Here is a 269097-nt window from a genome sequence, read left to right on the forward strand (position 1 = left end):
GTTACAAAGTATTGAGTTGTATTTTTGTTATTGACCAAATACTTATTTTCCACCCTGATTTACAAATAAATTCTTTACAAATCCTACCATGTGGATTCATGGATTTTTTTTTTTTTTTCACATTCTGTCACTCACAGTTGAAGTGTACCTCTGGTGCAAATTACTGACCTCTGTCATCATTTTAGGTGGGGGAACTTGCACAATCGGTGGCTAACTAAATACTTTTTTGCCCCACTGTAAATGTGCTATGTAAATAAATAAACAATAAATGATGAGTTCAGAAGTTGAACTTCAGAACCTGTAATCTGCTGAATGCACTCTCCCAGTTTAAGGGATGAAGCCTCTAATGCACACATTCAACCTCTCAACCTGCTCCAGTTGTACCCAAATCCTCTTAATCTCACAATTTTACTGTCACCAATCTGGAACTTCTTGTTGTTTTCAACCACTTTTGGAGTTGTGTCCCATTGTTTGTCTGTACAAAGAACATGTAAATTCCACACAAAAGCTGCACCCAGCAAAGTGGTTCACATCCAGCCTATAATTATCCTTTGTTTATAATCTTAATATTGCTGAATTATTGGTCTCTAGATGTAGTAGTAGTAGTAGTAATAATACTTTCACTTAAGGATTTAAATACTTGCCTCATCATGGTTCCTTTAGTTTTGGTGATTTTTTTTTCTCACTGGTTATTTGATATCATGCACATGTATGTAAAGATAAAGAAAACCTTAGAATTTTGTCTCTGTGTAAAAAGGTAAAGGTTACAACCAAAATAAGTTTTTTTTTCTTTCACATGCCAGAATGTGGTGCTTGACTCATGAAGACAGCAAGCAACTCTGAAAGCCTTTAAATAAAGAGTAAAGTGTTTATTGAAATTTTATTTTCACAAAACCCATTTGAAGTATCCCGATTACATCATGCACTCTCAAACTGATAAACAGCACTGAAACTAACTGTACTCCCACCCGTCACACCCGATTCTGAAACTATATTGTGACCTTAAACACAAATCCTAATGACAGTGTGATTTATTTAAGCACATTGAGTCTGGTAGGTCTGACAAATTTAATGTGGTTTGGAAAAGACTTTAAGAGAGTTGGAAGAGAATGTATTTACTGCATATTTGAAAACAGTCCTTTAATACAGAGAGGACAAAAAAAATCACAACTGGCATTATTCTAAAATTGTAATATAGGAGATCATCATTCATTACAACAAATATAATAGAATATAATAGATTAGCTGGAAGACAGTGTAATAATAATGGAAGACAGTGATTAGTTGTGATTCATTGTACTGAGAAAGATATGCCCTCGGTTTACAAGAACTGGTGGTTTAACGTGGCACGGCACAGAGGCGGTAAGGTTTGGGACTGCGAGTGGCTCCTAACTTGAACTCCAGACTGGGCTGCTCTCCAGCAGGTGCAGAGAATGAAAACCTCTGAAGGAGGGAGGTAAAAAACAAGAATAACTCCATCCGGGCCAGCTGTTCTCCAAGACATGAGCGCTTGCCTGAGTACACAATGAGACACAAGTTTTATTCACACAATTTAGAAGTTAATCACTTTGATCACAGATTATTGCTGCAGCTGTGGAACAGAGATACCATTAACAGACCGATCCCCTACCAAAGTTAAGGCTGTAACTGTAAATGGCTGCTAAGTCAAACAATTAATGGCAAGACATACTACTTTATTAATCTTGCCTTCTTAAAACACTTGGCTTGAAACATCCTTTAACTGGATTTTGAGGAACTGCAACAACTGACTAACCTGTAGAAAAAGGAAGGAAGGCCTCTCTCCTCCTGAATTTACCATCCTGGTCGAGAAAGTGTTGAGGGTTGAAGGAGTTTGGAGTTTCCCACATTGTCTCGTCATTTAAGACAGAGTGTAGAGCAGGTATGATCATTGTACCCTGAGAAAATACTGCCAGTTAGAAGTGTTATTTAAACATGTCTAGTGTTTGTTCTAATCAGCGTGTCATACGTGTTTCTGGTATTGCTGATTGTTCATGCATTTATTACTTCTACATTCATCTATTCATTATTAACAGGTTGCTCAAAATGCTCGCTGAAAAGCCTTCAGATGATTCAAAATGCTGCAGCAAGAGTACCGACAGGGACTAGAAAGAAAGAGCATATTTCATTCATATTAACTTCTATAAAACTTGTGGTTCCCAGTGTGTTTAAAAGTAGAATAGGAGGCAGAGCCTTCAGCTTTCAGGCCCCTCTTCTGTTTCTCCCAGTTTGGATGTGGGAGGCAGACACCCTCTGTACTTTCAAGATTAAGCCTAAAACTTTCTTTTTTGATGAAACATATAGTTTCCATGATGCACTGAGTGGTTCTTCTTCAAAACAAAATGTTATTGAGGACAACAAACTTTGAGAGTCCTGGCATTAGATGATAAAAGGACAACTTTTTCATTCAAAATCTATCTGAGAAAACAAAAAACACCAAAAAGTGCTATAAAAAAATTCTTCTTTGCAATTCCTTTGTGTACCTTTGGGATTGTGTACTTATCCAATGTTGTGTCCTTGTTTGCAACATGGGCCACATTGAGGGGAATGATGTTGCCCATTCTCTGGATCTCATGGATGACCGCATCAGTATACGGCATGTTTTCTCTGTCAGTCATAGACGGCTGTCTGGATGAACCAATCACAGCATCGATCTCAGCCTGGACTTTTTCTGCACATAGTGAGAAAACAAACTGGTGGCTGTTGTTGCAATTTGGCACTAATAAAAGGAACCTGGATTAAAAAATAAAACTGAAATAAACTGAACAAAATTAACCAACACAAGAATGATCTGTGAGAAATCTGTTAGATTTGTATTGTTGGATTGTCATTTATGCCTAGAAATATATATTTATTAGGTTTAGGGAAGTCGTTTATGGGGTCACACACACACACAGACATACTTACACGGTACTCTTTGTGTGCATGTATACGTCATATGTTAATGAACCTATGTATATTCATGTAACCTAAATAAAAGAGCAGTGTTACGGGGGAACGGACGAGAGCAACTGGGGTCAAGCGAAGGAACGGCGTTTGTCCAATTCTCTCCCGTGCACGAGAAACATAAAGAACTTTGCCTACTCATGTCTTGCTTTGCTGTGTAGTTAAATTGTCTTGAACGTTCCAGCGAATAGGTTTAAGCTACAAACCTGTCAAAATCTCTGAAAAAAACGAATAGAAAGATGGTCCCAAGTGTGTATTCAGAATCAATATTGTTCATACACACACCTTGAATGTCTGGGTAGTGGATCATGTATAGCAGTCCCCAGCGTAAAGTAGTTGTAGTGGTTTCAGTTCCAGCACCAAACAAGTCCAGGGTGCAAAAACACAAATTGCTGAGACTAAAACCAGAGTCTTCGTCCTCCTTCTATCAGAGTCACAAAAGCCAGACGCAGGAAATAAAAGGCATGTTTTTTAGAAAATGTAAATGAACAAGAACACATTTTGAAAACACTTACCTCCCCCATTTCTATGAGAAAAGCATCAATGTAGTCTCTTGGTGATGATGGGTTGAGGTTTTCTCTGTGTTCTTTGATCTTGACTTCTACAAAATCAATTATCTTTTGGATCAGAGTGAATATTTTTTGGTGAGGTCCAGGCAGCCACCTCATCAGCCAGGGTAATGTGTTGTAAATCTACAGAACAGGAAGACAGTAGCAGTAATAGGTCAAATTTTGCAAAAGTAGGCTTAACCTGTGATCGGCAGTAATGAAAAGTAACCGAGTAAAATCATTTAAACACAATTTTGAAGCATACTTTAATAGTAATTAAAATCTCTTTTACACCACAGCAGATTTCATAAGTGACTTTCTTCCTCCACTGCAGTTAAAGGAACACAACAGTAAAATATTTCAGGAAAGATAATCTGCGCTGAGATATCAGTCTGAGAATCTGAGACAAGGCACAGCCCAGGTGGAGTCTAATGTGAACAATAGCTATGCTCCTCTAACTGCTCTGTTTGCAAAAACAGCTTTCACTTGGGCTGCACAAAAAAGTTCAGCTAAAGTTTCTTATTTGTTATTTTTAAATCCTGAATCAAACAACACTAACATATGTGAAAGAGTTTCACCTGTGCCCACACGCTTCCCTCCAAGTACACTATGTCACTGAAGAGCTGCAGAATAGACTGAAACTGCTCATCGGTGTACTCAAAACGATTCCCAAACACCAAACAGCAAATGATGTTGGACACAGCATTGTTTAACAGTGACTGGGTATTAAAAGGTTTTCCTGAAAGAGCATATGTTCATTAGACAAAACATTAAAGCAAACTCATAATTAATTTCGATTATGTAAAAAAATTGTGTACGTTTTGTGTGGGTGTGTGTGTGTGCCTTGGTGATCTGCAAAAGCCTCTGTGAGATACTGGCACTCCTGCTGGATGGAAAACTCCAGGGTCTTCTTGCCCAGACCAAAGTTTCTGAGTGTGTGAAGAGCAAATCTCCTCTGTTGCTTCCACTGATACCCATTTGATATCACAAGACCTTTTGGAAAAACAAGACTGCGTTAGGCCCAAAGTAACTTAAAAATAAGGTCAGTAAAATACTGACCCAAGTTTTAACATTGCTAAATAGTCAGATGATGCTGGTCTTATTAAAAAACATCTTGAAAAACTTTTCAAGTAAAATTATCACCTTTATTCCCAACCAATTCTTCAAACATTGGTAGGCTGGGGCGATCCATGAAGTCTTCTCCTCGTTGGATTAGGGCTTCTTTGACAAGCTTGTAGCCATTAATGATCACAGTTCTTTGACCAAAGAATCGAAGGCTGAATATGTTTCCATGTTTCTCTGCAAACTGAACATGAACAGAAGATTCTGTTTAGTGTTGGGTTGGGATCTGCCTCATTTGGGTGACCGCTTCATAATTTTGGCTATTTCCTCTTAAGAAAGCCAATATTAATACAGCTTCTTCTGAATAAAATACAGCTTCACATACAGCAACGTCCCTTTCTCTCAATAAATAACCAAAAAGACAAGATAACAAAAACTTTATTCATACCATAGGTAGGCATTTTATATAAGAAAATATTTAAGACAATGTTAAACTCTGTGACTGTTGTGCTCTATTGCACATTTCAAAAGCAATTAAAAGCAATTTACTTGCTTTATAAATGCACTGTCTGTTTGTTTATTACTTTCCAGCCCACTAGTAACTCATGATAATGGTTGCGTTCTATGAGTATTAGGGCGAGAAAAAAAATACTGTTGATCATTTTGAGAATAAGATCAAGAATGTATTTTGAGAAAAAAGTCAAAATACTGTTCTTTGAAAAAAGGCGAAATTATGTTTCTGGGGGAAAAGTCAAAAAGTCTATTTAGAGGAAAAAGTCAAAATGTGGAGATTACAGTAGTTGTTTCACGACAAACTGCCACGTTTGTTATACCCTCTGAGTTAGTGAAAGCATACTTCAGAATGAGTTTTTAGCAACAAGAAAGGAAATTATTTCTGTTTAGCACATAAACAAATTAGGATGTTGAAAAGATGGTGCAGAAAGCTTCATCTGCTCAGATGGAAAACCACACAAACTTCAGACAGTAGGCCAGATTTGTACAAAATGAAATTGATATTTGTAAGGTTATTGATAGTTACACTCTTGTCCAATAAAGAGGTCATATGTCAGGATTCTGGCCTTCTACATGTTCCTAAAGCCAGAAAAAAGACTATTGGAGAGCGTGCTTTTTCTTTTCTTGCCCCATTTTTGTAGAACAACCTCCTCCAACGCATGCTCTGTGGAGGTTTTTAAAGCTAAGTTGAAGACCCACTTGTTCACCGTATCCTACGTGTCTTAATTCGGTGTAATACCACTTTTAATGCCTGGGGCACTTTATTTTTATAACATGACATTTTATTAATAAAAATTAGTAGTAGCAGTAGCAGTATGTATACCTCTGCAAACTGCAGATGAATTCTATCAGGTCTGATGCGATGAAGATTTCCAATGAAAGGCAGAGCCCTCGGTCCGGGAGGAAAGTTTTTTGGCACTCTGTTCTTCAAAACTTCAGTCGTAAGTAGAAGAACAAACAAAAAGATTAAAATGCTCCTGCCGTCTATCCACTCTGAGCCAAGAAGGCTGTATAATGTCTCCATGTCTTCGCTTAGTTAGGCTGTCGCTTGTTGAGATGGGCTATATCTGCAAATGTGACGATGATTGTTTTATTACCAGAGGACGTGGAAAGACGCTTTCAAAATAAAAGCGCGTGGTTAATAAGACTTAACCAATGTAAAATTACATTACATCTCTAAGACACTCTGTTACAACTGTTACACCTGTACCAGGTGGTTAAGAAAAATCGGAGTTGTAACAGTGTATGAAGTTAGGAAAATTTAGGGCTACGTTTAGGAGGAACACAGGTAACAGTGCTTGTTTCAGGTCTTAGACACACGGTGTGTTTTCAGTGGAGGATTATTGTTTTCGTACATTTATTAATTAAGAAAACACCCGAGAAATAAAACTTTTACCTTTTAGTTAAATTTAGAAAGCTTATGGCTTTGTTTTTCACTGACTGTCTACTTTGTTTTTTTTTCTCAAAAAATTACGTAATATATTTATTAAATATTTCATTCACAAAGATCTCATTTGTGATTTAAGCACGATCAGTTTTTGAGCAGTATATTTCAGACTTCTACTGGCCTGTATGGTTTACAGTAGTTGGTATTCTTCTTCTGGGGACCTTTGGGTTCTTGCCATAATTACATAACATATTCAGAGCCAAAGAAAACAACACACTCAGTGTGTGAAACGTTTAAACCGCCCAGTAGGTTAAAGGCACTGGCACCTTATCTTGAAACCCGACTCCTAATTTGGTTTGGAATGTGGGAAGAATAATGAGGAGAACTTTAAAGAAAAATTATTTAAAATGATACAGTTAACAAAGATATCGGTGTGCCTTTTATTCAAATGGATCGCTTTTATACACTGACTTAAGAGAATAGTGATTAATTGTTTAAAATGTATTTTAAAAAAAGGGGGAAAGCAAGTTGAACTGAACAAGGGGAAGTTAAAGTAACAGAGTCGTTTGTCAGTCATTAAATGCTGCCCAATAATTAATCTCTATACAACAATTTGTTTGCAGGTTTGTGTATTCCTGCTATTACATTGAGGCCGACAGTTGAGCAAACTTCTTGGCTAGCGCCCCCCAAATTGCTATTTGTGTACTTTAGTCTTTTGCATCATCCAGCTGTATTGAAACACTCAAATGGGAATGAATGGGTTGTTAATACTGCAAATTTGTTTCCCATAACATTTAGATTTAACCAATAATATTTAGAACTGGCACATATACTTAACATGTTTATGTAACATTTAGATTTACATTAAAAAGTCTGCAAATATCTGTGACTTGAAAAGCAATATCAAAGCAGACTTTTAAGAAGTTTGGAGCTAAATACATTTTGAAGTTTGAAGCTTCAATTTACAATCAGCTCCATAGTAACCAGCTGGAAGAGCTAAACCTCCTGACTTGTTATTTACATTGGAATTCCCAAGATGTCCTCAGTCTTATGTAACATGGTTGGAGCCTGCACTGAGGAGCTTATGTCCACACTTCATTTGTTCCTATGCTTGTTACACAAAACCTAGCAGCCATCCTGAAACTTAGAGGTGGAATATATGAAAAAAGTAAATTTGGTAGAGATCTTTTTATCGTTACTTTCCAAGCCATGTGTGAATATTGCTAGCTGGTGGATGTTCTGTTTTTTTTATTCTGTAAAATACCAGCATCCTTAGTTCCCAAACAGCCACAGGGCTTTGCCTTTTTCAAGAAATGTTTTCACTGGAGTTGACTTAAAAACAACGGAAAATAATAGCAGAAGACAGTCATTGAGAGAGCAGAGAAACAGACATGCTCAGTTTAGGATAACTCATGCTCTAACGTGGCACAGCACACAGACGATAAGGTTTGGGACTGCGTGTGGCTCCCAAAATGAAGTCCAGACTGAGTTTCTCTCCTGAAAATGGCTGAAAATGTTTCCATATTTCTCTGCAAACTGAACACAGACGGCATATTGTTGTTTTTGGAACAAGATACATTCGTAGGAGGCTATTTATATTTATCATTTCTACAATCAATACTTGTTGCTGTTTTTTGTTTACTAAATATCAGCACTGCTAAAATTTAGTCATAGTAGGCTACAACCTGTTAGGTTGATTGAAGCCAAATATACACATAGGAATGCGACTAAAAATAATTAACCTTTTTGTCGTGATAATTTCACTTGTTAAAAATATTTGAATAGAAAGAAAAATAAATAACTATTTACAAGCACGTACAAGTACATTATACATATAACGCGTATTTGGTTAAGCAAACAGTCCAAACTTCAAAAGAAGAACCCAAATTACTATCACAAATATTTCAAAAATTAACTTTTAAGAAATTGGAATTAGTGCATTGCTGAATGTAATTGATTAAAATGTTACAGATTAACTAATTTTATGTCTATAAACTAAAATATTACAATCCTAATGCAGTATATTTTAGGGTCCATTTAATTTATGAATTGTGCTAGATTTGTTTTTCTAGGTTGACGATTCCATTTTATAAATTAATATTTTTACTTGTTATTGACCCTGTATGTAGGGCTTGCACAAGCCAGTAAAAGTTTGCTAAATAAAGCCTTAATCATTATATAGTTGCTTCAAGCTTCATGCAAGCTAAATAACAACTCTGTCTACTCCAGTGTAAATTATGCCTCCTTGCACTCCAGTGATTCATTTCACATGTTTGTTTCTTTTCACATTATTTTTCTTGTTTTATTACTAGTCAGTCAGCTGCAGGTGAAATCTGTCTGGTTGAATGAAGGTTTTTGAAACCTCAAATGTAATACCTTTATTTTTTATTTTGGTAAGGACTCATACTTCTGTCAACTGCACGTGAAGTCTGGTAGACTGGATACGATGAAGGTCACCAATGAAAGGAAGAGCCCAGGGTCCAGGAGGAAAGTTTTTTGGCACTCTGTTCTTCAGAATATCTGTCAACAGTAGAAAAACAGTCAAAAATATTAAAATACTCCTGCCATCTATCCACTCCAAGCAGAGAAGATTGTATATTGACTCCATATCTTCTATTCAACTCTCCTGCTACAAGTGAACAGCAGACAACATGTCCAGGTATGTCAAGGTTCAACTTTTCATGGTCAACTTTGAACACAAGAGGACATGTTTGCTCTTCTGTGACAACAGCCTGTCTGGGGTAAGTCATATTGTGGAACCATTAAATAAATCCTCCAAATGCCTTAGCTTTAAACTTGACATAAATCTTAAATCCACTTAATAGGAACATATACACAGAACAACTATGACTAATGATCTATCTCTGACTAGATACATCCTGAGAACAGGTCACAGGTTAACTTGTAACCTGAATCACTGATAGCGCTGCAGTCCCACCTCATGCTGAACCGTGAGCAAAGTGCAAACTTTAACACAAAGAAATCTCTCAGTGTAAAGAAACCTCAGTGTGATTTATTTGCATTAGTTAGATTTAGAAGGCCCTAAAGGTTCAATGTGCATTACAGAGGATTGTAATATGGTTGTTCCCAGTTATTTCTTTTGTCACGGTCTTGGGTCGGCGACGCAGTCTTTTCCATTTTGGTATTATTACTCTTTGATTTCTTGATGTGTCTTTGTTAGTTCTTAGGTTTTGGTTCTGTGTTCCCACTGTTCCGTGTTAGCATTGTGCCTCTAGGTTTAGTCTGTGGATTTCTTTTTTTACTTTGAAGGTTTTGTCTCATGTTATTGTATTGTGCTTTACTTCCTTGTCTTGCCCAATTAGTTCCAGCTGTCTTGCCACCTGTTCCTCTTTCCCTCATGTTCCTGCCATTGAGGATGTCCACAAGAAGAGATGTCTACGCCGAGCACACTTCATTCTCAGGGACTCCTCTCATCCTGCCAATAAACTCTTCCAGCTCCTCCCCTCTGGAAGACTCTACAGGACCCTACAGACTAAAACCAGCAGGTTTAGGAACAGCTTCTTCCCCACAGCTGTCACCCTACTGAACTCAGTCCCCTTCTGCTTCCATCCACACTAATTCTCCATCCATAACCCCTTATCCCTCTCAGGGACCATGATCATGATTCACATTCATTTGTAACATTCACCGTATGCTCATATTGGTTAATACTGTAGTTTAGGACACTGACATAGTATGCTCTCTGGTACAGTGCATACACTGTTAGCTATTATAGTCTACTCAGAGTTCATCTGTATACTTCGTCTCTCCGTACATAATCTGTTCATAACCATTCCACCCTTTATACAGTGGCGTGCAAAAGTATTCGGCCCCCTTGAACTTTTCCACATTTTGTCACATTACAGCCACAAACATGAATCATTTTTACTGGAATTCCACGTGAAAGACCAATACAAAGTGTTGTACACGTGAGAAGTAGAACAAAAATCATATATGATTCCAAACATTTTTGTTTGGGTAATTTTTCAGCCCCCTTTGGTCTGAGCGCAGTCAGTTGCCCGTAGACATTGCCTGATGAGTGCTAATGACTAAACAGAGTGCACCTGTGTGTAATCTAATGTCAGTACAAATACAGCTGCTCTGTGACGGCCTCAGAGGTTGTCTAAGAGAATATTGGGAGAAACAACACCATGAAGTCCAGAGAACACACCAGACAGGTCAGGGATAAGGTGTACACCACTTTGTATTGGTCTTTCACGTGGAATTCCAATAAAATTGATTCATGTTTGTGGCTGTAATGTGACAAAATGTGGAAAAGTTCAAGGGGGGTGAATACCTTTGCAAGCCACTGTAGTACCCTTATCTGTATATATTAGTATATCCGTACATCTGCCTGTAGTACATCTGTATATTTGCTTAACATATCTGTATGTAATCTGCTCTTATTGCACTTACTACTCTTGCACTTCTTATTAGATGCAAACTGTATTTCGTTACCCTGTATTCATAGCTGTGTAATGACAATAAAGTTGAATCCAGTCATAATCCTAATCACTTTGCAATATGTAACATGTGCAATGTTATATATTACTGTATATATAAAATCCATATTTATTCTTGAGTATGTACTTAGCACCGGAGAACTGTGCACTTTTACCTTTTCCTTTTTGTTCTTTACATGTTTCCACTGGGCAGAAGTTTCTTTCAATCTCATTGTACATAGATCTATTCTATTCTATGCTATGCTATTCTATTATATTATCAACATAGCACTTGTAGCTAGTGGGACATGATGATTTTCTTCTTTCTGCTTACTGTCTGGGATGGAAGATGACAAAGAGTTATTAAAAGTGGGCCAACATTTCTCTACAACTATGTGAGAGACAAGTCATACAGAACGAAAATATTTAAAGTTACTGTTGCTAAAGATAGTTTTTGTTTTTTAAAGTACTGCAGTGTCCTGTGAATCGTTTCTTTTCAAATCAAATCAAATCACTTTTATTGTCACATCACATGTGCAGGCACACTGGCACAGTACATGCGAGTGAAATTCTTGTGTGCGAGCCCCACAAGCAACAGAGATGTGCAAAACACAACAACACAAACGAGCAAAATACGAGAATTGCCAACCTGAAACTAATAAATATATGTACAATATATAATAGTGTATGCATTTCTGGATGTGTATACTAAATGTTTTTCTACGTGTGTGTGTGTATGTGTGTGTGTGTATACACATTTTTACAAATTAAATAGTAAAAAATAAAATATATAAAAATATACAGAGTTGAGACATGTGCAAAACAGTGGCATTACTGTACAGTGTGTAGTGCATAATGTTTAAGTTCCAGTAGTGAAGCTGAGGTGTCTATGAAGTGTTCAGCAGTCTGATGGCCTGATGGAAGAAGCTGTCTCTCAGTCTGCTGGTACGGGACCGGATGCTGCAGAACCTCCTTCCTGATGGAAGCAGTCTGAACAGTTTATGGCTGGGGTGACTGGAGTCCTTGATGATCCTCCCCGCTTTCCTCAGGCAGCGCTTCCTGTAGATGTCTTGGACGGAGGGAAGCTCACCTCCAATTATCCGTTCAGAGCACCGCACTACTCGCTGGAGAGCTTTGCAGTTGTAGGCGGTGCTGTTGACATACCAGGTCCCAGTATCTTTTTCACATAACTGAATGCAAAGGCAGTTCGTTTAAAAAAAGTATCCTTTTCTAATAGCAAATGGGTATTTTTATGAAGTAATTTATTGAGATTGAAATCTCCTTTACACGTGAGATTCAACAACAAAAGCATAAACAAAGTATCAGTAAGAAAAAATAGTTACAAGATGCTGTACTGAATCTCCATAGACAAGGAAGGACAATATGGTGCACTGACCACTAGTTATGCAGGTGAGGAAGGCATCTCAGCTGTTTAACTTCTCTCACGGAGAACCATTAAAAAAATTAAGAAGAAGTCCACTAAAAGAAGAGAATTTCAAAAGTCCATCATCTCAAAGATGGACTTGTGTGAAGATTTGCTGGTTTTCTGCTATTATTTTCAGATTTTCATTCTTTTGGTAAGTGATCATTTTAAAAAAGTATTTTATATGTGTAATAATCTCTAAATAAATTATTTACAGGTTCAACAAATCCAATGTGCAGAGAAAATATCATAAGTACGACGTTTTGGTGATTCCCTTGAGAGGTTGTAATGGTCTGTGGATTTTATTGCATCAGGATTATTTTATTTGTGAGTCCATATTTATTCAGAAAAATCGTGCAAAATTAAAATACGTTCAATTTCAATTTAAAATATATATTACTTATTAATTACTTACACTAGAGCGCTAGAGATAGACAGAGAGAACAGTAAAGCAGATATTCTTTATGCATTGCATCAAAAACAATAGCAGAAGACAGTCATTGAGAGCACAGAGAAACAGACATGCTCAGCTGAGGATAACTCGTGCTCTAACGTGGCACAGCACACAGACGATAAGGTTTGGGACCGCGTGTGAAACCCAAAATGAAGTCCAGACTGAGTTTCTCTCCAGCAGGTGCAGACAATGAAAACCTCTGCAGCAGGGAGGTGAAAAACAGGAATAACTCCATCCTGGCCAGCTGCTCCCCAAGACACACACGTTTACCTGAGAATACACAAGACTACATGTTTGAAATACATAATTTACTGGGTTTCCACGCTAATCACAGCTTATAACAGCTATGTATTCATTTAGATCAACAAATAAAGCACAAGAACATTTAAAAGCACACAATTTAATGCAAGGAACAAGCAGCAGAGTATCTGCTAATCTGTATCTACTTCACCACTTTATCACTGTATTGAGTAGTGTAAATATGATTATGCTACAAATAATCAAAATAAAATATTACATATACAAAAAGTTGACCATAAGCAGCAACATGTAGCATTTTTTTAACTTCTGCCTAAAACAGCATTTACCAGAGTTTTAAAGGATTGCAACTGATGACTAACCTGCAGAAAAGGGAATGAAGGCCTCCCTCTTCCTAAATTTTCCATCCTGGTCCAGAAAGTGTTGAGGGTTGAAGGAATGTGGAGTTTCCCACATAGACTCATCATGTAGAACAGAGTGCAATGGAGCCAAGATCTTGGTGCCCTGAAAAATACCATTTGTTCAAATTGCAGGATTTGAACTTCCCATTGGCTACAGTTCTTTAGCATCAACACTTGGTATTTGAGTATCTGAATATTTGAGTTTTAACTGTTCTTTGCTCTGTTTCCAGAGGTGGGAAGTAACAAAGTAACTTTATTACTGTAACTAGAATTTTCAATTGTATTCTATTCTATTCTATCCTATTCTATTTTATTTATATAGCGCTAAATCACAACAACGGTCGCCTCAAGGCGCGTTTTATTGAACAGTAGATCGTACAATAATAGATACAGAGAAAACCCAACAATCATATGACCCCCTATGAGCAAGCACTTTGGCGACAGTGGGAAGGAAAAACTCCCTTTTAACAGGAAGAAACCTGCGGCAGAACCAGGCTCAGGGAGGGGCGGGGCCATCTGCTGCGACTGGTTGGGGTAAGAGAAGGAAAACAGGATAAAGACATGCTGTGGAAGACAGACAGAGGTTAATAACATGTTTGATTCAATGCAGAGAGGTCTATTAACACATAGTGAGTGAGAAAAGAGACTGGAAAGGAAAAACTCAATGCATCATGGGAATCCCCCATGCCTACGTCTATTGCAACATAACTAAGGGAGGATTCAGGGTCACCTGGTCCAGTTTTCAGGTATCTGTATTTGAAAATTTATTCTTCTGACAACTTTGTACTTTACTCCCTACATTTTTAAACAAATATCTGTACTTTCTACTCCTTACGTGTTCAGAAAATGCTCATTACTTTACGTTCAGTGTTATCATTTATAACGTTTATACTCAGGGGTTAAAGTTGGCCGGAACTTTAATAAGGCAGGTGTCTGTATGTTGTGTTGGTGGTACTTCAGCATCTAGCTAGTGCTACAGATAAGGAGGATGGATGAAGCGAGTGTTTTTTAAGTTGCATGCAATTTAAAAATCAATGTTTCTATCAGTCTAAGTAGCCTGAAAAGAAAAGTGTCTGGACTTCTTTAAGTTTCCTGGAAGACGTTTCACCTCGGATGAGAAAAAACCTTCACAGACAGTTTCTATTAGTTCAGCAAACATCAGAAAACACACAAGCTGTTTGTGTGCACTTTGTCGCACAGTGCGTTCATAGCTAAAGGTCAAGTTGATGGATTTCACAGGGAGAGAAGAGAATGAGAGCTAACTTCACTGGGAGATAAAGATTTGGGAAGACAAACTCGACAGGAGAGGAAGAATAGAGGTTAGATTTAAAGCTGAAGACTGCACAGTGACTCTTAAACAAAAAATTTAAAGCTTACATGCAATGTCATTATTTTAACCACATGTTGGAACAGAGCAAACCTAACCTACGAACTCCCTAAATACAGACAGCATATAGACTGCCCCACCAGGGACAACATCATACTGGATCACTGCTACACCACTCTAAAAGATGCCTATCGCTCTGTGCCCCGGGCAGCTTTGGGACACTCTGATCACTGCATGGTCCATCTTATTCCAGTTTATAGGTAAAAACTCAAACGTGCCAAGCCTGTAGTCAAAACTGTGAAGAAGTGGACTAACGCAGCAAAGCAGGAACTGCAGGACTGTTTTGACTCCACTGATTGGACTGTTTTTGAAGCTGCATCTGAGAACCTTGATGAGCTCACGGACCCTGTGACATCATGCATCAGTTTCTGTGAAGACGTGTGTGTGCCAACAAAGACCTTTTGCACATACAACAACAATAAACTCACTCCTTAACTCCAACATCTTTGTAAGGCAAAGGAGGACGCCTACAGAAGTGGTGACAGGGCCCTGTACAAGCAAGCCAGGAACACACTGACCAAGGAGATCAAAGCAGCTAAAAGCATCTACTCCCAGAAGCTGGAAGAACGGCTCTAAGCCAACGACCCTGCGTCAGTGTGGAGGGGCCTGCAGGAAATCACCAGCTACAGACGCCCCCCACCCACTATTGAAGCAAACAAAGACCTGGCCAACGAGTTAAACACTTTCTATTGCAGGTTTGAGACGGACAGACTCCCATGCCCCACCCTCCCCTCCCCAGGGACATTGCTTCAGATATTGACCCCAACACACCTTCCACCTCTCCCCCCTTCACCCTCCCCCTCCCCAATCCAGCCTCAACGACCACCCCCACCCTCCCCAATCAAGACTCAACGACCACCCCCACCCTCCCCAATCCAGACTCAACGACCACCACCGCCCTCTCCAATCCAGACTCAACGACCTCCACCACACCTCTCAACCCTCTTTCCTCCTCCCTGAAACTCAGAATACACACTCAGGATGTGAGCCGACTATTCCAGAAACAGAAGCCCAGGAAAGCCCCCGGACCAGACAGCGTCTCACCCTCCTGCCTCAAAACCTGTGCTGAACAGCTGGCTCCCATCTTTACTCGCATCTTCAACAGATCCCTGGAGCTGTGTGAAGTTCCCTCCTGCTTCAAACGCTCCACCATCATCCCTGTTCCCAAGAAACCCACCATCACAGGACTGAATGACTACAGACCTGTTGCCTTAACGTCTGTGGTCATGAAATCCTTCGAACGACTGGTGTTAGCCCATCTGAAAGACATTACAGGCCACCAGCTGGACCCTATGCAGTTTGCCTACCGGGCAAACAGGTCGGTGGATGATGCAGTGAACATGGGGCTGCATTACATCCTACAACATCTTGACCGCCCAGGAACTTATGCCAGGGTCCTGTTTGTGGACTTTAGTTCGGCTTTTAACACCATTGTGCCTGAACTTCTTTCCTCCAAACTCTCCCAGCTCAGTGTGTCACCAGCTACCTGTCAGTGGATCACCAGCTTCCTGACAGACAGAAAGCAACAAGTGAGGCTGGGGGAGATCACCTCTGAAACCTGGTCCCTCAGTATTGGTGCCCCTCAAGGATGTGTCCTCTCACCACTACTGTTCTCCCTCTACACTAACGACTGCACCTCCAAGAACTCGGCTGTCAAACTCCTAAAGTTTGCAGATGACACCACTGTCATTGGCCTCATTCAAGATGGTGATGAGTCTGCATACCGGCAGGAAGTTGAGCGGCTGGTACTCTGGTGCAGTCAGCACAATCTGGAGCTGAACACTCTTAAGACTGTAGAGATGACAGTGGACTTCAGGAGACATCCCTCAACTCTGCTCCCCCTCACCATACCAGACAGCCCTGTGTCAACTGTGAAGACCTTCAAGTTCCTGGGTACAACCATCTTCCAGGACCTGAAGTGGGAGACCAACATCAACTCCATCCTCAAAAAGACCCAGCAGAGGATGTACTTCCTGAGACAACTGGGGAAGTACAGTCTTCCACAGGAGCTGCTGATCCAGTTCTACACTGCGGTCATTGAGTCTGTCCTGTGCTCCTCCATCACAGTCTGGTATGGAGCAGCCACTAAACAGGACAGGAGCAGACTGCAGCGGACTGTACAGGCAGCAGAAAGGATCATCGGCACCCCCCTGCCCTCCATCCAGGATCTGTACCTCTCAAGAACCAGGAAACGGGCAGGGAAAATCATCACAGACCCCTCACACCCTGGACACAGACTTTTTGATCTGCTGCCCTCTGGCAGACGGTACAGAAGCCTGCAGACCAGGACCACCCGACACAGGAACAGTTTCTTTCCCCTCGCCATCTCCCTTCTTAACAGTTGACCTGTCACACTGCTCCCACTGCCAGACTGCAGCTGCACCTTATGTACATTTTGTAGTATTCATTCCACCTCATTCATTTCTGTATTTTATGTATATAAGTTTAGATTCGTTATTTATAGTTGGTTTACACAGCTTTGTGTATGTATGTGTAATGTGTATATATAGACACGTGTGTGTGTGTGTGTGTGTGTGTGTGTGTGTGTGTGTGTGTGTGTGTGTGTGTGTGTGTGTGTGTGTGTGTGTGTGATTTACATTACTGTGCTTGAGAGCCACCATCTACCGGAACCAAATTCCCTGTATGTGTCTGCACATACACTTGGCCAATAAACACGATTCTGATTCTGATTCTGAACTGTGTATGATGTGTTTTGATAAGTTATGTATTTTCATTGTCGTAAAATGTCCTGCAAAACAAACTAACCTATATTAACTTTGTGCTATTCAAATGTTGCATGGAAATACTGGGTAGTTTTTTTCCAGGATAAACAGGTTAGTTTGCATTACAGGGCTGAATTTACAGTAAAGCACTGTGTTGGACTGGTGCACAGTAGCTGTGGTGCTCCTGGTCTGATTTAGGTTACATCAAGTGTAGCAGCGACTTTGCATTTTAGATGATCATGCTTAGATTACTTCACTGAATTTAAACTTTATAGCAACTCTGTATAAAGTGTAGGGGGATAGACATCTGCCAGGATGGATGAAAAAACACATCTACACTTGTTGTGTAATTATGTAAATCTACAGAGAAGAGCAGGTCAGCTGATCACATCATGTACGCTAAAAACCTCCTGGAGCCATAGCTGGACTGGCCATCAGATCATGCATAGCAGGCATCTGCCCGGTGGGCCAATGGGGTGTTTTTGTTTTTATGGGCTTTTTTGTGTGTGTTTGTTGATTCGGTTTTTTTGTAACAGTATAAACAACGAAAGGTGGTGGATGTTAGGTTTTGTATTGTTGATTGTCATTTATGCTTAGAAATATTTAACCATATACACTTAGAGGTGTATAATCAATTGTGTAGTGATAGGATGTGTAATCTTTAGCAGGCTACAAAGGCTTGGTGTGAATGCACACCCACATCCTAGGAACATAAGAGAGGTCCTATCTTCTCTTTGTTGATATATGGTATAGCAAACACACGTACATCTTTTTAAGTATAAGAGCCTTTTGTTCAGATGGACCCGCTAGACTCCTGGCACCAGCTTTGGGGAGTCTTCACAGGGTCACATCTTGACCTCACACACACACACACACACACACACACACACACACACACACACACACACACACACACACACACACACACACAATTCTTTGTTCACATGTATACCTATGTAAGATGTTATATGTTAATGACCCTATGCATATTCATGTAACCACAATAAAAGGAGTGCTATGGGGAACCTGGCTGAGAGTCTGACGGAGGTCAAGTGGTGGAACGACACTTGGCTCCATGCAGGTCTCCCTCATGCATGAGTAACAAGAAGAACTTTGCCTACTTCGTGTCTTGCTTGCTGTGTAATTATATTGTCCTCAACGTTCCAGCGAATAGGTTCAAGCTACAAACCTGTGGACTGGCCAGAAGCTGGCCGATGTGTAAAATGTAAAAATAACTCAGTTGTTTGGTGGTGGCTATGGCGGAGCTTCCACTGAGCTCAGCAGGTGGATGAGGGAAAGGTGGATAATAGTGGAATTGTAAAGTGCTTTGAGTGTCTAGAAAAGCGCTATATAAATGCAATCCATTATTAGTATGTACCTTTGACACATCTGATTATCTCAGAGTTTTTCTTTTTAACTGGCAAACATTTGTTACTGGTTGATTGTGTACCTTTGGGATTGAGTACTTATCCAGAGCTGTGTTCTTGTTTGCCACGCGAAGTATGTTAAGTGGGGCAATATTTCCACTTCTCTGGATTTCATGAATAACTGCATCAGTGAATGGCATGTTTTCTCTGTCACTTGTAGACGGCTGCCTGGATGAACCAACCACAGCATCTATCTCAGCTTGGACTTTCTCTGCACACACAGAAAACAGGAAAATAAGTGTTGTGCACAGTTGACTAAGCTCACAAATATTTATCCCTGATAGATATTACCCTGACACACCTTGTATATCAGGGTAGTGGATCATATATAAAAGTCCCCAATTTAAAGTAGTAGTTGTGGTTTCAGTTCCAGCACCAAACAGGTCCATTGTGCAAGCCATCAAATTTTCGAGATAAAACCCAGAATCTTTATCTTCCTTCTATCAATGATACAAGAGAAAATTGTTATATTTGATTATGTACACAATATAAATACAAACCATCTTATCAAAACGTTTTGTAAAGTAAAGAATAAAATTTTTTAAATTCCCCTCTCGCCCCCATGAAGGTGCAGAGATCTTGGATGTTGTTCCTGGTATCTGCCGGAGCCACTTGCTTTGCTCCGGGGTCACTGCACCGAGTGCACCGTAACAGTGCAAGATCAACAGGACCCTAAGAGCCTTCATCAGGAACTCAACGGGGATGTGGCGAACAACACTAGAGACCAACAGGATCTACCAAGGAGATGCACTGTCCCCACTGATGTTCTGCATAGACCTAAATCCTCTCAGAGAGGTAAGGCTGTCAGAACGGAGGGGATCACACTACCAGAAGGAAACATTGCAGACACTGAGGACAGACCACCCCCTAGGGTGGTTGAGAATGACGGAGCTAAGAACCTGTGGGACTTCCAGATACATACAGACAAAATGGTGATGGTTAACCAACCAGACATAGTAGTTGTAGACAAGCAGGAGAAGATGTAGCAGAAGACGTACTGATAAACGTACCAATACGGAATGACAGTAACATCTCAAAGAATGAACACGAAATACTGGAGAAGTGCCAGGGGCTCAGAGAAGAGCTGAAGAAGGTGGAGAGTGAAGGTAACAGTGGTCCCAGTGGTAATCGGAGCACTAGGTGCAGTGACTCCCAAGTTAGGTGAATGGCTCCAGCAGATCCCTCTGTCCAGAAGAGTTAGAGTTAGAACCCTTAAGCTCCCAGCCCTCTGGTAGAGGACCTGAGCTTGAAGGATAGACTACTTGCAGAGGCGAGAGGGGAATAAATTTTTTTCATTAAAGCAAATCGAGATAGACATTAAAACACTAACCTCTCCCATTTCTTTGAGAAAGGAGTCAATGTAGTCTCTTGGTGATGAAGGGTCAAAGTTTTCCTGGTGTTCTTTGATCCTAGTTTCTACAAATTCAACTAATTTCTTTGTCAAGATAAATATCGTCTGGTGTGATCCAGGCAGCCACTTCATCAGCCAGGGTATTGTATTGTACATCTGCAGAGCAGGAAGACAGTAACCAGATTATCTAATTGACTGGCCGTATTAACATAAGCAATAATAAAGATCATTATTACTGTGTGTTCATGAATTTTAGGTTTGAAACCTGCAGCTGTATCATTGCAAGAACGGCCCTCCCAGTATGAACCCGAGTGGCATTTTGTTATTGGACTTCTGGTCTACTCTCTTTATAAGAGCTTAAATGCTTTTTTTAAAATAACTTTTTTTAAGCGTCTCCCAACGCAATTCTTAGCATATTTTGGTTCCTGCAACTGGTCCATCGGGTTATTGTCTCCCCAGATCAACTTCTCTTGTGCTTTTGGAAATCAGTTTTCATTTTTCCTATTTGTGTTTTCCTTTTTCCTGTTTCCGTTGTGCTTTGTTTGCTTTTGCAGCCTTTTTGTTATTGCTGGTGTTTTCTTAAGTTGCAGTGCGTTTGGCCTCTCAGGGCCACCATATTAATGTAATAACTTAAAGGTGGGATAATTATTTAGTTGAATTAATTTATGTATAGGTAATTAGGTAGGTCATTTGTTTGTTTTCATATTAAGTGTGTTTATTATTGGATGGCACCTCTATACAGGGCACAAGTTGGGCATGCACCAAAACAAAACAAAACAAAGAAAACAAAAGGCCAATTTAGTTAAGAGTGAAGTCACACAGCTTTGTGACCTGTCCGTCTCTCTTCATTTTTAAAATGGTTCGAACATTTTAGTGTGAAACATATCACTGCCACAATGTTTGTAAACAGCTCGGTGTCAAAGTAAAAAAGGCTCAATGAAGTTTATTAAAAAGTCTTTTTGTATGGAGCGCCAGGACTGCCACAATGAATTAATTAAATACAGCATTAAATATTTAATTAAATGTGGCAATAATTAATTAAAATTGGAATTAATTAATTAAATAAATAGTTATGATACATTTAATTAATTATTTATGTATTTCACATTTTAATTAATTATTGACACATTTAATTAATTATTGACACATTTAATTAATTATTTAATGATATATTTATTTTTTTCATTTTGGCAGTCCTGGCGCCTGGCTCTCATCTTGAAATAATTTTATCTGCTACACTTTTAACAGTGTTTTAGCCGCGAATGTCGCGCCATATGTCTGGTCAGGTTGTCAACATAGAACATGTTTTCAAAAGTGCTCAGATGTTTTCAGAGATTTCACTAGCTCTGCTAACAATTAGCATGCAGAGTGCACCCAGGGGGTTACGTTAACCGGTTTGTTTACATATTCCACTCTCCGTGTTCCACATGTTGCATTCGCAGATTCTCATTTTCACCGAACGATCGTCTCTTTCCGCCTGGTCTTGTGTCTCTGTGCTTCTGTAACATAAAGAACGAGCTGACATTTTTCTCACGAAACCAGCGATCAGCTCAACAGACCCTCAGTTTACCTGCATGCATCCTCCTCCTCACCTGTCAGCTGTTTAACACCTGCTGCTAATTCAAGAAACACGCCTACGTTACCTGGTGATAGTCACAGTTTAACTGGGCAGCCGGTGCTCGATATAAAGCAATGTCAGCGCATTTTTCTGCACAAGATAAGTAAATATAGTGTTTTCCCCGAGCGCAGAGCTGCTGGAGCTTGTTTCCTTACAGAGCACTTTATAGGCGAACCAGCTTCATCAGCGGCTGATGTCCAATCACCGGCACACAGCTTTGAAACCTCAGCTGAGTTTTAGCTCTCAGTGGTTAAACGCTGGACTTCATTCACTCAGGTTCTGTCTGTCGGGTCACGTTTACTTCGCTGTTTTATTTACAACTGAGCAAATCGGTTTGGCTGAGGTTAAAGTTACGTTTCATAACTGCATAGTTTCACAGACGTTTAATGGTTCACTGGCACATGTGTTAGACTGAACTATCATCTAAATATCATCTGTTTTTTAATAGTTATTCAACTGTATTCTAAGCACCAGCTGTCTGTTAGAATGTGATTTTTTCTCTCTCTCTGTTGGCAGAGGTATAAAAATGCGCAGGAAAATCTGACGTGCATGGCAAACTTCACCGATGATATTTAGGGAGGAATAAACACACATCAAACATAAATGAACCATTTGCCTGTCTCCATAATTGAGATCATTTTCTCTTTATATGTCAACACTCTCTCTCTCTCTTTTTTTTTTCTTCTGCTTTTTCGGTCATGTTATGTTTACCTGTCAAAGGCTTGTTACAAACTATGAAACACATGGTGCAGACTTCTGGATGTTAGAAGAAAACTAATACTGCTCATGAAGGAGACTAAAGGCAGGAAGGTGTCCTTTAAAACTTAACATGTTAATAGGACCTCCCTATTTATATCACAGTTTATGATATAGCACATGTATTTCAGTAATAGCCTACTGATTTCAGTGTAGTGGTGAACAGTCACACAGCTCACGTGGGCGTTATCTGTGATACTCCTTAACTATAATTTATCCAAGTTAACTTAACCATTCAGACAGTTCTTTTGCAATGAAAAACATAAACACCCATGCTGCCGGTAGGTTTCCTCAGTGCCAGCTGTTAACATTATAGCTGCTTATGCAGTAACCATGGTAACCACGGACTCTGAGCGGCTGGATCGACAGAAGTCAGACAACAATTTTACACGTATGATCTTAAAACAGGACACAGCCACTATACGTGCTGGCCTCATATCAAATGTGAAGGCAGACTGAGTCTATGTTTGACGTTTGTTTATATCTAATCTTCCTTTTGAAACATTTAAGCAGCAGCGAGTCTGCAGCTGAAGGAATACAAACTCAAATTGTCGGAACAGGTTTGCTCGTTTCTTGGATTCATTTGGTGATTTATTAAATGTATAATTGTTATTCTAATCTGCTGCTGAGTCTCTTACACTTTTCTTTATGCTGTATATTTTCACGTCTCTGGAATAGTTGGCAGTTAGATAGTCAGCTGAGAAACTCTGTGCTAACTCATGGAGCTGAGGATATCGTGGATATGCTGACCTCGCTCCGTGGTGTACAGGGCCGTTTACCCTCATGATTAATATTCACAATAAAAATATTAGCCGAACATCATGAAGTCTGTATGTGTTTCATAGTGTCGAACAACCTTTGTACAGTTAAAGCCAGCAGTTACTACATGACAGAAACACCAACGTTATCTCTTTTAAGCATTTATACACAGGTCACGCTGATTACTGAACAAAAACCCAAAGATCAGATGTTAAACAGATTTATTTGCTCTCTCTCCTCCTTAAACATGTTTTTAATGTTAGTTATAATTCAGAATTGGCGACTGAAACACGTAGGACACATAAGAACATCAGGAAATAAAACACCGATAAATATAACCTCAGTAAAAGAAGTCAGCGGGGGTTACTACAGCTGTGTACCGGGGCCTGCGCTTTGTCGGTGGGATTGCTTGCGAGGCGAGCGGGTCTATCCCACGCTTTGCCGTGAGACTGGGCAGACATCTCCGAAATCATCGAAGCACTTTTGCAAAGAGGCTTTATCTTGACAAACCGACCAGACACATGAAGATTAAACCACTACATTCTCGGCTAAAAAAATATTAAAACGGTATTTGGTGACAAACAAACAGGGTTTTTCAAAGTTCAGTTCTGTTAGCTTCCACATGCCGGTTGTTGTGTGCTAGAAACAATGGCCACCAGGCCAAAGCAATGGTTTTGACTCGATCAGCGTTAACCCCGCCCCCTGAGTTTGATGGGTGAGGCTGACAGATAAAATTATTTCAAGATGAGAGCCAGGCTCTTAGCTCTTACTGGGACAGTGGCGCAGCTGCCCCTCTGTGGGTCTTCCTTGGTCTCTTGTGTTCTGGGGGCCTCTGGATGTCTGGAGTTTTGATCTCCTCCATACCTGCTTGATACCATAAAGGACAGGGCTGTGGCTCCCCACACTCCCTAGCAGATCTTTACATGGAGAAACCTTTGGAATGCAAGCATGCTGATCCACACAGGTATGCACACAGGTGTACACATGGATATTCACAGACGCGGACTACAGCTTTCTTGGCTGCTGCCTCAAAGCACACTGTGCATTGTCTATCTTGAGTGTTGCACAATATCGTTTATTATTTAGTAACTATTGATATCTATGGCTAGCTAGTTTATTGTGATGGTGCTTTTTTTTTCTATTATTATGTTGCTCTTTGTTGTTTGCTGTCTCCTCTGGGTTTTTTTTCTCCATACAGGTGACCCAGGAGGTTTTTTTTGTTTTTTTTGTTTTTTTCTCTCTTCCCCCCCTTCTCACCGTCTCTTCTCCCCTTTGGTTTTCTTTCATTCTTTCCCCCTGTCCTATCCCACAGTTATGTCTGTCCCGTTTGCAACTGAAAATAAAATAAATTCATAATTATAATAAAGGTCAATCAAATGGACCAATATGGCAAGGCCATGATGATCCACTTGGTAAAATAAATCCGCTTGGCATCTTTCTTGGCCTCAAGACAACAATTCTGATGGCTATAGATCCAAACGGGACACAAAAAAAAAAAAAAAAGATGAGAGCCAGGCGCCAGGACTGCCAAAATGAAATAAATAAATATATCATTAAATAATTAATTAAATGTGTCAATAATTAATTAATTACATGTGTCATAACTATTTATTTAATTAATTAATTCCAATTTTAATTAATTATTGACACATTTAATTAATTATTTAATGGTGCATTTAATTAATTCATTATGGCAGTCCTGGCGTTCCATAGGCGCCAGGACTGCCAAAATGAAATAAATAAATATATCATTAAATAATTAATTAAATGTGTCAATAATTACGGAGCCCCGCAGGGGACATGGGAGAAAAAAAAATTAAGACGGACTTTTGCGAGATCTCGCAAAACAAACTCGGGATCTCGTAAAAGTATTGCGAGATCTCGCAAAAGTTTTAGCCGCATTCTTCGGAGGCTGCCAGCTCGAAGCCGACTGGGAGGTCGAGGCACGATGTGCCGGGAAAGCGGTGTTCCTCCCGGCTGTAGTAGGTCTAGACCTCTCGTTAGCTTCGAGCTAGTGGGTGTCAGATCTCCAAAAATGTCGGAGCACTTTTGCAAATATGTGATGTCTTGTAAACCGAGCAGGTATCTGACATTTACACAACTACATTCACGCCTCAAAATATCTTAAAAGTGTATTTTGTGACCCAGAAAGAGTAATATTACAACTAAGTAGCTGCCGCCATTGTTGGAATTCAACTTTCGCGAGAAAGTTTTGAGAGATCCCGAGTTAGTTTTGTGAGATCTTGCAAATGTTTTGCGAGATCTCGCAAAAGTCCGTCTTAATTTTTTTTCTCCCATGTCCCCTAATTAATTAAATGTGTCAATAATTAATTAAAATGTGAAATACATAAATAATTAATTAAATGTGTCAATAATTAATTAATTACATGTGTCATAACTATTTATTTAATTAATTAATTCCAATTTTAATTAATTATTGCCACATTTAATTAATTATTTAATGGTGTATTTAATTAATTCATTATGGCAGTCCTGGCGCTCCATATTTTTGAGCTGTTTGTGTGGAAGTATGAATTAATAAGGCTAGAAGTCAGGGGTGTCAAGCTAAGGCTTCATTCATTAGGATTTACACTCATCATCACGGTGTGATTGGTTTTATAATAGCAACAAGCAGCTCTGCTTAAACTGTTGCCCTTACTGTATCTAACCAGGAAATGTTAGAAAATGAATGGGTGAATTGGTTCTGTTTGGCTTTTACAGGCGATGGGTAAATCTGATACTGCTGTATTGTAGATCCACATTCAGTAAATAATCCTTTCTGGAGTGTATTTCACTTGTAATGCACAGTGGTGAAAAACCGCCAAGTGTGCATCACAGCAGATAGATATGAAAATTGATTAAGCACACATTTACATCCAAGCCTGAGACTGTAACTAGAAGTACATGAATGTGTGAATAACATGCACTCACCCGTACTGTCAAATTTCCATGTAATTGAACAACGTCATTCATTGTCTGGAGAATATACTGGAATTGCTTGTCAGTGTACTCAAATCGATTGCCGAACACCAAACAGCAGATGATGTTTGAGACTGCATTATTAATCAGGTTCTTAGCATTAAAGGGTCTGCCTGCAAAATGAGGAGAAAAAACACATTCATGAAATTAAAAAAATTAATTAATTAAATTAAAATTCAAATACATAGTTGGGAACAAAGGGGACCTTGAAAATTGCAAGTGAAATGCACCTCCAACTCTTACCCAAGGGTGTCAAATAGACTTTGGTGTAAAGGATTAGGGAAATGTCCCGAGTGTTTCAGAACATTTCAGCAAATAATTGTGAATCTTAACAAAGAATTGGAGCTATATCAATGAAACTAAAATCAAATGAACAGGATATAATGCATGTCAACAAGTGGAGAAACAGAGTGGGTGCTGTTTTTAATGTTTGGCCTCTGATTAGAACTCCTTGTTAAAGCATAAATCAGGTGATGAGCTACAGGTAAAGAAAAGTGGGACCATTATTAAAGAAACTTTTTAGGCCATGTGCTTTAGTACTGTGAACCTTATAAACATGTCAGCAATGGTGAATTATATTTAAATTTTATAAACACACATACTAAACATAGATAACATGTAACTATATTGTTTTTTTTTCTTTGTGCCTTGCTGATCTGTGAAAGCCTCTGTGAGATACTGGCACTCCTGCTGGATGGATGACTCCAGGGTCTTATTCTCCAGACCAAAGTTCCTGAATGTGTGAAGAACAAATCTCGTCTGTTGCTTCCAGGGATAACCATTTGACAACACAAGACCTTTTGGAAATAAAAATTAAATTAGACCTGATGTGATCAGTTCAACCAAGTTTTTGGAATTTTGGAGGGAAAATGCCAACACTACCTTTATTCCCAATAATTGATTCAAATATGGGTATAATTGGGCGATCCACGAAGTCTTCTCCTTGGTGAACCAGGGCTTCTTTCACAAGTTTGTAGCCATGAACGACCACAATCCTACCACCAAAGAGTCGAAGGCTGAAAATGTTTCCATATTTCTCTGCAAACTGAACACAGACAGTATATTGTTGTTTTTGGAGCATGATACATTCTGAGGAGGCTATATATAATAATAATAATAATAATAATAATAATAATAATAATGATAATAATAATCAAGGTCACCTTACAATAACACGTTAACAATACCATAAAAAAACATTAAAAAATATATGTATATATAATAAACATGGTAAAATAAAATTTCGACATAAACAGTCATAAACGTATGAAGGCAAGTATAAAAACTGAGCAGGTAAAAATGGACTAAGACAGATCAGGTGTATGCAATTCTAAATAGATGAGTTTTGAGACGTGATTTAAAAGTGGTGAGACAGTGTGTGGTCCGGAGAACAAGTGGAAGTGCATTCCAAAGTCTTGGGGCAAAACAACTAAAGGCTCTGAGTCCAATGGTAGTCAGGTGAGCAGGTGGAACTGACAGAAGGGAAGCTGAAGAAGAGCGGGGTGTACGGGGGTGAGTATGTATGGAGAAGATCGGATAGATATGGAGGAGCTAGGTTATGAAGCGCTTTGAAAGTGAGAAGCAGGATCTTGAAATTGACACGGAGGTGAATTGGAAGCCAATGGAGCTGTGTTATATGTTCAGTGGATCTAGTTCTGGAAATAATACAAGCAGCTGTATTTTGAACTAACTGCAATTTATGGAGGGATTTATGAGGTAGACCATAGAGAAGAGAATTACAGTAATCTAAACGAGATGTGACAAGAGCATTGACAAGTATGGTGGTACTGTGTGGAGTGAGTGAGGGACGAAGGCGGTTATTATTACGGAGATGAAAGTAGGAGTAGTATATATTATATATATTCATATTTTGCAATTTATATAAGAAAAGGTTTTTGTTGTTTTTTACTTAATATCAGAACTGCTGTAAGCTAGTAGGCCACAGTTAATTTCTTCTGAGATTAATAAAATATCCTTATTCTGCATTCAGCAGAGTGGGGAATTCAGAACAGCTTTGGCATTAAGACAAGTTCCTATAGTTATGAAAATGTCACTATATCAGGTGTTAGCCTACCTGTAATGAGGCCGTTAAGTTAATATTCAGTTAAATAGCTAAACTTGTGAGCAATAAATACCAGTTCAGTGAAGGGTTCAATGAACCTCTTAGGTTTATTGAACCCTTCACTTTACCCTCATGGGCACGGGAGGAAGCCAAATGCAATACAAATACAAAGTATTTCTCAATCATTTCACTTCTCAGTAGAATTTTAGTAAAAAACAAACAAACAAACAAACAAAAAACTAAGATAAAAAGTAAATAACAATTTCCAAGCAAGAAAATGATAATGATAATTTTTTTTTGGTTAAACCAACAGTCCAAACCTCAAAGAAAGAAACTAAAAAACTATTAAAGATTATTGCCCATTGACGTAAATGTACAATTATTCCATTTATTTAAATGGACTAATTCAGTTTCATTTCTAATGCAAGATATACTGGTGTACATTTGATTTAAAAAGTTTGCTAAATATAGAATAGAATAGAATTCAACTTCATTGTCATTGCAAATACACATGTACAGAGCAACGAAATGCAGTTTGCACCCATCCAGATATATATATATATATATATATATATATATATATATATATATATATATATATATATATATATATATATATATATATATATCCTTAAACATGATACAGTTCCTTCAAGCCTCATGCTAGCTAAATAACGACTCTGTCTACTTCGGTGTAAATTATGCCTCCTTGCACTCCAGTGATTCATTTCACATGTTTGTTTCCTTTCACATTATTTTTCTGCTTTTATTATTAGTCAGTGAGCTGCAGGTGAAATCTGTATGGTTGAAAGAAGGGTTTTTTTTTCAATTTCAAATGTTTTTTAATTTTATTATAATATAATAACTTTTTATTTAGGAATGGACTCATACCTCTGTTAACTGCAGGTGGAGTCTGGTAGATTGGATACGATGAAGGTCACCAATGAAAGGAAGAGCCCAGGGTCCAGGAGGAAAGTTTTTTGGCACTCTGTTCTTCAGAAAATCTGTCAACAGTAGAGAAACAGTCAAAAATATTAAAATAATTTTGCCATCTATCCACTCCAAGCCGAGAAGATTGTATATCAACTCCATATCTTCTCTTCATCTGTCCTGCTACAAGTGAACAGAGGACAAACACAATCAGTTAAACACCACTGCAAGGGCGTAGATTTGGCATGGACGGAAGGGACGTGTCCCTACCAACATCGAGCGATTATTGAATTGTCCCCACCAATAATTTGATCTCTTCGAGTAAAGAAAAACAACCCGATAGAAAGAAAAAAAAAAAACGATCTGTCAGCGTCTCATTCACCTAACGGTACAGAAAGAGTTAAATTACGTTCTCTACTGGAGTCCTACGTCATGTGACAAATATGGCCAATGTGATTGGCTGTGCCTTTCAGGGAGCTCTGTTTAGTTTTAGCAGCGGCAAGCCTGCGCTGCGAGGGCCTGCAAGGAGGAGAGATTTGCAGCAAAAAGGAAGGACCTGGATATAAGAAAGTATTTTTCAAAGAAACCTGTAAGTCACTTAAATTCAAGTTCACTCATAAAATGTGTCCGTCATAATAACGTTACAGGCTATGCTAGGCTTTGGCCCACATCAGTCTAAAATTGGGACGATCTGATTTCCTCGTGTCAGCGTTGTTCCCACATCATCATAATTAATGTTGTTCCAGGTTCAACATTGCAAGTGACCAATCACCTTCTTGTGACGTCATTCCTTTGCGACTTCGAAATACCCGCCTTCGAGTATTTCGAAATACAAGTGAAGAAGCGAGAAACCGCCGCCTGTCCGCCGAATTTGAAGTCAATTTAGGATACTTTCCTTTAATAAACGGTAAGCATTATACATATGTTCCTCACTTGGCTTGCTGTTTGTTTGCTAGTGATAGGCTACTTGACGACAGCATTAGCTAACCAGTGTTCTCTAGACCAGCGTTCCCCAACTTTTTGGGTGTTTCGTGGCCCGGGGGTTGGGTCAGGCAAAATTGCAGTAGCTTCCCTGATCATTTTACAAACATAAGTGAAGAGAATCTGGACTAAAAGGCCTAGACTTATGGTTGTGTGCTGATTCTATGAATGGCATGGCCTGCATTTGTAAATGGCCTGCATTTGTATAGCGCTTTTCTAGTCCATAGGACCCCAAAGCGCTTTACACTACATTCAGTCATTCACCCATTCACCCACACATTCACACACTGGTGATGGCAAGCTACATTGTAGCCACAGCTGCCCTGGGGCGCACTGACAGAGGCGAGGCTGCCGGACACAGGCGCCACCGGGCCCTCTGACCACCACCAGTAGGCAAACATGGCCCACCAATAATTTGATCTCTTCGAGTAAAGAAAAACAACCCGATATCTTGCCCAAGGATATTTGGCATGCAGCCAGGAGGCAGCCTGTGATCGAACCACCAACCTTCTGATTAGTGGCTGACCTGCTCTGCCACCTGAGCTACAGCCACCCCCTGAATCAAACTATCACCTGGAAACCTAATTAACTGGTCCATAGCTGTGAAACTGGACATGAGTTCTTGATTCTATGGAGATTAACAGTAATCCAGAAATTTACAAATTTGTCCTGGTACATCGCGTAAATGTTGTCCCAGGGACATCGTGTGATAGCTTGTTAATAATGGAATGAAAATTATTGATTGTTATTAACTTGTGAAAAAGAAGTGTAACAAATCCACATGTTATGTTCTTACACCCTTACAGAAACTGTGACTCCTTCACAATGTCAGGTAAATGTCAACTCATGTTGAATAATCAACCAATCAAGCCTTTTATTATCACATGCAATGTTACACGTACAACTGCAATGAAAATTTCACCCCCTTCTGACCATACATATATTGCTTAAACATCACATTGGGAAGACAGGTCGGAAACAGTTAGGAAGGTCAGAAAACAATTTAATTAATAGATGAGGGGAGAGGAGGAGAAAAAAGAACTACAACCAGACAAAGCTCCTAGAAGACTGAAATGGATGATGGTTGCAGCATGCAAAAAGAAAATGATATCTGTTGACTACAGCATATGCTTTCTCACAGATTACCTTGTGGGAGTAGCTGGACCAAACTATTGGTATTTCAAGTTTGAAATCCATGTTTGACCAGACAAACATTTCAGATGAGGTACCTCTTGACATAAAAATCCTTTTATGTTGTCATAAAACTAATGTTAAATTCTGCTTTAAATACACTTTATTGTACAATTTACTTAATGAATCGTATTCCTTAGTTCTGTTTTTATTTATATGTATTTATTTATTTGTTTTATAAGGTAATAGATGGCCTAATCTATTTGCAGTGTGAGGTATGTTGAAAAGCTTGTTTGATCATAATGACATAGCATGTTTACGTTTTTTGTAATGTATTTGAAAACATAGGTGTATTTATGTTATTTTTATAGAATTTCCCTCACATTTATCCAATACCAAGCCAAATCACTGGAAAAATTTTGGATGGGTCCACAAGAGCACAAAGTGCATACTTTTTGAAGGTATGACTTGGACTGTGGTAACTATGTTCTTATCACAAAGGGTTTATAAGTTGCCACTATAAACAAACAGCATTTTCCAAAATTGAAGCCTTGTCAGAAGAACCTGAAAAATACCTTTCTGAAACCTTTTCTGTGTAAAGACTTGCTCAAAAGCAATGCACACAGATTAAAACATTTCTGTCTTGGCCAACTGATAAAGAACACCAAAAATTGAGTGGTGCGTGTTGAGTCTGTGGTCTTGATTTGTTTTGTACACACTATAGAAATTAATTAATGTAAACAAAAAATGACACTTTCTATATGTTTGTGTATCTGCAGAATTAATTACAAGTCTCACCTGACAAGATTTCGCAGTTTTGCAGTGTCATTCTTGACAGAAAAACATACTTGTCACATTCTTTTCATTTCCAGAAAAACATCTTTCAGATGTATGAGAAATTGATTGGAGCCTGTCTGGAAAACGGCAGCCACTGGACCTTGTTTGTAAGTTGCACAGATTTTGCACTCTCTCTAGTGCATGATACTTTTCAGTGTCCCTCATTAGGAAAGCTCAAGGCCCAAGCCTACCATATCCATCTTTTTACAAAACAGTTTTGTGACATACCCAAGAGGACCATAGTCTATATGAATTCATTTGGCGAGTCGGAGGTCAGAAAAAGTGCGGTGTTGAAAAACTGGAGGTAATTAATTAACATATTTAACATAACATATTTAATTTAATTGAAATCATTACCAAACGTGGTTATTGATTTCTCTATATGCTTTTTATTTGTAATAACTGCGATCTCTCAGCTCATTTGCTTCAGCAAGAGGCTGCACTGGAGAGTGGACCTTGTCACATGTGAGCCACCCACATCAACAGGATGGGAACTCATGTGGAGTGCATGTCATAATGGTACTGAAAACTATAGCTTTAACCTATATACGGTAAGTAATGTTTACATTGTTGCCTATTCAGTTTTTAAAGCCTTAGAGGCAGGATGGTAAAATCTCAATTTTTTTTGTAGATTGAACCATTTCAGCAGTAATGCTTTGCTTTGGTTGCTCTGTTTTTTTTTTTTCTCGGGGGGGGTTAAAAAACAAACAAACATTTCTTTGTTAATCTAATTCTTTTTGTTCTTTTTTTTTTTTTTTCTTCTTTGTCAATTATTAGTTTGCCCAATCTCTCATTGACGGTAAAACACAAGTGGAGGAGTACAACACTGAAATCACAAAGCTCAGGTCCCGACTTTGCCACTACTTATTTTCCTCAATAGGTAAAGATAAAATTAGCTGCCTTCTTTTTCTCTAACATTGGAAAATGTAACTTGTACTTAAACAAATTATATTTTGCAGATCGAACTAGGAAGTGCAGTCAGTGCTGGTGTGTGATTGCAGCCAAAGACCGGGTACACTATGACATGTCCTTAGCCATATAGATTGTTTATATAATGGACTTTGTTCATTTGTTTTTTGTTTGTTTATTTCTTCTTCTTTTTTTTTTTTTTAATTCACAGGTGCAGTGCCAGAAATGTGGTGCATACAAGCACATGCGTTGTTCAAAGTCTGTTTGTGGCATCTGTATCTTCTGTGAGAGTAAGTCACAATATAACTAAACAATGTCCAAAAATGTTTAAAGTGAAATCTTTTTTCGTAATTTTGCCTTTGCACACCAGGACTGTGTAATTAAAGTGGACGTTTCAAGATCCAGTTTTTACACAAAACTATTTTAGACATAACTGTGTCGTATTGTGGGGATTTCTCTTCACAATTAAATTGATATAGTGCTGTTTATTACGGAAGCGTAGAGCTGCCACCCAGGCCAAAGAAAAAAAAAAGTGTATCACGTTATAACGTGAAAGGTTTATTGTTCTAACAAGATACTTTTCCTGTTTGTACAATATACTTTTCACGTTTGAACAACATAATATCACGTTATTACAATATACATAATTATCACGTTCGTACAATATAGGATCACGTTCGTACAATATAAATATTATATTATACGAACGTGATAATTATGTATATTGTAATAACGTGATATTATGTTGTTCAAACTGTAATGTCCACAGTTTATTTGTTTATTTATTTGTTTGAATTCAACATATTTTATTAAAGTAATTGAGCTTGAACACAGAAAAAACTGAATCAAATAATCATAAAATCAAATCACTTGCACTATACTGAAGTCTAATCTACTCTGAGCTAATGCTGGTTTCCAACACTAATGATCGGGTGAAGGAGAGAGATGAGGGTGTGCACGGCCACTGGTGCTCTTATCCCTGTTCTTTGTGATACAATCCAACAGGAAAGCAGTCAAACCCTTGGACATTAGCCAAGTTAACGTTCACAAATATATACACACAGAGGAACTCTGAGCCCCAATGTCAGCATTAGCACAAACATGCCACTTCATACCAAATCTCAGTGTGAGGTCAGGTGTTAGTCTCATTCCATTATTCTGGCTATATTTTCTTACTCATCATTACTATTAAACTTATACTTAAGACTAACTATTAACAAAATCACACCCCAATAACTCTGTTATTACACTTTGTATTTAATCATAAAAAGGCTGGATGTTGAAACCTTTTACTTCTATTTTGTATGAGCCGGGGGTTCTCAACAGCTGATACTCTATGTCCAAAAAGTGACAGGTATCGTTTTATGGAGCAAAAAACTTAAGAGCGCATATTTTATAAATAATACCAACAATTACAAATGCAGACCTTTAATAGTAATAAGTAATCCTTTATTTATAATGCATAGCAATATAAAAATAGTAACATATGAAAATATTACAATGGGCACAGATGAATTTGTATCAAAAACAGCAACCAAGCCAAGGTAATGAATAACACTCTTCTCTTTTTTGTTTTGTATTTCAAAAGGTTTTCATTTTCTCCAGAGGATGTCTCTCTTTCAGTGGTTATCGACTGTTCACATTCATTTTCACAGACTGTTGGAATGTCGATGCTGGCCGAACGTTTCTTGCTAGAATACAATGGCCTAATTTTGAGTGCATCATCTTTATTTCGTACTGGCATATACTTTTGCCTACTTCTTGTTTTGTTTTTAAGACATTTGTATGCAGTTCATCTATCATTGCAGTAATACCCTCTGGAATGAATGCCCACTGTTTAACTGTGTCTAAAACAGCATTTAGTTTTCCAACCGCATCTTCTGTGCATTTTTTGTCTGTGCTTTCAACTACAGGAGTGTCATTCAAAGTTGATAGAGGACTTTTCAGAGAGTTTTTCATTTGTTTAAAATGGCTACAAGCCACCTTCAGGCAAGCACATGTGTTATAGTGAGAGAACGTACAACAAGTGCACTGAAGTGTTTCAGCCGATGCAAAAAAAACACAGATTTCCAAACAAACTTGGCATTTTTATCACTTTCAAGTCCTCACAGTGTACAAAGTAATGCCTTTCTTTCACTGCAATTCTTGCCAAGGTAGAAATGTCTGTTTCCATGTTTGGATAGATGTCATTGTCAACCTCTGCTAATTTTGCAAGTAACACTAGATGCTTGCAAAGAAGTCCCCGTAAGCCATATGTACAGTTGCAGTAGGACTCAACAGGGCAGACATCATACACTATGTCTTCTCTTGACTCAGATGGGACTTGATATGCATTAACTCCATGGCTGTTCTTGACTGTAATTTTAAGAGCCCAACCACTTTCCATCAGTCTTGAAGCAGAGTCTGAAACTTGAGACAAGGTGTCAGCAAACCTGTTTTTCATGCGGCCCACATCTTGCAGGGTTTTTATGACTGAGAAGTAGTCGTCGGCCTTCCCTAGGAGCACTTCAATCAGATCATCCAGACGCCTATTCTTGTAGCCAGATAAAAACTGGTATTTCAGGCGGTGGAAAAATCTGAAAAACAGTTATTTGAAATGATTAGTAACTGTAATTGAAGGAATTTAAAGTTTTAACCAAGACTGTATTATTTTTTTAAAAATTGGAATACCTATTTCACACGTCTTTTATAAAGGAATGCTCTGTGCCGGTTTAGCTGATTTAGGCAAATCCACCTACTCTGTTTTTTGTCGTGATAACATAAAAAACGCTGCTAGAATTTAAAGGATTTGCCTAAAACCTGTTCTGGCAATGACATGAAGAACCTACTCAGTTTAGCCTCTTGGATTAAAGCATAATATCTTTTTTTCAGCAATACAATCGAATGAGGTCAAAATAATAAATCATACCTTTCAATCACATTGTTTGTTTCAGAACGAGCGTGACTGAAGTGACGGCCGTCGTCACACCACATGTGGCCAATGCCTTCCCAGTGCTTCTGAAAATACTGGCACACCAAAGGGTATTGCTTAAATGTCTGGCAGAACTCTGCTGATGTGGCTTTAAAGTCGTCCTCCTAAGAGAATTGGATGCAACAGAATATATTTCAATCCATTTAACAGACCTATTGAAATCTTTAATATTATGTATTGAAGCCCTTTTCCTTTTATTGAATAACATTAAGAATTTTAAGTTATTAATAATATGTCGTGTTTTTGTATTAAGAAGCAATTATTTCTTCCCTTACAATGGCTAAGAAGGAACACTAAACCTATAAGCATATTTGGTTTCAGCATCTGTCTGTGAAAGAATCCCACTCACAAGTTCTACTGCACAGTGGGTGACACAATGATGGTCTGCACAGCTTAAGTACTTGTTTTGATAAGCAAGATAAGAAGCCAGTTTTAGAAATTGTTTCAAAAATCTATTTTGTATCTCTCTGTAACTTTTTTTAGCAACTGAAAGTTATTATGCTCTTAGTGTAATCAAGAAATCAAAATGTGAAATAGACAAATTACACTTACAGATGTGCAAGCTTTCAGCTTACAAAAGAAAGAAATGATTTCATTTCTCTTTTGGGTGTTAGAAAGCCCATGGACCCCGGACTCTGATTTTGAAAGCCATCGATTAACAGCCTGTGAATGTAAGAGAAAAAAAGTTAATCTGGAGAGAGACAGAGGAGCAGCTGTACAAAAAGCATAAAAGAAAGCTGACTTCCAAAAATAACTTTGTCACTCACTGGACAAGAGGACCTGTGCATTACAGAAATCAACCAGGCAAACATATTTTTAAATGTCAAAAAGAGCTTTGGGAAGCAGCCACCAGAAGATGAGTGCACTGTGGTCTTAAATGAATGGACAAAGTCACTCAACATTTTATCCCTTTATATTCATTAACCTGAGTAGGTGAATATCTCAATGAGGCAAATCATAACAACAGGACCCTGTTGTAAAAATGTGTTTCAGGTGCACCTTAGACAACGTGAAAAGAAAACAATGTGGTTTACCTGCAAGACATGGTACCAGCATAGAATGATAGCTGACTCTGGAAAAACCTTCTGCAAAGCATTTATTTCCGCAAAGTCTTTGTCAACCATAAATGCTCTACAGAAAAAAAGAAAACACTAAATGAGATTAAACAGTATGAAAGTGTTTTTGCTATCTCAAAGCACCACTTCAATGCCAAATTAAACATTTCAACTCACAAGTAGATATATAAAATACTGCATACAGCCTATAGTAATAACTTTAACAACTGGAAAGGAAAGTTTTTTGCAGCCCATGCTGCAGCTATAGCATTAGATTCTGGCATGTTATAACTTTTTTGAAAAAGAATTATTTCAAAATGAATAGCTGTCAATGTATTATTTACCTCGGGGAAGTTGGGAAATGCTCACAAACTATTCCAAGAACAGTTTCCAGGGTTTTCTGACTTTCATTGCTGACAATAGCATAGGCCACAGGGACTCCATGCCCATGATCATCTCTTACAACAAGTGTGAATAAGGGAAATGAATACTGGTTAACGCAGTGCGTGGTGTCAACAAATACTAACTGTTTTGCATAGTTCTCCATGTTTGATTTCATTACAGGTGTCTGTAAAACAATCATTAGTTCTTGGTCAGATGTGTATGGTTGATAGAAGAGAACATGTTCTTGATGTTTTCCATTAAGTAAGGTATGTACACTTTGACTGTCTCCACAGTTAAAGTGCTTCTTCCTCATCATGCAGGTTCTAACACTGTCAATGTCACGTGGTGTGACAAAATGCTCTCTGTTGTGAAGATCTCTGTGTCCATGTTCTTTGGCCCATTTATGACATTCGGTTAGTATGATGGCTGGCTTAGTTCCAAGGGAAAGCAGTTCCTCAATCTTCCTCCTCAAATCACTGGAAATATTGTTGAAATGTGCGTCTTTTGGGTCCGAAGGATCATGCCCATCATGCTTATCATATGTATGCTGCACGATGACTGTGTGGTCTTTCCAACATTTGAGTACTTTAAATGAAACATAGGCCTTACAGCCCACTGCTCTGTAGCTGTTTCGACTTTTTTTTCCCAGCTCTGATGCAGTTGAATTTGTAATAGTCTCTTTTCCTGTCTTTACCTGAGGCAACATTTAAACATTTATAATGTCCATGAAGGGTTAATGAGTTCAATTTTTCTAACACAACACTGAATGGGTCCTCCTGGCATTGTGACACATGCACACAAAGTTGTGTATCTTTTCCAGTTCTTTTTTTTTTTTCGTCATTCAGAACACTTCTTCTAATTATATCGTCCATTTCTGGTGGAAAAATAACGAAGGTTTAATTAGTCAATATTCATTAATTCATTTTAACTTGTTTTGGGGTTTTTTGCAATACAATGTAAATATTAAATATAATATATAAAAAAAAAAAAAATATATATATATATATATATATATATATATATATATATATATATATATATATATATATATATATAATAAAACAAACAGGGGCTAAAAGAAGCTAAACTTTCATATGGTATGTCTCTGGCAACTTCTACGCCATGTCCCTGGGACAACATTTACGCGATGTCCCTGGGACAACATTTACGCGATGTCCCTGGGACAACATTTACGCGATGTCCCTGGGACAACATTTACGCGATGTCCTAGGGACAAATTTGTAAATTTCTGGATTACTGTTAATCTCCATAGAATCAAGAACTCATGTCCAGTTTCACAGCTATGGACCAGTTAATTATGTTTCCAGGTGATAGTTTGATTCATAGAATCAGCACACAACCATAAGTCTAGGCCTTTTAGTCCAGATTCTCTTCACTTATGTTTGTAAAATGATCAGGGAAGCTACTGCAATTTTGCCTAACCCAACCCCCGGGCCACGAAACACCCAAAAAGTTGGGGAACGCTGGTCTAGCGAACACTGGTTAGCTAATGCTGTCGTCAAGTAGCCTATCACTAGCAAACAAACAGCAAGCCAAGTGAGGAACATATGTATAATGCTTAACGTTTATTAAAGAAAAGTATCCTAAATTGACTTCAAATTCGGCGGACAGGCGAATTGACTTCAAATTCGGCGGACAGGCGGCGGTTTCTCGCTTCTTCACTTGTATTTCGAAATACTCGAAGGCGGGTATTTCGAAGTCGCAAAGGAATGACGTCACAAGAAGGTGATTGGTCACTTGCAATGTTGAACCTGGAACAACATTAATTATGATGATGTGGGAACAACGCTGACACGAGGAAATCAGATCGTCCCTAAAATTGTATGTAACCATGAATAACGTGTTTTGGAAACTAACTGCACAACAGGCAGCACTATTAGTTATCTCAGTCTCCCAAGTAGCATTTCTAATTTTGATTGAAACTGTCAGAGAAAACGGCAGCCTCGAGCAAGCCAGGATATTAGTTTACACAGGCTGTTAAAGTTATATGTCTAACGTCAAAATGTTGGTGACACAATAATTTCATCCTAATGGCACTGACATATTCATAGGGTTACTTTTTGAGACAAAATATCATGAGGTAGTCGCGATTTTGCAAATATTCCACCTTGTAGTGCAGTTTGCACAAATTTTTGTAAAAATGCACTCAACCTACAAACATTACTGATGAGTCAAGATCTGCACAAATTGACAGAAACACTGAAGCAGCTGCACATTTTATTCTTATTGTCATGTATGTCCTGTTTGTCAGGTGACAGAAGAACCAACACAAAAACTGTTACTAAACAGTTAGTTAAAAAAATTACTAAACTGCAAATTCAAAGCTTACATTCATCATTTTAATCACATATTGGAATTGTGTATGATGTGTTTTGATAAATTATGGTTTTTCATTTTGTGAAACGTCCTTCAAAACAAACTAAGCTATACTAACTTTATGTTACTCAAATGTTGATGAAAATACTTGGTAGTTATGTGCAGGATAAACAGGTTAGTTTGCATTAATGTGGTGAAATTACTGGTGCACAGTAGCTGTGGTGCTCCTGATCAGATTTAGGTTACATCAAGTGCAGCAGATATGAATTTGCATTTAAGATGATCATGCTTAGATTCATTCACTGAATTCCCACTTCATGCCGACTGTATAGGCCTAGTATAAAGATAGTATAAAAAGTATAGTGTCTGTGTAGCTGATAGGCATCGGCCAAGATAGCTCGGGAAACTGCTGACATCTTGTTAAATTCACTTGTGTACATCCACAAAGAGCAGCAGGTCAGCTGATCACAGCCTGTCCACTAAGAAAACCTACTGAGGCTCGTGTTAGAAATTACTGAGTTGTGATTACTGTTTAGGTGTGGCGGCAAAATCACCCTCTATCATTTACGTGACAGAAAATTGTTGCTTCAGTACCTCAACTTTTAGTGAAGTATTTTTTAACACAATTATCTTTACTTCTACCCAAGTAAAGAAAGTCTGTACTTTTGCCATCTCTGATTGTAACTAATAACTAACCTGCAGAAAAGGGAATGAAGGCCTCCCTCTTCCTAAATTTTCCATCCTGATCCAGAAAGTGTTGAGGGTTGAAGGAATGTGGAGTTTCCCACATTGACTCATCGTGTAGAACAGAGTGCAATGTAGCCAAGATCTTGGTGCCCTGAAACAAAAACATTTCTTTAAATGATAGGATTTGAACTTCCCATTAGCTACAGTTCTTTAGCATCAAGCCTGCGATTTGAGTATCTCAGAATTATTCTTTATTCATTATTTATGGTCTTCTATCAGGTTAATTTGTTTTGTAAATACACACATTTGTTACTAGTGGATTGTATACCTTTGGGATTGAATATTTATCCAGAGTTGTGTTCTTGTTTGCCATGTGGACCACATTAAGTGGGATGATATTTCCACTTCTCTGGATTTCATGAATAACTGCATCAGTGAACGGCATGTTTTCTCTGTCACTTGTAGACGGCTGCCTGGATGAACCAACCACAGCATCTATTTCAGCCTGGACTTTCTCTGCACACACAGAAAACAGGAAAACAAGTGTGTTGCACAGTTGACTAAGCTCACAAACTATATATTGCTGGTAGATATTACTTATACACACACCTTGTATGTCAGGGTAGTGGATCATATATAAAAGCCCCCAGTGTAAAGTAGTAGTTGTGGTTTCAGTTCCAGCGCCAAACAGGTCCATGGTGCAAGCCTTCAAATTTTCTAGGTAAAACCCAGAATCTTTATCTTCCTTCTATCAACAGATAATCGTGATATTTGATTATTTGCATAGTGCATTATTTGCACACACACACACACACACACACACACACCAAAAATGATGGGACACTTTTAAATCTCATAAACCCATCTTTTATATAAGACAAGCAAGAAACAAGCACATTAAAACACTGACCTCTCCCATTTCTATGAGAAAGGAGTCAATGTAGTCTCTTGGTGATGATGGGTCAAGGTTTTCCTGGTGTTCTTTGATCCTAGTTTCTACAAATTCAGCTATTTTCTTTATCAAGGTTAATATTTTCTGGTGTGATCCAGGCAGCCACCTCATCAGCCAGGGTAATGTATTGTACATCTGCAGAGCAGGAAGACAGTAACCAGATTATCTGATTGCCTGGCTGTATCAACAGCATTCATAGAGATCATTATTACTGTATTTTCACGTGTTCCACAGCACAGCAGTATCTTTGCAGGAAAGGATATCTAGATGTAAATCTGAGTTACATTTTACATTATTTGATGCATCCTCTATCTCAGGCCAGGAAGCATTAGAAAATGAATGGTTGAATTGGTTCTAATGGGCTCTTACAGGTGATGGATGAACTTGTTATTGTTTTGTTGTAGATCCACATTCAGTAAATTATCCTTTCTGGAGTATATTTCACTTGTTATACAAAGTGGTGAAAAACAGTAAGTATATTTTCTCAAGCATTGTACTTATAGTACTTATACAATTTCAGCTGCTCTCTTATTTTGAAGGGGACATCATCAGCAGATAGACCTACAGATCGATTTGGTACACATTTTACATCCAAGCTTGAGACTGGAACTAGAAGTACATGAGAGTGTGAGTGAAGTTCACTCACCCGTACTGTCAAACTTCCCTGTAATCGAATAATGTCATTTATTGTCTGGAGAACATACTGGTACTGCTTGTCAGTGTACTCAAATCGATTGCCGAACACCAAACAGCAGATGATGTTTGAGACTGCATTATTAATCAGGTTCTTAGCATTAAAGGGTTTGCCTGGAAAATGAGAAGAAAAACACCTCTTTAAATATACTAAAATAATAAAGAATCTTTTTTAGAAGATGATGGGGGCCAGCTACATGGCAGGGCTCAGTTGGGAACAAATGGGACCTAATTTTTGAAAATTGCAAGTGGTTCAAACATTGCAAAATGTACACAGTTCATGAGGCCTAGAAATAAACATTGGTGGATTAGAGAAAGATTGTTTCAAAACATAACAAATAATTGTTAATCTAAAGAAAGAATTGGCGCTATATCAATAAAGCTAAAATCAAATGAACAGGATATAATGCATGTCAACAAGTGGAGAAACAGTGGGTGCTGTTTGCTGTTTGGCTTCTGATTAGAACCCCTTGTTATAACATAAATCAGGTGATGAGCCACAGGTAAAGGAAAGTCTTTAGTACTCCGAATCCTCTAATGTCATATGGTATGCAGGGAGAAATTATATTTAAATTTTATAAAACATGAAAAACATAAATAACATGTCACTATATTGCAAAAAAAGAATGTATGCCTTGGTGTTCTGCAAAAGCCTCTGTGAGATACTGGCACTCCTGCTGGATGGATGACTCCAGGGTCTTCTTCCCCAGACCAAAGTTTCTGAACGTGTGAAGAGCAAATCTTCTCTGTTGCTTCCAGGGATAACCATTTGACTTCACAAGACCTTTGGGAAATAAAAAAATAATGTAGACCTGATCTTTAGATCTTTAGAGGGAAAAATGCAACCACTTTTATCAAACACTACCTTTATTCCCTATAATTGATTCAAATAAGGGCATAGTTGGGCGATCCATGAAGTCTTCTCCTTGGTGAACCAGGGCTTCTTTCACAAGTTTGTAGCCATGAACGACCACAATCCTACCACCAAAGAGTCGAAGGCTGAAAATGTTTCCATATTTTTCTGCAAACTGAACACAGACAGTATATTGTTGTTTTTGGAACAAGATACATTCGTAGGAGGCTATTTATATTTATCATTTCTACAATCAATACTTCTTGTTGTTTTTTGTTTACTAAATATCAGCACTGCTAAAATTTAGTCATAGTAGGCTACAACCTGTTAGGTTGATTGAAGCCAAATATACACATAGGAATGCGACTAAAAATAATTAACCTTTTTGTCGTGATAATTTCACTTGTTAAAAATATTTGAATAGAAAGAAAAATAAATAACTATTTACAAGCACGTACAAGTACATTATACATATAACGCGTATTTGGTTAAGCAAACAGTCCAAACTTCAAAAGAAGAACCCAAATTACTATCACAGAACCCATTACACAAATATTTCAAAAATTAACTTTTGAGAAATTGGAATTAGTGCATTGCTGAATGTAATTGATTAAAATGTTACAGATTAACTAATTTTATGTCTATAAACTAAAATATTACAATTCTAATGCAGTATATTTTAGGGCCCATTTAATTTATGAATTGTGCTAGATTTGTTTTTCTAGGTTGACGATTCCATTTTATAAATTAATATTTTTACTTGTTATTAACCCTGTATGTAGGGCTTGCACAAGCCAGTAAAAGTTTGCTAAATAAAGCCTTAATCATTATATAGTTGCTTCAAGCCTCATGCAAGCTAAATAACAACTCTGTCTACTCCAGTGTAAATTATGCCTCCTTGCACTCCAGTGATTCATTTCACATGTTTGTTTCTTTTCACATTATTTTTCTTGTTTTATTACTAGTTAGTCAGCTGCAGGTGAAATCTGTCTGGTTGAATGAAGGTTTTTGAAACCTCAAATGTAATACCTTTATTTTTTATTTTGGTAAGGACTCATACTTCTGTCAACTGCACGTGAAGTCTGGTAGACTGGATACAATGAAGGTCACCAATGAAAGGAAGAGCCCAGGGTCCAGGAGGAAAGTTTTTTGGCACTCTGTTCTTCAGAATATCTGTCAACAGTAGAAAAACAGTCAAAAATATTAAAATACTCCTGCCATCTATCCACTCCAAGCAGAGAAGATTGTATATCGACTCCATATCTTCTATTCAACTCTCCTGCTACAAGTGAACAGCAGACATGTCCAGGTATGTCAAGGTTCAACTTTTCATGGTCAACTTTGAACACAAGAGGACATGTTTGCTCTTCTGTGACAACAGCCTGTCTGGGGTAAGTCATATTGTGGAACCATTAAATAAATCCTCCAAATGCCTTAGCTTTAAACTTGACATAAATCTTAAATCCACTTAATAGGAACATATACACAGAACAACTATGACTAATGATCTATCTCTGACTAGATACATCCTGAGAACAGGTCACAGGTTAACTTGTAACCTGAATCACTGATAGCGCTGCAGTCCCACCTCATGCTGAACCGTGAGCAAAGTGCAAACTTTAACACAAAGAAATCTCTCAGTGTAAAGAAACCTCAGTGTGATTTATTTGCATTAGTTAGATTTAGAAGGCCCTAAAGGTTCAATGTGCATTACAGAGGATTGTAATATGGTTGTTCCCAGTTATTTCTTTTGTCACGGTCTTGGGTCGGCGACGCAGTCTTTTCCTTTTTGGTATTATTACTCTTTGATTTCTTGATGTGTCTTAGTTAGTTCTTAGGTTTTGGTTCTGTGTTCCCACTGTTCCGTGTTAGCATTGTGCCTCTAGGTTTAGTCTGTGGATTTCTTTTTTTACTTTGAAGGTTTTGTCTCATGTTATTGTATTGTGCTTTACTTCCTTGTCTTGCCCAATTAGTTCCAGCTGTCTTGCCACCTGTTCCTCTTTCCCTCATGTTCCTGCCATTGAGGATGTCCACAAGAAGAGATGTCTACGCCGAGCACACTTCATTCTCAGGGACTCCTCTCATCCTGCCAATAAACTCTTCCAGCTCCTCCCCTCTGGAAGGCTCTATAGGACCCTACAGACTAAAACCAGCAGGTTTAGGAACAGCTTCTTCCCCACAGCTGTCACCCTACTGAACTCAGTCCCCTGCTGCTTCCATCCACACTAATTCTCCATCCATAACCCCTTATCCCTCTCAGGGACCATGATCATGATTCACATTCATTTGTAACATTCACCGTATGCTCATATTGGTTAATACTGTAGTTTAGGACACTGACATAGTATGCTCTCTGGTACAGTGCATACACTGTTAGCTATTATAGTCTACTCAGAGTTCATCTGTATACTTCGTCTCTCCGTACATAATCTGTTCATAACCATTCCACCCTTTATACAGTGGCGTGCAAAAGTATTCGGCCCCCTTGAACTTTTCCACATTTTGTCACATTACAGCCACAAACATGAATCATTTTTACTGGAATTCCACGTGAAAGACTGTTACGCCCCACTTAATGAACGGAGTGTCGACTGGAGTGAGGGGTAACACAAAGTGAAAGGGAACACATGAACTACTGGAGAAAGAGATGTCAGTATACAAGATTTATTGCCTAAAACTACTATAGTACAAAAACACAGGGAAGCTCTTTTCTTCAGGGTCTCCAAGGCCAAAACAATAAACAAAACACCCCCTTTTAGCTAGAAATCAAAACCAAGTACTCACTAACCAAAAACAAAATACAATGGCTGAGCTCCCTGTCTAACCAAACCAGGAGAAAACAGGTGAAACAAAAATGGCAGAGAACCCCTACCTGCTTCCACAATGACAAACTAATTATCACAATAAGGGCACACCTTCGCTCACAATAAAAGAAAGAAAAACCAAGGTTCACAGAGGGTAAGTTCTCACACACATACACACTAAGGCCCGCTGCCCAAAACTCTACAGCTCACAGCTCTGGCAAACATGGGGAAAATGGCAGGGGGTGTGGCAGTTTAGGATGGCAGCCTATATGCCGTGGCTGACGAGCTGGAACACACCTCAGCTGCGGCTCATGAGGCAGACCTGCAACACAAGAAAAGGAGAAAAACAACTCATCTACAGAGGGAGAGCCACTAGAGGTCAGCGACCGTAACACCCCCCCACATAAAATATCACATACAGTAAACAGACACCTTTAACAACTGCCACCAGGTCCGTTACTGGGGTTAAGGGGTTAATACTGGGTCCTGGACAGTGCGTCAGCCACCACGTTGTCCACACCTCTCTGATGTCGGATGTCTATGTTATACTCCTGAGCAAGCAACGCCCATCTCATCGATCTTTGGTTATGATTGTACATGTGCTTTAGGAATACCAGAGGGTTATGGTCAGTATAAACCATGACAGGGGTGGTGGTTGACCCCACTTACACGTCGAAATGCTGCAGAGCAAGCAACATGGCCAGGGTTTCCTTCTCAATGGTGGAATAGTTGAGTTGATGAGGCTTGAACTTAGCTGAGAAGTAGGAAACCGGGTGACTGATGCCATCAACTCCATCCTGCAACAGTACTGCTCCAGCGCCCGTAGCGCTTGCATCCACTTCTAGCTTGAAGGCCTTGCTGAAGTCGGGAGCAGCCAGTACAGGGGCACTGCAAAGGAGAGACTTGGCACAGTCAAATGCATGTTGGCACTCAGCAGTCCATACGAAGGGTTCCTTTGGACTGCACAGACGAGTTAGGGGAGCCACCACTGTTGAAAAGTTCCGGCAGAAACATCTGTAGTAGCCCACCAGACCCAAGAAGCGTCTGAGCTCCCGTCTGGTGGTGGGCACCGGGTAGCTCAGTACGGCCTCCACCTTTGCATTCACGGGGCGCACCTGGCCATGTCCCACTTGTTTTCCGAGGTATGTCACTACCGCCTTGGCAAATTCACACTTTGCCAGGTTCAGAGTTAGGGAAGCCTGGGTTAAACGAGCAAAAACATCCCTCAGAGTACTCACGTGATCAGTCCAGCAAGAAGAATATACCACAATGTCATCCAAATACACATTACAACTGTGAATGTCTGCTAACACAAGGTTCATAAGTCGTTGGAAAGTGGCTGGTGCATTCCGCATGCCAAACGCCATCACTGTGTACTGCAAGAAATAGTCTGGAGTAACAAATGCTGAAATATCAGAGGCTCTGCTAGTTAGAGGAACCTGCCAGTACCCTTTTAACAGATCTAGCTTTGTTATGTAGGTGGCGGCTCCAATACTGTCTATGCAGTCTTCCATGCGAGGCAATGGGTATGAGTCAGGGACTGTGACTGCATTTACTCTCCTAAAATCAGTACAAAAACGAGGAGAACCATCTGACTTTGGTGTCAGCAGACATGGAGAGCTCCAAGAGCTATGGCTAGGTATCGCCAAACCATTTCCAAGCAGGTACTGTACCTCGTTTTTCATTAATTCCCTCTTGAGTGGGGGGCACCGGTATGCGTGTTGCTTAATAGGGCACGCATCACCCACGTCAATGTCGTGCTTTAACACTGGGGTTTTAGACGGTACATCCCCAAACAGACTAGGGTGCGCTTGGATCAGATCTTTCACATCGTCTCTCTCGTCATGAGGAAGATAGGAGAGGTACGTGTCTAAGGCACCAAGAACCTCTGAGTTTGCAAGCCTGCCGCTCTGCTGACCTTCACTACCCTTCACCAAACCATCATCATGGTTTATGGGCACAGAAATGAGTGAGATGGAGCCCTCGCGGTCGTCTTCCCTAGAGTGAAACAGTTTCAGCATGTTTATATGGCAGAGCCGTGTTTTACGCCTCCTATCCGGAGTGCGAACGATGTAGTCTGTGTCATTGACTTTGCTCTCTACCACATATGGTCCCGCAAATTGGGCTGACAGAGACGGACCAGATGTGGGCACCAACACGAGTACCTGATCACCAGGTTTAAAAGAACGCTGCACTGCCTTCCGGTCATACTGCCGCTTCATTTTCCCTTGGGCTGTTGACAGAGACTTCTTAGCTATTGCACAAGCATGGTACAAACGTTCCCGACACTGCGTGACAAACTCAAGCACATTTGATTGCGGCTGCACATCAGACAAAAACTGTTCTTTCAGGGCTTTTAGAGGCCCTCTCACACTGTGCCCAAAAACTAATTCAGCAGGGCTGAAACCAAGGGACTCCTGTTTTGCTTCACGAGCTGCAAACAGCAGGAATGGCAGTCCCTCATCCCAGTTCTTGTCAGTCACCAGACAATATTTTCGCATCATCAACTTGATGGTCTGGTGCCATCTTTCTAGTGCACCTTGTGACTGGGGATGGTAAGGGCTGGAAGGGATGTGTCTGATACCAAGTGATTGTAATGTCTGCTTGAACAGTTTTGACTGGAAATTGCTGCCTTGGTCGGTCTGAACAATTCTAGGCAGACCGAATGTTGAAAAGAATTTAAGTAGAGCCTTAATCACAGTGGGAGCGGTGATTTTTCGAAGTGGTATGGCTTCAGGAAAACGGGTTGTGGCACACATGATTGTCAAGAGGAACTGATTACCCGTTTTTGTTCTGGGTAGAGGACCCACACAGTCCACTAAAACACGCTCAAAAGGCTCCCCAACTACCGGGATGGGTTTAAGAGGAGCAGGTGGCACTGTCTGATTAGGTTTACCCACAATTTGGCAAACCTGGCATGTTTTGCAGAACTTGGCAACGTCTTTCTTCAGACCTGGCCAGAAAAAGTGCTGAAGAACGCGGTCATAGGTTTTAGTAATACCTAAATGACCTGACCATGGGTGTTCATGCGCAAGCTGCAATATGCCACCCCGGTAATCCCTAGGAATGACTATTTGGCGTACCACCCCCCAACCCTCATCACCTCCTTCCTGCTGTAATGCAGGTCTTGAGACCCATTTTCTTAGCAGTAACCCATCCTCAAGATAAAACCTGTGTGCCTTTTTATTGTTTGCTAACTCGCTTACCTCTTTAAAACAGTTAGCGAGTGACTCATCCTTTTCCTGAGCCTGGCTCAAACACTCACGTGAGACCGGCAAAGGAAGAACCTCAGACAGAGTAGCCAGACCCTGTTCATCGAGCGCTGGTTTAGAAGGGCTAGCAGCTGGCTCTCTGTCCCCAGTTAGAACCGATCCAAGAACAGTCTCACTTAGGTTCACTTCCTCCAGCTTCCGAGCTTGCGACCTGGTAAGAACACTGACAGAAAACACATCAGGGTGGGATTCCAACAGCTCGTCCTCTTCCGGGATACAGCTGGGTTTATCCACCACCTCAGGAACAGGGAGTACTTTGTCCCCAGCAATATCATTTCCCATTATAAACTCAACACCCTGAATAGGAAATGAGTTTCTTACTGCAACCTTGAACAAACCAGAGGCTAACCTCGACTGCACATGAACACAATGCAATGGTGCAGGTATGTAGGCCATCCCAATACCTTGCACTATTGTACTAGCGTTACAAGATGACTCATCACTGACTGGCAAAACGTCGGCCAATAGAAATGACTGCGAGCCACCCGTGTCCCTCAGTATTCTCACGGGCTTTTGATCCCCGGGAAACCCTGTTAAGGAGACAAAACCATCGAAAATGAAGGGTTTAAAACACTTATCAGGTTCACTCATGGTCACATGGGGGGGGGAGCTCAGCGACTTGACTAGGCCAACCCCTTTGGCTTGTTTTAATTGCTGGGGCACTTGTTTACGTTTAAGAGCCAAACACTCAGAAACTATATGCCCCACTTTGTGACAGTAGAAACATTGTCTATCAGACTTGGAACCCAAGGAACCCCTAGGTTGTTGAGGCTTTGTGTCCTTTTCCAGTCGCTCACGATAGTGTGATTCGGATTTACCCACAAACACGTTTTTGTGCGTTAAAGCAAATTCTTCTGCCAGGACAGCTGCCTCCTGCAAAGTGGCCACTTTTTGTTCATTCAGGTACAGCACTGTACGATCAGGAACACAGTTTTTGAATTCCTCCAACAATACCAGTTCACGCAATGCGTTAAACTCTGACACTTTGCTTGCTTGACACCACCTATCAAATAGTGTCCCTTTTTCCCTTGCGAACTCAAGGAATGTTTGAGCAGCGGATTTCCTCAGGGTTCTGAAACGCTGCCTGTAGGCTTCAGGCACCAACTCATAGGCTCTGAGTATAGCGCTTTTGACATTGTCATACACAAGACTGTCCTCGATAGTGAGAGCTGCGCATACTTCCTGTGCTTTACCAATTAATTTGCACTGAAGCAAAAGGGACCAAACCTCCTTGGGCCAATGTAACGCCATAGCAATGCGCTCAAACGCATTAAAATAGGCCTCCACCTCAGTCTCCCTGAATGGTGGAACTAGGGCAATGTTTTTGCCCACATCAAATGCCGGAGGTGCAGGAGCAGGGAGAGAATTATCTGAAGGATTGCTATTGTTGTCTTCATCCTTCACTGTAGGTGGAGCAGAAGGCTCAGGAGACAATTTGATAGCTTGCAACTCCAGTTGACGCAACCTAATAGATGTCTCAGCTTCTAGCTCCCGACACTTCAACTTGAACTCAAGCTCATCCTTACGTTCCCTTTCTTTGGCCTCAAGTTCACAAGTTCAAGACGAACTAAACGTACCTTTACGCGTGCACTAACACTGGGATTACTAGATTCGACAGAGAAGGGCTCAAACCGTGGAAGAGAGGTTGGTGGCTTTCCCTCACCTGGTCTGACCACCGTAGGTGTCCCCGCCCCCTCCTCAGCACAAACCTGAGGATGACCAGAGGTTTCGAGGAGTGACGCGGCATCCCCCGAGTCCACCTCTAAGGGGAACACGCCTTGCCCAACCAACCCACTGACAACAAGAGCCTTTAACTCGCTCTTCTTCATGGACTTGGCCACAAGGATTTCATAATGCGCGGCAACAGCACACAAATCCTCCTTCCGACATGCATCAAGCTGGTCCAATGCAGGCCTAGCTATAAAATCACCCAGGCTAAACTGTGCCATAACCCAAATAATCCCGGACCAGCCCCCACTTATGTTACGCCCCACTTAATGAACGGAGTGTCGACTGGAGTGAGGGGTAACACAAAGTGAAAGGGAACACATGAACTACTGGAGAAAGAGATGTCAGTATACAAGATTTATTGCCTAAAACTACTATAGTACAAAAACACAGGGAAGCTCTTTTCTTCAGGGTCTCCAAGGCCAAAACAATAAACAAAACACCCCCTTTTAGCTAGAAATCAAAACCAAGTACTCACTAACCAAAAACAAAATACAATGGCTGAGCTCCCTGTCTAACCAAACCAGGAGAAAACAGGTGAAACAAAAATGGCAGAGAACCCCTACCTGCTTCCACAATGACAAACTAATTATCACAATAAGGGCACACCTTCGCTCACAATAAAAGAAAGAAAAACCAAAGTTCACAGAGGGTAAGTTCTCACACACATACACACTAAGGCCCGCTGCCCAAAACTCTACAGCTCACAGCTCTGGCAAACATGGGGAAAATGGCAGGGGGTGTGGCAGTTTAGGATGGCAGCCTATATGCCGTGGCTGACGAGCTGGAACACACCTCAGCTGCGGCTCATGAGGCAGACCTGCAACACAAGAAAAGGAGAAAAACAACTCATCTACAGAGGGAGAGCCACTAGAGGTCAGCGACCGTAACAAAGACCAATACAAAGTGTTGTACACGTGAGAAGTAGAACAAAAATCATACATGATTCCAAACATTTTTGTTTGGGTAATTTTTCAGCCCCCTTTGGTCTGAGCGCAGTCAGTTGCCCGTAGACATTGCCTGATGAGTGCTAATGACTAAACAGAGTGCACCTGTGTGTAATCTAATGTCAGTACAAATACAGCTGCTCTGTGACGGCCTCAGAGGTTGTCTAAGAGAATATTGGGAGAAACAACACCATGAAGTCCAAAGAACACACCAGACAGGTCAGGGATAAGGTGTCCACCACTTTGTATTGGTCTTTCACGTGGAATTCCAATAAAATTGATTCATGTTTGTGGCTGTAATGTGACAAAATGTGGAAAAGTTCAAGGGGGGTGAATACCTTTGCAAGCCACTGTAGTACCCTTATCTGTATATATTAGTATATCCGTACAGCTGCCTGTAGTACATCTGTATATTTGCTTAACATATCTGTATGTAATCTGCTCTTATTGCACTTACTACTCTTGTACTTCTTATTAGATGCAAACTGTATTTCGTTACCCTGTATTCATAGCTGTGTAATGACAATAAAGTTGAATCCAGTCATAATCCTAATCACTTTGCAATATGTAACATGTGCAATGTTATATATTACTGTATATATAAAATCCATATTTATTCTTGAGTATGTACTTAGCACCGGAGAACTGTGCACTTCTACCTTTTCTTTTTTCTTTTTCTTTTTTTTGCATGTTTCCACTGGGCAGAAGTTTCTTTCAATCTCATTGTACATAGATCTATTCTATTCTATTCTATTATCAACATAGCACTTGTAGCTAGTGGGACATGATGATTTGCTTCTGTCTGCTTACTGTCTGGGATGGAAGATGACAAAGAGTTATTAAAAGTGGACCAACATTTCTCTACAACTATGTGAGAGACAAGTCATACAGAATGAAAATATTTAAAGTTACTGTTGCTAAAGATAGTTTTTGTTTTTTAAAGTACTGCAGTGTCCTGTGAAACGTTTCTTTTTCACATAACTGAATGCAAAGGCAGTTCGTTTAAAAAAAGTATCCTTTTCTAATAGCAAATGGGTATTTTTATGAAGTAATTTATTGAGATTGAAATCTCCTTTACACGTGAGATTCAACAACAAAAGCATAAACAAAGTATCAGTAAGAAAAAATAGTTACAAGATGCTGTACTGAATCTCCATAGACAAGGAAGGACAATAAGGTGCACTGACCAGTAGTTATACAGGTGAGGAAGGCATCTCAGCTGTTTAACTTCTCTCACGGAGAACCATTTAAAAAATTATATAGATAAAAGAAGAAAATTTCAAAAGTCCATCATCTCAAAGATGGACTTGTGTGAAGATTTGCTGGTTTTCTGCTATTATTTTCAGATTTTCATTCTTTTGGTAAGTGATCATTTGAAAAAAGTATTTTATGTGTGTAATAATCTCTAAATTATTTACAGGTTCAACAAATCCAATGTGCAGAGAAAATATCATAAGTACGACGTTTTGGTGATTCCCTTGAGAGGTTGTAATGGTCTGTGGATTTTATTGCATCAGGATTATTTTATTTGTGAGTCCATATTTATTCAGAAAAATCGTGCAAAATTAAAATACGTTCAAATTCAATTTAAAATATATATTACTTATTAATTACTTACACTAGAGCGCTAGAGATAGACAGAGAGAACAGTAAAGCAGATATTCTTTATGCATTGCATCAAAAACAATAGCAGAAGACAGTAATTGAGAGCACAGAGAAACAGACATGCTCAGCTGAGGATAACTCGTGCTCTAACGTGGCACAGCACAGAGGCGATAAGGTTTGGGACTGCGTGTGGCTCCCAAAATGAAGTCCAGACTGGGTTTCTCTCCAGCAGGTGCAGTAACTGAAAACTTCTGCAGCAGGGAGGTGAAAAACAGGAATAACTCCATCCTGGCCAGCTGCTCCCCAAGACACACACGCTTACCTGAGAATACACAAGACTACATGTTTGAAATACATAATTTACTGGGTTTCCACGCTAATCACAGCTTATAACAGTTATGTATTCATTTAGATCAACAAATAAAGTACAAGAACATTTAAAAGCACACAATTTAATGCAAGGAACAAGCAGCAGAGTATCTGCTAATCTGTATCTACTTTATCACTGTATTGAGTAGTGTAAATATGATTATGCTACAAATAATCAAAATAAAATGTTACATATACAAAAAGTTGACCATAAGCAGCAACATGTAGCATTTTTTAAACTTCTGCCTAAAACAGCATTTACCAGAGTTTTAAAGGATTGTGTTAGGTGTGGCTGTGTGCAGACAGGAATAGGACCCAAGGTGCAGACTCCGGAGACAGAACTTAAACCAAAACAGCTTTAATGCTGAACTCAAACATAACATAACTGGGAAAAAAGGTCAAAAATAAACTAACACCGGCGGATTGACAAAACACACAGCAAAATAAACGGTAGATCGCGACACAGACACTAAGAAACACAGGGCTTAAATACACAGAGGGAGCAATCAGGAAATGAGTAACAGGAGGGAAACACAGCTGGGGCAAATCAGAACTGACGAGACCAAAGAAGCGTAACCTGAACACACTGAGAAAAGACAGAGACCTTCAAAGTAAAACAGGAAACACATAACACAGACTGAACAAAGACACAGACTCACATGCAGGCACTACAAAGGGAACAGAGACGTGGGACCAGGGCAGACACAAACACTGACTGAACACGGGGATATAGGAACTAGGATACACATAGACGCGAACTAGACAAGGGGATGCAGGTGATAGGGGAGACAGAGCAACTAAAGAAGACAGAGACATAAACCATAAGACAGAACTGAAAGAAACCAAAAACTAGAAAGTATAAATAATATAATAAACTCAAAACCCCTGGGTCAACGACCCAGGCATCCTAACAGATTGCAACTGATGACTAACCTGCAGAAAAGGGAATGAAGGCCTCCCTCTTCCTAAATTTTCCATCCTGGTCCAGAAAGTGTTGAGGGTTGAAGGAATGTGGAGTTTCCCACATAGACTCATCATGTAGAACAGAGTGCAATGGAGCCAAGATCTTGGTGCCCTGAAAAATACCATTTGTTCAAATTGCAGGATTTGAACTTCCCATTGGCTACAGTTCTTTAGCATCAACACTTGGTATTTGAGTATCTGAGTATTTGAGTTGTAACTGTTCTTTGTTCATTACTTATGCTCCCGTGTCAGGGTGTTTCCAGAGGTGGGAAGTAACAAACTAACTTTATTACTGTAACTAGAATTTTCAATTGTATTCTATTCTATCCTATTCTATTTTATTTATATAGCGCCAAATCACAACAACGGTCGCCTCAAGGCGCTTTTTATTGAACAGTAGATCGTACAATAATAGATACAGAGAAAACCCAACAATCATATGACCCCCTATGACCCCCCTAATACACTTGGTATTTGAGTATCTGAGTATTTGAGTTGTAACTGTTCTTTGTTCATTACTTACAGACAAAAAAAAAAAAAAAAAAACCAGACATCTACTTTGATAAAGTAGACTTTATCAAAGCAGATGTCTTTCTGAAAGCGCTGTAACTAAGTTTAAGAATATAATTTACCCACTGTTATCATCTTCAATGCCCTGTACCAACACAGAGCAGAGCAGCTATCTGAACGCTACCCCAACAGAAGTCGATTATCTTATTAATAATTTCACCTCCTCACTACGTACGACTCTGGATACTGTAGCTCCAGTGAAAACTAAGGTCTCTAATCAGAAGTACCTGACTCCGTGGTATAATTCTCAAACACGTACCCTAAAGCAGATGACTTGTAATCTGGAGAGGAAATGGCGTGTCACAAATTTAGAGGATCATCATTTAGCCTGGAGAAATAGTTTGTTGCTTTATAAGAAAGCCCTCCGCAAAGCCATAACATCTTACTATTCATCACTGATTGAAGAAAATAAGAACAACTCCAGGTTTCTCTTCAGCACTGTAGCCAGGCTGACAAAAAGTCAGAGCTCTTTTGAGCCAACCATCCCTTTAACGTTAACTAGTAATGACTTCATGAACTTCTTCACAAATAAAATTTTTATCATTAGAGAAAAAATTACCAATAATCATCCCACAGATGTAATATTATCTACAGCTACTCTTAGTACCATTGATGTTAAGTTAGACTCTTTTTCTCCAATTGATCTTTCTGAGTTAACTTCAATAATTACTTCCTCCAAACCATCAACGTGTCTTTTAGACCCCATTCCTACAAAACTGCTCAAAGAAACAGCTTTAGTCAAACAGCTAACAGATCATCTGCAGAGGAATGGTTTATTTGAAGAGTTTCAGTCAGGTTTCAGAGTTCATCACAGCACAGAAACAGCTTTAGTGAAGGTTACAAATGATCTTCTTATGGCCTCTGACAGTGGACTCATCTCTGTGCTTGTCCTTCTAGACCAGGGGTGCCCAATCCCGGTCCTCGAGAGCTACCGTCCTACAGCTTTTAGATGCATCCCTACTCCAACACAGCTGAATCAAATGGTTTGATTACCTCTTCAGCATGCCATCGTGTTTGGCAAAGGCCTGATAACAAGCCATTCATTTGATTCAGCTGTGTTGGAGTAGGGATGCATCTAAAAGCTGCAGGATAGTAGCTCTCGAGGACTGGGATTGGGCAGCCCTGTTCTAGACCTTAGTGCAGCATTCGACTGTTGACCATTATGCTGTAGGTATTACAGGTACTGCACTGCAGTGGTTTGTATCATATCTATCTAATAGACTCCAATTAGTGCATGTAAATGGAGAGTCCTCTTCACACACTGAGGTTAATTATGGAGTTCCACAGGGTTCAGTGCTAGGACCAATTCTGTTTACATTATACATGCTTCCCTTAGGCAGCATCATTAGAAGACATAGCATACATTTTCACTGCTATGCAGATGACACGCAGCTCTATCTGTCCATGAAGCCAGATAACACACACCAATTAGTTAAAGTGCAGGAATGTCTTAAAGACATAAAGTCCTGGATGGCCGCTAACTTTCTGCTTCTTAATTCAGATAAAACTGAGGTTATTGTACTCGGCCCTGAAAAGCTTAGAAATATGGTATCTAACCAGATTCTTACTCTGGATGGCATTACCTTGGCCGCCAGTAATGCTGTGAGGAACCTTGGAGTCATTTTTGACCAGGATATGTCCTTCAATGCACATATTAAACAAATTTGTAAGACTGCTTTCTTCCATTTGCGCAACATCTCTAAAATTAGGAATATCCTGTCTCAGAGTGACGCTGAAAAACTAGTTCATGCATTTATTACTTCCAGGCTGGATGACTGTAATTCATTATTATCAGGATGTCCAAAAAACTCACTGAAAAGTCTTCAGCTGATCCAAAATGCTGCAGCAAGAGTGCTGACAGGGACTAGAAAGAGAGAGCATATTGCTCCTGTTTTGGCTTCCCTTCATTGGCTTCCTGTTAAATCCAGAATTGAATTCAAAATCCTGCTCCTCACATACAAGGTCTTAAATAATCAGGCCCCATCTCATCTTAATGACCTTGTAGTACCATATCAGCCTATTAGAGCACTTCGCTCTCGCTCTGCAGGCCTACTTGTTGTTCCTAGAGTATTTAAAAGAAGAATGGGAGGGAGAGCCTTCAGTTTTCAGGCCCCTCTTCTGTGGAACCAGCTTCCAGTTTGGATTCGGGAGACAGACACTATCTCTACTTTTAAGATTAGGCTTAAAACTTTCCTTTTTGCTAAAGCATATAGTTAGGGCTGGACCAGGTGACCCTGAATCCTCCCTTAGTTATGCTGCAATAGACGTAGGCTAGACGTAGGTCTATTAACACATAGTGAGTGAGAAAAGAGACTGGAAAGGAAAAACTCAATGCATCATGGGAATCCCCCATACCTATGTCTATTGCAGCATAACTAAGGGGGGATTCAGGGTCACCTGGTCTAGTTTTCAGGTATCTGTATTTGAATATTTATTCTTCTGACAACTTTGTACTTTACTCCCTACATTTTTAAACAAATATCTGTACTTTCTACTCCTTACGTGTTCAGAAAATGCTCATTACTTTACGTTCAGTGTTATCATTTATAACGTTTATACTCAGGGGTTAAAGTTGGCCGGAACTTTAATAAGGCAGGTGTCTGTATGTTGTGTTGGTGGTACTTCAGCATCTAGCTAGTGCTACAGATAAGGAGGATGGATGAAGCGAGTGTTTTTTAAGTTGCATGCAATTTAAAAATCAATGTTTCTATCAGTCTAAGTAGCCTGAAAAGAAAAGCGTCTGGACTTCTTTAAGTTTCCTTCACAGACAGTTTCTATTAGCTCAGCAAACATCAGAAAACACACAAGCTGTTTGTGTGCACTTTTTCGCACAGTGCGTTCATAGCTAAAGGTCAAGTTGATGGATTTCACAGGGAGAGAAGAGAATGAGAGCTAACTTCACTGGGAGATGGATAAAGATTTGGGAAGAAAAACCCGACAGGAGATGAGGAAGAGAGGTTAGATTTAAAGCTGGAGACTGCACAGTGACGCTTAAACAGAAAATTTAAAGCTTACATGCAATGTCATTATTTTAACCACATGTTGGAACTTTGTATGATATGTTTTGATAAGTTATGTATTTTCATTGTCGTAAAATGTCCTGCAAAACAAACTAACCTATATTAACTTTGTGCTATTCAAATGTTGCATGGAAATACTGGGTAGTTTTGTGCAGGATAAACAGGTTAGTTTGCATTACAGGGCTGAATTTACAGTAAAGCACTGTGTTGGACTGGTGCACAGTAGCTGTGGTGCTCCTGGTCTGATTTAGGTTACATCAAGTGTAGCAGCGACTTTGCATTTTAGATGATCATGCTTAGATTACTTCACTGAATTTAAACTTTATAGCAACTCTGTATAAAGTGTAGGGGGATAGACATCTGCCAGGATAGATGAAAAAACACATCTACACTTGTTGTGTAATTGTGTAAATCTACAGAGAAGAGCAGGTCAGCTGATCACATCATGTACGCTAAAAACCTCCTGGAGCCATAGCTGGACTGGCCATCAGATCATGCATAGCAGGCATCTGCCCGGTGGGCCAATGGGGAGTTTTTGTTTTTATGGGCCGATGGGGTTTTTTGTGTGTGTGTTTGTTGATTCGTTTTTTTGTAACAGTATAAACAACGAAAGGTGGTGGACTGGCCAGAAGCTGGCCGATGTGTAAAATGTAAAAATAACTCAGTTGTTTGGTGGTGGCTATGGCGGAGCTTCCACTGAGCTCAGCAGGTGGATGAGGGAAAGGTGGATGAATAGTGGAATTGTAAAGTGCTTTGAGTGTCTAGAAAAGCGCTATATAAATGCAATCCATTATTAGTATGTACCTTTGACACATCTGATTATCTCAGAGTTGTTGTTTTTTAACTGGCAAACATTTGTTACTGGTTGATTGTGTACCTTTGGGATTGAGTACTTATCCAGAGCTGTGTTCTTGTTTGCCACGCGAAGTATGTTAAGTGGGGCAATATTTCCACTTCTCTGGATTTCATGAATAACTGCATCAGTGAACGGCATGTTTTCTCTGTCACTTGTAGACGGCTGCCTGGATGAACCAACCACAGCATCTATCTCAGCTTGGACTTTCTCTGCACACACAGAAAACAGGAAAATAAGTGTTGTGCACAGTTGACTAAGCTCACAAATATTTATCCCTGATAGATATTACCCTGACACACCTTGTATATCAGGGTAGTGGATCATATATAAAAGTCCCCAATGTAAAGTAGTAGTTGTGGTTTCAGTTCCAGCACCAAACAGGTCCATTGTGCAAGCCATCAAATTTTCGAGATAAAACCCAGAATCTTTATCTTCCTTCTATCAATGATACAAGAGAAAATTGTTATATTTGATTATGTACACAATATAAATACAAACCATCTTATCAAAACGTTTTGTAAAGTAAAGAATAAAATTTTTTAAATTCCCCTCTCGCCCCCATAAAGGTGCAGAGATCTTGGATGTTGTTCCTGGTATCTGCTGGAGCCACTTGCTTTGCTCCGGGGTCACTGCACCGAGTGCACCGTAACAGTGCAAGATCAACAGGACCCTAAGAGCCTTCATCAGGAACTCAACGGGGATGTGGCGAACAACACTAGAGACCAACAGGATCTACCAAGGAGATGCACTGTCCACACTGATGTTCTGCATAGACCTAAATCCTCTCAGAGAGGTAAGGCTGTCAGAACGGAGGGGATCACACTACCAGAAGGAAACATTGCAGACACTGAGGACAGACCACCCCCTAGGGTGGTTGAGAATGACGGAGCTAAGAACCTGTGGGACTTCCAGATACAGACAGACAAAATGGTGATGGTTAACCAACCAGACATAGTAGTTGTAGACAAGCAGGAGAAGATGTAGCAGAAGACGTACTGATAAACGTACCAATGACAGTAACATCTCAAAGAATGAACACCAAATACTGGAGAAGTACCGGGGGCTCAGAGAAGAGCTGAAGAAGGTGGAGAGTGAAGGTAACAGTGGTCCCAGTGGTAATCGGAGCACTAGGTGCAGTGACTCCCAAGTTAGGTGAATGGCTCCAGCAGATCCCTCTGTCCAGAAGAGTTAGAGTTAGAACCCTTAAGCTCCCAGCCCTCTGGTAGAGGACCTGAGCTTGAAGGATAGACTACTTGCAGAGGCGAGAGGGGAATTAATTTTTTTTATTAAAGCAAATCGAGATAGACATTAAAACACTAACCTCTCCCATTTCTTTGAGAAAGGAGTCAATGTAGTCTCTTGGTGATGATGGGTCAAAGTTTTCCTGGTGTTCTTTGATCCTAATTTCTACAAATTCAACTATTTTCTTTGTCAAGATAAATATCGTCTGGTGTGATCCAGGCAGCCACTTCATCAGCCAGGGTATTGTATTGTACATCTGCAGAGCAGGAAGACAGTAACCAGATTATCTAATTGACTGGCCGTATTAACATAAGCAATAATAAAGATCATTATTACTGTGTGTTCATGAATTTTAGGTTTGAAACCTGCAGCTGTATCATTGCAAGAAAGGCCCTCCCTACTGCTTTTGCAGCCTTTTTGTTGTTGCAGTGCGTTTGGCCTCTCAGGGCCACCATATTAATGTAATAACTTAAAGGTGGGATAATTATTTAGTTGAATTAGTTTATGTATAGGTAATTAGGTAGGTCATTTGTTTGTTTTCATATTAAGTGTGTTTATTATTGGATGGCACCTCTATACAGGGCACAAGTTGGGCATGCACCAAGAAAACAAAACAAAACAAAGAAAACAAAAGGCCAATTTAGTTAAGAGTGAAGTCACACAGCTTTGTGACCTGTCCGTCTCTCTTCATTTTTAAAATGGTTCGAACATTTTAGTGTGAAACATATCACTGCCACAATGTTTGTAAATGTGTCAAAGTAAAAAAGGCTCAATGAAGTTTATTAAAAAGTCTTTTTGAGCTGTTTGCTTGGAACTGTGAATTAATTTAAGGCTAGAAGTCAGGGGTGTCAAGCTAAGGCTTCATTCATTAGGATTTACACTCATCATCACGGTGTGATTGGTTTTAAAATAGCAACAAGCAGCTCTGCTTAAACTGTTGCCCTTACTGTATCTAACCAGGAAATGTTAGAAAATGAATGGGTGAATTGGTTCTGTTTGGCTTTTACAGGCGATGGGTAAATCTGATACTGCTGTATTGTAGATCCACATTCAGTAAATAATCCTTTCTGGAGTGTATTTCACTTGTAATGCACAGTGGTGAAAAACCGCCAAGTGGACATCACAGCAGATAGATATGCAAATTGATTAAGCACACATTTACATCCATGTTTGAGACTGGAACTAGAAGTACATGAGTGTGTGAATAACATGCACTCACCCGTACTGTCAAATTTCCCTGTAATCGAACAATGTCATTGAACATCTGGAGAATATACTGGAATTGCTTGTCAGTGTACTCAAATCGATTGCCGAACACCAAACAGCAGATGATGTTTGAGACTGCATTATTAATCAGGTTCTTAGCATTAAAGGGTCTGCCTGCAAAATGAGGAGAAAAAACACATTCATGAAATTAAAAAAATGAATTAATTAAATTAAAATTCAAATACATAGTTGGGAACAAAGGGGACCTTGGAAATTGCAAGTGAAATGCACCTCCAACTCTTACCCAAGGGTGTCAAATAAACTTTGGTATAAAGGATTAGGGAAATGTCCCGAGTGTTTCAGAACATTTCAGCAAATAATTGTGAATCTTAACAAAGAATTGGAGCTATATCAATGAAACTAAAATCAAATGAACAGGATATAATGCATGTCAACAAGTGGAGAAACAGAGTGGGTGCTGTTTTTAATGTTTGGCCTCTGATTAGAACTCCTTGTTAAAGCATAAATCAGGTGATGAGCTACAGGTAATGAAAAGTGGGACAATTATTAAGGAAACCTTTTAGGCCATGTGCTTTAGTACTGTGAACCTTATAAACATGTCATATGGTAAGCAATGGTGAATTATATTTAAATTTTATAAACACACATACTAAACATAGATAACATGTAACTATATTGTTTTTTTTTCTTTGTGCCTTGCTGATCTGTGAAAGCCTCTGTGAGATACTGGCACTCCTGCTGGATGGATGACTCCAGGGTCTTCTTCCCCAGACCAAAGTTCCTGAATGTGTGAAGAACAAATCTCCTCTGTTGCTTCCAGGGATAACCATTTGACATCACAAGACCTTTTGGAAATAAAAATTAAATTAGACCTGATGTGATCAGTTCAATCAAGTTTTTGGAATTTTGGAGGGAAAATGCCAACACTACCTTTATTCCCAATAATTGATTCAAATAAGGGCATAGTTGGGCGATCCACGAAGTCTTCTCCTTGGTGAACCAGGGCTTCTTTCGCAAGTTTGTAGCCATGAACGACCACAATCCTACCACCAAAGAGTCGAAGGCTGAAAATGTTTCCATATTTCTCTGCAAACTGAACACAGACAGTATATTGTTGTTTTTGGAGCAAGATACATTCTGAGGAGGCTATATATAATAATAATAACAATAACAATAGCAATAACAATAACAATAATAATAATAATAGTACATTTTATTTATAGGCGCCGTTCAGAGCCTATCCCAGCTGTCATAGGGCGAGAGGCGGTGTACACCCTGGACAGGTCGCCAATCTGTCGCAGGGCCAACACACAGAGACAGACAACCATTTGCACTCACGTTCACATCTATGGGCAATTTGGATTAACCAATTAACCTACAAAATATATGTATATATAATAAACATGGTAAAATAAAATTTAGACATAAACAGTCATAAAAGTCTAAAGGCAAGTATAAAAACTGAGCAGGTAAAAATGGACTAAGACAGATCAGGTGTATGCAATTCTAAATAGATGAGTTTTGAGACGTGATTTAAAAGTGGTGAGACGGTGTGTGGTCCGGAGAACAAGTGGAAGTGCATTCCAAAGTCTTGGGGCAAAACAGCTAAAGGCTCTGAGTCCAATGGTAGTCAGGTGAGCAGGTGGAACTGACAGAAGGGAAGCTGAAGAAGAGCGGAGTGTACGGGGGTGAGTATGTATGGAGAAGATCGGATAGATATGGAGGAGCTAGGTTATGAAGCGCTTTGTAAGTGAGAAGCAGGATCTTGAAATTGACACGGAGGTGAATTGGAAGCCAATGGAGCTGTTTAAGAACAGGTGTTATATGTTCAGTGGCTCTAGTTCTGGCAGAGGTGGGACCAAGTCATTGTTTTGCAAGTCTCAAGTAAGTCTCAAGTCTTTATCCTCAAGTCTCAAGTCAAGTCTCAAGTAATGTCAGGCAAGTCAGAGTCGAGTCTCAAGTCACTGGTGTAAAAGTCCAAGTAAAGTCACAAGTCTGAAATTTTGAATTTCAAGTCCTTTCGAGTCTTTAAAAAAACCCCGAAAAAAAGCATGTTGCAGTTATATGCTAAATGTAAATATTAGACCATGTAATTTTTAAATCTGTGTTTTTCTCAACACATGACAAAATAGTGAACTTAGAAAATATACACAAATTGTGAAATTGCACCTCTTTAAAATGCAGCTCAATTAAACCTAGCTCCAAGAATAATTTTCACCGACAGTTCTGAGATAAGCTGCATGTTATTCTTGGATGCGCTTGTAGGACCGGCTTTAAAATCGCATGACAAAAATATCATACATAAATAAATTATATTTTTAAAAACATATAATTTAAAAAAAAACTGCATCACCAACGTAGCCTGGAAAACATTTGCTAGTTAGATGAAGTCAGCTATCTCATCTTAGCATATTTATATGCATATTTATAATTATACGCTTCTTGGAGTGAGTGCATACACTCATGAAGTTTAGTAACTTCCGGTCACTGCAACAAGCCCAGGTACAGTTTACCGACGGATGGGTGCAGGACCTTGAAATGCACCGTGTAGAAAGTAAAGACCATCGTACGTATCATAAGTTTACCAGTCTCACAAATCGTCGTCATAAATACACAATCGTTAACCGTTTATTAATAGGACCTTTGAGCTCAACGGTAATTAATTAGCAGTGGAAATAATTTCTGGTAGCATCACAGAAATGTAGCAGTGACAATAATACTGTATGCTGTAATCGTACTGGACAATTAGTGATACAAAAAACTGTTTTATCCTGTGAATAAAAGTATGTGTTTTTGTCAATGTACCATAATAACAGAAGCGAAACGCAATATTGTGTCAGGACAATTCACTATTTATGCACAATAAACAAAGGAGCATAGCGCTACAATTTCTGTTCAGCGCCAGACTTGCTTGTAACCTATATCACCAATTATGTTAAGAAAAATGACGCATTAACTACAACAGCAGACTGACCTTTGTGGAAATGCTTGGAGCAGACTAACCTGTGAGCTGGAGTGTTCTGGGACGTTATATTTGATCTTTGAATGGCTGCAACCCAGTCGCATCTTTGTTACTTCGGAAACATGGCTCGAACAATTTCTCTTCAACGACGTAATCCGATAACAACCGATCTCTTTACCCGTCGGCTTCCCGTGGCTGTCATGCGACCAGCTATTGCAGTTAATAACACAACAGCTTCTTGACATTTTTGTGTTTCTTTTTATCGCAGTGTGACTGGTTTCAATTGAAAGCCTGCGTGCGCTAGTACCGCTTGCCACGAGTTCCCAGAATCCTTTGCGGTTCTACCCGTGAATGACGTCACATTTTCAATCTCTATATAATATGCATGTTAAATTTTATATTTGGGGTAAAATATCAAGTCTTTTCAAGTAAACCGGTTCAAGTCCAATTCAAGTCCCAAGTCATTGGTGTAAAAGTCCAAGTCAAGTCACAAGTCTTAGAACATTTTTTCAAGTCAAGTCTAAAGTCATAAAATTAATGACTCGAGTCTGACTCGAGTCCAAGTCATGTGACTCGAGTCCACACCTCTGAGTTCTGGAAATAATACAAGCAGCTGTATTTTGAACTAACTGCAATTTATGGAGGGATTTATGAGGTAGACCATAGAGAAGAGAATTACAGTAATCTAAACGAGATGTGACAAGAGCATTGACAAGTATGGTGGTACTGTGTGGAGTGAGTGAGGGACGAAGGCGGTTATTATTACGGAGATGAAAGTAGGAGTAGTATATATTATATATATTCATATTTTGCAATTTATATAAGAAAAGGTTTTTGTTGTTTTTTACTTAATATCAGAACTGCTGTAAGCTAGTAGGCCACAGTTAATTTCTTCTGAGATTAATAAAATATCCTTATTCTGCATTCAGCAGAGTGGGGAATTCAGAACAGCTTTGGCATTAAGACAAGTTCCTATAGTTATGAAAATGTCACTATATCAGGTGTTAGCCTACCTGTAATGAGGCCGTTAAGTTAATATTCAGTTAAATAGCTAAACTTGTGAGCAATAAATACCAGTTCAGTGAAGGGTTCAATGAACCTCTTAGGTTTATTGAACCCTTCACTTTACCCACATGGGCACGGGAGGAAGCCAAATGCAATACAAATACAAAGTACTTCTCAATCATTTCACTTCTCAGTAGAATTTTAGTAAAAAACAAACAAACAAACAAACAAAAAACTAAGATAAAAAGTAAATAACAATTTCCAAGCAAGAAAATGATAATGATAATTTTTTTTTGGTTAAACCAACAGTCCAAACCTCAAAGAAAGAAACTAAAAAACTATTAAAGATTATTGCCCATTGATGTAAATGTACAATTATTCCATTTATTTAAATGGACTAATTCAGTTTCATTTCTAATGCAGGATATACTGGTGTACATTTGATTTAAAAAGTTTGCTAAATATAGCCTTAAACATGATACAATTGCTTCAAGCCTCATGCAAGCTAAATAACGACTCTGTCTTCTTCAGTGGATCTAGTTCTGGAAATAATACAAGCAGCTATATTTTGAACTAACTGCAATTTATGGAGAATTTATGAGGTAGACCATAGAGAAGAGAATTACAGTAATCTAAACGAGATGTGACAAGAGCATTGACAAGTATGGTGGTACTGTGTGGAGTGAGTGAGGGACGAAGGTGGTTATTATTACGGAGATGAAAGTAGGAGTAGTATATATTATATATATTCATATTTTGCAATTTATATAAGAAAAGGTTTTTGTTGTTTTTTACTTAATATCAGAACTGCTTTAAGTTAGTAGGCCACAGTTAATTTCTTCTGAGATTAATAAAATATTCTTATTCTGCATTCAGCAGAGTGGGGAATTCAGAACAGCTTTGGCAATAAGACAAGTTCCTATAGTTATGAAAATGTCACTATATCAGGTGTTAGCCTACCTGTAATGAGGCCGTTAAGTTAATATTCAGTTAAATAGCTAAACTTGTGAGCAATAAATACCAGTTCAGTGAAGGGTTCAATGAACCTCTTAGGTTTATTGAACCCTTCACTTTACCCACATGGGCACGGGAGGAAGCTAAATGCAATACAAATACAAAGTATTTCTATAGAAGCTAAATAACGACTCTGTCTACTTCGGTGTAAATTATGCCTCCTTGCACTCCAGTGATTCATTTCACATGTTTGTTTCCTTTCACATTATTTTTCTGCTTTTATTATTAGTCAGTGAGCTGCAGGTGAAATCTGTATGGTTGAAAGAAGGGTTTTTTTTTTTCAATTTCAAATGTTTTTTAATTTTATTATAATATAATAACTTTTTATTTAGGAATGGACTCATACCTCTGTTAACTGCAGGTGGAGTCTGGTAGATTGGATACGATGAAGGTCACCAATGAAAGGAAGAGCCCGGGGTCCAGGAGGAAAGTTTTTTGGCACTCTGTTCTTCAGAAAATCTGTCAACAGTAGAGAAACAGTCAAAAATATTAAAATAATTTTGCCATCTATCCACTCCAAGCCGAGAACCTTGTATATCAACTCCATATCTTCTCTTCATCTGTCCCACTACAAGTAAACAGAGGACAAACACAATCAGATAAACAGCACTGACTGTGGTGTCCCACCTCACACTGAACCGTGAACTGTGAACAAAGTGCAAAGTTTAACACACATGTGTCAAAGTCAAGGCCCGCGGGCCACATCCGGGCCGGCGTACATTTAATCAATCAATCAAGGCTTTATTCGTCACATGCAGGTTGCCTTGCAGTGAAATGGGACATCCCCCCCCCCCCCCCCCCCCCCCCCCCCCCCCACCATGCACACACAACAAAGACATCACATGGGGATACAGGTTGGAGATCGGTAGCATTACAGAAAAACACTGAAATATACACTACAATGGGAAAGTAAAAAAAAAAGACCTCTGCTCACGCTGGGCTCCCATGGGAGGACAGCATGAGAACAGAAAACAAAACAAGCTCCTCTGCACAAAAAGCACATAAATGTCCACAGCACAACATTATGGAACACGTGACTAGCCACAGGGTTGGGTAGGGGGTGAGTAATCCGATTTGTATCTGGCCCGTGAGATGATTTTATATAGATATACTATTATAGTTATGCATGGCCCGGCAATATGAGGTGCTCCTAATATACAAACTACAGATCCCATAATGTGGTGCTGCAGCCTCCTTGCTGGACGCTAGGCTAACTGGGAACATTCATGTGTCGTGCCAAACTAGGAATCCCCGACAGAATTTGTTTCCCCTCCGTCGGGAGCACACGCTGGACTGTCCAAATCACGGACAAACAGTATCCCACATTGTTTATACAACGAAGTTATAGTGGGATACAAATAATATCAGGCTGATCCTGCCACAATTTGTTCCCCCTGTGTAAATCACTGACAAACAGTATCCCACATTGCTGATTTTTAGTTCACAAACACTTCTTATTATGACGCATTACTCCTGAAACTTTGGAGGATTTAGCTCTTTATATAGTAAAGTTATAGGAGAATAAAAATATAAAAATAGTTATCAGCCAAAATGTTAATGGTTTGTTAAAATAATCCCATCTGATACCCCGTGAGCAATAAATATATCATTTTCTGTTGTAACCCTCAAACTGAATGGTAATGTAACGATACAAATTTTTCACTTTTTCACAAAATGAAAACATCAGTACTCCCTGCGTGCTCCCAGCACAGGGGAAACAAATTCTGTCGGGGATACCTACTTTGGCACGACACCTGTGTTGTGCGGTGAAAAAAGCGGACTAGTCAGCAGGATGCGAGTAAAGATGCAGGAGGAGAACTGTACCGGTGAGTTAACAGCATATCACTGATCATACACCAGGAAAGGCTGTGTGGTAAAGTCCTAAAAATCGAGCATGTAATGATCACCCTAACGCAGACCGTAAATTTTATCTGAGCTAAAAGTTTAAATCACCGTCAATTTCAGTCTTTTATGTGGGAAATAGATTCAGAGTTTGCCGACATTCCTTATCGTACTGAGGTCTGTTGGCTGAGTTGGTGTAAAAATTCTCAATAGAGTTTTTGAGCTCAGCAAGGAAATCTGTCAGTTCATGGACATGGCATGTGTGATGCTGAACTGCACCTGTGCAGATTCAGATGGAGCTGCAGTGTAATGATACCCTCAAGGGAAAGTACAACACTGAATGGCCCACACAGTTTATTAGTTCCATTCCTGAGGCAATGCCCAGCTCTGTCGACATGCGGCTCCAACCTTGTGTATGCTTTCATTTATTTTTTCTGGGGTTTTTGGCTGCATGTTCATATTTCTAACTTGCACAATTTTGACAGGATATATTTTTATGAAGAGCAAAATATTTAAAGTTAAAGTTGTTGTTTTTTTTTAAGTTTATTTAATCTGGAATAATATTCCTTTCTGTTTTTATTCATATTTATGTCTAAAAAACATTGTTTTAGTGTGTTCAATAAATGTTTATATTGTTTAGCCTGCAACCTAAAGTGTGCCTTGAGTTTTGGCCCCATGTGCAATTGAGTTTGACACCCCTGCAATAGAACTTAGAAAACATATCAAATGCATAGACTTAGTAAATGCAGATCAATTTTAATTTATTATGGTTTTAATGTGAAAAAAATAACAGGGGGATTGAGTTTAAAGTCAGTAATACCCAAAAGGTTGATTCTGTTCTCTGTTCAGCCCATTCATTCAGTGGTGCTAGTTTCAGTCATTGTGCAAATGTACTGTTTATAATGTTGGGGAAACCTGCAGTCAGCGGAGACTTAAGAAATCACTTGAATGAGTGACGAAACGTTTCTCCCATTACGTCCAGATGAACAGAATCAAGCTTTTAGGATTTATTTACCTGAATGATTAGAGTCAATAACACTGAGTTCTCTTATTTGCAACATTTTAATACAATCAAGGGAATAGTTTATCAGGCAACTACTAAAGTAAAGCAAAGATATCTATTCTAGCATCGCATTACTGAAGTGCCACATCCGACTAATCTCATCAGAATAAGGAAGTTTGCTTTTTACTGTCCACATCCAGAAAGAGTTTCCTCACATCAGCGCTTCAAATTACACGCATGCGCACAAATGCACAGTTTTATGTAACTTACACCATCACTTGTTGATTGTGTAACTAGAGCGTAGTGTTTTAAGTAGAGAGCACAGTCAGACGGAGAATGTCTGCCCGAGCATTTTTGTCCTGAACTCTCTGGAGACACAGTAAACAATGTGACACTGTGTGCATGGATTTGCAGGGTGGAGGAGAACAAATACAACATATGAGAATTACCGAGCCTTTAATGGATCATCTAATCTGTTTCCTCCATATGTTGACTCCCCATCGAGCACTGCTGGGTTTTCAGTCTCAGTACTCACTGAAGCAGAGCTTTTGTATTCTTTGAGCTGTTAGTTGAGCTGTTCCTGAATGAACTTTGGAAGAGTTTTGCCTCTTTCCTCATTACTACTTCCTGCCTGAATTGTTTATCTTACCAGATGGCCACCCCCGCATTACCTTTCACTTCATAATTGTAAACTGTGTAATACTGACATTTTTCAAGTGTGAAGCATTTTGAAAATACACCACAAAATAAGTTATTGTGAAACCAAAAAAAAAACTAATAATATATCTTTTACGCATCTATGTTTAACACACAAGCTCACAGTCATCACTCAGCTGAAACAGTTCAAATTCCAGCTTCCGACAGTTCCCAAGAGTCCATTTGTGTTATGTAACATGTTTGGGGCCTCTTTTTCCTGAGCACTCTGCAGCCTGATGATAACACCACACATACCACAGCACTCTTTGCTGGGCCGCACTGCTTCTCCTGCAGAGGGATTTCTGATACTTCAACCATGATTTTTCAAGCTTTCTTCGATTGTATGAATTTTACTAGTTGGTTTTTGCTCAGTTTTGTATTGTTAATTTTAAGTGATGTAATACGAAACCGGAGGCCTCGCAACTTTCCACCAGGACCCTGGGCTGTGCCTCTGCTAGGAAATGTCTTCACTGGAGTAGACTACAAAACAATGCATGAGGTGAGGAGGAGAAGATCCTTACAGTGCAACTTGGTTTACATACAGTAGGCTGGCAAATATAATGTGCACGATGAATAACAACAGATAATAACAAGACTTCAACTTTAACCTCCTAGGACCTGGCATCCATATATGTGGACTTCACATTTTGGGTTATTTAGACCAAAATACTCAATTTTGCTCTCCAAGGGCCTGAGATCCACTTACAAGGACATTATACTGCTACTGTTCTATCGAAATTTTAAACAAATATCCTTATATGTGGCTCTCATTTTTCTTAGAAACAAAAATCAGGTAAAAAAAAAAATCTGGTAATTCTTTGTTTTTACATTCATCTGGTCCCATTCAGCCCAAATATCAAAGAGAAATTAAAAATGTATGCCGTGGAAGAGTTCAGGTCTTCTAAAGGAATACCAACTGTGAAACATTTCTCTTGATTTATTTCTAAATGCAGCTGGCTCAGAAGTACGGCCCCGTGTTCAGTTTGAGGAGGGGCAGTGAGAGGATGGTGTTTGTTGCAGGATATAAAATGGTCAAAGAGGCTCTTGTCAGCCACCTGGACAACTTTGTTGATCGACCAATCGTCCCTCTTTTCCATGTTATATTCAAGGGCATTGGTGAGTAGTTAAAACACGTGCACGAAAGCATGTGCTATCACATATACTTTCTAGAAACTTTAGGTACATATTTTAATGTGTTCTCCATTAGACACATTACACACAGCAAGAACGCCTTGGGTTGATTCACTGCAGTGAATTTGGTAGTTGATGATTTTCTTTGTGAAGTGTGCATGTTCTCCCTGTATCTGCATGGGCTTTATTAGCTCCCATGTTTCCTCTCACAGTCCAAAAACATTTTACCCTGTGCCCTACAAGATGTACATTAATGCAGAGACTTCCTTGTTATTAACTTAATATAATATTCTAATAGGTATAGCGCTGAGCAACGGTTACCTGTGGAAGAAGCAGAGGAAGTTTGCCAACACTCACCTGCGTTACTTTGGAGAAGGCCAAAAGTCACTGGAGAAGTGCATTGAAGTGGAGTGCAGTTTCCTTTGTGAAGCTTTCAAGGAGGAGCAAGGCAAGTAGGCTGCAGGAATTCACATGACTCAAGTGATTGCTCTGCACTGAAATCATTTTTGTAGCAGGATTTCTCTTGACTTGAGTAGAATTTGACATCTTCACAGGTAGACCATTCAACCCCCACTACATCGTAACAAATGCAGTGGGTAACATCATCTCCTCTGTGGTCTTCGGACATCGCTTTGAATACAGTGACCCGAGCTTTCGCAAAATTCTGGAGCTGGACAATGATGCCGTTGTGCTTGCTGGTTCAGCTCAGACGCAGGTACTCGTTGTTTAAACTACCATGTGATGATCATTTGCGATGTTGTTGTTGGTCTTTTACTAAGAGTTTATCATCCTCACCAGCTGTATGATGCCTTTCCTGGCTTGATGAAGTACCTGCCAGGACCTCACCAGACTGTCCATGCCAACTACAGGGAGATTGTGGCTTTCTTAAACAGAGAAATTGAAAAGCACCAGGAAGAGTGGAACCCAGATGACCCTCGTGATTTCATTGATGCATATCTGTCAGAGATGGAGAAGGTAACACAAAAACATTTCTAGTGAAGCATATGAATACTATTCTGTTAGATTTTAAAAAATTAATTGAAACAATAAGCATGTGTTCATGTAAACCATGACAATTGTCTATACCGGCCACTAATAGGTCACATTTGTAATGTGCCAGAACTGTGTTTAGATTCAAAAGAAGTCCTTCAAAAGTTTCTGAGACTTCAGCCACCCAAATGAATCAGTTAATCAAAAAACACAATCCTTATGATCATGAGATTAACTAGTAATAAAGTAAATTGCCTAAATGAACCCAGTACTGTGGATAATGTCTGTATTTTTCTGTTACATTAGAAAAAAGAGGATCCTCGTGCTGGCTTTAATATTGAAACGCTTCTGGTTTGTACCCTTGATCTGATTGAGGCTGGGACAGAGACAGCTTCCACCACTCTACGCTGGGCTCTAGTATTTATGATGAACTACCCAGAAATACAGGGTTGGTAACTTATTACTCTATCCCCCTTTCTCACATCCCAGATTGCATATCTTCAATCCCTGCTTTCAACTCTCCTTTAACATCGCATGAAGAAAAAGTGAAGGTCAAAAAGCTTGAGAATCTTAAACAGCTGAAAGCAAATAAAGGATGGTTTCCTCCTCCAAGAAGAATTTGTGGGTTAAATTCTAGGTGGGCCACTTTCATAATGGATACGCCTTTGCATCCTTGACTGTAACTCCAAAGGAGAGAACTCCCTTTTTTCTGTCTGTCAAATGCATTTTAAGAATTGTAAACCATTGGTGTATTGTCATGAGATTTTAGGTCACAAGCAGGATGAGGGGGGACAGATGGGCAGGCACAAACAAGAAAAATGAGAACAGCCTGAAGAATATAGATTTTAGGCCAGTCTGACTATGATGGTTATTAAGTTGTCTGTTTTAGTCGTTACTGTTTCCCCTTTCAGAAAAAGTCCAGGCAGAGATAGACAGAGTGGTCGGACAGTCTCGCCTGCCCACCTTGGCCGACAGACCCAACCTACCCTACACTGATGCTGTTATCCACGAGACCCAAAGGTTTGGAAATATTGTTCCATTGGGATTCCCAAAAATGGCCAGTAAAGATTCTACACTGGGAGGATACTTCATTCCTAAAGTAAGGGATTATTTACCAGACTGAGCCAGAAATTAACATTCGTTTCATATGTCTTTCAATTATTTATAAATAGCTAATAACAACATCTGATAACACTGTTTCAGGGCACAGCTATTACTACAATACTTTCATCTGTGCTGTTTGATAAGAATGAGTGGGAGACTCCAGATGTCTTCAATCCTGAACATTTCCTGGACTCAGAGGGCAAATTTCGAAGAAGAGATGCCTTCTTGCCATTTTCAGCAGGTAATTTTATAGCGTGTAATTAGGTTTCCATTAAGAGTACATTTGATAGCAAAATGAACAGCAGGATAAATACTTCTGTTTCCCACAGGTAAACGTGTGTGTATCGGTGAGCCCCTGGCCAAAATGCAGCTCTTCCTTTTCTTTGCATCTCTGCTCCAACGCTTCACCTTCAGACCTGTTCCTGGAGAAATGCCCAGCTTGGAGGGTGTGATGGGCTTCACCTACTCTCCCGAGGAGTTCAGGATGCTGGCAGTGCCTCGCTGAGGTCATGCCATGCAAACACAAAGATGAATAAACTGAAACTCCACAAGCTTTATGGGATCACCAAATCACAGCATACAGAAAAAGCATACTAGAAACACAGAAAATATTCTCTGTAAAACATTTTACGAACATTTCACATAGTAAGACACAATGTGCATGTCACAGTGCTAACTGTTGTTGTACTTTTATTTCTTGTCTTTTACTGTGAAGCACTTTGAGTTTTTTCTGTGAAAAGTGCTATATAAAACAATAAAGTTTGCTTACATAATACATAATAATGGTTAGACAACCTTGAAAAAATAATGTGCATGCATTATAGCAACTGACTGAAAATTAGGTGCCACATGATGCCATAAGCTAATAGTAACTTTATCTATAATAAGGCAAATTCTTTAAATATATGCTGTATTGAAATTAAATTAACAAAAAGAAAGTTTGATGACATGTGGATAAAACTGCCCTTTTTACCTATTTTTATCTATTAGACTTTACAATTCTTTGCCAATCAAACTGTTCTGTGAACTTTGCATCTTTTTACAACTATTAGAAATGCAATTTCCTTTCATGATAAAACAAATTTCTCTGGACTGCAAAAGATTACATGTTACCTATCAACAGATAGATAAGTGATTGTGTAATACTGAATACAAATCTAGTATAGAATCTAGTATGTGAATGCTAGAATTCACAGCAGAATTAATTCTAAAAATGGCTGCCAGAATCAATTTACTGAGCAAATTTAAAATGAGTCTTATTCCTTTAAATGTAAAATTATTTTCTGTTACAAATACATCACAGCGTGTCTTTGGGTCATGACTAAATAACTCTTACAGGCTTTAGGAGAGAATAGTGAATGCAAGCATGCTGATCCACACAGGTATGCACACATGGGTATTCACAGACGCGGACTAAAGCTTTCTTGGCTGCTGCCTCAAAGCACACTGTGCGCTGTCTATCTTGCGTGCTGCACAATATCGTTTATTATTTAGTAAATATTGATATCTATGACTAGCTAGTTTATTGTGATGGTGCTTTGTTTTCTCTATTATTATGTTGCTCTTTGTTGTTTGCTGTCTCCTCTGTTTGTTTTTTTTGTTTGTTTGTTTTTTCTCCATACAGGTGACCCAGGAGTTCTTTTTTTTTTCTTTCTCTCTCTTCCCCCCCCCTCTCACCGTCTCTTCTCCCCTTTGGTTTTCTTTCTTTCTCTCCCCCTCTTTCTCTCATTCATTCCCCCTGTCCTATTTATAAAAAAAAAAAAAAAAAAAAAAAAAAAAAAATGACAAAGGATGAACTGAAGCTCTGCCATCACGTAATGTCGCATACTGCTGTTTCTGATGTCATTTAAAAAAAAAAAAAAAAGGAGAGAATAGTGACAAGACACCATAAAGTGAAACACTTTAAACATACTGAAATGCTTTGAGTGCTCAGTAAGACTATAAATGCTTTTCAATATCCAGTTAAACTTCATGCCCAAACTGCTTTGGACCTTGAGTTCCCTGTTTGCACAGTTGAAGTGGGTGAGAGTTAAAGGAGTTGTTTTGCTCTGGTTGAAAAGGAAAAAATATGAGTTGGTGTGGTGAGCTTTAAAAACTTATTTAAATCAGTTTCTTTCATTTCTTTCATATTGTTGAAGAGTCTTTCTTGGGCGGGCAAAGCAGCTTCTGTCACGATCCTGGGTCTTAGGACCCAGTGTTTTGAGTTCTAGTTCATTTTGATGTTTATAGTATGTTTAGCTCATTAGGCCTCCTATGTTCATTTGCTTATTAGTTCCCCCTTGTGTTTCAACCCATGTTAAGTCTCCCCTGCCCTTCATGTCTCTCTGTGCCCCCTCTGTTCTGTTTATTGTGTGTCTTTGCATGTTTGAGTTTCTTGTTTTCTGTCACCCTGCATTGTGCATTATGTTCTCATGGTTGGTCTTTTGTTACTCCCTCTAGTCTAGTCTCTTGTGTTCAAAGCTGAGTATTTCCCTCTGTGTATTTTGGTTCTTAGACCTCTGCCTTATGGTTTGTCTCTGTTTCTTAGTTGTTGTCTCCACTGTGTCTAGTTCGCGTCTCTGTGTGATACTTCCTGTTTTACTTTGAAGGTCCATGCCTCATGTGAGTGTTTCTAGCTTTGCGTCTCTGTCTCGTCCAGTCCTGATTACTCCCAGCTGTGCCCTCCTTCTGTGTCTCATTCCCTCGTTATCCCTCTGTGTATTTAAGCCCTGTGTTTCTCTTTGTCAGTGTCGTAGTCTCCATCATAGCTGTGTGAGTTTTCCCTGTGGCTCTTTGTGCTTTAGTTTTCCCAGTTTAGTTTATTTTGTATTGTTTTTCGTGTCCCACTTCACGCCAGCAATAAAGCTGTGTTTTTTGAGTTTACCTTTTGTCTCTGTGAGTTTGCGTTTGGGTCCTCTCCTGCCTGCCACACAGCCGAAACATGACAGCTTCCCTCTGGGTCTGTATTTCTTAGCTACATCCGGCAGAAGGTTCCTTGTGGCATACACTGTGGCTCCCTGTAAGAGGGATACTGATGCAGTGAAGGAAGAACACTTGAAGACAGGAATTATCTTCACCTGATGTCCAATTTATTCACAAATGCTTATAACTAGTGATGGCCCGCTTGAAGCTGACGCTCCGGAGCGTGTGTCGAAAAAAACAACACACTGGTTCAGAAGCACTGTGTCGAGGCTTGCTTCGTTTGGCAAAAGTCACGTGACCAGTGACGTCCGAAGCTTCATTACGCACGTAACTGCTTCGGTACCTGATTCAAACGGATATAAGGAAGTGAATCATCCACGGGATTCGTGGAGTGTGTTGATGGTGACAGAGAGCGAAGAGGTGATCATTCCACTGACAGATATGGAGCCAGCGAGGAAGAGAGGACGTTCTGGCGTGTGGGAATATTTTGAGTTGATTTTGCTCAATTCATTTTATCTGCCGAAGTGAAAAACTTGAAATGTCCAAAATCATGTTTTCATAATGTAAATATCATTACAGCATATGACTTTAGGAACACTTCCATGTGAATTAAAGCTAATGAAGACTACAACAATGTATTTGACACTATACGTACATTACATTGCTACAGTTTAGAAAATCATTTTGTTTATTGTTTTTAGGTGATAGTCTGCAGGACCCAGGAATACCTGCATATCTACCAGCTTGCAGTGTGGTTCCTGCACTCCACAGCCTCTTCTGTTCCATGCAAGTGGATTTTCTCCAGGGCAGGAGAAACTATTTCTAAGAAAAGAAACAGACTCAGCCAGCGCACAGTAACACTAATCCTCTTGTTAACTGTAAATAACAAAAGGGCTACCTTACATTGATCATGTTTTTACTTTGCAAGTTCTTGATTAGGGGTGGGTTTTGATTATCGCCTTTCTGATTACAATCCATGCTAAATTGAATAAAGTGATATTGATTCATTAAAATCCCGTGTCGATTTGTAAATTAACGTTATTATGCCTGAAACGCCAGCATCTCAGGTTAAACCTCACAACATGTCGTCAAACACCATGCAGCTAAAACAGTACCTGGGAGCAGGTTTACGGATTCTGCATACAAACGTGAACACAGAGCGCGGACCCGACGCGTCAGAGTCAGATTTTGGTGCGTCGTCGGGTCCGCGCTGTGTTTGCCTCTTTTTTCCCGCTGGCTTCTGCAGCTGCAGGTTTCATAACTCTCTGTTTACATCTCTAATTAAGTCTCACATGTGTCAGCTTTCTTTTAATAGATACGAAATTATGGATATATACTGTTAAATGATCAGAATTGTAATATTTCTGACTGAGGCAAAACTTTCCAGATTCCAATCAAATTGAATCGGATCCTGTATCGAATCAAAAATGATTCTACAAATCAGTGACGATGCAGCCGTACTCAGCTCCCTAAGCATTTTCCCTTTCCAGTTCACAATCAATCCCACCCCTAAGTCAAAAATATGTATAGGACAATTGGCCTCATCTAATATTTTGTATGAACCTGTCCAGCTGTCCAGTGATTAAACGACAAGTAGATGGAGGCAGGACTTCACAGCAGGGGCATACTCCATAATGTGCTGTGCATTCTCATATGTATATTATATATATTGCTCACTTATTGTATTTACCAACATCAAGGAGTTATGAGCAAAGAAAGGCCACACCATAGTGCATGTTTAAATAGGGAAAGTTTATTGATCAAAATGTATTACGCAAATACGCATTACATTTTTTTCAGCCCCCCAATCGAGAAAACAAAACCAATTACATGTTCAAAGCAACGGAACGGTGGCCCAATATCAGAGAGAACTCCACTCTTGAGTGAGCAGTGATAATTGAGCAGTCCGTTTTATTTTGCAGATTCAAGCTGCTCTTCAAAATTTTCACCACCAGATGTCACCGGAGAGGACTGTGTTGAAAAGCTTCGAGTAATGAACCGTTTTTCAATACAAGCTTCAGTGCTTCGGAAAGCTTCATTTGGCCATCACTACTTATAACTATGGCGTTATTTTTGTGCATCTGCAAATGGTTTTTACATGCGCTCAAAATTTTTTTTACGTGTGCTCAAAATTTCTTTACTTGCACTGAGAACAATGGCACAAAAATAACGCCATATATAACAAAGCCGCTTAGACTGATGGTATGTACCACAAAAGAAAAGGAAAATGTTAAGTTGAAATATTAAATGTTTGTCATTTTTATGTTTACCATTTGTACATAGTTTTAAAGTATTCTTTCTGTCCTCCCCTCCCCAGATCCTTAAGATTCTGGGAGGGGGGGTGATAGTGTTTTTATCACAGGAACACCCTTGTTTGATGTTGGCAAACTTCCTCCCCTTTGTATGGCTTCACTGTGTTATCTAGGGTGAACCATCTAGGGTGTGGGGGAGACTACCCTCTTTATGACCAAGGATGTTCCTGCTGTGCTTTTATGTTATATGACCCTTTGATCAGCAGGGTCACACACACACACACACACACACACACACACACACACACACACACACACACACACACACACACACACACGCACATTCTCACATAACACACACACACACATCCAGTGCCTTGTCTTTGTAACCAAGGGGGGTTACGGGGGAAGGTATGTGTTGTAAACTATTGTTTATTGTGTGAACGTTGTCAATAAAAGGGAGCGAGAGGGGGCCGTCGTCGAGGTCATTTATGATGAGCTGAGATACCGACAAGGCCTCCCTTGCAAGTAAAACGATCGATCGCTGTTGCCTTGTTTTTCTTTCACGGGAATAAGTTCTGGGATCAGCGGGGTCTGACTTTAGACCCAACAGAAAACAATATGACGACAAACTTAGAATGTTAAATAGGACCTAAGGAAACTAAAACCCATGGCTATTTGGCAGCATCCGCCAATTTGGTCTTTCATTGCAACCTCGAACTAGTGATGGTTAACTCTGTGCTGAGGCTTTAGAGCATATGTAAAGAACCCTAGGTTGTTTTCTTATCAAGGGTATCAAGGCTGGGTTTTTTTAAGGGTGAATGGTGTCAGTGGTGATGTCTGAATTTTGAGTGTTGAGCTATTCAGGCTTGCTGTGGAATACTTGTGCAGCCCTGCTTCCTCAGTGCCAATGTAAAAAGGGTTTCTCCAAAGCCAAAAAGATTATTTCCAAAAAGACAAATAGACAGTGGCAAAAATATAATTTCTTAATAAAAATGAATGAAGTTACAAGAACCCCAGCATTCATAACTGTTTGCTTTACCAGCTGACTACCCCAAGATGACCTTTCACCTTATAATTGTGAACTGTGAAATATCATACTTTCCAGATGTGAAAAAATTCTGAAAAAACCCGAACAAACAAAGTTTGATTTACCTTGTAATAGTCTCATTTATGTTAACATTTAACACATAAGCTCACAGTCATCAGCCAGCTGAAACAGTTCAAATTCCAGCTTCCGACAGTTCCCAAGAGTCCATTTGTGTTATGTAACATGTTTGGGGCCTCTTTTTCCTGAGCACTCTGCAGCCTGATGATAACACCACACATACCACAGCACTCTTTGCTGGGCCGCACTGCTTCTCTGCAGAGGGATTTCTGATACTTCAACCATGATTTTTCAAGCTTTCTTCGATTGTATGAATTTTACTAGTTGGTTTTTTCTCAGTTTTGTATTGTTAATTTTAAGTGATGTAATACGAAACCGGAGGCCTCGCAACTTTCCACCAGGACCCTGGGCTGTGCCTCTGCTAGGAAATATCTTCACTGGAGTAGACTACAAAACAATGCATGAGGTGAGGAGGAGAAGATCCTTACAGTGCAATTTAGTGTACACGTAGTACACTGGCCAATATAATGCGCACATGGAAAAACAACAGATAATAGCAGGACTTCAACTTTAAAAACATTTAAAAGTTTCAGGGAGTTATTAGTAACTCCAGCTCAGATCCTTTTCAATACTGTGTTTATGTTATTGTCTACCACTTGAAGGGTTTTTAATCTGACAAAAAGTCTTTACTTCTAAAGGAATGCCAACTGTGAAACATTTCTCTTGATTTATTTCTAAATGCAGCTGGCTCAGAAGTACGGCCCCGTGTTCAGTTTGAGGAGGGGCAGTGAGAGGATAGTGTTTGTTGCAGGATATAAAATGGTCAAAGAGGCTCTTGTCAACCAGCTGGACAACTTTGTTAATCGACCAATCATCCCTCTTTTCCATGTTATATTAAAGGGCTTAGGTGAGTAGTTAAAACACGTGCATGTAAACATGTGCTATTGCCTATATTTTTTGCTGTACCAACCTCCTTCCCCAAGTCTTAAACTGTATTAGATTGTCATCAAACTAGAAATGATCAATACCTGTACATCCTCATTATATCACGTCTCTGTATGGCCCAATTCTCAAAACAAACCCTGAAAAAGCATATCAAATGTAAAAATATAATGAAATTATTTTTTAGTGCTGTTACAGTCCTGGGTCTTGGACCCAGTTTTTGAGTTTCATTTTGGACCTATTTATTATTTCATAATAAGATAATTATGAACTAGTTCCTGAGTATGTTAGTTTCCTGTGCGGATGGGTTTATTAGTTATACTATAGTTCTTCAATTCTGGTTTCTTCACGTTTGTTCTGTTTGTGTCCAGTTAATACTTTCTTTAGTCCTCTCTGTTTGTTTTCTCCCTTAATCTTTCCATGTTCATCTCTCTGTGTTTTGTTCCCTTTACTCACCAGTCTTTCATATCTTCAGATTCTGTTCAGCTGTGTTCTTCAGGTGTGTCCACTCTACCCCAATCTCCTCCTGCGTGCATACTGTCTGCGTCTCCCTCTGTTCTCTGTGGTGTCGGCTTCTCTAGCTGTCTTCTGGAATTCCATGTCATTAGTTTCCTAATTCATCAGTTCCTTAAGTTTCTAGTTTTATTTTTCACCTGAGTTTTTTGTATTTTCAAGTGTATAAGCTACAGCAATAAAGCTGCCTCTTTTAGTTTACCCTTTTGTCTCCGAGTCTTGCAACTGGGTCTTGCCTTGCCTGTCACATAGTCCTTAATGATAACTTCATTTTGTTTTGGCTCACATTGTACTCAGTCCCCTACAAAATGTACATCCGTGCAAAGGCTTCCTTATTATTAACTTAATATAATATTCTCCAAGGGATATCTATGAGCAACGGTTATCTGTGGAAGAAGCAGAGGAAGTTTGCCAACACTCACCTGCGTTACTTTGGAGAAGGCCAAAAGTCACTGGAGAAGTGCATTGAAGTGGAGTGCAACTTTCTTTGTGAAGCTTTCAAGGAGGAGCAAGGCAAGTAGGCTGCAGGAATTCACATGACTGAAGGGATTGCTCTGCACTGAAATCATTTTTGTAGCAGGATTTCTGTTGATTTGAGTAGAATTTGACGTCTTCACAGGTAGACCATTCAACCCCCACTACATCATGACAAATGCAGTGGGTAACATCATCTCCTCTGTGGTCTTCGGACATCGCTTTGAATACAGTGACCCCAGCTTTCGCAAAATTCTGGAGCTGGACAATGATGCCCTTCTGCTTGCTGGTTCAGCTCAGGCACAGGTGCTCGTTGTTTAAACTACAATGTGATGATCGCTTATGATATTCTTGTTGGTCTTTTATATAGAGTTTATCATCCTCATCAGCTGTATGATGCCTTTCCTGGCTTGATGAAGTACCTGCCAGGACCTCACCAGACTGTCCATGCCAACTACAGGGAGATCATGACTTTCTTGAACAGAGAAATTGAAAAGCACCAGGAAGAGTGGAACCCAGATGACCCTCGTGATTTCATTGATGCATATCTGTCAGAGATGGAGAAGGTAACACAAAAATGAATCCTGTTATGTTCACTTTATTAAAAAAACAAAAACAAAAAAAGCAACAATAGCCATGGGGGCATATGTTCATGTAAACCATAACAATTCATCATGTTCATGTCATTGCTGGCCACTAGCAGATCCCTATTGGCATTCAAAAGAAGTCTTTAAAAAATTCTGAGACTTCAGCCACCCAAATGAATCCATTAATCAAAAAACACAATCCTTATGATCATGAGATTAACTGGTAATAATGTAAATTACCTAAATGAGCCCAGTACTGTGGATAATGTCTGTATTTTTCTGTTACATTAGAAAAAAGAGGATCCTCATGCTGGCTTTAATACTGAAACACTTCTGGCTTGTACCCTTGACCTGATTGAGGCTGGGACAGAGACATCTTCGACCACTCTACGCTGGGCTCTAGTATTTATGATCAACTACCCAGAAATACAGGGTTAGTCCCTTATTAATCAATCCCCCTTCAATTTCCCAACTACTCTCCTTGTGTAGTCTCCAAAGATGAAAATGAAGGAGGTGTAGACCGGAGGGGCATCGAGGCATTTCCCCCCAAAAAAAATTAGACATCGTTGGTTCAGAGCCTCATTTTCACACAACACCAATTAAATATAAATACTGCATCGGTAATTGTTGTTATAGCAAACCTGCTGCTGACATTTGTTTTTAATATTTGGGACCACTTTTACTTCAGTTAATAATATGGCATATTGTGATGACTTTTAGTTGTTACTGTTTCCCCTTTCAGAGAAAGTGCAGGCAGAGATAGACAGAGTAGTCGGACAGTCTCGCCTGCCCACCTTGACCGATAGGCCCAAACTGCCCTACACTGATGCTGTTATCCACGAGACCCAGAGGGTTGGAAATATTGTTCCACTGGGATTACCAAAAATGGCCAGTAAAGATTCTACACTGGGAGGATACTTTATTCCTAAGGTAAGGGATTATTTACCAGACTGAGTCAGAAATTCAATTCATAAGTGTGTCAATTATTTATAAATAGCTAATAACAACATCTAATAACTCTATTTCAGGGCACAGCTATTACTACAATACTTTCATCTGTGCTGTTTGATAAGAATGAGTGGGAGACTCCAGATGTCTTCAATCCTGAACATTTCTTGGACTCAGAGGGCAAATTTCAAAAAAGAGATGCTTTCTTGCCATTTTTAGCAGGTAATTTTATGGCGTGTAATTAGGTTTCCATTAAGAGTACATTTGATATCAAGGGTTAGCAGGATAAAAACTTCTGTTTCCCACAGGTAAACGTGTGTGTATCGGTGAGCCCCTGGCCAAAATGGAGCTCTTCCTTTTCTTTGCATCTCTGCTCCAACGCTTCACCTTCAGACCTGTTCCTGGAAAAATGCCGAGCTTGGAGGGTGTGATGGGTTTCAACAATTCCCCTGAGGAGTTCAGGATGCAGGCAGCGCCTCGCTGATGTCATGTCGGGCAAACACAACGATGAATAAACTGAAACTCTACAAGCTTTATGGGACCACCAAAGATTTAATGAAAATTTTACATATTGAGACACTATATGCATGTTACAATCCTAATTGTTGCCATGCTTTTATTTCTTGTTTTATTGTGAAACACTTGAGTTTTTCTTAACACAAAGGACTTCAGATATTATCCTTTGTTTTTAAATTCACAAAAATGTTTGATGTGTGGATAAAACTCTGCTTATTTTTATCTATAAGCAAGGCCTACACATGCTTGCTGCACCTCTGTCTCCTCAATGCCAGTGTGAAAGTATTTTCTCTAAGTCCAAGTTCAGTGGCAAAATGTTATTTTTTTATATAAATGAATAAAGTCACTATAACCCCAGTAAACTCCATTAAAAAAACTTTGTCCTATTGAATTTATTTAAATACTGACTGAAATCATACAAGTTTTCTTGTATTGATAGACCTCTTCTACAATCACCAACAAATTAATCAAAAATATATTAGACAAATGAATGAACCACACAAAATCAAGTGTTATTTCTACTCTTGGCAGTGATTATTCCGGTGCTGACAACCAAGTTGAAATGGTAGTAACGATTTATACAGTCCCGATCAAAAGTCCACTTGAAAAATAAGTTTAAGTCCACTTGAAAAATGGCAAAAACTCAAATTTTGCATGATTGGATCCTAAGAAGGTTCCAAGTAGAGCTTCAACATGCAACAAAAAGAAATGGGAATGAGACAAAACATTTTTGGAGCGTGTAATTTATTGAAAACAACAGAAACAGACTGTTTTACAGCTGATCAAAAGTTTAGGACCGCACCTCAAAAAACCCCGTAAACTCCTCTAAAACAGAAATTAAAGTTTCAAACATGAACTCAGTAATGAATAGTTCCACTATTATTGTTGATCACTTCAAAAATTCATTGCGGAATGCTTGACGCTAGTGCTTCCATGAGATTAGTGGGAACATTTCTCCAAGTGGTGATGGCCACGCGAAGGGCATCTACTGTCTGAAACTGTTTTCCATTTTTGTACACTTCCCTTGCCATCCATCCCCTTCTATAGCACATTTAAAAGACTAGTGTACATCAAAGTGCTTCACAATAAAACCGCCAAGCGGGTAGAACAATTAACAAATAGTACAGTTACAATTAAAATTACATTACATGGTGTAGTGCAGGCAGAATGAAAGTAGAACTTATATGCTTCAAAAGCTAAGTTGAACAGGTGTGTTTTTAAGCGTGATTTGAATGATTGAATTGATTCCGATGTACAGATATCAACTGGAAGATTATTCCAGAGTCTAGGGGTGGCAATGGCAAAAGCACGGTCACCTCTGGTTTTTAAACGAGGCCTTAGTTGCATTAGAAGCAGTTGGCTGGAGGATCTTAGTGCTCTCTTTGGGTTGTACAGATCAAGGGGATCAGTTAGGTAGCTAGGGGCCAAGTTTTTTAGAATTTTAAAAGTGAGCAGAAGGATTTTGAAATCAGTGTGATATTTGACAGGAAGCCAGTGCAAGTTAGGGAGTATGGGGGTGATGTGCTCATGTCTTCTAGAGCTGGTTAAGAGGCCAGCTGCCGCATTTTGGACTGATTGCAGGCGCTGAAGGAGGGAGAGTTGGAGGCCCAGGTAAAGAGTGTTGCAATAGTCCAATCTGCAAGTGATTAAGGCATGGATGAGTTTTTTGAGTTCTTTATGTGGTAAATAGGGCTTAGCTTTGAAAATTTGCCATGATTGTTAAAAGCTAGTTTTTACCACAGTGGATTTCTTCTCTAATTTAAAAGAACTATCCAGGAGTACTCAAAGATTTCTGGCAGAAGGAGAGAGGTGGCTGGTGAAAGACCCCAGTGTATTGGTTAGCTGGCCCTGGGGAATGTGGCTATCAAAAATAATCATTTCTGTTTTGCTTTCATTTAAGACAAGATAATTCTGGGATAGCCAATTTTAAACCTCTCGCAGACAGTCAAACAAAGGCAAGAGAGGAGATGGGGCATCCAAGTTTAGAGGAAGGTAGCTTTGGATATCAACCGCATAGCAGTGGTAGAATATGTTATGTTTTTTAAAGATGAGTCCCAAGGGCAGCATGTACAAGGAGAACAGCGTAGGGCTTAATACGGATCCCTGAGGCACACCACAGTTAACCGGGGCAGAAGAGGAAGAGTATTTCCCCATGGTGACAGAGAAGGATCTGTCTGCTAGATACGATTTAAACCATAAAAGAACTTTGCCTTTAAGGCCAACTACATCTTCCAGCTGTCATGGGTGGGTCTGTGACCCAGCATTTTGAGTTCATTATATATTGTGTATTTCTGTTTTTAGTATGGGGATATGTTAAGTTCTTGTTTTTGCATTAGTTAGAACTTGAGTCTTTGTGTTTTGTCATTTATTGTTTGGGTTAAGCTCATCCACCTCTCTTAAACCCCTAAGTTGTTCAGCCTTAGTTCTGTTTATTGGAGCTCCTCATTTCCCCTTCCCCTGGATCTTAGTCTCATTTGCCCTTTGCGTTCCACGTCTCATGTTGTCAAGCCCATGTTGTTTGGTCTGTCTCATCATGTTTCCTGTTTTATTTTGAAAGAGTCCTCTGTTTTTTGTTCATTGCATTTAGTTTCACGTCCCCTGTCCTGTCATTAGGTTATGTGTGTCAGCTGTGTCCTCATGTGTCTCCACTTCCTCTGATCACCTCATGTGTGTATTTAGTCCTCAGTCTTGCTGTGTTCAGTAGTGATGGGCAGATGAAGCCCCATGAAGCACTGGAGCTTTTCATCCAATTGGTTCACCCCAACGCGAAGCTTCATGAAGCTTCATTTGCTCTAGCAGGACACCTACTGGACGTAAAAATAATAGCTGGCATGAATTTGAAGAGTGTGGCATTTTGCACACAGCCTGTAAATGTCAACAACAAAAGGAGTGTGTAAAACATGTATATTGTAGTGATGGCAGTATACTGTGTATATTTATGCTGGCAGTATGGAAAATGATTATTTGCGGCAAAGTTCGAACCGCTTCATGAACCAGTCACGTGGTACAGCCGGGCAGCGAGGCTTCGGACGTCATCATTTTCAGCTCCTCCCATAAATGAAGCAAGCCTCGATACGCGCTTCGCGGAAACGCCCCCTCCATTACTCGACACACGCTCCGAAGCCTCGATACAGAACGTCCCATCACTAGTGTTCAGTGTCAGTGTTATCTCCCCTACCCCTTGTCAGAGTTTCCCAGCCATAGTAAGTCATAGTTTGTATATTGTTTAGTCATAGTCTAAATCTCAGTAGAGTCATAGTTTCCCAGTCTATGTTCAGGTTTTCCCTCAGTTACTTTGCTGTTAAGTCCAGTTTTGTGCCCTCGCCTCTGTCTGCTCTTGGGTCCTCTACTCACTCCACACGGTCTGCCCCGGCAGTCCGTGACACCAGCCTTATTAGGAGAATATTATGGTCAACCATATCGAAGGCAGAAGTTAGATCTAATAAAACTTGAGCCACAGGGTGCCCTGAATCAGTGGTTAAAAACTCTCAATAAAGCTGTCTCGGTATTATGACAAGGTTTGAATCCAGATCGAAATTTGTCACTGACACCGTCTCTAGGAAGGACTGTAGTTGCTGGATAACTATATTTTCTAAAAATCTTAGACATGAAGTTAAGTTTACAAATTGGCCTGTAATTTGAAAGAGCGTTGCCGTCAGAGTTGCTTTTATTAATATCAGGTTGCACGACTGCGTGTTTGAAGGCAGTCGGAACACAGCCTGATGACAATGAAGCGTTCATTAAAATTGAGATACAGGGTCCAATAGTAGTCAGAGCATCCTTAATGATGCGGGAAGGAAGAATGTCATTTAAAGCTTTGGAAAACTGAAACGGCCTGGACTCTGTCAAGCAACGGAACCACACCCTCAGCGGTGCCGGAGGAAATCCAGAACAGGCAACCCAAACTGGCACTTGGAAGGGTTGATGATCAGGCCGTGCGCTGCCAAACGCTGGAAAACCTGGCGCAGATGGGACTCGTGCTGGCTTGCCGAGCAGCTGGCCACCAAAATATCGTCCAGGTAAACAAAAACGAACGGCAGCCCACACAAAACGGAGTCCATCAGCCACTGAAAGGTCTGGGCGGCACCTTTCAGGCCAAACGGCATGCGCAAAAACTCGAACAAGCCGAAGGGGATAACGTCTTAGGCGCGCACGGTCGAGGTCCCGGCGAGATTGGCGGAAAAATCCTGAATGTGGGGGATGGGGTAACTGTCATTCTCCGTGGCATTATTTCAACGGCGGAAATCTCCGCATGGCCGCCACCGACCGTCCGATTTGGGCACCATGTGAAGCGGAGAGGCCCATGCACTGTTCGAGCACTGTACAATGCCAAGGCGCTCCATGGCTGCAAACTCTTCCCGAGCGACGGACAGTTTTGCGGGGTTGAGGCGGCGTGCGCACGTGTATACCGGGGGCCCGACCGTGGGAATATAATGCTCAACCCCGTGCTTCGTTACCGTGCTAGAGAAATTAGGGACAGAGAGCGATGGAAACTCTAAAAGCAAACGCTGAAAAGCATTACTGGTGGTCACTACATTAGCCCGAATCAGGGGCTCGGCTGCACGAGTAAAACAGGGTAGCGAAGAAAATGAGAGATCATCAATTAAACGTCTGTTAGCAACATCGACAAGCAGTCCATGGGCACACAGAAAATCAGCACCTAAGATAGGTACAGAGCTAGCGGCAACAACAAAGTTCCACTGGAAATCCTGGCCATGAAAACAAACAGTCACCAACCTTTTCCCAAACGTTGTGATGGGAGAGCCATTAGCTGCAATGAGCTGCAGCCCGCAGTTTGCTGCTAGCCTGTCGGCAACGGTCAGGGGAAGGAGGCTCTTCTGGGAGCCGGAGTCCACGAGAAAACGTCTCCCAGAGCGTGAGTCCTCTATGAAGAGCACCCTTTCTGTATCTGTATCTTTCTTCTTTATTCCTCTCCCAACTTCAACTGAACACATCGCGCCACAAAACACAGCAACACACTTCCTCAACACTGGTTATGAGTGGAGCCCTCTAGTGGTCCACCACAATATCTTAATTTTGGTTTCTGACAAAAGATTAGCATACTGAATTAAGCTATTAAAGAATTGAAGCTAGCAAAATAGCTCATGTGATGTGCACAGCTTGTTAGTATGAAGCAAATAACAAAGTAATTTGGTAAAGCAAATATATTTATTACACTTTACATTACAGTTTTTAATGAATTACTAGACTGGTATACAAAATGGTCTTAAAAAATCTAATTTTTCAGATGTATATGAATAAAAAATGTTGTAGTTTAACAGATATTTTAAGGTGCCCATCTTGTCTCAAAATCTATTTTGGCGATGTCAAACATATAGCACCACTATCTGCTAGATGCCTTTCTTCAACATTGTCTAGAGCTTTCTAAACTAGATTTAAGAACAAATGAAACTCTGAAACTGTGCATTGTAGCTTTCACATTGTACATAATATAACTGAGACCTGCAAATCCAGGACTTACAAATAGGGAAATTAGTGGAAGACAGTGGCTTTCAACTGGAACTCACTAAAATAGTTTTCTAGATTAAATATGTATGTGTAAATCCAAATATCACAATTTATTTTTAAAAAGTTAAATAATGACTTTGTAGTACAGTAACGCCAGTCAGTGATCACAAACAAACATCCACAGTACCAGTGCTTGGTGTTGTTATAATATTAAACAATCTTCGTCTTTTTCCTCTTCTTTTGACTGCTCGGTTTAGGGTCAGCACAGGTGATCAGCCGACATCTCACCCTCTCTCGCGAGAAGAGGTTTGGACCAGCCTTGAGGCCGACCTGCAGGAACAGTGTAAAGATTTCACCACAAAGGAGCCAGCAAAGACAAAGAGCCTCCTTGTCTGTTCATTGTCTTCAGACTCTGATTCAGATGAGTAAGCCCTGTGTAACAGGGCCCTGAGTTTGTACAGAGCAGGATCCACTATCAGCAAGAAAGACTAATACTATCTTTAAATCAACCTCTTCATCCAAGGTTGCAATGCTGTAGATAAATCACAGAATATGCTGGAGAATATTCCTCAGTAAGTAATTCTGGATTCATATTAGTAAATTTAGTCAGGAGTAAACATGTGGAACTCAAGATTATGGCAACTAATTTTCTTTTCAATGAATGACACTACCTAATATTATAAAAGCATCAAAATTATAATTTCATGCTTTACAAGTACTACAACTGCTTTTTTTTTTTTTTTTTTTTTAAGAAATAGTCATACTTGCTGATGATCATCTAAGTGCATTTGATCACCAGCTTTACCTTCTTAATTCATTTGGAAACACTAAAGATGTTTGAAATTTTCCAAACTGCTTCTGCATTTTAGCTTAATGTTTGTTAAATAACTTATGAGTCACTGCTGTATGTAATGTGTTGTTTTTCATGTGAGGTTGTATTTGCCTAATTTTACAACCTGCTATTAACCAGGTGATTTTTTAAAATTTGCTTTGTTCTCATACCTAAACGGGAAGAAGGTGGACTTTCTTTTTCACAAAATACACATCCTGACAAAGACAATAAGGGGTTCTAATGTCAGCGCGGGACTGAACAAACCTTGCAGAACTGAATTCTGAAAATCCAGGACCTAAAGTCAATGGCTTTCAAGTGGAACTCAACTTATAAAATAAACTAGTAACTCAACTTAGCTAGTTTTCTACATTTGTTGTGCATGTGGCAATTCCAGGAAAACAAACAAAATGTCAGTGATGGGTTGAGGGCGGGCTTTGATTACTGTGTCTGACACGCAACCAAAAAAATTCTCTGCCTATCCAAAATACATGAAAAACAATCTTTTCAACAAAATTTAACATAATAACGGGAACAAAATATATTTAAATGATCAAAGTAATCAAAAGGGGAACACATATTCTCCCTTGCACAGTTGATGAACTGGAGGCTTTTAGACAACAACTAAATCCATGACAGCCACCAATAAAATGACAATCATAAGCACGTAGTATGCAATTGTTTTATTTCTTAATGTGTTGATTAATACATTTAAAAACATAAGCAGGAAATAGAAAAGCAGCACTCCTACATTTGAATTAATACCCATAAATACAGGGTCTTCTATATAATCACATGTAAAAGCAATTTGCAGCATGCCAGGTTATATGAAGATCAGTTAATTTTTTACAAACAAATCTTCCACTTTTTGGTCTAATCTACGAGGTGTGAATTTTTCACTTTTTTGAATTTTTTGAATTTTGCCCTGTCTTCTGTCTATGATCGAATGGGATCTTGTGTTCATAATTACACACAGTTCAAAAGAAATGTCTCATGGAACCAAATATGTGTTTTAGATGCTAAATATTTAAAGAATGATCACGACTAGACCATGACCTTCAAAGTGTAGCTTTGTATATTTGATATCAAAGTGTAGTTTTGTGTATTTGACTTGGCAAATTTAAAAAACAAATTGTTACGCAAAATGTCCTTCCTGCCGCAATCACCATCCCTTAATCTCTTAATCACTACACTGTGGCCACTCCAGTTTAAACTATGCTGTTGATTATATTTGTTCTCTAGCTGTATATAAAATAGCTGTTGAACAAAATCAAGGTTTTTGTTATATGGTTGCTGATTTTCCAAAATAGTGGAAGAATCAATGTCAAGAAGTCATTCTTGAGGTAAATTACTTAAGAACCCGACTGAAAGTCAGTGACAGGAGATAGTATAAGGGGTTAGGCACACTGCGACAACTTCTAGACAATTTTTTTAAAAAGGCAGCCAACATCAAAAATAGATTTTTGAATGTTATTAAGAAGCCTGGAGAACTATTCCTCAAGACTACTTAAAGAGAGTTACATTAAGAAAGTTGCTTTTTTTCAGTTGCAGGTCAGAATATATATAATAAAAGGTGTTGCTTCTCTTTGGGTTTCTAGTATGCTCATAAAGAGGTTCAGCTTATTGATCTTTATGTTTGAATAGAGTGACATCAGCGAGGCGCTGCCTGCATCCTGAACTCCTGAGGCGTGTGGGTGAAGCCCAACACACCATCCATGCTGGGCATTTCTCCAGGAATAGGAGTGAAGGTGAAGCGTTGGAGCAGAGATGCAAAGAAAAGGAACAGCTCCATTTTGGCCAGGGGCTCACCAAGACACATACGTTTACCTGTGGGGTGACAAACAGAAGTATTTGTTTTTGGTGGCACTCATTTTCTAAAATGGGAATTCTGATTATTGTTGCTAAAGAACAAAAAAAAAAAGTCGATTTAAAATGACCTGCTGCAAATGGCAAGAATGCATCTCTTTTTCGAAACTGGCCCTGTGAATCCAAGAAATGCTCAGGATTGAAGACATCTGGAGTCTCCCACTCATTCTTGTCAAACAGCACGGATGCAAGAATCATAGTCGTAGCTGTGCCCTGAAAATAAGTTTTACAATCTTTTTGATATTAGCTGTTTAGAAATAACCATCTCTGTGTGAGTCAGGTAAATCGTCACTTACCTTAGGAATGAAGTATCCTCCCAGTGTAGTGTCCTTAGTGGCACGTCTCGGGAATCCCAGGGGAGCAATATTTCCAAACCTTTGGACCTCATGGACAACAGCATCAGTGTACGGCAGGTTGGGTCTGTCAGCCAAGGTGGGCAGGCGAGACTGTCCGATCACTCTGTCTATCTCTGCCTGGACTTTCTCTGAAAATGTAAGCACAGTAAGGACTAACACAGACAGTTCACTGCTCATCATGGTTAAACTCTCATCAACAGTCTCAGTCCTTCACTGAAATACATCAATGTTAAGTGTTATTGATTAGACTCTGACCCTGTATCTCTGGGTAGGTCAGCATGACTACAAGGGCCCAGCGCAGGGTGGTAGCAGTTGTTTCTGTTCCAGCCTCAAGCAGGTCAAGGGAGGATAACGACAGTGTTTCAAGGTTGAAGCCAGCCTGGGGATCCATTTGTTTCTAATGTAACAAAAAAGTACTGACATTATTCAAAGTGATGAGCTGATTTAGGCTATTTTACACCACCACTAAATATATTATTATTTAACAGTATGTTTTACATTTTCTTGACAAATTGTACTCATAATGAATAAGTTGCCCTAACTTAGTTATTTTAAGTAAGCTTTATGTCATTTTTCACAATTTTTTTACATTTTGGGAACTAATTGGATTTTCCGGTGTACTCTCCAGAAGCATGTTCAGAGTATTCACCACCATGGCTAATTGAAACTCCTGGTTCATATAAGCATTTAGATATTTTATCAATTTTCAAGTGACACTGATAATAATTCTTTAGGGAATTAAAAGTGGTATTTTGGTGAAGAACTAAACAAATTTCATCAGCAAGTAATGCACTGAAACTGGACTAAATCTTTTTTAGTCCAGTTTTTGCTTGTATTACAGTTTGGTGTGTCTGATATACCCATTTTGTTGCTGTTCCTGCATCAAAGTTGCAACTGACAAATCACACTGTTGTGATGTCATAGTGTACCTTTGCAAACTAGGGATAAAGGGAAAAAATAATTTATAAAATATAGTTAATATATTATCAAGCTGGGCTTGCTGTTTGCCAGTCATATTAGCACTGACTAAGTGTAATGCAGCATTTATGTCTTGACATTTTTTTCTCACATTTTTCTCACATTAACATAGAAAAAACTTTGTGTGTGTGTGTGTGTTTCTTTTCTTTACAATGATATGTGCTTTAGTTGTAAATATAAATTAAATTTTAAACTATCTATTTTGAGCAGAAACTGCTGGCTTTGTTCACTTTGTTCAAGGATGCAAAAGCATGCAATTCTTGACCTAACAGGATTCATAAGCTTTGTTAGAAATGCCTTCATATTACCTTTTCCATCTCTGACAGATATGTATCAATAAAGTCACGAGGGTCTTCGGGGTTCCAGTCCTCCTGGTGCTTTTCTATTTCCTTCTTTACAAATGCCAAAAGCTCCTTATAGTTGTTTTGGATAGTATGATGAGGCCCTGGCAGGTGCTTCATCAAGTCAGGAAAGGCATCAAGGAGCTGTTGATGACGACAGTCTCTCAGAACAGCAATAGACCAACACAGCTTATTTTGTTATTACTACAATAGTTTACATAAGGAATACCTGTGCTTGTGCTGAACCAGAAAGCACAATAGCCTCATTGTCCAGCTCCAGAATTTTGCGATAATTTGGATCAGTGTATTCAAAGCGATGCCCAAAGACCACACAGCATATCACATTGCTCACTGAATTTGTTATGGTGTAGTGTGGGTTGAATGGTCTTCCTGTGAAGATGTCAAATTTAACTCAGGTCAAGAGAAATCCTGCTATAGAAATGATTTCAGTGCACAACAAACAGCCCAACTGAGTGAATTCCCGAACTCTACTTGCCTTGCTCCTCTTTGAGAGCTTCACAAAGGAAGCTGCACTCCACTTCAATGTACTTCTCCAGTGCCTTCTGGCCCTCTCCAAAGTAACGTAGGTGAGTGTTGGCAAACTTCCTCTGCTTCCTCCACAGGTAGCCATTGCTCAAAGATATGCCTATGACAATATTATATAGAATAACTAACAATTAGTTTCTGCTCAGTTATACTTCTGTTTTTCCCACAAAAAATATGCTGTATATATATGATGTCCTTTGTAAAATGTTTTCCAACAACAAATGTGACTTCACTTTCATGCTACAGCTATGTCTACTTTCTGCTTATTTTATGACGGAAAGTTAATAGTATACAATCGTATAATTGTTATACTTTATACTCAAAACATATTTAATAATAATACAAATCTATGCAATAACTAGTAACTACAGTTTCATGTAGTGGAGTAATATTTCAAAGTAATATTTCCCTCCAAAATATGAGTTGTAAAATGCAAATACTTCAGTAAAGTATATTCAGATTGTATTTAATTAGAGATTAGATTTAATTTAATTAGAATACTTGGTTACATCATGAGCCCTTTTTGTCAAAGTGACAGACTGATGACACTTGGTGGTGCGGGTGGGAGGGGGTATGTTTGGCAGTTCCTAGACCTTGATGCCCCTATACTCACCAAGACCCTTATAGATAATATGGAAGAGAGGAAGAACTGGTCGATCAATAAAGCTATCCAGCTGATTAACAAGAGCCTCTTTGACCATCTTGTATCCTGCAACGTACACCATCCTCTCACTGCCTCTCTTCACACTGAACACAGGACCGTACATCTCAGCCAGCTGCAAGCAGGAAAAATTAGGAGGAGAAATGTTTCACAAACATTTTTTTTTCAAAGTAATACCTTCAATATGTAGACAATGACAAATATTTCATTAAGAGATTGAAGTTCCCAAATCCCCCACTGAAACTGCTGACACAGTATGAAAGTGTGACAGTGATGACTAAAAATCTTTTAAGTTGCAATATTGTTATTCTGCAGTTGTGATTTCTTTTGCACTTCATGTGGACCACGTTGTTGTGTGTAAGTCAAACTTCTGCTGGAAAAAATGCATGTGCATACTGTTGCATGCATTACTTTTACATGACTGTTAAGCTCACCTTCATCATTGATTTGAAGTCAACTCCGGTGAAAACATTTCCTAGAAGAGGCAAAGCCCGGGGTCCTGGTGGAAAGTTACGAGGTCTGCGGTTTCTTATCAAATCAAACAAAATCAGCAATACAAAAGCAAGCAACAGCCAACTACTAAAATTCAGACAGTCAAAAAGAGCTTGAAAAACCATGGTGAAAGTATTGATGATCCTTGTGGAGAACCACACTGATTCTGCAGACAGGGCTTTGGTATGTCTGATGTTATTTGGGTGGAACCTGCAGTTCTGGGAAAACAAGCCCCCGTGTCAGGTTACATAACACTGAAAGCTTTGTGTGAAAATAAAAGGCTGGAACTTGGACTCCTCGTACTCTCTGCTTATTTTAAGAATGTCTTTTAAATGTTAATACCCAGGTTGATTTGTCAGTGACTAATGGTATATTAAAATATAGATTTTGCCAATTCTATGGCATATTTTACAAACATGATTAGTAGATGTTTCACAGTTTAAAATAAGTTTAATTGTCTTAAAGGAGGGAATAACAATGCTGTTCTAAAAAATGGCTGGGTTAAGATGGAATGAATTGCATATCTGTGATGAAACACTGACTAAATTTCTTTATCCATTGTACAGCACTGAACCCTGGAGTTTAATACTAGTACATTTTCCATTATATTATGTCTTCATTGCTTAGGAGTGCTGCTACTCTGCAAACTTATTCATGTTATCACTTCTTTTAGCATCATGTATGACACTTCTAAAACAGAAATTGGAGCCAGTTCCTCTGTGACATTGGTCTTTCATTAAATATATTTGAGTTTCATTCAATAGACTCAGTTAAACAGTGCATTCAAGTTTAAATTTTAATTCTGCCTTCGCTCTTTGTCGTATGTTTGTGGTTTTCAGCGGTTTTATAAGCCTGTTCATGCTTCATGGACTTTTTTGCTACGTAGACCTTCAGAATAAATCAGTCATGACAAAGTTCATATAGAATATTCTCTGTTCAAAGGTGCTTGAGAAACAGCGTTTGTGAAATGGTCTGCAAAGCAAATCCAGACCCATCAGGCTCTGTGACCTTACATCTACTCACAGTGTAAATAATGTTCAGTGGAGGCAAATATCAACAAGCAGATTCATGAGCAGAACCCTGGATAATTGCACTATTTGAAAGCAATCAGTCACTTTAATGAATATCCAGCTGAATCTCTGAATCCCTTGGAAGGTCAAATGTGTTTAACTATGAACTCAGAGTGCATCGCAGGATAAAAAGTTCAATAAAAAATTCTTCATACAAAAACATATAACCTGTCGTGTGTGCAAATGTGAGGGAACGTGCGTATGTCCATTTACAAACCACTTTATCACTAACCTGAGAAGAACAGAAAAAAAAGTTTCCCTCCTGCTCCTGCAAGTCAGAAATTGAGACGTGCACTGTAATCTATTTTTTTTTTTTTTTTTTTTTTTTTGGCCTGTCCCGTTTGGCTCTTTTGCCATCAGAATTGTTGTCTAAAGGCAAAGAAAGATGCCCAACGGATTTACTTTACCAAACTGACCATCCCAGCCTTGCCGTAATGGTCCATTTGATTCACCTTTTATTGTTTATTTTATTTTCACTTACTGAATACGGGACAGACTTGACTGGGGGAAAGAAGGGGAGAAAGAAAGAGGGAAAGAGAAACAGCTGAGAAGAGGGACGGGGGAGAAGGGCAAAAAACAAAAACCAACAGAACGGGCAGAGAAAAAAAATGCATATATCAATCACCTGGATCACCTGCTGAGAAAGAAAAAAGAAAGCAAGCAGAAGAGAACAAGAGTAATAGAATAAACAACATCACAATGATATATGGGAATATGACAGTAAATACTAAATGTTAAACATTATTGTGCAGCACATAAGATCAACAGAACACAGTGTGCTTTGAGGTAGGAGCCAAAAAGGGTGTAGTTTGTGGGTGTGATCACCCGTGTGTACACCTGTGAGCATGGACGCGCTTGTTTTTTGTTTTTTTAAAAGGTTCCTTCATGTAATAATCTGCTAGAGGGTGTGGGGGGGCCACAGCCCCGTCCTCCAGGACGTGAAGCAGGTGTGGAGGAGATCAAAACTCCAGACATGCAGAGGCCCCCAGAACACAAGAGACCAAGGAAGACCAACAGAGGGGCAGCTGCGCCACTGTCCCGGAAAGAGCTGAGGAGAGTCCCAGATGAGGGCTCACTCAGCAGCCGCGGAGCAGAAGCCAGGGGGAGTTGCAGTGACGCGCCCGTGAGCTCCGCCAGCAGCCAGCTGCGCCTGAGTGACCGAGCCCCAGGCCGAGAGGCCGGGGGCACCCCACCTCCGAAGTGGCCCGAGCGAGCCCCAGGCTCCAGGCCCCGATAAGCGGCCGCCAAGGAGTGAGCCGGTGTGTACCTGGACGCCCATCCCCGGACACAAAGAACCACCAACGCACCGATGTCTGAGGGGGTCCGCCACTGGCAGGGGATAGGGGGGGTAGGGGGAGATAGGCCTCCAAACCTTGGAGGGCATGAGATGTCCCCAGAGAGGTGGCGCCTGACACCCAACCTGACATATAGACACAGAAATACAGGCACACACAGATACAAACATCCATTCCCACCCTCATGCTCTCATATGCACTTACTCCACACTCAACCAACGTGGAGACAGACATAAAGAGACGTTGTACACACGATCACACTCCCCAAGCGTACTCTACAAACCGGGTCTAGGTGCCCCCGCCCCTGGAGGGGGGAACTGCACCCAGACCCAGGTGGTGCACTGTAATCTAATCACAGATAAGGTTTTATGCAGGATCAGGACAAAGGGCACTCCTTTTTTATTCTTTGTCCATGAAAACCATGTGACAACATACTACATATATACTATGTATATTTGTGCTGATAATGTGACAATATATCTTAGCTATATAGCAAAAGAAACAGTAAAACCATGATTCCTGGTCATCGTTCATGTGACTTCCACTCAGAAGTATATGAAATTGCAGGATGAATTTACTAGATGACTTTTGTTACCACTGGGCAGTATTTACACTTTGAGTAGATGTAAGTTCAACAGCCTTGAACAAATTCATCCTGCAGAGCTGAGCAAATGGATTGTGTTTTGTAGCTCAGCTTGTTATGTAACCACCATATCACAATAACCTTTGAACAGACAAGTATTAGTACTGTGCATCATAAACATTTGCATCAGATGAATATTTTATCAAGCATCAGGTTTATAAACCACTACCACTACTTTCTACCAGAAAGAATCACATCTCCAGATTGGAAAGAATCAGCTTTGTTTGAATTTAACAATGTGGTTTTCCAACTTTTTACTGAGCAACGAGGGAGTTTTACTCTCTGTGTTTTTGCTCCTTCTGATCATGTACCACCTCAGAAACAAGAATCCAAGAGATTTTCCACCGGGACCATTCGCTTTACCTTTTATTGGGAATTTCCAGATTGTGGGAAAGAAACACCCACATATTTATTTCAACAAGGTACGGGTTCATGCTTGTATAATATCAGGGGGGTTCTAAGTATAGAGTGCAATTTAAAGTACTGCTTTGTTGTTTGCATGTATACTTGTGTGCTTCTGTCTGCATTGTTCAGTCATCAGGATCAAAACTTTTTGATTTTTGAGATTTTGATTTTGTACTGCAGCAAGATTTTTTGTTTTGTTTTGTTTTGTTTTTTACTGAAATACAGAAAGGAGAGAATACTTCAGAAACAACTCTAATAGATTATCAGAACAACTAACTATAGCTGCAGGGCTCGCAAAATTTCAAAATCCCTGGTAGCCCTTCAGGCAGGGACTCTTCAGTTTTTGGTAGCCCAAAATAAATTTAAGTAGCCTGAATAAAAAAGAGAGCAATTTTTTGATTGATGTTTTGTTTCCTGTTTTGTTTCCGTTACAATATTATACATTAATCAAAAAATTGTTGAAACACAAATGACAACATTGTATAAAAATTACAATCAACAACTCAAATACTTGATTCTAATTGAACAGACATTTCTTTGAACTTGTAAGAACTGTGTAGGACATGAATCAGTCTGTGTCAGATCCTGAATTTGAAATTTCCACGGGTAAGAGGCAAGTGGAACCAAGATAGGCCATTTGCTTTCTGAAGTTTGCAAAGACTGCTAAATTGTGCCAGTGGTAGTTCACTCTTTGCAACATAGTACGCTGTTCTAAACAGATTTTTCAGGTTTATTTTTAGTATGTTATTTGCAATTGGTGTTTGTTCTGGGAAAGATATTGCAGACTGAGCAATAATGCATTTCTTGCATTTCTCAAGGGTTCTAACGGGGGCCTTTCTTAAAATTACTGGTCCCAGTAACAAAGGCGCTTGTCGACTCAGAAATCGAGGGAAACCAACAACACACCCGGCAGAACATTATGTTATTTGCACGGGCGCACATAAGTGGTCCGCATGTGCGCATTCGCTGTCAAAATAAAAGACGCGCACCAGATAAGAAGTTGCAACGCGCGTTTGCGTCCATATAAAAGGCTCTGTTTTTGTCCACTAGAGTGGAATTTTCACAGCACATTCTGCACCACATCTCTGTGCGTTCATCATTTGTTTGAAGCCAGCTCACTTCCTGCAACAACTTTTCCGAGAATCTTTGTGATTCAGACTCCTTCTGACATTTCTTTGGAGGTGGAGGAACACCAAAGTAATTGCTTAAAGGAGCTTGCTTCTTCGACATCTTTAAGAGTTCTAAACAAATGTCTGTCCTCCTCCAGCAAATCTTATGTACGCAAATGCGCGTTGCAACTTCTTATCTGGTGCGCGTTTTTTATTTTGACAGCGAATGCGCACCTGCGGACCACTTATGTGCAGCCCTGGTTATTTAGCTCGTCATATTGCAGCCACGTATATTCTTTTGTCCATGAAACCATAAAGCTGCACTTTCTTTTTGCCTTATAGTCTGATTTGTCATAACTTTTCCGTTTTGCGGTAAGCTTTTCTTTGGCTGTCACTTCTTCACCCTGACCTGTCTTATTTGGCTCAGCAGAACGAAAATATATATCCTGCTGCTTTTACACACGGACTCACATAAGCTCAGCGATTCTCTGCGCGATCAACCTCTCACATGTTTAAGCTGCGGGAGATTTCACTTGTCATGTTTGCATAGTAAGCTAACGATTGATAAGACGATGTCAGAGGAATTGGTGCGCAAATTATCATCACTCACCAATCAGTACTGTCGCTCTCTATACACAGTTTACACGATTGCAAAGTGAAAGCAAAAAACAAGCGCAAATTCAAACGCGATTTCAATATGTCACATATTGACAGTGGCTCACCGATGCCAATGACATAACTACCCAGCTACATTTCCGAAAGAATGCAAAAGCATTGACATATATTTTTCCTTCCTATGATACCCCAACGGGCAGGGCAGAGATAGATTTTGGTAGCCCGACTGGAAAAATCGCTAGCCCCGGGACGTCGGGCTAGCGATTTTGCGAGCCCTGAGTTGGTACTTAGTGCTAATAAGCAGATGTAGGTCTAAGCAATTTCTTCAAATATGGTCAAGCAAACAATTATGTGAAAAAACTGTGGTTCCCAGAATTTTAATTATGTAAATTTATGTAAATTTCAGTCCACTTGAATTTCAACAGTGTAAAGTTTAGATTTAACTTTAAAAAAAGGCATTCGCTAACTATTAGGTTGATTGGTAAATTGAAATTTCTCATAGTCTCAAAGTGAATGGTTGCCTGTCTGTCTGTGTTAGCCCTGTGACAAACTTGCAACCAATCCAGGATGTACCTCTAGAAAATGGATGATAAGATGAAATATTGATTGATAGTCAGTATCCATGATTTCCAGGCTCTAATTACAGCACTTCCCACTAATTTCTTTCTGTAGATTACAAATATTGTGCTATATCCTTCATGTTTGTTGTGTTTTTTGTAGCTGGCTGAAATCTACGGGAATGTGTTCAGTTTCTGCTTCGGCAGGGATAAAATGGTAATCGTCTCTGGATACAAGATGGTAAAAGAAGCTCTGGTAACACAAGCTGACAACTTTGTGGATCGACCATACAGCCCCATGGGCGACAGGTTTTATTCGGCAAACTCAGGTTTGGAAGTCACTATTTGATGTACCATTCAGTATTGAAATTATTCTCCATAGGTTGTTAAGTTCTTAAGTTGCTTGTGTGTATTGAGATGGTCTGTTCATGAGCAACGGTGGAAAATGGAAGGCACAGAGACGCTTCGCTTTGTCTACATTACGAGACTTCGGCCTGGGGAAGAACCGCATGGAGCAGTGTATCTGTGAGGAGATCCAATACCTGCAGGAGGAGATAGAGCAGGAGAAAGGTGTTTTATATTAGGTGGAACATAAGCATACAATCCTGCACAAACAGTGCTAAAGCAAAGAATTTGTGCTTTCTTAACAATCGTCTATTTGTCTTCAGGTAAACTTTTTAGGCCAGCAGGCCTCTTCAACAATGCCGTGTCTAATATAGCGTGCCAGCTGGTGATGGGGAAAAGATTTGACTACAGTGACCACAACTTCCAGCTCATGCTGAAGAATCTGTCTGAGATTCTTCACCTGGAGGGCTCCATATGGGCTCAGGTATGTCACAATAATTTCCTTCTGTCACAAAAAGAATGAGAGACAGCACTGTGGCATGGGTGTTGGATTTCTTCTCTCTATCGTCCTTTGAATAACGCTTCCTCTCATCAAATCTCAAGCTCTATGAATCATTCCCCGGAGTGATGAAGCGTTTGCCAGGTCCACATAACAGATTGTTCAGCAATTTTGACAAAGTCAGAGAGTTCATCACTCAGGAGGTGAAAAGCCACAAGAAGGACCTGGATCACAACAATCCAAGAGACTACATCGACACTTTCCTCATCAAAATGGAGAATGTATGTGGACACTGCATTGCACAAACTGCACTCTACAAATTAGCAATTTGTGTTGTGTCTAATGTGACTTTTTAATTTGTTTGAACAGCTCAAAGAAACTGACCTGGGCTTCACTGAGACCAACCTGGTTTTGTGCTCTGCTGATCTTTTCCTGGCTGGAACAGAAACAACAGCCACCACTTTGCTGTGGGCTCTGGTTTTCTTGATCAGACATCCTGATATCCAGGGTGGGTATTGTACTGGGCTTCATCCGGAGCTTTAAAATAGTTGGAACATAACACTAGTAGCTCTAATACAATTTACTATAAATGCTAACAATAGCAAAAGCAGACCACATATACTACTAATGGAATGCTTTTTATTTGTGTTTAAAACTAATAGTTGGGAAGATGTAAATCCGAACCTGAAAATGGCGCGAGAGAAATTTGTTCCCCAGAATCAATAAAGTCTATTTTCTAGTTCTGTCAATGCAAATGCATCATCACGATTAACGTGATTAAAATTTTTACCACATTTACCCCCATCTGGAGCGCAGAATGTACAAACCTTGGACAAACTGCCCGAAATGCGTTGACAGAGACATTTTGGGGATTTTGAGTCATTCTGTGCTCCAGATGGGTAAAATATGTTAAAAAATTGTCATTGCATTAATCATAATGACAGATTAATTCACATTGACGCATTAACGTTGAAAGGCCTACAATTATAAAACTTTTCTGGAAAACAGTGTTATTGTTCCTAAACATTTTAAAAACTTTTAAAAAAGTTCAAAACTTGAATATTAAGTCATTAAGTAAATTGAATGAAACAATTGCAAGATTACTAGCGTCAGTGCAAAGTTTTACAGCAATCCTTCCACAACTTTGACATATTTGTTAGACATGTCTAACATCCAACAACCAAAGTTTGTCAATGAGTTAACAGGTATTAAATAAAAGATACAAACTAAAAACAATCATCTTATGGGACTCAGTAGCTCCATAGAAGCTTGGGCTAGTTGAAGTTGAACTCTTTCAATTCTCCTTCACAGAGAAAGTCCAGGCAGAGATAGATAACGTGATTGGACAAACCCGCCAGCCTTCCATGGCTGACAGACCAAATCTGCCCTACACCGATGCCGTCATCCACGAGATTCAGAGGATGGGAAATATTGTTCCTCTCAATGCACTCAGAGTTGCTGCCAAGGATACAACCCTGGATGGTTACCACATACCCAAGGTGCATGCAATATACATTTTAAGCTTCACATATTTGTTCTGTCAGGTGTTGTTGTTAAAGTGCATCTTTTTGTTATCTTGTGGGGTTTTTTCTAGGGTACCAGTGTGTTGCCTGTACTCACCTCTGTGCTGTTTGACAAGACTGAATGGGAGACTCCAGACACCTTCAACCCAGGACACTTCCTGGATGCTGATGGGAAGTTTGTGAAGAGAGAAGCATTCCTACCTTTCTCTGCAGGTAAAACCCACAATGAGTGTTTTGTTTTAGCAAAACCTGAACAAGAAAAAAAACATCATCCACAGGTTGTAAACTTGCATGTGTTTGTGTTTGTGAATTCTTCAGGGAAGCGTGTCTGTCTTGGCGAAAGCCTCGCCAAGATGGAGCTGTTCTTGTTTTTTGTCGGCTTGCTGCAGAAGTTCACTTTCTCTGTTCCTGATGGAGTGGAGCTGAGCACAGAGGGAGTTTACGGAGCTACACGTGTGCCTGAACCCTTCAAGGTTCACGCCAAGACTCGCTGAATTACATTTGCTCATTTTCCATATAGCCAGTGTGTAATAGACAAGACTAAGTGAGATAATTTTCATTAAGGGTGGATTGTTTTTATTTTGTGGGAATAATGTTGATATTATTTTTCAGTATCAGTCTTCATCTGCTGTGTAATTGCTGCCTATTAAACTAACCTGTTCATTTTTTTCGTCTATTTTTGATGATTAATGTCATCAATCAAAACCTATTTATAGGTTCTATACAAAATGTATTTCATTAAAAAAGAAAGTTTTGATTATTTTGTTTTTATTGTTAATGTCATGTGTATGAACGTTTGTGGTAATAACATATTCACAGAAAATAATTGACTGATTTGTGTCATTAACTTTATTAAAGCCACAGGTTATGCAACCAAACATTTGGTACTATGCCTTACAATTAATGTTAACGCAAAATAGTACTTTCAAATGTAGTCAGCTCTTTTCACATATGCAAAACATCATTTCAGTTGAATTTTACCTTCAAAATCAACTTATAAAGAGATGGATGACCTTTTGCAGTGTCTCAGTATAATTCAGAATCAGAATCAGAGAGACTTTATTTATCCCCAACCCACGTAGCAGACAGATCTGGCCCGGATCTGGTGTCACGCCAGCATTGCTGGCTGACTTCTGGCATGGTAAGTGGTATTTCATCCAGATATGGACCAGGCCTGGCAATGATGGCACTGTTTATGTGATGGCATGCCATATCTGCCCCGATTATGGTTTGGTTTATGTGGCCCAGGCTCATAGAAAACAGGTCTGGCCCGGATCTGGCATCAAGCTGGCACTTCTGACCGAATGGTTTCATGGCAGAGTGTATCCAGATGTTGGTCAGCTCCGGCAATGATGGCACTATTTATTTATCACCTACTGATCGGAAGGTTAGTAGTTCAATCCCTGGGTCCTCCAGTCTGCACGTTGAGAGTGCGAATGTGTATAGTTAGGAAGCACTCAGTTTAGAGAAAGTGTGTGATTGGGTGAATGTAGCATGTTGCATAGAGCACTATGAGTAATTCGGGAGAGTAGAAAAGCTCTATATAAGAATCAGTCCATTCACTGTCTGAACAGAGTTTTGTCATGTTACTTTTGCACTATTATGTTGCGGCGCATGTTGTTATTACATGGCTTGACTAAGGAACACATTAGGCTGGTATCTGGGGCCAGAGTTGAAACTGGTCTGGGCCAGCACAGGACCAGCAGTGTGATGCAACTGGCCAGTGGCTGCACACCACTTACACATGACCCACATACCGCAGTCCGTTTGCCAGAGGTAATCCACACATGGGCCAGCACAGGACCACCAGTGTGTCTGCAAGGACAGGGCATAAACAGTGAGATAAAAAAAAAAAAAAAAAACTTAGAATATACAGTATATACACAGTTTTAAAATTAAAGTGGCTGAATAAGTGAATAAATAACTGTAAGTGACTAAAACTGAATAAAGTGTCGGCGGTATAAAAAAAGAGTCTTTATGTTTATGGGTGTAAGAGTTAAAAAACAGGGTGGCTTTGGCGACAAAGGTGGCTCTCCTCCTCTCAGTCCTGCAGGAGATGCAGCGGAGGCGCCGCCCATAGGGCAGCCATTGAAATGTGGGGTGAAGAATGTGAGAGGGGTCATTAATAATTTTGGCTGCCGGTCTAAGGGCCTGTTGGCTGAAAACCTGTGCAAGAGTTCTGACAGGCAGGCCAATGATTTTAGAACACACAGATGCAGTGTGCTGCAGTCTGTTCCTGTTCTGAAGGCTGAGGGAGTGGAACCAGCAGGTAATGGAGAAGGTCATGATGCTTTCTAGGAAGGCATAGTAAAAAGTCATCATGATGGGTGTGCTGACTCCAAAGGAGTTGAGTTTCCTAAGGAGGTGTAGCCGTTGGTGGCACCTCCTAAGAATCTCCTCTGTGTTGGCAGAGAATTTCAGATGGTTCCCAAGTATTTGTACTCCTCAACTACCTCCACTGGCTTCCCATGGATGGTGGTGGTGACTGAAGCAGCCAGATCCCTCTGCCTACTGGAGAAGGTCAAAAGCATCTCTTTGGTTTTGCTCGCATTCAGTTCATAATAAATAATAATAAGTAATCACATTATACATAATTTACATATTAAGTGACACATAATTGTGTCACATAATATCTCATCACAGATTTCAATATAACACACCAGTTTTAGGGTAGACACTTTAGTCCTGAGTCAAAGGCTAATTATGTTGACCAGAATTTTTCAAAATAAAGACTGGCCTCGTCTGTCCATGAAGCCAGATAACACACACCAATTAGTTAAACTGCAGAAATGTCGATGTTTTTTCGAAATTCTATACGCGAAAAGTGAGCGCGAGAGCGCGAGAGCGCGAGAGCCCTCTATGGCAAGCCATTAGTGCCAAAATTCGCCACTTTCCTAACCCGTTTGGTTAAGAAATGGCGTAAAAAACGCCGTTTAATTATTCAAAACGCCGAAAAAAGCGGCGTTCTGTTCCGACAAACGCCGCTTTTTCCGCCGCTCGGATGGCGCCCTGAACGCACCATCCGAGTGACGTAAAAAGCGGCGTTCAAAGACAGACGGAAACGCCGTTTTTTACGCTACTCGGCACAAAACGCCGTTTTTATGCATCTTTGAACGGCGTTTTTTACGGCGTTCTCTGCCAGCTGTAACGGCGTTTAAAACGGCGTTTTATTGAAATTATGCAGGGCACTCCCCATGGTTCCCTCATCCAATTACTTTCAACTCATTTCACCCAATCAAAGAAGAGGAAGTGCAGACCACACTAATGCATCACCGATTCACCTTGCTGCTAAGTGATTGCCTATTCAGTACCAGTGCTTGTCACAGTATTCACTTGTATTATAATCCCACTATGCATTTTGATGTGTTTAAGGCATGATCGAGCAAACAAACGACAGAATACTTTTTCTGAAACCTTAACTGTGTTACCTGTTATGGCAGCTAACAGGTAATGAGCAGAGCTAGCTCTGCTCATTTCTGAGCTTCTTTCTTATTTTCCTCTTTACTTCTCTTAACCTTTAACTTATGTTTTAGCAATCAGATCCTGCCATCTTGCATTACCGCTTCGTGCTAGTTATGTTGACTTTTCTCTTCTTTTGTCTCCTCTTTTTTCACCCGTATTTGGACACTCGGCGCATGGCTCCTTTGTTTACATTAGGGATCAGCTGTTAGCGCTGCGCCCTGCAGCTGCGCTACCGGCAGACAGACCCTACATCCCCAGTGAGGGAAGAAACGGGGGTGATGTCTCCCGAGGACACCTCACACACCATCTCTCCTTCCTGTAATCACTTTAAATGTGAGATCGCTCCCTGATATGATTGAGGAGCTAATGACGCTAACCCGGTCACAGTGGCAGTATCCCGGCACTGCCCGGTACTCCCTCTGTGAGTAGGCTGCCCGGCTTCCAGCTGCTGCGGGCGGACAAGACGAGAGACAGCGGTGAGAGGAAAGGAGGGGGGCTGGCAGTGTTTGTTAAAGACGGTTGTGGTATCTCTGGGCACATCGCTGTGAAAGAACAACTCTGCAACACAGACATTGCGCTATTAGCCGTTAGCATCCGTGGAGGTAGCCTGTGACTCTCTGTGGTCCGCAGACTGCAAACGCAATCTCCGAGAGCTCTTCTTCTAATATCAGGGGACTTTAATCATGTCTCGCTGGACTCCACACTGCCCACCTTCACCCAGTATGTGACCTGCCCCACCGTAGGCAATAAAACATTGTACTTAATGTATGCCAATGAAAAAGTGGCATACAGTTCATCACCTCCCCCTGCCCAGGGAAGATCCGATCGTAACCGAGTGCGTCTTGTCCCTGTGTGTGCAGCCCTTACTGTGCAGGGAGCCACTAATCACCCACGCAGTGCAGAGATGGTCCGCGGAGGGCATATAAATAAATAATAAAAGCAAGTAAATGACAGTATGCTCTTTCTGAAACAAACGGAGACCTTAACTTTTATCAAAATACCGTTTTACTCAGTTTAAAGTAATACCACTGTATAATAGCCTTCAAATTTAATAATGTTAACAGTATCTCAGGAATATTTTTGCCCTTTCAACATGCATTAAAAAAATAGATATACAGTTTTGAATCAGACCTGTATGTACGTTTTCTCAAAAGTGACGTAAATAAGTAATCTCAAGAACCTGAAATAATAGTTTCCCATGTAAACTGGAGATGTCCTTGTCAATGTCATCAGAGTACTGTGGATGTCTTACACGAATTTGAAACATAAAACCAGAGTGGCACATGACAGTGTTGCACATAACATAACTAGTTTATATGACATGAAGTTATAAAAAAAAAAAAGAATCCATGTAACTTGGTAATGGCTTCTTTCTGATAACTGTCGGCTGCAGTGTGCATTATCTTGACAAAAGTATAAGATACTGAACCCACTGATATGATGTGGTGGAGGAGCACAAATACCTGGACACCCACATATATACATTTGCTGAACTGGAAGATCAAAACAGAAGCTGTACACAAGCAGTGTATGGGCAGGCTATTTTTTGTGAGCAAGCTTGTGCAGCGCACTTTGATGTGTTCTTCTTGGATCAGGAGAGCAAGCTCTGTGATTGGCTGCACTTCGGAAGCTGTGGTGGAGAGGAAGTGAGTGAACAAACTGCCATGCATCATGGATATTCCTCTCAATCCACCTCACCAGGTACTTCTCTAAAAGTGTGACTCAGGTCTGTTGCCCCAAAGGATACAGGAAATGTTAGATATTTTAGTATTTTGGGAGCATGTACTGAATACCTTTTTTGATGATATTATACAAAGGACCCTGTTTCTGCAATGCCCTTTGTTTGAACTTCATCTCCTCTTGCTGCGACCCCACGGGCAACTTCCTTTGGCCTGCTGGTCTGGAAAATCCAACAGTTCATCTATATGTAAAGAAGGCACTTAAACTGGAACAGGCATAGCTGCGTTGATCCTGCTGTGGTATAGTGGGACAGTGCATTCCTCGAGTGCACATCAAGTTTGCAGCCTGCTAAAGATCACACACCATTGATTATGTGCCTTTAGGTATATATGGTTAAACATTTCCTAATGCAAATAACTACATGCAGTATTCTACCATGTGCAAACTTATATCACTAAAGGATTCTAACTGTCTAGTGTTTAATGGACCTGTCAAAAGTATGTTGAGATTATAGAAGGCCCCTTTCAGAGCTAGGGGGAACTTCCTTATATGGTTGTAACTTGTAACTTGAAACTTGTTGACACACGAACCCTTCTGCCTATAAAAACCCTGCACAGAAGAATAAACTTTGAGTTGATTTTGGGAAAGCAACCTGAAGCAGTCTCTGTATCATTTTGTTCTCCCAGGCTACTCCCGGTGCTGTAACTAACCCGCTGAACGGCATACCTGAGCTTACTTTGAATAATTAATCTTATACAAAACTCTGCTTATCGCTGCCCACGTCTCGAAGGAAACTCGATCCACGGATGACCCGGAAGGAGAGATTTCTTTCAGGAAATGCACTGATTTCCATGACAGAATTCACAACAACACAGACACAGGTCGGTTCTTTGAAACGGGCGTTTATTACTTGGGCCTTCTCTCCTTGGCTTCACCATCACGCCGATACACCATGAGAACTGGTCACAAGCGAACAGTACAAATCAATTAGCAACTTTAGAGTACACATATTAAGTCCAAACACAAATAACAACATTTCTCAAATGACAAATACCTCGTTGGCTGCTTGTCCTGAAAAGAGGTCCTTAAGTCCTTGTGTTGCTTTTTCTTTTAGTAAACTTTTAACTTAAAATCGCTTCATGAGAGACATCTGCTCCCTCGCAGTCCATGCAAAGTCTCGTGTACTCTCGTTAAGGGTATTCTCACGAGACACTAGCTCTTACACTTTACACATGTACATTTCAAATAAAGACATTTCAACACAAACTATATATATATTCATGATATTATGTAACTTATTATAAATCAGTCATCTACATCATGAAATCCACACAGAACATTTTAACAGCATTTACACCACTACTCAATGGTACATAGTAAACACGTATCATAACTTTTCACATTATATGTATCCAGTCACCTAGATATTTTGAAGTCTTTCCACTTGCTGCTATTATGTTTCAGTCATTAATTGAACTGTCTCAGTGATATGTGGAGTCCAGAAAGTATATTAAGCCAGTGATGAGCTCAATACCATGACTCCCTCTGGTGCCACTTAGTGGATTAAACAGTTCTACCACTTGCTCCATCACCATTCCGTCCAGAGTAAATTCAATGTCTGGCACAGTAATCCTCTCAGGCCAGTCGACCAGCAATCCCAGCTCATCTGTACCATGAGCAGCAGCACCACCACCAGAATCTGCACCTGAGCCCTGAGCAGCAGTCGTCTCACTCTCAGTGGCTGTCACACCACCATCAGCTGTCCCACCAATAGTCCCATCAGCAGCAGCTGCTCTGGTCTGAAAGATGTCCTGCATGGCAGTTGAGGCTCGGCCCTGTTGCTGGAGGCTGCCTCGGACAAAAATCTGTAATGGGCTCAAGTGTCTCTCTGTCCGCAAGCCATGATTGTTCCACTGTTGAGTGAAGTCTTTCAAATCTCTGTTGATCCTTGGGAGATAGATGTAATGGAGAGCCCAAAGGTGCATTTCATTGTCAATGTCAATGATGCCTTCCTCCTCCAGGTGGTGAAATAAATCACAGTACACATTGGTCATTCCTCGCCACAGATCACCCCAGAGCCTCTCAATTCTCTGATTATGGGTACTCCTTCCTCTTAGGGCACTTCCACGATCAAAGCCTCTGAAAATGTTCATCATCAGGCAGACAGCATTGTTTTCCCCTCCTCTGTCTGTCCGGACCCTCGAGGGTACACCATAGGATACCACGGCTCTGATGAAACTTGATAAAACAGTACTGCTACGGTTGTTGTTTGAGGCATGAAGGAAGACCACAAGACGACTGTATCCATCAATAGCCCCATGAATGACTATCCTCCACCTAAAACAGTGGTCCATAAGAAGAAAAATCTTATTTCTGCTTTGTTATTGAAACAATGGAAACACACACTCTTAATTGATTTACATGGCACTATTGCATGTCAAGTTTGTCTGTACGTTGCTTGCGATGTCTGTGTTCTCTCATTTTCCCCTTTAAACATAACCAGTTGTGTTAGAGGACTGCCCATCACAGGGCCTGGCTCTATTGGATGTGTCTTACTGTTCAACAATTATATTTGATGTAATGCTGAATTTCACTTTGGTCAAAATAGGTGTTCAACAAATCAGTGTGCTTGGTTACCTTATCAGCTTGTGATTTCCATCAATGTGCCACAATGAGTTTGGACCTGCAACCTGATATGTTCTTCGTTCTGGTCTCCGCAAAACTGCTCTTATGGCAGCTGCTCCAGGATTTATCCGTAGCATGCTTGCTCGAACCCTCCTTCGCTGTACACGTAGTCCACGTACTCGCAGGGAGGCTCTGACAGCCTCAGGACCAATTTGTTCATTGCCAGCGACAATGTCCTGCACATGTTCATCCAGCGCACTGTCAGTCAGTTCCGCATACATTGATGCAGGTGAAATGATACTGTCTGAAATCAGACAAAAAGAACACGAGTATTTTATCACTGCTATAACAACACACATCATTACTTGACTAGTTAGTGCACATTCAAATATACTAATTTTTACAATTTCACAATACCATTTAATTTGAATAAACAGTGGGTGTGTGTCACAAAAGAACTGAAAGTCACACTGGTTTCAAAAGTCACTGACCGCAGACGTCTTCGAATTGTACGAAGTGAAACATTCAAAATATCAGCCATCTGAGGTGCAGTGAATCCACATGACTTCAGGAATGAAAGCTGTTCCCGAGTGATAAGGTAAAGGGATCTGCCTCTACCTCTGTTGAAAACCACTGGTGCCTGGTATCCAAAAGAGCCTGAAAATATATAAGCGTTTGGTGTATTTGGAAAATAGGTTAAGACAGAGTCATAATTTATTTCACACTTTTGATCAGTCAAGGAATCGACACAATATGTGCTTACCTTGTTGGCCATGCTGAGTAGACAGTTCGACCTCCTGAATCAATTCAGCCAAGTCACGCAGAAGTTGATCTGCTGCAGTTACACTGATCAGTCTTCCTCTTGCCCACCGAAGGCTTCTCTGCATTGTCTCCAACCTCAAAGACATCAAAAAATTACTTCTTAATTCATGTTATATTTTCAGGCCATATTCCCCTTAAACATTTTATGCAAGTGAAAATGTTAAATGTTTTCCATCATGCTTTCATCATACCTCCTTAACGCTAACTGTAGCACATCTGGCCCAACATCGTCCATCAGCAGCCGCCGTGTACAGTCATTATGAATGTTCTTGCACCTTGAGATGAAAATCCTCCAGGCCATACTTTGTACTGTGATTCTACAAAGACAAAAATTTAAATTATTGCTTTCAACAGGTTTATATATTTAAATAAATCAAAAAATTTCATGTTAGTCTTCTGAAAATTGTGACTGAGCACTTTTGGAAACACTCTGTCATCACTAAGTATTGGGACTGTGAACAGTTACAGAATGCATCTGAAATAAATGTCACATTCTAACAGGTTATAGTTCTGTTAATAGAGTTTTTGAATCTACGTTTCATACATATTCCTATCTTTAATAGCAGTATGTCAACGATGTCAACCAATATTTTCATATTTCAAACACACACCCAAGTTAAAAATTTGAATCTCCGCATCTTCTACTCAGCAGATCTGAAAAATCATTTTTGATAATGTTCCAATTCCATTGTCAAATGTTCCCATCCATGTTATTCATCTTTGTTTATTTTAAATGCTGTCATTAGTTTTTTTTTTTCCAACTAATTACCAAAATGAACATGGTCTACATTGTTTTGCTCACTTAAATAAAACGACATTTTTGTATTGTACCCTGGGTTCATGAAGACCATGCTGTCTTTTAACTTTATTATTTATTTTCTGCATATACTGACTGTTCTTTATTCATTTCTCTACTTTCTCCTCTCTTCTTCTTCAGTCAAGTTTAACGGCAGCTTGCATCCACTTTCTCCTCTCAATTCCGCTGAGATTAATTCCCGCTCTACTGTACAAGACTTGTGAATGGTTACCTGGAGGGATGTACCACTGTGAGAGGGGTGATACGGAACAGTCCAGGTGATCGCTGCTTTAATTTACCGGTCAGATATACCTAAATTGCACGTCGACATAGCTAGTGAACTGTAACTAGACCATAAATCAGTGATAACAAAAGAACATTCAATCTACTTTCTCCGGTACTTTATAGAAAAAAATCAACATCAATTCAATGTCGTCTTGCTATCTGGGATGGCAGTGCAGTACCGTGTAGCCTAATCCGGCTAATGTAACAAGTGATATAAAACCGTATTTTAAATAATATAAAGTGGCTAAACGGAGTACCATATTAAAGACCTTATTAACATGCCTCACCTAAAATGGCATGTTGGCAACATTCCTAACGGACAAAGGTTAGCATGACTTGTCTGTGAAGGTTCTCAGCATGACTTTTTTTTTCGCTTACTACAATACAAAGCTAACATATAACATGTGCTTAAAAGGACAAAGCAATGTTTTTGAATCATCGCTTAGCTTTTAGTTAGCAAAGACGAACAATAATTGAGATTAACTAGGGTACTTACGGTGTTTTTTTGTTGGCGCAGAGATTTCGCATGCATTCATCTGTATGTAGTTTGTCGCACATAGCTTGATTGAGACAACACAAATATGAGGTTGACTGTGATTGGTTAACACAAATTCTGATCACAGGTTGTGGTAAGGGGTGGATTAAAAAAAAAAACACAACCTTCAGTCTTGCTTATCCAATCACAAACAATGTACCTTCTCCCGCCGTACTTTGAATTTTAGGGATGCTATATATATATTTCTGCCAAGCCTTTTGGCGGACTTTTTGGGAACAGTCATGTCCGAACGGAGCGCTGTATTTCGACGGAGAGTCACTGATATCAGAGACAGAATGAATGCCCAATTTAACCGGCTACTGAATCAAGATGACAGTGAAGAGGGGACATCTCTTCTACAAAGGTGAAATGCTTTGGTGGTGGTTACTCTATTGGCAAGCTTTTAGCTTTGCGCCTTTTTTGTTTTTGCAAAAGGAAATAACTTTTACATTTTTAAATAATAAATGGCTCGTTTACTAATTATCTGTTACAATTCAACAACAAATTCTGTAATCATAAATGTCTATCCTAGATTGACGACTTCAAATGACAGTCATTTTAATCCCTGTTATGTGCATTTATGCATAAAGATTTTAGTTTATAAATGTAGCATATCCCATATTTTCAGGGAGCATTTAATTTGCGAGACAATCGAAAAATGCATGCAATAAACACCGATTGAACACTCATTCCTTACTCTGAGTGTGTTGGGTGGGTTTTTTTTTCTTTTCTTTTTTTTCTTGGGGGGGGGGGGGGGGGGGGGGTGTCTCTGTGTGATTAGTTTCACTAAAATTATCTCATGGTCTAATGATAGCTTTGGAGTTTTCCGCCAACAGCACGGAGGTGGGCCAGTGCGCAGACCAAGAGGCGGGAGAACCAGACATCGCCAGTTAACGTTTAAGGTGTCAGTACTAAGGAATCCCACACTGACACAGTACCGATCTCATAGGGGTAATCAATATTTATATTAATATTAATTATTTGGAGTGATGGGTTTGAAAAATGAGAATTACATCATGGTGTCAGTTGTTTACAAATTGTAGAATTTGGCATTAGATTTTTAGCACCTTTGTAATCTTTATTTCCTTGCACCAATAAGTTGATGTTGAGACACTACAATGTGACAATTTACCCTTTTCCGTTTTTAGGGAAAGCTAATTTGGTTTAAATTTGATTACAGATGCCACTCCTGCTACTCGGGTGGTCGTTCCTGTAAACCTAAATGCAGCTGAATTCAGGCAGGCACTACGGGACAATATTGCAGACATACCCTTGCAGTTTGATCTATGCAAAGTGAATGGACAGCGGCTCATTCTTCCTCTTGAAGAGGAGACGCCCCAAGAAATTAGAGCAAGAAACCTACTGGGTCGCTCCAATCTTTATATCCGTCCAAAGGTATTCAAATGTTCCACTCGGGTGGCTGATATGGCATAATTGTCACTATTACTGTAACTCAGTGGCGCTCCAGTCACCCTAGTATTGTATAAGACATCTTTAACATGTTACTGCTCAGAATAATAAATGCTGTGATTTTCCCCAAAGGATTTGAGACATTCATCTGATCACTATGCCAGATGGCTATGCTTAAATAATGCCCCGCCAATTGATTCACTGTTAATAACAGAAATGCAGTAGAGCAAGCTTCAACTGTGGTCTAACAGTATTTTAGGGTTAGGGTCATTTTGTTCTTGTAATCTTAGTTTCCTGGGTTCTGGCTTTTTCATTGTCTTTTGTTAATGTCCTTAACCTTTCCTTTATTTATTTATTTATTTTTTTCCCCCTCAGTTATCCTAAGTTCTACCTACCCAAAGTGTCACGGTCCTGAGTCTGTGGACTCGGTGTTTTTCTGTTTGTATTAGTTAGCTTTGATTTCATGATGTGTTTTGATTCTCTTGGGTTTGATTTCTGTCGCTAGTATTCCTAACTTCCTAGGTCCTGGGCATTTCTTGTGTTCTCCTTCTTAGGTCGTGGTTCTGTGTTCTGTTAGTATACAGTCGTCTCTGTCAGTGTGTCTCTTGTTCTGTCACCGTATCCCCTAGGTTAGTCCACGTCTGTTCAGTTTCCTGTTTTACTTTGAAAGTCTGTGTACTATGTCAATGTGTTGAGTTTTGCCTCGTCATGTCTGATGAGTCCCAGCTGTGCTCTCCTCCTGTTTCACATTCCCTAATCACCTCAGTATGTATTTAAGCCTTGTGTGTTTCCCTGCCAGTTGGCGTGTTGTCCTCTGTTCTTGTTTGTCATTTGTTGTTCCATTTCGGTTATATTTTAATAATCTGGTGTTTTAGATTACAGAAGCCAATGAGGACTCAACTGGTGGAGAAGTTGTGCAGTCTGAGATGGCAATGTAAGTCTTTGACAACTGCCTTTGGACTGTAGCACTGTAAATGCATTACACCCTCTCATCAACAATATTTACCATATTGCAGTGTGCTGCATGACACCGAGACACCTGACCATAGCAGGCACAATGTACAGGAGCCAGAGGTTATCAGGTAAATGGCACTCTGTTTGTTTATGAGTTGGAATTTTAATCTTAAACTATTGCACAATTTCATTTATTTTTTTGGTAAAAACTAGTTTGGTACAAACTAATTATATCATTATTATAACTTGGATCATTTTGTGTAGTCTAGATCAATAAATATCTGCATTGGGGTCCTCTTCCTGCTATGAAATATTTCTGCTATTCCTTTGCAGTGGTCTGCATGAAAACCATACAGCTCATTCTAGTAGGCATGGTCTCCAGGAACCAGAGGTTAACAAGCAAGTGGTAGTTGTTGAATAACATGCCAAAACTTAAGTGTAAACTGGAACTTATAAAGCACACACCATAGGTAAATAGACACTCAATAAGTACAATATACGGGGTGAGACCAGCGAATATTAAAATTTGAAAGGTTGCATGTATTGAACTGATAACATTTATGTGCTCTGAATATAGACCAATGGTTTAATTGCCTCATTCGGTTTCTGTTTTGCTTTTTCATGTTTTTCAGATTTGTTGATGTCATGATATTGGTATTTTTAATTGCTGAAAATGCATCGATAACACTTTAGTCAGCCTGACCATTCAGACACTTGGAACTACAAATCACCCAAACTATTCCCAGTAAATGGGCAGTTCCTTATGTTTCACAAAAAAAGGAAAAGAAGACACTGCTGGCCTGTGATAATCTTTTGTGCGCAGGAAAACTGCACTGTCAAAACTTGAAAGTTGCATTTTATAGTTTATTGATCCATTTTGGCAACCAATAACAAGATCCATTTTTGTCCCTTCATGCTGCTTGTCTCTCAAATTAAAAAACAAACAAACAAAACAAAAGGCCCATCTCAGTGCATGCTGGTCTTATACCAGTCTCTTAAGTTATCAAAAATAGCCCTGAAATTCTTCCTGGCTGACTTGATAAGATAAACAACAAAACAATGAAGTGAGCATTAACCTACAAATAAAAAAATGATTAACCCAGAAATAGAAGTAAACTAACAACAAACTTTATATTTTAATATTTTGAAATTTGTTAAAATACAAATGGCTCCAACAGATGCAATCAAGGACCACATGGCCATTTTAAGTGCCTGTATCTATACAGTAAAAGAATGTGAAATCAGATTCTTTTATCAGAGGAGTCATTCCATTTCAGTATGTATACATGATATTAAAAAAATCAAATGCATTTGTTCTGTTTAGGGAAGAGTTTTACATCGACTCTGCAGAGTCAGAAGTATCAGACCTGGATGAGGCTGTCCTGGCTTCCCCTGAACAAAATGACTCACATGTATGTCTCATGAACAACACTGCCAGAACTGCTGTGTATGTGTTTCATGTAGTCATGACCCTTCTCTCTCTCCCCCCCCTTTTCTTCAGGACGAGATGGACCTTGCGACTGTGTTGAAAGATTTCCAGGAAACGCATCTTGACACCAGCAATTATTGTGCAATAATAGCCCGACGTAGGAAAATCCTACATAGTGCCTGCATGGCACTTTCCAAGTCATATTTTGCGTGGCATAAATTGCCAAATATTGAATTTGTTGGTGAAATGGCCGATGATTATGGAGGCCCAAGGCGGGAATTTTTTCGGTAACCCATTCCCATCTCTCCCACACAATAATACAATGCGTGAATGTGTTTTTTGTTGTTGCAAAGATGAAATCACAATTTGACTCAATTTTTTTTATTTTTTACTATCTTTTCCTGCAGCTTACTTATGGTCGAAACTCAGAATTCCCTAGGGATTTTTGAGGGGAAGCCTGGCAGTCTGTTGTTCAGCTATAGCCAGCAGTTGCTGTCAAGCAACAAGTTTTATACGGCTGGTAAACTGATTGCTTGGTCAATAGCACACAATGGGCCAGGGCCACGGTATATCAACAGACACCTGTTCTGTATGATGTGTGGCCAGAAGACATCTCTTGATGACTTCGATGTAGAGGTCTTCATGGACGAAGACATCAAACAGAACATAGAAAAGGTAAAACTGTGTGCATGCTGAGGTGTAATTAAATTCAGTGAAACACAATGCATAGCTTAACTCATCAGTGGAACATCTCAAAATGTAAGTACACTTAGTGAATGCTTTAAACGTATGTATTTATGGAGGTGCCTAATTTTCAAGGTTTCCAGCTGCAGCACCCCAGAAGACCTGGCAGACTTGAAAAGTCACCTTGGGGACTGGATTGCAGGCTGTGGTATCCCTGACATCTACACTGCCACACTACTTGATGTTAAGAGGATAAGGGGCGAGATTGTATCTCATTTTGCGTTTCACAGGTGAGAATTTGTTAGAAAATTACAAAGTACTTTCCTGGTCAGTGCTCGTCTTCCCATTGTGTTCCCCCCTAATAGTTAACACTTAAACAAATCATCAATCTGCTGAGTTTATATCTGTATTGCAGTTAAGGTGGTGTTTAAATTGACAAAACTTTTTTTTGTTTCACAATTTTGCTATGTTGTATGAATTGAGAGTACAATCTGTGGTCAACAGGGTTGCCAGCATGATTCAGCAGTTTGTTGCCGGTATGGACTCGTGTGGTCGGTTCTGGCAAATGGTGAAGAGATGCTGGAAGCAGTTCCTTCCTGTATTTACAAATGCAGGAAATAAACTTACAAGGAACAGCTTCCAGGATCTCTTCACCATTGGATGGAGTCCAGCTGGAAGTAACAGACATGAAGAAGAGGAAGCAACCATCTTTCAGTGGGAATGGTGGCTTATGGCCATTCAGGGTGAGTACATAGAATACAACACATGTCTTGTTTCTGTTTGAATTGCTTCAGGCATTTCATGTTAAATACAGTGTCCACAATACAAAATACAGACAACTAAATCGAAACAACACTTGGGTGCAATAAAACCTTAGAACTTTGCAAAATCCACCCCTTCTTAGAGCATATGAGGAAGTTTTTGATTATTTTACCTTTTTAGGTGAGGTATTTGAAAGGAAACCACCTACAACAAATATTTTTGGAAGATTATTTCTTTTATCCTCTGTCATCTCTACCAGATCTTGCTTGTTTAGACTGATAGATAGGATGTAATTTGATTTTCATTGTGATTTCTGGTAAAACATTAATTTTATTACATGACCGAAAACTTCTAACACTAAAATATTAAATAGTTATATTACATACTTGTATTTAAAATATGGTAAAATTTATGATTCAATTGTATTAGCACATCTGAGAATTAAGTAAATGGTAAATGGCCTGTATTTGTATAGCGCTTTACTAAAGCAGTCATCCACACATTCACACACTGGTGATGGCAGCTACATTGTAGCCACAGCCACGCTGACAGAGGCGAGGCTGCCGGACACTGGCGCCGCAGGGCCCTCTGACCACCACCAGTAGGCAACGGGTGAAGTGTCTCGCCCAAGGACACAACGACCGAGAGTGTCCGAGCCGGGGCTCGAACCGGCAACCTTCCGATTACAAGACGAACTCCCAACTCTTGAGCCACGATCACCCCCAGTGTTTTTGCAGTGTTTAAGATAGAATAACACAATTTGAAACTTGTCTCCCTTTGAGACAAAGGTCATTTGTTAATTAGATGCACTGCCTAACTACAAGAACCTTCAGGTATTACATTGACTATAACGAAACCTCCTGTATATTAGTGTCCTAGAGTAATCGAGTGGTGCAATGACAACACCCACGCAAATGTGACATCACTAGAAAGCCAATGTACTCTTGCAAGGACAGAATGAATAACTTAAAAAAAAAAAAATACACATTGCATAAACAGTCCTTGACATATAGGTCTGACTCGGAGGACAAAATTAATTTCCTGTCTTAGCAGGGCAGGATTGCTTTGAGTAAATTTTTTTTTTTTTTTTTTTTTTTTTTTTAATAATACAATGCTTTGCAATAATTGTTTTGCCTAACAACCTGTTTTTGACTCCAAAATAGTCATTAACGCAACTGTTCTATGCAGTCAGTGTAACTGATTATAAATCTACACATTGCACACCTTATTTAACACTTGTATGTATTTTAACAGAGCGAGAGGTGGACCACACATTTGAAGAGCTCGTCTTTATAACTGGGGCTGACTTGCTTCCACCACTGGGGTTCCCACAGTCCTGCAACATCGACTTCTACGATCAGGAGTCAGGGATGCGGCGTATCCCGTACACATCAACGTGCAGCTTATCCCTGTATCTCCCAAGAGGTGTTGCAGATGAAGATCAATTCAAAGATCTTATGAATGATGCCTTAAAAGGATCCCTGGGATTTGGAAAGGTGTAGCTGCATACATGAACTGATGCTGGGAAGCTGTGGTTAAAACCTGTGGGCTTTTGGGATGAAGTTCTTATTGTAAATGTTCTTAAAGGGGATTGCTCCTGGCACTCAGGCTTCTTAAAGATTTTACATTTTAAAGGTGTTTTTACAAATGACTGTTCATTGTGTATATAGTTATATTTATAGTCCAGTTAAGACAACTAGGGTATTCATGCATCAAGCTATGCAAAATAAGTGGTGTTCAGAAAGTTTCCAGGAAATAGTTCAAATGACAATTCATCTAGAAATATTCTTTTGAAAGATTGTTGTTTATGTTCAATTATAGTACACTGCATAGAGTGGTTTTTTTTTTTTTGTTTTTGTTTTTTTTGTTTTTTAATTTATTTTCAAGATGTACAAGAGATGCCAGACAAACTTTGAACTAAAAGACACTGACTTTTGTAAAATAAAATATTGTAATGTCAGTTCTCATGGTGTCTTGTCTATTTAAAAATTAAATTTAAGGCTTACCTGTTACTGTCAAATACTGGTATTGGGTTCCATTGACGAGGGCTATGTAGTACAATTATGTGCTTAAGTCAAGGTAAAAGGTTAAATGAATTTACCCTCATTGTTCTCAAACCAAGAACTGAAGAATCAATCTCAACTCAGAATTAAAAGTTACGAATTAATTTTACTGGTTTCGAGAACAAAGCAGTTTTAACAAACTGACTTTAAGCTCTCGTTAACTCTGAGATTGGCACCTGGCCTTTCACTATAACCTGGTTAAAAATCAATTATGTAATTGTGGTAGAATTATGTAAGAGGCTGTAAAGCTTTTTTTTTTGGTTAAAAAAAAAAGAATCACATCAAGATAATGAACACTGGTATTAAAATTATATTTTATACATAATGCAATAACTGTAATTACCAAAGTAAAGAAAATGATTTGTTAGACTCAGTTTGTTGGTGAACGATGCTTAAAAAGTGTGTAGCAATTTGGACAGTATATCCAGTGATTGCTTTGCTTTTTCTATGGTCACGGCTTACCTACTTTATTACAGTCATTTGGCTGTACGTGAAAATATATTTAGCTAAAGTTCCTTCTGCTTGTTTAGGTTTATCTGTTATAGGTTCATTCAGCCCAACCTCAGGAAACTTGTCTGCTTGCCTACTGTCATCTCTACAAGCCTAAAAACAAACAATTTTAAAAGAGGCTATACACATGACATTTTTTCTACTTAATTTACTCGTGTGTGCCATACAGAGGGAAATATCTCAATCAGAATCGCATTTATTGGAAAAGTATATGCGCAAACACATACAAGGAATTTGGTTCCATTTGAGGGCGTCTTTCAAGCACAAAAAAGTAAAACACAATCCATATATGTGTATGGACATACATAAATACACACGCACACAGGTGTATAAACTAACAATATAATACACAATCTAATTCTTTTACACAGAAATTACAGGATTACAGAAGTTGATACCAAAGAGTGCAGTTGCAGTCTAGCAGTGTGACAGTTTAACCACTTAGGAGGGAGATGGCGGGGGAAAGAATTTTGATCAAAGTTAATGTCTCCACTTATTTCGAAAAGAAAAAAAGAGCATACTGTCATTTACTTGCTTTTATTATTTATTTATATGCCCTCCGCGGACCATCTCTGCACTGCGTGGGTGATTAGTGGCTCCCTGCACAGTAAGGGCTGCACACACAGGGACAAGACGCACTCGGTTACGATCGGATCTTCCCTGGGCAGGGGGAGGTGATGAACTGTATGCCACTTTTTCATTGGCATACATTAAGTACAATGTTTTATTGCCTACGGTGGGGCAGGTCACATACTGGGTGAAGGTGGGCAGTGTGGAGTCCAGCGAGACATGATTAAAGTCCCCTGATATTAGAAGAAGAGCTCTCGGAGATTGCGTTTGCAGTCTGCGGACCACAGAGAGTCACAGGCTACCTCCACGGATGCTAACGGCTAATAGCGCAATGTCTGTGTTGCAGAGTTGTTCTTTCACAGCGATGTGCCCAGAGATACCACAACCGTCTTTAACAAACACTGCCAGCCCCCCTCCTTTCCTCTCACCGCTGTCTCTCGTCTTGTCCGCCCGCAGCAGCTGGAAGCCGGGCAGCCTACTCACAGAGGGAGTACCGGGCAGTGCCGGGATACTGCCACTGTGACCGGGTTAGCGTCATTAGCTCCTCAATCATATCAGGGAGCGATCTCACATTTAAAGTGATTACAGGAAGGAGAGATGGTGTGTGAGGTGTCCTCGGGAGACATCACCCCCGTTTCTTCCCTCACTGGGGATGTAGGGTCTGTCTGCCGGTAGCGCAGCTGCAGGGCGCAGCGCTAACAGCTGATCCCTAATGTAAACAAAGGAGCCATGCGCCGAGTGTCCAAATACGGGTGAAAAAAGAGGAGACAAAAGAAGAGAAAAGTCAACATAACTAGCACGAAGCGGTAATGCAAGATGGCAGGATCTGATTGCTAAAACATAAGTTAAAGGTTAAGAGAAGTAAAGAGGAAAATAAGAAAGAAGCTCAGAAATGAGCAGAGCTAGCTCTGCTCATTACCTGTTAGCTGCCATAACAGGTAACACAGTTAAGGTTTCAGAAAAAGTATTCTGTCGTTTGTTTGCTCGATCATGCCTTAAACACATCAAAATGCATAGTGGGATTATAATACAAGTGAATACTGTGACAAGCACTGGTACTGAATAGGCAATCACTTAGCAGCAAGGTGAATCGGTGATGCATTAGTGTGGTCTGCACTTCCTCTTCTTTGATTGGGTGAAATGAGTTGAAAGTAATTGGATGAGGGAACCATGGGGAGTGCCCTGCATAATTTCAATAAAACGCCGTTTTAAACGCCGTTACAGCTGGCAGAGAACGCCGTAAAAAACGCCGTTCAAAGATGCATAAAAACGGCGTTTTGTGCCGAGTAGCGTAAAAAACGGCGTTTCCGTCTGTCTTTGAACGCCGCTTTTTACGTCACTCGGATGGTGCGTTCAGGGCGCCATCCGAGCGGCGGAAAAAGCGGCGTTTGTCGGAACAGAACGCCGCTTTTTTCGGCGTTTTGAATAATTAAACGGCGTTTTTTACGCCATTTCTTAACCAAACGGGTTAGGAAAGTGGCGAATTTTGGCACTAATGGCTTGCCATAGGCCCTCGTTGCGCCTGCTTGCTGCTGAAGTCAAAGTAAACTTTATTGTCATCTCCGCTACATACAGTCCAGTATGTAGAAAGACGAGACGACGAGGCTCTAGTTACAGCAGTGCAAGTAAACAAACAATAAATATAAGAAGAGTAAAAAATAAATATACACTGTAGGACTAGGAGTAAAGGGCTCAATAACAATTTAAAATTTACAGTTTGATGATTTAAAGTCTCACACACAACCCGTCGAAAGGGGAGGGGCCCTGCTGCTTCCAAATAGAGCACATTTCATTTATAATGTTGTAAATCCAAGCCCATTATGTATTCATGATTTGAATCCTGGGTTGTGTGAAATCTCAGAAATAAACCTTAGACAAAGAGAATCTGTGAACTAAGGTGTAGGTCTGTTAGGCTATGTTGTGCTGATCCTCGAGTTGGGGGATTTGTGTTCATACTAGAGTGCAAAATTAAAACCCGTGGAAGATGGACAAGAAAAGTTCAAAGCCATCAGGTGCTCAGTTTAGAAAAAAGTAGAAAAGAAGAGGAGGAGAAACGAGCAAAAGATGCAGGTAAGCAGATGTGTCATTGGATAATGGCACGTCATCCTGAAACAATCAGAATCAGAATACTTTATTAATCCCTAAGGAAATAATGTGAGTTACAGTTGCTCCAAGAAGAAATGGTAAAAATAGCAACAGTAACAGACTAAACTCCAAACAATACATTATGTTACAGATTTTAATATTAATTCAATGTCAATTGTTGATTTGTGCTGTTCTCATTGTATGACAAATTATGATGGCTGTTTGGTAGCCGTTTGCATACTATGCATACTCTCTCTCTCTTCATATGTGTGTGTGTGTGTACAACAGTTTTATGTTAATGTACAATCCTTAATATGTTTTCTGTGTGTGGGAGGGGCGCCAGAGGGCGCCCAGGGCGCCAAACAATTAGGACCGCTACTGACTACATCACATTCACCTTTGTTTACAGATAAAGCTCATATATAAACTTTGTGACGACTGGTCTGTCCTGAAATTCTACTTAACAAAAGGAGTTAACCAGGCGTGTTGTTATAAAACCCTCTGGCATCCGCGAGGACGCACATAATACAGATGGTGTACTGCTCACGTCTTCGCTCTCTGTAACGATGTGGTTTTCCAATTTTGTGCTGAGCACTGAGGGGGTTTTACTTTCATTTTTCTTTATCCTTTTGATCGCATACTACTTCAAAAACAGGAATCCAAGAAATTTTCCGCCTGGACCTTTTGCTTTACCTCTCCTCGGGAATCTTCAGTTTATTGGCAAGAAACATTTGCATCTTTACTTCGCTGAGGTACTGATTCACACTTCTGTTACATTTAGTATTGAGTGTACTTTGTAGTATAGCTTTGTTTGTTTGTATGCTCTTGTGTGCTGGTGTGTTTGAAATTGAGATATTTATTCAATGTTCTATGGAGGGAAATATGCCTTAAAAGGGTTTCAAATCCGTAAAACAGTTTAACGTGTCTTCAGATTTCTGTGGATTTGTGTGTGGAGTGAAGCAGGCGCTTGTCTGTCCTTAAAGGTTACACCCAAATCATTGTACACATTTGTAAATCTTAGTTTACGCTTGTGGAAGATATCATACGCATTTGAGGCAGATTTCTCTTCTCTCTTTTTTTTTTTTTTACTGAAACACGGAAGGAAGGACAACTGCATGCATTGATGCAGAGAATATCAGAGCCATGAAAACTAAGGGCGTTTTTACTGTAGCCCGACTCAGTTAATAAGCTTGTATAGCTTTTCCACGTAATTTAGTTTGTTTTCACACAGCGAACAAAATACTTAACCAAAAAACACTTGTGAATGTCTCGATGCATGCTCGAAAAGGAAAGGAAATCAAAAAGTGGATTCCGTTCATCTGGATGAATTTTCTGTGGGATAATTCGTTGGTCACTCATGGAAACACCTTTTTCAGTCTCAGCTGAATGCAGGTGTCGTGCAAAGGACCGCGGTAAAGTGAGCCGTCATTTGTGAGCCGCGGTCAAGCCAGCCGCCTCTTATCCGCCGCATAAATTTCCTTGCGCTTTTACACGAGTCTTTACGGTAGCGCCTTTTCGCTTTATGTGCCGATTGAAAGCCCTGCGCACACGTGCACGCGCGCGAACAGTCGCACGCACATGCGCGCACACAAATTACAATGAAACACCCCGATACAGCCAATACAATATAATTATGTCAATTTTCAAAAATTCATGAAAAATCATCCTGAGTAGTTGATGTCCAACTTTCAACACATCCCTCCTCTGGGACACCTACTGTACCTGTGTGCCAAGTTTCATCCAGATTTACTGTAGAATTCCTCAGAAATTAATGGAAACTTGTATTCAATCTAATACAGTCAATACAATAGAATTATGTCAATTTTCAGAAATTCATTAAAAATCAACCATAGTAGTTGAGGTGCAACTTTCAACACATCCCTCCTCTAGGACACCTACTGTACCTGTGTGCCAAGTTTCAGCCAGATTCACTGTAAAATTCCTGAGAAATTAAAGGACATTTATATGCAATTCAATACAGCCAATACACTACAATTATGGAAATTTCAAAAATTCATTAAAAATCATCCATAATAGTTGAGGTCCAACTTTCAACACTTTCTTACTCTGGGCGTCCTACCGTACCTCTGGGCCAAGTTACATCTCAATTCACTGTAATCTTTATCAAAAATTGAAAGAACAATTCTATGTCAATGATGGATGTGTGTCCTTTCAAAGTGACACTAAATAACAGAACTCAGGCACATCAGGGAATAATCCAAAAGGCGGATTTATTAAACAAAAACAACATACAAAATATCTCTAACCCATACTACATAACCTAAAAAGAAACAAAGGGACACTTAGAAGCACAAGAAAACAATACTGAAAGGGCAAGAGACACAGTCCAAACATAATCCACAACTAAAGTGCCGAAAGAACAAGTCATCCCACATAGCAGACGGGTCTTGCCTGGATCTGGTGTCAAGCCGGCACTGCTGGCTGACTTCTGGCATGGTAAGATGGCACTGTTTATGTGATGGTATGCCACATTTGGCCTGATTGGGTGAATGTGACATGTTGTATAGAGCACTTTGAGTAATATGGGTGAGTAAAAAAGCGCTGTATAAGAATCAGTCCATTCACTGTCTGAACAGAGTTTCGTCATGTTACTTTTGCACTATTATGTTCCAGCACATGTTGTTATTACATGGCTTACATGGCTAAGGTACACATTAGGCTGACATCTGGGGCCAGAGCTGAAACTGTTCTGGGCCAGCACAGGGCCAGCAGTGTGTCTGCAACTGGCCTTGTGCTGGCTCATGTGTGGGCCACCTCTGGTAAACCAGATCTGGGCCACCATAGGGCCGTCATTCTTTGCGGTACGCAGGCCATGTGTAAGCACATTGTGTAGGACAGATCCAGGCCATACCAATTTTGCTATGTGGGAGGAATTATGTAAAAATAGAAACATCATAAAAATGAAAATGAACACAAAGTAAAATGTACTGAAAAGAACATCAGTATGGCCATCATTATTTGCTTGGAAAGTCTAAAGTTCCATGGCTTTGAACAGCCAGAGAACGCAATGCCCAGCTTAGAATGACTAAAAGTAACTTCTTTTAACATTCTGTCATTCTGCTTCTATATCAAAAATCCACTAAAAATAGTCATTTGAAAAAAAATATTCGCCACTTTTCATCAGTTTGGGTTCCTCTGTTTATAGCAATTTTTAGAAAAGAACCCAATACCTTTGTCACTATACAGTTGTACAGTGAGATACAGAGCATCTCCTACTCATTGCAAACATGCTGGGAGGGTGGCTCTATCCACCTTAGTGCAGCTGCTGTACCATACTGTGATGCAGTAAGTTAGTAGGCTCTCAATGGGCGAGTGGTGGAAGGGTGAGCTGTAGTCCACAAAGAGCATTCTGGCGTAGCTCTGCCGCTGTTCTAGGTGACTCAGCACCGAGTGGAGGGTGATGGCATCTTCTGTGAATCTGTTTGCACGGTATGCAAACTGGTGGGGGTCGAATTCTGGGGGGAGGTAATCCTTGGTGTGCTGAAGGACTAGTCTGTCAAAGCATTTCATGATTACCGGTGTGAGGGCCACAGGGCAATAATAGTTCAGGCTGGTGATGGGAGACTTCTTTGGTACTGGGATGATTGTGGCTGATTTTAGACAGGATGGGATGGCTGCTTCATCCAGTGAGAGGTTGAAGATTCTGGTGGAGATGAGGGTGAGCTGGTGGGCACATGGTCTTAGCACTTTACCACGTATTCCGTCTGGACCGGCCACCTTCCTGGGGTTCACTGCTAGGAACACTCATCTGACATCGTGCTCCGTTACAGTGAATGGAGCGGTGCAGGAACCAGGTGAGGATGAGGATGGGAGCAGGGCTGAGGCAGATGAATGCTGCTGTTGTGGTGTTTCAAAGCGGGCGAAGAAGCTGTTTATTTCCTCTGCTAGCTGCACACTCAGGTTTTCTGTTTTCACAGTTCTGCCTCTGTGGTTTATGATGTCTATTATTCCATGCCATGTGTTGTTGCTGGACAGGTGGGACCCCTTTTCAGGTCAGCTCGAGCAGACCTGTACAGAGCTCTGTCAACAGACCTACAGGGAGTGCAGAATTATTAGGCAAGTTGTATTTTTGAGGAATAATTTTATTATTGAACAACAACCATGTTCTCAATGAACCCAAAAAACTCATTAATATCAAAGCTGAATGTTTTTGGAAGTAGTTTTTAGTTTGTTTTTAGTTTTAGCTATTTTAGGGGGATATCTGTGTGTGCAGGTGACTATTACTGTGCATAATTATTAGGCAACTTAACAAAAAACAAATATATACCCATTTCAATTATTTATTTTTACCAGTGAAACCAATATAACATCTCCACATTCACAAATATACATCTCTGACATTCAAAAACAAAACAAAAACAAATCAGCGACCAATATAGCCACCTTTCTTTGCAAGGACACTCAAAAGCCTGCCATCCATGGATTCTGTCAGTGTTTTGATCTGTTCACCATCAACATTGCGTGCAGCAGCAACCACAGCCTCCCAGACACTGTTCAGAGAGGTGTACTGCTTTCCCTCCTTGTAAATCTCACATTTGATGATGGACCACAGGTTCTCAATGGGGTTCAGATCAGGTGAACAAGGTGGCCATGTCATTAGTTTTTCTTCTTTTATACCCTTTCTTGCCAGCCACGCTGTGGAGTACTTGGACGCGTGTGATGGAGCATTGTCCTGCATGAAAATCATGTTTTTCTTGAAGGATGCAGACTTCTTCCTGTACCACTGCTTGAAGAAGGTGTCTTCCAGAAACTGGCAGTAGGACTGGGAGTTGAGCCTGACTCCATCCTCAATCCGAAAAGGCCCCACAAGCTCATCTTTGATGATACCAGCCCAAACCAGTACTCCACCTCCACCTTGCTGGCGTCTGAGTCGGACTGGAGCTCTCTGCCCTTTACCAATCCAGCCACGGGCCCATCCATCTGGCCCATCAAGACTCACTCTCATTTCATCAGTCCATAAAACCTTAGAAAAACCAGTCTTGAGATATTTCGTGGCCCAGTCTTGACATTTCAGCTTGTGTGTCTTGTTCAGTGGTGGTCGTCTTTCAGCCTTCCTTGAACTGAACATAAGTTCCCTGCAATTTCTGAAGAATATTACAGTAAATCTGGCTGAAACTTGGCCCAGACGTACAGCAGGTTTCCCGGAGGAGGGATGTGTTGAAAGTTGGACCTCAACTACTAAGGATGATTTTTAATGAATTTCTGAAATTTCCATAATTGTAGTGTATTGGCTGTATTAGATTGAATAGAAGTTTCCTTTAATTTCTGAGTAATTTTACAGTGAATCTGGCTGAAACTTGGCACACAGGTACAGTAGGTGTCCCAGAGAAGGAATCTGTTGAAAGTTGGACATCAACTACTCAGGATGATTTTTAACGAATTTTTGAAAATTGACATAATTCTATTGTATTGGCTGATTGCGTTGAATATAAGTTTCCTTTAATTTCTGAGGAATTTTACAGTGAATCTGGATGAAACCTGGCACACAGGTACAGTAGGTGTCCCAGAGGAGGGATGTGTTGAAAGTTGGACCTCAACTACTCAGGATGATTTTTCATGAATTTCTGAAAATTGACATAATTATATTGTATTGGCTGACTGCATTGGATACAAGTACCCTTTAATTTCTGAGAAATTCTACAGTAAATCTGGCTGAAACCTGGCACACAGGTACAGTAGGTGTCCCAGAGAAGGAATCTGTTGAAAGTTGGACATCAACTACTCAGGATGTCTTTTAATGAATTTTTGAAATAAACATAATTGTAGTGTATTGACTGTATTGCACTGAATATGAGTTTACTGTGATTTCTGAGTAATATTACAGTAAATCTGGGTAAAACCTGGCCCAGAGGTAAAGTAGGTGTCCGACTGAGAAGAGGATTGTGTTGAAAGCTTGCCATCAACTTTTAAGAATGATTTTTAATGAATTTTTGAATATGCAACCAGACTGTCACGATGGCTGTATTGGGCTGTTCCATTGTAATTTGTGTGCGCGCGCGCGTGTGTGACTGTTCGCGCGCGCGCACGTGTGCGCGAGTCTAGGCTTTCAATCAGGATATAAAGCGAAAAGGCGCTACCGTAAAGACTGGTGTAAAAGCGCAAGGAAATTTATGCAGCGGATAAGAGGCGGCTGGCTTGACCGCGGCTCACAAATGACGGCTCACTTTACCGCGGTGTGCAAAGGTAATTATCCCCGACAGATTTGTTTCCACTGCTGGACGGAAACAATCTCTCTCTCTCTCTCTCTAATATATATATATATATATATTATTATTATTTATTAACCTTTATTTAACCAGGAAAAGTCCCATTGAGATTAAAAACCTCTTTTGCAAGGGAGTCCTGGCCAAGAGGCGACAACACGTTGAAATTACAAAGTTACATACATATTATAAATAACAATTACATTTTAAAAACATTTTTCTCTGGCTCTCTCAATCTGGACTTAAAAGCATTTAATGAAATAAGATCTGCTATCTTCCAGTCTTTTTGCATCATGTTCCATGTGAAAGGGGCAGCATAAGTAAAAGCCCTCTTTCCCAGTTCAGTTCTGGCAAATGGAACATTGAGCAATAAAAGATCGCTTGAACGCAGGCTGTAAGAAACAGTACTTCTCCGTGTGAGCAGATCGCAAATGTAGGTGGGCATTTGTCCAAGCAGGGCCTTATAAATAAAGATGCACCAGTGAGCAAACCTCCTGGAGGACAACGAAGGCCATCCCACTCGAGCGTACAGATCACAACAATGGGTCAAGGCCCTACAGTTTGTAATAAACCGTAAGGAGGCATGATAAACTGAGTCAATCTTATGAAGACACTTGGCGGAAGCATTCATGTACAGCAGATCACCATAATCTAAAACAGATAAAAATGTAGCATTTACAATATATATGTGTATATATGTATATATATATATATATATATATATATATATATATATATATATATATATATATATATATATATATATATATATATATATATTTATGGTTGCCATATATGAACATATAGTTATAAGTGGACAGGCCTCGCCTGCATAAGAAATGGCTTATCAGACAATTGTCCCATTCAGTTTGAGGCAGTGAGAAAGAGGGGCTGAATATCGCCACCTGGGTTGGCTGGAAGACTGTTTACTTGGCCTAGCAGGGCGAAGGACACTGTCTCAGCTGAACTCTGGACACGCACACACATACATATACACTGATATGCACACACTCAAACCCCCATCCCTTTCCAAACGCCTTCGACGCTTATTCCCTTCCGATGCTGCACCCTTTACCCACCCCTGTTGCTTGTCATGTGTTTCTTTGGTGTATTAAGAGTTTTTTCATGTGCTATGTGCAGAGGTGTTTTTTTCTGTTCTCAAACTGATCTCCCTGCTGGAGCTCAGTCTGGGGGGAGCTTTTTTTCCCTTTATCTTTCCTCATGTGGTGCATTTTCGATTGTTATACCTCTCTTACCTGTCTTTCCCATGTGATGTTTTGTGTAATGTATGTATGGTCAGAGGGTAAGATGGAGCCGCCATTGCGTGCAATAGGTCGGCAGCCTTGTGAAATTTCCCCGTGTGGGACTAATAAAGGTATATCAAATCAAATATAAAATGGGCTGGACGTCCTAAGGAGCAACACAAATACAAAGCTTTTGTAAAACCCCTTAAATTAAAGTCTGTACTTCACATAATGATTATTTGATCTGTGGCTGTGCACAGAGGGAAATCTACAAAAATTGCATCTTTGTCCAATAAATTATGGACCTAACAATATTGTTCATGCTTGTGTTTTTTTGTAGCTGGCTGAAGTCTATGGGAACGTGTTCAGTTTCTGCTTCGGCAGGGATAAAATGGTAATGATCTCTGGATATAAGATGGTAAAAGAGGCTCTGGTGACGCAAGCTGACAACTTTGTGGATCGACCATACAGTGCCCTGGCTGACAGGTTTTACTCGGGACCCACAGGTTAAGAAATTATTCTCTATTTCCTCTCATTCAGCGCAGGAATTGTTTCCCAGTTATTAACTCCCACATCTGCATGTTTGTATTTAGAGGGTCTGTTCATGAGCAACGGTGGGAAATGGAAGGCACAGAGACGCTTTGCTTTGTCTACATTACGAGACTTCGGCCTGGGGAAGAACCGCATGGAACAGTGTATCTGTGAGGAGATCCGATACCTGCAGGAGGAGATAGAGCAGGAGAAAGGTGCTTTACATTAAGTGGAACATAAGCTCACAATCCTGCACAAGGGAGCAAAAAATTTACCTGTAACAATTGTCTCTTCTTCTTCTTCTTCTTCTTCTTCTTCAGGTAAACTTTTCAGTGCAGCAGGTCTCTTCAACAATGCTGTGTCTAATATAGTTTGCCAGCTGGTGATGGGGAAAAGATATGATTACAGTGACCACAACTTCCAGCTCATGCTGAAGTATCTGTCGGAGACTCTTCAGCTGGAGGGCTCTGTATGGGGTCAGGTAAGTGAATTTCAGAAAGTGAAAAAGGGACAGCAGTATGGCATGCGTGGGATTTGTCTTAATCATTTATAAATTTAACTTCCTCTCATCACCAGCTCTACGACTCTTTCCCTGGAGTGATGAAGCGTTTGCCAGGTCCTCATAACAAAATGTTCAGCTATTTCGACATAGTCAAAGATTTCATCGCTCAGGAGATAAAGAGCCACAAGGAGGACCTGGATCACAACAATCCAAGAGACTACATTGATGCTTTCCTTATCAAGATGGAGAATGTATGTGGACACTGCATTGCACAAACTGCACTCTACCAGTTACTGTGACTGTGTACTGTAACTTTTTCATTTGTCTGAACAGCTCAATGAATCTGACCTGGGCTTCACTGAGACCAACCTGGTTATGTGCTCTGCTGATCTTTTCCTGGCTGGAACAGAAACAACAGCCACCACTTTGCTGTGGGCTCTGGTTTTCTTGATCAGAAATCCTGATATTCAGGGTGGGTGACATGCTGGGCTTCATATGTTTTAAAGTAGCCAAAACATAAAGCCAGCAAAGGTAAACATTTCTCCCACAGTTAAAGCTGAACTCCTTTAATTCTCTTTCACAGAGAAAGTCCAGGCAGAGATAGATAACGTGATTGGACAAACCCGCCAGCCTTCCATGGCTGACAGACCAAATCTGCCCTACACCGATGCCGTCATCCACGAGATTCAGAGGATGGGAAATATTGTTCCTCTCAATGGACTCAGAATTGCCGCCAAGGATATAACTCTGGATGGTTACCACATACCTATGGTGCATGCAGTATACATTTTAAGCTTCACATGTTGGTTCTGTCAGGTGTTGTTGTTAAAGTGCATCTTGTTGTTTTCTTGTCTATTTTTTCTAGGGTACCAGTGTGTTGCCTGTACTCACCTCTGTGCTGTTTGACAAGACTGAATGGGAGACTCCAGACACCTTCAACCCAGGACACTTCCTGGATGCTGATGGGAAGTTTGTGAAGAGAGAAGCATTCCTACCTTTCTCTGCAGGTAAAACCCCACAATGAGTGTTTTGTTTTAGCACAACCTGAACAAGAAAAAAACATCATCCACAGGTTGTAAACTTGCACGTGTATGTGTTTGTGAATTCTTCAGGGAAGCGTATGTGTCTTGGTGAAAGCCTCGCCAAGATGGAGCTGTTCCTGTTTTTTGTCGGCTTGCTGCAGAAGTTCACTTTCTCTGTTCCTGATGGAGTGGAGCTGAGCACAGAGGGAGTTTCTGGAATTACACGTGTGCCTGAACCCTTCAAGGTTCACACCAAGACTCGCTGAATTATGAAAAATCTTTCCAGTTAACCAACATGTAACAGTCTAAGACTGTTAGCCGTCATTAAAGTAATTTGATAAATGTCTGTTTTTTGTTACCATGCGTAGGGGGTCATCACTGTATGATTGCTGCCTTTAAAATTGAGCGATTCATTTTTTTATCCGTACATTTTATTCAGTATGAACCAGTTATCTTCCCTTAACAATATTCCTTCAGTACCAGTATTATTAAGAAATAAATGCTATAAGATATGTACATGATGCATTTTATTAAAAACATTTGTTAAAAAAGCTGTGTTGGTTTTAGAACAGTGAGGGGGGGTCTGTTACGCCTGACTTATTTACAAGCCAGTGCTTTTGTTCTCATTCAAGCTATTTTCTCCATGTATTTATCAATCCATGTATTGTATTACATGTAGGCTCAGGACAACAGTGCGAAAAATAGAAATTATTATTGGTATTGTCATCTTTTATAAGACACAGATCTACATTGACTTGAGGTAAAAAAAAAAAAAAAAAAAAGAAAACAATTATGATTTCTTTTTTTTGGGGGGGGGGCAGTCACATTAAAATGTTTGGATATCTTAAAATACCAGAATGATTGAACAATTTTTATTTTATTTTACTGTTTAGCCTTCTAAACAAATGAAGACTGATAAGTTTTTACTGGAAAATATGTTTCTTGTGGCTGAAAGCTTTTTTCACAGACACAGAGATTACAGTTTTTCTCAGTTGCTTTGGTGCATTTCTCACAACAGAATTAAACTTTGCACAACAGTTAGTTCAACCTCCACAACATGTAGTCGTTTTGGCACAACCTTGTGGCGGTTTCATGTTCATTGCGTCCAAAGGCAAATGCCTTTGGACATGAAGCAGTTGAGTAAGTACAAATATCTAAAGAATGGTCACTTTTGACTTGCTATTCATCACTATCTCCTTTCTTTTATCATGAATGTCACAATTATTTATACTTGTACCGGCTGAATAGTCATTGTCCTTACAACTAATAGTCTTCATTTCATTGCTTGTGTCAGTGCACTCAAAATTGTTGAACATCTTGTCAAACACTTTGTACACCCATTTTGAAAACCCTATTTTTAAGGAGTTTCCATGAAACCCCTGCACACGTTTGTATATCTTGACAAAGCGGGATTCAATCTTGCAAAAGGCGTGAACGAAATCACATTGGAGAAATAGCCACCATTGATGTCCCAGGCCAACGAGGAGGAAATATTACAATGTGTGCAGCAATCTCAGAAAATGGCGTTCACACCCATATTCCTCGTATTGGTGCATACAATACACAACACCGGTTGGCTTTTCTGGACGCTCTTTATAGGGACCTAATCCCACAAAATGAAAGGGATGATCCTGGTGACAATCGGACAATGTATGTAGTGGTTTGGGATAATGTTAGCTTCCATCACTCTGCTGTAGTCGGGCAGTGGTTTGCAGCACACGACAGGATACTTATGGAGTTTCTTCCTCCTTACACTCCATTCCTAAATCCAATTGAGGAGTTTTTCTCTTCCTGGAGGTGGAAGGTATATGACAGGCATCCACATACCCAAATGACCCTGCTAGCAGCTATGGATGCAGCTTGTGATGACATCACAGCAGAGTCCTGCAGAGAGTGGAGTTGACACTCCAGAAGATACTTTCCCCGATGCATCGATAGAGCTGACATTCGCTGTGATGTTGATGCAAATATGTGGGCAGACAGACGGGAGCGTCTAGATATCAATGATTGATATGCAGCAGTGTCTGTTTTTCAGTTTTGTTTTTTTGTTTCATAACCACTGGAGTGAGGTTTACTGTCTAAGTGAGTTTATGTTTGCTGTAAAATGTTTGATTTACTGTATTTCCCCAGTTTGCACAATGCTGTGAACAGTTTCAATTAAATATTATCAAGAGTGCATATGGAGTGTCTTGATTTTCCTTTACAATTTATGGTTTTCAACATGCCATGCATGCTGTCCAGACTTGACATGTCATTGGGAAGCACCTACAAAGAAATCCGTCACAATGAGAACATGTTCAAACCATTTGATTTTGTGACCAAAGGTGCTGGTGTAATGACTTGTAATTGTGACAGCCCTGACACTTTGATTGATATAAGTACTTGCTTTTGATGAATGTATTATCTGTTTTGATTAAGGGACTTGCTTTTGAAGCATTGACTACTTATTTTGAACAACTGACTTTTCTTTTTGATGAAGTGACTCACTTTTGCAAGTTATCCACCATGTTTTGCAGTTTGCACTAATTGTTTTGAGAAGAGCCTTAGTAGTGGTGCAGAGATCAATTCTGTTGTGAGAAATGCACCAAAGCAACTGAGAAAAACTGTATTATATCCACCAGTTCCAAGTCAGCGGTGTACCAGCCCATTTCTAACTAGGAAGGAGTGATTCAGTCATGTAAATCTTCTGTACACAAATGCAGTACATCAGCAATAAAGAAGTAAAACCATCATCTCAGCCACACCTGGGTAATGTTTGCTTTCTTTTTCTTTCAGTGGGTCTTTTCTTCAGCAGTGGGAAGGTGTGTAGGAGACAGCAACATTTTGCCATGGCAACATCACATACCTCTGGTCTGGGTAAGAGGCCAAAAGGAAAGAGTATATGCCATGGAAGTCATACACAGATACACATACATTGATCATTATGAGGAATCTGACTCAGATGACTCTAGGATGGTCCATATGGGTTCTAGTAAGATGCAAATAAAACTATTTTGTATGACCACATTCAAGCATAAAGCCACAAGTAAGAGTTTTTGTACACATTTAATTAAATTACTGAGACACAGTGTGATTCAGATGACTGATGCAGATCAGTGGTTATTGTTCCAGTGAAAGTGCGTTCTTATAGAGAATATTGTGAGTTAAACCAGCAAAACAACTTCCTTATTTCCTCCCTTAACAGTTCAATTCAGTTACATTTAATTTTATTTATACTGCGCCAAATCAGACAACAGTCACCTCAAGTTTTAAATTTAAACTCGAAAGAAAGGATACCTGCCTCCCAAATCCAAACTGTGTGTTGGTTCCACAGAACAGGGGCCTGAAAACTGAAGGCTCTGCCTCTTATTCTACTTTTAAATACCCTAGGAACCACAAGTAAGCCAGCAGTCTGAAAGCAAAGTGCTCTACTGGAGTGATATTGAACTATGAGGTCTTTAAGATACGATGGGCCCTTATATGTGATGAGAAGGATTTTAAAATCAATTTAACTGAAGGGCTTTCTAGGAGTTTTTAGGACCACACATCAATAATGAATCACAAGTCCAGCCTAGAAGTAATAAGTGCATGAACTAGTTTTTCAGCATCACTCTGAGAAAGGATGTTTCTGATTTAAGAGAATTAAATTTTTCTTGCAATTGTGAGAAAAGTCTTACATATTGGTTTAATGTCACCACTGAAGAACATATTCTGGTCAAAAACGACTCCAAGATTCCTCACAGTGTTACTGGAAGCCAAGCTAATGCGATCTAGAGTAAGCATCTGGCTAGATACCATATCTTTTGAGCCGAGTAGAATAACTTCAGTTGTATCTGAATTTAAAAGCGGGAAATTATCCAGGTCTTTATGCCTTTCAGACATTTCTACAATTTAAATAATTGATGTGTGTCAATTGGCTTTATTGACAAATAAAGCTGGGTGTCATCGACATCACAATGAAAATGTATGCTGTGCCTTTTAAATGATACTACCTAAGGGAAGCACTGCACCCAGGCTGAGCGGAAGAGGCTCCAGAGAGTGGTCAACACAGCGCAGAAGATCATCGGCTGTCCCCTCCCCTTTGTCACAGACATTCATACATCCGAGTGCAATACTCACAGAATGTCACTTTTTGTTTTATTGTTTGCTTGTTTGCTTGTTTTTACCATTCACTAACCTTTAAAGAACAGGGGGGAAAGGTTCCCTCATGCTTCTACAACTGTGAAACCTGACTGTTACAACTGAGCTGTTTTCCTGGGAGACCATGGAGGCCTAAATAATACAGAATCAGGGGGGAAAGGCAGTCCAGCTTATTATTCCATCAGTCCATTTTCTTCTTCCTATCCATTTCAGGGTTGCAGAGTTGCTGGAACACAGCTCTCTGTGAGAGGTATGGTACATCTCTTGTCCTATGACAACTCTGCATAATTACACAACTGTACATAATAGACCAAATTTAATCAGACCACATACATATTCCACACTGAAAACTTCTTAGCTTTACAATAAAGACACCTTATGAAACACATCTGATTATGCAAAAGTGTTCATTCATATAACTGACAGTTTCAATTTACAAATTTACAAAGTTAAATAAATTCTTTTATATATATATATATATATATATATATATATATATATATATATATATATATAGAGAGAGAGAGAGAGAGAGAGAGAGAGAGAGAGAGAGAGAGAGAGAGAGGGAGAGAGAGAGAGAGAGAGAGAGAGAGATGAATAAAGTTTTTGTGAAAATGACTACTGAGTCCGGTGCATCTCTGGAGGCCCCAGGAATGAAAGGAACCGGGGTAAAACTGATTTCCCAACAATAGATAGATAGATAGATAGATAGATAGATAGATAGATAGATAGATAGATAGATAGATAGATAGATAGATAGATAGATAGATAGATAGATAGATAGATAGATAGATAGATAGATAGATAGATAGATAGATAGATAGATGAAACTGCAGAATCAATCTCTTAGATTATGTTTTTTCATCAGTGCGTTACATGTACAACGACAATAAGGGGATATTCTATTCTGTTCTATTCTATGAGATGAAAGGTTCATTCATTGACTCTGAATAGATTTCATCATGCAGACACAAGGGAATGCAGTGCTCTTTAAACACAGGCCGTTGTGAAAGCGCTGTATCACCATCACCTTTAGACTCAGGTAATTGAGCTTCTGGCTAACAACCCCCCCCCCCCCCCCCCCCCCCAAGCGTGACAGGCTTACAAAACCACTGCCTTGTGCCTGGAAAAGACAGATTACAGACTTTCAGCTGCTGCTGCTGCTGTCTCTCTCTTTAACTATGTGGTTTTCCAGCTTTTTGCTGAGCACCGAGGGGGTTTTAATCTCTATTTTTTTCTTCCTTCTGATCACATACCACCTCAAAAACAGGAATCCAAGGAATTTTCCACCAGGACCATTTGCTTTACCCTTTATTGGGAATTTCCAGATTGTGGACAAGAAACACCCACATATTTATTTTACCAAGGTAAACTTGTCAAGTCATACTTGTATTATGTTAAGTGGATTCTAAGTATTGAGTGTCATTGAGTGTTTATAGTACTGCTTTGTTTATTTGGACATATTGTTGTGTGCTGGTGTGTCTACATGCTCTACTTTCAAGACAGAAACTGAGATGTTCATGTTACACTCACAAATAATTCTTATTTCTACTTAAACACAGGGAGGAGAGAATACTTCAGAAACAAGTCCATTGTTGTGGAAATTTATTAACAAAGCCTGCAGACACGATGAGCAGTTAAAACCCAACACTTTATTTCCCATGCATGAGGAGAGACATCAGTCAGGGGGCACTGAAAGTCGTCTCTGACAATGAACAGTTCAGGTCCCTTTTAAACACAGTCACAGAGCAAAAGGCTTTTACAGTTGCAGTTCACACCTTGGCTCTAAACAGAAAAACTCTCTATCACCTGTGTGAATCTCCCCCACTCTGGGGTCAAGTCTTCCTGTGTGAGCTTCCGTCTCCTGGGAGGCATTCACCAGTTTCTCACCGTCTGTTTCCCAGCGTGAATGAGGTGTGAACCAGACATACTAAACTAAGTAACATGAAGGCCTTTCATCAAGACAATACAATAAAGGACAATACGCTAAAGAGAAATCCCACAACACCATGCACACCGCTTGTGGTCTACGTTCATGCACTTTAGAAAAACTTTTTAAAAATCTTTATTAATGTTGCTGTGTGGTACAGCCCATCCAAGAAGGTTCTCCTCCTTTTTTGAAGACGAAAATGTATTTTTTGTTTATCACTCTTAACAATGAGAAAACAAAAGTTGATGTGATTTGATTTGGATTTTGAATATTTACATTTGTTAGTCAAACTGTGAGTGTGGATTTCTGGCTTCTGAGCAGAGCAGTTTACACATATAAAACCAAACATATTTATTTCATCCTTTGTGTTTGTTGTGTTTTTTGTAGCTGGCTGAAGTCTATGGGAACGTGTTCAGTTTCTGCTTCGGCAGCAATAAAATGGTAATGATCTCTGGATATAAGATGGTAAAAGAGGCTCTGGTGACGCAAGCTGACAACTTTGTGGATCGACCATACAGTGCCCTGGCTGACAGGTTTTACTCGGGACCCACAGGTTAAGAAATTATTCTCTATTTCCTCTCATTCAGTGCAGGAATTGTTTCCCAGTTATTAACTCCCAAATCTGCATGTTTGTATTTAGAGGGTCTGTTCAAGAGCAACGGTGGGAAATGGAAGGCACAGAGACGCTTTGCTTTGTCTGCATTACGAGACTTCGGCCTGGGGAAAAAACGCATGGAACAGTGTATCTGTGAGGAGATCCGATACCTGCAGGAGGAGATAGAGCAGGAGAAAGGTGCTTTACATTAAGTGGAACATAAGCTCACAATCCTGCACAAGGGAGCAAAAAGTTACCTGTAACAATTGTCTCTTCTTCTTCTTCTTCAGGTAAACTTTTCAGTGCAGCAGGTCTCTTCAACAATGCTGTGTCTAATATAGTTTGCCAGCTGGTGATGGGGAAAAGATATGATTACAGTGACCACAACTTCCAGCTCATGCTGAAGTATCTGTCTGAGAGTCTTCAGTTGGAGGGCTCCATATGGGGTCAGGTAAGTCAAAAACAATTTACTTCTTCCAGAGTATGACAAAAGCATGCATGCTGTGCTTTTTCTCTGACAGATTTCCCCTCTGTAAATACTAGGCCGTTGCTTTAATGCTTTGAATAAAACTGTCTCTTATCATTTGTTATTAACAAGCTCTATGAATCATTCCCTGGAGTGATGAAGCGTTTGCCAGGTCCTCATAACAAAATGTTCAGCTATTTCGACATAGTCAAAGATTTCATCGCTCAGGAGATAAAGAGCCACAAGGAGGACCTGGACCCCAACAATCCCGGAGACTACATCGATGCTTTCCTTATCAAGATGGAGAATGTATGTGGACACTGCATTGCACAAACTGAACTGTAAAACTGAACCATTTTCTAATATTAATTGACAAATGTGACTTTTCAATATCTCTGTGCAGCTCAATGAATCTGACCTGGGCTTCACTGAGACCAACCTGGTTTTGTGCTCTGCTGATCTTTTCCTGGCTGGAACAGAAACAACTGCCACTACTTTGCTGTGGGCTCTGGTTTTCTTGATCAGACATCCTGATGTCCAGGGTGGGTGGCTTATAAGCCCTTATATGGAGCTTTAAAATAGCCAAAAGACCAAATGTGAGATTATTTACTTTTGACAAATCCTAACATCAGCCAAAACAAGCCACTGTTCATTTTACAGGTGTTTAATACAAACAACCGGACAAGTTCAAATTGAGTGCAGAAATGTGTATTGCTCCCAGGAGTAACTGTTCACAATGAAAAACACAGTTCACCTTGTACTGTTAATGTCCTCTCCATGTGGTTTTAGTCTGCAGGCTCCAAGTAGCTCTGCAACATCTCCATAGGTTCAACTATCCATCTTCTAGCAACTTGTAGTGTGTACAGGATGTTGTTTAAAAGAGGCACCTACATCAGTATCAATAGGACCAAATTCTGATCTCATCTGATAAGGATGGGAAATGCAATGGCCCTGCATGCATTAGCAGCATTTGCACACAGCAGATCAAGAACTGTCTTCAGAAAAAATCATAAACACACTAAAATACTGGATTAGCCGTGACGTGAGTCATGCCACAATGGATCAGATGATTGTAAATGTGAACAGTAACAACAATAACAGGAACTAGTATGGATGCAATCCAGCAGCTTTCAATTCAATATGTGGACCAAAGAAACAGTTCTTCACACAAACATGCTGACGATTGCACCACTTTTTGTTCACCAACAGTGCATTTACTTCACCGTTCTTCTTGTCACTCAGATTGTACCCAAAATGTTCTGCAGGGGCTGTTGTACTGTCAACCAGGAAGGTGTGAGTTCATTAAGGAGAGTACTGGACTTGATTTATTGAGACAGAGAAATTAATCATTTTATATTTGGTGATTGAACTCAGATGACCCATCATGGCAGGCAGAACAGAATCCTGGTTTTGATAGGAGTTAGGACAGAGTCTACCTCAGAGTGACTCAGGTCAGGTGGAGGTGTGGAGTCTGAAAGGGAGAATAACAGAAGAGTACAGAGCTTTAAAGCACACAGAGTGGATGATGATTGGCTCAATGAAGGCAGCGAGAATATGATTGAACTTGAATAATGATGTCAGTATTGATTTGGACAATGTAAAAACTGGAAGTGATGTGAAGCATGTACTAGCAGGCAAAGTTAAATAGAGTTAAATGATTAAACAATTATCACTCCTTTTTAATCTATGCACGAGGTTCATTTAAGTTCAATAATCATAATCTCAGTATCCTCATGGTGCTTTATTTTCGGAAAAAAAAAAAAAAAAAGGACAAACAATAATAGAGAGAAAACCCCAATAATCAGATGACCCCTTATGAATAAGCACTGTTAACGGGAAGAACCAGAATTGGAGAGGGGCAGCCATCTATTGGGCAGAGGAGAGAGAGATGGGACAAAATACTTCTAACGCTAACAACTAATAACACATTTTGTTTTCTGTTCTCATGCTGACCTCCCATAAGGAGTCCAGCATGACTACAGGTCTCTTTTTTCCCCTCCTCCACTTGCCCATTGTTTTTTCCATATTACTACCCGTCTCCGACCTGTCTACCCACGTCATATCTTTGCTATGTACAGTGGGGCAAAAAAGTATTTAGTCAGCCACCGATTGTGCAAGTTCCCCCACTTAAAATGATGACAGACATCAGTAATTTGCACCAGAGGTACACTTCAACTGTGAGAGACAGAATGTGGAAAAAAAAAAAAAATCCATGAATCCACATGGTAGGATTTGTAAAGAATTTATTCGTAAATCAGGGTGGAAAATAAGTATTTGGTCACCTCAAACAAGGAAAATCTCTGGCTCTCACAGACCTGTAACGTCTTCTGTAAGAAGCTTTTCTGTCCCCCACTCGTTACCTGTATGAATGGCACCTGTTTGAACTCATCATCTGTATAAAAGACACCTGTCCACAGCCTCAAACAGTCAGACTCCAAACTCCGCCATGGCCAAGACCAAAGAGCTTTCGAAGGACACCAGGAAAAGTATTGTAGACCTGCACCAGACTGGGAAGAGTGAATCTACAATAGGCAAGCAGCTTGGTGTGAAAAAATCAACTGTGGGAGCAATCATCAGAAAATGGAAGACATACAAGACCACTGATAATCTCCCTCGATCTGGGGCTCCACGCAAGATCTCATCCCGTGGGGTCAAAATGATCATGAGAACGGTGAGCAAAGATCCCAGAACCACACGGGGGGACCTGGTGAATGACCTGCAGAGAGCTGGGACCAAAGTAACAAAGGTCACCATCAGTAGCACACTACAACGGCAAGGAATCAAATCCCGCAGTGCCAGACGTGTTCCACTGCTGAAGCCAGTGCATGTCCAGGCCCGTCTGAAGTTTGCCAGAGAGCACATGGATGATACAGCAGAGGATTGGGAGAATGTCATGTGGTCAGATGAAACCAAAGTAGAACTTTTTGGTATAAACTCAACTCGTCGTGTTTGGAGGAAGAAGAATATTGAGTTGCATCCCAAGAACACCATACCTACTGTGAAGCATGGGGGTGGAAACATCATGCTATGGGGCTGTTTTTCTGCCAAGGGGACAGGACGACTGATCCGTGTTAAGGACAGAATGAATGGGGCCATGTATCGTGAGATTTTGAGCCAAAACCTCCTTCCATCAGTGAGAACTTTGAAGATGAAACGAGGCTGGGTCTTCCAACATGACAATGATCCAAAACACACCGCCCGGGCAACAAAGGAGTGGCTCCGTAAGAAGCATTTGAAAGTCCTGGAGTGGCCTAGCCAGTCTCCAGACCTCAACCCCATAAAAAATCTGTGGCGGGAGTTGAAAGTCCGTGTTGCTCGGCGACAGCCCCAAAACATCACTGCTCTCGAGAAGATCTGCATGGAGGAATGGGCCAAAATACCAGCTACTGTGTGTGCAAACCTGGTAAAGACCTATAGTAAACGTTTGACCTCTGTTATTGCCAACAAAGGTTATGTTACAAAGTATTGAGTTGTATTTTTGTTATTGACCAAATACTTATTTTCCACCCTGATTTACGAATAAATTCTTTACAAATCCTACCATGTGGATTCATGGATTTTTTTTTTCACATTCTGTCTCTCACAGTTGAAGTGTACCTCTGGTGCAAATTACTGACCTCTGTCATCATTTTAAGTGGAGGAACTTGCACAATCGGTGGCTGACTAAATACTTTTTTGCCCCACTGTATGTATGGTCGGGGGGGGTCCAATTTCACTGCAGGTGTAAACATTGCATGTGACAAATAAAAGGCTTGATTGACATTTCAGACAAGTTTTTATGAAGCACATAGCACTAAATTCTGAATCACTGCACTAAGCTCATCCTTTTTTATTGCCCAAGAACCTCACACTCTCAGCGATTACAGCTGGAGCAGAGTTTATATCTTTGTGTTTGGTTGCTTAGCTCCAGCTCAGCAGCCCTGTTGTCTCCCCCTTTGTCTCTGAGGAACAGAATGTGTTCCATTCATTATTATGAGTGTCCTCACCACCAACAGTTTGTCCCGTGTGTAAAGTGGCTCTCTAGTGGCAAAAGAAAACATCATGAGCAAGAAAAACAAAGGTGTACAAAATAACCACGATATTACAAATAAAGAATAACAACAAAGAGTAAGTTACTCAGACCAAAAAAGCACAGACTGAGACTCATAATTGTGCTATGGTAACAGACAGGTGTTGAAATATGGCTTCTTCTGAACTCTATTAATTCTCTTTCACAGAGAAAGTCCAGGCAGAGATAGATAACGTGATTGGACAAACCCGCCAGCCTTCCATGGCTGACAGACCAAATCTGCCCTACACCGATGCCGTCATCCACGAGATTCAGAGGATGGGAAATATTGTTCCTCTCAATGGACTCAGAGTTGCTGCCAAGGATACAACCCTGGATGGTTACCACATACCCAAGGTGCATGCAATATACATTTTAAGCTTCACATATTTGCTCTGTCAGGTGTTGTTGTTAAAGTGTATCTTGTTGTTATCTTGTGGTTTTTTTCTAGGGTACCAGTGTGTTGCCTGTACTCACCTCTGTGCTGTTTGACAAGACTGAATGGGAGACTCCAGACACCTTCAACCCAGGACACTTCCTGGATGCTGATGGGAAGTTTGTGAAGAGAGAAGCATTCCTACCTTTCTCTGCAGGTAAAACCCCACAATGAGTGTTTTGTTTTAGCACAACCTGAACAAGAAAAAAAACATCATCCACAGGTTGTAAACCTGCACGTGTATGTGTTTGCAAATTTGTCAGGGAACCGTGTGTGTCTTGGTGAAAGCCTCGCCAAGATGGAGCTGTTCCTGTTTTTTGTCAGCTTGCTGCAGCAGTTCACTTTCTCTGTTCCTGATGGAGTGGAGCTGAGCACAGAGGGAGTTTCTGGAATTGTACGTGTGCCTGAACCCTTCAAGGTTCACGCCAAGGCTCGATAAATCTCACTGAGCCATTTAACCAACGACTAAGAGTCAAGACTGAGAAAAAGTATTTTAATGAAGGATGGATTTTTTTTTAAATTTTAATATCTTCATGTCATTGCTGTATCACTGCTGCCTGCAAAGATTACCTGATTTTCTTTACATGTGCATCCGAATCACTATATTGTGTTTTAATTCAAGGATATTCCATCATTAAATTGCAATAACGACAAATTGTAATGTACACTTTTAGTAATAAAATGTATTCATAACTAGTTGTTTGCCAATCTGTGTCGCACACCTGATTTAATTCACTGGTTACACAAGAAACCGTATATGCAAAGCCACAACTACATATTCAACTAGCTTCTTTTCCCATTTTAACATTTGATTTTTTCACAAGCCAGTGCTCCTCTAGTCTGCATGTCAAAGTATTGTTGTGTGTATGCATACACGTGAATGCTAGACAAAGTGCTCAGGTATATAATCAAAGTGCTTTGTGAATGAGGCTGGTAGTAGATAGCACTTTAAATGCTCAGCTATACTTAATATGTAAGCACCAGTACATTTAACTATTTGTGTTACTATTCAAGTTTTTTTTCTCCCTTATATCAGTTTACTGAAAACCGTTCACGTATGTATGTAAAGATTTCACATAAAACAAAAATGTTTGTGCTACTTTTTAGTAGAATCTGTAATAATTGAGGCCTGACCCAGTATCAGACAAACTTTCACACACACACACAGATCATTATATATACCCAAGCTGTGAGTCAGCAGTGTACCAGCCCATCTCTAAATAGGAAGGGATCCTGGAGCTGAGGTCCTGATCACTTAGTTTTACTCTGCTTCACAATGCAGCTGCATGATTTGTTTCTTTGTCTTGATATAAAGGAGCAGCTGCTTATTATTTTTGCCGGCCTCCTTATGGTATATTTTCATTTTCGTAAGGATAAGGATCCACCGGGCTTTCCTCCAGGCCCTCCAGCTCTACCTATTTTAGGAAACATCTTCAACATTGATGCCAAACAGCCTCATATTTACCTAACCAAGGTAAGCTGACATCATTGTGGCATTTACACATTTCTTAAAAGTCCACTTGGGCAACCTCAGGATTTCCACTGACACTGACGCTCTTTAGTTAAACTTTTTTATCTGAAGTAGAATCACTGCTTGAATAGTTTAAAGAGAACATTAATAATAAAGTTAAGAAAATGTTCATGTTTCACTCTGGAAAAATAATAAAATAATACCAAATACCTTGCAGATACTAAGTTATAGTGTTAACAACAGGTTGTGCTATGCATCTTATCAGAATCACATGCTAGACAACAGGCCACTTATTGTCTGCCGCTGCATCCACAGCTTGCTGATTTTTATGGGAATGTGTTCTGCATACGTCTGGGAAGACACAAAACAGTGTTTGTGTCCGGGTGGAAGATGGTGAAGGAAGCTTTAGTAACACAAGCGGACAACTTTGTGGACCGGCCTTACAGCCCGATGGTGACCAGAATTTATTCAGGGAACTCAGGTGAATCACACAAAAAAAATACACAAATGCAATACTTCAGCAACAAAGCAGTCAGGTCAACCTCTGAGCCACACCTCAGTAATTTTTGCTTTCTTTTCCTTTCAGCGGGTCTTTTCTTCAGTAATGGGAAGGTGTGGAGGAGACAGCGACGTTTTGCCATGACTACTTTACGCACCTTTGGTTTAGCTAAGGAGTCGACAGAGCAGAGTATTTGTGATGAAAGTCAACATCTGAAGGACGCGATGGAAAAGGAGAAAGGTCAAGAGACAGCAATGAGTGAAAGCAAAACACACACAGTGTACTGTGACTAAACGCATTTCCTGTCTTCAGGTGAGCCATTCGACCCAGTGCCGTTCTTAAACAATGCTGTCTCCAACATCATCTGCAAGATAGTGTTTGGGAGACGATTTGACTACAGTGACCACAACTTCCAGATCATGCTGAGCAATCTGACTGAGATGGCCTATCTGGAAGGTTCCATATGGGCTCTAGTAAGACACAGTGGGATTTTTTTCTTCCTGAAAATATTGAAAGGTAACCCACCACTGAATAATTTTTTTCAATTTCCTCCCCTAACAGCTATATGATGCATTCCCAGGACTGATGAAACACCTGCCGGGACCTCACAATTGCATCTTTAGCAGCTCCAAATCTTTGGTGGCATCTATCAGGGAAGAGATCGAGAAACATAAGTTAGATCTGGACCCCAACAACCCGAGAGATTACATTGACAGCTTCCTCATAAAGGAGAAAGTATGCTGTTTACGTTCAACCAAAATAATAATAACAGTAATAAATAAAATCTGTTCATTAACTTGTATTTTTGATACCTTGCTTTGCTCGCTAGCACAACAGAAACAGTCATTTGGGCTTTGAGGAAGAAAACCTGGTTCTGTGCTGTCTGGACTTGTTCCTGGCTGGCAGTGAAACCACTTCAAAGACTTTGCAGTGGGGACTCATCTATCTCATCATGAACCCTCAGATCCAGTGTAAGTTCAGAACAAAACTAGTTTTTAATACCATCCAGGTCAGAGATCAAAATAATTATATGACACAGATACCTGCTAATTAACAAGTTAATATAATTTGACTCCTAGGTAAAGTCCAGGAAGAGATAGACAGAGTGATCGGACAGACCCGTCAGCCCACCATGGCAGACAAACCCAACCTGCCTTACACTGATGCTGTCATCCACGAGATCCAGAGGATGGGAAACATCGTTCCACTCAATGGACTCAGGATGGCCGCCAAGGACACAATCCTGGGTGGTTACTTCATACCCAAGGTGCATCTGGTCTGCTCATAGAACACAGCAGCTTAAGCCCCCTACATAAGATTAAAAATTGCTTAGTTCAAGTTCTTGCGTTGGTTTCATCCAGGTAAACCATCACGTTGGGGACCAAAAACAAGGTTTGCATTTGCCAAAAATAATTTCGCTTTTTACAAAAATACTTTTCTATTTCCAAAATAAACAATGACTGAGATTTCTATTTTTCCACTAGCCACACTGCAACTTAAAACTGAATGTTGCTTTCAAATGCATTGCAGATGCCAAAATGGGAAAACATTTTTTTCTGAAAGAGAGCAAGGTCGCTAATAATGATACATGCTAAATATATAGCCTATACCTTAACAAAACAGTATGTGTCGTTTCCCAGATTATAACCCCCTTAACAGTGTTAGCAATGAGCAAGTGTTTACTGTCAACAAGCCCTTGCATGAGATTTTAGGCAGGGTTCTTTGTCCTTTTTTCAAGATAAAATGGTCTTTTTTTTGTCTTATATTTGTTCTTACAAACATTGCCTAGCTGTATAAACCAGCACTTTGAATACCATCTTTGAATGTGACTGCTGTCGTCTATGTGCAGGGGACCTCTGTGATGCCTAACCTGACTTCAGTGCTGTTTGATAAGAATAAATGGGAGACTCCAGACACCTTTAATCCTGAACATTTCCTAGATAGCGAGGGCAAGTTTGTGAGGAGGGGAGCATTTTTACCTTTCTCTGCAGGTAATTTTAACATATAAACTGTAATTATGATATTGGTTAGATGGGGTGATAACCAGAGTCACCTTCATTTCCCAGGAAGGCGTGCGTGTCTCGGTGAGGGGCTGGCAAGGATGGAACTCTTCCTGTTTTTTGTCAGTTTGTTTCAGAAGTTTAATTTTTCCACTCTGGATGGAGTCAAGCTGAGTACAGAAGGAGTCACCGGAGCCACTCGCACACCCTACCCTTTTAAGGTGTACGCTAAGCCGCGCTGAACCATCCCCAACAAATCAACAGAAAAAGCAAATATGAATATTGTTGTGTTGCTGTGAGATGGAGACTATGCCTTTTTCTATATTATTATTATTATTTATCGTATACTGAGTTTTGACTACAGACTGTACATAAAAGATAGACCTCACACTGGTTAACAAAGTGCATTGTAAAGCCTTAAGCTGGCATCTTCACTATTTTTGTGACTCGAATGTGATGTAATAAGCAAGAGGCAGCGCTAACTTTGAAACTGAAACTTTTCTTTAAAGGAGAATATGTCCAGTAGGGGGTAGCTCAAATCTGCTGCAACATTTTCTGATTGTTGCCATGGCTGTTTAGAAGTGCTTCCATGATGTGCTGAGCAGACGTCTAGTGCTATTAAGCATTGGAATACTCCCTAATGTGTGCACACACACACACACACACACACACAGCTACATGCACGTGCCCAGTTGAACCACAGTATTATTTTGTAAGGCTATATAAGATGGCACGTGTGCAGACATTAGTCAACTATGCTGCTTGTTGCTATACCTTTTATGTTTTCCACAAAAGTGCCAATAACTGTTTCCAAATGTTTTTTAGTCAGTGCTGGATGTGTGGAAGCTACGAACAAACTGATATACTAGACTACAACTGCTGTTTTTTTTAATTACAGTTGTTTTGCTGTGGTGACTAATTCTATTTACATAATTAAAGGTCAGGATGAATTTGATATGCAGATTAGCTTTAAATGAGACACACAGTTGTGTGTTACGTGACCCTTAAGTGTGAGTTTTAAATTGCATTCGGTTGTTTAATTTGCTTGTGAAAATTATCAATCATTGTTGATATTTATATTGTTATTGCACCAACATTTCCTTTAAGGTAAACAGGTTCAAAGTCATCAAAATATTTATCTTCCTAAATTTAAATAATGCAACTTCTGCATCACCAATTGGATTTTTATTTTGTTTTTACAGTTTATTCAAAATATCCGAGGCCTACATTTCAGAGACATGTACAGTTATTACCCCAAAACCGAGGAGGTCGTTTCAACAATCAGTTGAAACTTATTATTCACAATTAAAATGCTCCGGTACTTATCCAACTAGTTCAAAAACTACAAACATTCAAGTTTTAAAATGTATAATATAGTACATAAAAAACTAAAGTAAAAATAGAGCAACAAACTAAAAGCATTTCTATTCACAGAGTTCTTAACTGATCTGAATAGGAAAATTAGCAACCAAAGCGGAAAATTATAAGTGTGATGCAAAGTCGTCTCTTGATTGCAGACATTGACCATGATGTGCCCTCACACATTATGTAATATCAACACCCAACTCAAAAATAGAGACTAACTCTAAAGTGCCATCCAAACACCCTGGACTTCATTAATAGGTTAATAGGTTTTTAGCGTTATTTTGTTATCGTTTTTATCGTTAACTCGGTTTTTCTGGGTCTTTTCACGTGTGTTATGAATAAATCTTTTTTTGGTACCGGTACTAGTTTTATTTTGTTGTATTTATCCGCGACACGGTGGCACGGTGGTTAGCACCGTTGCCGCACAGCAAGAAGGTCCTGAGTTCAATTCCAACATCAGGCCGGGGTCTTTCTGTGTGGAATTTGCATGTTCTCCCCGTGTTTGCGTGGGTTCCCTCCAGGTACTCCGGCTTCCTCCCACTGTCCAAAGACATGCAGCCTGTGGGGATAGGTTAATTGGATAATCCAAATTGTCACTAGGTGTGAGTGCGGATGGTTGTCTGTCCCTGTGTGTTGGCCCTGCGACAGACTGGCGACCTGTCCAGGGTGTACCCCGCCTCTCGCCCTATGACAGCTGGGATAGGCTCCAGCGCCCCCCGCGACCCTGAAAAGGATAAGCGAATGGATGGATGGACCTTAAAGGCCGGTCCGTGAAAATATTGTCGGGCATAAACCAGTCCGTGGCGCAAAAAAGGTTGGGGACCACTGAGTACAGAGTAAAATGACTCAAACTACATGTACCGGAACACTCCCAGGTTTATGCCAAGGCTTGCTGAATTATACAATCTTGCCAAGAAATCTCTATTTATCAAAGTGTAGCAAACAAAGAAGACTGTTGCAATTTCTTTGATATCAGCCTTTGGTTGGACTAGTGTTCACTAAGACCTGAAAGTAGAAACTGAGGTGATAAATTCACAAACAACAGGCTTGAACAGTAAGTATTTGGGACCATTTTATCTGAGTGTGTCTGAGCTACAGGTGAATGATCTAGCATCATCCACACACAACAGCAGGGTGAAAAATACAGTATCAAAATGCGAATTTGAATTATTCTGGAGCCTGAACTTTTGGCTCACAGCGATGATTTGCACACACCGACCACATCATCTGAAACCTTTGGTTTGTGTGGATAATGAGGATAGAGCTGTACACCCCCGAGTCTTAAAAGAATACAATATACATGTTTAGAAAAACAAAATGCATTTATTCACAAGAAATCCAAAAGCATTAAAATTTGAACTGCTTACAACCCAGAAAGTTTATAATGCCTTTCCCCTACACTATTTTTAATCCATTTACTCACAGTTCTCTGTGCTGTGCTACACTTGATACCACCTAGTTTTAGGAGTCACTGCTTTTTAACATCAGAAATCTATAATCTTCATTCACTCAAAAGAAAAATCAAAGCAATATTAGATACTCCTACACAAAATTATAATAGAATCTAATTATGTGTTGTGAAACTAGTGCAGTTTAACTAGAAGGTGTAACAACAGGCAGCCAGAAACCAACAACCTGAAAGACAAATTCTGCTCCTCTATAGTGCTGTTAACCTCTGCTGACACTAAAGAGCCTGAATATATGTTCACGATACAACCTGATTAGAGTAAGAAAAAAAAAATTCAAGTTACAATTTGAAGGTACTATATAAATGTTCAACCTGATTCTGACATTTGGATCAAAGGCTGGTGTTAAAATCATGTTTACATTACAGTTGTACAAATTTAGAGACTACAGTCTTGGATAGTCACTGCTAAATATGATTCAAGAAGGCCCAGCAGTTTTTACTGTGATCACATCACTCCCTGGGAATATAGAAAAATATTCTTGATTTACTTTAAATGGTTTAGGATTTTCACAGCTTTACACGATGAGCTTTTTTCCATTTTAGTAAAAATCTTTAAGTGGCTGAAGCATAAAAGCAGTTGGTGGCCAGCACCAGACACAGAACTGATTTTCCAAAGTTTCTTTGTGTTTTTCATCAGATGCTGCTGTTTGATGACCGTGTCACCATCACTGCATACTTTGACTGTTCAACTTGGACGTATTTCAACAACCGTCTAAAGTTACAAGTTCTCGGCTTTAGTGTTCATTAATATCACATTCGTTAAAACGAGTGGGCTCAAACTCTATATTAAATATTGTTAAGCAGTCAGTTATGTTTCTCTTAGTCCTGACAGGAGATAAATGAGCTGATTATAACAAGAATTCAGCTGCACAGCAAAGCAAAGACAGGGTAGAAATGTGTTCTAGTCTACTCTAGAGTTGGTGAATTGTGCACTGCTTGAGTTAACAGTAGGTTAACTTTCTATCCAGGTTCAATGTACAGTAAGAGAGCATAAATATCATCAGGTGGGTGACCTATTGGATGAGCCGATGCTCACTGATCCCAATCAGCATTTCATTGACCCCTCCCTGTCTTGAGAGCAGATGTGTTTAAGGTCACTTATGGGAGGGAGTGATGCTTATAGATTTTTCCTTAGCTGAATAAAGGGAGACATTTGGCTCTGTGACACAGTCTACTTGGAGGTAGTGGCAGGCACGCTGATTGAAAGTGCCCGGCGGGGGGCATTTGAGATTTGCCGTTGCTGTGTCAGAAAGGACTGACCGGGAGACAGCATGGAGGCAGTGCAGCCCCCGAGACGTGATTCGATGGCCAGCTTCTGAAAGTTCAGACTCTGAGTACAGAAAGAAGACACTGAGTGAAGAAGAGGGAGTAGGTAAATATGTAACTGACCATCTTGCAGGCAATGTACCATTTTACTTTACCTTGTTATACCACGCCGTGACAATCAGTTTTTCCTCATACTCTCTCAGCTTTGCCTGCTCACACTGACGCTATGAGACAAATAACCAAAAAATGTCAATCCGTTTAAATGAAAACGTAAAATAAAATGAAATAAACAACCCTTCAACTTAAAACAAGCAGTAAGCAGTAATGTTTTCATATAGCAATCAAAAGCTTTTCCACATCACTTCTTTCACACCAGAAAGACCCCCACAGGATAAATGAACCAATTTCAGATCTTTGCCCTAAAAGTGAGGCAACGGGAGGTAATCTTATTTACTGGTTTCGGAAATGCAAGAAGGGAAAACATTACTGGAACTTTATAATGGAAAAGCTAGAGACTGCCATATTCAAAAACCTGGAAATTTATGGCTTACATAAATTTTCCTCACACTGTTGTTGATATCTGTATATTCTGATACACCTGTTTCTTCTCTGCAAACTGACTCAGTTTAGGGAAAAATTTAGTAAACATATAACTTCAGTTTGAACAAGATTAAAATGCAGATTTACTTCCAAGCTGAGAATCTGCTTGTCTCGGTCTGCAACCTGGTTCCTCAGAGCCTGGATCTCAGCAGTAGCAGGATTCAGCTTAGGGTCCAATGCTCGGATCACCTACAGTAGGAACAAAGGAAATGAAATACTAACACAGACAATACTCAAAGTAACGAAACATGAATAATATTACCCACACTGCGAGCTTTCTCCAAATACATCTTGTATCTCTCCTCCATGGCTCTCATGTCATCATCCTTCTTCTTAAGAGCAGCCATCAGCTCTTCCACCTTCAGAGCTTTCAAATAAAATAGCAACACTTATAACTAAGCCATCACTTTGTGTCTAGTGTTGATGATGACGCAAACGTGCAACTTACAGGTTTGAGTGTTGTCAGGCTGAAGGTCCTCCAGCAGCTCTTTCTTCTTCATGATTTCATCCTGGGCCTCGTTCAGTTGGACCCTGAAGGGGAAGAAAAAATGCTGCTTCTTTACCTCCCTCTACTGGAAAACATAGAAATTCATTTTGCACCCCTCAGTTATTTGTCAAAGCTCAGACCAGCTGCACTTACATGTGTGCATCAAGTTTCCGCTTCAGGTTTGACTGAAAATGAGAAAATAGAAGTACAAGATTAAATGTGGTAAAGGAATTTCATTCTGGATGGCAAAAATAAATAAAAGGATTTCCCCTGACACACTCACTCTAAAGTAAAAACTAACAATCAAGGCGTGATTGAAAGAACTGTGCTGGCACTTTAAGGTGTTTTCTGGAAAAGTTAATTTGGCCTTCCTGTTCTTAAATTTAACCAGAGGTTTGCATCTTGCTGTAAACCAGCTATGTGATTGTATACAAATGGCTGTAATTACAGTGCATACATCTTTCTCTACCAATACCAATCTACCTACCTTATATAAAGTGATTTTCTTTTGTAATTCCTTGCCAGCATCAAATATACCAGGCTAACATTAACTCTGCATTTTCTCTGTACTAACGCCAGACCATTTGGGCAAACTTACATCATCAGGCTTGGATGCCTGGCTCTGCAAAGCCTTCTGAAGGTCCTCAACCTGCTGCTGCAGCTCACCGACCCGTTCTCGGCTCAGTCTGAAGATTAACCAGAATGTAGAGGAATGAAAGGTTAACATCCAGATCAAATACATTTGATAAATGATGAAAATACATCAAACTAAATGTATGGAGAGAACAGCTTCCATCACATCTATCAGTGCTTGACAGAAACCTGTTTTCAGTGTCCAGTTCACTGCGAGTCTTGTGTGCTTCCTCCAGCTGGGCCTGCAGAGAAGCGATCTTCTCACGCTCATATTCTTCCTGCTGCACTCTCAACATCTTATTCTCATGCTGCAGCCGGATGAACTTTTCTCTGAACAATAACACACACATAAGTCACACACATCAGTTTGGTGGGAAAAGTAAAAATCTTATTAAGTGCAGCAACAGCAGTAAGATACTACCTGTACTCAACGGGCATCAACTCAGCAGCCAGGTTATCATGACTGGGGCTGCTAGAGGGAAGCATGCCTATATGAAATAAGCATGCAAATTTCAGATTACCATAGCAACACCACAATAACTAATGTCAGGTATGACCTTTCCTATAGGATACCTGCTTGGGAGAGTTGGTGCTGCTGAGCTTGAGTGCATCGAAGCTCCTCATTGATTTCCTTCAGAGAATCTCGCTCAATGATGATCCTCTTGTGGTGGTGAAGAAATTTTTTAACAATGTTAGGAGTTTTATCACAGCTAGAAGAAAATTATTACTTTATTATTGCTAACTAAAAAAAAAATGCTGTTAAACCTCTTTTTCTTTCGTTGCAGTTTCATGTTTCTCCTCCAACTTCTTCATCTCAAACGCCAGGTTGTCTGCTCGCCTCGTCTCCTCAGACAACTTCCTGTGTAGCTCCTGGACCTAAATAAATGAAAATGTAATAATATAAACTCATCCACCACCAGACACATTATTGCTCAAAAAATGCCAATAAATGTTAGTATTACAAACAAATGATTATATTGTGAGATTTATAATTTGTGTGGATTTTGGATGAAAGTTCGAGCTGTGCTTTTGCATGTCATTTACCTGTCTCTTGTATGTCTCGAGCTGTGCACGGGCAGCGTTGGCCTTGCGCAGCTCTTCCTCCAGACTGACTGTGTTTTGCATGTAAGTCATGTTGTTTTCCTCCAACAGTTTCATCTGCCTCTTTAAATCACCCAGATTCTCCAGCTTGCGCTTGTACGTTTCCACCGAAGCCTCCAGCATCACCACCCGATCTGAGCAGTTCCTATACAGCACATAGGAAAACTGAAATGTACAGTACTGCAGCACATATCTCAATTTACTGTGCCTGGAATAAGCAACATTTTAATACAGATATTAAGATCACTGCATACTTTAAAACTACCTCTTTAATTAGTTACAAATTAAATAGCGTAAAACAAACATTTTCCTACGCAAGAATATGAAGGACTGTAAAATATTGTCACCACACATTTGAGTCTCCATTATAACCGTGAACAAGAGCGTCTTCAGAAATAACGCTAAGGTAGAACATTTTGATCCAAGGTAAGCACCTTTTGTGTTGAACTTAAAGGATCTCCCAGTGCTTGCGTGAGAGATCAAAGAGCTCTAGTTTCAAAAACCTGCTGATTATCTAGTCTCAGGACACTTACAAAAGAAATTCGAAATCTCATTGTTTCACTTCCTGTAACATTATCGATTAAGAATTAGTCATTTACTGGAACGAGATAATCTGTACCGGTGTTACGCCGATTTCATGCCAGCAAAATGACACCCCTTATTGTTAAGGTCAGAAACGCAAACATCAGCCAGTTTCACTCATTGAAGGGTGTGGCCTTACTGCCTCTACTAGTTTTGCAGCAGGAAGCAACAGAAAGTGGCTGCTTGTAAACGGTCCTTCGATTACTCCCTTTAGAAGTCACCACAACAGATCATGTGTCTCCATCTGAGCGTATCCCTAGCATCATCTTCCTTCACACCAACCTTCTGTGTGTGTTCCGTCGCTATATCCATGAATCTTTTTTGTGGTCATCCACTTTTCCCTTCACCTAGCAACTCCATATTCAACATCGTTTTTTCATTGTAAGCACTAACCCTCCTCTACATATGTCCAAATAATCTCAGCCTTGCCTCGCTAACTTTTTCTCCAAACCAATTTAAGTTATCCAACTGATGCAATAATTTCTAATCCTGAGCCTGAAATGCATTTTTATTTTACTGAATTTGTATGATCTTACCTCTAAACAATTTAATACTTTAATGAATCTATTGTATTACAGACACAAACCTCAGCACATCCAGTTCATCTTTGAGAGCTCGCGATTCTTCTGCCAAGCTGGTGAGCTCATCATTTCGGTGCTGAACTTCTATCAGCTGCTTCTCCAGCTCCTCACAGTGGATCCGATAGTCATCCTTAGCAGCCTCCAGCCTAGAAAATGCATAACACATCATTGTCTTGTTTTCACCATAGGGAGGTTCATCAGCCATTTCAAGAGGAAAGGACAAACCTGAAGTTCTCCTCCTGCAGTGTTTCTAGCTGTTGCTGTAACTGACTGTGTTTTCTTCCCGACGGCGTGCTTGGGTCATCAAATGTGTCCAGCTGATTAGCTCGGTCTGTTAGGACGTCATTCTCAGCCAATAAGCTGTTCCGTTCCTCTTGAAGAACAGCCACCTGTGCAGGGAAAGTAAGGTGAGCGAGCCATTCCCACAAGTAGTTTTAAAGTTGAACTGGTTTCATCGGGGGAAAAAATATGACATGAAATATCTTCATTTATTTCATGCAAAGTAAAATGTCACAACATCATCGCATCAAAAGATACACCACTGCCATGAGAATTTACTTTCCCAGCTGTTAAAGCAAACAGTGCAGTTAATCCATGCTGAAAGCAGAGCACAGACAAAGTGCACTTTAAGCAAACATGTTAATGCATGGTTAGTTTTCATTCTCACTCACCAGTACCTCAAAGCTGGTTGCCAGTTTATGAAACATTAGTTTGAGAATAACACATGACTGTTTAAATTCCTATCCCATAACGTCCTTACAACTTGTCTACAACTAAAGTTGAGATATATGTTCACTATTATTCTTCTTATTATGAATACCAATCAGGCACATGACTAAAAATCACAGGTCAAGCACAGAATAATTTCAGTGATCTTGTTATAGTGCAGAGTTCTGCTAGTAGACCTTTGATTCTGACCTTCATGTGCATGTTTCTTTGACTGATGCAACCTTTCGGCAGGATGCTGCAGACTATACACCCATGGCAACAGGCGGCCTCGATGACAACAGCATTTCCAAACGCAAGGGTAAATGATAAGGAGCCTACTACCAATGTAAGATGTCAAAACCTCTTACTGTGCGTGTAAAATATTTACAAAATGCATTTTCAATTTATCTACTACCACCAAACAAAACCATGTAAAATAAAATTATTTAGTAACTCTGTATGGCCTGTTGTAGGCTAACTTAAAGCCATTTATTTTGATAGTTTGAATCTTTAAAACAACACATAATTAGTAACACAGCACATCAGTACAAAAGACCCATATACATTACAAAATAATGTAATGCTGCTTTTCTCAAAAGAATATGGCAAAGTCTTTAGGTTAATTACTGGAAAAACAGTAAAAATTATTAAATAAGAATTGTGTGCCCTGTGTCAAACAGAATCCCAACTGAACCATCTGTTAGCAGAGTTAGAGTACAAATATTTAAGCAGCTCGTTTAGTTGAGTTTAGTTGCGCGGGACAGACAACCATGTTATACTTACCTCGCTACGATCAGAGAAGAGCAAGACTGGAAACAGAACAAATCAATCTGTCGAGAGTCCAGTTGAACAGTTGATCAGTCCCTATGCTAAAATTAGTCTGCCTGTTCAGTGATGAATGAGGCCTTGTAGCAGTGGCAGAGCATGGGCTGAATGGCACGGTAGGACAAGCTGAGCCCAGACTCTAAGCTCATGGTCATTCTGCCACAGCAGCTCCACACAATGGAGCAAAGCATTACACAATTCCTGTTTATACTGTACATAGACATGTATGTGTGGAGACATAGAGACCTGAATATCAGCAAAGTAAGGCAAAAGAGCGCTAGTCAATCAGATTCAAGAGTATTTCTCAATAGAAATTCACCTTGGCTGTGTGTAACAGGTCTGCACTCACCTGTAGGTCCAGCTCTTGACATCGCTGGGTTAGCGCTTCCTTCTCTGTCTGAAGTGCAGCGAGGTCCTCAAGAGCTTTTTTCAGCTGGACACATGAGGATTTAGAAGTTAAATTATCGAAGAGACACTGATGTGATTCTCTCATGGATCAGAGAAAGCAAATATTAAATGGCTAAGTTTTTCTTTAAAAAAAAAAAAAAAAAAAAAAAAAAAAAAAAAAAAAAGCTAAGTTCAAGAACTAAGCATAAAATACATTACTCATAAAATCAATACAAAACCATCAATGTTCCCCGATTCATTTTCCCATTGAAGATGCAGATCTCCAGCGCCACATGTGCAGTTCATGTCAGTACTTGAGCTGTGGTAGTCTCTGCACAGTGACAACGTTCTTCCGCAAACACGTCAAGGAAAATAAAGGCTCAAGTTACAGAAATAAGTTGGGTGGACTCCTTTGAAATGGCAATATTATCAGCAGCTGCGATGCCAACTGCCTGACAAAAGTTACATTACTGACTTGTGCAGTTTGCACGGTACAGTAACGCTCCAAGAACAAGTCAATAAACTGACAAGCTGAACAAGCCAACAATTTAAATTACATACACAGGTCCTTTGCTTGACTTAGCACAAGCAAATTAGAGTAAGCTGAACTACTTTAGACTTTATGCATGTTAGAAAAAACATATTATTAAATACAACTAAAGTTTTAAATTATGAGGTCAGTATGTGTGCAAGTAATATCTATGAGCCAAACGCTGAGGTTGCAAGCGGCTCTAAAGGAACATTTTAACTGCAAAGAAATAGAGGAGCGGCTGTCACTCAGGTGGCAGATCAGGTCGTCTACCAATCGGAAGGTAGGTGGCTCAATCCTAGTCTGCTCCGGTCCACATGTCACAGTATTCTTGAGCAAGATACTGAACCCCGATTTGCCTCCCGATGCATTCATATCCACCATATTGCACCAAATGGGCATTAACAATGCATTTAGCAACACACTTTCTTTCAGACTGAGTGGGATATAATAATAATACTAACCTGCTGTTCCAAATCCCCGGACAGCTCTGCTCCAAATGCGGTCTTGGTCTCTTTACTCATGAGCTGAAGAGGAAAATGGAGCAGAGTTTATTACATACACTAACTGAAAAAGCTGCAAAGCCTCAACCTATTTCACCATATGCAAGCAAATACTCGAACCTCCTTCATACACTATTGCTTCTGCTGCTGAAACAGTTACTGTTATTTAAAATGGCAGAAATGCTCAGCAAAGCTGTTTCTGAGTATCTTTAATACAGCTAATTTGTCAGAGCAAGTAATGCTATATTAAAACAGGCTGACCTCCTGGATGGCTGTCATGACAACATGCTGCACAGACTCCTCCAAGGTCATGATGAACTGAATGTATTCTGGTGATATAATGAGGGAGATTAAATCACACAAACGTACACACCATTGTAATATTTTGTCAAACTACTAAATGCAGCACCTGTCCTCACTGGTTTCTAATCTCATAAACTCCGTCTTTGTAAGTGACATGTTACAACATTTTTATTTATTTTTTTTACATTTTGCTCATGCAAAATGTCTTTAATTGGGTCTTACATGAGTGTAGAGATTATGTGTAACACACAAGCAGCAACATACCCTGTTTGCGCTCACATCTGACTGCACAGCCCAGTATAAGCTGCAGAAGTCTCCCCAGTTCAGTGGGGTCTGAATGCTCTGCCACCAGTGACACATCTGGCAAGGGAAAATCTGAAATTTCCTGGGATAAGACCTGAAGGTGCACAGAAAATAAAAGCTGCACATTAACTTTTCACTAAAGCTTTTCTCTAAGATGTAGAAAAGCCGTAAACAACTGTTTATAGGTTTTCAGATTCTGTAGTCGACTCTACCAATGACTTAACATCTCTGCATAAACAAGGATTACATTCTCCATACCTCATTATAATAGTCAACCACCATCTGAAGTATCTTTTTCAGGTTGTTCATCTGAGGAAAGATATAAAATATTCTCATATTTGTTTTATATCGATCAAAATGAACAAACAACAATGGAAAACAATATACGTTCATGCAGACCAAAAGAAAAGAGAGAAACTTTTTAATCACACATTTGAAAATGTCCTTTTTCATGGCAGATATTTTGAGTTGCATAGTACATTAAGTTAATGTTAATGATAACGCTTAAGACCAAATTAGGTCATTTAATCGCTCATCATCAAATTTCTGCTCAGCCACCTCTGATTTGCCTGAAAATCTTATGGTTTAAAAAATAAAATTATATAGCAATTGCAGTCAACCTTGAGGTCATGTAGCAAATACTTGTAGATAATTATCTATAAATATCCTTTTTTTTTTTTTTTTTAAAGGCCTGTCCATCTACTGTAAAGCCTTATTTTTGCACATTGAAATCTGAGGCAATTTTTGAACTTGAATATATCTCAAAAACTATTTTGAGCCTAAAAAAGCCAAAAATTTTCACTGGCCGCTCTATAAAAATGAATGAGTAATTTGAGACACATAAATAAAAAATGTTTGCATATTTGCCAGTTAAAATATGAAAAAAGGAAACATTTCTGGAAAGTCCCATATTTTATGACACGACAATTAAAAAAAAAAGGGACATTGCAGACGATAATTTCTGAAGAGTATAGAGTTGTATTTAACAATAATTAAAAAAAAAAAAAAATGAATAAAACAAGAAGAATACTATTTAACATGAAATTCTTAGTCACAAATATTAAGAAAATCTTATTTACATTCAACTTTCATGCTGGACTGATCAAGAAAATGACAAGAATTTTTTATTTTTGGACCATAACATTTTAAAAGAAATCTGAAATGTTCAGGCAAAAGATTTGAGATGAATGACCCACATGTAAATAAGACTTCTATTATATGCACAATAAAGTAACGATCCCCAAACCCCAGGCCACGGACCGGTACCGGGCCACGAGAGTTGAGGCTCGGGTGTAAAATTCATGGTTTTCAGGATTTTTATAGTTTTTATCATTAACTCGGTTTCCTGGGTCTTTTCCCATGTGTTATGAATAAATCTTCTTTTGTTGGTACCGGTGCTGGTTTTATTTTGTTGTATTTATCCGAGACACCTTAAAGGCCGGTCTGTGAAAATATTGTCGGACATAAACTGGTCCGTGGTGCAAAAAAGGTTGGGGACCGCTGCAATAAAGGATGTGTCCACGAAAAAAAGCATTCAGGAAAGAGGACAAGGCAGCAGCAACGGAAAGCATCACAACCAAATCAATGTGGAGAAAATGGCTTTTTTTTTTTTTTTTTTTTTTCATCCTTACACTTTACAGCTGACATATTTGGACAAACATACATGCACACTTTCACCAGAAGAGTCAGAGCGCAGAGTCAGAGTGCACGCTTAAGCAGAACCCCTGGAGCAGCTTGGAGATCAGTGTCAAGGACAGTTTTGCAGGTGTGGAGCAAACAAAGGATTTAGCACACAAAGGGTTCAGCAAATTAGAAGAAAAATAAACATTTAAAAGAAAAACCCAAAGTGAACAAAAAGCAAACATGGGGCATGGTAGTACTTTGTACCTTTAATCTCCAGTTGTCTTCAACATCCGTTTTGATACGACTGAGCCATCCATCAGTGAACCATGCAGGGTCTCTGAAGCACAGAGATGATAAGACTTATTCTACACAAGAGTTTTTGTTTAGTAGTGTACAGTTCACATTCTTTGTTAGATATCCATGTTATGTGCATGAAATTTCTGAAATAAATGCTACAACCTTTTCTACTCAAGCTGTTTAATTTCTACAACTGCCAGCATTAGATGAGATACAACAGGCAAGTTCTTTTATTCAGCTGTGGGTTGTACATGGGGAAGAGCCAGAAAACAATTTAATTAGGTGAAAATGAGTTTCCATAGAAGAGACACTTTTGACTTTTAGAACAACTCTGTCAGGCAAAAGTGGCAAAATTGTTTCTGTAATAGGAGAAAATGTTTGAATTCTAAACTAACCCACTGATTGTGGATTATATGAGTAAGATATTATCTTATTGGAAATATCTGACATGTGATAGGTGAGAGCATGCAAACTCCATTCTCGCTCTCAGAAATATCACACAAAGCTATAACTGTGCAAACTGTAACTGCTATAACTGAAATTGATATTCACTTACAATTAAAACCTCCAACAAGTGTTTGAAATGGTGCTTTCACTTTGCCTTTCCTTTACAGTGGGGCACTTTCTCTGTTCTCTCTGTTAAACTAAAACGTTTAACAAATGCACTTCATTTTAAGTTAACTTTTTGTGATAAATAATCCTCATCATAATTGTGATTAAGATTGTTGCCATAATTAAGCAGCTCTACTTTGTACCCAAAATGTTCTTGCTGTGAGGGGTTCTTGTCAATGACTACAATGTGGTGCTGGCCAGAAATGTAATAAGATAAGATCAGTAGTTTTCTTTTTGTTTGTGTGCACTTTAAAGCACAAGTACCCTTTCTCTCTATAGTAGAGGAACTAATGAGGGCGTGAGAGCAAAAAAAATGCAAGCACATTATCCCAACTGTTCCAGCAGTGCACGTTTGACCTAACGTGGAGTAGGCAGGAGCATGTGTGACATGAATTACTGGCTGGAAATAAATAAAGCATGTGCTCTCACATCTGATGCAGAGCCTGTGACATTGCTGCTCCAGTGGTCAGCTCCTCCACTGTTTGGCAGGATGCAGGAGTGTTGAAAGTTTGCAGCTGAGAGGCAGAAAACAAAATAATATTATGATGACTGATAAACCAAGGGAATAATGTAGTAGTGCACCAGCAAATATATTTTAAAGACTTTAACTACAACATTACAAAGATTCTGAGATGCCATACAGTGCTGTGAAGTATTTGCCCCCTTTCTATTTTTTACTTCTTTGCATATTTGCAAAGAAGATTTTACCTGTTTTAGATCAAACAAATATTATTACAGAAAGAACCCTTCAAATTATGATTTTTTTTTAAAAAAAATAACAGAACAAAGCTATTTAAACATACCTGGACATACCTGAAAAGTAATTGCCCCTTAAACCTAATAACTAGTTGCGCCACCCTTAGCAGCAAGAACTGCAAGTGTTTGTGTTAAGTGACAACGAGTGTCTCGGGTTGCTGTGCAGTAGTGATTCTTAAAGTGTGGGCCAGGGCCCCCTGGTGGGCTACAGTAATAACAGAAATTCAGTGTGAAATTACTCACTCAAGTATGTACAGTAACATGTTTATATAAATGTATTTATTTATATAAAAAGGTGATTTAAAACTGGTAACAGAACATTACTCTGACCTAAATTTATTATTATTGAAGTTTGTGCTGCAGTGGCAAGTGGGTCAAACGTTGGCCTTTATACTTTGCATATATGACTTGGTAGCATTAGCAATTTATAGCCACTTATTTTATTTTATTTTTATAAAATTTTCATGGAAATTGAGCACCATTTCATATTTTGTAAAGAGTACAGATTTAATGATGGCAGGCCCCTCTGGAATCTTTCATTTTTAAATGGGCCGCAGCACTCTTAACTTTGGGAACAGCTGCTGTGGAGGAATTTTGGCCAAATGTTCTTTGCAGAATTGTTTGAATTCAGCCACAAACTAATTGTCGGAGCAGAATTTATGTCACCATCAAGTTGTCCAGGTCCTGAAGCAACAAAGCAACCATCACACTACCACCACCACGTTTGACTGTCGACTTGATGTACTGTTTTTGAAATGGTATGATAGTTTTATGCCAGATGTAATGGGATGCAAACATTTGAAAAGGTTCAATGTGCCTTGTCACTCCACAGTATATTTCTCCAAAAGTCTTGGACATGTGAGACAAGCCTTTGTTTCCTTTTTGGTCAGCAGTGGTTTTCTCCTTGGAACCTCCATGGATGGCATTTTTGCTCAATTTCCTTCTTAATTGCAAAGATCAGCCTTGACTGATGCAAGGGAAACATGCAGTCTTCCAGGTTCCTGGTTCTTTTGTGACCTTCATGATGAGTCATTAATGGATTATTGATGATAATTTTGGTAGGCTTACCACTGTTCACTACTGTTCCAAGTTGTCTCCATTTGTGAATAATGGGTCTCACTGTGGTTCGCTGCTACCTTTTGAGACCTTTTAGCCTGTTTCACCTTGTCAGACAGGTTCCATCTAAGTGCTTTTGTGATTTAACAGTGAAATTAAACTCAGGCTTCCAAAAAAATTTGGTTAATCACAGTTAATTATGATTTAAAAGGAAGGGGGGGGGGGGGGGATTTCTTTTTCAACATAGATAAGCCAAGTAGGTTTGAAAACTTTTTTCCCTTAAATGAAATCATCATTTAAAACTGCATCTTTGTTTTTACTGGGCTTATCATTGTCTAATATTAAAATGTGATGATCTGAAACATGATGGGACAAAAAAAAACAAACAACCAAAAAATAAATAAATAAATCAGAAGGGTGGCAAATAGTTTTCACTGCACTGTAGTTGTTTCAAAACCCCTACAGAGAATAAGGAAAGATGAGAGGACAGAATAAGACACATCATCACTTTGCACCGTTTCATTTGTGTTCTTCTTTAGTCTTGTTTGTCTCATTTATAGCAGTGTTTTTTTTACTTTTCTACATTTGCAAAATGTTTCCAAAGTCAAACCACTGAGTTAAAAAAAACCCCTCAATATTGACTAAAACAATTCCAAGTATAACGTTTCCCATAATCGAGCAGCACTAGGACATAGAAGAAATGATAAATGTTTAGGGCAGGATGTACAGGGACACACAGGACAACAGTGGCAAAGAAACCACCGCAGACCCAAGTAAAGAAAAAGGCTTTCTTGCTTACATGATGATGTAAATAATTCAAGCAGCAGCCACGGTGTACGGTTAATTCTCACAGTCTAATATCAATATCCTTCCGCAAGAACAGTGCAGCTATAGTCACGATAAAATTTAAAGACCACCAAGCACGGTTTTGAAGAGTTTATAGGAAGTTTTACTCCCTTCATGGGACACCTTTACACATTTTCTTGTTTTTGGCATTGGGTAAGTTGACCCGTTACTTAGTGACACTGCTGTTCAAAGTTACGGGTTCAACAAAGTGGCTTACTGACAGACACAGCAATCGTGGATCCTGGACGAGATCTCATTAACTCAGCGCTTATCCTATTACTAACCACAAGACAGGCAGCAAAACTGTTTGTTCTCTGTGAGCGCAAAGTGCCTTATTACTTGCTGCTGTTTGCTACATTTAAGCAGTTACATAACATTAGCAAAAATCCAAACCGCGACATTCCGCAAATACCCCCCTGGTTAATTGGATTAGCAGCCCGAGTCTTGCCAAACCACATAAACTAGAGGATTGTTATCTTTGCACCTGCTAGGTGTTAACTTTACATTCAGCAGACTGCAGGACCCCCCGCCCCCAGCTACATTTCCTACCTATGGGGTCACAGAGACGAACAACAGCTGCACAAGAAGCTAATCTCTCTAATAACGACCTTATTCTGCCATTACACCGTCCGAACAAATTGTCAGATTTCCTTCATTTTCTCTCCAGTTTCTTTCGTTGACACCCCCACCAGCTACAAACAGGTGACTTAAATCCCTTCCGCGGTTTCGGCGACACATTCACAAATAGACTCACCCATATTATGAGGCTTTCGACCAGCTCCGTCTTGTTTTCGTCCATTTGTTGCCTTTTAGCTTAAAGCTAAAATATTTCTTCCTCCACCTGTCGGCAAAAAAGCTCTTCCGCTCTGTCCCTCAGCATTTGACCTCACCTGCTGCCAAAGGTGGCTATCTAACGTCAGATACGTATTTTGAAGACGAGTGAAGACCTGTCTGACTTAAGTTTGCGTAAGATGTACGCGAATAGCGTAGCTTCTTCTTCTTGCTTACAGGTTGGGTTGTTGCGAAGTGAGAGGGTATCTAAGCAGAAACCAATCGGTATTAAGATCGGGGATGATTGACGGCTGTGACTCCACACTCTGGCCAATCAGACAGCTTGATTTGAAATTCCTGTACGCCTCACTTATCTGCACAAAATAAACACATTTTTTGTCCGTTCAGTCGTTTTCTTTGCTCACCGATATTAGGGAACAGGAAAACAAAAAGTTATTAGAAGAAAATGGAGCGTGGCTAATTTAGTATTATTTATTGTGTTCTATAAAGGTTACAGTATCCATTTCCCCCAAATGAGGTCGTCATTTCACCTGCAGTTAACAGTTAAGTAGTAAAAACCCTGCTCGAGGCTACAGCATCGTGACTAAAGTCTTTATACACTGATATGATAACTTAAGGAGAAACCAGACAGTATCGAATTCCCAAAAAAACAATCAGATTTGCAGGCAAAGGTAAATATTTCAAACTATTTGCTGCTTGAAACAAGCCACAACCAAAACCATGTAAAAAGTGATACTGAGCAAGAGATAGTGGCCCAAACATAAATGTGGCTCAAGCTTGCTCAGCCAACATCTATTCACTGCAGTTTATATCATGTTTGGCTTCTCTGCTTTAAAATATTTTATTATCACACCCAACAAATTAAAAATCCTGCACAGCAAATTTTCTTAGGCAGAGCTTTAAGATAAATGCTGTTGGAATGATAATCCCTAGGACACGTTTTATTGGCTATACAAGTATTTCTGTAATCTGCACTGTTCCCAAAGAGCCACTAAAACCCTGGCAGCATGTCAGCTACTCTCTGCGAGTAAATCATTTCCCATGAAGGCTATAAATTTCTCAAGTTACCCATTTATTTTATGCCTCACATGAGGTTGTGTCTAGTTGATATGAAATCTTCTCTGTGTCACATGCTTTCCCAAGCCACACCATGGAAAATTACAAACAAATCTTAAAGAGCACCTATTATAAAGGGATTGTTACATCACTCAGCAAGCAACCTAATGATCACAAATCAAAGCTAAAATTTGACACACTCATAAAATAGTACGTGCTTGAACTGACTCTGGACTTTACCCATTAAACTCTCTTTGGATGAGGACCTCATTTATCTCCTGATTTCTGCCACTCAGACCTTGACCCTATAGTGGCTATTTTTAGAGGATTTGATCCACATGAACTTCCCTTTTTTAGCGTTTAAGGTATGGTGAAGTGCCAGGGCAAATATTTGACAAGATATTTCTGCAATAGCTGCCTTGGAAAAGTACGTGATGGCTGTCACAACATTTGGCACTACCAGACAGGTTGCTTTGCCACAAATATTTGCCACAGTAAGTCAATGCTATGTTCATGTAGTACTCTGTTTTTAATGGTTTTACTATCCACCGATTTAGACATTTCTTACTTTCACATTGCAACTTGGATTTGGATCAAAGGATCAGTTGAAGTACCCTTGGTGTAGTAATATAAAAAAGCATTGCATGGACAAGGTTTTGGCTAAGTAAACTCTGGGTAAATTATTGGCAAGTTCAAATATAACCTACTTAAACAAAGCGTAGGAGGAATCTTTTCTGGCTTTGATCTGGTCATGCGACCCAAACCGGTTACCTCTGGCCAGACTGAAGGAACAAATATGTTGATTTTTTTTCTCGTTTTTTTGTATTTATTTTGAGACTAAAGGTTGACAGCTGCCTATTTTAAAGGGAAGTAAGTGAGTTTTGTACAAAGCACCAATGTATTGATCTGACAATGCTGTCCCCTTTAAGTAGAAAGACTCACAGGCCAGCTGATATTGGAAAATGTAGTTGATCATTAACAGGGAGCTTCAATTTATTTTGTTCAGTGATGCTGTTGGGCAGCACTTCACTTCCTTCTAGAAGACACTGATTATCTATCTGCCTAACCTCTATACACCCGTGCAACAGATTTAAGTCCAGGTGAGTCTTTTTTTCCAATGTTTTCTGTAATAGAAATATGATTTTGTGCTTTACCAAATTGTTAGAGAAGGTTTGGGGGAATTTGTTGAGTGTGTTTCTTACAGATTTCTTGATTTGTATGAAAGACCAGACCTAATGTTAAGCCCATTAGGTGATCTGAGCCATAAATTGATACTGAAGTTATTTGACAAATGAAATCTGTTATAAACCTGCAGCCTTCTTTGATTTGAGCATATTGTTATTAACAGTTTCATCTTTCCATCTGAAAAAAATATTTCACCTGTTAGTGCAGGCTAAGCTTTACAAACCATTTAAATTAGCAGTCCGAACGCTGAAGTCGGAGCATCAGTAGCCGTAATCCGCAAACAGAGAAGAGCTGAGCTTCTGTTCTCTTTATCTCACACATCAATAATTAAATCATTATTTAGATAAACTAGCATTACAGGTGTGTTTATCTATGTTGCTATGTCATGTTGTGTTTCAGATCAGACTGAAGTTCCACTGAGTCAGGGTCGCCTGTAGGATAATCCACGTATTTGCTGTGCACACCTGATCAGTCAACATCAATGTATATGAGCTGCCTAAAGGTGAGTGGTTCACACAAACGCATACACTCACAGTAAAGCTCATGTCATGCAGGGGCTTATTATATTTCCTTGTTTTCAGTGGGGGTTACACTTCTCTTTGTCACTATCTCTGAAGCACTTGGGTGAATCTCATGCTTTAACTTAAAGAGTTACATTAATTTGGATTTTTAAAACAGTTTCTCCTACACGGAAACTGGGAAAACATTATTTATAAGACACTTCCTGGGTTATAAAAAAGGTAATTTATTGCTTTTATTGGGGGCACAGTCTGGTGGAGGAAGTTGATGTCACTGCTTGCATGACTCAAATCAAAAGTTTTCTGTTGTGTTGTGTTCTGTGTTTCACCGTTACATCGGTATAAGCTTTTCAAAGATTATTTCACTTGAAATCCATGAACACCAGGAATAGGAATAGAAAACGCTTATCGATTCTTCTGTCATTGTCCTTTTTTTTCTTCCTACTTTTCACTTATGTCTTCTCTTCTATGTCTCCTCGTCTCTCCTGTTTTTAGGAATCCATGCAGGCATGTCAGTCTTCGAACAGACGAGACTGGCACTGCCCAGTCTGCCTGCAGACGGCCAGATTCCCAGTCCAGACGAACTGCGGCCATTTGTTCTGCGGTACGAGATCCTGCACACATTTACACAAACTGACCAAAATCTTCTCAGACTCTAATTATTTTATGCACACACCCGTTCGGTCAATCATCTGTGATTAGGGCTCACACTTCGTGTCTTAGTTTATGCGATTTATTCACTGATCAGTGTAGAAGTAGTGTGCTGTAGCTGTTTCAGGCCCATCTGTTTGGCCCATCTGTTTGGCTTTTAATAATTAACGTTTGCCATGGTCCACCCATTACACTTGTAGATAGAGGAGCAAACGACCAAACACAGTAAGGTATGTGTTCACAGACGATGCGAGATGGAGGTTTTATGCCCGCTACTAGGAAAGCAAAACCTCAGCATCATTAACCCAAATTCATAATCTACACTTGGAGCATTAAGGAGAGTTGCGCTATGAGTTGACCTGAGAGGTGTATAATACATAGAATAAAAAAACAGAGCTCGTATCCGTATATTAGGCTAACCATGTAAAAATGTTCAGGTCTTTACAAATCTGCTTTTGAGAAGGGCTCTTGTAATTTTTGCTACAGGGTCATTTACCTTAGATTTGCCTGAAAAAAAGAATCCAGGAGAAAGGTTGACTTCTCAATGGGGAATACATTTCAGGTTCTGTCATTTAGGGATTGTTTTTTTTTAAATAACTTGAGCTAGATCCTTCAGTTTTCTGGTGTAAATATCTGGTAACATGGCACTATGAATATAAAGTCTCAAGAGTGGATAGCATATAATGACTGTTGTTGAAATCCCTGAAATATTATGTCCAATCTCTACCAGCAGATTTGGAGACCTAAAGACACCACATTTTTGCAGGTAGAGGACTGATATTTTGTTCACAGCTTCTCATATTCAAGGCGCATAATATTCTTTGAAGAATATCCAAAACTTGGGATGGTGATCTCTCATGTTTCCAATATGAATTTTTAAAAATATCTCATATTTATATGTGGCAGCCAAAGATTGCTTAAGTATAACAACAAAAGCCAGTTTATGCAGAGTTATGACCCAGAACCATGACTGTGCATAAACTTATTGCTTTAAAAAAAACAAAAAACTAAACAGTAGAACTGAGAACCTGAAATTCTGGATAATTCTGCAAATTCCTATTAGGAAGTGTTTCTCCTGGAATTTCTTTGGGCATATCTGAGATGGTCAATTAGATGTTCATATCTGTAGCTTTTGAGTAACATTTATGGCATGAATGCACTCATCCAACCTTGATACTATCTATTATAGATTAAATGACGAGTTAAATAAATAGTTGTGTTTGATTCTGCAGCTCCCTGTCTTATCACCTATTGGAGGCATGGGTCATGGTTAGATGCAATCAGTTGTCCTCTTTGCAGACAGAAGGTGCGTTATTCTCCTAGTTCTTTTACTGTACATCATAAATGTGTTACGAGCGTGGACGTGAAATAAAAATGCTTGCAATCTTGCAGGTCAGCGTGCTCTGCCACCTGTTCAGCGAGACCCGATCAGACCAGCAGTCAAAAGAAGTTCTCGATGAAATCACAGCCTACAACAAACGTTATTCTGGAGCTCCGCGCAGGGTCAGTACTCTGTTAAAACATCGGTAACAATATTGTACTGCTACTCCCCAACAGCAAACTCACCTATCGAAGAGCCAAGAATACTTTTATTATTATTCTAAGATATCATAAGCCGTGGTATCTATCAGGGCATCTGAAAGGGAAGAAAAGAATTCTTTCATTATTTCCTCGAAGAGTTAGAAAAGGGAATACCTCTTATGCAACCTAGCAGTTATTGTCCTGTTTAACCAACAGTGATAGACAAAGGAGGTATGAGCTCAACAGCTCACAATGACACACCTAGAAGCCACGTGACCTTCTTTGTGTGTTTTTTTTCTTTGAAAACATATCCTGTAGCGTTCATGCTTAAGAACTGGAACTACTTTTGACTATACATTTAGAATAATTTATTTCTTGCTTTTAAGAGAGACACAAATATAATAAATGCAGCATCAGGAAATCAGCAGAATACCCCTGACCCATGTCGAAGTGCTCAGTCAAAAATCTTGTGGATCATTTTTGATTGCGCCAACTTGAAATGTTTGGTATCTGGTTGTCTGATGTCCTCCTGCATACTCACCCCTCCAGGTAACGGACTACCTCTGTGACACCCCCTTGCTTCTGCAGTTACTGGTTCGTGGCCTGGGCACCATGGGAGGACTCGTGTGGCTGTTTCTGTTCAGGGTTGCCCTGTGCTGCGTGGGGACCGTGATGTCCATCTCCTCCCCTGCTCTGGATGCAGTGTCTTCATCGAGTACCCTAGAAACAGACCCCTCTCTCTGTGGACTGCTAGGTCTCCTGGACGACCTGGTGGTGGTCATCCTGCTCCTTATCTGTGTTATCAATATCAACCAGCAAATAACACCAGAGAGAGGACAACCTGGAAATGCTACAACCTCACAGGGAGTGATGGGAGATTCACTTTAGAGAGCATGAGCAGCTGGAGCGTGGCAGCACAAGCTGTTAGACATGGACTTTTATTGAATTTCTTCCCTCTGGCTGGATTAGTGGTTAGAAGAATATTGACAACTGCACAGCATGCAACAGTCAAGGTGTTAGAGGTTGTCTGAGCCTCCCTAAATGTAGATTCAGATTCCAGGTGTTTTTGTGAACTGTTTACAGAGTTCATGCTAAACTAACTAAAAATATGATGTTATGCAATTTGTAGGTTCAGATGTGGTTACAAATCCTTAACCCTTCTTGAGTCCTTAAGTGTTTGACTTGTCTTTGTTTTCCCTTTAAAAAAAAATCTGTACCAGTGTACACAAACGTGTTGTTCCAGTAAGCTACAGAACATGTGTCACGTCAGTACTGTATTATTGACATCCATGTAAATACTTGACATTGTATAAATTTAAGTTTTTATCGTTTAAATAAACAATATTTATTGATTTATATAGCCGTTCTTTATCATGTCACACAACACCACGTTTTTCCAGTATTAAATCATTTATTGTTAGCAAGTTCAGTAGTGGATGTTTCAGCAGACCAACACTAATAACAGCAGACCTGCAGTTTTGTACAATATGCAGATTAAACCTATGGAATTCATGTTTAATCCATAAGTCAATAAAGTATAACAGGCAGTAATAATGCATAAACACCAGCGTACCCCAGTAAGTAAAAAGCTGGGCAACAAAACGTAAACAGACATGGCAGTTTTAGTTGACACCCTACTTTGACAGCACTAGAAACATGTTAATGGAGGAATATCACTCTTGATTGCTGCACCAAGAAGCTGCGTTCTTGAACATACGCAGCCAGGGTGAAGGTGTGAGAGAAGGTCTGAAGTCCCTTGGGGCCCAGGGCCACTGCCAGCTCAGGGTGCAGCGCTCCGGGTGGGGCATCATGGCCAGGTGTCTGCCATCCCTGGAGCAGAGTCCTGCGATACCCTGCGGTGAGCCGTTAGGGTTGAGAGGGTACTCTTCAGTGGGATGACCCTGGTCGTCAAGGTAACGGAGGGGGGCTAGTCCACCAGAAATAATCAGGTCCTGAGCCCGAGAGCTACGGAATTGCACAAGACCTACGGGAAAGAAAAAGGTTAGGGGAAAAATCAATACTAAACACAGGTGCTGATTACAGAGCGTACGGACTCACTGACTTGTTAGGCAACCAGATTAATCTTTGATGTTATGCAAGTTTAAAGAGGGGGGCTCATCATTTCTGTACATTCTGCTAGAAAAATGATAAATAGCTGAGTGATTTATTGACGTGTGCAAAGTTTTAATGGAAATATATAAAGCTAGAACATTTTGGCTATGACCACCTTTTAGTGCATACTTTCCTATATTCATAATTCCATACATTCTGACAAGATCCCAACACCATGGCTGAAAAGCAGGGCCGAACCACGACAGCCTCCAACGAGTTTTGCAGATGCGACAGATTTTCGGTCCAGCTCTTGTGTAATCTGATATACCTCAGCTTTTTCCCCCACTTCCATTTCCCTCTCTCAAAAACGACTTCTCGTCAGCCAACCTTCCACCGAGACTATTTCTGATGAGGGTTTAGTGAACAGCAGATAGATCAGCTGAAGAGAAACATGTCATCTCTCAGGTCTTATGCCAGGTTTCTGCTTTTCTTTCTCCCCTATTTCTTAAGGACATGAATGTCAGCTACTATCCATTTCCTGCAGATAGCTTTTAAGCCTGCCACATCGTCTTTTGTACTTATACAGTTTCTGCAAAGTTTTTAGAGACAGTGCATCATGAGAAGATATGCCAAGTTTGCCAGCTAATAGTGCCTTGATAATCACCTTGTTGATGCAAAATACTATTTTATGCCTGTTGAAAATTGAACAGTCATAACTAGGGATGGGTATCGTTTAGGTTTTATCCGATACCGGTGCCAAACCGGTACTTTTGAAACGGTGCCGGTGCTTAAACGGTGCTCAAACCGGTGCTTAAAGAATGGAAAACACAAACTTTGCCCAAAAACCTCTCATGTTCAGCTGTTTTTTTTGTAAAAAGATAACAATGTTAGCCTTTTCTGCAGCTACGGGGCATATATGGTATCACTCTTGGCTGGAAGCAGTGCTTAAACAATGGAAAAAACACAAACTTTGTCCAAAAACCTCTCATGTTTAACTGTTTTCCACTTTTTCTTTGGTCATTTTAGCCTTTTTGGCCAGGGTGAAGGGAGTATCTGCCATCAAACAAGAAGACAGCCGCATGTAGATATGATGATGTTTGCTAGTTCACCTTACATGCATTAATGTAATAACGTGGTTAGCCTACTCAATGTAAATTACACATGAACAACATTAAGCTACTCACGCAGAGAAGAACGGCTGCTGCTGCATCATCCTCCGTCATCATTTCTGCTACACTGGCAGGGCTAGGGGCCAGGACTCTCCTCTTCGTGTTTTTGGGGGATGTTGCTAACTCCGGGTCCGATAACAGGCAACCCACCCGCAGTAGATGTGCACGGTGTGAGGTCTCGCAGCAAGCTATCAAATACGGCGCATTTCTCGGCTTTTCAAAAAACGCTATGCGTCGCCAGGTGTTTCATCGGATTTGAGGTGTTACCTCCTTTGCACAGTATCACAGTATCAGCTTAAAGCACTTGTTGCAGGCTGCTGAGTTTGCATATTTTGCTGTGAAGTACAGCCAGACTTTTGACCGCTTTGCCTTGGGTGTTTTTAATCTGTAGCTCTGCTCTAAAAGAACGTACGTACCTGGACCCGCCTACTATCCTCGGAAACGTAAAATGATTGGCTAGAATCTAAAGTGTATCACAGCTCAGGAAAAAAAAAGCACCGAAATAAAGCACCGAAATGTGCGCTGCTTTTCGGTCTGGTTACTACCGTTTATGTCACCGGTACCCATCCCTAGTCATAACATAGTTGCAAGCTGTTGTAAGAATAAATGCTACATATGGATCATTTTAGCCCCTTGATGTTTGGTAGGCAACATGATGATATCTGATCTGATAACATCCTGGGCTTAGGATGCCCTGTGGCCAAGCTTGTTCATGTTTGGTTGATCAACTCCTGATCTATCATCATCTCTGAATATTTGAACTCCATAGGATCCTCTAGTGCAGGGGTGGGGAACTCCAGGCCTCAAGGGCTGGTGTTCTGCAGGTTTTAAATATCACCCTGGGTCAACACACATGAATCAAATGATTAGTTTATTACCAGGCCTCTGGAGAACTTCAAGACATGTTGAGGATGTAATTTAGCCATATAAATCAGCTGTGCTGGATCAAGGACACCTGCTAAAACCTGCAGGACACTGGCCCTTGAGGCCTGGAGTTCCCCCACCCCTACTCTAGTGTCTTCTAAGACAGCGGTCCCCAACCTTTTTTGCGCCACAGACCGGTTTATGTCCAACAATATTTTCACGGACTGGCCTTTAAGGTGTCGCGGATAAATACAACAAAATAAAACCAGCACCGGTACCAACAAAAGAAGATTTATTCACAACACATGGGAAAAGACCCAGGGAAACTGAGTTAATGATAAAAACTATAAGAATCCTGAAAACCATGAATTTTACACCCGAGCCTCAACTCTTGTGGCCCGGTACCAGTCCGCGGCCTGGGGTTTGGGGACCGTTGCTTTATTGTGCATATAATAGAAGTCTTATTTACATGTGGGTCATTCATGACACACAGGAAAAGACCCAGGGAAACCAAGTTAATGATAAAAACAATAAAAAATAATGATAAAGGATTTATGGTTTATTATTTATGGTTTTTAGGATAAAAACCCTGAAAACCACAAATTTCACACCTAAGTCTCAACTCTCAGACCAGTACCGGCCAGGGGGTTGGGGACCGCTGTTCTAAGACACCATTTTCCAATAGAACAGAACTGGTTTGTTGGTACTGTTTTTACTGCTGGTGAGTTTAAGTTAAGCGTAAGTTACCACTGTGATTTAGTTTAGTAAGTTGTGACCCACTGTCATGATACTAAGCACGCTCGTTTAAACCTGACTACAAATCCTGCTTAGCAGTAGACCTCTCATGCTGATCTGACTTTACCTTCTCCATGTGCAACCCAGACTCCCAGCGCTGAGCCCTCCATGCCTCTCAGCCAGATGGATGGAGAGTCCTGGATCCCAACGCTGACAAAACGCGACTCAAACCTGCCTGACTTATTGTGACTCAGCACCACTTCAGATTCTGGTGAGAATAAAAAAGCCAAGAAAAAAAAACAAACATCAGGATTAAAAATTATTCTAAACAATTCTGTTTTAATTCACTACTAAGGTATTGTGTTGCTTTATTTCAATCACATTTTCAAGAAACATTTCTTTGCAATGTCCTCTTACCCACTCCTTCCTCGCTCTCTCCCACCCAGCCCAGCAAGGCGAGCAGCTGACAACCATTACATACGCCCAGACTCACTGTATCCTCACGTTGTCGGAAACGATCAAATTCAGCCTTGGCTTTGGAGTTGTAGGCAACAGTAGCTGCCCAACCTTTATGAAAAAGTAATATTGTTACGCAGGAAAAAAATAATATGTACCTCACAGTGGTTTACGTCTGAGTGCATGCGAGTGCATTTACCTTTAGCTGATCCCAGGACGTCTGCATAGCTGAAACCACCAACAAAAACAACTGCTTTGAAAGGGTCCAGGGTTACTGAGCCAGTACACAGGTCCTGCATGGTGACATCCCAAACCTACACACACATTTACATTGCAAAGCTCAATAATGAACACATGCAACACAGTTTCGATTTAGATGAGCAGATATCTGGTTCATAAAGCTGTTGTTAATGACCTCAAAGCCCGCCATGTACAGAGAGACAGACATCTCTCGATCTCCATTACTGCCCTCCTCTCTGACCACAGCAACACGTGCTAAAAGAGCAGAACAGTTTAAAATACAAAAAAAACATAATAAAAAAATCACAGAGTATTAATAAATGATTATATCTGACTAAACCTGATGAATTTAAATGATTAAGAATTTAGTGGTGCTGTCCAACCACTAAATAAATATGGTTTCATTCCATTCAGCACACTGGGAAATGATGTAAAGTGAAAATACATAAGATAAAACAGACTTATAAAGAAAAACAACAATGGATGACAATGCATTACCAGTTAGCGGCTAGCTGTTGCATCAGTTCAGTGTTGCTGCTGGCAGTTTGAAACACTAGCGAACTGAATAAAACGTTTCAAAGGTTTGTTGTTCTTGGAGGACTTCCCCAGTGGGGATACACCCTCTGACAGCATGTACAACTGTTATGCTAAATTATAGTTTATAGACAATTAAATAATCAAAGAGTGTTTGACTTTATAATAAAAACAACCATTAATTCCAATTCTGGAGTACAATAAGTCACTGATACCAGGTTGGCTGATGGTGGGCATTTCAGAGGGGTTAAAGGTCAGTTTAAAGTATGGCTGTGTCCTCTTTGATAGCCCCTCCTCCTCCTGTTTAATATACAGCTCATTGGCTTGGAGACGCTCCAGCTGGAAACTCGTGTCCTCCCACATTGCTCTGAGGTCAGGCAGCAGCTCCCTCAGCACCTCCTTTCCATCTACACGGACCCTGATCTGGAAGACAAGTGCAATGAAAGACAGCGGTCATCCCTTACAAAGACACAAGACCCGAGTCCGTGCCAGGTTTAACATCTCACCATGGCTTCTGGTCCAAAGCCACATGTTCTGCCGATATGAAGGCACTGGACGCCTGCATCGCTGTATCTTTGACACACAGTTTCTAAATCTGACTGAGAAACCTCCAGAACCAAACCCAGCTCCTCGCTGAACAACAGCTCCATGACTGCACGTGGCAAAAGATTGTAAAGACACAGTTATTTTGCATTATGTATGTGTAATTAACTGGTAAGGAAAGGGAAATAACACATTCAGGCTCTAACCTCCAGCTCCTTGTGAAGTCAATTCAACATCAATCCCACGGTTTCCTGCAAACGCCATCTCTAGCAAGCAGGTAAGAAGGCCTCCGTCACTGATGTCATGACCTGCACTCAGCAGGCGATCTGAAAGGACACAAAATAGATTACATGTTGTTGTTCTTATTTTTTTAGGAGCTTTCCAAGCCACTAGGTGGCTCTCTCGTCACAGTGCAGAGCTGTGGCTGTGCAGTAAGAATTTAAAGGAATATTTAAACAAAACTGAAAGGGGGGGGGGGGGACCAAAAAAAAAAAAAAAAAAAAACCACACTGAAGAAAACTTTGCTCCCAGTATAATTCGATGCCAACTTTTTCCCCTTTCTGTGGCAGGGAGATGTTTTCCCTGTGCAAACTGACCGTGTATGAGTTTCTGAGTGGTGTTGAAACAGGCTGTCAATAGTTCTGGCTGGTCCAGGTCAGGAGAGCAGTCTCCCAGCTGGCTGTAGCACTGAGCCAGGGCAGAGCCTCCTAGACGATGATGGCCTGGACTGAGAGGAACCCACAACAACACGCCTGCAGACAGAGGACAAAAAGTCAGAGGCAAGCTGTCTGTTACTGAGATCACGATGTGCGCAGCGTGAGTTAGAGAAGCATGAAAATAGAAATAAAAAAACTAAGGAAAATTAACTTATTTTTTATGCCATTAAAACACTGACAGATTTGAGTCTTGGTGTGTGCGTTATACCTTTGCCATCTGGATCCTCGAGATCAGGCGTCACAGTAGCAGTGATGTCAGGGCAAACAGCATATGCTGAAATAACAAGAGCACCTGAAAAAGAAGCAGAGCAAAAGCTAAGTTTAGACAGCTCTCACACACACACACACACACACACACACACACACTCACACTCACACACACACACACACACACAGAGTACCTGGAGCTTTGACCGTCTCTTTTCCAACTCTAGCAGCCATGCTCAGAGAGTCCTTGCCTCCATCGATGGCCACTCCCAGCTGACCCATGACTGCACACATGGCTTGGCAGGCTTCCCACAGGCATGCCCCCTCTCCAGGCAGCTTAGCAGCCCACATCCAGTTACCACTGCACTTCACATCCTGACAAGATTTTAAAAATAATAATAATAATAATAAAATTCCAATAATTACATCATGCTGGGATTAAAAATACACCTTTTTACATTTTTGCATATCTGCGATATATTAATTAAGCTTGTTTGTTTCTGAATATTTACTCACCTTTAGTTCTGTTACCCTTGCAAACACCAGATTGGTCAGAGCCTCACCCACAGCCATGCGAGCCCCTGCTGCAGGACACACCAGCCCTTTAATTGGCTGCTCCCCAATGGCTGTTGCTGCTCCTCCTAGGCTGAAAGGTGATAGAGCAACAACAGCCACATCGGCCAATGGGGTGTGAAGAGGGCCGACACACTGTTGCTGGGCAACCAAGCCAGTCACAGACCGGTCCACCTGATGGAGGGAGAGAGAGACAACAGAGAGAATCAGTGTCTGCACAAGTTATTTCTAAAAACAAGAGACTGTAAGACGGGTATATACACACACCTTGTTGGTCAGGTAGCGTTTAGACGCCACAGCAGGCAAACGTAAAACTCTGTGCAGAGCATCTTTGACAGTCAGCCCAGCAGGAAGACTCAGTGTTTGATGATTCAGGGCCAGTGACTCCATCTTAAATTCCTTCTGCGGCATTTTTCCCAGAACCCACTCCAGCTGCAAGTCCACAGGACAACGCCCGCTGTCTGCCTCATCGCCACTTCCTCCCTCGTCACGGACCAGAACAATCTGAGTGAGAAATCAGTAATTCACTGAGCGTGGATTTACTCAGTGAGACACTTGTGGCATTATGACCTAGCCAACAAGGTGAAATGACCGGTATGATAGATGTGCATTTATCGACTCGAGCCAGTCTAAAACGTGCCTTGCCGTCTCCTGTGATGTTTCCCACAAAGTCAACAGGACACTTCTCCCTTTGACACACCCTCTCCAGGAAGGACCGATCTGATGGCTGCAGCAGGAGGGCATTGCTCTCCTGATACTCAGCCCCCCAAAGCTCCAGCACACTCAGTGTGGGGTCACCTTTCTACAACACAAAGCATAAAAAAAATCCAGACATTTATCTATTTAAAAGAAAATACAAGAAATGTGTTTAAAAACACAAACAGAAAGCTGTGTTCATGTGGTGATTACCTTGAATCTACTGCAGTATATCACAGCTCCTGCTGGCTCACTGAGCTCCTTGAGCACATTACCTAAAAAAAAGAAATGAGAGTATAGGTTCAATACCTTGGTTTTTCTCTCTTTCTTTATATAACCTCTTAAAGAAGCCACATTTTCCTCACCATTTCCTCCTGCCCCCTGATCATGTATACTGCAGATTGGATTTCCGCCACTTCTTTCCAGGCATGCCCTGATAGCACGGTTCATCTTTTGCTCCATCTCAGCATCTCCCCTCTGGACAGCACCCAGATCCCTGTCGCTGGAGTTGTCCCCCTGAACCTACAAGTTTACATGTACTTAAATACTGAAAAACATTCACGTCACGCGAGGTCATTGATTAATTGTAGTGTCCATACTTGAACAGAAGAGGCTGCTCCTCCTCCTACACCGATCCTGTACACCGGCCCTCCGATCTTCACCACCTCCATTCCTGATGGACAGCAGAGCAGCAGAGAGTCTCTGATCAATGTGTGTAAATATAGCCTCTGAATTGATTAATGTCATTTCACACAGTGTGTTAAAGCATCACCAGGCTCTGGCGCTTCTTTCTTCACGTGTAGATCTTCGATAGAACCGAGACCACCACTGAACATGATCGGTTTAATCCACTCCCGTCGCTCCCCATTAGCCAGCCGCATGCCGAAGGAACGAGCAAAGCCTAAAGGAAGGTTATGTGTTAAAGAAGTGCCAAAATAATTCGATAGTCATTCATAAATTTGTACAGTTATGTTAGAAAACAGGTTACAGATTTAAAGATGCAATGTTTTTGGGAAGCAGTCTGAGGAAAAGAGACAAAATGAATTTTCTGCAACAACAGAGATAGTATTGGATTTGCGTTCTTGTTTAAACTTATGTGTTTAGTGTGTACGGTCGTCCTACCTGAGAGGACAGGTTCTCCAAACTTGTTGCCGTAGTCCGACGCTCCATCGCTGGCCTCAATGGCCACCTGCAGAGGAGGGGCAAAGGTGGAGGGATACTCCCATCCCTCTCCTTTACACTCCCATGGGAGATCATATCCTACAGATGGAAAGACATGTTGACTCAAGGTCAGTTTCTGTGCAGCACAGTCCAACCATGTTTTCTGATACCTTATTAACAAAAATGCATCTATTTTACGTTTGGCATGTTGTGCCTCAGGGTTTCATTATTAGACCATTATCCATTTTCTGTACAGATGCCAAGTGTGTGGCAAATCATTCAAGACTTTCAGATTCTTTTTAACTGTTATCCAGATGACATCTAGGTTTATCTAAATGCATGTGGTCAAATTCTTCAATTTTACCTTTAAAAGAGAAAATTATTATACTTTAATAAAACCACCTTTTTACTTTCCTCAACTGGCAACTCACTGATCAACATCAACTTCTAACCAAAACCATTTTAGCAGCCTCACATGGTGCCAAAATGACTCATCGATAAAAACTATATTTAGGTATTTAAAACTTCTGTGAAGTGAAGACTTATTATAATATATCACAACTCTAATATGTGGATTTTAATTTGTTGTCCTGTAGGTTTTAAAGCAGCGGTCCTCCATCCCCGGGCCGGTCCATGAGTCGTTTGGTACCGGGGCGCGAGAGTTGATGCTCGGGTGTGAAATTTATGATTTTCAGGGTTTTTATCGTCAACTCTGTTTCCTTGGGTCTTTTCCCGTGTTGTAGTTGTGCGTCTTATTTTGAAAGAAATATTTACATGTTACCATAGCAACCAGAGAGCATTAAGGGGGAGAGAGGAGGACGTTACTCTCAATGTTGTTGCTGGATTTCAGGAGGACGCTGCTACTAAAGTTAGACAGTGAATTCGTGTTTAGTATTTACAAAACACCACAGTTTTTGTCTTAGTTGTATCATTTTATTTTTATTTTATTTATCTGTGACACCTTAAAGGCCGGTCCGTGAAAATATTGTCTGACATTAAACCGGTCCATGGCGCAACAAAGGTTGGGGACAGCTGTTTTAAAGCTTGCCCTTAAATAGTAGATAAGATAACCTTTATTAGTCCCACACGTGGGAAATTTGTTAGATGCATAGAGTCTTGGACCTGGTATGTGCAGGTTCCCGAAGCAGTATCCTGCAGTGCCAGCAATGACGTGGCCTCCTCGTCCGGCACTCTGGACATCTCTGATACGACCACCAGTCCCTGTTGTTGCTCCGCTGAACGGTGATACACCTAAAATGTCCATCCAGCTCACGATTAATCTCAGGTAAAAACAGAAACTTGCATTTTAAATAAGTACAAAACTTTTTGCGCCCTAACCAGTCGGGAAGTTGTGCGTCTCTGCTGTGAAGATGACATGTCTTAGTGAGCGCCGAGTCTCATACGGGCTCGCTTGGGATGGGTCTTTTGGGTAAATGAACTCAAGCTCCATGCCTTTGATGCCACTGAACACACACAGAAAATTTACAGTGAGCCAAAATAGACAGACACGCTCACGAGTGTGCTCGCCCCTGCTGTCGCCACTACTACCTGCTGTTGTCGCAGAACTTGATGACGTTGTTCTGGTTGCTGTGCCGCTGCGTGTCCATTATGAGGCTGAAAAGAGTCTCCTTCTGCTCCTTCCCGTCGATCACCATCCGCCCCCGGAAGAACCAGTGACGACTGTGCTCACTGGGAAGGACAAAGAAAGCCTTGCAGCGTATCAATACCAAAAACACACAACACACAGAGCAGTCCCGCCAATCTGTTCACTGCGGACGACCCCACCTATTGGACTGGGCCAGGTCAAAACATTCCACACTGGTGGGGTTCCTTTCAATCCTCTGGAACATCGATGTGTAGTAGTCCAGATCCCAGGAGTCAAAGGCCAAGCCTGCACCAACCACAAAAGTGCATACATAAAGTTTCTCAATACTGAAAAAACAACCACATGGCATCACCAGATCATTTAAAGAGCACTGAGTAGTTTCCATCCATTTACTATCGATTCAAAACGTGCTCTTCTAAAAAGGTGCACAGCGCTTCGGTCAGCATTTCTTCCCCTGAATTGTTCTCTATATATAAACTTGGAAAAATATCATCTAACCCTCGGGCGAAACAAAAATCAATCGACACACTCCCATGCATTCAAACATGCTTCAAAACACAAGAAAGCCGACAACTCTGAGATGGCTTTGGCTCGTTTACACATAAATTTGATCACTTCCACTGCACTTAAACTTAAGCAGTACTTAGCATGAACACTTTACAATTAGTATTCCAAGGATCCACACTGCATAACAAACTTGTGTCCCATCTATTAAACACCAAAACACTGAGTGTAAAATTGATTTCACAAGGATTCAAAGCTGTAGTCAGAACAAATTCCACATATACCTCTTTTTAATTATCTCCTCAATTCACCAGCCGAGCATGGCGGCGCCTACAAAGTACGTGCACTGAAATGATTCTCATTTCTTTGAGCTGCTTGTGAATGTTAATGAAGCTGAGCGAATAAGCAGAGCATGAACATAAGAACGCACGCCACGTTCTGTCGCTGTGGCTGGTGTCAGCCTGAAACCTGTTCACATTATTAGGAGGAAATAATCACTCAGCGTGCAGACACATGAAATGTTTTACAGTTCTGGGTCATTACACAGAAAATCGCCGTTACGCACAGATGACAGAACTGACTTGTTCGTATGGCTGCAAAAAGTATTTTTACTGTGGGCTGTAACTGCAATCTTAATCATTTTGGCAAGTCAGAAATCATCACATATTTATTGAGCTTGTTTTTGCAGGAGATTTCCTTGAACTTTAAATATTATTTAAAGGAAAAATTAGGGAGTTTGAAGAGGACACAGGGTCGTCTGGTCAAACAATTGCAACTGGCTGTTTCTGTCAGCCTACAGCTTTCACCGCAGTGTGACTGCAGCTCCAGGTCGGCGAATAGAAGATCATGTTACAACGGGCTCATAAACCCGAAGGAGAGACACCGAGTGCGAGATACTGGAGCGCTTTCGCTTCAAAGCTAAAACGGGAATTTTAAAATTGATTCTAAAGCTAACAGAGAGTGAATAAAGATGCAAGACATCTCTTCTTGGAAACAGTTAAAAGATGTGCAGCTGCATTTTGGACAGACTGCAATGGATTTTAAAGATGGTTCGTTAAGAGCGGTAAATAGCAATAATTTAAGTAAGAAAATATTAAAACCAAGAACGACTTAGAAACGACACACCTTAACTTAGCAATGATCCTTAAATAAAATCAGCGTCACTAGGGAAACAAAAATGATTTTAAAGTGTGATTAACCGCTGCATCCAACTTTTTCTAGGAAAATAACTTAACTGCTTTTATTAACATGTTAATGTTAATATAGTATTTAAGACAAAAATAGAGTCGGTACGGTTATAAAACCGATGACAAGATGATCTCACAGTGTTCAGTGATGCTGAGGTCAGGGCTCCGGGAAGGCCCGTCCATGACTGACAGTGTTTTCTGCTTTTACTCCATTTCAGATACCATTCACCTTTTTTTTTTTAGGTCTGCCAATAAGTCATTTGTTCTCCAGTTTACTCAATTTTTTTTAAGGACAAACTACACACCATGCTGAGATACGCCAAATTTTTAGTTAATAGCTCATTAAGAATCACCTCATGGGTACAAAAATACCATTTTATGCCTGTAAAACTGGGATTTTATGACATATTGCCTGTAACTAAGCACTTAAAGATAAAAAATAAAATAATATGTTGTAAGTTTTTTGCCATGTGTGGACTAAGCACTGGTTCAGTCCCTTGTTTTCTGTGTGTTACAAACCTTAACAAACAAACTAACTAACAAAGAAAATGGTCAGGTACAAGGACTAAAAACCTTTAGTCAACCAGAAACAAACAAAACAAAAATCTTGGCTTCAAATATCACTCAGATCAGTTTATTCAGTCCTTCAATCGACTGAGCCTTTATCTCTTTAGGGTTTTACATTAGACACACACGTGCACGTGCAAGATAATCAGCAGCATCACTGCCGTCCTGTGACTTCAACCAGCTAAGTAATAATGTCATGCATCATGTGACGTTATTAGCAGTGTACTCACAGACCACTGTAAGACTGAGAAGCAGCATAAAGGAAGAGCAGACAAAGAGAAGAGAGAGGCAGGTCACAGTTCATTAAATGCAATAAAAGACTGATTGAGGAAAGTAAAAGCAGAGATTAAAAGAGGATGAAGCTCAATAATGCTCCATTAATTAAGAGAGCCCCAGTAAGGAAACTATTAAAGTGTAAAAAAATATAAAATGAATAAATTCTCACCCAGCTCATCGTTAGCGCTCTCCAAGGCTGAGCGACCCTTCCCCAGGATGTCCACGTCGAACACCGCCTGAGGTTCTGTTTCCACAGTGAAGGAGGTGATGGGGTGTTGATAGATGCACTCCGTCATGCTGTCATACAGACACTCAATCAGCTTCTTTACATCTCCACTGATTTCACTCACACTCTGCTCGGTCTTGGGCTGAAGCAGAGACAGTTCACATTAGACCCAGAAAGTAAAGTCGCGAAAGAAAAAGAAAAGTATATATATATGCGTAGATTTTTCTGTGTGTGTGTGTTCGCACCTTGATGAGAAACCTGCGCGACAGCTCAACTCGGGTGACATTAGTGAGACCGGCACTCTGGCAGATGGACACAGCGTTAGTGGACCAGGCAGTGGAGAAGTTCAACCTGAAAATATAACATAAAAGACTTTTTTATAATGTAGACTTTCTCTCATATGAACGATTTAAAAGAATTATTTTAATTAAAACTGTACCATATGTTTCCCTATTTACTTTTAAGTCAGGCTCGCCTACAGTCTGCTCAGCACTTTTAAAGATTTCCATATTACTTACCCTTAGTCACAGTGAACACCTGCCTAACATTGTTCAGTACAGACGGTATTTATTTTAATGTATGCTACAGGAAGTCACAAACGTCTTAGCCAGAACCCTCACGGCCTGGCTTGTTTGCAGTTTACCAGTTTGACTTCTTTGTTTCCTGTATTTCATAACCTTAAGTTCTCATTTCACTAACTGGAATCTTATTCATACAGAATGACAATGTCTAAGGCAGGAGGGAAAAAAAAGAAAGAAAAAAAGTTGGGGTATATGTGGTCAAAGAATAGAGTACAAATAGAAATGCACAATGTATCGCCAACTGCCAAGAAAACAAACATACAGCACCTGGAACACAAACATTTGAAAATGCACAGGTACAGATTTGTATCTTTCTTCCAGCTCGTAATCGCGACCTGCTGCCTAGGACTGCAATATCTGAACCATTTTAGTTAGAGAGGTGCTGTGGATCTCAAAAAAGAACAAGGACTAGCAATCCCAGCTGCAATCCAAAAACAGTGGAGGTGGATGTCGGATCCTCGCTGGTAAAGCAGCTGATTGCTACCTAGCCAGGACCTCATCAAGTCAGGATTCACAGGGAAAGGCCAGGGCTAGCTGCTTGGCAGTGACTGAACTTTCGAAATAAGAGCAGGGATTGCCTGGTAAAGCAACTGCAGATGGCATCTGTGTGTTTTGTGCTAAGCAAAAAGACTGAGATGCAAATGAATTATCTCTAAAAACCAGGCAGCAGTACCTGGGCCCGATCTCCACCAGTTTCTCCCCACTGCCCTCTGTGAGGTTTGGTTTCTCAGACAGCGGCTCTGCGTGCAGAGGATGACGAAACAACCAGAGTAGAACCCCCTTCTGCTCATCGCTGAGACTCTCGCAGCCTGCAGGAGAAAAATCACAGCAGGACAAAACATTATAAACAGATGTAAATGTGACATTTTAAGTGGTAGACTAGTAAGAAACCTTTAAGGTGAATTCAGTGACTTTAATCCTCATTCTACCCACATCCATAATAATTAGCATCTTCAAGGCCTGTTACACACTCACCTGTCAGTTCCACATTGTAGCACAGCTCGGTCGTGACTAACAGATGTGGGTAGAGCTTTGCTGCCCTTTGTAAGGCCCGACTTTTCAGAGCTTCATTACTGTAGAACCTCACGACAGCCATGACTGATGAAGAGATACACAAATCCAGTTTAAAGGCAGAGGGTAGTGCATTAGTCAAATCAATTGTAGAGGGTCAAAGAAGGTGAATTTTAGGCATCATTTGTCAATAGAATTGATTTAGCCTATTACTAACTGCATTTTCTGAAGTAACGAGTCATTAAATCAGAGTCCAAAGTATGAAATTGATGACCAATATTAAGTGTGCCGACCCTAGTCTCCAGATCGATTCAGGTCAAGACAAACCAATAATGAGATAGCAGGCCACTCGTAATACTGCAAAAAGCCTACAACCCATTCCAACACCTCCGCAAGACCTCAGAGAGGCTGTGAAAGCCATCTATCAGTATAGCAGAGTAATCTATGTTTAGATATGGCAGTTTTCAAAAGCTTTAAGAGCTTTAAATATTTTGATTACAAACCATTACGCTATAGCAGGATTGGGCTACACGTCATTCTGAACCCAAACAGGAAAAAGAACTGGAGTCCTGCAACATGCTATGGGCCACACAGCGCCCGGATTTCATCATCATGGAGTCAGCGATTTAATGAAGGGATAAAAGAAAGAGGAGGGAGGCTGAATCTGCACATTTTGTACCAAGGACCTCGAAGGCACACAGAACAGAGAGGATGTTACAAGATAAATTCTCACTCCGACTTGGGCTTTTTCTTAAAGGTCTTTTTTTTGGATTTTCAGCAAGATTACACAAACTACAGAGGTGAATTTCATGAAATTTGCTACAAAGGTGGAACAGGAGCTAAGAGGAAGAACGCTGGTACAGATCACTTTATTTTGATTTGAAATTCTAAGAATTTACATTAGCAGAAAACGCACTGAAATCTAATTTTCATTTACTGTACATTAAGTTCAAAACAAATAACAACTATTAATACTTTATTTGTAGTTTTTAAAAGTTTTCAGTCCACTGTACGTTTGATTCAAAAGGAGAAAAAGGTTGCAAATCGTCACAGAAAGCCAACGATATCAGCATGTTGAACATACAACCCAGGGACCACAACAAAGTTTGAAAGTTGTATTCAAGTCATTAACTATTCCAATTTTTAATTACAAAAAAAAGTTAATCCGTTTTTGGTAAAACATCTGGAAAATGTCTAGATCCAGACTCAAGTTGTTTGAATTATAAACATGTATAACACTTTTGCAAGGTTAGAAAACCAACATGTGAAGGTTTTCTTTGATCTGTACTCTACATGTATTGACATATGTGCAGAGAATAAGTTTTTTTCCTCCACATAAGAAATTCCGGGCTCCCCTAAAGAAAAATGAGCAGTACCCTAGCACTCATTAAAAATATTCTAATTAAAAAATAATTCATGTCATCAGATTTTCAAGAGATAAGAGATGTTTGTCATTAACACTTATGATTTCATGGTTTCAAAAGTATTTATTCATTTCCTTATATATATTTGCTGTGGCTCAGGTGAACATTCTATTAAACTTCCTTAATTTTACACTTAATAAAACCTACATTACAATAATAAATGCAGAACTATGTCCAATATAAAATCACACACACAATCCTGATCCTGACAAATGGCCCACTGATTGCAGGTCACACACTGCACGGTCAGGAGTTTTCTGTTAGTGTTTAACACGCTACAAACTGCAACCCCCTTCAACATAAACACACACACACCTCTGTGTCAACTGACTGAAACACAACAACGACACATTATAAGGGATACAACTTCTTAAAAAGTGACTCGTGTCTAAAAAGAGCTGGGGGAGTTTTCCATGTTTCCTGTGTGGAAGCTAAGCGGCTAAAAGGCAGCAGAGTTAGCAGAAAGCACATTAGCTAACTTACGTGCAGCAGCAGTTACGCTGTCTGGGATCAAACCTGGTCTCTGCTGGAGTCCCGGAGTGACTTCTGCTCCTGCAGGACAGACTGAAAGCGGCTGGGTTAGCTGCGGTCTGCACACTGACTGACTGAATGGATGGAAGGATGGCTGGACCTCTGCACCCACGTGTGAGCCACTCAAACTGCAAGACGCATGCGCAAGTGGGTGTCGTAGCAAAGAGTGATTTACAGTATTTGCTCAGTGATGATCCCCAGTATTTAAACTGTGGTAAATTACTTTTTGGCTTATAATCTGTCAATTTTATCCCATATTTCAGCCATATTTCTTATGAATGATATCAACTACTTTTGAGCAACAGTGAACTTTCCTGTCACAAGTTAGAAGCTGGAATCTGTTTGTTTTTGTTTTGTTTTGGCAAAGTGATTTCTATTTATCCTTAATTTATTCTGTGAAAGTCTCATTGCCATTAAAAATGCCTTTTTCAATCGAGTTCTGGCCAAACAGGACCAGAAATTGCACAACAGTCCTATAAAGATATTTTAAGTGGGCAAAAAGGACAAAAGGAGGATAATGCTTTCAAAACAGGTTATTTCTTTATTTTATATAAATCCTCTTTGTAAATCCTGTTGATGGCAGTCTGTTTATCATTATCAGCAAACATACTAGAAGTTTCAGCGATGTCAGTGAATTTTGGGAGGCTTTGAACTTTTAATGTGAAAACTGCCAATAGGGAAGCAACTTGTAAATTATTTTGTACTTTTCCTTTTAAAATTTCTAAAACACATGAAAAGAATCTTTTTATTTAAAATGATTCAGAACAAGCTGAAATTAATAGAACGGGGGGGGGGGGGGGGGGGGGGGGGGGCATGTCATTTAGATCTTCATGCTGGAAAACTTTGGGGGTTTACTTCGACTATTAATCTTAGTATTTCTAACATCCTGTCCCGGTGATCCTGAAGAATTGTATACAGCTCAAGGGAGCCAATTACTGTTTTCCTTATTTCTTCTCATATAAACTCGCCCTGCACATCTTTCCTGCCTCGGGTCTTTGTGGCAAAAATTCAACAAGGTGCTGAAAAAGTTCCTCAGAGATCTCAGTCCACAGTAAGCTAGTAAACATCACACAGCTGCTGCAGATCTGGTGACTGTGGAGGCCATCTGAGTACAGAGGACTCACTCTCATGTTCATTTAAATTTTGTGACACCACAAACTAGCCTGCTGGAAGCAGCCATCAGAAGATAGGTACAATACTCAGGTCAGCTGTGGCCTTAAAATAATGCTCATTTGGTACTAAGGGGCCCAAAGTGTGCCAAGAAAGTATTGCCCACATCATTACAACACAATCACAAGCCTGATACAAGGCAGGGTAGATCCATGTTTTCATGTTCTTTATGCCAAATTCTGACGCTACCATTCAAATATATGTGCAAATAAACCCTGTAAGCAAAAAGCTGCTGTGGGTGCAGGTAATATAGTCATCTCAGGGACACAATTCATGTTGTGAGTAAAGAAATAGCCCCCAACTGCTGTTTAAACTTGATGTACCAGGTACAGCCAATCAGAAAAGAGTTGGCTCTAACTAAAGGTGACATTAAAGAGAGAGGATAGGATACACTGGGTTTGCACCCAGGAGCAGAATAAGGTAAATAACTACTATTTTGAACTGTGAGTAATACAGTGCTGCTCTGGTGCAGTCCAAAAACAGAAATATGGAGTTGTAAATTCGCATAATAGGCTCACTCTCTCAAGCTATAAAAAACAAAGCAATTGAAGACATTTTCTTAGTTGTGTAAAACGTTTTGAAAATTGGAAAATATATGCAGGAGGTTGCAGACATTTTAATGCAAGTGTTGAAGGAAAAGAACAAAAATACTCCCACACACACACACACATAAAAAGTCAAGAGTTGCAGTCTTAGATATATTTAATAAATTAAAGCCAAGGTACAAAAAAAACCAAGTACATTTCATACCTCCCTCCCCTCCACCTACAAGTCGTTCTTTAAACTGTGACAAACATTGTTCATTTCCTCGCCTCAGAGTAAGAGCGAAACACCGACAGAGGATCGGCGTTCAACGTCACAGTTCATATCAGACTCTGAAGCAGAACAGCTCACTCCAAAGCCGATTCATGCCTCGGATCTCACTCCACAAATCGCATCTCTACCCTACCTCGCCCCCACCCACCCCCTCCCCACAAAAACACATACATGCTACATGTCTGCAGGCACCGCGGATAAGACAGAAGGATTAGACTGAGATAAAGTTTTATCAGAGACCACAAAGTACATTTCAAATGCTGAGTGTTATTAGGTGTCAGCTGGTCCTGCTGATTCACTAGACAGTGTATTTTACAGCCCTCGCATCACTTCACCAATAATGTCTCAGGCATATTAGATGAGCACAGAATGTCGGTTTCAAAAAAAACTTTCTCAGCGGTCTTGCAATTTGTTACTGAACTCTCTAATCCTTCTCGGTCCTCTCCAAGGCAGTGACCCAGGTGGGTAAAAGGATTCTGGGTAGCTTGTTTGCAAGCAGTTCGTTAAGAGCAGTAGTTGGTGTCAATAACAGATAAGACGGATGAATCTCAGCAATGATTTTCCACATGAAAAGGAGGTTTAATAGATGGGTGTGGTTGCTGGTGAGCAGCATAGGTGAAATATTTGGCCGTGCATGGTCAGTTTTAATGAAGAGAGTAAGCTGAATAAGAGTGGTATGAAGATACGAATGGATGACTGGGCTCTTTCTTTAAAAAACCGGCAGAAATTATGCATGTGAACTGTAGGTCTGATATAAGTGCACTAAACAAGTGGAAAAAGATATAATCTGTGCAGACACACGCGCACACATTCATGCACAACCTCTCATACATACAGGTATGAACACACGCATACACTCAAATACACATAAGTGTTCAGCAATAACTGTTAATATGCACAAGTTGATTAATATTTTTGCACAATTACAGTGACTAAGCAGTCCACCGTCAGGATTATTATTCCCTCCCAGCAGTCCCTTCTTCATTTACATCTTGGGCTGCGTTCTCTTCCAGCAACTACAATTTATTTTCCTTTCATTTTGTTACTGTAGGCAGCCCTGCTTCACCTAAGGGACCACTGCATTACCCACTATCTACAAACCTGAGGAGACTGCAATATGACTGGGTGGAATCATATGTACATGAGGTACAGCCCTGTACACAATGGGCAGGGCAAGACTGACCAAGTTAATGTGGTCTTCAGCTTTCTGTCTCCATATAAATCCCATAAAAGGCATTTATTTAAAAACAAAACACAAAAATGAAAGATCCATGATAATTTGGCAAATGCAGAGATCACAAGGGGCATGAGTAGGACTAAATATTATATCGACGTCAGTCTTCCTGCAGAATCCCCCGCCTCTCCCCCTAAGATTGGTCCTTTTCTCCTTTCTTTATAGCAGCAGCAGGACTGAAAACCACTGTCTTAATATATGTGCATACATATACATTTATATAATTAATTTGATTCATTTTGAAAATAATGTTAAGTAGCTACGTACGATACCACTACCATTTCATATGGATGCTAATCACCAGGAAACAATCTAGGAACCACAGGAAGATCTAGAAAGGCAGAACAAGACAGAGAGAAAAGGAGATGTGTGGCAGCACTTCTCCTCAAAGCTTGACTTAACAAAAGACCTTTAAGTAAGAGAAGAGAGGCAAGTGGGCGAGAGAAACAATCAAGGTTATAACAAAAAAAGAAAAAAGAAATCATGGCCTCTCTAGAGCCATGGATTTAATGTTTGTCCATTAATCCAATGGCGCGTCTGCACTGGAGTGGTTTCATGTCTTGTTCTGCAGCGGGTTCGGTTACATTACAATCATTTCATGATATCTTCGCTGAAGGGGTTCAAGAGAACTGTGTAGTTGTGGCATCCAGCTGTTTTGCACTGAAGACAGGTCATGGTTAGGTAAAAGTTCAAGGGTAGAGTTTCAGTACTCAGCGGCGTACTCTGTACCATGGAGACCTCTGCACAGTAGCGTAAACTCCTTCACTATATCCTTCACCCTCCTCTTGTTCACTCGCTCTCTGTTTAACAATAGAGAAGAAAAGAAGGCAGAAAAGAAACAATTATAAAGTATATGTAAATTGCTCCTTGGGCTGCTTCCTTCTTTGTGTGCAAACATGTGTTTAAAGCATAATCAGTAAAGTCTCATATTTTACAAACATTTGTCTCCAAACTTAGAGCAGAACTCTGGTTTGTTTTCCCCCTTGGTGCCGTTCCTTTGTGTAGCTGTGACACAGTAATCGCGCTCGGGTGCAGACAAAACCAACCGCACTGAGACACTTTGGAGGAGGTAGTTTTGTGTGGTTCGTTTATGGTGTGAATGTGATTTGACCTCAATCTGAACAAACTACCAGGAGTAAATTTCCAGTTTGAGCAAAAAACGCATGTATGCCGTGTATTCTGGGAAGTAACAAGGTCCAATATACGTGCTGTGGTCTGTACGGGCTAGCAACTGTGAACTTAACTTAAATCTCCAACAGTTCAGAACACAGCATCCGTATTTACTGTTGTTGCTCACACTCCAGACATATCTAGCCAATGATCATACTGAACAGTCTCGCGTGGTTTGTAGTGACAAATTATCACAGTGAACACGTTATAAGTTTACAAACTCATCAACAGATTAGGACCAGAGTAAATGAACAACAGATGTGACAATGCCTCAAGTAATGGTAATTTAATGGTTGGGCATGGCACAGCAATAAGCATTTCACCTCATGTCATACTGTGTATGCATATGTTATGTGACAAAAAAAATTTGAATTTTACTTGAAATTTGAAGTATGGCACCTCTTTTTTCTGGAATAATCTACAGAAGGACCTGAAACTGTCAGAGTTGGTGGTGATGCAGAACAGTCCTCTTGGTCAATGTGATGTTACTTGTTCTTAAAGTGTTATCGCATATGATGTGAGTCTCACACTCCCTCGATTTTACTGTGCGTTTCTGTATTTGTTTCATATGTTAAATCTCAGTGAGACCAAATAAAAGGATGACATTATGGATGTGTGTGTCCAGTGGTGTTACCTGAGTATCTGGTGTGAAAAGTTATCTTTCTGCTCAGCTGTGATCCGTGATGATGGGAATCCTGGAGGTTGCAGCGCCTCTTTCAACCACACGGCGAGAAGAGAGAAGCAGTGCTTGTTCAGACAAAACAGCACATCTGCAAACTGGTCCATCAGACTCCGAGACGCCCCACCTCCAATGCCCTGGGGAGAGCAGAGGAGGTAAATTACATCAGGGACTTAATCGCAGTAAATGAGGAAGAAGAGTTTGGAGTGTAATAACACAGCAAACTGCAGGATCACTGAAATGATGAAACATTTCTGTGGTGTGAATGTGGTGCTTCTCACCTCCAGAACGGCCTGTACCAACAGCTTGCCGTCCTCCTGCACCACTCTGGCTAATGGAGGCACGTCTGAGCAGTGGGGTAATAGTTCAGTCTAAGACAGGAACACAGAGAGAATCGTCAAATTTAAAGACAAATGACTCACTTCTGAACACACTCGTATGGTTTAAGCTCTGTGTGTGTGTGTGTGTGTGTGTGTGTGTGTGTGTGTGTGTGTGTGTGTGTACTTACAAAGAACAAGCACGTTGACTTGACAGTCGGAGCCTCAGGAAATTTGAGTGACAGAACTCCTAGAAGTGGGAGACAGAAACTACTGAAGGCTGGTGTCAAACATTTACAATTTGTACTTTGTACTGACAAGCACACATTCACAGAAACTGTAGCAAAACACACAACAGTGTGTATGGTTGTCTAAATCATGTGCAAACTTACCGCAGTGGAACACTGCTTTCACGTCGAGGCTCTCAGACAAGAACAAATCGGGCTTCCGTTTGAGGGCCTAAAAGCAGATAAAGGAATTAAACAGAGTATGTTTTTGTCGGCCCGACCCAATCGGTACTGCTTCACCACATTCCACTGCATAAGATCCTTCAAATTTCTGGTATCAACAATACCCGCTAAGCCTGGTAGTCAGATCTGACAGCAACACGGGCAAGGAGCCAGATCTGCCTACCAGGCTGCAATACTCTCTCTCCGTCTGTTTAGGAAGAACTATATGCAAACTCATACAGAGATCCTCCAATGCAGAAGTCGGCAGGTGTAACAAACAAATTGCACAAAATCAAACTTTGAAATCATTTGAAAACTTAAGTCAAACTAAAAGCAATGGTGGTTTTGGGCTCGTTTCTTGAACTCAATTGTATTCCAAACATTACATTCCTTGTTTTTGGTTGACTGGATTGAATATGCAACAGAAGTGTGTAAGTAATTAACATGTGCAGATAAAGAGAAAGACAACTCATCTCATAATAATGAACTCATTCAGGATGGAGGAGAGGAGAGAGGGAGAGAGGGAAAGGGAAAGGGAGAGATGAAGGTCAGATCTATCCAAAGATAGAAAACCAAGGAAGAAGAATGAAGACGAAAGACAAAAATATAAAACGGGAGAGCCATCAGCCAATTTGTCTGAACTGATTAATATTAGTTGAATATTAATTCATTTGGGCTTTGATTGGCTCTGGGCTGGAATGACTTCAGAGGAGGACTCAGCTCAGAGACTAATCAGTCACCTGAGACCACAATGCTGATACTCATACTGTTGCATCATCCTTCCCATGAGCGCCGCATCAACTAAAATATTTCCTCTGAGGTTCTGAGTTTGTGGATTTATTTTTTCCAGATGAGGAAATCTACCCTGGTGTTGACTTTAGGGAAAATGGTTAAAGACATAATACGATTTAAGTGTGTCAGGTGGTGGATTTTATTGCAAAATGACTTCAAACAAGTCCTCTTGATCTTTTGTTATAAAGTAGTAACTGGTTAAGGGTTTACATGGCATGTGTCATGAGAATTTAAGACATCAGAGGGTATAAAACCCTTCCAAAAAACCCAGGGTCATTTTAAAAATGCCCTGTTATCTTACTGAAACAAGACTGGTTATGTGATGATGGTAACTTGGCAGTGAGAAGAGAAAATCCTGCATTTTTGCAAGAGGCCATAAAAAATGTTTTATTAGCTGATTACCTGAATATAACCTGAACTTACAAAATAAGGATTTTGGTTGTTTTTCCTTACTGTACTGGGCACACTGCACAGATAAAGCTCATTTCTACAGGGCAAATAAAAACTCTACATGAGTACAGCGCTATGTTTTTGTGGTGAGGAGACTGTTAGAATCAAAAGCGTTTGAGGAGAGACAAACGTCCCGTTTTCAAACATTCCCCTCGTGTGTTACATTCCACTGCCTTGCCTATGTAACAAAGAACAGAAAAGGGTATATTTATATAGAGAGAGAAGAGGACAGAGAAACAGGTCGGAACTAGAAAAAGAGAAAGAGAGAGAAACCCAAAGTGAATGAAATAAGAAACCAAAAACACACCTGAGCTTGGAGTTGCATAAATGAATCAACAATATCAGGATGATCCCTGGGTCCTAAAATATAATAAAGATGAAACTTAAGAAATCATAAGAGAATAAGAATAATATACAAACAGCAACTTAATAGATTCAACAGTCATGTGGAAATAAAAGAGAACTCAAAAATATTTCATTGAAATAATTCACACGTGAGTAAGGAACGAAGGGGAGAAGGGGGGGAGGGGCATATGAAGCTTTGGCAGAGTCTTGGAAGAAGAGACCAACCAAAAACAAAACACAGGCAGAAGACAAAGACATGGGTCTGTTTGGAGAGAGAAACGGAAAGAAGTAACGAGAGAAAAAGAACAAACCTAAAAGAACAAAAGTGTGTTTGGAGTGGGAACCCAGGAGGCACCTCTGTTACTGTTACAGCTTGGAGGAAGAAAAAACAAGGAGAAAAAAAAAGGCACCAAACCAGAATGAACCCTCTTTTATCTCCTCCTCATGAGGCGCCGCCGACATCAACACCATCAAATAGCAAGCAAAGCATTTCCTCTCATTTAAACGAGCACCTCAGAGGTGAAGGTTACTGTAAAGGGTCCATTCAGCACTAGTCAATAACATCCCCATTGGTTCAAATGAGAGCCCACAGCATCAATAGGAATCACATTTAACATTAAGGACAGCTTCACTTATCACGACCTCCCTTTATGCTGGACACAGACTACAAGGCTCTGAAAACATATGATGCAGAGTTAAACACACATCTCTTGTAAAAGCGGAAGAATCCACATTGAAATTTTTGACTTTCGGGATCAATCCAATAGCGAAAGGTTGACGTTGGAAGGACTCCAACTTTTTCTTTTTTCTGGATAAAAGAAAACAGATGTAGTGAGCGCCCAGCTTTGGCTGTTCCCAGACTCCAAACAAAGTTTCCTGCTCGATACCCTCCTCCAGCCCACTACCACACAGGAACACTTCCGAGACAATTCAGGATTATTCAAAAGGGTTGTGATAGTGAGCCTGACTAATTCTTGGACAACAGTGGTTGCAGTCGTATGGAGCAAGCCCTCCCTGCTATGTTATATGTCAACTGAAAAAAGCTAGTCTTTTTGCTGTGACTGTATCCAGTACTAATACTACTGCAGGACACCTGCTCAGAAAACAAGAGTTTAGAGGAGGGAGGAGAGGCAGCCATTACTTAATCAGTCAAAACAGGAAAAGGGGGAGAAGAAAAGGGGACAACACAAAGGGAAGGGGAGTATCAGACAGACTTGGCAACAATACTCAAAGCCATGTTTAATGAAAGAGGAGATATCGACTCGAAGATGTCCATTTATGTCAAATATTTAATAATCACTCTAGCCCCCGGGTTACGCATATGAGGAAACTTTTCCTCAATGAAATACTTACATTGGTTTGTAAATGTAAAAGACAAATAAATGTAATAAATAAATTCCCCTATTGAACAGAATCATGACAACATCTCAACTGTTACAAGATAGTAGCAGATAGCAATAATCTGAAAATGACTTGAATCATAAGTGGAAAAAAAGGTCTGCTTTTATGACTCTCTGTCAACACACCAAGCAGACAGACAACTCCGCTCACATTATTGAGTAATTAGAGTGAATGTCTAAAGGTCGACTGTGGAGTCCGATGACCTGTAACCTTTTTTGTTGTTTTCTTTTTTATGCTCCCAGGCTGACCTGTTAGCAAAATCTACTATGTTGCACAAGTATTCTTAGCAGGAAGCATCAATGGACATGAAATAAAACCACCTCTGCTAAACCAAATCAAAAACTGTCAAATCAAATACGACTAGAAACATGTACTCAAAAAAGGAGCATGTGCACATTCAGGCAATTTTTTTTTTTTTTTTAGGTGCCTGACAAAAAAAACCCCAAAATAAATCACAATATGTTGTGAAAATTATACGTCCACGATTTAAAGGTCTACCTCTGCAGAATGTAAAGGAAAGATTAACTAACTATTAAATTAGAGCCAAATAATGTGCAGCTTTTCTGTCTTTTTCAGAAAAAAACCTACCTGATTTTAACAGAAACCGTTTATATTACTGACACTCCCGCCCCTGCAGGACCCCCTACCTTGCTGGAAGATGGACAGTGTTACCGAAGTAACCAGCTCAAACAGAGCCTTGATGGGTGGGAAGTGGTCTGTCTCACTGGCAAAGATATGCACCATCTGAAACAGCAGGGCCTCACATTAAAAACTATTTTTACTTACACATAAAAAACTGGGTTACTCAAAGGAAAACAGGCTGCAGTATGAAGAAAGGACTTTAAACAGGCAACAAACTAACCAGATAATTACTGACTGCCAGACACTTTATTAGGTAGGCTTCACTAGTATTGAGCTCGGCCCCCTTTTCCTGTCAGAACTGCTTTAATTAATTGTGGCATAGATTAAACAAGGTGCTGGAAACATTCCTCAGAGATTTTGGTTCATATTCATGACATTTTTGTGAGACTGTTTTATAAATTTTATGTTCAGTTTCTCATTCTTTGCCGACAGGAGTGATGCCTGGTGTGACCTGCTGCTGCAAACGCTCATCTGCTTCAAGGTTCAATGTGTTCTGCTTTCAGAGATGTTCTTCAGACCTTGCTTGTAACAAGTGGTAATTTGAGTTGCCTTGCTATCAGCTTGAAGCAGTCCAGCAATTCCCATCTGACCTGAGGCATCAACAAGGCATTTGGACTATTCTCTGAAAACCTCAGAGACAGTTGTGTGGAAAAAACTCCCAGTAGATCAGCAGTTTTTGAAATACTCGCACCAGCTTGTCCACACCAGAATCAAAGCCACTTAGATCAGCTTTTTACCCCTTATTCTGATGCTCAGTTTGAACTTCAGCAGGTCATGTTGATCATGTCCACTTGCTTAAACTGACTGAGCTGCTGACATGATGGCTGATTAGATATTTGTGTTAATGAGCAGCTGAACAGGTGCACCGAACAAAGTGGCTGGGGACTGGAGGGATTTTTTTAGATTCATTTTAGAAGGCAAGCACATATTCTTCTATTTTCTTTCTTTACTGTTACCCAGTGGAGAGATAAAAAACAAGCTTTGTATTATTACTTTTAATTCCTCCAGTATTTCTGGATTTTTCTTATCTGTGGAAATTGGCATAATTGACACTTGTTTAGTAAGTAGACATTCACACGTTCAACTGGACTTGCATTTGAGTTTTAAAAGAAACGGACAAAAAAAAAAAAAAAGGAAGAAAAAAGAAAAATTAGGTTTCTTCTGCAGAAACCTTCCTGCTTAGGCTACAAACTTTAACTTAAAACATATGCTGTGAAGCTGCAAATAATAAAAAAAATCGGACTAAATACCATCTGTAAATAAATACACCAGACCTTTTTCTGTGGAGTAAAAACCTAACACATTTATTTGACATTATAAATAGCACTAAACTGTCAGTAACTGCTTTTAATAGGTTCATAGTGTTCTTGCTTAACCTCCTGAAGGAAAATGTAATCAGTAATAAAAACATGTTTCAGTTATGTGGCAACATAAATCCTACTAGAAAGTCTGGTGATGAATAAATACCAAAACTCTGGATCATGACTTACAATGTTATTTAGCATTCTCATTAACCTTGGACTTGCTGGCACATAGCTCTGTAACTCCTACACTACCACTTTTAACAAAGCGTTAGAGCTTTAAAAGCAAATGAAAAGATGTGTGTGTACCTGTCGGGTGAGGTCAAGGGCTGAAGCCTGCGGAATGGTACTGTACATCTGCCCAAGCATCTCACTTAGCTGAGAAACCATGGGAGCAAAGTCATGAAGGAGAGTTTTCACTGACTTCTCAAAGATGGCACACACTGCCTGAGGGATATTACAGGATTAGTTACATAAAATATAGACAAAATATAAAGGCATGCATTGCACATCTTAACAACTCACCTCTACAACCTGTGAGTCGTTGAGCCACTTGCTGAGTACCGTCTGTATGAGAGCAAAAACTTGTTGCAAAACAACCACGACCTGAAACACACAGACATCATTAACCATAATCTGCTGACATCTGTGAGTCCATATAGTGCGGCTATGATTGTTATTGTTATAAATAGAAGTATAAATCCCCAGTCATGAGTTTATTCAGTGACATCCTGATGTGTTCAGTGACGGAGACAGCACGGGTTGGGTTGTAGAGAATTAAAGTCAAACGGCTGCAAGGGCTATGCATCTCACTGCTTTCCATGTCTACTTAACTAGAGTGTATCATGCTATAAATCTGTAAAATGGTACACTCTCTGTGTTTATATTAGCTCAAATCTGACAAATACAGATTCAGCTCATTGACGACAGCCATAGAAACTGTTCATTCACGCAACACTTCTAATTAAAGTGATGACTGTGTGCTGTGACTGACCGGGTTTGGTCCTGGTGGAGGTGGGGCTGTTTTGACAGGTGGTGCTGAGCCATCCGCTGACTCGTCATCCTGCTTGCTAATGTCGAGCGTAGTGAATAGGTTGGACAGCAGCCCCAGGATGTGGATGATTGCTAACTTATTAGAAGGATTAGGCTGAAGGAACAACGAAAAAAGAGAAACAGATTACTTCTAATTGGAAATTTGCTCATTTACAACCTAATGCCGGGACCCAGACTGACTAAGAGCATTAGTGTCAGCCTTGAAATCTATAACTGCTTAATTATTTAAGACACAAACAAATCTTGAAAACTAAGACATGTTGGCACAATTACAATTGCGAACAGAAGAAACAGTTTTAAGAATGATTCAAAGGTATCAACAATTCAAGGCGGTAAGAAGTGAAGTGTAAATAAAAACAATAAATGAAATTTGACACTAAATAATCTATTCAGTAATAATAAACTCAATGTTACGGTTAGGTTAAATTTGTTCTTTCATATTTATATCTTTACAATTAAACTGTTAAATTATCATATTTTCAATTACAATTTCAAGTGAAAAAAATAATTAAAATTTTTTTTTGTCTTGTTGTCATACCACTTTTCTTAAAGGCATCATCACACCCACCCATGCAAACACACTTAGCACAAACACACCATCACAGGTAAAAACATTAGTAGGAGTTTCACAGGCAGTGGTTAATAATTGCCATTTTTGGTGGAGATGTAACAACCAAATTGCAACAAAGAGAACAAACATGTAGTTGCCACACCCTCTAAGAGCCACATCTTTTATGTCTCCTTCAAATCCATTGACAGTCCCATGCTAATCCTGCAACAACTGCAGCTGAACTACAGTTCATGGACAAATGCTTCTCAACAGCCCCCAAGTGCCTCCATCAGTTATTTATTCCCCCATCACATGTCATGGTCATTCACCCCTGACGTAATGCAACCCGAAGGTCTCCCCACTAGGTGCCACTATTTGTCCGGCACCAGACACCACCTGATTTCCTAGTCTGATGTAATGCCGATACATCAAAAAGCAAGACAGAAAACAATAAGAGGGGGAGGAAACGAGGATGGGTAAGACATGGTTTGACTGTGTGTGCGTATTTTGTGAAGGATGGGAGGTGAGACAGGGCCAGAGACAGACACAGAAATGAAAAGCTTCATCTAAACTGACATCTCTATTCAGCCCATCCAGGGTCTGTACTGATAAAAACAAACAATACCACACACAAAAACAAGCGATCAGGAGAAAACCTGTTCTGTTCCACAAACAGTAAATATCAGACTATTTTTAGACAGGAACAGCTCTATATTTGTACTATCCAGTATGACAGTTTATTGGATGTAACATTTAAACAGAGTCATGAATTTTCTTTTGCCTGACTGTTTGCTCACAAGCATGACCTACTGTAAGTACATTGGTGTAGGCAATTTTATTTTCCCAACTCTGCTTTTATCCTGTGGATGTTTCCATGAGTAAGAGAAAGGGTGTCTTTGCTACTTCCATGTGAGTCACTAGCCCATGGTGCAGGGTCAAATCCAATCTGGTCCCGCAGAGATATGTTCCACTGCAGTGACACCACACAGACACAAGGCCTGTTCCTATTGGCCAGAATCCAACTGTGCCTGCGTTCTGTTTGTGTGTGCCGTTTCACGTTGGTTTGTATACGTACCGTCTCATCTGCTAGTTTCTCCAGTTGCTGAATGTAGGGGGTTATGAGAGAGTGAAGGTTTCTTAAGATGTCTTCCACGGGGAGAGCAGAGAGCAGAAAGCCAAGAGCCTGCATGAGCCACATACACTGACTTGTCTGCAAGAGGAAGGAATCGCAGGTTTAGCTTTAGTTTAAGCAAGCTTTAAATCATCACAAAGATCTATACAGACATAGCTAACAGATTGTTGCACAACACATAATCTTCAGACTACAGGCTGCAAACATGTCACATAATCCTTTCACAGCTTTTCTCATTTAATTGTCACTTCTAAACTGAGTGCCAGGACAGAGACAGAAACAGAGACTGAACGTGACACGGTAAATACTGACCTTGTGTATCTGCTTGATAAGCACCTCCTTGATGGAAAAAAAGAGAGAGAGAAAGAAGGCTGTATGATTTTGAGAGCTCAACAAAAACATCTCAAAATAGCAATAAAAAAGTAATCCAAAATAATCCAACTGAAGTCAGTTCAAAGTGTACTTATTTCTGGAAAACAAGAACATTACAAAAATCTGCAACACCTTAGCTTCCAAAAACGAAGAAGGAAGCAGTTAGATTATCAACTTCTTAAATCCTGGAACAATTTGGAAGAAAGTACACAAGCGTATAATATCCACACACCTGTGAGACAGCGACTATGTTTGTCGCATATTGGGGTAGGTCATATTTGCACTCCCTACAGATTTTCTTGAGGGTTGACACTGAAGACACAGAAAGGTCTGGGTTTCCTAAAGCTTGTAGCACCAAGGGAAGGACACTGCTAAGCATCACTGGGTGGTCTGCCAACCATTCAGCGAGAGCACCTAGAATTCAGATACAGATCAACAAACTATTTGTGTGTTTTTTCTGTATGCACCACAACTGTCTAGTCACATGAATTACCATTATTTACATTTGATATTCATTTTATTATCTTTATTGTCTTACCTATTGTGAACATCACTGTGTCTGCTAACTGGACGTTGTTGATGTTGATTCTGGGGATGAGACCTATCAAGCCTGGGATAACGTCAGAGTAATTCACATCTATCGTCTCTGCTATGGACTGGAAGCCATACAGCAAAGCTTCTGTGTGCTGAAGGAGGAAGAAGAAGCGTATCAATGTATTTGTGTACAAAATAAGAAAGGTGACGCAATTATAATAGCTTAAGGAATGGATTAAAAGAAGAAGAAGTGATAAATAAATAAAACATTGGAAAGAAAAAATAATTCAAAACTGAAATCAAAATGTTTTTTGTTTTTGTGATTACACATTTCGCTTTTACGTCTATTTAGGTTATATAAGTCTACAGGTGCTAGCCTCAAAAAAGAATTATATCTGCCATGACACATTTTCAGTCCAGGCTCTTTTGCAACACTGAAAGAAACTGAAAATAGCTTAGATTACTTCTTTGCTTGTTTATGTGTCTATGTCTCACCCACCTGCCATGATGTAGGCTGCTCTGCATTAGTCAACAATCTTCCCAGTTTGTCATACAGGTTACTCAGCAGCTCAGATCCCAGCATTTCATACACATACATGAGTGTGTCTGAGATATCCACTCTGAAGGACAAACGTGCACAGACAGACATTTTAGGGGCACGGACTCTAGAAACCTTATCCATTGATCTGTTTACAAGACAGGTTTTGCCCTCTCAGCTGTCAGTTCAGTGAGAGTCTATTAGAGGAATACATGCTCATTTGTTGACCAATCATCCTGTCAGTGAGTAATTTCTGAAACTCTTAGACCATCACCGAAACACTTGCACACAACAGCAGTGGCACAAACGGGCTTGTACAATAGACTGAGTCATATCCATGCATACAAATGCGCAAACACAAAAGCAAACAAACACACCTGTAGATTCGGAACTGCTCTTTTTCATCTGAGGACCAGGATGCATACTCCTGATCAGAGGGGAACTGGGCTTTGTGCAGCAGGACATCCACCAGCTGGAAATACACTGGCCTGTAGACCTGCAGATATACGGCCTGTTTGTCTGACTCAAATGACATGATCTCATCCTGAGAAGAAAGAGATAAAGAAGAATCAAATCGATGGTCTTTTACATAAAATGACTGAAATACTTCCAAGGTATCTATCTGACTCACACAAAGTTCACAAAAAAACAAGAACTGATTTTGGTTAATAGTTTAGATTTTACAATAATAACACAATTACCCAAGCTCTGCAAATAGAAACCAACCATGAAACAGATAATATAGAAGACAAAACCCAATGATTTCAGAGCTGCAATTAATAATTTAAAAAATGAAGACAAAGACCTATGACAGCCCGAAGAAGAGTTTATTTGTGCAATATGAAGTGCAGAATGACTCATGTTCTCATGAAGTCTGTTAAAAGTGAATTGCAAGCTTTGTGATACTATGGAAGAGGTAGCAAAACTTAATGGAAGGGATGGTTTTGAATGCCCAGTAAAGACATGACTAGCAGAAACATCTAGACTTACTGGGATTACCCATAAACACATTTTATATACTGTAAGAATCTAACCTTGAGGTACAGATCTGATTTGAACATCACTCACTTGTAACGTGTACCAAAAGGTGAGTGTGAGGGAGCTCGTTGTCTCATTGACTGGGTAGTGGCCGGGGATGCCTGTACAAAACATGATCATGTTGACTAAAGCCAAGAAGCTCTGCCAGTGATCCACCTGCTCCAACAGAGTCCTGGAGAGAGTGGGAGAGACGAGTGTAAAGGGAAAAAGAAAGAGATAGAAGAAAGGTGTGATTTGGCAAGTGCACAGTGAAGTTAGTACACATTTAAACTAGACTACTCCTCTCTTTAAACAACACATAAAACGCTGACAGTGTAAAGACAGTTTAAAGCATGATTTATTTCATACAAACTGAGCTCAGTAAAAACCAAGATTTAATTGGGGGTTTATTCCCCTCCAAAGTAGGGATGGGTATCGTTTAGGTTTTATCTGTACCAGTACCAAACCGGTACTTTTGAAACTGTGCCGGTGCTTAAACGGTGCTCGAACCGGTGCTTAAAGAATGGAAAACACAAAATTGGTCCAAAAACCTCATGTTCAGCTGTTTTTTTGTAAAAAGATAACAATGTTAGCCTTTTCTGCCGCTATAGGGGATTTATGGCATCACTCTTGGCTGGAAGCAGTGCTTAATCAATGGAAAAAACACAAACTTCGTCCAAAAACCTCTCATGTTTAACTGTTTTCCACTTTTTCTTTGGTCATTTTAGCCTTTTTGGCCAGGGTGAAGGGAGTATCTGTAATCAAAAAAGAAGACAGCCGCATGTAACTACGACGGTGTTTGCTGGTTCACCTTACGTGCATTAATGTAATAACGTGGTTAGCCTACTCAACGTAAATTACACATGAACAACATTAAGCTACTCACGCAGAGAAGAACGTGAAGTACAGCCAGACTTTGACCCTTCACCTTGGGCATTTTTAATCTGTAGCTCTGCTCTAAAAGGGCCCGCCTACTACACTTGCCATAATGGCACCGGATACCGGTACCCATCCCAACTCCAAAGTAGGAGGAAGTTTTTTTCTCAATAACTTTGTAAAGACTTTGAAAAAGCATTGTTTTCGTGCAACTCTGCTGCAGTGAAGACCCATGAAAATGGAAATTAGTCTGCTATTGTTGTAGAAGCTGTTTTCACACCCAGGAATTTATTTTAAAAAAAGAAAGAAAGAAAAGTGATGAGGTTATGTCTCAGCTGTCTCCATCTTTCTTTTCTGTTCCCTGTCTTTGTCAGAGATGCACGTCTGCGTGACAGCACCGAATCAGACACACAAAGCAGCCACTGAGGATAGGATGAGGCCTGTATATAAAGAATGAAGATGAAGCCTGGTCTTTGGCTCTGAAAATTCTGCAAGCTGCACCTTCCAGGATGACCGTGTTGGGGTTGGCTGTGTTAGAATATGCACAGTAACCAATCAGAAAATAAAAAGCAGTTCTCCAATTCAGTGCTTTGTATAATACCTCTTCTGCTCTTCATTCACTTTCTAGGCTGCTTAACCACCACAGCCTGCTTCTTCTCACTTTTTCAATTCCAATGCTGCTCTGGACTCTATATTAATATTAGAGGGGGTTTTTTTGTTGTTGTTTTTTTTTTTTTTTTAATCTAGATTCACTTTTAAATACCGTTTGTGTTGTTTGTCTTATCTAAATTGAACTAACAAAAAGTGCTTTTTAAGATTTTTTTCATGGCCACTCAGAAGTCCCTTCCCCCAAAACCATGCTTACCTTTATGTGTGGAAACACAAAAAGGTAAAGACCACTTCAAAAAATAACTAAATAACTCGTATTTCCTGTAACCTAAGAAGGTAGGTTAAGGTAGTGCCACTTTCAAAATTTCAAGGGCAAGTAATTTCTTGAAATATTAATAGCAACAATACTGACCAAGATCACTTTATTTTTAAGTGTTTGTGCTATAATAGACACACACCTGGAGTGGTTTTCTCCCAATGTGACGGCGATCCGGCAGATACCGTGGCAGGTTTCCATGTCTCCATTCTGAACAGCCTCTCTGAGCTGCTCCTGGAGTGCCAGCACTTGAGGGACCAGTTTCAACAAAGTGTTCACATATCTGCAACCCATAAACACAAACGAATACAAAGAACATCTACAATCAGTATTTATGAAACTGCAAAGTTTAATAAAAATGATTTTTTTTTTTTTTTTTTTTTTTTTTTTTTTTAATACAGCAGATAAAACACAGGATGCAAGGCTAGGGACTCTCAACTGGTGTATATCAACCTGACTCACACTGCTCACAGCTAGGTTGATGTATTTATTGCTCCTTTCCAAGACAAGTGTTTATTTCAAATCAAATCTCAGTCCAAGTTAGTCCAACCTCTGATCTAGCACACCCACCGTAAAAATCCCACCAGAAAATCTATTCAGAGCTTCTTCTCACAGCTTCACTGCTGTCAAATTTGATTCTGTCCTCTTCCTGCTGTCTCAGCCATTTATAATTCCCTCACTCTGGCTAAAAGACCCGTATGACGTGACACACGGCACCACACGCTCCCCTCACAGCTGCTCATGTGACGACATCATCCAACATCAGTTCTCCTGTCGTCTTTAATGACAGCAAGAAAAAGAGTGACATTTGGAGATGAAGGGCTCCTGAATGTCAACTAGAAGATTATGTGCATGAGTGAATGCTATACATGTAAACCATATTACGTGTGTCCCACTGGGTTTTTGTGGCATGCAGCCTGTGCTTCATCTTTTACGAGAAAGTCAATACGGAGGTTGGTCCAGGTCGATGAATATTTATCAATGACAGAGCAAGGTTGTGGGACTATACCGGCATTTGGAAAAGCACACAAAATTATAAAAAAACAACAACAAATATTTCAACCTAATCAACTGTAGGTTAGATTAGAGCACTAGAGAAGCACACTAAGGCCACAACTGACTATTATTTCCATTATCAGTATCTGCCAGTAATGTTTTTTTAATCTTTAAAAAAACAACAATAACAAAAAACATCTATTTGACATACGCAAAAAAAAAGTCATCTTTAAATTGTGATAGCTACATGGATTTCCTGTCTATGTTGACTAATTAAATATTTCTCAGTGGTAATTTAACAGCAGCCACAGGAAAAGTGTCCAGACCCACCCGACCCCCCTTGCAATGTACCTCCTGTGTTGCACGTTAAATGTATCCCTTGCTGCGGTCATAGAAAGGATTTATTATTTTAATTTCTTTAGGACCCTTTTATGAGTCAAGCAGATGGTTCTATGGTCCTGTATGAAGTCCAGCCCTCTATTAAGCTGCCCATGCTGACTCAGCCTTTTCTTGAGTGAGATCCACCCTGTTGTGAAGCACATGTGTATGAATATGGCCTCCATCTAATAATCTCATACCTGTACATCTATTGGCCTAGATCCTGTGTTCAGCTGTCTAAGTAATGCTATGAGTTGCACTGAGAACTGCACTTAACCTAACTGACTGTGCGAGCACGCGTGTGTGTACATGTGACCGGTAGACTGCACTAATGCACTCAGAAGATCATTCATTTTTAATAAGGTGCTTTGCAAATGCAGGTCATGCACTTTTAGCTCAGAAAAGGAAGGCTTGGTGTGCATGTCATGTGATTAAAAGGGAAGAATGAATTTGTATGCATTTCCCCACTTCCTTTACTTGAGATGACATTCTGGAGATTCCTCTGAGACAGCCTGCTGCAATCTCCTCTCCGCTCGCTTATAGTTATCTCCTCTTCTCTTTAGCTCCTACCATGATGTTATACACTTTCTGCCTTTCTTGACTCCGCCTTCATTCTCTCCCTCTCATTCCAGCTCCCCCCCCCCCCCCCCCCCACATCCCTCTCCCCACCTCTGATCCCCTCTGCAATTACTGCAACACTCTGAGACAGGGGAAATGGGTTGCCTGGCAACAGGATGCAGCTGGACCAATAGCATCCCCCTAAATGAGTTGACTGTAATGTGTTTAAACAGAAAGAGAGAACAAGAGACAGGGAGGAGGGCTTAGTGCTGATGAGAGAGATGAGAAAGGGGAAAAGAAGAGCACAAAGAATCAGAGGTAGAGTGAGAGAAGCGATAAAATAGAATTAAAAAAGCGATTGTGAAGGATGGAAAAAAATGTGGGCTTTGACAGTATTTTAAGGGATAATGGAAAAACAGATTTATTCGTTTCCTTGTCTTTCATTCATTAATGAACAGATACTATTTTATGGAGTTACTTTAACCTTATGATTAAACAATGGACCAACAAAACCAGCGGCCACATGTGTCTCAGGAGACGCTTCTAATAAGACATGACTTCTGGGAGGAGCTGACAACCATGACATTAAAAAAAGAAAAAACAAAAACATAACTGAAAAAAAGGAAATCAGAAGAAATCAGAAGGATAACATTTGTAACAGTCTATTCTAGGAGCCTGGAAATACTTATTTTATGCTGTGTGTGTCATGTTGAGACTGAAGATGTTCTACCTGTAACTCCACTGCCATTAATTGTCCTCCTACCATCTGCTAGGAATAATGTCAGGTTGTTTAAAACAAATTGTCAACAGTAACTTCACAGGTCCAACCCTCTGTCTGTGCAGCCGTGCAGAGGTATGGAGGATGAAGCCTTTTATCCTTCCACACATCTCACACCTTCCCTTGCCCTCCCCTGTCTCTTAGCATCCTTTCTTCTCTTTGCATCGCCCCATCGCCCCCTCCCTCTAGATTTCTGTCTCTAAGGGGAGGGGTAATGGGTGCCTGCTATGTCTGAATCAACCGGGGCATGATGACATCTCTCCCCAGCTCTGTAACCATAGCAACGCCAGCCAACCGAGAAATGCCGCTCTCCTCCCCCTGGCTGTCAGATTGCCCTGTATCAATCCCTCCCTCCTTCCTTCCTTCTTTCTTTCCATCCCTCCCTTGTGCCCTTCCAGTGCCCACCCTGTCTGCTCTCAGCCCTAAGCTACTGATTTTTTCATCTCTCTCTTTCACTGTTTTCATTTTGTCTCCAGTGTATTTTCACCAGTTCCTCACAACCTTTTGTGTAGCAGTATAGTTATCATGTCGTCTTATAGTTATAATCCCATTTTAATGGGTAAACATAAATGCACATTTACAAACATTTGTACACACCTTTGGGAGTCGGGTTGCGAGATGGCATTGACTATTGCCTCTACTGCTGTGTCGAAGAGCTCTGGGTCGGGCAGGGCACTAAAGCAGTCGTGCACCAGGCCTTCACTCTCGCTGAGGGGCACATCTAGCAGCACCCACGATGACAGGCAGCGTAGCACGCGAGCTTTCACGGCTCCCGGGCTGTCTGTCCGCCGCAGTAGTTGTTGCAGTAAGGGACACACTGACCCCCACTCCCGTCCCAGGGCTCCCCGAACCTAGAGTGAGAATGATAAAAAGGGTTAATACTGCTAAAGCTTTGTTTAGGTCTAGTATTTGTCTCTTTTATTTTGGTGGCAATAAAATACTTGGATACCATACTTTTTGGAATATAAACCATTGTTTTCTCACAAACATCTCTGTAGTTAAAAAATCCAGTCAAAAGAAAGAACTGTTGTTCAAAAACATTTAATAAAAGAAAGAAAGAAATGTGAGGTAGCTAAAATGCAAAAAATGTTAAAGCTTTCTTAGTCTTGTGTTGTCATATCATAGCATAAAATGAACTCTGGTTGAATACATGGGCTGCATAAAATACTACAAGAAGTCGCTACTGGCATGTGAGCCGTTTAAGTTTTTTAAATTTTCCACATTTCCACAACAAAAAAAATCTTATAAAGCACTATTAACACTCTGAAGATGCATGGACAGAGTAAAAGAGTTAAAAATTTAAAAAAATATTTAATATAGGGAAACCTGCAGTGGATGCAAAGATAGGAGAAAGGGATGCCTGGAGAGATACCTGTCCTTTCCGGTACTGGGGCAGACGGCTGGTCTGGAACTCCTCAGGCAGGACAGTGAGCAGCTCTAGCAATGCAAGGCAGCGTGCCCGTCCGTCCACTCCTCCCCCGTCCTCCTGAAACACTCGCACCATCTCTGCCACTGCGCCAGGCCAGGCCTCAGGCATGGTATTGAGTGCCAGAGAGGCCAATGCCACACACAGCCTTGTGAGCACCATCTTGGAGCCAGAGGAGAAGCAGGCAATCTGGGAGAACAGCTGGCTCTTCAGAGACTCATACTGGTCTGTGGGGATATCTGACCAGTACCGAGAGATCTTGGTGTGAAGTGCACTAGCGCCAAAGTACTGGATCTCTGGAACCTGTGAACGAAGAAAAGATGGATGCAAATTACAGAAAATATCTTAGTTTCTTCTATCTATGTGTGTCTTTGTGAGAGTCTGTGTACCATGTACCTTTTCTGGGCTCAGGAGGGCCCAGCAAAACTGCCAGGCCTGAGGCGAGACCTGAGCCTGCATTAGCCATTTCTGGGCCAGATTCTTGTTTTCTATATTAGGGTCATAGTACAACTGGTGGAGTGCCTATGAAAAAGAAAAGAGAAGAATAATACTAAACAGTGAAACCAATCCATACAGTCTTGAACCATGAAGGATCTGAACAACTTTCTTGTGAGAAATGTTTGCAACTACACTCCACAGTCACAATAGTGGGTGTCCGCAAACAGACCTGCTGCGAATAGATGCATTCCTTTGAGCGCTTATATGCTGGAAAGGCCTTGATGCCTTGAGAAATGAGAATCTTTTCTCACTTGGCAACACATAAACACCAAATAGACAGGTTACCTCCAAAATCTGAAGAGTTGAGAAAGCAATGACCTGAAAACAGGACTCTGTGAAATGTAGCTCTGAGTAATTTGAGTACTTGAGTGCAGAGAGAGCCAAAGAAAAAAAAAAGATAAGGGATGAGTGTGAGAGAGGGCAATACAAGAAAATAAAATGCATTGTTAATTAAACAGACACCTCTAATCCTGACAATGCTAGACAAAATACGGAGGCACTACTCTGCAAAAAATGCCTTTTTATTTCCTCCTCTCTGTCTCGCACACAAGCGCACTAGCACACATACATGCTCACTGAACTGAAACAGCTGGCTGCCAGCACATAGTGTCTCAGGGAAGCAAAAAAAATCTATTCAGTGAGCTTTTGATCCTTGTCTTTTACCCCTGAAGCCTGCTCACATCACTTCCTCCACCACCAGTCATGCTCTCCTCTTTTCTCTCTGACAGTTCATCTCTCTATTTCTCTTCCTCGAGCCTTAACTGTCCATCTGGTTTCTTCCCATGCCTCTGTTCCTCACATTTCTTCTAGGATTTACATTTTACCCCAAAATATAATGTTGTAGAAAAGGGAAGGTTTAACAATACAGCAAAAAAACATGACAGGTTACAAAGGACAACAATACAACTAAAGCTGAAAAAAGACTATCAATACAAAGTCAATACTGACTAGAGGCAGAGTTTCAGGTGATGTTCTCTAAATGTCTGTCATCCTCCACTGCAATTATCTGTCTCTACTCACTATACTACTCTGAACACGGCTGCTGGCTGTTAATGAGCTGACTGTTTGCACAGTCAGGTAGCATCTGTACATAGCTGTACAGATGCTATAGCAAGAGCTATAGGAGCCATATGTATGGTAAGGGGCCTTTACTTATTCTTAGCTCATACTTAACATCTATCTTCAGTTTCAGAGAAACATAAGTGATAACAGGCTATGAAACCTCTTTTTTTTTAAACCACATATACCACGATTGAGGACTGTTGACACATGGAGAGAAACTAAGCCTGATAAATTGTAGGGAAAATAAGGACAACGGTTTACTGCTGCTTTTGTGCTAACCTTTAACTATAATTCAACCTGCATTACTGTTAACAACTTATTGCCTATTTTCCATATATGCTTCCCAGGTAATGTTTCCAGGAAAATACTGCCGATAGGTCTATATACATCACAAATGGATGGATTAGCTGATCTATATTAATATTGAAATTATTTTTCCTCTCTCTAAAAATGATAAATGTCCTAAGAATCCAGTTATAGTTGGGGCCAAATTGCAAAGATCCTGCCAAATCACAGCACAACATTCATTTTTCATACATTTTGCCATGGAGATTTTTCTACATCAGTGGTTCTCATATTTTCTAGCATGCTACACTTGAAGTGAAACATAGTTCACACCCCTCAATTTATGTTTCCCATATACTCAGTTATTTGTGGCATCTCAGTTATTTGCGAGATGCCACAAATAACTGACCAGCTTTCTTCTAATGATGTTCTGTTTTTTTAAACCATTTAAATCTCATTTTATTGATGATTAGCACTGAGTGTAATCATTTCACTCAGCACCTTGTTGTCCTTCTCACATGATCGTATACAAACACTAGCAACAGACCCATCTAGGAGTAGCTCTGCTTCTCTGTGCTCATTATCTGAATAAAATATGATAATTCAGGGGAGGATTGCAGTTTGCTTTACTAGAGAAAAGTGTCTGACTTCACAAATCTCACAATCAACACAAATATTTATGTGCGAATTTGCCCAAAACTACTGGATTTAGGTAAAACTGAAAACACACTACTCTTCAATAAAGTTAACAGAAGCAAGAGTGCAAGGAGCCTGGTAAAAGGGACAGCTATTAGTTAAAGTTATAATACAACAAGATCTATGAAGTTACTAGGGTATACATAACTGAGAGCGAACTGCTCATCCAAGAGGAAAATGTTAATGCAAATCTGAATAGATGAATATTCAGGTCCAGCTTTAACTCATATACCAATTAAGACATAGATCAAACATAAAAAGATTGGGTGTATAAAAAACGGTTTAGTCAGTTCCACTGTGCCATTGATGTAATTCGAGTCATAAACAGCAGCTTTTAACTCCACTGTGTGATCGCAGACTTCTCCTTATTTAATCCTGAACAGCGCTGTGTCTGAGCTGCTCTGTCCTTCCGAGGTTTATTATCAAAGCACACCATGCTAAACAGTCTGCTCAGTTTGCTCCTTTAATCTGTTGACAAAGAACCACTGCTTGTCTTTTCCTATAAATCACACGAGACATCTCAAAAATCTCAAACAACTGTATTGTCTACTGTTAACTGGTTCTTAAAACAAGAAGAAAAGAAGAAAACCCACATCCTTAAAAACACTGGCCCTCAATTTTACTTGCAGTTGATAGAGGTAGTTGTATCTACAGATGGTCGCAAAATGCCTGCACCACCTGGCTTCAGCTGAGGAAGCCGAGCTCTTGGCAGACACTGTCAAAGGTCATTAGCCTCCTCACCACTGTAGGAAGGGAAAGGGCGTGTAGGTAAAAAACAAACAAAAAAAAAAAACCCAACATGCCTCCATCAGACAGATTCACTATCTAGCTGAATCCTCACGACCAAAACAAATAGCTATAATACTTCACCTATAATTTACTAAATACCAAATATGAAGCAAATCCAGGAGGTGAGAGCCATTACAAATTAAAAATGATCTTATTAAAATAACAAAACGTGCATAGCAGCAGATTTGGACTAATAGAGGCAGGCAGATCTAAAATAAAGGCAGTCTTTTTATTTTTATTTTTTTACTAAAGAAATCTCTCTTCCCCAGCATGCTTTTAAGGCATAAAAGCAGGAACCCCCCACACACATACTTTGGAAATATCTTTGCACACTGTGTTCACACACAGCAGGTCAGGTTCAGTGTATTTTCAAGCCATCTGTCCACAAGTGTCACTGTAACAGCTACGGTTGTGTATGCAGAAGGCATGATCACATCACTGACCCATGATAACACTGCGAGAGTCAGAGACATGCAGACGAATGATGATTAATGAGGGAACAAAGAACAATAGTTTGTGTGCGCGGGTGGCTGTTGACAGCATACAGCCAAGATAGAAATTAAGAATACTATGTTGCCAAGAGTGATTATATCTCAGTCACATGAACACTAAAAAAATCTCTTGTACCAAATGTCTCCATATGCAGTCCCTTGTTCCATAAACCATTTATTTTCCTGAAAAGTTTCAGAGGACTGCTGAGGTTTAGATACTGAATTGAGGATAATAATATTTATTTACTATAGAAATGCATCTATCTGATATTTAGAGCTGACGTTAGTTAACAGACATGACAACTGAAAAAACCCCATAAGTGTGCTTTTCCTGTTGACTTCACTCTCTGTGATTTGTGCTAATGTTCGGTGTAACTGTGATCAACTTCCTTAATATTATTTTACTTCATCTAACTAAAGGTGCGTCCCATGATTCAGTTCTAAGATTGTTGCCATTTATCTTAGATATAAACAACCATAATACTGTCACAGTACCACCCACCCAAGGATTTGGCCACAAGGATGTGAAGGGTATGGGTCTGAAGTAGGGCTGTTCGATATAACGATATATATCGGATGACTATATAAAAACGTCTATCGTTTCATTTTACGCTATCGTTTGTTTCGTGGTGTCGCAAAATAAACTCTTTACGGCAATATTTTTTCATCCTTTTGATGGTCACTGTAGTGGCTATATTAATTTCTTAAAGTTCTCTCTTTCTCTTATATTTTATATAACCACACTACAGACGGACAAGCGCCTGTTTTTCCACCAACGACGGTAACAGCATCGCATGTCCGCTTGTTTATGTTCCACATAAACCTTTCACAATAAAGCTCAAGATCCTGTTGAGACTTTTCAAAATAAACTGAAGCAGGTGAAAGAGCAGATTATTTACAGATGAGAAGTAAAAAAAAGAGCCGCCAGGTGCTAAAAAATAAACCTTAGACTCAAACGTTAGAACAGGCTTTTCCCCGCAGCACGCCGTGTAATAAATACAAAGAAAACGGCGGCTGTTACAACTTATGTCTAAAAATGTATCGTTTCATGCATCTGTAAAAACACTCGACTCCAGCTACATGACGCGCAGCTGGAAACACTTCCCGCAAGTCGAGCTGCCCGAGATTCACAGAATTTACAGAAAATTATACATTTTTGTGATTTATATCGTTATCGGACGATAGAATTCTTATATCGGGATATGAGATTTTGGTCATATCGCACAGCCCTAGTCTGAAGGGCCTCCAGGCATACTAAATTGCCCTTCATGAAATGACAGGAGCAGGTGTGAGATGATGGGTTTTCAAGAAGAGGATACTCAAGCACCTACAGGCTTCACTTCCCTCTTTTTTTGTTTATTTGGAATATGATTACTTTTATGTCTCATCACCCAAGTGTTGAACTGTCTGCGGGGTGAGGAACCGCAACTCAAGACTGAATGGAGTGCATAAGCTGGCCCAAATCTTCGGAGTAAAGATTGGGCGAGTGGAAGCCATGTATTCTGGACTTTACAGGGATCGTCATTTCGCCTAGTGAGCCTACGTGTCATCGAGGTAAGGCCAGCCTTCTTTGCATGCCGGTGGCCCCTAGAGAAATGTGAAATGTTTGACGACCATTAAAATATCACTAAAGCAAAGTTTCATTTTTATGCAGATGATACTGTGATCCACTCCTCTGCACCTACTCCTAATCAGGCTCTCTGTCAGCTACAATCAGTTTGTAAAACATTGCAGCACAACTCTGTGTGTGTGAACTCAAACGTACTAAACCTTTCAGCTCTGAGAGTGAGTTAGTATCACAGAAGTACTTATGAATTACAATTGATAACTTTAAAAAGGGTATCTAAATTGAAGCATCTGGTGAAAAAAATAGAAATTTTCTGTCACTGTTGATTAAAACATTATGTTAATTTTGTAAATTATGGTTATTATTAGAGTCAAGAAACAACACTACCCAGGGAAGGTTTTTTGGCCAACAATTGGCCCAATAACAAGCTGCGAGAAAGCACGGTGTTCTTAGTTTCACAGTCAGATTCTCCTGCTCTTTGTTTCAAAATACCAAGATGGTGAGGGTGAGAACACTTAACTTGTATCTTTACATGACAGGAGCTAATTAACCAATTATTAATGTCTAGACGTAAACATTAAAAAAAAGATTCCCAGTCTCTTTCTCACAGTGAGTAATTCAGGTTATTCATTTAATACTGGCATTGGATTAGCACAAGAAGATATATCAAACTCTTACACTCTCACTACTGAAAAACTATTTAATACATCATGTGTAATTTCTCAGTGACAGATTTTAGGGTGCTGCTATGTTCTATAATATGTTAGCTGGCTGGGTGAATAGTCTCCTCAGCCTTTAAATGTGATAAAACTTCTTAAAACTGCACCTGCTGCTACATAGATCTCACCCTGAAATTACCTACAGTTACTGAATGACAGAGGTGCTTTACCAGCTGAGAGGCAGGGAGCTAAACCATACTAAATGGACCTTGACAGTCTCCTGTGCACAGCATCCTGTGTGGGGTGATTACAGGTAGTTACGGTAACAGAAAGTCACCCTGTTAAAGTTCCCTTGAGCAAGAATTGGGCCGATCCAGTGCAGTGTTGGGCTTCTTTCCTGTGGTACAGCAGTATTTTGTCTCAGGGGAGAGCTAAAAAATGGCAAAATCCTAAAAACATACTGTGGCGCTCTGAATTTCCTCTTAAAAATTCCCTTTCTTGGCACATAGTGACTCCAAAGATAATTATAGTTGGGCGGAAATGTACGCCAGTGTTCGAACCCCTTTTATTATGCACACAAAGATCCTGACAGTGTGACACTTTGTTTCACAGAGCTGAGACTGAACAAAGAGCACTCTATGGAACACATAGAAACACTGGGCCAGGAACCATCATCTCCACCACCATCTATAATATAAGCACACACTACCAAACACCCACTGCAGCAAAGGGAAAATTCTGCATCTACAATCTCCTTTTTTTAACTGCTCCAATAAAATTACAATTTATCTTTTTATTCATAAGCCATATGCTACTGTACAGTAGGTAATTTACTGCTGACACTAACATATTAGACAATAAGTTAAATATCAGATTTACATGCTAAGGATGTTTTTAGGTAAGCAGGAAAAGACACTTTCCATTCTCTTAGCATCCTACTGATCCCATAACCAAAGTGTTATCACCAAACTCACAAGAAAGGATAAGAAAATAGAAAAAAAAATCTCAGCTACCGGTATTACTTTCTAAATATAGTCAAGCCTTAGACTAACAATATCTCATTAGTTTTGAAATGCCACTGCACTATAAATACAAAACTGCTGATATCTTTTATGGGAAATTATACTTCAGATGCTATGTGCTGTATGCATGCTATATTAGTTCATGAGATTACAGATAGTGCTGTACGGCTTGGAACAGACTGAATGCTGGTGCAAGCTGTCACACAATCTGAATAACGACCTTAAATTCTTAAACACTACCCACACATGACATTTTGTTATTTGCAAAGACATTACAGAGATGCTCTTAAACACTTTTTAAAAACTATTATTTACTGAATGATTAGTACCCTGACACGACTACCTGATTCAGACAGTAAAATGAGTCAGTGAAAGCTGAATGTAGCGCATGTGGCTCACACCATTTTTTTTTTTTAAATATCAGGCATTGTTTTTGCATGTGTGAAGGGTTTTTGGTAAGCAAGGTTTCACTTCAATATTGCAAACCCAAAATAAAAACAGAACAATGTTATGATAATATCTAAGCATATGAGTTTGGACTTAGTTTACTTTATCTAAAAATTTACCTCCATGCTTCAAGTTATATTAATTACACATTTTAAGGAGTGCATGTAATATATGTTAGTGTTAACTTTAAATTTAGAAAATGTAATTCCATGGAATGGAGTATCTTTTTCCTCTGGTGTGTCAATAAAACAATACACTCTCCACTTGCAGAAATGAAACATGAATAAGTGAAAATAGATTATCCCAAGGCAGAACAGGACCGTGCTCAGTGTTTGTTATTCTTCTTTGTGCTTTTATTACACCACACTACCTATCTATCCAGGCATTTTCCCCACAGGAATCTGCCTCTCTCCTTTAAACCTGCCTCTAATCATTTCTGTCGCATCCCCAACCTCCTCTCACCCCCTCCTCTTTCTTTACTGGCACTGTTATCGACATGGACCCCTCCCTCCTTCACCTCATCCCTCTATCAGTTTTATCACATCAGCTCTCATCCACCCCAGGAGAACCTTTCTCTCTCTCACACACACTCTCCACCGCCTCCCCACCCATCCCCTTGTGTCCCTGTTAGCGGCCACCAAGGAGGGAGATTTATCACAGCGACCTGGCTGCAAACACTGCCATGCACACGCACGTACACACACACATATACACACACACACTAGCTGAATATAACCAATCTGACAAAGATAAACAAAACCTTGAAGCGCACTTAGGAGAATGTGCATGGAACAACCTGTTACCACTTCAGTATTCTTTCTAAACATAGCATTTAGTCGAGGCTAAATTAGGTGAGGTCAGCTCGTAAACACAGCAACATCACGTCCCCTAAATAAACCAGCATTGTAAGAAAAAGTCTTAACCAAAGTAATTACAGCGGGCTACAAGGCGCACTTAAGCGTCCTGCTTTCCCCCTTAATTCGCCCGTATTATCTTTAACACAGCCCCTGCTTTTCCTCTTGAGCTGACTGATGCAAAAACTTACCGTCTCCACGTTTTCCACCGTAAAGTCCAGGGCGTCCGGTGTGGCTGCTATTCTCCCCGGTGTCTCCATATCTCCGCTGATACGGAGCTGTCAAATGATCAAAGAGGAGCAACACATTCAGCAGCAGCTTTCGTTAAACTTTCCCCCGCAAAGTGTGTAATTTCCATAATAATTCCGCAACAGCAATGAGCATGTTTAGGTTAGGTTTACGATATGATTAATTGTAGTCATAAGGATGACATGAGGGGCTAACCGGCAAGCTAACATTAGCTCTTCTAGCTGTCGCTAACCTCCACTATGTAAGAATACTACAGCGATTGCTAGCGTCACTGTGCTAGCACGAAACTAGCTAACGTAGCAATGTAACTTGACGCAACCCTAGTGTCAAATTCAACCAAGCGAGACGGCGACGCTGGTATTTTCAGAGTGACAGTTTTATCATAACAATCTCATCTCAGTGTGTTATCGCCAGTCTATCTGGTGGACCAGTATTTTCACACCTTTCTGTCCTGCGACGGTCTGAGACGATGCTGGCAGCTCCCCGCCGCTCTTCTGCCTCTGCTCCGTCACCAGTAGCCTTTGCTACGTTCACGTGTTGTTGGAAATATCGTAATCGCAGCGTAACCAATGAACAAGGCAAATGAAACAGCGATTTTGTAAAATTCCCATAATACTAAATGCACAGGATATGTATACGTTACTGCAAAGAGTGAATTTTGCTATTATAATCTATTAGTTAGTTATATATTATCAGTCTTACTAAACTGTTTGCGTCATCACAATGTTAAATAATGTAAATCGTCCAGAGTTGCCCTTTTGAAGCCATTAACATTAAATGCGACAGTTTCCTCCCTAAATAGATTGCGAGTGATGGAATACACATCTATGTACACATACTACCAATACTACTACTACTACTACTAACAATAATAATAATAATAACAGCCCACAGTTACCTTAATTTAAATATACCGATACTGTTGCAGAGCCAAACATTTACACTCACACCAGGCAATTCAGAATCACCAATTAACCTAAATGCATGCACTTCTTTGCAGGGAAGTTGGGGTATCAGATAGAACATACAAACTCCATACAGAAAGGCCCAGGACTGTATTTCAATAGACAATCTTCAGCATCACCATGCCACCCTGTGTTTTCAAATACATCTTAATCTTTAGGTTTTCAAGCAAGTTGTGCTTTTTAAACAATGGCTTTATTTCTTTTACTGAACTTGGCTTGCAAATCCATTCATTCACCCATCTATTCATTTTCTTCCTTTATCCATTCCAGGGCTGCAGCTGGTTGGAGCCTATCCCAGGTATCATATTAGGTTTATTATTTTATATGCAAATAAAATATATAATAGACCAATATATCCTTTTTAAAGTGCATATCGTATAAATTTCTCCTGGACAAAATGATAACCACACATCACTGACAACAGACAACTATTTAAAACATATATATATAGTGTGCAAACAGTAATAAAAACAAAGCCATCCAATTCAACTGAAGAAAATTGCAGTTAAAATTGAATCAGGAGTTGTAGGACATCAATGACTCACAAGTCTAATCTTATTTAAACCAGTGAATCAGCAGTAGAGTTGAGAGCCCTAACCCAGCCCGAACAACCCTCTGTGTATATGTTTACTATTCTTCATTCCACCCCCAAAACAGTTTAATATCTTAGTATAATTCTATATCTACATGAAATGTGTGAGACAAATGGCTTTCAGTTTATCAGTCTAACTAGAGCAGTGTGTTGCAGTTTACAGTTTGGCCTGTTATAAGAATCAACTTTAAAGCAACAGCGCCCCCATGTGGACGAGAGAAAAACTTCCATCATGCCTTAAAAATCACGAGAAGCGAGAACGTTCTTATTTTTTATTCCGCTTTAGCATAAAGTTATAAACCCAAAAGAACGAGTGAAGCTTTTTTAAAATGTTGCATAGCTGAATCCTTAGTGAGACAATGATTTAACATAGTCCCAGTTTAAACATTGATTTGTTGCAGATTTAAAGGCGTCAATAAGTCAAACATTACGAAAACCTATTATTTAAAAAAGAGAGGAAAAAACTGGAGTAATACATATTATATAACCAGTGCAATATTACTAATGCATCACAGGCATTTGAGGAAGTAATTTATTTGTTAACGTTATTTTTAAATTAGGTATGAATGGAGAGGAAAAAACAGGACAGAAGAAAAACAACGTTAAAGTTCGTTGAAGTGAGTAATATGGAGCTTAAATATTAACTATAAATAGCAATGTAACAGATCTTTAATACATTTGTGATTTGTGTGGCTCGTGTTTGCGTCGTCGTTGCCTTGTGCGCCTGTGCGTCACAGACTCGCTGACTATTTTGAACCAAGAACACGTGGCACTGGTTCTGGAGAGAGAGAGAGAGAGAGAGAGAGAGAGAGAGAACACACCACACACTCCTCCCTCAACTTTGTCCCTCCAGCCACGCACACACTGTTAGAGCTACTGTTTCTCCGCCGCGGTTAGGACACTAAAGCGGCCTCGGGTTTTTAAACTGTTTTGTGAAAGTCTGCAGTCCGACTGTGGACAAAAGCGAGTCCTGGGCGAAGAAGAGGAGAGGAAACCACGCTTGTGTAGTGATTTTATTACTGCGTCGCCACAGGACACAGATGATGGAGACCAAACTCTGGATTGCCCTTTGCGCGCTTCTAGCGATTTACTTGGGATCCGCTGTACACGGTAGGGGGCAGTTTATTTCTGTATGCTACATGCCCGAACTTTATGCTTACAGCGCCTAAAAAGTAAACATAGTCTTTCACGCCAAACTCACCTGCTGACACTTGTGATGTTGTTAGAGTGGGGATTAGTGGCATTATTAGTCATGTCTGTCCGGCTTTAAAATGACAAAACTCATCTGGGTTTAAATGATGAAGTCAGTGTTGTTGTTTTGTTTTCATTTTACGCAACAAAGAACTCGCTTTTACACTGAGCAGATTTATTTTAAAAATTCTACTCCACATCTTCGCCTCTACTTTTTGTTCAAGCAAGCCACATTTTATCTCGCACATCACTTCCTCCCTTGCTCCCTCTCCCCTTCTTCCTCTTTCTGCTTGCATTACATTAACTCACCTCTCACACATCCTGTCTTTCACTCTTAACCCACCTTCTGTTTTTTTGCCCCCTCCTACCTTTTCTCTCTTCCTCCGGCCTTCTCTTTTCTTTCTTCCATCACCACCTCTCACATAAAAGGACAATGAGACTGTTGACATTTGAAAAGATTTTATTGGGCTAAACTGTCCCTTCAGCTCCTCGAGCTGAAATTCAAATGAATAGGAAACAGCACGGCTCCACTGGAGAACATTTATTGGCTGTAAATTAGCAGGAAAAGTACATTGTGATAAATGACACCTCTAATTATGTGCAGCAGCACACTGTCATTTTACTGGGTTCCTGCTAATTGGCTCGCCTCTGCAGTACACTATGCAGACTTTATGAAGAGATTTTAAGCGGTTCAGTGGTAACAGGTTCAGTTTTTACTGTATGCATTAAACACAATGAAGGGGATGATGGCAGGTTATTAGCATTCACCATAAAAAAAAAAAGCCCTGTGAGTTTTCATAGCAAAGAAGCAAAGAATATGAGCAATGCTGCACTCATATAGCCTTCTTTTGTAACCAATCAATCAGATCTTTTCTCCTGTGGAAAACACAAGTTTTAAATCCATAAGAGTAACATAGACAGACTATTTAAAATTAGATCAGAAGTAAGAATATTTTCAGTAACTGACATCATGCTTCAGCCAGCATACCTATGCAATAATATGCACACGGTATAACAGAGCTGGGTTTAAGTTTCATTTCTATGGTGTCATATTTACTCAGGCAAAGAACTACAGATAGAGCATCTTATGAAGCAGGACTGTGATATAAGTTGAAGCTCTCTCGGTGCCTGGTTTCAAAAAGGCTGTTTTTAATAGCTTCCATTTACAAGAAATCCCTATGTTTCATTTCATTGAGCTTAATTTTTAATTCTAATAAATTCCCTGAGCTGGATAATTATTAAGTTTTACTGGGAGGGTTTTTTATGGTGCAAATTAGTTTAGGACAGAAGTTTTTGCCTGCGGTGTGTAACATGCATGCTCCAGTAAAGTTCGCTATCATAAAAAATAACAGAACACCTATAGTTAGTTTAGGCTCTCACATGTGGTCTATTGAATGAGAACGAGAGCCAAAAACATGGTAGGCAGTTTGAGTGCAGCATGTGCATAGCTGTTTGTTTTTAGCTCTTTCAGTTTCACTTAATAAAAAGCTCACTTCAGCAGTATTGGCTCAAATGTCACCAGAACCACTTGCTGAGAAAACAGAGCTTATGATGTGTCTCAGACAGACTGTATCGCAGTATATTTTTCTAGCAGTGCTGCAGCAGCAGACATCTGTTCACAGAGAAACTTTTGGCTGTTTCTCTCGCTGGCAGGGTCAACAAATGGGCAAAAGCTATCTCCCCAGGTACATGCTGCATTGGCCTGAAAGATTGTGAGTAAGCCCTTGTAATATCTAAAAAGGGGCGTGTGCAATGGTGGAAACAGTGACTCTCTTCATGATTTTTACCCTGCACACAAATCCATGTACAAAAACAGACATAGCCTACTAGACGAGACCTAGGAAGCTCGCTAATGGAGCTAAAGTGAGGGAACAAGGCCAGTATTATACAGCCAAGCACCTCTGTCTATTTATGAGTGTGTCTGTTTTGGTATCATTTAGTTCACACAACTCTCTCTTTCTCTGGGTCTGTCTGTGTCTCACTGCCTTGCTTTCACTGTGTTTACTGATGAGCTGTGTGACTGATTATGGCAGTAATGAAAGGTATCAGGGCAGTGTGTTATGGAACGGTAATGACTTTACATTACATTAGTGCTCTGGTCTTCATCAAAGGAGGGGAGAAACTGAAATGGAGCCTTGTACAGTAGAGATAAATGTGTCAGCACAGAGGGGGAAAAGAGAGTGCAAAAGACTGAAGGTCTTCATTAGTTCACACAACTTATATGGCTTGTAGTTGAAAGTGGCAGTCAAACTGTGTCTATTTTTTTTTTTTTCGTGTGGCATTGTTACTGTGCACTTTAGTTAGCAATTCACGACCTATAGGTTAGAGTTCATAAAAGGATGCAAGGTTAAACTTGAGTTGGTAAAACACTTTTTAAAAATAGATATACTTTTATTATGGATGGTTTGTCATATCAGCCTTCTAAAGATGTCTCCCAAAAGGGAACATCACACACTGGCTAAGCTAATCACATCTCTACAGGTCACAAGTAGGTTTACTTTGATTTACTTTAAAAGGTCACATGCGAAAAATGGTTGGGAATTTATGGCTCCTGATGCAAAAGAAACTCTGGACTTGCAAAACAAATACAACTTGATATCCTAAAAAGTCGACTCTGTTCGTCTGGATGTAGCGTTTTCGGTGGGAGAAACGTTTCGTCACTCATCCAAATGACTTTTTCATTCTCACTGAGACTGAAAATGCTACATCCAGATGAACAGAATCAACTTTTTGGGATTTCCTTACCTGGATGATTCTCTTTCCAAATTCTTTAGCCAGACACTAAAACCTTGTTTGATCCAGGGAAGCTGTTCGATAATTGTTGTGATGATTTTGAGGCTTTACTCAGGACAGATACATTTACATATAAAGCACTATGCAAACGTTTGGGGCTCTTTAGACTTTTGGATTCCAGCAGTAACACCAGAGGGCATCTGATGGGTTTTATCCCAGACATATAATAAGATTTTTAAAGTGCAACCTGCTGCAACGAGATGAACAAATAGTTTTGGAGCGGATGTTGCAACCCCCGCAAATCTCTGATCTCAAGTAAGCAGACGTTGTGAAAGCTGAAAAACCTCCCTGTCAAAAGCCAACAACTGGGGTCATGCGGAAACTTTGTTTGTTTTCAGTTTATATTTCGATCGTGTAAACAATATAAAGAAAGTTATTTACGAAAAAAGAGAATTAATACTGTAAAAAATTAAGCGAAATACACTCCAACATTGCTCCATTTTTTTGATTTAGTTTACATATTGAAAAGAAGTGAGAAGACGTGCACACTTATTCAATAAATGAATGAATAATAATGTCATTTATTCAAAAATGTATTCATGCCATTATCACTTGTTAATACCTTACTGTTGTTGCTTAAAATGTTTGCACAGCTGTATGTGTGCATGTTTTAATTTCAGTATCCATTGTTCGGTTGTTTAAACATTAGCCTGTGTTGACCCTGAGTTGTTACAATGGTTTTGGGGTGTGAACACTACCTGTTGCTACATATGTATTTGGAATAATGAACAAATAATTTGTGACTTTAAGGATATTAATAAGATGACACATTTGCTTCTGTCCTTACTTCTTCAGCTGATGAGCATACTCCTACCCCTTCTTCAAAAACTACTCCTAGTACTGTTCAAACTACAGGGACTCCAGTTCTGGACCATGAGTCTAGTTTGAGCCCGGATGCTGCCAATCATTCAGGGAGCAGCCCAGCGACAAACACAAGTTCCAATGGCACAGTCAATGTGAGCAGTAGCACAACTACAGAAAATACAAGGATCACCATCATAGCCGAACCAGGGAAAGATAATGGTAAGCATGCACCTCCAAACTCTTACTCCTGCGCTCACTTACAAAACATGATGGTAGGCTAAAGTGTTTAGGAAGTGGCCTAATATTGCAAACTTGCAACAAACTGATGCGCTGTTGTGGTTATTGTTTCTGTCTGTTTGACGTTTGCCATTACGGGAAGTTTTGTTAGACTTCAGAAGAATTTATAGGAAGCACAACAGCAGGTGGCTCAGAGTTGAGGAGCTATATTTAACAGAGTCCTTATCACCGTTTTCCACGTCCAGAAGTGGGCCACAGGGCTAGTGACAGGGTTTAAGTGTTGACTGTAATTCCACAAACACAACACAGGAAGGGACAGAGAGCTCAGTTAAGACTTTAAAGAAACAGAGTACAGAACAGGAAACGCCACTAAATGCAAAGATGATGCAAAACAGTGAAGAAGAGCAGTGCAAAGAAGCTGTGACTAGCTTAACTGTATAGGAATTGGAGAATAAAGGCAAAATATAGTTGGAGAAGAGCTGAGAAAGAGGTGATTCAGATGCCACTGAGGTGAGAAGTGATTAAATGCTGTGCGACTTTTCACATGGGGGTGAGAAAGAGAAGTGAAATCCTCTCCCCCAAGACAGACATGGATAGCTCTTTCTTTGCCTTTCTCACACACACACACACACACACACACACACACACACACACACACACACACACACACACACACACACACACACACACACACACACACACTCAGTCCACACATAAGACTTCTAATCAGTAAATCTGTAGGCTGAGTACCTTTTATTAATACGCAATTACTTTTTGTAAAAAATAGCAATTATTTTCATTTACATGAGTCAGTATCTCTGCAGGATTTAAGCTGGCAGATATCTGTGGTTATATGTTTTCATCAGACATATTTAACTTTTAAGTCATTTGCACTTACCTCAGTAGAGTGGAAGCAAGTGAATTTTCATTTTTAGTGCTTGTAGGTTATACTTAGCATGCTCATGCACGTAATTATATGCTACCACTGTGATTCATAAGTATGGTGTGAATATCTGTAGCTGCTTTCTTGATACACACAGCTGTATATGTCCGTAATGCCAAATGAGCAAAATATTTTAATTTAACTGACTGTCAGCTGCTAATCAATAGATGAACATGAGCTGTTTAAAGTTAAATGAAGACAAAGTAAGGCGCCAAGTGTTAGAGAGCCTCTGTCCTGTAGCCTCTGGACCCAGTGGAGGTGGTGAGTGACAGGAGAACGGCGGCTAAGCTGTCATCCCTGATGGACAACATCTCCCACCCCATGCAGCAGACTGTGACAGCACTGAGCAGCTCCTTCAGTGGGAGACTGCGGCACCCACGGTGTGGGACGGAGAGATTTCGCAGGTCTTTCCTCCCCACTGCTGTCAGACTCCACAACAAAGACTTTAACTGATCAAGCACACACATCCATACATATGCAGTAATACTAAGTGCAATAATCCTTTCTGTCATCGTTGTATTTTTACTCAGTTGTATATAGTATTTGTATTTGTATTCTATTTTTATCTTATTGTATATTTATTTTATTTTATTCTACTGTATATAGTATTTTATTCTATTCTGTACAGTTGTGTACTGTATTTATTCTTATTGTATTCTAATTTTTGCCTCATAACTTTTGCACTGTCCACTTCCTGCTGTGACAAAACAAATTTCCCACGTGTGGGACTAATAAAGGTTATCTTATCTTATCTTATCTTAGCCGCACAGACGTAATCAGAAGGGAAAAAACTTAAGTGACACATTTGATTCTGATATCTATTTAATAGCTAATAATTATTCTTGGACAAAATTGCTGTTTACCATTCGTGAAACACAGCTGAAGCTGAAAAGCTTGTTCAAGGTTTTCCCAGAAAGTTGATTCTGTTCATCTTCAGCGGGAGAAAGAATTCGTCACTTGTCCAAGTGGCTTCTTAATTGAGCACGCATCAAGACATTTTAACCCACTTTGGCAGGTACTGCCTAAAGCTAGTGTTGGAGACTGAAGAAGTCACTTGGATGAGTGAAGAAATGTTTCTCCCACTGAAAACGCTACGTCCAGATGAACAGAATCAACTTTTTGGAATTTCCTTACCCAAATATTGTTCCAGCTTTTGTTTCTTACTCCTGTTTAAAGTATATACTGACCTACTGAACGCAGCAATTACAAAACTGCATGTTATCCAGGATGTTGCTGCCAGAGTTTGAAGAAAAGCAGATCAGATAATTGCTGTTTTACATAATCTACCATTAAAACTGAATTGAAGTCCTTTTAGTTTCAAAAGCACTTACTGGCCTTATCTGCTCCTATAGCGCAGGCCACCTTCTTATTCCACCTACAGTAGCTTGCCATGAAGCTCCTGGTGCACAGTTTTTGTGCTGATGTTAATGTCAGAGGAGGTCTGGAACTACTGAGTCAGCAGAGCGCTGCTGACTTCTATGCCCGTGCTCCTCGGCACTTTTTGATCCCACTTTGTAAATTTACATGGTCTCTCACCTTGTTGTAGTTCTTAAACACTTCCTTTTTGCAAGACATTTCGTAGACTGACTAGCTGTAACAGTGGAATCCTAGTACAAACACTTCCTTTTTGCAAGACATTTCGCAAACTGAGTAGCTGTAACAGTGGCATCCTATTACAATGCCACACTCAAAATCAGAAAGCTCTTTAAAACAACTCATTCTTTAACAAATGTTTGTAAAAGCAAACTGCATGGCTAGGTGCCTGATTTTGTCCACCTGTGACAGTGGGACAGAAGACATCTGCTCAGCACTTTTCTCCATATAACATGCCACAATATGATCTTACAAATAGCTTAAAATCCACACTTTTTAAGTAATCATAAGGTTTCTCCATAAAGCTTTTGGGTGCCAGTTTTAGTTATTATAGACCCAGAAGTATGAAGTCTTCTGTCTTTAAATATCACTTTTACCGAGCACTTTTAGCTTTAAAAAAGCAGCATACAGAAAAGGAAAATACATTTTCCTTTTGCATGTGTATATTTAGTTATATTTTAAGAAAAAAATATTCTATTGGAAATAACTTTGAAAGGTGATAAGGTAAATTAATTCACTGATATTTAGCATGTATAATAGATAACATTTGCTTCATATAATAGAAAGCAAGTCTTGTTTAGAGTGATTTATGGTAAACGTTAAATTAAAAATGCTTTCAGCACAGAAGTACAGCCGAGGCTGATGAGAACCGCATTACATTAGCAGATATGTGATGATGGCACCACATAAAAGTTAAACAATCATCAGAGTAATTATATTTTATCCTGTACAAAATTTAATTCCACAGTTCTCAAGAGATTTCACCAGCCACGATCATTTCATTTCATCAGCCTCAAGCGGTCACTAAAGGTTTCAGGAGACAGCTTCTGAAAAAACCGTGAATACCTGAACGGATTTCATGGCAGTCTATCGAAAAGGTGTCAGAGTAGCTGAAAGTCAATTGAACCATCTGTTTTCAGAAGAAATGACCTTAATCCTGGTCCTCTAATCTTTTTTTCTTCGAAAGAAAATACAGTAAAAAAAAACAAAACATTTTTAAAAAATACAACTTTACAGTAATGTGAAACAAATTCATTTATCTCCGGTGTTTTGCTTACATTCAAATATCATTCAGTCTTGTTAAGATATTAGATCTGCTTCTTTAACAGAAGTAGATCTAATTTTCTGATTGAAACCATATGCTTCACCATTATGGATTACAGTAAGAGGATTTATCTGCATATCTCTGTCTCCACCCTTAAGCCCTTGGATGAAGTTTATCCTCAGGTTTATATGGATTTTATATGAATAAATTTTATTTGTGTAAAAGGTATTATAGGCATATGTTGTTATATACTGTAAGGCTCTTATTGGCAAGCTGTTGTTTTGTACACTGGTTCTAGAGACTGGTTTAGTTCTTTGGCTATCACTGCAAGCCTTTTAAGTCCATACTGAGCTTGGAAAAACTGATCTTATCTTCTATGTTTAGACCACCTGGAACTCTTCACCGTTTATCGTAAAAATAAATAAAACCACTTCCTGTGTGAATTGATAGTAATAGTTACTGTTTAGATTATTTTCTGTAATTTTAAATAATCAATATTATTATAAATAAAGGCTAGATTCACTGCTTTTTTTAAATTTTACAAAGTAAAATAGGTCAAATTAAATTGGGTGTGCTGGCAGAAATGTAAACACAGGAAACTAAAGGCATGACTTGATTTTTTTACCTGATAGTACTACATCATTTTGACAATAACATTGTCTCTCTCTCTCTCTTTCCATAGTAACCGACCACACCATTAAGACCACATTAGCAAAAAATGAAAACATCACAAATACGACACTTTCCCCTTCTCAGAGCAGCCCCACCACAGCTGTTCCCATTAATATCGGCACCACACACGTACTGCACACTTCTGCAGGTGCACCGGTCACCCCGACTCCCTCATTAAATCAAAACGCATCACACCATGAGACCAAAGCACCCCCTGCTACTTCTGCCCCAGCATCGGAACCAACAAAGCCTGAATCTATCACTAACGCCACCACCACCAAGTCCAACACAAATTCCAGCACCGCCTCCGTCCAAAAGGCCTCCACTTCCCAGCCAACGTCAAACACTTCACAGTCCAACAGACAGTCCACCCAGCCTAGCATCCAGACCAGCTCCCACACCAACAACCCATCAGAGCTCAACGTGGACGGGGACGGTAAGTGCATAATACCTTCTGTGCTGGTATATGAATTTGTTCTTGACTGTTCACTTCCAGGATATTGACAGAGCCAGAAGTGAATTGGCTTAACAACAAAGGAGATGCTGTTCTTTGTTTCCAGCACAAGCCAGTCTTTGGCTGTACACACAGAGACACAAACACACACCACGCAACCCCCCCCCCCCCGTTTACATCTTCTACAAGCACTGTCACCACCAAGCACTCCACAATCATGGGTTTGTTTGAGAAAGGGACAGAGGCAGTCATGGGACTCTAGCCTCAAGATTTCTGTTTTTCTCCTTTTTGTCTGTCTCCGTCGCTCTATTTACTAAATGATTTATATATGAACAGTTGCTCTCTCTGTGTCCATACAGTCCACACAGGGTTTAGAAACCATTCATTTGAACACGTTGAAAGTACTTTTACCAGACTATAGGTGCAAAGAAATGAATAACTGATTAACTCATCTCAGTTGTCAAGGCTGCTTGACTGCAGTTTAAGTGTAAAATTCTCTCTGCTTGTCTCACTCTGTGTGGTTTTATTAGGTGCTTGGCACATTGCCTCTTTCCATAAGCCAGAGGAGCAGCAAGCATTCATGACTCTGTGGTTGTTGTTACTTTTGACCAAAGGATATTAAAAAAAACAGCTAAGTTTACAAAACAGTCTTCCATAGCAACATTCATATACAGAGATGCCAGAAACGCAGATCTGAAATCCTCCTGCCCAGAAATACTTAGCGGAAAGAAACAACCAAGAAAACGTCAGGCTAGTCTTTGAAATTAAACAATAACCTGGGATAAAATGGTAACATACTTCATGTGCTGTATACACTGCTCTAGTTAAGTTTGAAAAGGTCTTAAAATGATACCTTAATAATAAAATGACTTGCTGATTTTACTTGTTCACCTTAAGTATCGTTCTGGCAAGTTTAAACATCCTGTTTGACACTTCTGTCCTGAGCTTGATGATGAACACTCAGCAGGCTCATGGAGTGTCTATATATAGTTCTAACCAGAACTTCAAAGTCAAATCCTCCCTAAACGCTGCATTGCCAGCATGTTTACTCAGCATACAGTGTGGTAATAGAAAAATGGCCCCAGCTGATGTGTCTCTGGTGTTTCTTGTCTAGGGACAGCCCACAACTCTCCTGGATTAGACCCCCTCCTGGCTGGTCTGGTATCAGCCTTCATCATTGCTGCTATCATCATCACTCTGCTCCTCTTCCTCAAACTGCGCCGAAGAGGCAACGGGCCGGAGTTCCGCAGGCTGCAGGACCTACCTATGGTGAGCTCACCCATCATATCCAAGCAACACTGGAAAATATTCAGCCTGTCAGATGTTGTTAAGCACAGATGTGTTATGCACTCTTAGTTACAGTTTTCATTTGGCCTGACTGGAGATGTACTTCTGCTGCTGCTCTTCCTAATATAGTTAAAACTCACAGCGTTTCCTCAGGCTTCTAATATAGGCCTGGGAGTTTGAGGGTTATTTCTAGGCCTTTACGTCTCTGAAACCACACGTTGTGCCTTGAATCTCATGTAGCCACTCTTTGAGTTTGGTGGTTACAGCCCCTAATGCTGCTATTACTACTGGGACCATTTTGGACTTTACCCTCCACAGGGCTTTTCCATTTTCCATTCTTCTCATGCTCATTCTTTCCGATGTTGCTGCTGCGATTACTGGCATCTTTTGTTCCTTGTTAACTACCACTATATCTGGCTGGTTAGCCAGTATCAGCTTGTCTGTCTAGAACTTGGAAGTCTTACAGAACATTTGCTCTCCTGCTCTCAACCGCTTTGGGATGTGCCTCATTGGACATTCTGGGCACAGATGTTCCTGTGCACAATCCCAGACACTTGGCAGTGTCTCTCAGTGTGAGCTGCAATGGCGTGCATCTTCCACCCTTCTACAATATTCGGCCTCTTGGGCTTCTTTGCACAGTCTTCACCTTTGTTCCTCCTGTCTCTGTTGCCCCTGATACTTTTAGCCTGCCATGATTTAAGCCTATGTGCATGTATACAGCCCCAGCCCACCCGAGGGCTTAGGTCTCCTCCTTCTGCTGCCCATAACACCCTTTTAGCAGTTTATCTTGCATCTTCCTGAAGGATTCATGAATGCTTTAGTGGCTTCCAAAGTCCAATAGTCCCTCAGACAGGAGTGTTAATAATATGAGCCAATAATAAAGCTATTAAAATGTTATAATTTGCTGCCTTAAAATCAAGGGATTCCTGAAGGCAAAAGTGTGAGTATGACTGTGTAAACATAGGTGTAAGCATTTACATCGTTCTTTTTCTTATAGGATGATATGGAGGACACACCTTTGTCCATGTACAGCTACTGATGAAGGCACAATAGGATGTTTGATGTCCAAATACCCTCGCAGATTCCAGAATCAGGCCACTGTGGTTGGTGAAGTTGGTCTCTCTTCCTTAATCTGCACCAAACAGAAAGAATCCTGGGTAGGTGTAAGCACATTTCTGGATTGCTTTAAGTTACCCAGATCATTGGCAAAAGGATCCGATTGAAACTGCAATGGACAATGAAGAAAATATCCATGATGTTGCCTTTTGGATTTTTTTTCTAAATTTGTCTGTTATCACAAGTGTTCCCAATTTTTCATCCATCCATTCATTCATTTGTTCATTACTGTAAACTTTACATTATTCAGCCCATCTAAGGTTGCTGGGGTTGTGTAATATATTTGATTTCTCTAGAATTGAAAATAGGTTGTTTCAAAGCAGAAGATCATCTGACATGGCCATCGACTGAGCCTCTCCTACTGTGGCTCACTGGTTTAATGTTGCTTTACCAGTTAAAGTCTGGCAGAAATAAAGGCCAGCAAGCTAAAGAGAAGAAATAAACAACACAAACCACCTGATTATATTGTTAACAAGGTTGCACTTTACTTTTTTTAGGAGTGGAGATTAAAAAACATAAGTAGAAGAATTTTCTGTGTATTAAAGATAAGGTTTTTGTGTACATAGGCAGCATAGCTGGGTGAACGTTTGTGTGTGCAAGTGTGTTAAAGAGGCATGGGAGGTTTTATTTAACTTCTTTTTTTTGTTACCTTAATGGTTTTGCTGGCTTTTTTGCCTGATTTTGATATGTGCAGTGTTTTAAGTCCAGGAGAGAGTGCCTTACACAGTACACAAACAGCTTTTAATGTATATTGTTTTCATATTCCACAAAAACTAATTTCCAGATTAAGTATGCATTCCCAGTAACCATTTGAACACACGCTCTGAGGGCCAAGTGGCTGCTAGGAGTCGTCTGTGTTTGAAGATAAGCCTCAGGCATGTTCACCGTAAGGCACTCTTTCATACAATGACAGACTGATGTGCGTTAGTGGCCTTTCCACACAATGTTTTTCATTTTCCTGTGTATTGTAGATACTACTGATCTGCATCAAGCAAAAGAATATGGATATAAAACACGTGGGGGAAAAAAATATAATGGGTGGAAATGTGACAAACAGGACAACTGAATCGCCCACAATGACACAAAACACATTTTAACTCCTCTTTATTTAGAAAAAAAAACAAACAAAAAAAACATTGTCCACTGATACAAGTTAAATTCTGGTTTAAATCATGCTGATAAGTTTGAGCTACACCTGTGTTTGTAGTTTAGTATTTGTGCCACCGAAAAGGAAAATGAAAGAAAATTTGTGTCAGGCCATAAAAGATTCAGTGGTCTTTGGCATAAATTCTACACTTTTAATTCTCATCAATCCTCAAACTCATTCCTTTATTTGGTGAGAGTAATGGTTATGCTATAACCATTTAAAAAGATCTAATGTATAAGTCAGTCATCATTTTTAAGTCCTGTATTGTCGGTTTCTGTAAAAACGAATGCCGAATGCTTTTCCTGAGGCTTTGCTGCCAGATGTGAATTATTGGATTGTTGGTGATTTATGATTAAAGATATTTTGAAACCATCCCCTGCATTTCCCTAATTAGCATTTTTGGCTGTGTTGATCCAACTTTTCACTTCAGCACCAAAGAAATCACAATAGAAAACGAGTCTCTTCTTTTAAAACAGACTTTTATTTTTGGAGACAAAACGTAAAACATTTCTTTTACACACCTTGAATAAACGAATCAGTCCTCTGCTTTACTGCAGCCTAACCACACAATACTTGGCAAACACCATAAAATGGCAGTAAAAGGGTCGGATTCATCAGCCATTATGTGGACACAATAACAAATAGATGAGTCTTTTCTTCATTAAATGGCTTACACAACAAAATTAACAGCTATACAAAGATAGTGTTACAGTGGATTGTGAAAAATACACTATGCTCTGGTTTTTTAGAAGGTATTGTATTGCTCACTACAGACTACTAAGACAATCTGTCTTGTTAGTGAGGTGGACAATGTGTATGTGGTCAATACTGTTGAAGCCTGAATGCATGCACCCCACTGAACACCTAACCTGGCTGTCAGCTGCCTGCAGCTCTGCACTGTGGTCTGGGATCCTTGATGGGGGGTGTCTGGAAGCTGAAATATTTAACAGCTTGACACATAGCCTGGCGCAGTGTGATTCATGTCAGACACTGTAGCAATAAAGGGACCTTCAACTGCCTTGCTGAGTTGTGGGTATATGGAGATCGAAGTGGAGACTGACGGGCACCGGCGCCTTGATAATGGTAATGGCTTTTGATTCCTATTTATTTTATCTCACTTCACTCCTACCTCACTTCAGTTACATTACCAGGAACCAAAATCCCATCCCTCATCAGATTCCTTCTGGACTGAAGAGTGCATTATGCAAGACGAAAAATCCATTAAAAATCCATTACAGTTTCACAGAGAAGACTTACAGTTACTTTTAATACAGAGTCATGACATTCACCAGAACTTTAAACGCAAGAGCTGTCTATAAAATGATCCAAGTCCCAGTTATAAAATACCAACTTAACTCAATCTGAGTATATCACGGTGCTCTAAGCTTGCAAACCAGTGGTGTGCTCTTCAAATCCAAGTGATTAGTTATGTCTCATTATGCATCCCACTGTCGCTAAGGGCAAAGATGCGAGTCCAGCCCAAACCTTAACCACATCAAAGTTTCACCTAACCCCAACAATCTGTAATCATAACAAACCTAAACATAACTATTTTTAATTTTGTCATGCCTAAAGCCAAACTTTGTGGTTTAGCAGACCAATTGCAGCAGTTCTATCCTTAACTCCAGTAGGACCCATAATTTTCTGCCAGTAGCGCGCAACATGCGGGCAGAGGGTGTGGCAACAATTAAAACGTATTCTTTTAGTGCCTCACACTGCAAAAATAATGCACCTTACAAAAGTGCTTCTATACTGACACAAAGCTCCACAATAATGGGAGAAAAAAGGTTTTATATCAAAGGTCATACAAAGAACTATTTAAACAACTGACTGTCACCTCAAGTGGTTCCCAGCATCCTATCAGTCTGCGCATATGGGAACAGAAGATTTTACAATCCTAAACTGTACCTGATAACACTAAATAGACTGAGTGGAGAAAAAAAAATGCTTCGATGATGAGTACTTTAAACAAACAAACGAGAAGGAGAGTGGGCGATTCAAACGAGACCAGTTTAAAAAAAGAAAAAAGAAATTTAAAATAGCGTCACACTTAGTGATCTGTCCTTAGTCCAACACTTCTGGCACTCTCACAAAAACTGTTAAACTGCATTCAAATAAAGCTCCCCCCAGAAAAAACCCCAACTCATATCCAAGCAGCTCTGTAACAGCAATAGGTAAAATGATCTAATTACTCGCTTTCCTTTATGTACAGTCAATACTCATTCTTGAATTTATCAAGTTTTATCTCACATTTTATGCACAACATTTAATTTCTCATCACGCTCGGCAATGACGAAGCAACAACGCTGTGTGCTGTCTTTTTCTTGCTGAATGCTTCCTCAGCCTTTACCTTTTCCAAAAAACTCACAACACATAAAGGTCAAAGCTCATCAAGACTTAGGTCAGATCCCAAATCTGCATTCACATCATCTTCAAGATCATCATCACCATCATTATCATCGTTGTCATCACCATCCACATCTGATCCAGGACCAGCAAAGTCACTCCGCCTGGACTGAATACTCAGACGTGCTCTGGGCTTCTGATGAAGAGCTGGCAGACATAAGGAGCAAAGAAGAGCGGTTAATTTTGTGTACGCGAGTACCGCATTGCTGTGGTACCATCTGGGATTGGGTTGGAAAAGATTCAAATGTTTTCCCTTAACAACTATGCACTGGCACGAGTGCGTGTGCAAGTGTGTGCAGATACAATTGTCAAATTATCCTGGCTTCGTGGTCCCAAATCACTCTGGGAAACATTTAGAGCAGTGATGGTAATCTCTTCCGGGAACGTCAACCCTCTGTTACAGTAAGTCTGAGGGCAAGCAGTGCATGAGCTCACACAGGCACACAGAGTACTAAATTTCCCAGAGAAATGACCGGCTTTGCAGAGACCGTTGGAGAGGAAATGAGAGCTTTAGTGTTTTTTCTCCAGACGGAAGAACACAGAAGGACACCAGCCTCCTGACAGTGACATGCTACACTCACTATCACCAGCAAATTATACAATCCTGTATATTTTATATCTAATTTCAAGTTTTTTGTTTGGTCATGTAATTTTTTAAAACTACTGTTTTTTGTGTGCAACTCTTCACTGGTCATGGTTCATGTAAGATGAAGTTACAAAAGGATATGGTTAGCTTAGCATAAAGACTGTTAATGAGGTGACCACAAGCGTTGTTGTATCCCAATAATACATTTTTCCTTTAACATTAACATGCTTACAGTTAATCCCTACAAAATCATCTACCAATATCAACTACCTGTAGTTTTACAATACATCAAACTAGATTGTAAAATAACAATGAAATATCATCTTCAAGATCTTGGCAGAACTCATCTCTAGCAAATCCTCTGAGAGTAGAAGAGCAAGGATATTCTCCAGGACAGACACTGTAGTGGTATTAAGGTTTTCTTTTAACTCTTGGAAAGAAACCTAAAAGCATATTTTATTTCCTGACATGTCAATCTATTGCTTTAAAGTCCTTTTCAGGCATGGTCCAACTTCAATTCCAAAAAAAGTTGGCACACTGTACTATATGTAAAGAAAAACAGATCAATGATTTACAAATCTCATAAACACATATTTTATTTACAATAGAACATAAAAAACATATCACATGTTTAAAACTTTGATATTTTCCGTTAAAAATATTAGCTAATTTTGAATTTGATGGTAGAAATACATGTGAAAAATGTTGGGACACGGGCAAGAAAGGGGGTGGGGGGCGTGTATGGACTAAAAAAGAAATTAGAAGTAAATTTTATAACTAGTTAGGTTAACTGGCAACAGGTCAGTAATATTAGGGGCAATCGTGGCTCAAGAGTTGGGAGTTCGCCTTGTAATCGGAAGGTTGCCGGTTCGAGCCCTCGGTCGTTGTGTCCTTGGGCAAGACACTTCACCTGTTGCCTACTGGTGGTGGTCAGAGGGCCTGGTGGTGCCAGTGTCCGGCAGCCTCACCTCTGTCAGTGCGACCCAGGGTGGCTGTGGCTACAATGTAGCTTGCCATCACCAGTGTGTGAATGTGTGTGTGAATGGGTGGATGACTGGTTGTGTAAAGCGCTTTGGGGTCCTTAGGGACTAGAAAAGTGCTATACAAATACAGGCCATTTACCATTATCATATAAAAGAGCATCTTAGATTGTCAGTTTCTCAGGAGTAAAGATCGACAAAAAAAACTGTCTACAAATTATGAAACAATTTAATATTCCTCAATGTAAAATATCAAGGACTGCCTCATCTACAGTACACAATATTATCAACAGATTCACAGAATCTGGAGAAATCTTTGTGCGCATGGAAAAAGGCAGAAAATCAATATTGAAAGTCCATGATCTATGGGCTCTCAGCTGGCACTGAATTAAAATGGGCCATGATTCTGTCATGAACTTCCCCATGCCATCCATAAAAGCAGGTCAAAGAGAAGAAACCATATCATGTGAACATGATCTAGGAACACTACCTTATTCTCTGGGCCAAAGCTCATGGAAAATGGACGGAGGCAAAATGGAAAATTATTCTATTGCCACATAAATCCAAATTTGAAATTCTTTTGGGAAAGGACGGATGCCAGGACCATCTCGCTTGTTATCAGCGCTCATGTTGCATCTCTGACTGGTGCATTACCGCCTATGCCACTGGCACTATGCAACATCAATACTCAAAGGTATATACAGGTTTGGAGCATCATGAAATGAAAAATACAACAAAGAAGAGCCCGGACTATTATCAGACAAGAACGAGGCAACATTCCTCTCCTCAGTTCCCAGATGTTTATGGACTGTTGGTAAAAGCAGAGGAGAAATGATGCCATCAAATTCAAAATGACCCTTTTTTTTCCCTCTTAAAATGCTACATTTTCTCAGTTTAACCATTTGATGTTTTCCAAGTTTTACTGTGAATAACACATGGGTTTATGAGATTTGCAAATCATTGCATTCAGTTTTTCCCCCACATTTTCACACAGTGTCCCAATTTTTTTGGAATTGGGGTTATTTATTGCTGCCTATTAAAGTGTATTTACGAAGTCTTTCAGGTATAGGCTATATTTATGTTATATCCCTTATCGCTTCAGAGCAGACATACACACCACAGCAACAAAGCAATATTTGCCATATATACAAAAAATTAAGCAAATATATAGTTCAACCATATTTGTGAAGTTTTGTGTGTGTCTGCGTGTGTGTGTGTTGGGGGGGGGGGGGCTGTCTTTGGGGAAAATACACCATATATAAATGTATTTGTGAATTAGAAACAGAATTGCTGACAAAAACTGCATTATGCATGCTACATTAAAAAAAAAAACTGGTGTTTAGGCCAGTGTGGTGGGCAACTCACAAAGATGTGCATTGTCAGTGATTATCTGTTGATATGACTGTGTGCAGTTCAGACTTGTATTGACAATTATACCAAAACAAGGTCCAAACCAGTAAGACTGCAGCTCTGACTTCAACAGATCACATGATTTAGGTATACTGTCAGATCAATGGAACGGAGTCATGTCTGAACAGGGCTTATTTCACTGTAAGCTAAATTGGCAAAGACTGTAGTGTACTCTCTGCACTGAGTCACACCTACTGGGTTGAATAAGACTGACGGTTGAGCCAGATGTGTGGGAGAGTGGCGGGAGAGGGAATGACTACTCTCATCTTGTTAAAACCGCCATCAGGTCGTGCACATCTGCTTTCCTTTTCTGCTTTTCCAACGTTTTATGTTGATGTGACAGGTGGTTTAACTGTCAGAACATGTCTTTGTGCTGTATTTGCACCAAAGGTTGATTTGCAAGAATACTATCATGCACACATGTGGTATTGCTGTGACTTTAGGTGCACTAGGCCCTTACCAGGGTCTTCCAGCCACGAGAGATCATCTGAGCTGATGTCCGCCAGGCTCGGGGTCAGGCTAAGGTCTTCTGAGTCAGAGTCCGCCTCTTCAACTTTAACCACTCTCTTATGGCTGTGAGAGAGTGGGAGTGGTGATGCCCCTAGATCAAACAGCAAAAAAACCCCAAACATGGTTTATTATGCTGTGCATCTGTGTTCAACAGAAAGGATGGCACTTACTTGATGTGTGGGCTGAAGGCAGAAGTGATGTTGGTTCACATCCTCGGAAAACGAGACTTCTGACCTCATCCTTCAGTTCTGACACAGTTGATCTGGTGTAAGTGATTTATAGTAACATATGTAGTACAAGACAAGAAAAAAAAAAAAAAAAAAAAAAAAAAACTAGATACACACAGACTATACATGGTTACACATATACCTGATCTGGCGAACCTCTTGCTGTGTGTGAGAATACTGTAAGACTGTCTTTGTCAGATCAGTGTTGTGAATTCTGTAGCCGTCTGTCAGCTCCTCCAGAGTCTGAATAAATCACACAGAGAAAGATTAAGCATCTGAAAGAATCAAAACCACAAACCCACAAGAAAACACTGGCTGTGAGTTACAATGTGTACCTTGCAGCTGTGTTCGTACAGTCTCCTGGTCTCCCTGGCCTGTGCCTGCTGGAGAAACATGTCCTCCTCCTGCCTCCCTGTCAAGGGTAAAAGAAAGAGCAGATGTTCCAAGCAAGATGGTTCTTGCTTTTCCTTTGTAGACCAACAGTGGAAAAGGACATGTGCAGTCTCGCTGAATGAATGCAAGGAATCTGTGTGTGTGTGTGTGTGTGTGTGTGTGTGTGTGTGTGTGAGTGTGTGTGAGAGAGAGACTCACTTAGCCGTGTTTTTAGTTGGTCCAATTCTCTGCGCAGCTGTTCCAGCTCCTCTCGGCGGAGCTTTGAGCTAAAACTGGGAAAAAGAGAAAGTAAATGACACTCACACAACTCTGTAATAGCCATCTCTTATTAAGAGATGTAAACATTTTAATGTCAATTTAGGGTTGGACCTATCATCATTTCAGTCTCCAGTCACCTCCCCCAGCTTCACCCCTAATGCACCTCTCCTCCAGGTTGCCTAGCGACGTGGCTCGGGTGATGTGTCCCCTTAGACTGTTCAGTTCACGTCCAACTTCCCTTCTCCACTGCTCCATCCTTCTCTCTGCTCCTGGGCTTTGTCCTCTCCTCCATTCCTCCCTTTGTCTATCCCTCTCTCTCAACTCCTCATGCAGCCTGTGAACCTCGTCTGGAAAAGATAGATAGATATCTAGGACCAGCTGATTTTTTTTCTACTTTACAGCTCCTTCCATTACCCTTGCACACAAACCAGAATAATTCATCAATATCTTTAATTATGAATGAATCCATTAAGGCTGAATACACTTAGCAGTTTTCCCAGGCTGTAGAGAGAAAGGGTGGATAGTGAGTAGAGAAAATAGAGGCGGGCCAATAACAAATAAAGTTTGCTAGGACTCATCTCTTTCAAGCGGTGCTGTAAGTGCTGATGGCTCACAAAATTGAGACCATATTTTCCTGTAAATCCACTTGCTTCCTGTAGCTGCAAGTGTTTAGCTATTGTCTAACTTTTTCTGCATCTCTCCTGAGACAGCTAAGTTAGAGTAGAGTGGAAGTGGGTCAAACTGTATTTAATGTAAACTAAAACTTTAAGCACCTCCAAGTTTTTTAGGAAAAGCATATTATGCTTTTCCTAATTTCTGTCAGTTATATAATGTTACAGAAGCTGATCATCATATTAAATGTGGTCAAAATGTCAAATAATGTCATTATGTCTACAAAGTAATCTGTGTGAGTCACAATCTTAGACTTCAGCTACACCGTCTGAGTGTTGTTGTTTTTTCCAATATGTACATATAGAGAATGTAAAAGAGAACTGACTACATAAACCTGCAGGGATGTTGCTGTGCCAGTAAGAACTGTTTGCTGCAAATCATCTGCTAGCAGTATCAAGTGCCTACTAAACCACAAAAAGGAAGCACAACCTGAGAGGACGTTTTAACAGGTAAAGGGAGACAATAACAGGAAGCTGGAGGGGAAACTACCATGCAGCAACATCAAAGATATGTGTGGGAGAATGAACACCATGACTGGCTTCAAGAGGAAGAGTAGCCAGCCCCTAGGACATAGCATACGAGTTTAACCTGTTTTATAACTGGTTTGAACTTGGCACTCTGCCACTTCTGCCGGTCCAGCATCTCCAGCACCATCCTCACTAAGCACACTACAGCTGCAGCATCTTCTACACCAGCTTCTCCTCAGCTGTTCTTTACAGTGAATGAGGTGAAAGCAGAGCGGAGGAGGCTGCACTCTAGGAAAGCAGCTGTGGTAAGTCCCAGGCTATTTAAAGACTGTATCTCAGATGGCAGCGCCTCTGCACACTATCTTCAACCTTAGTTCAGAAGAGTTCCAACCGTGTGCCAGTGCTCAAGGCAGCTGACCGTGATCAACAACTACAGACCATTTACCCCCACTTCCCATATCATGAAGACAATGCAGAGGCTACTCTTTCCCTTTCTGACACCATAAGTCGAGCATGCACTGGAGCCTTTATAGTTTGGATAACAGGGTAACACTAGACTTATTTCTTTTGGACAAGCCTGGTGGCAACATGCGGTTTATCTTTTCTTATTTTTCTAGAGTGTTTAAAACTCTTCAACCTCAGATTTTGAGAAACAAGCTTGAGAAGGTGAGGTGGATTCTACCTTCACCTCGTGGATACATAACTAATTAATGAGCCAACCACAGTTTGTTAAACTGGATATATCCAGTGGATATATGAACATAAATGCCTTAGGATAGGTAAAAACGGTAAAATTCAAGGATTGTTTGTACAGTAATCTGAAGCTCATCACATGTAATGTCTAAAATGGAGAAGAGCAACACAAAAACTATGTGGTAACAACTAATTTACATTAAAATGCTACATGCTTTGGGCGCATTGTTTGTGACCTGACACCTCAGTTTGGATGATGACTCTCAACACTTCTGAATCTGGTAACAGTTCATTTCTTGTAGAGATGGACCGATCCGATATTACGTATCGGTCCAATACTGACCTAAATTACTGGATCGGATATCGGAGAGAAATAAAAAATGTAATCCGATCCATTAAATATCAAAAATCACCTCACAAAACTTGCGACATGGCGTAACTCGGCTCATAACCGTAGCACGTCGGAGCAGAATGCATCATGTGACAGAGCGGCTATGGCGTGTGGGACCTGTCGGCGGTCTGGTTTGGAGCCTCGCTACCAAACCGGCATTTCAGAGAGAAGTAAAGCAAGTGTGTAAGTTCATCTCTGAATGTTTGTAAAGCATTCCAGCGTTAAGCTTAACAACCGATATATGGAGCGACTGCCTCTTCTCTCTCCCTCCCTCTCCTGCTGCTACTTCAATCGTGAAACTGATTAATGATCAGCTGATCGGCTTTTCTGTCGCGAGTCCGTCTCTCTTGTTTGTTTATTGCCCACTTTGCGCCAGAAAGAGGAAACCAGCTGCTGAACAACAGCAGCACGTTTAAGCTTGATAATCTGTTGTTAGAATTTATTTAATATTACTTTCTACACCAGGATCCTTTTCTACGTAGCTGACGGCTGGTAACTGTGCAGGGGCGGATCTAGCAAAGTTTAGCCATATCGGTATCGGCCGATATCCAAATTTATGATATCGGTATCGGACATAAAAAAGTGGTATCGTGCCATCTCTAATTTCTTGTAGTTGACAAAGTGGAGTGAGATGTGTTTATGAGAAAAGTAATATGACACAGTAACGGTTACCTTGAAGCACCTGAATGTGACATTGCTGAGAGTGCTTCTCCCTTTCCAAATCATGGAGCCTCTGGGTGAGGGAATCAATCGCCTTTAAAAGATTTTGGGAAGAGAAAATGAGTCACTGCTCAAATCAAACAATCTGTTAAATACCATAAATATATTGCTATTTAGTTCTCAGTGTTAAACAAATAAACACACCTTGCTCTGTATCTGGAGCTGTGACTGGACAGAAGCCAAGTCTGCCCACTGCACACCAGGACTGAAAGTTGGGGAAGTCTGTCGGAGAAGTGGTGCTCGAGGAGGAAGAGCAGGGGGGTCTGAATCTGAATCACAACCTCTCTCGCGCACTGGAAACAAATCTGAAAAGGAAGAGTGGAAATCACTTAGATGGTTCAAACAACTGTTGCGCCTACAGTATTTAGTCAACTCTGAAAGAAAGGAAGTCAACTTAACATAAACAATGACAAGTTAAGGGTAATTTCCCCTTCTAGTCATATTGAGAAATTTAAAATGCTACGCTCACCTTCGCCTCCTTTGAAGAATTTCCCCGTTGGCGTCAACCTCTCCTGTTAGAGACAGAAGTTTTGGTTTGTTTTTTTTACATTCAAAGAGTACTTCCCAAAGTCTTCTATCTACGCTATCTTAATTTAAATCACTTTAATAGAGCACTGCTGCCATCTACAGATCGCTATGGGAACTGATCACAAGGGATCAGAGAAGGTTCTCCTGTGGTCAATGCCAGAGCTTATCAAACAACAGGGTGCAGACAAGCATGTGAAATATATAAAATAAAATGACGTTTTTAACAAGTTTTGCAGATGCTACTGTGCTTTAATATGCACCTTTATTTATGTAAATATCAACACCCAGCCTTTTTTTTTTTTTTTTTTTATTGTCAGCGATTGATGAACGTTGTGTGATGTGAACTTTGTTTTGGCTTCACAGAAGTACTGTTCAGAGTGATGCAGAAAAAAAACCTGCCTCAGTATGAATCAACACGTACAAATAGAAGTATTTAAATGTACTCACCCTCATCTTTGCAACACTGCCATCTGCTACAGACAGAATAGAGCTCAGTTGATTGTCCCAGTTCATGTCTCATTCAAACTAGAAAGAGAATTCAAAAAGGGAAGTTGTCAAATTCAAATATTTATTATTATTGTCGCTTAACTGATTATTGATCCACGAGGAGCATCATCTGACACGAAGCTTTCTGCCCTGACATAGGTTAAAGCTACATCAAAAACCACTAGACCACAATGACACAACCTTAGACACGTGTTATTCCTGGTAGGCGAGGTATCAGCTGCGTTAAGAGCTTACACTTTGAGGGGGATTAAATTACAGCAGCCCTGTGCATTTGCACGTTTTTAGTTACAGCGATCAGCTGCTTCACAGGAAAATGTAACATGGGATGTCACGATATGACAGCGTATTAGCTCATTTTCAGATTACAAAGAGAGCAGGAGTTTTCCAAACAGGCCTGTTGGGAATGACTACAAACGTAAACACAACTGGTTCACATGCAGTTAAAATAAAAAGTCTTATTACCTGACTTAGCTGAAGTTTGTGCATTTTTCTAACATTTCTGGCTACTTTATAGATAAAAAAAATTCTAAGGGGATGATCATCAACATCAAAAAGGCCAGATGAGTGGATTTGGGCATCTGACAAGGATGCCTCCTAACTGAGGTGTTAGGTCATGTTCACCAGGAGGAGGCCCCAGCACACAAACACTCTGGTGTCCCCCTATACATGCCGGATGAGGTGGGCAGAGAGAGGGGTTTGGGCTTCTCTTCGAATCCTGTCAATGGGACTCAGACCCAGAAAAGTGGCAGAAAATGGATGGATGGATGGAGAGACAAATAAAAAAAATTTTTATTACATTTTCCTACGCTAATTATTGTTAATAATTCACGAGAAGGAAGATGGATATTCTCTCATAGTAAAGCAGTAGATATGAGAATATTTCCTCAATTCTCTGAGGTATAAGTCACTTTAATTTCTGGAAAAAGACGAAAAACGTGCAATTATCTTTTTTTTGTTTTGTTTTTCAGTCCATGAATCACAAGTCCGACACATTCAATTAACCTTTATGCACCTGGGACCACAGGTGACCAGGAGATGCCACAAATGTCCTTATGACAAAATGATGAATCCGGGATTCAATTTCAGGTATTTCATTACTGCTACAGTGCTAATTATAATTACAGGGGTTGCACACAGGTTAATCAACGTCGTTCCCCCTATATTATGTTTCGCCCACGCCACGGTTTGTAGGTCGATAAAGTAATGGGCCTATTAAACTGATCTGCAGGTCCGCTAGGAACTAGAGAGCATATCGCTGTCCGGCTGCTAGGAACAGAAGCTTGAAAGAGAAGCTCTGGGCAGAGCAAGCATTTCCTAACATAGACAAAATGCACAGCACACAAACATGTTGAGACACATCAACTGATAAAGGCCAAGTTTTACAGTTAATACCGCTAACGTTAGACGTTAGCCGTGATTTGCGACATTTTTTTTTCTCTCGGGTTTTTATTCGTGTAGCCAGGAAAAAAAAAATTCCGACTCTAAAACAGTAAATAGAGTTAACTTTATTGTTTCTAATGCTGTCTCTGAAACATTATTAAGAAAATAAGCATATTTTCCTACCGCTAATCGAGATACTCACAGAAAACCTTCCGACTCCACTTTTAAATCCAGGAGCCCATAACAATAACGTGATTGCGTATGACGTAAGGCACATGCCTTCTGGGTTTTGTAGTCAAAAGGTCCGTAATTATTTTTAGCCTCAAAATTACAGAGATATCCTCGATGTACACTCACTTAGTAAAATACACTGCATTCTAAACGTATTCTAGTTAGCAAAAAACAAACAAACAAAAAACTGTTCAAATATACCCCGAAGCTAAGATTTTTCATCGAGGACGTTGATTGGCCAAAGAACACCATGTCCCACAATGCAAAGCTCAATGTTGACATGCAACAATGGCGGCTTCCAATGTAAGCGTGGAAAGTGTAAGACGACTGTTAAACGACAGTTTAACAAATCTGGGATTTGAAGTTTACCCGTTAAAGGTATAATGAATTGTATAGTTTTATATTGAAAAGTATGAAAAAATCATTCTGATCGTAGAACTATTTCTTTTATATTTCCCAGTTTACGTTTAAATATTAATTGTTAAACATGCTACAACAAGTAAAAATAGCGATAGATGGTTGAATACTGCATGTTTACTGACGTATTACTGGTTCTTGCCTTTAAGGGAATGTGTCATTGTCATTCTTTTCTGTTCTTTTATTATTTTATTTTCTGTTATTTTATTGAATTGAAATTTTCAGCCAAATCAGATGATTTGTGATGGAGTAACCTGCACATATTTGGTTCTTACTCCCTAACATGTCCCTCTGTTTGCAGATTGGCTGGTACAACTCTGTGCTACCTCCCACCCTGCACCTGTCATATCCAGATGATACCCTGGCTGTGGTGGTGCTCAGCACTCCCGCCATGTTTGAAGAGGCCTTTCTGCCTTTCCTCGAGCAGAGGTGCTACCAGGGGCTTAATGACCCCATAGACCAGTGTGTTAGACAATGCATCACCTCTGCTGTCTCTCAGGTGAGGATGGAGGAGTGGTGACCAGGGTTATTTTAGTTAAACTAATTAAAAAGTAAAACTAAATTTTGAAAATGTAGTAATAATAATAATGATAATAATAGTAGCAGTAATAATAATAACAAATATACAGGAAATATTTCTAGTTTTAGTCATTTTTTTTTTATTAATGAGAAGCCAACATGAGAAGCCACTGAGGTCTGTACTACAATGCAGGATCTTGGCTTATCCAGTTAATTTTAAGGTTAACTCTTACCAGGGTAAATGGTAACATATACCATAGGCCTAACTCCTTTGAAGCCGATTATGTTTCAAATTAGAGATCAACAGGGACAAAATTACCACCTACTGATCAATCAGTTGACTGGAAAATAGCACTTCTGGAAGATCCCTCAGGCTGTTGGCGGGTCTGAAGCTTTTCAGTAGCGTCTACACTCATACCACTGATTTGTCTGCAGCTGCCAGCACACTTATCCATGTCTGTGATTTGTCAGATGCTGGCAGTACCACTCCTTTCATGTGAACATGCTCGTAGCTGGATTGATAAACCCTGAGTTAATTTTTGAGTTGATAAGCGGCTTCGTGCGACCGCTCAGTCTGATCGCCACTGTTAGGTTAAGTGGGTCCAGACAACGGAAAGATACCCTGGGTATGCTGAACTTTCTTTGTAGTGTAGAGCTCAGATGCACATGTGTATTGAAAACAGGACGTCTATGTTTGCGTAGTTGTGTTCCAAAATCATACTGTTTTTAAATCTTTCTCCTTCCCTCTGAAAAATGCCACTTATTTCTGAATAAAGGAAAACCTAAAAGTAGCACTGAAACTGATCAAAAATTAAACTAAAACTAAAGCGAATACACTAAAAATGGTTAAAAATACTTGGCTATAATAATGGTGGTAGTGATTGCAAAAATCAGTTTCAGTGGTTCACTTCATTTAATTTCAATCTGCAGTTCATTCACTGTTAGTGACCTAATTATAATTCTTCTCAAACGCCTGCATTCTTTTGTCTGTATTCATTTTCACTATGACTGACTTTTTCCAGCATCCTAAGGCCTGTATTACAAAGTGAGTTCAACTTACAGTATACCTCAATGGGTATTTCCACTGGGAAAATACAAAGGCTTTAAATGCTATTGAAAAACTTTAGACCCTCCTATTCCCCATACACAGAAGTCTCAGGTGTCTTCCAAGTATTGTAATGCTATTTTCCTGAGATCTGATTAGTCAGAAGGCGGTGATTTTATACCTATTGATTTTGATTTTAATCTGGGGTTAACCCTAAAGTTACCTGGCTAGATGAAATCCTGCCTTGGAGTGCAGGTTTCTGCTGAAGGCCAGTCTTGTATAGCGCTGCTATTTTGAGACAGTATTCAAATTCTAGACACTTATTTAACCACATGTATTCCTTCTTTTTGACATTTTTTAGCTTGGCTAATATAATTAGCTTTTCTTTAATTATCAAAGAGCCTTTGCAGAAGTGCTGGCTTCTGAAAATGGGGCTCTCCATGCAGTTTTGTTATTTCCAATATTTCTAATTAACTTCACGTTGGATTAAATGAAAAAATAAAATACTCACATACTAAACGTCTAAGTCACTCCTTCATTTTTGTTGTTTCTCATTAAATTTTTCTATATGTTCAGTCTCAGTTAGTTTCCAGGCAGTCATTGAAGTCACTTAGCTTAGACTGGCTGTACTTGACATGAGAAGTCGCGTGTTTGATGAGCCCCCTGGATTATTGAACAAGGCTGTGCAATCAGGGTAATACCTATAAATCTAAAGAGATGTCATCCACTAAGGATGTGCCTTGTGTCACCCTGTTTCTTATCAGATTCACTGAAATTTAATAGGTTATGGTGGAAGCTTGTTTCTGCCACTGCAAAAAGGCCACCCTTTTCCTGACCTGCAGATCCTTTTTTGCCATCTATAACTCACATTTTCTGTCATTATCACATTTTGAGTCAAGTATCTTGAAATGTCTCCTTACGAACTCACACCTCTGAGAGAGTAACTCAAAGTTGAGAAAAATAACCCAAAATTTTCACATACTTCTGGTGACTTATGGATGAAAAAAACACAACTTTTTTTCAGTGCTGAATCAAGCTTCCATACTATGATCTGTCTCTGCACCGTGTTTACTAAAAACTGATGTGACTTTTTTTGTTTTGTTTTGCACGACTGAACAATGCTGATTTATTAGACCACCTGTCATAAAAACAAGAAAACAAAATACTTTAGAAACCTCTCAAAAACTTGTTTAAATTAAAAATTGCATTGTTATTTATTGGACAAATAACAAAGTCAGAAATGAATCATAACATTAATGGTAACATTCAGTGACCAAAATGTAATTTTTGATTTCATTCAAAATAACCATAATTTAGATAATTTAGCATCTTATTCAAAAATGTATATTTTTAGTTATATTTTAGAATTGAAAATATAATTTTGATTAAGGCGCTTGTGCATACTGGTATATCAACTGTTAAGGAAATATAAAAAATATTTTGTAATAACCAGTGCTGCTAATTTAGGGCACTTGTAACTTAAACCTTACATTGTATGAGTGAGCTTACAGTTTGCGTGTGCATACAGTTTAAACACAGTGTAAAGGTTACTGGAAGCCTATAGCACATGAAACTTTATGGGAAAGCCTCTGACAGTCTCACAGCATCATCATGCTGGCTAACTCTATTTAGATTGCAACTATAATCATATTCATGAACTTTTTCTCACGTTTAAACATATTTCTTACTTGATCCTGCCCTGCAGTGTTTTCCAGGAGAGAAGGTGGATGTGAGGTACGACTATGAGCTACTGCCCAGCAGGAAGCCCAAGTTCTTGGCCCAGACTGCAGCTCATGTATCGGGAGCAGCTTTTTACTACCAAAAGGCTGATGTGACGGAGCAGCCCTGGGCTGAAAAAGTAATCACATTCTTGTTTGCTCCCTTGGCACATTTTTTAAAGGCAGTCTTTACCTTTCTTGTGTGCTGTGATCCTTTGATCCTTTTGCTTTCAGAAAATGTTTGGAGTGTGTGTGCATCCGCGGTTTGGGGGCTGGTTTGCCATCCGAGCTCTGTTGGTGTTTGGAGATGTCACGGTGGGCTCTGAGCTGGTGCAGCCTGTTCCTCCTGACTGTGTGCCATCCAGAGAGGGCAGGATAAAGCTGCTGGAGGCTTTTAACTTTCACTGGCAGGTAACATCTTTTAGTCATAAAACCTGCATCACACACAAACTGTAGATAGACACCAACAACTGTTTTGTGCTCTGTGATGGAGGTTTTGTTCTCTGAGAAGAATTGACTGCGCTGTAGGGGTGATGTGGAAAAGGACCCATGTTGTTGTCCTGTTTCCTATTTCATGACGCTAAAAATTGACAAATTTGGCAAATTTCATATCATTGGTTAGTTTTTGAAGCTGCATTTTACTTTTCCAATCTTTGGGAAGTTTCAGTATGTCAGATTAATGTATAACTGAATTTTTCCACCATTCTGCCTCATCAGGATTGGAGCTACCGAAACATTATCAGTCCAATCCAGACCTACTCTCAGAAACAGAGGGACTACTTCTCCACCCCTCCTGCCCAGCGTGTGGCTCTGCTCAGGGCTTGGGGCTATCTGCCAAGTGACAATAATCAACCTGAACCCACCTCGGACACACAGAGTCAAGAAATTGGACATGGGTGAATTGTGGAAGCACCGCCTGTCCTTTCTGAATTCAAACCTCTGCTGTATCTAGAACTTAAATGAAGTCTTGGTTGAACACCTTTTTAATCAAACAGCTTCTTATTGAGACCAAACCTGGGATTTTAATGTAGGCTTGGCTTTTTGGTGAAAGCTGCTTTTTCAGGGTTGAAAATGTGTTTGATTCTTTGTTTTGTTTTTTTCTTAAAAGTTTAACACTACTGGAAATATCAGTAACATATCAGCTTCCTCTACGTCTTGTATTATTAGGTAATAGCTGATATTATTGAGTGGATGTTTGCTGAGTAGTATTCTGTTCAGGAAAGCAGAGTTTGCAGTCTGATGTGCTTTTGCATAGTAATGCACTTTAGTTTTTGTTGTGTCCTATCGGGAAAATAGAGAATGTGTGTGTCCAAGTAGCAACAGGAAGGTTTTGCTTCACATTTTGAATGACTCAAGTTGAAAATTGAGTTAAGCCATGTGTCATCAGCGTGTTTAATCTGCATGCAAGTGCCTTGATTTAAAAAAAAGAACACTATTGTTTTTCTGTATAATGTTTTTATTTGATTTAACAGTGAAGCAATAAAAGTTGAGACTAAATGGCAACATCGCTTTAGTCTGTGAGCAGTATGACTCAAAAAATTATAGTTGCTTGAATATTACTTTTTTTTTGTCCAGAGATGAGACTTAACCCAACAAACTGAGAAATATCTGAGGGATTCTTTAACAATGCTAATTCTTGTGTTATGTCTTTCTCTATGTTCTTTTCATGCTTGCGTGGATTCCCTGTGGATACTAAAGCCTCCTCTCACAGTCCAAAGAGATGCGTGGGGTTAGTGTAATGGAACTCTAAACTGGCCCTAGGTGTGAATGTGAGCATGAATGGTTGTCTGTTTCTGTTTTAGCCCTGTGACAGACTGGTGATGTCAGCTGGGATCGTCACCAGCCTCACACGACCCTGAATTCTGAATTGCATAAGCAGAAGACAACGTATTGATGATATATGACAATATATTCCTTCTGGATCCAAGAAGGATGTAAACCTGTATATATGCCATCCATGCATGCAGTCTTTGTGCAGGGCTTTGAGAAAAATATTGATCACATCTGTAATTTTTTCCAGAACAGTGTACTTGTTACAGGACTTTTTCTTTAAGTTTATAGTTCAAACTGAATGAACCTACTTACAGAAAATCAACGCTGAATATTGCAGCACAAAGTCAGAAATTATTATTTTGTTAAAACAAACAAACAAACAAAAAAGTCCATCCAGTTATCTGTCTCCAGTATTCATTCCCTCCATTGTTTTGTCCTTGTCTCTAGTTTACCTGACACTCAGCTGATGCATTATAGACGTGAGCAGCCTCTGCCCACCTGCCTGGTGACAGACTGACTACCTTTAACTGTGACTAACCTCGGTGACGTTGAGTGAGCACCCAGCATGCTACTGTGATCCCGAGAATTCTCACTTTGTCAGGTTTATCTGCTCCTGTCTGTTTATTTTTAAGAGAAATGAGTACAACAGGATCTAATGTGCACTGAGGGGTTAACTGCATCTGTACGGGTTCAGTCCAGGTCACGTTTACACTTACGCCTCTAGGTGTCGCTGTTGTCGTGAGGCTGAGGGTTTGCGCTGCTGTTTCTGAAGCATCTGCAAATGTTCAGCACTTCATAAAGTCAAGTACTGACTGCAGATAACCTGCCTCAGATTATGAAGTATACATTTGCACACAGCTCAGTGAATCTCAGACAACTCTTTCACTCTTAGTTAAACGGCTGTACTCTCTGCTATGTTTTACTTTCAATTTTGGTGACTTTTTTACTCCACTGAGCCCTCTATTGCTTAATTTCCTCTTTAATGCTCAATCCAACACCCCATCCCTGACTCCTTTACTCTCCTTTGCTCTTATTGCCTCTCTCTCCTCACCCCTTTCTCCCGCCTGTGCTATTCTGTCTATCTGTGTACTGAATCAGCATTTCAGAGCAGTATGCCGCAGGCCTGCAGAGAGCCAGACCATGGAGTTAATTATACTCCCACAGATACTCCATCGCTCCTCTTTCCCCCACCACTGTTACTCCATCCCATCCCACCTCACTCTCCCCTTTTCTTGCTTTCTCTGTGTCATTTTTTTTTAGGAGGGGTCTTCATTTCCCAGCCCAACATACTGTGAGCTTCTAACATTTGATTTTCTGAATTCTGAATTTGATCAAGAAGACAAGTTACTGTTAAAGTTAGTGAAGCAAAGTTATGTAACTTATCTTTGGCTGTACTGAAGTGAGGCAAATTCTGCATGCTACATTTGCAGATGCAGATGTTTAGCACGGGTGATATATTTGGCACAAATTTACACACCAAGAACTGAAGCAAGCACAGAAATCATTAGCAGAATGATGCTTTTCTAGCATATTTTTTCTTCTTTCCTTCCATCTTTGGTTAGTTCTGAATAGTCATTCTGATGAGGTGCAGGGGTAATTTTCTTTGTGAAAAAAAATGGGAGAAGCCAACTCTCGGGTTTCTGAGTCCTTAGAGGTGAGTAGTATGCCTCACCTCTCTGCAGCTGGCAAAAAACACATATATGGAGCAGAGCATGTCTGAAATGAAGCAAAAAGACAAGCAAGCGGGATGTAGGGAGATACTCCTGATGATCAAGCTCTCCCTTCGCGTCTGTTCAGTATCCTGCAGGAAAGCACATTGCAGATCGTGTTGGCAGGCAGAACTGCAGGCAGAACTGCACCAGCAGGTTCTCATGCTTCCAGTGTTTTTGCAGAACTACACAGGCAGTTTTTGGACTTTCACTGAGTTTAACAGATTTGATTGTTGGAAACAGTAAAATGGTTTAAAAAAAAACAACCCTTTTCATGATTCACAACAACACGAACAAAAACCATCAACAAGAACATGAAGCACCCAGATTCTCAGATCTGTCATAGTTTTCTAAATAGTTCAAAAATAAAACAAGTTATGAATATATCTGCAAGGAGGAATGATGCTAAAAGTATACTGGATGCTGCTCCTCTAAAATCCAAAGATGGAAAAACAACTCTGGGCTGTAATTTAATGTGTTTGCTGCACAAATTATCTGAATCTCAGATAGTTTTGGGCAGAGATGAAAAAGAGGAGGAAAAAATGAGTGGTGTTTCATGAGTTGTGGATCAGTGAAGCAGTGTTATCCGCCCACAGACATAAGCTAACAAGAGGAGAGGGGAAAGGGCAGCAGAGTACCAGCAACAGAGGAGGAACTGAAAGCCGAGTGGGGGGAGGAAAGGACCGGCATCTAGAGAATTTAGTGGAATTTTGAATTTAATGTTTATTATGCTATTCTGAAACTGAGAAAGAAAAGGGAGAATTTAGCACTGACCATTTAAATAACCGAGGTTGAAGTTTATGAGAAAAGGGGAGGATCCTAATTATAACTCTTCTCCATTTCCTGCACATCCCATATTTGCTTATTCTGACGAAATAGTCTCACTTTATTCCTCAAAAGGTCTGCCTCTCTTTAAACCACACTGCCTCGGTGTGTATCTGTGTGTTTTAGGAGGTTTAAAATTTTTAAAACCGCCTCCTTATCACTTTCTTGGCTTAGCATAATTAACTAGTCTTTTGCATCAGAATTCTCCCTGCAGCCAATTGGTTATTTAGCTGTGCCTGTGCAGTCCAATGGTTGTGGACAGGGAGTGGTCAGCAGGGGAAGAAGGGAATACTGAGAGAGAAAGCGAGTGGAGGTGGGTAAGTGGAGAACTGCCCAATTGTCTTATCAGACACCACCTGCAATAGACTAGAAATCCACCCTCTTTACACAACAAAAAATAAAATAAGCACAAGTACTATTTAAAACATCAATAAATCAGGTGCATTGCATCATTAGCAAACCTGCTCAGTTCCCCCAGCTGTAAAAGTGCAGTGAACATCTCAGTGTGTACATTTAGTTTGTCAGAAAGGGAGAATTTGGCTGATCTGTCTGTGTGCAAACTCTTCATTTGTGCTAAATGCCATCGGGTTGCTTGCACATGTACTTAAGTATTGCCATCATTTATTTTTATGTAAATCCAAGTATATGCAAACTTAAAAAAACAACAACAACAACAACTAAGATTTATTGAATGTGAGGCTAAAGATATTGCAACGGCAATATTTCTGTTTCTTTTGGACAACAACATAACAACGTTCACCTGACACCGCATCATCTCCACAATAACCGAGCCATCACGCAACAGGGTGGCAGGCAGACAGCAGAGGATTAGCTTGAGCTAAGACTCCCCTTACATAATCCACATTTTTAGATTAACTTCATTTCCTTGAGACAGTGATATATTTCAGCCTTTGAACCATAAAAGAGGAATGCAGCCTCACAAAAAAAAGAAGCAGAAAACGAAACGGAGGGTGGTTGTCATTTACAATATAAAATACTCTCCTGTGTCTACTGAGATGGAACGTTTATGCTGTTGTGGAGTACACACAGCAGTGCTTCAGTTCTGGGAGTAAAAGAGGCCTTTATAAATCTTGGATGAACCTGCTTTGGTTACTAGCAACAGTTATGGAAAATAAAAACTGGAGATAAAATTTAGTGGCACAGGAGCAGAGATAAAATAGAAAGACTCAGTAATGCCTGTTATGCTTCAGCCCAAAAACAGCTATCGTGAGCCATCAGCATGAACTGCTGCTCATACCAGATCGAGTCTGCAGCAAAAACCCTAAATGTGTTTTTAAGTGAGAGAAAGAAATGAGAGCATCTTATTGGTTATGGATTCGACATTTACAGAATGAGGAGCGAGCTACTATTTATTGTCCTTGTCTTATAGTTCTGCTTTAAGGTCAGAGTCGGGGCTTTTTTAAACTCTTCATATCAAGCCAGCGAAGATGAAGTCAAAGCCATTATTTCCTATTTTCCTTATATGGAAATGACCTGCTGAAACTCAAACCGATCATCAGAATGGGGAAGAAATGTAATTAAGGTGACTTTGAACATGACATGGTTGGTGGAAAATGGCACCAAACCAGGAGAAAGGTGTCTGAAAATCCAAATAATACTTCACATCCATGAACAAGAGCAGTGATTGATTCCTCTTTTGTGGTGAGGAAAGTTATACTGCACCCATTTTTACCCCTCAACCGTAAATATCTGATGCTGTTGTCATACCACTGGGCGGGTGGGAGGGCAGGGTAGACACCCAAATTTGTGAATGCAATAATTCGGGAACGAGACAATGTAGGATTTTGAAATTCATAGTATAGGTGCAATCTCAGATGAGTTCAAATCCTGGTGACCTCAACCTCAAGGTCAAGATCAGAGGTCAAGTTTTCTGAAGGAAGAAGTAGGATTTTCTCCATACGCACGTCTACTAGGAGTCTGAGGAGTGGAGTTGGCAACCACCAGTACTTTTTCGATTCGTGGTGGGGAGTGTTCTCGCTCCTTTCTCCTCGCTTTCTATTGTTTGATTGCAGTGAGCTCCATGCTTCATATGCTTGGTCTGCTGCTCTCTACCAGTGTTGGTCAAGTTACTTAAAAAAAGTAATCAGTAACTAATTACTGATTACTTCCCAAAAAAGTAATCCCGTTACTTTACTGATTAACTTAATTAATAACTGATTAAGTAATTAGTTACTTAGTTACTTTTTAAAGCATGATTTATCCCCCAAATAGGTAATAAAGTGATAGATCTTTCAGCCCAATTCTACTTCTTCTGCATAATCAATCATATAAAATGTAATCAAATGAAAAAGTCTCTTTTTAAAACTTGTTTTATTAGTTTTAATCTTTTAACTTTATGCATCAAGCAAACATTAAATTATATGCAACATTCTCTGACTGGAAGAAATTTGTTTAACATTTAAACCTATTTTCTGCATATACCAGCATATAAAATAAAATAGTTTTTTGTGTTTACACTCACTCTGTCAAATAGATGCACATAAAACACAGCAGAAAATAAATAAAATCAAAGAATCAGCGGTCCTGTTGCTCTATTTTCACCTGTATAGCAGGAGTGGGGCAGGTGGAGGTTTGCCCTGGTGCAGGTGTGCCGCAGCAGTACGGCAGTTTCTCTGTTTTGGAATGTGGTTTTGGAATTTCACATTCCAGCGGCAGCTTATTTGGTGCTTGCTCGGACGTTTAGGGTTCCCACGCATTGATCAGTGGACGCTAATGTTTTTGTCACTTTTTACGTAATCAAACTCAAAGTAAGGTTAGTACTTCCACGCGTTAAACGCTGCACGTCATACTCGCTGCCGCACTCGTTATATTATCCATTTTTGATCTGCACACAGCTGTTGCCACGAACGTCGCGCTCGTCATTGTCATGAGACACTCTCGCAAAAAAAATCACGGTTTTAGTAACGCAGTAACGCAGCGTGCTTACGGGAAAGTAACAGTAATTTAATTACCGTTTTTGCAATAGTAATCCCTTACTTTACTCTTTACTCGAAAAAAGTAATCGGATTACAGTAACTGCCCATCTCTGCTCTCTACTAATGCTCTCATACACATATGTGTTTATCAGCTAATTTATAGCTATGCATTAAGCGTTACATCACAGCTGCTGATGAACTCTAAATCTGCCACGTATGAGTGAGGCCTCTTAATGCGTTTCTCTGAAACACAAGGAGAAACAATTACATCATTCACCTCAGCTTTGCCTTTCACTTTTCCTCTTCTTCTGTTCTCTCTTTCTACATGCGTGAAGGATTTTTTGAAGGAGGTAGAACTGTAGAGAAAATAGTTTGATCATCTTTCTGCGGTGTCCTCCTGTGTCCTCCCAGTTTGTCGTATTGGATGGGACTCATTCATAATTATCATTAACTGTTTTGAATCGGCAGAAGGAACATTTTTCTAGTTCTAAAGTGTACGTAATAGACTTTTTGCAACAATACTGGACCTAAAATGTATTATGCCAGTCACCTGCAAACAAAAAGAAAAGCCTGTGTGGAGTTTGATTGTGCACAAGTGTTTTAACCTAGAAGTAAAACTTGATAAACCACAGAAATATTGTCCTAAAGCATTAGGTGGTACAATCACATGTTTATATTTATATTTAACATCCACTTTGCTAAATCTGGTGTTTTGCATTCAACATGATATATGGGAATTAGGAGTATGCGTATGTGCCTGTGCATTGTGATTTATTTTTATGTAAATGAGCTCCATTCTGAAGCAGCATTGCTTCTGCACTGTATGGCTGCAATCCAGCATAATTAAATTGATTTTCATGCACATGCACAAAGCAAAATCCTGTTCAGTGTTTGTCCTTAAAGTCAGAACAGGGCTGATGTGGAGCTTCTGGGGATTGGTGACTTAGTCTGATTAGTTGTGTGGTGTCAGTGAGCCAATGATCACCTCTAAGTAAAATATCCCCAGTAATGGAGATGTTCGCTGGTCAAATCTTATTCAAGTCAAATGCTTAAATATTCACAGGCTGATGTGGAACTTCATCTGCACCCACTGAGAAGGCAAGAAGAGGCTGCAGGCTTTGCTTTCAAGCTCTTGAGTACTCAGCGCACCTGTCGTTCGCCATTCAGCGTCAATAAGTGTAATGGGAGAACAGCTGAATTCATTAGGCTTAGATTGACCTGCTATGACGAGCAATTTAGTTTCAAACACAGTTAGGCACCTGCGGGAGAGAGGAAATTAGCAATTTAAATAGGGACGATTATAGGCCAGGCCACTGTGTGCGTGTATGTCCTTGTGTGTAGCCAGACACACAGGCATCTCCACTCTACTCACTTACTTGAGTAACACATCGTCGAGGTTTATACCATCTGAAATATTGACACAGCATAATGCTCTCCTCCCACGCCTCAATGCACTTTTTATAAATAGAGTGCCTGTGCTGAACGCAGCTGGAGAGCACTTCTGAGAGTGCTTGAATCTGACACAACACAGAGAAACCACTCTGCCTACTCCTACATTTAGCTGGCAGGCCTTGCAAAGTAGTTACCAGTTTGAGCATTTAAATTACAGATGACTTTGATGTGAAAGTTACAGAAAATGAGTTTTAAAGTTATGGATACAGTGTCAGCTTATGCTAGAGTTTGTACAAGATGCTTACTTGATCATTTAGTAACTTGATTATTTATTTAGTAACTTGATTGGGTGGGTTGTCTAGTGGATTTTATTAAACTATTTCTAGCAATGTTAGTGGAGCGACTGGAAGTGATTATACTGTATTTGAACAGAGTGACCATTTAAATCACTTCATGGAAACACTCATACACAGTTAATTCAGTTTGGGGATCTCCCGTCAACATGCAGACCAGAAAATCATCCGATTGGACCATGACCTTCAGATGAGAGGACAATGTACACACATTCATGGTTTCCAGAAGATAAATTCTGTATTCTTCAGTTATCTCTTGACTTTTCCTCCACTGAGGACTTTCTTACAGCCAAGAAAGCACTGATCACTGCGTGGCCAGGCGAGAATGATCATGTTTTACACGTTGGAAATGTTTTGAGATGTTTAAAGTGTAAAATTAACCTCACTGACTAAATTTTTTGTTACTATTACAATATTAGCTGTGTTTTTAGTCTCTTTCAGCAGTCTAATGCACCCTGCCACAAATCAAAAATGATTCAGGAACAGTGTTGGTCAAGTTACTTGAAAAAGTAATCAGTAACTAATTACTGATTAGTAACTAATTACTGATTACTTCCCCCAAAAAGTAATCCTGTTACTTTACTGATTACTTATTTTCAAAAGTAATTAATACTTAGTTACTTAGTTACTGAGTTACTTTTTAAAAACACGATTTACAACCTGAATCGGTAATAAAGCGATAGATCTTTCAGCCCAATTCTACTTTTTCTACATAATCCATCATACAAAATGTAATCAAATGGAAAAGTCTCTTTTTAAAACTTGTTTTATCAGTTTTAATCTTTTAACTTTATGCATCAAGCAAAAATTAAATTATATGCAACATTCACTGACTGGAAGAAATTTCTTTAACATTTAAACCTATTTTCTGCACATTCCAGCATATAAAATATTTTTTTGTGTTTACACTCACTCTGTCAAATAGATGCACGTAAAACACAGCAGAAAATAAATAACATCAAAGACTAGCGGTCCTTTTGCTCTACCTATAAAGCAGGAGTGGCGTAGGCGGAGGTTTGCCCTGGTACAGGTGTGCCGCAGTTGAAGAATCCGCGAGTTTCTCTCTGAATTTCACGTTACGTCGTTGCGCACTCGGTGCTTGCTCGGAAGTTAAGGGGTTTTTTTCGCTGTAAAAAGAAGTTTTCTTCCCACGCAGTGATCAACGGACGCTAATGTTTTTGTCACTTTTTATGGAATCAAACTCAAAGTAAGGTCAGTACTTCCACGCTTTAAATGGTAAATGGTAAATGGCCTGTATTTATATAGCGCTTTACTAGTCCCTAAGGACCCCAAAGCGCTTTACATATCCAGTCATCCACCCATTCACGCACACATTCACACACTGGTGATGGCAAGCTACATTGTAGCCACAGCCACCCTGGGGCGCACTGACAGAGGCGAGGCTGCCAGACACTGGCGCCACCGGGCCCTCTGACCACCACCAGTAGGCAACGGGTGAAGTGTCTTGCCCAAGGACACAACGACCGAGACTGTCCAAGCCGGGGCTCGAACCGGCAACCTTCCGATTACAAGGCGAACTCCCAACTCTTGAGCCACGATCGCCCCAAAACGCTGCACGCTCATACTCTCTCCCGCACTCGATATATTATCCATTGTTGATCTGCACACAGCTGTTGTCACGAACGTCGCGCTCGCTTACGTCATTGTCATGAGACATTCTCGCAAGAAAATCACAGTTTTAGTAACGCAGTAACGCAGCGTGCTTACGGTAAAGTAACAGTAATCTAATTACCGTTTTTGCAATAGTAATCCCTTACTTTACTCGTTACTCGAAAAAAAGTAATCGGATTACAGTAACGCGTTACAAGTAACACGCTACTGCCCATCTCTGTTCAGGAATAACTGAGGAGCACAAGAACGAGTTCGAGGTGTTGACTCGGACTCCAAATTCCCCATTTCTCAGTCCAATCAAACATATGTGGACAAACAAGACCAGTCCATGGAGACCACGCTTTGTCCATGCTTTGACGAATCAGGGCTGTTTTGGCAGAAAAAGGGGGAACTTCTTTTGCTCATAATGTTATACACCTGATCGATGTATATTATTGTTACGTTCCCCACACACCCACACAAGGGCAGTATCAGGAGGCCCAGCTAGGGCCGTAACAATTATGTATCAGTTATAAATCGTCATCTGCCACTAAATTCAAGCATTGATTGGGGATCTAATTTTGTGCAATTGTAACTAGGAGTTAAAGTGATCGATGCATTAATCTCATTTAAGGTGGTAAAGTACACTTTACTAAGATATTTTGCCAGATTTTCTTAAATTATTTTCTCCTTTGTGACAAGGTTATGACAACTAATGATGCATCAAGGGGGCAGCGTCTACTGTATGCCTCCAGGCAAAAGGGGGACCACCTGCCTGCAGAGTATTAGGCAGGTTGTCATAATCTTATACCTGATTGATGAATAGTTACCGTCAACTCGTTTTTTTGTTGTATTTTTTGTGGTTATTTTTTATTTGTTGTTGGGTTTTTTAATTTCCTTTGGTGTGTTTGCTGAACAGTAGGTGGGTGGAGAATATAAGAATACAGTAGATGTAACTTACACTACAATTCGCTCCAGCATGCAAATGCTTTCCACTGCGAAGGCACTCACTGTTCTAAATCCATTAGCACTGTTGCCTGCAGTCACGAGTTATCTCTCTCATCGCAGAAGAACTCATCTCCTTTTCTGTAAAAAGGCCAACAAGCCAAGTTTAACATGACTTAAAATTTATGACAGGAGTTCATATCATGTTCATGTCTCCACCTTGTAGGGAGACATTCTTCTACTTACCTGTGGTAAAAAGTATTGGACCATCTACATATTACAGCTATGGGAGCTTAAATTGCACCCCTTTCTAAATCCATAGGCATTAATACGCAGATGGTTTCCCCCTTTGCAGCTATATCCACTTCTACTGTCCTATGAATACTTTCTGCAAGATTTTGGAGTGTGTCTCTTGGAAGTTTGGACGTTCACCCAGAAGAGCATTTGTGAGGTTAGACGCTGATGTTGGGTGAGAGGATCTGGTTTGAAATCTGTTCTAGTTTGTGTCAGGGCTCTGTGCATGCCGGTCAAGTTCTTCCACACTAAACTCATCCAACCATTCCTTTATGAACCTTGCGTTGTGCAATAGGCACAGTGGGAAATAAAAAAAAGGGCCTTTCTCAAACTGTTCCCACAATTTTGGAAGCACAGAATTATCCAAATTGCCTTAGTAAGGGCAGGCATAAAGATTGATTTTGCAGTGTTGGCTCAGAGCAACCCCATATCTCAGGCTTTACAGCTGGCACACTGCAACCAGGCAGGTCCTATTCTCCTGCCATTCACCAAACACAAACTTGTCTATCAGACTGGCAGAGAGAGAAGCATAACTCATCACTCCACAGAACAGGTTTCCTCTGATCCAGAGTCCAGTGGCAGCATGTTTTGCACCACTTTATCCGATATGTTGTGCTTGGAAATGCAAAGCTTACATGCAGCCGTTCAGCCATGGACATGCATGCCATGGAACTCGAGGCTCACAGTTTTTGCTCTGATGTTATTGCCAGATGTTTGGAGCTCTGCAGTTAGTGAGTCAGCAGAGCGTTGGTACTATGTGCCTCAGCACTCAGCGACCCCTCTCTGTGACTTTCATCTGCCACTTTGTAGCTGAGTTGTTATGCTTCCACTTTGCAATAATACCACTTACGGTTGAACATTACATTTCTAGTAGGGAAGAAATTTGAATTTGCTTGTGAAGCTGTTGGGTTTCTAGTGAAGTTCATTGCCAAAAAACAAACTCCAAACATACTTTAGATTCAGACTGGCTGAGTCAGGCTTGTCGAAAGATATAAGCATCTGCTCTCTCTCTCTCTCTCTCTCTCTCTCTCTCTCTCTCTTACATGCATGCACACATACACACAGTCATGTATCCATGACTTCAGATGGCACTGATTTGAATTCATCCAGAGGTTTATTCTGACCTTTACCATACTATCATACTTGGCTAACCTTAACCTTTTCATAATTTTAATATGTGCCTTTAGGCCTAAAATTGAATCATTTACATCACGGAGGCATGTGTCCATGTGATTATGTAGATGGTTTTAGGTTCACAAAACAGACACACACACACAGAGCGAGAGGAAGAGAGAGCGAGTTCATATATTGGATCAATAGAAAGGCATCTTTCAGAAAAGAGGGAGGCTCATGTGGATGGCAGGAAATGCAGAGTTGCATCGCCTCTTTTTTCTACTTCTTCTCTTCCTTTTCTTGCATCTTCTGTTCTGCTCTCCTGTATTGATCCATAAAGGGCTGTTTTTAGCTGCAGCCTCCAGTATCATATTTGACCCTCCTTTTTTTTCTTTCTTTTTCCTTTTTCCTTTAATTTTTTTTATATCTTGTTTTTGGGTCACAGGATTTTTACCCCTAGGTCTGATCACTTGATCATGAAGTGAAAGTGAATGTTTTTCTCTGTGTTTTAAGTAGGTATTAACTCCTTCTCATTAATCACAGTAAATAAAGGCGGATTTGCAAATAATGTAATAGTCCATATCTTCTTGGGTGTTTCTTGAATTGTGTCATCTTTCTGCGGTGAACGTGCGTCGTCTTTAGGGAGGTTGTTAGCAGTAAGCATGTTCAAGGTGGATTGTTGTGGGCGTACTCTTTGTTCTCCTGGGAAGTGATAAACATTGCAGTCAAACTCATCAACACACCACTTGGACTTGGACAGAAGGGGAAATTGGGTTGGAGTAAAAGTACTGAGTTCATGACGGTATTCCCTTGATACCAGAAAACTGCTGGTTAATAAGAAAACTTTACATTAGGAGTGTTGCGCTGGTGTTTCAGCCATTCTGTGCTGACAGATATGCAAGAGCTTGGACTAACGGCGCTGTGTTTGTCCATCTCACTCTTACCTTCTGAGCTCCAGTGTGCAGTTTCATTTGAGTGGGCTTCTACTTGGCTATTTTCAGTGTCTCCTGGGAGCAGTCGGACTACCCCTCTACCTGGAACAGGATCAAGAGGCTATCCATCACACAAGCCCAGCTACTAAACCAGCCTTCGCAAAGTGCTAAGCCAGCAGTTTCTGAGAAAAGGGCATGTAAGAATCTGTCTTTTATTTGTGTTTTGACAAAAATGCAAGGTAAGCATAAATGCGTTACATTCCCTGAGGTTAAACAGCTTACCCCTGTTGGGTGTTTCTTTTCGTGCAGACCCACTCAATGATGAAAAATACAAAGTGGACACACTCAGCTAGTGTGCTTGAGACGCTTATACTTTTACATGATTTTGGATTTTTTTTTTCATTATTGTTCAAGTCATTTCCTGTTTTAATCTGTAGTTGTAAGCCTTCCTACACTTCAGGCAATAGTTTCTGAGGCTTTGGTGCTGTTTCCAGCTCCCACCACTGTGTTGAGAGAACACAGTTCATACTTGCACATGTGCCGACCTCAATATTTGAAACTTATCATGCTATGTGTAATATGAGCATATACTATTGTAATTGTATATACACACACACACCAACTACTTTGTTAGTGTGGGTACATCTGCTTAAAAACACACCAGGCAGACTCACCAAAATTAAACAAAGGAAAAGGAAAAAAACTGCCTGGTCTGAAGGATCTCAATTTCTGTGGCAATATTCAGATAGTAAGGCCAGAATTTGGTGTAAACAACATGAAAAAATGGAGTCATCATGCCTTGTATCAGCCATTCAGGCCACTGGTGCTGTTATAATATTCTGGAGGATATTTTCTTGGCAAAACACTACATTACTAATATGTTAACTGAAAATTCCCAGTTACCCCAATTGTCTGAATCTTTCTATGTGTGCTCGCTATATTTAAAAAAATGTTTTAATGTTTAGAATTATTAAATATCATTAAATTAAATAAATTCACGGTCAATTCACACTGCCCAAGCACGTCTCATGCTAAATAGGAAGTCTTATTGTTACGGCTGAGCAGCTGGTGTGTTTGAGGAGCAGACCCAAAAGCAGACGCACAGGAAACAAAACTGAAGTGTAACAAAAAGCGAGATGTTTATTTAGGCTGATAGCAAAACATAGAAAACAAAAGGACTTAAGGAACTAAGTCAAAGAACAAAAGCTAAACCAAACTGCAAACAGTTAGAGCTAGACATGAAAACTATGACAAAAGTATGAACATGAACAGGGGCGTGAAGACATGAAAACTATCCATAGACATTAAGCGAGATTAAATAGACGACTGAACAATGAACAAAGAGAAACAGAGGACTTAAATACGCAGAAGGTTAATGAGGGAAGTGGAAACACATGGGGAACAGAGCTGACACAAATGAACATGATGCCACAGGGAGATACAAAACTGCACACACTGAACATGGAGACACAAGACTTTCAAAATAAAACAGGAAACATGGAGGGACATAAACTGGGACACGCAAGCTTGACACAAGAGACAGAAAGAGGGAGTGAGGGAGAACGAGAGAGAGGGGAAGATTTAAACATAGGGGATATGGGAAAGAAGGAACAAGACATGACGGGCTACAGAAACACATGGACACACACGATAGACCAGGGACACATGTAAGCAGGACGGGCAGACGAGACACCTTTCCCAGACTACATGGAAACAAATATAATTAAACATACAGCCACAGTAAAGAATAACTAAAAACGAACTAATAAAAACTATATTTTACCTTGGAGTGTGTGGATAAGACCAACCTATGCTGACTCCACACTCTGTTCTAAAACCCTTAAGTTAGAGGACATACTAACGTCCACACTCAGACATGGCTGTTCAAATAATGAGACTGAGATGCAGCAGATGGCAGGTGTGACCCATGATGCTTGTAGTGTACTTTTTGTATGCCAAGGCATTCATATCAATCATGAAAAACCACTTCTTCATGATGAGGCATTCTCCTCCACATCATGGCCCTTTCCTTTATAAGGATGCCCTTTATTACTGCTCTAACATCCATATCACCGAGGCCATCTATGGGGTTTGGGGTTGCCCAGTTAGGCACACATGCACACACTGAAGACTCACACCCTTATTAATGCGTGTCCTTGCACAAACATTGTTGGGGCAAACCAGGCATAAAATAACATAGTTTGCATTCATAGGGAGAGCTAGTCAGTCTGCCAGAGTTTGTTTGTGTCTTTGAAAAGTCTGTGAGTCTGACAAAAGAGTACCCAGTTTGTTATGTTAATTTAAAGTCTTTCAGGAGCTCAAATGGTTGTCTCAGCTAATGTTTTAATTTGACATCTCAGTAGAGCAGCAGAATAAAAATTATGACACTGGGCTAAGAGAAGAGGGAGAGGGAAGAGGACAGAGAGAGAGAGAGAGAGTAAAAGACATGATGAGACCTCATTAAGGCTATAACGAAGTGTGTGTGCACGCTCATGTTCCAGTACGTGCCAACGCACTGGGCATGATCCAGTCATTTTTGTGTGTGTCTGCGTCAGTGTGTGCAGATCTAAGGAGCCCCAGGGAGGGTTAAGTAGGGAAACAGAAGAGATTGAGGTGGGGAATTCTCATCAAAAGCTTCCAAATCAGGAAAGGTGTCGACAAGAGCCACCCTGCAAAGGGACAGAGGGGAGCGGAGACAAAGGAGGGGAGTGTGTGTGTGTGTGTGGTTGTCGGGGATTCTGGTGAAAGACAGAAGAGTCATGTGTCTGAGATAAGGGTGGCAGCTATCCTTATAGAGAGAAAGGCGGAATACAAAAGTAGGAGGAACGGGAGTTACTTAAGATTACTGATAATAGTGGTGAAGGGGAGGTGGAGGTGTATTCATACAGAAACACGTCACAATGCGGATGCTCCACCCAACAACAGGTCATTTTGTTGGGTGGGGGTTTGGTGATGAAGGCAGGGTGAGGTGGTTGGGGTGGGTCCTTGGAGGCATTCCTGTGGTAATGAGCTGTTAGTCTCGGAGGAAGATGAGCTCTATTCTAGGAACACTGAGCTGCTATTCTGAGGTTTAATCTGGCTGGTTCACCTTCTGATGCTGCTCAGCACAGATACACCCCCTCCCCCCACCCTCCCCCTTTGACAACCACCATAATGTAAGGAGATCTTTGAGTTTAGCTTCAAGAATCAAATCAGGTGTGACAATCCTGCTTCATGTGACTTCTTACAAACTGCTAAAAGGTCCAAGTTTAGGGCATTTAGAGAGATTTTCCATCAGGTCTGCAGGAGGGCAGCAGGGCAGTAGGTCGAGGTCAGAAAGTCAGATGAGGAGGGTGGGGGGAGGGAGAGTTGGAGTCTGAAATTTATCTAAAAGCGGTATACCACTGATTATAAATCAATGATATCAACCACAGGCTTTTTGTAGTGAATTTAAAGCTCCTTCCAAACAGAAATCCCTACTTTCATTTAATTGTTTGCAGCTTTATAGTGCTCTGACTCAAAGCTCAAATTAAAAATATTAATATTGTTTTGTTTTTATAAAGCCAGTTTTGCCTGTAAAATGCTGGTATTCCTCTAGGTTACCCTCACTGGCTGTATCTATAATTGCAACACACTTCAGGAGCAAGATAAAATCAAAACAAAAACCCAGAGCAACATATCCCAGCTGGCTGTAATGGCTGAAGGTGACAGCCATCTAGTTACTGTCAACTAAACAGTCGGCTGCTGCTTGTTTGATGTGTGTAATTAAAATGGCAAACACAGTGGAAACACTGGTGCATAATGTCTTAATGTAATAACTTACATAAAGGTAGTTTAATGGAATTGACACCTATCATAAATGATGATAAAAGATGTTTTGACTCTTGTATCATAAACAGTGACATCTTGTGAGATTATGCAATGAAATGTGAATACCTTAGAGTTGGAGGTCTCCTCTAGCAAAGGAAGACCCAAGCAATGGAAACGCTTAATAGAAAAAAAAAGTAAAGGTGGATTTATTAATTTATTTAAAAAAAAAGAGCCTAATTAACTCAAAATAGGAAGCCACTGACAATGCAACCACGGGAAATCTTACAAAACAACCAGAAGATAAGACAAGATAAACACAGGTGGGGGGCAGGAGCTAAAAACCTCAAAAAGACAAGAAAAAAGCAAAACGGGATGTAATTAAATGTAACACTGTAGCCTGACATTCAACAATAG

The 269097-nt window shown here is 40.0% G+C and overlaps 21 protein-coding genes and 1 long non-coding RNA gene across 33 annotated transcripts; 12 read left to right on the plus strand and 10 right to left on the minus strand.

Annotated features, from left to right (window-relative positions):
• Positions 1-844: 844 nt before the first annotated feature.
• On the minus strand, positions 845-6187 carry LOC112429716 (cytochrome P450 2J2). Its single transcript, XM_024798689.2, has 9 exons — positions 5911-6187; positions 4656-4818; positions 4356-4505; positions 4091-4251; positions 3480-3656; positions 3250-3388; positions 2502-2689; positions 1775-1916; positions 845-1514 (listed from the first exon to the last, which is right to left on the minus strand). The coding sequence occupies exons 1-9, from the start codon at positions 6109-6111 to the stop codon at positions 1339-1341; spliced, it is 1497 nt and encodes a 498-aa protein (XP_024654457.2). The 5' UTR covers positions 6112-6187; the 3' UTR covers positions 845-1338.
• Positions 6188-12161: 5974 nt separating this feature from the next.
• LOC101471484 (cytochrome P450 2J2) lies at positions 12162-29735 on the minus strand. The gene is made up of 9 exons (XM_024798688.2): positions 29406-29735; positions 27335-27497; positions 27100-27249; positions 26405-26565; positions 20320-20496; positions 19291-19429; positions 19013-19200; positions 13414-13555; positions 12162-13063 (listed from the first exon to the last, which is right to left on the minus strand). The coding sequence occupies exons 1-9, from the start codon at positions 29604-29606 to the stop codon at positions 12888-12890; spliced, it is 1497 nt and encodes a 498-aa protein (XP_024654456.1). The 5' UTR covers positions 29607-29735; the 3' UTR covers positions 12162-12887.
• A 1415-nt stretch (positions 29736-31150) lies between these two features.
• Positions 31151-45720, plus strand: LOC143414959 (uncharacterized). 4 transcript variants are annotated; one of them, XR_013095571.1, is made up of 11 exons: positions 31151-31257; positions 31799-31831; positions 31928-32017; positions 32429-32500; positions 32609-32697; positions 32810-32912; positions 33171-33273; positions 33353-33405; positions 33514-33592; positions 44286-44625; positions 45208-45717. XR_013095571.1 is itself a non-coding variant. In XM_076880049.1 (10 exons), exons 1-10 carry the CDS (start codon positions 31207-31209, stop codon positions 44321-44323), a joined length of 711 nt encoding a protein of 236 aa, XP_076736164.1. In that variant the 5' UTR covers positions 31151-31206; the 3' UTR covers positions 44324-45720. The 4 variants fall into 4 exon arrangements, 2 of the variants coding, with proteins under 2 accessions (XP_076736164.1, XP_076736165.1); XR_013095572.1 differs by having other exon boundaries at positions 44286-44543; positions 45208-45716; XM_076880049.1 differs by having other exon boundaries at positions 44286-45720.
• Positions 37326-42410, minus strand: LOC112430414 (cytochrome P450 2J4-like). Its single transcript, XM_076880051.1, has 6 exons — positions 42335-42410; positions 41647-41823; positions 41346-41484; positions 41065-41252; positions 40746-40887; positions 37326-37404 (listed from the first exon to the last, which is right to left on the minus strand). Exons 2-6 carry the CDS (start codon positions 41821-41823, stop codon positions 37370-37372), a joined length of 681 nt encoding a protein of 226 aa, XP_076736166.1. The 5' UTR covers positions 42335-42410; the 3' UTR covers positions 37326-37369.
• A 7301-nt stretch (positions 45721-53021) lies between the features above and the next one.
• On the minus strand, positions 53022-67452 carry LOC112430356 (cytochrome P450 2J2-like). The gene is made up of 9 exons (XM_024798576.2): positions 67165-67452; positions 62768-62930; positions 62533-62682; positions 61830-61990; positions 60690-60866; positions 59668-59806; positions 59390-59577; positions 54893-55034; positions 53022-53912 (listed from the first exon to the last, which is right to left on the minus strand). The coding sequence occupies exons 1-9, from the start codon at positions 67363-67365 to the stop codon at positions 53737-53739; spliced, it is 1497 nt and encodes a 498-aa protein (XP_024654344.2). The 5' UTR covers positions 67366-67452; the 3' UTR covers positions 53022-53736.
• Positions 67453-70577: 3125 nt separating this feature from the next.
• On the plus strand, positions 70578-75374 carry LOC101485093 (cytochrome P450 2J2). Of its 2 annotated transcripts, none has more exons than XM_076879812.1 (9): positions 70578-70858; positions 71313-71475; positions 71789-71942; positions 72049-72205; positions 72289-72465; positions 72787-72928; positions 73392-73579; positions 73684-73825; positions 73914-75374. In XM_076879812.1, exons 1-9 carry the CDS (start codon positions 70676-70678, stop codon positions 74087-74089), a joined length of 1482 nt encoding a protein of 493 aa, XP_076735927.1. In that variant the 5' UTR covers positions 70578-70675; the 3' UTR covers positions 74090-75374. The 2 variants fall into 2 exon arrangements, with proteins under 2 accessions (XP_076735927.1, XP_076735928.1); XM_076879813.1 differs by having other exon boundaries at positions 72856-72928.
• A 4669-nt stretch (positions 75375-80043) lies between these two features.
• Positions 80044-84220, plus strand: LOC101479165 (cytochrome P450 2J2). Of its 2 annotated transcripts, XM_076879814.1 has the most exons (9): positions 80044-80311; positions 80590-80752; positions 81664-81817; positions 81924-82080; positions 82164-82340; positions 82653-82794; positions 83104-83291; positions 83390-83531; positions 83618-84220. In XM_076879814.1, exons 1-9 carry the CDS (start codon positions 80129-80131, stop codon positions 83791-83793), a joined length of 1482 nt encoding a protein of 493 aa, XP_076735929.1. In that variant the 5' UTR covers positions 80044-80128; the 3' UTR covers positions 83794-84220. The 2 variants fall into 2 exon arrangements, with proteins under 2 accessions (XP_076735929.1, XP_076735930.1); XM_076879815.1 differs by lacking the exon at positions 80590-80752 and having other exon boundaries at positions 80221-80311.
• A 6571-nt stretch (positions 84221-90791) lies between these two features.
• Positions 90792-95561, minus strand: LOC101478880 (cytochrome P450 2J2). The gene is made up of 9 exons (XM_004557257.6): positions 95306-95561; positions 94824-94986; positions 94161-94310; positions 93894-94054; positions 93632-93808; positions 92601-92742; positions 92286-92473; positions 92061-92202; positions 90792-91950 (listed from the first exon to the last, which is right to left on the minus strand). Exons 1-9 carry the CDS (start codon positions 95486-95488, stop codon positions 91775-91777), a joined length of 1482 nt encoding a protein of 493 aa, XP_004557314.2. The 5' UTR covers positions 95489-95561; the 3' UTR covers positions 90792-91774.
• A 2935-nt stretch (positions 95562-98496) lies between these two features.
• On the plus strand, positions 98497-104302 carry LOC101478603 (cytochrome P450 2J4). Its single transcript, XM_004557256.5, has 9 exons — positions 98497-98793; positions 101221-101386; positions 101475-101627; positions 101726-101886; positions 102006-102182; positions 102271-102409; positions 103213-103400; positions 103496-103637; positions 103743-104302. Exons 1-9 carry the CDS (start codon positions 98608-98610, stop codon positions 103916-103918), a joined length of 1488 nt encoding a protein of 495 aa, XP_004557313.3. The 5' UTR covers positions 98497-98607; the 3' UTR covers positions 103919-104302.
• Positions 104303-106439: 2137 nt separating this feature from the next.
• On the plus strand, positions 106440-109213 carry LOC143414898 (uncharacterized). Its single transcript, XR_013095504.1, has 2 exons — positions 106440-106871; positions 107082-109213. It is a non-coding gene; the product is annotated as an uncharacterized LOC143414898 (long non-coding RNA).
• A 241-nt stretch (positions 109214-109454) lies between these two features.
• On the minus strand, positions 109455-112324 carry LOC143414897 (uncharacterized). Its single transcript, XM_076879816.1, has 4 exons — positions 112205-112324; positions 111955-112088; positions 111204-111848; positions 109455-110903 (listed from the first exon to the last, which is right to left on the minus strand). Exons 3-4 carry the CDS (start codon positions 111551-111553, stop codon positions 110048-110050), a joined length of 1206 nt encoding a protein of 401 aa, XP_076735931.1. The 5' UTR covers positions 111554-111848; positions 111955-112088; positions 112205-112324; the 3' UTR covers positions 109455-110047.
• Positions 112325-113868: 1544 nt separating this feature from the next.
• Positions 113869-121114, plus strand: LOC106674595 (putative E3 ubiquitin-protein ligase HERC4). Its single transcript, XM_076879810.1, has 11 exons — positions 113869-113993; positions 114444-114580; positions 114810-115024; positions 115915-115973; positions 116056-116121; positions 117318-117405; positions 117495-117709; positions 117830-118097; positions 118242-118396; positions 118611-118849; positions 120123-121114. Exons 1-11 carry the CDS (start codon positions 113872-113874, stop codon positions 120368-120370), a joined length of 1812 nt encoding a protein of 603 aa, XP_076735925.1. The 5' UTR covers positions 113869-113871; the 3' UTR covers positions 120371-121114.
• A 3348-nt stretch (positions 121115-124462) lies between these two features.
• On the plus strand, positions 124463-136360 carry LOC112429820 (cytochrome P450 2J4). 2 transcript variants are annotated; one of them, XM_024798577.2, is made up of 9 exons: positions 124463-124848; positions 131905-132070; positions 132158-132310; positions 132416-132576; positions 132672-132848; positions 132931-133069; positions 133181-133368; positions 133463-133604; positions 133710-136360. In XM_024798577.2, the coding sequence occupies exons 1-9, from the start codon at positions 124663-124665 to the stop codon at positions 133883-133885; spliced, it is 1488 nt and encodes a 495-aa protein (XP_024654345.2). In that variant the 5' UTR covers positions 124463-124662; the 3' UTR covers positions 133886-136360. The 2 variants fall into 2 exon arrangements, with proteins under 2 accessions (XP_024654345.2, XP_076735926.1); XM_076879811.1 differs by lacking the exon at positions 124463-124848 and adding an exon at positions 130248-130300.
• A 2509-nt stretch (positions 136361-138869) lies between these two features.
• Positions 138870-145889, plus strand: LOC101478324 (cytochrome P450 2J6). The gene is made up of 9 exons (XM_004557255.3): positions 138870-139105; positions 140056-140221; positions 140309-140461; positions 140554-140714; positions 140862-141038; positions 141133-141271; positions 144947-145134; positions 145229-145370; positions 145477-145889. Exons 1-9 carry the CDS (start codon positions 138920-138922, stop codon positions 145650-145652), a joined length of 1488 nt encoding a protein of 495 aa, XP_004557312.3. The 5' UTR covers positions 138870-138919; the 3' UTR covers positions 145653-145889.
• Positions 145890-146460: 571 nt separating this feature from the next.
• LOC101478050 (cytochrome P450 2J6) lies at positions 146461-151384 on the plus strand. The gene is made up of 9 exons (XM_004557254.3): positions 146461-146687; positions 147000-147165; positions 147271-147423; positions 147496-147656; positions 147745-147918; positions 148013-148154; positions 148263-148450; positions 149033-149174; positions 149250-151384. Exons 1-9 carry the CDS (start codon positions 146490-146492, stop codon positions 149423-149425), a joined length of 1500 nt encoding a protein of 499 aa, XP_004557311.2. The 5' UTR covers positions 146461-146489; the 3' UTR covers positions 149426-151384.
• A 467-nt stretch (positions 151385-151851) lies between these two features.
• hook1 (hook microtubule-tethering protein 1) lies at positions 151852-167017 on the minus strand. The gene is made up of 22 exons (XM_004557253.4): positions 166769-167017; positions 163786-163871; positions 162712-162784; positions 161083-161133; positions 160786-160918; positions 160480-160547; positions 160180-160242; positions 159149-159232; positions 157492-157655; positions 157272-157412; positions 156047-156248; positions 155768-155878; positions 155576-155663; positions 155424-155490; positions 155192-155332; positions 154968-155055; positions 154523-154554; positions 154331-154413; positions 154149-154249; positions 153970-154071; positions 153438-153506; positions 151852-153346 (listed from the first exon to the last, which is right to left on the minus strand). Exons 1-22 carry the CDS (start codon positions 166811-166813, stop codon positions 153188-153190), a joined length of 2151 nt encoding a protein of 716 aa, XP_004557310.1. The 5' UTR covers positions 166814-167017; the 3' UTR covers positions 151852-153187.
• Positions 167018-168231: 1214 nt separating this feature from the next.
• si:dkey-183n20.15 (RING-HC_RNF170 domain-containing protein) lies at positions 168232-173048 on the plus strand. 3 transcript variants are annotated; one of them, XM_004557252.5, is made up of 7 exons: positions 168233-168356; positions 168869-168962; positions 169447-169549; positions 170061-170169; positions 171449-171522; positions 171609-171719; positions 172287-173047. In XM_004557252.5, the coding sequence occupies exons 3-7, from the start codon at positions 169529-169531 to the stop codon at positions 172623-172625; spliced, it is 654 nt and encodes a 217-aa protein (XP_004557309.1). In that variant the 5' UTR covers positions 168233-168356; positions 168869-168962; positions 169447-169528; the 3' UTR covers positions 172626-173047. The 3 variants fall into 3 exon arrangements, with proteins under 3 accessions (XP_076736227.1, XP_004557309.1, XP_076736226.1); XM_076880112.1 differs by lacking the exon at positions 168869-168962 and having other exon boundaries at positions 168232-168356; positions 172287-173048; XM_076880111.1 differs by lacking the exon at positions 168233-168356 and having other exon boundaries at positions 168474-168962.
• An 80-nt stretch (positions 173049-173128) lies between these two features.
• Positions 173129-189738, minus strand: pfas (phosphoribosylformylglycinamidine synthase). The gene is made up of 28 exons (XM_012920780.3): positions 189549-189738; positions 187606-187728; positions 187304-187439; positions 186295-186400; positions 185993-186191; positions 183469-183574; positions 183232-183372; positions 183022-183146; positions 182806-182934; positions 181645-181782; positions 181295-181423; positions 181122-181195; positions 180888-181044; positions 180736-180797; positions 180467-180628; positions 180094-180330; positions 179770-180000; positions 179448-179628; positions 179255-179338; positions 178927-179082; positions 178537-178656; positions 178294-178439; positions 178003-178210; positions 177429-177508; positions 177213-177327; positions 176975-177124; positions 176685-176825; positions 173129-173721 (listed from the first exon to the last, which is right to left on the minus strand). Exons 2-28 carry the CDS (start codon positions 187724-187726, stop codon positions 173411-173413), a joined length of 3945 nt encoding a protein of 1314 aa, XP_012776234.2. The 5' UTR covers positions 187727-187728; positions 189549-189738; the 3' UTR covers positions 173129-173410.
• Positions 189739-191450: 1712 nt separating this feature from the next.
• Positions 191451-220646, minus strand: LOC101476741 (importin-13). Of its 2 annotated transcripts, XM_004557249.5 has the most exons (23): positions 220557-220646; positions 220057-220143; positions 211892-212017; positions 211442-211798; positions 210667-210920; positions 207502-207642; positions 205610-205751; positions 204919-205085; positions 204503-204623; positions 204008-204155; positions 203702-203883; positions 203410-203436; positions 203041-203175; positions 201357-201509; positions 200888-200968; positions 200672-200809; positions 199067-199163; positions 196981-197033; positions 195375-195441; positions 195174-195232; positions 194947-195036; positions 194621-194802; positions 191451-193616 (listed from the first exon to the last, which is right to left on the minus strand). In XM_004557249.5, the coding sequence occupies exons 2-23, from the start codon at positions 220123-220125 to the stop codon at positions 193520-193522; spliced, it is 2886 nt and encodes a 961-aa protein (XP_004557306.1). In that variant the 5' UTR covers positions 220126-220143; positions 220557-220646; the 3' UTR covers positions 191451-193519. The 2 variants fall into 2 exon arrangements, 1 of the variants encoding a protein (XP_004557306.1); XR_013095503.1 differs by lacking the exons at positions 191451-193616; positions 194621-194802; positions 196981-197033 and having other exon boundaries at positions 194956-195036.
• Positions 220647-222490: 1844 nt separating this feature from the next.
• LOC101476455 (uncharacterized) lies at positions 222491-235325 on the plus strand. 2 transcript variants are annotated; one of them, XR_013095511.1, is made up of 6 exons: positions 222491-222781; positions 226451-226678; positions 230960-231385; positions 232518-232672; positions 233688-233834; positions 233912-235325. XR_013095511.1 is itself a non-coding variant. In XM_004557248.3 (5 exons), exons 1-5 carry the CDS (start codon positions 222712-222714, stop codon positions 233727-233729), a joined length of 921 nt encoding a protein of 306 aa, XP_004557305.2. In that variant the 5' UTR covers positions 222491-222711; the 3' UTR covers positions 233730-235325. The 2 variants fall into 2 exon arrangements, 1 of the variants encoding a protein (XP_004557305.2); XM_004557248.3 differs by having other exon boundaries at positions 233688-235325.
• Positions 235326-235413: 88 nt separating this feature from the next.
• LOC101476160 (uncharacterized) lies at positions 235414-247463 on the minus strand. Of its 2 annotated transcripts, none has more exons than XM_004557247.3 (12): positions 247284-247463; positions 245642-245719; positions 245136-245178; positions 244811-244971; positions 244619-244700; positions 241887-242070; positions 241664-241737; positions 241408-241484; positions 241215-241315; positions 241016-241107; positions 240796-240936; positions 235414-237506 (listed from the first exon to the last, which is right to left on the minus strand). In XM_004557247.3, the coding sequence occupies exons 2-12, from the start codon at positions 245705-245707 to the stop codon at positions 237334-237336; spliced, it is 1194 nt and encodes a 397-aa protein (XP_004557304.3). In that variant the 5' UTR covers positions 245708-245719; positions 247284-247463; the 3' UTR covers positions 235414-237333. The 2 variants fall into 2 exon arrangements, with proteins under 2 accessions (XP_004557304.3, XP_076735963.1); XM_076879848.1 differs by having other exon boundaries at positions 247265-247463.
• Positions 247464-247552: 89 nt separating this feature from the next.
• On the plus strand, positions 247553-252514 carry mmachc (metabolism of cobalamin associated C). Its single transcript, XM_004557246.2, has 5 exons — positions 247553-247690; positions 248031-248228; positions 250999-251151; positions 251246-251422; positions 251729-252514. Exons 1-5 carry the CDS (start codon positions 247601-247603, stop codon positions 251909-251911), a joined length of 801 nt encoding a protein of 266 aa, XP_004557303.1. The 5' UTR covers positions 247553-247600; the 3' UTR covers positions 251912-252514.
• The last annotated feature ends 16583 nt before the right edge of the window (positions 252515-269097 follow it).

This window comes from Maylandia zebra, linkage group LG23 (genome assembly GCF_041146795.1).
Source record: "Maylandia zebra isolate NMK-2024a linkage group LG23, Mzebra_GT3a, whole genome shotgun sequence".
NCBI classification, from domain to species: Eukaryota; Metazoa; Chordata; class Actinopteri; order Cichliformes; family Cichlidae; genus Maylandia; species Maylandia zebra.

Bases quoted from the DNA above. Each gene is read 5' to 3' on its own strand.
- LOC112429716 (XM_024798689.2), bottom strand. From the start codon at position 6,111: ATGGAGACATTATACAGCCTTCTTGGCTCAGAGTGGATAGACGGCAGG. The intron at 1,917-2,501 runs GTACACAAAGGA...GTATTTTCTCAG, and splicing joins ATAAGTACACAATCCCAAAG to GGTACAATGATCATACCTGC. The intron at 1,515-1,774 runs GTTAGTCAGTTG...TTGTGTACTCAG, and splicing joins CTTCCTTCCTTTTTCTACAG to GCAAGCGCTCATGTCTTGGA.
- LOC101471484 (XM_024798688.2), bottom strand. From the start codon at position 29,606: ATGGAGTTGATATACAATCTTCTCGGCTTGGAGTGGATAGATGGCAAA. The intron at 13,556-19,012 runs GTACACAATCAA...GGTATTTTTCAG, and splicing joins ATAAGTACTCAATCCCAAAG to GGCACCAAGATCTTGGCTCC. The intron at 13,064-13,413 runs GTTAGTCATCAG...GTGTATTCTCAG, and splicing joins CTTCATTCCCTTTTCTGCAG to GTAAACGTGTGTGTCTTGGG.
- LOC143414959 (XM_076880049.1), top strand. From the start codon at position 31,207: ATGTTATGTTCTTACACCCTTACAGAAACTGTGACTCCTTCACAATGT. The intron at 32,018-32,428 runs GTATGACTTGGA...TTTCATTTCCAG, and splicing joins AAAGTGCATACTTTTTGAAG to AAAAACATCTTTCAGATGTA. The intron at 32,501-32,608 runs GTAAGTTGCACA...TTTACAAAACAG, and splicing joins GCAGCCACTGGACCTTGTTT to TTTTGTGACATACCCAAGAG.
- LOC112430414 (XM_076880051.1), bottom strand. From the start codon at position 41,823: ATGTACAATACATTACCCTGGCTGATGAGGTGGCTGCCTGGATCACAC. The intron at 41,485-41,646 runs GTCAGTGTTTTA...ATCTGTTGATAG, and splicing joins TTCTCATAGAAATGGGAGAG to AAGGAAGATAAAGATTCTGG. The intron at 41,253-41,345 runs GTGTGTGTATAA...CTGTGTGTGCAG, and splicing joins CCACTACCCTGACATACAAG to AGAAAGTCCAGGCTGAAATA.
- LOC112430356 (XM_024798576.2), bottom strand. From the start codon at position 67,365: ATGGAGTTGATATACAAGGTTCTCGGCTTGGAGTGGATAGATGGCAAA. The intron at 62,931-67,164 runs GTATGAGTCCAT...GTCTGTGTTCAG, and splicing joins TCCACCTGCAGTTAACAGAG to TTTGCAGAGAAATATGGAAA. The intron at 59,807-60,689 runs GTTAGTGTTTTA...TATCATTGATAG, and splicing joins TTCTCAAAGAAATGGGAGAG to AAGGAAGATAAAGATTCTGG.
- LOC101485093 (XM_076879812.1), top strand. From the start codon at position 70,676: ATGATTTTTCAAGCTTTCTTCGATTGTATGAATTTTACTAGTTGGTTT. The intron at 71,943-72,048 runs GTAGGCTGCAGG...CTTCACAGGTAG, and splicing joins TTCAAGGAGGAGCAAGGCAA to ACCATTCAACCCCCACTACA. The intron at 72,466-72,786 runs GTAACACAAAAA...CTGTTACATTAG, and splicing joins ATCTGTCAGAGATGGAGAAG to AAAAAAGAGGATCCTCGTGC.
- LOC101479165 (XM_076879814.1), top strand. From the start codon at position 80,129: ATGATTTTTCAAGCTTTCTTCGATTGTATGAATTTTACTAGTTGGTTT. The intron at 82,341-82,652 runs GTAACACAAAAA...CTGTTACATTAG, and splicing joins ATCTGTCAGAGATGGAGAAG to AAAAAAGAGGATCCTCATGC. The intron at 83,292-83,389 runs GTAAGGGATTAT...ACTCTATTTCAG, and splicing joins GAGGATACTTTATTCCTAAG to GGCACAGCTATTACTACAAT.
- LOC101478880 (XM_004557257.6), bottom strand. From the start codon at position 95,488: ATGGTTTTTCAAGCTCTTTTTGACTGTCTGAATTTTAGTAGTTGGCTG. The intron at 94,987-95,305 runs GTGAGCTTAACA...TCCTGCTTGCAG, and splicing joins ACTTCAAATCAATGATGAAG to CTGGCTGAGATGTACGGTCC. The intron at 91,951-92,060 runs GTCATTTTAAAT...GTCACCCCACAG, and splicing joins ATTCTTGCCATTTGCAGCAG to GTAAACGTATGTGTCTTGGT.
- LOC101478603 (XM_004557256.5), top strand. From the start codon at position 98,608: ATGTGGTTTTCCAACTTTTTACTGAGCAACGAGGGAGTTTTACTCTCT. The intron at 102,183-102,270 runs GTATGTGGACAC...TTGTTTGAACAG, and splicing joins TCCTCATCAAAATGGAGAAT to CTCAAAGAAACTGACCTGGG. The intron at 103,401-103,495 runs GTGCATGCAATA...GGTTTTTTCTAG, and splicing joins ATGGTTACCACATACCCAAG to GGTACCAGTGTGTTGCCTGT.
- LOC143414897 (XM_076879816.1), bottom strand. From the start codon at position 111,553: ATGATGTGTGTTGTTATAGCAGTGATAAAATACTCGTGTTCTTTTTGT. The intron at 110,904-111,203 runs GTAACCAAGCAC...CCACTGTTTTAG, and splicing joins GGAAATCACAAGCTGATAAG to GTGGAGGATAGTCATTCATG.
- LOC106674595 (XM_076879810.1), top strand. From the start codon at position 113,872: ATGTCCGAACGGAGCGCTGTATTTCGACGGAGAGTCACTGATATCAGA. The intron at 114,581-114,809 runs GTAATCAATATT...ATTTGATTACAG, and splicing joins ACAGTACCGATCTCATAGGG to ATGCCACTCCTGCTACTCGG. The intron at 115,025-115,914 runs GTATTCAAATGT...CTGGTGTTTTAG, and splicing joins ATCTTTATATCCGTCCAAAG to ATTACAGAAGCCAATGAGGA.
- LOC112429820 (XM_024798577.2), top strand. From the start codon at position 124,663: ATGTGGTTTTCCAATTTTGTGCTGAGCACTGAGGGGGTTTTACTTTCA. The intron at 133,369-133,462 runs GTGCATGCAGTA...TATTTTTTCTAG, and splicing joins ATGGTTACCACATACCTATG to GGTACCAGTGTGTTGCCTGT. The intron at 133,605-133,709 runs GTAAAACCCCAC...TGAATTCTTCAG, and splicing joins ATTCCTACCTTTCTCTGCAG to GGAAGCGTATGTGTCTTGGT.
- LOC101478324 (XM_004557255.3), top strand. From the start codon at position 138,920: ATGTGGTTTTCCAGCTTTTTGCTGAGCACCGAGGGGGTTTTAATCTCT. The intron at 141,039-141,132 runs GTATGTGGACAC...ATCTCTGTGCAG, and splicing joins TCCTTATCAAGATGGAGAAT to CTCAATGAATCTGACCTGGG. The intron at 141,272-144,946 runs GTGGGTGGCTTA...TCTCTTTCACAG, and splicing joins CAGACATCCTGATGTCCAGG to AGAAAGTCCAGGCAGAGATA.
- LOC101478050 (XM_004557254.3), top strand. From the start codon at position 146,490: ATGCAGCTGCATGATTTGTTTCTTTGTCTTGATATAAAGGAGCAGCTG. The intron at 147,424-147,495 runs GTCAAGAGACAG...TCCTGTCTTCAG, and splicing joins CGCGATGGAAAAGGAGAAAG to GTGAGCCATTCGACCCAGTG. The intron at 149,175-149,249 runs GTAATTTTAACA...TTCATTTCCCAG, and splicing joins ATTTTTACCTTTCTCTGCAG to GAAGGCGTGCGTGTCTCGGT.
- hook1 (XM_004557253.4), bottom strand. From the start codon at position 166,813: ATGGACGAAAACAAGACGGAGCTGGTCGAAAGCCTCATAATATGG. The intron at 157,656-159,148 runs GTGAGTGCAGAC...TTCCCTGCACAG, and splicing joins GTCAAGAGCTGGACCTACAG to GTGGCTGTTCTTCAAGAGGA. The intron at 155,333-155,423 runs GTAGTATCTTAC...GTTATTGTTCAG, and splicing joins TTGATGCCCGTTGAGTACAG to AGAAAAGTTCATCCGGCTGC.
- si:dkey-183n20.15 (XM_076880112.1), top strand. From the start codon at position 169,529: ATGTATATGAGCTGCCTAAAG. The intron at 169,550-170,060 runs GTGAGTGGTTCA...TCCTGTTTTTAG, and splicing joins TGTATATGAGCTGCCTAAAG to GAATCCATGCAGGCATGTCA. The intron at 170,170-171,448 runs GTACGAGATCCT...TTGATTCTGCAG, and splicing joins CTGCGGCCATTTGTTCTGCG to CTCCCTGTCTTATCACCTAT.
- pfas (XM_012920780.3), bottom strand. From the start codon at position 187,726: ATGGCTGTCGTGAGGTTCTACAGTAATGAAGCTCTGAAAAGTCGGGCC. The intron at 180,798-180,887 runs GTGAGGAAAATG...TCTTTTTTTTAG, and splicing joins TCAGGGGGCAGGAGGAAATG to GTAATGTGCTCAAGGAGCTC. The intron at 179,083-179,254 runs GTATAACGCACA...CTCTGTCTGCAG, and splicing joins CGAGGATCCAGATGGCAAAG to GCGTGTTGTTGTGGGTTCCT.
- LOC101476741 (XM_004557249.5), bottom strand. From the start codon at position 220,125: ATGGAGACACCGGGGAGAATAGCAGCCACACCGGACGCCCTGGACTTT. The intron at 205,086-205,609 runs GTGAGTGATGTT...CTTTCTTCTCAG, and splicing joins CCTTTTGGTACACGTTACAA to GATGAGATCATGTCATTTGA. The intron at 203,176-203,409 runs GTCAGTATTTAC...TTCCTCTTGCAG, and splicing joins TTATCAAGCAGATACACAAG to ACAAGTCAGTGTATGTGGCT.
- LOC101476455 (XM_004557248.3), top strand. From the start codon at position 222,712: ATGATGGAGACCAAACTCTGGATTGCCCTTTGCGCGCTTCTAGCGATT. The intron at 222,782-226,450 runs GTAGGGGGCAGT...TTACTTCTTCAG, and splicing joins CTTGGGATCCGCTGTACACG to CTGATGAGCATACTCCTACC. The intron at 232,673-233,687 runs GTGAGCTCACCC...TTTTTCTTATAG, and splicing joins GGCTGCAGGACCTACCTATG to GATGATATGGAGGACACACC.
- LOC101476160 (XM_004557247.3), bottom strand. From the start codon at position 245,707: ATGAACTGGGACAATCAACTGAGCTCTATTCTGTCTGTAGCAGATGGC. The intron at 241,485-241,663 runs GTGAGTCTCTCT...TACCCTTGACAG, and splicing joins CCAACTAAAAACACGGCTAA to GGAGGCAGGAGGAGGACATG. The intron at 240,937-241,015 runs GTAAGTGCCATC...TGTTTGATCTAG, and splicing joins GCCTTCAGCCCACACATCAA to GGGCATCACCACTCCCACTC.
- mmachc (XM_004557246.2), top strand. From the start codon at position 247,601: ATGGCGGCTTCCAATGTAAGCGTGGAAAGTGTAAGACGACTGTTAAAC. The intron at 248,229-250,998 runs GTGAGGATGGAG...CCTGCCCTGCAG, and splicing joins TCACCTCTGCTGTCTCTCAG to TGTTTTCCAGGAGAGAAGGT. The intron at 251,423-251,728 runs GTAACATCTTTT...CTGCCTCATCAG, and splicing joins CTTTTAACTTTCACTGGCAG to GATTGGAGCTACCGAAACAT.